General features: G+C 39.0%; 2 protein-coding genes across 5 annotated transcripts; one reads left to right on the top strand and one right to left on the bottom strand.

Annotated features, from left to right (window-relative positions):
• The first annotated feature begins 114,037 nt into the window (after nt 1-114,037).
• On the top strand, nt 114,038-272,028 carry PDHX (pyruvate dehydrogenase complex component X). Of its 2 annotated transcripts, XM_050758938.1 has the most exons (12): nt 114,038-114,041; nt 198,577-198,751; nt 213,611-213,691; nt 230,036-230,136; nt 236,672-236,871; nt 239,673-239,771; nt 245,765-245,939; nt 249,259-249,406; nt 257,228-257,286; nt 260,575-260,733; nt 268,340-268,404; nt 270,983-272,028. In XM_050758938.1, the coding sequence occupies exons 2-12, from the start codon at nt 198,592-198,594 to the stop codon at nt 271,239-271,241; spliced, it is 1,506 nt and encodes a 501-aa protein (XP_050614895.1). In that variant the 5' UTR covers nt 114,038-114,041; nt 198,577-198,591; the 3' UTR covers nt 271,242-272,028. The 2 variants fall into 2 exon arrangements, with proteins under 2 accessions (XP_050614895.1, XP_050614894.1); XM_050758937.1 differs by lacking the exon at nt 114,038-114,041 and having other exon boundaries at nt 198,341-198,751.
• On the bottom strand, nt 158,696-198,296 carry APIP (APAF1 interacting protein). 3 transcript variants are annotated; one of them, XM_050758939.1, is made up of 8 exons: nt 198,176-198,273; nt 182,324-182,388; nt 177,049-177,149; nt 166,203-166,251; nt 164,719-164,836; nt 164,259-164,394; nt 159,663-159,830; nt 158,696-159,144 (listed from the first exon to the last, which is right to left on the bottom strand). In XM_050758939.1, the coding sequence occupies exons 1-8, from the start codon at nt 198,186-198,188 to the stop codon at nt 159,045-159,047; spliced, it is 750 nt and encodes a 249-aa protein (XP_050614896.1). In that variant the 5' UTR covers nt 198,189-198,273; the 3' UTR covers nt 158,696-159,044. The 3 variants fall into 3 exon arrangements, with proteins under 3 accessions (XP_050614896.1, XP_050614898.1, XP_050614897.1); XM_050758941.1 differs by having other exon boundaries at nt 164,259-164,331; XM_050758940.1 differs by lacking the exon at nt 182,324-182,388 and having other exon boundaries at nt 198,176-198,296.
• Nucleotides 272,029-288,358: the final 16,330 nt, after the last annotated feature.

Raw genomic sequence — 288,358 nt, 5'->3', positions numbered from 1 at the left:
AATTCTCCAGATCTCAATCTAGTCTATGTAAAAAGGAAACAATAGTGCACCAGGTTGCTATGAGAATTAGGAGAGAAAATAAGCACAAAAACTCCACTTTGAAAAGAATTGTATGAAAGCCTTAAACTCAATAGCAACAATATGTTTCTTTTTATTTTCACCCTTCTCTTTACAGGATTCTTCCCCCTGCACCTTTTTGGTACCCAACATTCTATTGCTGGTTCTGGAGGCTCCTGTTTCCTTGAGCTTTCCATCCTATCCATCAAAATTACCCATCCCAAATCCTATATCCTCAGCAACTTTCTAGACAACTGGCTGATCTGAAGAACCAGTTCATATTCGTCTATCTCGTTATCGTGTTGGTTAGTATGTAGGTACTTTAAAGACAAACCTGGGTCATCTTCATCTTGTTGTTGTGTTGATTATTATGTAGAGACTTTAAAGACGAACCTCCAAGAGGGAAAATTCTTTAATGAAAATGCTGACAAATGCTCAGATTCATAGATGTTGTGGCAGACTGTTGGGTAAGACCCATAGGGTCAAACAAGGCTTCCTTAAATGACACAGCAGAGGCATGTGGAACAATAGAAATAATATTTGAATAGCATTTTATGCTGCACAAAGAACTTGCATATCTGTTGTCTCAGTCCATGTTTACATCAATCCTGGGAGGGAAAACTTGAGATAGGGTTTGTGATGCCCAGTTTTGTAGATGAAGAAATTGAAGTTAGGAGGTTAAGAAACTATCAACCACAAGGTCACACACCTATCTAGTGGCTGAGTTTAGCCACGCCTTTCTAGTGTTTCTCCTCCCTATCTAGTCTCTAGAACATTTGGACACACCTATCACCTGGACCACCCAAGAAAATGTATGGAGTCATCACAGACCAGTTCTTCTCTTTAGTGTTTGATGTTCCCATTTCTTAGGTGGTCATACTAGTGCCAGCTAGCAGCCTAGAAACAAAACATTACAAACTGCTGCTCTTTGTACACCCCAATACATGCCACTAACGCCCCATAGGTTGGTTACTCTGGATGCAGAAAAATCCAGCTTCCTAACACAGGCTGAAAGTAAGTGGTGAGGGGTAGACCTGTGTGCCTTCTACCTTCCCTATCCTTTTTCACCATTCTCCATGTTTTTCCCATCTAGAGCAACAGGTAGTTTTCCCTTTCCATCAGTAACTATATTTTTTTATTTTTTCAACTTTTATTTTAGATATAAAGGATATATGTGCAGATGTGCTAAATGGGAACACTGCATGATGCTGAAGTTTAGAGTGCAGATCCTGTCATCCAGGTAGTGAGCACAGCACCTGATAGTTTCCTTTTTTTCACTCTCCCTCCACCCTGTCATAGTCCACAGTGCCTATTGTTTCCATATATATGTCCATGTGTGATCAATGTGTAGTTCCCACATATAAATGAGAATATGTGGTATTTGGTTTTCTGTTTCTGCATTAATCTGCTTGAGATTATGGCCTCAAGCTCTATCTATGTTGTTGCAAAGAGCATGATTTCATTTTTTATAGCTGCATAGTGTTCCATGGTGTATATGTACCACATTTTCTTTATCCTATCAAACATTGGTGGGTACTTGGGTTGATTCCATGTCTTTAGTATTGTGAATAGTGCAGAGATGAACTTATGAGTGCACATGTCTTTTGGGAGAATGATTTATTTTATCCAATAATGGGATTTCTAGGTTGACTGGTAGCTCAAATTTAAGTTATTTGAGAAATCTCTAGACTGCTGTTTTCAGTGGCTGGACTGATTTACATTCCCATCAAAAGTGTGTAAGTGTTCTCTTGTCTTTGCAATTTTGCCAGCATCTGTTATTTTTTGACTTTTTAATAATCGGCATTCTGACTGGTGTGAGATGGTATCTCATTGTGGTTTTGAATTGCATTTCTCTGATAATTAGTGATAATGAGGATTTTTTCATTTTTTTGCCACTTGTGTGTCTTCTTTTGAGAAGTGTCTGTTCATGTCCTTTGCCCATTTTTTAATGGGGTAATTTGATTTTTGCTTGCTCATTTGCTTAAGTTCCTTACAGATTGTGGATATGAGGCCTTTATTGGATGCAGTTTGTGAACATCTTCTCCCATTCTGTAGGGATTATCTGCTCTGTTGATAGTTTCTTTTGCTCTGCAGAAGTGCTTTAGTTTAATTAGGCCCCACTTGTCTATTTTTGTTTTTGTTGCAATTGCTTTTGGGGACTTAGTCAAAAATTATTTGCCAAGGTTGATGTTGAGAAGAGTATTTACTAGGTTGTCTTCCAGGATTTTCATGGCTTGAGGTCTTACATTACAATTTTTCATCTACTTTGAATTAGTTTTTGTATACGGTGAAAGGTGGGAGTCCAACTTCAATCTTCTGTATATGGCTGGCCAGTTATCCCAGCGCCATTTGTTGAATTGTGTATCCTTTCCCCATTGCTTGTTTTTGTTGACCTTGTAAAAGATCAGATGGTTGTAGATGTGCAGCTTTATTTCTGAGTCTTCCATTCTGTTCCATTGGTCTATGTGTTTTTGTACCAATACAAAACTGTTTTGGTTATTTTGGCTTTATAGCATAGCTTGAAGTCAGGTAGTGTGAGATTTTGTTCCTTTTGCTTAGGATTACTTTGGCTATTTGAGCTATTCTTGGTCCCGTATTAATTTTAGAATAGTTTTTCTAATCCTATAAAGAATGACACTGGTAGTTTGATAGGAATAGCATTGAATCTTTAAGTTGCTTTGTGCAGTATGGACATTTCAAATGACATTGATTCTTTCAATCCATGAGCATGGAATGTTTTTCCGTTCATTTGTGTCATTTCTGACTTCTTTCAGCAGTGTTTTGTAGTTCTCTTTGTACAGGTCTTTCATCTCCTTGGTTAGCTGTATTCCCAGATATTTCGTTTTCTTTGTGGCTATTGTGAGTGGGATTGTGTTTTTTATTCCATGTGCACCCTGGATGCTGTTAGTGTATAGAAATGCTACTGATTTTTGTACATTGATTTTGTATCTTGAAACTATATTAAAGTGGTTTATCAATTCTAGGGGTCTTTTGGCAGAGTCTTTAGGATTTTCTAGACACAGAATCATAATTGTCAGTAAAGAGAGATTGTTTGGCTTCTTGGTTTACTATTTGGAGGCCTTTTATTTCTTTCTCTTGTGTGATTGCTCTGGCTAGGACTTCTAGTACTATGTTGAATAGGAGTGGTGAGAGTGGGTATCCTTGTCTTGTTCCAGTTCTCAAAGGGAATGATTCGAGCTTTTGCCCATTCAGCATGATGTTGGCTGTGAGTTTATCATAGATGGACCCTAGCTATCAAAGAAAAAGAAAGAGAGAAGATCCAAATAAACTCAATCAGAAACAACAAAGATAATATTACAATTGATCCCACAGAAATACAAAAGATCCTCAGAGGCTATTATGAACAACCCTATGCACAAAAATTAGAGTGTCTAGAAGAAATGGATACATTCTTGAAGCACACAATCTTCCAAGATTGAATCAGGAAGAGATTGAGACCTTGAAAAGACAAAAGACAAGTTCTGAAATTGAATCAGTAATAAAGAACCTACCAACCAAAGCAAAGCCATAGACCAGATGGATTCATAGCCAAATTCTACCAGATATACAAAGAAGAACTGATACTAATCCTACTGAAACTATTCCAAACATCAAGGAGGGGCTCTTCCATAACTTTTTCCATGAGGCCAGCATCAGACTGATACCAAAGGCTGGCAGAGACACAACAGAAAAAGAAAACTTCAGACCAATATCCCTGATGAACATAGATGCAAAAATCCTCAACAAAATACCAGCAAATTGAATCCACAGCACATCAAAAATTAATATACTGCAATCAAGTAGGCTTTATTCCTGGGATGCAAGGCTGATTCAATATACACAAGTCAATAAGTGTAATTCACCACATAAACAGAATCAAAAGCAAAAATCATTTGTCATCTCAATAGAGGCAGAAAAAGCTTTTGATAACCTCCAAAATATCGATATCGATATCATGATATCGCTTCATGATAAAAAACTCCCAACAGACTAAGCATTGAAGGAACATACCTCAAAATAATAAGAGCCACCTATGACAAACTCACAGCAACTTTAGAAATGATAATTAACCAGTCCTCCTAATGACTTAATAATCATGCCTTGCGTGTCAATGGACCTGGTGTTTTCAGGCTCCCTTGCAGTCATTAATTAACCCTGCACCAGCTGCCTGGAGATGTAGGTCACCTTGATTACCTTCAGGGTGTGGCTGAGTCACTGAGACAGGCCTGGGATCTGCCTAAGTTCACCCAGCAGTAGCTGCAGCCCAGTCACCCCACTGGCCAGTGGTAATCAAGATATAAAGTCAGACATGTCCTCTGCCCCTTCCTTCCCAGGACCCAGTGCTCTCATACTGCCTTGCTTGGCATTCCACCTTCCTTGGATTAAGCCTCTCATCCAAACTTATGTGTCCCGGATCCCTAAGGGCCACGCTAAATAACAAGAAGTGATCTAATACAATAGTTTATATGAATGCATTACTGATTAACATGACTGCACTCATTTCCCCAGAGGTACGTGCATTTTAACAGAGGGTCTTCTGCAACTCCAAAACTTTAATCCATGGGGAGGAATTTCTAATGGCAGAATTCCAGGCCTTTGTCACTATCACTAGACAAGCTATTTTAGCAATGGAGCTTTTCAGGGAGAAGTTCCTCACACCACCCTGGCCATGTAGCTTGAGTGTCTTGCTGGCTCTGTCCCTAAACCCCTTGTCTTGCCCTGGCTTAGTCATTAGTTCCCTCTCTAGGGACAAGAAAGGAGCTGGCTACTTGGATGCAGGTGTAACACATTAATAAAGAGCTGGAAGTTGTTTCTCTCTTAATTAATTCCACCTGAATCCACATTCCCTTAGACAACGAAACCGTGTGCCAAGCCAGCATTTGCCCTGGTGTGATCTGGGCCAGCCCAGCATAGGGTGCCAGATTTGGGGATGCTCAAACTTATGACTCATGGAAGCTCAATGTATGTATGTGTTTGTGTGAGTGTGTGTGTGTGTGTGGTGTGTGGTGTGCGCGTGCACACATGTGCATGTGCTTGTGTGTGAGGCAAAGCAGCAAAGGTGACCACCTGAGGGATGAATCCTGCCTAAGCCACTCTAGCTTAATGGCCTGAGGAACTGAATGAATAAAGACCAATAAAGTGCAGATGCAAGATAATGACAGTTGAGCTGTAAGTTCTCAATTATGTGTTCTCATCAGAGGTTAAGGGGGCACAGGGATGCAATGGCTAATCCCAAAACATTTACAAGGTTTAGCAGTAACCTGGATGACTTCTTATTTGTGCTTGAACTATGATTATTAAAAAGGAATTGATTGGGATTGGAAATCAAGAGGGCCAGGCAGGCCTAGGGGAGCCTAGGATCTTGGAAAACCATCTTGAATAGTGGTTTTCTTGAAGCTCCTTCTCCAAAGGGGAGGTTTGAAGCACTTAACCTTAAGGATGGAACCAATTGGCTACAAATCATTTCAGTTGATGCACTGTGACAATTCTGAAGCAAACTGTCTTATTCTGGACTTTGTCAGTAACTGGAGTTGAAGGACTTGAAGATTCTCAAGGTAACATCTATGAAAAATGGACTTTCTCTTTTCGTTCATCTTTCCACATCCTGAATTCACCCCTTAAAAGTTATGTAGACACATGGCAATTCTCTGTGCCTCAGTCTGTTGTAATTTGGCAAGGTTTTGTGATGATTAAGCAAGGTAAAAATAATTATGATTCTTGTCTATGATAATGATAATTGCTAACATGTATTGAATATTTACCATCTGCTAGCTTACATTTCTGTAGCACTTCAAAGAAGATGGATACTTGCTGGTTAAATCTGGCATATGTGTTTTCCCCTTTTCATATGCTTTTCAGCTTAGAATTGCAAATTCTGTAAAAATCAATAATTCTGCAAGGATACTTGCTTTTGCTTTATTTACACACACACACACACACACACACACACACACATTTGTGCCCTTCCTGCAATTCTCTGGAGATGCGTTCTGAATACTTGGCCCCAGTTCAATTATGTGCAACATACATTTCTGTATTTAGGGCCCAAAATTTGTACATTGAGAAGTGAAGACCCAGAAATAGCAAGCTCACTGCCTTGCGTCATAAAAAAAAAATGTGTTGGTGAAAGCATCTGGGGAAAGAAGAGGCGCCCAACCCTCTTTCAGGACATGGGAACATGATTTTATCTGAGGACTGGTCTTGGTACTGTCCCTTTGTCACCCATGGTTAAGCACCATTCCTGGCCAAGTTGCTGGTGGATGGAGGGAGAGCTTTTGTACACTAGGTTCTCCCTGCATGGTACCATAAAGGTCTGTGGATGTGGGAAACTCACAAAATCCATGAGGTTGGCATGGGAGGTAAGGAGAGGAGGCTGGCAGAGTTCGCCCGCAACCCACCTGTTTGGTTCTCCCAGATTCTGTCCCCTCAGGGCAGGTGACCCAATCATGGTCCAAGAAGGACTTGGCTGGTAATACCAGTAATAGCACCCTTCATTAAATTTCAAGCACTTTAAATTGTCTCAGTCAAGTCTCCTAACAACCCTAAGATATAGGTGCTATTGTTAGCACTTTCACTTCACAGTGGAGGCAACTGACATTTACAGAGGCTAAGTAAAGTAAGCCCATGGTCACATAGCCAAGTGGCAGAGCTGAGACTCAGACCCAGGTCTGAATTTACAGCGCCCATGCTCCTTCCTCTCTCCAGCAACACGCTGCCTCATCAAACTTGCCCAGTCAAACCTGCCTCTGTTTCCTGTCCTGCCGCTTGTCCCAGGGCTGCACTCCCCCCACCGTGGGCACACCTGGCAGGGACTTCCCATCCTCTTTCTGTATGCTCAGCCCTCAGCTGGAGTCCCCTCAACAGCCGATTCCCCCAACTCTGCCTGTTGGAATTTACTCATCCGTCAAGCCCAGCTGACGTCTTCCCTGGTCTTCCCATTTGGAATGACTCTTTCCCTCCTTGGCTCAAACTCAGTGAATTGTGAATAAATAAGTAAAATTTATATACATGTATAATGTATACACACATATATAGTGTGTGTGTGTGTATATATATATATTTTTTTTTTTTCTTTTTTTTTTTTTTTTTGAGACGGAGTCTCGCTCTGTCGCCCAGGCTGGAGTGCAGTGGCCGGATCTCAGCTCACTGCAAGCTCCGCCTCCCGGGTTCGGGCCATTCTCCTGTCTCAGCCTCCTGAGTAGCTGGGACTACAGGCGCCCGCCACCTCGCCCGGCTAGTTTTTTGTATTTTTTAGTAGAGACGGGGTTTCACCATGTTAGCCAGGATGGTCTCGATCTCCTGACCTAGTGATCCGCCCGTCTCGGCCTCCCAAAGTGCTGGGATTACAGGCTTGAGCCACCGCGCCCGGCCTATATTTTTTTTTTTTAAAAAAAACAGTGGTAGGAAGAATAATGATGCCCTTCCCCCAAAGATATCCATGCCCTAATCCCTGGAACCTGTGAATATGTTACCTTACATGGTGAAAGGGACTTTGCAGATATTGTTAAGATTAAGGCCCTAGAGATGGGGAGATTATCTTGGGTTATCCAGGTGGTCCCAACTTAATCACCACATCTTTACAAGTGAAAGAAGGCCCGGTGTGGTGGTTCACGCCTGTAATCCCAGCACTTTGAGAGGCTGAGAAGGGTGGATCATGAGGTCGGGAGTTCGAGACAAGCCTGACCAACATGGTGAAACCCCGTCTCTCCTAAAAATACAAAAAATAACTGGGCATGGTGATGTGCACCTGTAATCTCAGCTACTCAGGAGGCTGAGGCAGAAGAATCACTTGAACCTGGGAGGCAGAGGTTGCAGTGAGCTGAGATTGTGCCACTGCACTCCAGCCTGGATGACAGAGGTAGACTCTGTCTCAAAAAAAAAAAAAAAAAAAAAAAAAAAAAAAAAAAGTAAAAGAGAAAGACAGAAGAGTGGGTCGGAGACATGTGACACGAGAAGGATTTGACCTACCATTGTTGGCTTTGAAGATGGAGGAAGGGGGTTATGAGTGAAGGAATGTGGTGGCCTCCAGAAACTAGGAACAGTTCTCAGCTAAATCCAGCAAAAAAATGGGACCTCGGTCACACAACCACAAGGAAGTGAATTCTGCCAACAATCTAATAAGCAGATTATAGAGCCTTCAGAAAGCAATGCGGCATGTCAACAGTTGTGTTTTTATTTTGTTGAGATCTGTGTTAGAATTCTGACCTACAAGACTGTAAAATAATCAGTTTGTGTTGTTTTAAACCACTAAGTTTATGGTGATTGGTTACAGCAGCAATAGAAAAGTAACATACTTTCATTGGGTTTATTTTATAATACTATAACATTGGTGCCAGTCTACTACTGTGATTGCTTGAGTATGCATATATTTCTCTCCCTCACTTCTTATTGGACTTAAGTCTTAGTTATTTTTATATTTTTCTCCAGAGCCTCAAGTAGCACCTGGATTTTATTGCACTGCCTGACATCATTTATGTTACCTGAGTGACCACTATATGCGCAGCATCATCTTGGGTGCAGAGAAACAAAGTCAAGTCAGTGGGGTAGTCTGCTAAGCACTTCACAGAAGTCTGGGGTTTCACTCCTCCCAGACACATGAAAAGAAGATTTTATGTTTCTGCCTTCTCAAAGTTCAGTGTGGCCATGTGACTTGCTTTGGCCAAGAGCTGAGAACAAATGCTTTATCCTTCTCTCCTTTCTCTGCAGTGTGCTACCTGGCAGCGTTTTAGATGGTGTGGGGTCTGGCAGCTTGCATCTTTTACTGATTGTGGTATGTAGAATCCATTGGCTGGCTCACAGTGGACATGTATTGAAAGTGAGAAATAATCTTTTTGTTTTGATAGCTCAGATTTTGAGATGGTTACCACTGCATAATGTAGCCCACCCTGACTGATAAAGTCAGTTTCTGCCTTTCAGGTTCTTACAATTTTGGGGAAGAAAAATCAGGCATACATACAAGCAACTACTGTATAGAAGAGAAAGGCTGGCATTGACTATAAGTGTTGATGGTTTAGTATGTGTCCTTTCAAACTTTATCTACAGTCACACACAAACACATCTGTAGGTATGTAAGTCTGAGAAAATAAATGCTTCTTTTTATGAAAATGGGATGATACTCTACACATTATTTTGTAATTTGACTCATTGACCCTCAAAAGAAAAGCCACTTAGCCTACAAAGCAAGTAATAAGGCAGGCAGTATCCCTTTTTAACAGATAAAGAAACTGAGCCTCAGAGAGGTTAAGCAACCTCTTCAAGTTCACTCAGCTGGCAACTGATGGAATTGGGACTCGAACCTGGAACTCTCAGTCTACAAAGTCAGCAAATAACACATCTCCTACCTCCACAGAGAAGGACATGTGCACAAAACACCTTAAACATACAAGATGATGCATGTTGAGTGATCCATCAGCACTGTGGATTGCATGTGTGCTAAGCGTTCCAGATGAAGAACACTTAACACATATGGGCTGGAGTGATGGGAGAAAGACTTCACAAAGACATGGGACCGAGCTCAGCCTCAGAGGCAGGGCAGGACTTAACTAGTTGAAGTGGAAGGTCTTTATTCATTCATTCATCATTTGGTAACTTACACAACAGCCATTTATTAAGTGTTTGACACAGAGGAGGCATTGTGAGAATCCAGGCAGGGGACATGATGGGGACAAAGCCTTGGAGTTTGGAACATTCAAGAATGAGAGGGTGACTGAACTGAAAGACTGGGGTGGGAAAAAATGGGTAAAAAGGCAGGATAGGCAGGTAGGGAAATAACCAGAGGAGATCTTGGGTGCCCTCCACCACTACTGCCTAAAAATAACCCCAAACTTTGGAAGAATTTTGAATGTTACCATGAGAATTTAAGAACTCAACTCCCCATGCAAAGCTAATACAAGATGATGGGGTGGGGTTGGAGGGCAAGGTGGAAGATGGGGAAAAGCTACAATTTTTCCTTAAAATGATTTCACTAGTTGCAAACTTTAGTTTCACTCATCCACACTGGTCCAGTGCATTGCTGGGCACTCAGTGAGATTCAGAGGAAGAGGGACACAGCCCAACACGGCCAAAGACAATAGAGTCCACAAGGCAGTATACAGTTGATATCTAGTTGATGCTAGAATGTAAGCTATAGACAGAAGGACTGGAGGGGTTGAAAGCAGCCCTGTGTACGAGATGAAGCACGAGCTCTGGAGTGATGCAGACCTGGTGCCAATCCCAGCTCTGCTCCTTCACATGAGATGCTGGGCAAATTATTGAGCTCGATTTCCTCTTTTGAAAAATAGAGATAACATCTAGCCTGAAGAGTTACAGGGATTGGGAAATAGCACATATAAAAAGTCTGGATTCCCAGGCAAGATGGCCGAATAGGAACAGCTCCAGTCTGCAGCTCCCAGTGAGACCAATGCAGAAGGCAGGTGATTTCTGCATTTCCAACTGGGGTGCCCAGTTCATCACATTGGGACCAGTTAGACAGTGGGGTGCAGCCCATGGAGGGCAAGCAGACACAGCTGGGAAGCAGAAGGGGTCAGGGAACTCCCTCCCCTAGCCAAGAGAAGCCGTGAGGGACTGTACCAGGAGGAACTGTGCATTCTGGCCCAGATACTATGCTTTTCCCATAGTCTTCACAACCAGCAGACCAGGAGATTCCCTCTGGTACCTACACCACCAGGGCCCTGGGTTTGAAGCACAAAACTGGACAGCTGTTTGGGCAGACACTCAGCTTGCTGCAGGAGTTTATTTTATTTTTTTTATTTTTATGTTTTTCATGTCCCAGTGGCACATGGAATGCCAGCAAGACAGAACCATTCATTCCCCTGGAAAGGGAGCTGAAGCCAGGGAGCTGAGTGGTCTTGCTCAGTGGATCCCACCCCCATGGAGCCCAACAAGCTAAGATCCACTGGCTTGAAATTCCTGCTGCCAGCACAGCAGTCTGAGGTTAACCTGGGATGCCTGAGCTTGGTGGGAGGAGGGGTGTCCACCATTACTGAGGCTTGAGTAGGTGGTTTTCCCCTCACAGTGTAAACAAAGCCATTGAGAAGTTCAGACTGGGTGGAGCCCACTGCAGTGCTACAAAGCTGCTGTAGCCAGACTGTCTCTCTAGATTCCTCCTCTCTGGGCAGGGCATCTCTGAAAGAAAGGCAGCAGCCCTGTGACAGAGCACCTGGGAGAAGGGGCAGCTGTGGGCACGGCTTCAATAGGCTTAAACGTTCCTGCCTGCCAGCTCTGAAGAGAGCAGCAGATCTCCTAGCACAGTGCTCGAGCTCTGCTAAGGGACAGACTGCCTCCTAAAGTAAGTGGGTCAACAGACACCTCATATACACTGGCATCTGGTGGATGCCCCTCTGGGATGAAGCTTCATCTGCTTCCAGAGGAAGGATCAGGCAGCAATATTTGCTATTCTACAGCCTCTGCTGGTGATACCCAGGCAAATAGGGTCTGGAGTGGACCTCTAGCAAACTCCAGCAGACCTGTAGCAGGGGGGCCTGACTGTTAGAAAGAAAACTAACAATCAGAAAGCAATAGCATCAACATCAACAAAAAGGATGACCACGCATAAACCCCATCTGAAAGTCACCAACATCAAAGACCAAAGGTAGATAAATCCATGAAGATGAGGAAAAAACAGCACAAAAAGGCTGAAAATTCTAAAAACCAGAATGTCTCTTCTCCTCCAAAGGATCACAACTCCTTGCCAGCAAGTGAACAAAACTGGATGGATAATGAGTTTGATGAATTGACAGAAGTAGGCTTCAGAAGGTGGGTAAGAACAAACTCCTCCAAGCTAAAGGAGCATGTTCTAACCCAATGCAATGAAGCTAAGAACCTTAATAAAAGGGTACAGGAACTAACTAGATTAACCAGTTTAGAGAAGAACATAAATGACCTGATGGAGCTGAAAAATAGAGTATGAGAACTTTGTGAAGCATACACAAGTATCAATAGCTGAATTGATCATGCAGAAGAAAGGATATCAGAGATTGAAGATCAACTTAATGAAATAAAGCACGAAGACAAGATTAGAGAAAAAAGAATGACCAGGAACTAACAAAGCCTCCAAGAAATATGGGACTATATGGAAAGACCAAACCTACAATTGATTGGTGTACCTGAGAGTGATGGGGAGAATGGAACCAAGTTGGAAAACACTCTTCAGGATATTATCCAGGAGAACTTCCCCAACCTGGCAAGACAGGCCAACATTCAAATTCATGAAATACAGAGAACACCACAAAGATACTCCTCAAGAAGAGCAACCCCAAGACACATAATCATCAGATTTACCAAGATGAAATGAAGGAAAAAATGTTAAGGGCAACCACAGAGAAAGGGAAGCCCATCAGACTAACAGTGGATCTCTCTGCAGACACCCTACAAGCCAGAAAAGAGTAGGGGCCAATATTCAACATTCTTAAAGTAAGTAATTTTCAACCCAGAATTTCATATCCAGCCAATCTAAACTTCATAAGTGAAGCAGAAATAAAATCCTTTACAGAAAAGCACGTTCTGAGGGATTTGTCACCACCAGGCCCAGGCATGCCTTACAAGAGTTACTGAAGGAGGTACTAAATATGGAAAGGAAAAACCAATACCAGCCACTGCAAAAACACATTAAAATGTAAAGACCATTGACACTGTGAAGAAACTGCATCAACTAATGGGCAAAATAACCAGCTAGCATCATAATGACAGGATCGAATTCACACATAGCAATATTAACCTTAAATGTGAATAGGCTAAATGTCCCTATTAAAAGACACAGACTGGCAAATTGGATAAAGAGTTAAGACCCATCAGTGTGCTATATTCAGGAGTCCCATGTCACATGCAAAGACACACATAGGCTCAAAATAAAGGGATGGAGGGAGATTTACCAAGCAAATGGAAAGCAAAAAATAGCAGGGGTTGCAATCCTAGTCTCTGATAAAACAGACTTTAAACCAACAAAGATCAAAAGAGACAAAGAAGGGCATTACACAATGGTAAAGGGATCAATGCAACGAGAAGACCTAACAATCCTAAATATATATGCACCCAATACAGGAGCACCCAGATTTATAAAGCAAGTTCTTAGAGACCTACAAAGAGACTTAGACTCCCACACAATAATAGTGGGAGACTTTAACACCCTACTGTCAATATTAGACAGATCAATGAGACAGAAAATTAACAAGGATATTCAGGACTTGAACCTCAGCTCTGGACCAAGCAGACCCAATAGACATCTACAGAACTCTCCACCCCAAATCAACAGATTATACATTCTTCTCAGTACCACATCACATTTATTCTAAAATTGACCACATAATTGGAAGTTAAACACTCCTAAGCAAATGCAAAAGAATGGAAATCATAACAAACAGTCTCTCAGACCACAATGCAATAAAATTAGAACTCAGGATTAAGAAACTTACTCAAAACCGCACAACTACATGGAAACTGAGCAACCTGCTCCTGAATGACTATGGGGTAAATAATGAAATTAAGGCAGATATAAATAAGTTCTTTGAAACCAATGAGAACAAAGACACAACATACCAGAATGTCTGTCACACAGCTAAAGCAGTGTTTAGAAGGAAATTTATAGCACTGAATGCTCACATGAGAAAACAGGAAAGATCTAAGATAGACACCCTAACACTGAAATTAAAAGAAATAGAGAAGCAAGAGCAAACAAATTCAAAAGCTAGCAGAAGACAAGAAATAACTAAGATTAGAGCAAAACTGAAGGAGATAGAAACACGAAAAACCCTTCCAAAAAATCAATGAATCCAGGAGTTGGTTTTTTGAAAAGATTAACAAAATAGATACACTGCTAGCCAGACTAACAAAGAAGAAAAGAGAGAAGAATCAGACACAATAAAAAATGATAAAGGGGATATCACCACTGATCCCACAGAAATACAAACTACCATCAGAGAATACTGTAAACACCTCTATGCAAATAAACTAGAAAATCTAGAAGAAATAGATAAATTCCTAGACACATACACCCTCCCAAGACTAAACCAGGAAGAAGTCAAATCCCTCAATAGACCAATACCAACTTCTGAAATTGAGGTGGTAATTAATAGCCTACCAACCAAAAATAGCCCAGGACCCGACAGATTCACGGCCAAATTCTACCAGAGGTACAAAGAGGAGCTGGTACCATTCCTTCTAAAACTAATCCAAACAATAGAAAAAGAGAGACTCCTCCCTAACTGATTTTATGAGGCCAGCATTGTCCTGATATCAAAACCTGGCAGATACACAACAAAAAAAGAAAATTTCAGGCCAATAACTATGATGAACTTCAAAGCGAAAATCCTCAGTAAAATACTGGCAAACCGAATCTAGCAGTACACTAAAAAGCTTATCCACCACGATCAAGTTGGCTTCATCCCTGGGATGCAAGGCTGGTTCAACACATGCAAATCAATAAATGTAATCCAGCACAGAAACAGAACCAATGACAAAAATCACATGATTATCTCAATAGATGCACAAAAGGCCTCTGATAAAATTCAAGACCACTTAATGCTAGAAACACTCAATAAACTAGGTATTGATGGAACATATCTCAAAATAATAAGAGCTATTTATGACAAACCCATAGCCAATATCATACTGAATGGGCAAACGCTGGAAGCATTCCCTTTGAAAACCGGCATAAGACGAAGGTGCCCTCTCTCACCACTCCTCTTCAACATAGTATTGGAAGTTCTGGCTAGGGAAGTCAGGCAAGAGAAAGAAATAAAGGGTATTCAAATAGAAAGAGAGGAAGTCAAATTTTCCCTGTTTGCAGGTGACATGATTGTATATTTAGAAAACCCTATCGTTTCAGCCCCCAAACTCGTTAAACTGATAAGCAACTTCAGCAAAGTCTCAAGATATAAAATCAATATGCAAAATCACAAGCATTCTTATACACTAATAATAGACAAACAGAGAGCCAAATCATGAGTGAACTCCCATTCACAATTGCCACCAAGAAAATAAAGTACCTAGTAATACAACTTGCAAGGGATATGAAGGACCTCTTCAAGGAGAACTACAAACCACTGCTCAAGGAAATAAGAGAGGACACAAACAAATGGGAAAACATTCAATGCTCATGGATAGGAAGAATCAATATCATGAAAATGGCCATACTGCCCAAAGTAATTTATAGATTCAATGCTATTCCCAACAAGCTACCATTGACTTTCTTCACAGAATTAGAAAAACTACTTTAAATTTCATATGAAACCAAAAAAGAGCCTGTGTAGCCAAGACAATCCTAAGCAAAAAGAACAAAGCTGGAGGCATCATGCTACCTGACTTCAAACTGTGTTACAAGTGGAAGGCTAGCACTCTGATAGCACCACGTTGCACAGCCATGAGTATAGTTTCATCTAACCTATGAGCTACCTGGAAGGCAGATGAAATAACAGTTCAGGACTATTGGCAAGGTTTTTATAATCTGCACTAAGAAAGAGTTTCATCTACCAGATCAGCATCTTTGTAAAGGTTGCTGACGGGAGATGACCTTTCTGTTACCTCCAAGTTTGATGCTTGGATGCTTCTTGCAACAGCACAAGGCAAGCTCTGACTCACCAACCTTATGTGGGTGGCCTGGACCCTTACGGCTGCAGCCAAAACTTAATCTCTTAGCCACCTGAAACCAGGTCTGCTCAAGTCCATGCTCCAAAAAGTCAGAAGCCATAGGCCAGGAATCACTGATGAAAAAGATTAAGGAGAATCCCCTTGAACACAAGATCATCAGTCCCTATACCATGGAGGGATACCTCTACGTGCGGGAGAAACATCACTTTGGAACTTCTTGGGTGAAGCACTACTGTATGTATATGTCAGTGGGATTCCAAACAAATCACCATGGTACCATTTGACCAAAAGTCAGGAGGAAACGGGGAGAAGGTCAATCACTTACCCTCAAATCTTGCACACAGAGGAAAACAGACTCCATTGAGAAGAGGTTTTGCTTGGATGTGGAAGCAGTAGACAGGGGAAATTTGGACCCAGAGATGGACACGCACATGAGAAGAATACCATGTTAACACGAAGGCAGAAGTCGAGGAGATGCACCTACAAGCCAAGGAACGCTAAAGACTGGCAGCAGAGCACTAGAGCTAGGAGAGAGGCATGGAGCAGATTCATCCTCATACCTCAGAAGGAACACTTGATCTTGAACTTCTAGCTTCTAGGCCCATGAAACTATAAATTTCTGTTGTTTAAGCCAACATTTTATATTTTATATATATATAAATATATAAATATATATATTTATAATTTCTCCATACACCTTGGAGAGCCACCTTCAAGATTTGTCCTTGGCTTGCTGAAGCCCTTCCTTTCTTCGTTATCCTAGATAGTTAAAATACCTCTTTTTTTCTTACAAAAGTAAAGTCAGATTATCATGGATAATATAGATAAGCAAGAAAAAAGAAAAAAAAAAACTGACGGTTACTCCACCAACCCAGAGATAACCTCTTTTAACTCTTTTGGTGTTTTCCTATCATATCTTTTTTTTTTTTTTTTTTTTTTTTTTTTGAGACAGAGCCTTGCTCTGTCACCCAGGCTGGAGTGCAATGGCACAATCTCGGCTCACTGCAACCTCTGCCCCCTGGGTTCAAGCAATTCTCCTGCCTCACTCAGCCTCTCTAGTAGCTGAGATTACAGGCATGTGCTACCACACCCAGATAATTTTTGTATTTTTAGTAGAGATGTAGTTTTTACCATGTTGGCCAGACTGGTCTCGAATTCTTGATCTCAAGTGGTCTGCCCGCCTTGGCCTCCCAAAATGCTGGGTTTACTGGCATGATCCATCACGCCCAGCCTCATATCTTTTTCTGAATATATATAGGTATATGTGTAAAAATAATATGTAATATGTTATGTTGGTATTTTTGCTATCAGATGTTTTTCAGAATATATGTATATATATGTATTTGTACATATATATGTATACATATGTGTATTTGTACGTGTACATATACATATATGTATTTGTACATATATGTGTATACATATATGTATTTGTATGTATATGTGTATACATATATGTATTTGTTCATACATATGTACAAAAGTATAATATAAACATCTTTCCACATCAATAAATACATTTCTAGAATATATGCTTAATGACTACATAGTCATTAAAATAGACTGTCTTCTATTGAATGAGGATGCTACCCAAAATTTTAATGAGAAGGATATTTAAACTATTTCATGTTTTAATTTTATAGAAACATTTCAGCAAATATCTTTAAGACTATATCTTTTCTAAGACCTTTCATTACTTCATAATTTCTAACAGTAACATCTCACATCTTTCATTATGTCCTTGGGATAAATTCTAGCAGTAGCGTGGCCAGGGTCAGAAAAGAAATGCATTTTTTACGGCAGTAATCTTTACCTTTTGTTGGATTCCTTCCTTGAAATTTCACTTACTGCTAATGAAAAACATCTGTGCGAACCAAAGCAGAAGTGAGTGTTATGTCTTAATGTTGCTGAGTCCCTAGGACAGTGCTAGTGTTCCAATTAGTCATATTAAAGTGATATTTCTCTGACCAGGCTCACACCTGTAATCTTAGCACTTGGAGAGGCTGAGGCGCGTGGATCGCTTGAGCACGGGAGTTTGAGACCAGACTGGGCAACATGGCAAAACTCTGTCTCTACTAACAATGCGAAAATTAGCCAGGCATGGTGGCACACACCCGTAGTCCCAGCTACTGAAGAGGTCAAAAGATCGTTTGAGCCCAGGAGGCTGAAGCTGCAGTGAGCTATAATCACCACTGCACTTCAGCTTGGGTGACAGAGCAAGACTCTGTCTCAAAAAATTTTAACGAAAAAATAAATAAATAAAATAAAATGGTGTATCTCTTCTGGCTTCAGTAGCAACAATAAAAACAACTATTATTATTGTCATTGTTGTTGCTATCTTTTGTACTGCTCTCCTGCTCTGAGATCCCCTCCACTTGGGCTCACTTAGGAGGAATGGGCCATTTGCCAGAAATTCCATGGACTTTGCCTGGAGCAGAACACAGAGGTTCTGGCACATTCATTGTCTGAGAAGCTCAGGCTGAGCTTTGCCTGACCCCTCAGAGCCCCTCAACTCTAGACAATAGGTCTTCTGTACTGTGTGCTGAGTGACACCTGCAAGACGCTGGTGTTCATTGTTATGTTCTTTTCCTGGCAGCCTTATCTATTGAGTTTGGCTTCTGCTGACTGAAGTGAGGGAAACTGACCTAGTTGAGGAGAGCAGCTTGACAGAAAAGTCTTGGTGTTGCCATATGGCCTGAGGGCTCTATGTGAACCTGTCAAAATAAATACATATGAATTAATCATCTCAATCCTAAACAAGTCCCAACATTGAGCACAGTACATGGCACAGAGTACAGGTACTCTGCAAGTGTTTGCTAAGTTAAAACATGATGGCAGATGAGGAGGGTATTAATTATCTCTTGCCTTATCTTGCTGTAGATTGTATGTCACACGCCCAGGGTCAGGTATTTATGTCTCCAGGAGTCCTCTCACAAGTGAGATGGAGGATCCTGCCCTATGTGTAGGGTTAAATACACATCTATTCTTCAACTTTTGGAAAAAGACCAAAATGCATGGGTCTAACAAGTGCCACTAAGTTGATAATAAAGAAGATAGACCTGCCCACCATAAATCAAGGGTGAACATATAATAAAAAAATTTTCAGACATGCACGGCCTCCACAAATAGTCATTTCCCAATCAGCTCTTCTTGGGAAGATACTAGAGGATGCACTTCCCTAAAAATAGGGGTGGGGTGGGGGCAGGGGGAATAAACTAAACCGTGAAATCCAGGATCCTGGTATTTAACTCAAGAGAAAAGCTCAGAGTATTCTTAGGATGATAGCAAAAGAAAGACCAGAATAATAGCAGCACCGCCGACTTACAGAGCAACCGGTCCAGACTATGGGCGGAAGACCAAGTGTCTCCAAGACGGATATACCGCCCCCCCAAAAAACATGAAACTCTTTAATTACATGGTAGATTTGACTTCTTTAGGAGTTTTATAGCCCTCTGTGAGAATTTGGGATTCATTAATTTTAGGTACACAAAACCAAGCAAAGGAAAAATAGGAAAAAATGTTCGCGAAAGGAAAACTAACCACAGTACATTATGTGGCTCTTTTGTGAACAATATTTTCATAGATATTATCACATAAACAGCAAATACTGAATTAACAAAAAGTTGATATATATGAGTGAATAGGGGAGGGGAAGTGTCATGTTATGCAGAGATATAGGAAGAGCAAAATAGAGGTGATGAAGAGAGAGAAATTTTATCCTCCACTATAGAGTAACAAAAGAGAAATGTCTACAATTAAAAATCCAGAACTAGCAGTATAAGCACATCATTTAAAGAAAGAAAGGTCAGTTCCAAAGAAACAGCTTAAATGGTTGAGAGTTGTTGCCTTTGGGGAGAGCAACCTAAAAGTAGGAAGGAGTAGAGCAGGCATTGCTATTTTTTTGTGAGACGATTTTGACGGTATATACCCAAAGGATTATAAATTATGCTGCTATAAAGACACATGCACACGTATGTTTATTGCAGCACTATTCACAATAGCAAAGACTTGGAATCAACCCAAATGTCCATCAGTGACAGATTGGATTAAGAAAATGTGGCACATATACACCATGGAATACTATGCAGCCATAAAAAAGGATGAGTTTGAGTCCTTTGTAGGGACTTGGATGCAGCTGGAATCCATCATTCTTAGCAAACTATCACAAGAACAGAAAACCAAGCACCGCATGTTCTCACTCATAGGTGGGAACTGAACAATGAGATCACTCGGACTCAGGAAGGGGAACATCACACACTGGGGCCTATCATGGGGAGGGGGGAGGGGGGAGGGATTGCATTGGGAGTTATACCTGATGTAAATGACGAGTTGATGGGTGCAGCACAGCAACATGGCACAAGTATACATATGTAACAAACCTGCACGTTATGCACATGTACCCTACAACTTAAAGTATAATAATAATAAATAAATTAAAAAAAAAAAAAAGTAAAATAAAACTATGTACATATATTATTTTTTAATTAAGTTAATAGAAGTATTAGAAGGTGTATAACTGGGGGAATTGATGCACACTTCTTCTCTTGGGGTTTTGATAGCTAAGTCAGTGTCTTTTTAAAAATCATGTTCCCCACAGTTGTTTCAGGGACAGTCAGAAAGAGAAAGGGGGTGACTGAGAGACTGGGGCTCTTTGACTCTTCTATCAGTTTTATATGTTGAGGTTCCTGGTGAGAGTTCATTTGAATTAAAGGGTCAATTGCTTAAATTTTTTTTTGGTTTGAATTTTGAAAGCACAGACCTAGACATAACTTTCTGGGGACTAGATTTCTCTTGGTGGCCCAGTGAGTCAGTGCGCCACATCCAGAGCCTCCCTTGCACAGCGCCAGGCATTATCCTTCATGCACCACCATGGCCTGGAGCTTTTCTCTTCAGAAGGAAGAATGGATGCATGATGCACAGTGTACATCTTTGTATTTTTTCCCTCTGGGACCAAAGGCCTGTGTCTGTGAGCTTAATGATTTGGAAGTGTGGTGTGATTCCAGGGACTTGAGGCCCTGAGCCCACAGTCTTAGCTCCAGTGCCTCCAGCTCCAACCGCCTGAACTAAGCCATTATGAACACAAAGCTAGTACCACATCAACTTTACAACACACCCATAGCAATAAAAGTGAGCAACCTTTGAGTCTTTATGATTTGCCAGGCACTGCTCTAAGCGCTTCTAAAGTATTTACTCCTTTAATCATCACAACACTAAAGGCACTGCTGCTCTCTGCATTTTACAGATGAGGAAACTGAGGCACAGAGATGGTAGTAATCAGCCCAGAGTCACGCAGCTAGCAAGTGGCAGAGCCAAGATTCGAACCCAGACAGATGGAGTCCAGAGTTCATGCTCTTAACAGTATCCCTTTTCTGTCCCCTACTGCACACACTTTCATATCTCTTTTCCTTAGATGAGCCCACAAACCCTTTCACGGAGACTTTCATTGAGGTATTCTATGCCCTTTCATTCTCTCATTTGTCTGGGTGTTTTTAATTAGGCTGGAGTTTCAGTAAACAGCAGACTTACTTAAAACTGAAGCCGGCAGAGAAATCCTTCGTTGACAAAATGTCTGGCACACACAAGCAAATCATCATTTGAAGTCATCAGAGGCAATTGGATACCCATGTTGTAATGGTTTGGAATTAAGGGTTTAAATCTCACACCCAAGGGCTGGCACCCAGAGAAATCACTCACTAATCTCTGTGCTTGATGCTTGGGCAGGGAGGTGAGGGGCTGGGGCGTTCCTGGGAGGGTGCACAGAACCAAGAGGCCTCTCCACACGGTAGAAGCCAGAGGCCCTCCAAACCAGCCCCAGATAGACTTTTAACAGGATCAACCCAGCCACTGAGTAAAGGGACAGGGAATGTGGATTGGCCTGGTGGCCTGGAGGGCAGGAGGAAGGCTGGAGGTGGTCCTTGCCTCCACAACCTCCTTTCACACCCTCCACTCCTCTGATACCCCACTCCAGCCTCAACAAAACTTCTTTGCATTTCTCCAACATGCAAGGCTTGCTCCTGTCTCCAAGGCTTTGCACTTGCCATTCCCTCTGTCTGGAATGCCCTTCCCTGCCTCCTACTCAGGTGAGTCTCACCTGGATGCTCTCTCTTCAAAGAAGCCATCCTGATCACTGTAATTTAGAGTAGCCACATACTCCCCATGCTCATATCTTTTTTATACCCTGTTTTTCTTAAACAAACAAAAAAACCCCAAACCCTGGCATCAGGCTTATCATTAGTGGATTTTATGTATTTATTTATTTTAAATATGTATTCCTTTCTATGAAAGTAGGCACTTTGTTTTGCATAAATTTCATTACTCCCAGAGTAATGAAATCATGTTAATGTGTTCACTAATTGAATATTTCTTGAACAAATGAATAAGTGAATGAATGGTTGGATGGTATACACAAATTAGGCAGGTAGGGGGGTTCAGTGTTTAGCCTGTGTTGTAGGAAAGAGAACAAGGACTTTCTCTCTGGGGAATTATTCTTCTTGGTCTTTAGTAAGCCATCTCCTTTTCCAGCCCTCCCTCCTACCTATCTGGCATTGAAGAACTTGTTTCCATGCTCAAGGACACAGTGCGAAACCTTCCTGTTGGGAGCTCTGCGGCTTTTCTGGGAGTTTAAGGCAAGGATTCTCTCAAGGTAGAGCAAGTTCTGAGTCCCATTTAGCCCTATTGTTTGGGATCACTTGGAAGGAATTGGTGGGGAGAAAAGCCTGTCCTTTATTCTTGCCTTCTGGGGGTCTAATACCATGACAACCTGGCCTGAACCATGAATCCTGGGCTCTCAAATTAGTGCATTCTCAACTCTCTGCATCCTGACCTTGACTAAGTGCATACTGTTCCTTTCTTTGGAGGTTCCTGGCTAAGGATACCTCTATGCTGATGAGCAGGGCCAGGCCCCTCTTGAACTAGGGGCTGAAATTTGCTCAGTTCTGTAGATGCTCCTGCCTGTGACTCTCGTCCTGATCCCTGCAATAAGAATACAGTCATGACGTTTCAGTCAATGAGGCTTTGCATATATGATGGTGGTCTCATAAGACTATAATACTGCAGTTTTACCGTACTGTTTCTATGTTTAGATATGCTTAGATACACAAATGCTTACCATTGTGTTACAATTGCCTACAGTATCGTGCTGCCCAGTTTTGCAGCCTAGGAGCAATGGGCTATACCATATAGCCTAGGTGTATAGTAGGCTATACCATCTAGATTTGTGTAAGTACACTTTATGATGTGTGTACAATGACAAAATCACCTACCTACACGTTTCTTAGAACAAATCCTTGTTATTAAGTGACACATGACTGTACTCATCTCTAAGTCGTTCCTACTTTGCCAGGATTATGGAGGCTATGATTGTAGGGGTGTCAAACCCAGCTTCAGTGGGACTTTCCAAGCAGGCCTTTTCCTCCCCTCTCCTCTAGCCTCACCCCACTGTGGTGCAACCCTGTCCTAATGGGTCACCAGACTGGTGAAACCTGAACAGTTGGAAGCCAAAGGAAGCACTTGATGACAAAGGGGGGGCAGTGAGCAAGTGGGAGCTTCAGAAGGGGACCTGGGGAGGGTGGAGAGGGAAGGGAGAGGCACTGGGGCTATTTATTTTCAAATAGAGATGGATTTTAGATGTCAATTTCATTGTTTTTATCATAGTGAAATCTTATGAAGTTGAGGTGAACGAGGCCCTGTATGCATTGTTATGCTATTTGGTTTTGATAAAAAATTGCATTGTACAAGATGTTCCCTGGCTACGTAAAACCTCACTGCACAGCTAATGGTGGCAGTGAGCCACACCACAAGTTGTGCAATGCCATGGCAGGGAAAACAGAGCTACTTCCCAGGGATTAAGGCTGGTATTTCAATTTGAACTTTAAGAAAGAGATTGAAGGACCAAGAAAGAAAAAAAGAGAGGGGAGAAAAGGGAGACTCCAAAGAAGGAATAAAGAAAGATAGAAGAAAGGAATCTAGGAAAGAATGAAAAAGGAAGACAAAATAAAGAGAATGATACCATTTAGTGGGGGAAAATTCTCTTTGCAAAATAGGGAAAGGGAATAGGTTCTGAAAGAGAATAATTTTTTTTGTTCCTTTTGCTACATTCTTTTTTATCTATCTTTGTTCCAAAACTTCATTATATCTGTAAGTGAACTCTTTTCTCTTCATGTTTCCACTTAATACTAGGAGCCAAAGTGTCTGTGGTGCTTTTCCCAACTTTGTAGGTAGCCAAGATAGTTTAGCTATGCTCTTGTATTAGCTCCAAGCCATAGACTTTTCCCTCACATAAATCTAAACTGGAACTCTGGGTGTTTGTTTATCAGCAGCCTCCGTGAGATATTAGGAGAAGGGAAGACCACTTTCTTCCCATCACTTTCCTTTCTTTTTGGCTCCTTGGAAGCAAAACGTTAAGACCTACCTAAGGGTCTTTGAGAAGAGACCTTGGAGGCAAGGTGATATAAGTGGAAGGAGTATGAATTTGTAATCAGAGGGGTAAATATCTAAATTCCACTCTGGGTTGTGAAAAAGTTAAAAAGCATCTGGCACATTTTAGACATTTGATAACTCTTGATTCCCCTGTTGACAACTCATCTCTCTTTACTGAATATTGTGGGTCCTCATCTTATAAACAACAAATTTATTTCTTAATCTTGTGCCTGAGCAATGAATGTGCAGACAGTGAAAAATCTGGTCCTGTTAGGAAGAAAAACTCAATAAAGGTATCAGAATTTAAACAAATGCCTTCCATTTAGTGCTGCCTCTAAGGACTATGATCTGATATAGAAAGAAATCAATCCAAGTGTTGTAGAGTCCCAGGAAAACCCTACAGAACTGTTTCCAGACCCATCGCAGGCAACAGAGCTGTGGCCTGCCAGTGTGAATAGTGGACAATGGAGTTAGGACTTGGTGAGTTCTTCTGTTGCCACCAACAACTGTGCAGCATCTGATGTCCTCGTGTCCTAAGCAGGTCAGCATTTGCTTAAAGAGAACCGTTCTAGGACTCCTAGCTTCTTCTCTCGTGAAGTCCACCACTCTGTACCCTACATTCCCACCACCCCAACCAAAGTGCACTTGCCAGATTATACAAGGCTACTGCATACACTCAGGCCTTTGTGCATCCTGCTCTCTCTGCATGCAGTTCCCTTCTTCAGCACCTTGATTTGATGAACATCTACTCATCTGCCATGACCTGAGTATGGCCTCAACTCTTCTGTGTAGGCTTTCCTGACTCCTCCCTGGAAGAACCCATTATGCCCTTCTTTGGCCCCTAATGTATCCTCAACAGACTTCTATCATATCCCCTGTGCCTCCTTCCATTCACTTGGCAATTTTTGGAACTTAAGGACAATGCCTGATTATTTTATTTTATTTTATTTTATTTTTGAGATGGAGTCTCACTCTGCTCAGGCTGGAGCCCAGTGGTGCGATCTCAGCTCACTGCAACCTCCACCTCCCAGGTTCCAGTGATTCTCCTGCCTCAGCCTCCCAAGTAGCTGGGATTATAGGCACGTGCCACCAAACCCAGCTACTTTTTGTTTTATTAGTAGAGTCGGGGTTTCACCATGTTGGCCAGGCTGGTCTTGAACTCCTGACCTCAGGTGATCCACCCACCTCGGCCTCCCAAAGTGCTGGGATTACAGGCATGAGCCACTGTGCCTGGGCAATGTCTGATTCATTTATGTATCCCTAGTCCTTAGTATTGTGTGAGGCAAATAGAGGGGCTCAAAAATTGCTTGTTGAATGCACAAATGAATGAATAAAGTGAAAACCAGGGGTAAAGAAACTTTTAGAAAATCAACTTAAGTATCTAAAAGAGCAAGAGGTCAGTTTTAGCATTCTGAGCTATTTTACCTTTGTCATAGTTAAAAATGTATTTAAACTCTCTGTTAATGAATAACCAGCATTTTCACCTAGCAATAACACTTCGCATATGACACTATGAATATGCAGGTTCAAGACCAGGTGTGCTTTTTCGATAAATGGAACAAAAATATAAGTTTTTAAAATTATGTGGGAGTCCATTATACTCATAGGGAAGAGGAAGGGAGGGAGCAAGGAAGAAAGGAGTAAAAGATGAAAGGAAAGAAAGGTAAAATTTGAGGGCCAGAAACTCTGTTAGGAACTTTCACTTACATCATCCATTTGCTCTTCACAGAGAGCCTGTGGAGGTGGGTGTTATTATAATTCCATCTTACATACAAGAAAATCCTGGCCCAGAGAATTATTATTGCTGGTACACATTAAGAGTAGACAGCATGTTTGCCTCGCGATTCCAGAGGTTGCAGAATTCTAGAAGTTGGCTTGTTAAGCAGTTCTAGATCACCTAGGTATACTCCTGGAATTTGCAGACGAGAAAACTAAAGCACAGAGACATAGGAGTCTTGCTCCACATCATCCAGCAGTTGGTGGCAGAGCTTGGGATTCAACCTCAGGCCCCAGAAGTTCAACCGTATGAGGAGAAGACTGCAGGACAATGGTTTATGCACAGGTGAACGCCTCCAAGGCCATCTCACTGCTATGTCTGGATCATGCCCAGAGTGGCTGGAGTGGCTAATGCCAGAGTTTTGTGATCAAAAGAATTGCAGAGATTTCAAAAATTGTAGAAATCACACAACTTTGGGGGACTGATTCTGGGGAAAGAGTGAGAAAAAGAGTAGCCTGCATTCTTGACTGGCCCAAGTATTTCTTTTGATATTCTTAAGTAAGCAGTTACACGCAGCCAGAGAACGGTATAGACTAAATACCATTTTAATTCATTATCCATCTCTATTTTTCACATTGGTGATAGTTGGTGAATTTTTAATGGTACATTTGAAGATTGTGCATTTATTCTGATGAACTCTCATTGAGTAGTAAATATTATCTTGGGAATTCATGAAAAACAGTTCAGTTTTTTTCATCCTGCCTTCTGAAGATTTCTTGTTGGATTTCAGAGACATGCAAACTTGAATGAACTGACTTGGTAACAGGAGCGAATGCACAGCGAGAGCTCACTCTCTCCTAGGTGCTGTTCCAAGTGCTTTATAGACATTATTTAATTTAGTGGTGGCAAGAACCCGTGAACTACTTGTATTTCTTAAGTCGGTTTTATCAAGACATAATTTAAATGCAATAAAATTCGCACTCTTTAGTTGTACAAGATGATGAGTTTTTACAAATGTATATAGAGTCATATAGCCACACCACAACCAAAATATTAAATATTTCCGTCACTCCACAACGTGCCCTTTGCACCTTTATATAGTCAATCCTGTCACTGCCCCCCACCTCACCCCCTCGTCACGAACCTCCAAGTAACTACTTATCTGTTTTATGGCTGTTTCTAGAATGTCATATAAATGGAATCGTATATATGTAGCCTTTGTTCTGGCTTCTTCCACTCAGCCTAATGCTTTTGAGATTCATCCATGTTGTGAATTAGTTACTTTCACAATCCCACTTTATATATAAGGAAACTAAATCCCAGGCTAGGTAAGTGACTCCTTCAAGTTGAAAAGTAATGGAGTCAGAATGCAAACCCAGCCAGACTGATTCTAGTGCCTGTGCTTTTGTTCAACTCCCTACATCTCTGTACTTGCAGCAGGGCTCCTGGCCCAAGCCTGGCCCTTGTCATAACATGCTGAATGGACTGGTCTTGGCTAAATGCTTCATTTGGATGTTTCCCACACTGTGCAATCATAACACTAATTTTACATGTGGATGTGAATCCTTACATGTTGAGTAAAGAATATGAGCTGATTTCTCTCTCTCTCTCTTTTTTTTTTTTTTTCCATTTTCAGGATTGATCTGGAATATGTTCCAGCAAAAACTACAGCAGAGTAACTTTGACAAGAAAAATGTTCACTTGCTACCTAAGGAGAGTCTCTGTCTCCTGACCTCTGAATTTTGAAATCCTCAGCTCTGGCTGCCACACAGTGGCAACTGAATAAGTATTTACTGAATGGCAAATCCTAGTTCAGTCACTTGCTAACTGGGTGACCTTGAGCAAGTAACCTAGCTTCTTGAAGCCTCAGTCTCCTTACCTATAAAATGGGACTCAAAGGCTGAGTTGAGTATTAAATGAAATAATACACGTAAAGCACAGTGCCAAAAATCTGGTAATAACTCCATGAGTATAAGGCCACTTTATTTGCCTTCTTTCACAATTATCACCAGAATTGAATTAAAATTCAGATGTGATCATGTCTTGAAATGTAGAAAGAGTTATGAAAATGTAAGACTTATTAAGTTCACTTATCAAACATTTTTTGACCACCTACTATGTGCTATGCCTTGGACTAGGCTATAGATACAACAGTGAACATACTGACTAATGGAGATTATGCTGCTATCTTGAAATTTTGCCTGTTCCCAAAAGCCCCCAGCATATTAATTTTGTTAAATGTATATACCCTTATTGTATATATTATCCTCATTATATATAACATATATATCCTCATCATATATACATATACACATATGTGTATATATAGGTGTCAACTACTGTGTTGAGAGCTCATTATGTATATGTTTCTTTATTTAACCCTCAAAATAATTCTGGGAGGCTCCAGAATTCCTTTTTCCAAGTGCAAAAAATGAGGCTCAGAGCATTGAGTGAACTTGCAAGTAAATGATTGAGCTGGAATTTGGAACCAAAGCCTAAGCTTTAAACCACTTTATTCAGTGGCCTTTGGTTATCTCATATTCACTAGAAATTGGAAAGATCTGTCAGGAGGCCTGCCATGATGCACAAGTCCTGGATGCCCTGTGGCCTTCACTGTCTATGTGAATGGTATCCCCTGACTGGTGCAGGGCACCTCATGGAGCCCTGACTGCCAAGATGAAGCTAAGGTCTGTCTGTGGCAAATTCATCATCAAAAAGGATGTGCTTGGCACATACTTGGTCCTCAATAAATAGTTGTCAAAATTTTTAAAATGAGCTTGGCTTTTGGCTGATTCAAGCACTCACCTAAGAGTTTATAGTCTGAAACAAAGACATCTACGCTAGAGAGAAGGAACAACACACAATCACTACGAAAGGCAAAATCCTTCATACCACCGAGCTTACCAGCTTATCATTTCTGCCTGTGCAGAGAGCTCGCGATGCTGTGTTTGAGATGAAGGGAAAGGTACAAAAATCATGAGACTTCCTCTTAGTCAAGAGAGGCTTTGTGGAGGAGAGGTGCTTCCCAGAAGGCTGTGGGAGTGGAAACTGCGAGGTGCCAATGAAGCTAGAAAACTCTTTCAATGCAGAAAGTGCAGCAGAAGCTCATGGTTAAATAAACACAGTGGGAACTAATATGGCAATTATAATCTGGCATTTAAAAAAGGAGAATCATGCCCTGGCACAGTGGCATGCGCCTGTAGTCCCAGCTACTTGGGAGGCCAAGGCAAGAAGATTGTTTGAGCCCAGGAGTTCAAGGCCAGCTTGGGCAACGTAGTAAGACCCTATCTCTAAAAAAACAAAGATTTCTTTATAAAGAGGAGGCCTCTCCTTTTTAGGAGGAAGAACAAAGGAGAGTCGCTCTGCTATTCCTCAGATGACCTCTTCATTCCACTCTGTACAAGTAAACCTCCCTTTTATGTTTATTCATTTATTTCTTAAGTCAGGGGTTTCTGAACGCTCTTGGTTAAGGTACACTCTGCGTCTTAGTAAACTTTCCAGTGTCCTAAACCAAAAAAAAAAAAAAAACCCTCACAGTTATATTAAGTAGTTAGTTTCATACAACTTCGTAACATTTATGTGCTAACAAATTAGTAGATACTAAAAATAACACATATACATGGAAAAATATTTAATTCTTAAATAGCTGCAATTACAAATCAGATGTGTGTGCCTTTTGTGCACATGCAACTTCTCAACTCTTGGAATCAGATTGGGTTGCCCTATTCCAAAATGACTCTTACAAAACTGAGAGTATCGTACTACATGAGCTACTTCAAATACAGGGGAACAAGGATGGAAAAAATTGTCTTGACTTAACATCAGGAGGCACGTGGTTGCAGGCATAGGTTCAGCACCTCCATCATGTCAAGATGATTCTCTTGACCTTTTCCTCTCTTTACAAGATAAGTGTCATACTCCCAAAAAGTGCATATATAAGGCAGGAAGGAGTGGGGCAAAGGTAGTGCCAGACTTATGTGATCTCTTTTAATGAGAAAGAAAAAAGCGTTTCAGAGACTGCCTTCCATCCAAGCAGATGTCCAGGTATAGTCATGCACTGTGTAACAACGTTTCAGTCAGCAATGAACCACATCTACAACAATGGTCCCATAAGATTATTTGTACTGTATTTGTACTGTACTTTTTCTATGTTTAGAAGCACAAATATTATACTTACCATGGTGTTAGAATTGCCTACGCTACTCAGTACAGTAACATGTTTTCCAAGTTTGTAGCCTAGGAACAATAGGATGTACCATACAGCCTGGGTGTGTAGTGGGTATACCATCTATGTCTGTGTAAGCTCACTTTATGATGTTTGCACAATGATGCATTTCTCAGAATGTATCCCTGTTGTTAAGCGATGCATGAATGTATATCTCATGGGCCAGGAACTGTGTCATATGTCAATTGTTGGCCGCAAGGAAGGCTGAGCTAGCGAACATTTAGCTGGGTAAAAAGTGCTCCAAGTCAGAGTTCAGTAGCAAGGAAGGAGAAGGTGGATACTGGGTAAATAAATAGTGTATGCTATAGAGTCACATTTACTTGCACAAAGATAAATCAGACACTATTAATTCCTTCTCTCAATAACCTCAAGTCTAGCCTGAAGACAAATAAGAACTTCTTGGAAAAGTAATTACTATGTGATAGAATAAACTGGCATATACTGCTGTGGGAAGGTACTTAATTTGCTTGGGGGTAGGGGCGATCAGAGAGAGAGTTCTAAGAAGTAACGGACCACATTGCATTCTGGCAGAGGAACAGCTAGCACAGAGGTTCAGAGATGTGAAGATGTACTGTTCAAACAGTTGAATGGCATGTGAAGCAGTGTCTAGAGCACAGGATGGTAGTAGGAGAATGGGGAGGGCAGGAAATGATACCAAATAGGTCATGGAGTCAGCTCGGGCACTAGGTGCCCACCAGCTCTTTGGGGGAATAGCATAGGAAGGGCAGTGGACATCAACTACATTTTTTTCCCTTCGGACCCCCATCTCTTTCTTTGGGGAAATCCTCTTTCACACTCTACAAGACTGCCAGTCACATGGCCCAACTTTCCATTTTCTTTGTGTGGACCCCTGACTCATGCAGAACTAATCAGTCCCGTACAGAAATCGATATGGTTACTGAAAAAGAGACCCTGTCATAAGGAAGACATCAACCTGGAGCTTCCAGTGGCTGCATTTTCCTCCTTCAGAGAGAGCTTGCCTGAAAAAAGGAGGAAAAAAAAAGGTGGGTTGGGGAGGAGAGAGTAGAGAAGAGAGCTAGTGAAATAATTCTAACATCCTGGATCCATCTTACCTAAAATCATCTCTACTCCTTAGGCTAGTAATATTTCTGTTTTTAGTTACACTAGTTTAAGTTGGCTGCCTATCAGTCACATTTGGAAGAGTCTTGGCAGAGCGGTTAGAATCTGGAAGCAGGATGATCAATCAGTAGCTCTCACAGCATTCCCTTCTTCTACCTGGCTAGGGGTTAGGCCTGCCCTGGCTTCTGGGGAGAGGAGAGAGACAAGTTTTCCACCGTACCCACCTCAATCTTCATGCACAGTCTCTGAGAGAGGTGCTGATTCTCATCCAGCTGGCTGGATGGCACCCACTTCCTGTCCTGCAAATTGTCGGCTGCCTTCCCGGGCTGTTATCTGACTCCACTATCAGCCAGAGACATCCAGGAACACATTGGACTTCTAGGAAAAACGATGTTTTACAAGAGCAAACGCATGTGGCCAGAGCTGATGGTAACCCTAGCTGCACAATGAAGCCCTGGACGTTATTCATGGCCTCTGGTATTCAGGAGTCTGGCATGAGCTCCAGAAGTCAAGATAACCAGCATTTGTGAGGTGGTAACTCAAATCCTTCGAGACTGCAGGGCTGACAGAGTCTTTGCTTTGGAAGAGAATCATCTCCAGGTGTTAGTGCTTCTTACAACTCAGTCCAGCCATTTACTTGCTGTATATGCCTGGGCAAGTTACTTCACCTCTCTGAGATTCCAACTCTCAATTTTAAATAGGCGTGATCACAGTGATCGCTACCATGTATTGAGTGCTTACAATGTACCGGGCATGCTAAGTGCTGTACATGTAGTCATCTTCCTCTCAGGGAATATATCTGCAGGGAGTGTGCCCAGTACAGTGGCTGGCATATTATGAAACTTTAATCTGGGTTTGTTATTGTTATTATTACCCGTGTTATCATGGGGAGCATAAACTTCAATCCAGTCCTTTAATGGGTGAGAAAGCTGATACCGAGAAGCAGTGAATGGCTTGCCTAAAATCATGCAGCATAATCAGTGACAGAGCAAGATCTCTGGATCCCAAGCCTCATCCAAATTCAGGGACATACACAAAGCAGCAAAGATTATAAGGTATCTACAAATTGTTTAACTTGGGATATGCATAACTTCTATGAAAAAACTTTAACATTCTAATGGAAGACATAAAAATGATATGAATAAATGGAAATATTCGATGTTCTTGAATGGGCAACCTTATGTCTTAATGGTAATAGTTATTCCCATGTTAATCTATAAAGTAAAGGCTGTTAGATCCCAACTGGGCTTTTTGAAGAATTTGAAACATGTATTCCAAAATGTTGGAGGAAGAGAGGTCCGTATTAATTAAGTCAAGTTTAAAAAAGAAGGAGAGAATTAATTGCCTTACCCCTCATTGAGAAGAATTACAAGCTGGCAGTAATGAAAAATAGTTTGATATTGGTACCAAAGCAGAGAAATAGATTCATGAAACAGGGAAGAGAGGCAAAAGTCAGACCCATAGATACATGGAGCCTAATATATGGCATAAGGGGAGAGTGCAATTTTATGAGGAAAAGCCAGATTGTTTAGAGATGGAGTAGGGGAAAGTGATTCACCATGTGGAGAAAATTAGAACAGTATCCCTGTCTAAGGAGACTCCAGACAAATTAAAGATCTAAATATGAGAGATAAAACATCAAGTTATTAGAGAAAAAAATCTTTGCAATCTAGGACCAGGAAGAGACTTTATGAACAAAAGAATGAACTTTTTTATAACAAAGGGCATTATAGACAAAATTAATAGGCAACTGATAGGCAAGACAAAGATTCTTTCTATATTTAAAATGGAAAAGGAATAAATGATATCCTTGTGATTCTACCATAAGAAAAGAGAAGTTCCTACAGGAACATAATTTCTTATGAACAATTACACAAGAAATTTAAAAGTTTATAGAGAAGTAAATAAATGCTCAAAATCATTATTAGTCAATAAATGAAAGTTAAAGCAATAAGATATTGCTTTAAACTGAATAGCCTGGAAAAATTAGAAAGCTGTGTAATACAAGTGTTGGTTGGGTAGGAACCTACATGCACAGATACTGATATACACTGATGAGAGTGCAAACTGTTGTAACATTCTAAAGAAAATATGAATTATTTAATGAAATTAAGAACGTGCATTCCCTTATGGCTCAATAATCCCCCCTTTCTCCTTACTTTCTAGTAAAGAATAGTAATTACCATTCTATTCTCTACTTCTAGGAGCTCAACTTTTTAAGCTTCCACATATGAGTGATAATATGCGATATTTACCTTTCTGTTCCTTGGCTTATTTCACTTAGCATAACATCCTTCAAGCTCATCAATGTTCACTTAGCATAATGTCCTTCAAGCTCACCAAATAGAATTTTGTGTTTTACATGACTAAATAGTATTCCACTGTGTATATAGAGCACATTTTTAAATCCATTCACCTGTTGAACACTTACATTGATTCCATATCTTGGCTATTGTGAATAATGCTGCAATTAAGAAGGGAGTGCAGATATCTCCTGGACATGCTGATTTTCTGTCCTTCAGGTGTATTCTCAATAGTGGGATTGTTCAATCATACAATAGTTTTATTTTTAATTTTTTGAAGAGTCTCTATACTGTTTTCTGTAACAAGTATACGAAATTACATTTCCAGCATTAGTGTAAGAGTTCCCCTTTCTCTATATGCTCACCACTATTTGTTATATTTTTGTCTTTTGGATAACAGCCATGCTAATGGTGGTCAGATAATATTTCATTGCGGTTTTGATTTGCATTTTCCTGATTATTGGTAATGTGGATCATTTTTTCCATATACCTGTTGGCCATTTGTATGTCTTCTTTGAATGATATTTATTTTGCTCATCTGCTCATTTTTAATAGGATTATCTGTTTTTTGCTGTTGAGTTTTTTGAGTTCCTTGTATATTCAGGTTATTAATTCCTTTTCAGATAAACAGTTTGCAATTATTTTCTCCCATTCTGCTGGTTGTCTCTTCAATATTTTGATTGTTTCCTTTGCTGTGCAGAAGCTTTTTAGTTTAATATAATCTGATTGTCTATTTTTGCTTTTTTTATTTGTGTTTTTGAGGTCTTCTTTATATATTTGTCCAACGTCCTGAAGGATATTCCTCACATTTTCTTCTAGTAGTTTCATAGTTTAGGGGGTCCTACATTTAAGTCTTTAATCCACTTTGATTTTATTTTTGTGTATGATGAGTGATAGGGATCTAGTTTCATTGTTCTAAATATAGATATTCAGTTTCCCCAGCAGCATTAATTGAAGAGATTGTTGCTTCTCCAATGAATGTTCTTGGCACTTTTGTCAAAAATTAGTTAGCTATAAATACATTGATTTATTTCTGTTCTCTATTCTGTTTCATTGGTCTGTGTATTTTTTATACTAGTATCATGCTGTTTTGATTACTATAGCTTTGTCGTTTATTTTGAAGTCTGATAGTGTAATGTCTTCAGCTTTGTTCTTTTCACCTAGGATTGCTTTGATTGTCTTTTGTGGTTCCATATGAATTTTAGAATTTTTAAAAATTTCTATGAAGAATTTCATTGGTATTTTGATAGAAATTACATTGAATATGTAGCTATTGCTTTTGGTAGTATGGTCATTTTCACAATACTAATTTTTCCAATATATGAACATGGAATGTTTCCCATTTTATTGTATCCTCTTTCATTTCTTTCATAGTGTTTTATAGTTTTCCTTGTACAGATCTTTCACCAACTTAGTTAAATTTATTTCTAGGTATTTTATTTTTCTGTAGCTATTGTAAAGGCAATTGTTTTTTTGATTGCTTTTTCCTCTAGTTTGTTGTTGGTTGTACAGAAACACTACTGATTTTTATATGTTGATTCTGTATTCTACAACTTTACTGATCATTTATGAGTTCTAAGAGTCTTTCATGGAACTTTTAGGGTTTTCTGTATTTAAGATCATATCATCTGTAAACAGGGACAACTGGACTTCATCTTTTCCAATTTGGATGCCCTTTATTTCTTTCTTTTGCCTAATTTCTCTAGCTAGGATTTTCAGTACTATGCTGAATAAAAGTGATAAGAGTGGGCATCCTTGTCTTGTTCCAGATCTCAGAGGGAAAGCTTTCAACTTTTCTCTATTAAGTATGATGTTGTCTATGGGCTTGTCATATACAGCCTTTCTTGTGCTGAGTTATGTTTGTTCTATACTTACCTTGTTGAGAGTTTTTATCATAAAGGATGTTGAATATTGTCAAATGCTTTTTCTGCATCTGTTGAGATTATCATGTTTTTTGTCCTTCATTCTGTTGATGTGATGTATCATGTTCATTGATTTGTGTATGTTGAACCATCCTTGCATCTCTGATATAAATCTCATTTGATCATGGTAAATGATCTTTTTAAAATGCAGGTGAATTTGGTTTGCTAATATCTTGTTGAGGATTTTTTGCATTTAAGTTCATCAGATATTTTGGTCTATAGTTTTCTTTTCTTGTTGTGGTCTTGTCTGCTGTTGGTATTAAGCTAATGCTGCCCTCATAAAAGAGTTTCAGAGAATTTCCTCCTCTTCAATTTTCTGGAAGAGTTTGAGTAGAATTGACATTAGTTCTTTAAATGTTTGGCAGAATTCAAGAGTAAAGTCATCAGGCCCTGGGCTTTTCTTTGATGGAATACTTTTTTTGTTACAGATTTAATCTTATTACTTGTAATTGTTCTATTCAGTTTTATATTTCTTCCTGGTCCAATCTTGGTAGGTTGTGTATGCCCAGGAATTTATCCATTTCTGCTAAGTTTTCTAATTTGTTGGTGTATAGTTATTCATTATAGTCTCCAGTGATCCTTTATATTTCTATATCAGCTGTAATGTCTCCTTTTTCATTTTCAATTTCATTTATTTGGATCTTTTCTCTTTTTTCTTCTGTTAAGCTAATGTTTGTTGGATTTTGTTTATCTTCTCAAAATACCAATGTTTTGTTTAGTTGACCTTTTGTAATTTTTTAGTCTCAATCTCATTTATTTCTGCTCTGATATTATTCCTTTCCTTTTGCTAAATTTGGATTTGGTTTGTTGTTACTTTTCTAGTCCTTGAGATGCATCATTAGTTTGCTTATTTAAAGACTTTATACTTTTTAAATGTAGGCATTTATTGCTATAAAATTTCTCTTAATACTGTTTTGCTGTGTCTGATAGGTTTGGGTATGTTGCAGTTCTATTTTAATTTATTTCAATAAATTTTTAAATTTCTTTCTTGACCCATTGATTGTTCAGGAGCATGCTGTTGAATTTCCATGTATTTGTACAATTTCAAAAATTCCTCCTGTTAATGATTTCTAGCTTTATTCTATTGTGGTCAGACAAAAATACTTGATATAATTTCAATTTTAAAAAATTTGTTGAGACTTGTTTTGTCGTCTAACATGTGATCTCTCTTAGAGAATGCTCCATGTGCTGATGGAAAAAAATGGGTATTCTACAGCTTTTGGATAAAATGTCCTGTAAATCTCTGTTAGGTTCATTTGGTCTAAACTACAGTTTAAATTCAATATTTCATTATTAATTTTCTGCCCAAATAGTTTGTCGAAAGCTGCAAGTGGGATGTTGAAGTCTCCAACTATTATTGTCTTGGCCTCTGTCTCCTTAGATCTAATAATATTTGCCTTATGTATCTTAGTGCATTGGTATAGGGTAAATATGTACTTACTATTGCTATACCCTCTTGTTGAATTGATCATTTTATGATTATACAATGACTGTCTTTGTTTTTACAATTTTTTACTTAAAGTCTGAATTATCTGATATAAGTATAGCTACTTCTGCCCATTTTTGGTTTCCATTTGCATGGAATATCATTTTCTATCCTTCCACTTTCTGTCTATTTGTGTGTTTACAGATGAAATGAGTTTCTTGTAGGCAGTATATAGTTGGGTTATATATTTTATCCATTCAGGCATCCTATATATATTTTAGTGCATGCTTTAATCCATTTATTAATATTAATACATTCAAGATTATTATTGATAGTTGAGGATTTATTCCTGTAATTTTGTTAGTGTTTGCTGGTTATTTGTATTCCTTTGCTCCTTCCTACTCTCATTGTTTATTGCTGTAGTTCGGTCTTTTTCCGTCATGATATGTTTTGCTTCTTTTCTTTCTCCTTTGTATATTTGCTCTGTCAGAGTTTTATACTTTTGCATGTTTTCATCATAGTGATTATCATCTTTTCACTTCCAGATGTAGGATTCTCTAGAGCATTTCTTTTAAGGCAGGTCTAGTGTTGATGAATTCCCTCAGTTTTTGCATGTCTAGGAAAGACTCTTTCTCCTTCAATTCTCAAGGATAGCTTTGCTGGGTATAGTTTTTGGCTGACAAGTTACTTCTTTCAGTACTTGAATGTGTCATGTAATTCTCTCCTTGTCTGTAAGTTTTTTGCAGAGAAATCGGCTCTTAATCTAATGGAGATTCCCTTATATATGAATTGATGCTCTTCTTTTGCTATTTTTAGAATTCTCTGTTTGTCTTTGATTTTTGACAATTTGATTATACTGTGTCTCAAAGAGGACTTTTCAGATTGATCTTATTTGGGAACCTTTGAGTTTTCTTGGATCTAGATGTTCATAAATCTTTCCAGACTTTAGGAAGTTTTCAACTATTATTTTATTAAATAGTTTTCTAAGCCTTTTCCATTCTCCTCTTCTCCTGGGACAGAAATATTATAAAAATTTGTTCATTTAGCGGTGTTCCACATGGCTTGGAGGCATTCTTCACTCTTTTTCATTCTTTTTTCTTTTTCTATGACTGGTAAATTTTAAATGACATATCTTCAAGTTCAGACATTCTTCTGCTTGATCAAGTCTGCTATTTAAGCTCTTTATTGTATTGTATTTTATTCATTCAATTCCTCAGCCACATAACTTCTGTTTGGTTCTTTTTTTATAATTTATATCTCTTCATTGAATTTGTTGTTCATGTCATTAATTGTTTTACTTATTTCATTAAATTGTCTGTTCCCCTCCCCACCTCACCCCCGTATCTCATTTATCTTCCTTGAGATGATGCATTTGAATTCCTTTTCTGTCGGTTTGTTGATTTTCCTTCTATTGAGGTCTGGTACATAGCTATTATCTTCCTTTGGTAGTGTCATATTTCCTTTTTTTTCGTGTTTCTTGTGTTCCTATGTTGATGTCTGTGCATCTGGTGGAACAATCACCACTTCTAAACTTCATAGTCTTTCATAGAGAAACAATTCCACTTGCAGATGTGTTGTAGTGTGCTGGTTGGGAAAGGTGTGATGACTTTGTTTCCCGATAAATACAGTGATATGGTCTTTGTGCAACTTCTTCAGCTATGTTCAATGTCAGCCATAACTGTGGACACTTCAGTGGCCTAGGTTGTAAAAGTCTGTGTCAGTAATAGCGGCAGCAGCAGCAGCAGCATAGGTTGTTAATGTCCTCGGTGTCAAGGGTTTTTGGTTTTCTCTTATTCTCATTTTCCCCACAATGGAGAGACTTAGCCAAGGGGATCCCTCTTGGTGTCAGGTCTGACATGGTCTACAGACAGCTTCAATAGTACTGGGTTCCAGGTGCAGGTGCTTGCAGTTGCTGTGGGGCCAGGGTCCCCTGAACCCATTGTGGCACCCTCCACACAGCAGCTTGAGTCTAGGGTGCTGGTTTATAAATGTCCTTTGACCTTTAGAGGGAAGAGCACAACACTGGCCTGACTCGGGGAAGGAAGGTGTCCTCTGGAGGTTTTGGGCCTGGGTATCAGGGTATGACTACTTTGAGAACCTGAGCCAATAGAGCTCAGTGGCAACTTGGGTCTTAAGGGATGTAGCACCATATAGTAGTGACTCTAGACCCTGGGATATTGGGGTTTGGCCACATCCCAGACTCTGTGAAGCCATATGCAGTGCCAGCAAGTACCCTAGAATGGTGGAGTACAGCTATTGTTCAGGCCCTGGGGAGCAGGGAACAGAGGTGACTCCACTTCCTAGGAAGAGGGATGTCTCAGCAGCTCAGACTCTAGAAGGCTGGTCTAGCTCCAGGGAATCTGTATGGTAGAGTTGTTTGATCTGTAGGGCAGGTGTCTCCTCTCAGCCACTGCTCTGTTCTCCTGTTATGTGGGGGTACTACATCAGCTCAGTCCTAGAATGCACAACTGCTCAGCTCAGCCAGGACACTGATCCCAATGGGGCAGTGGACTGCGTTGACTTAAGTCTGGACAGCCCAGGCACCATTTCCTGGGATGCAGGGCACTACTTCAACTTAGGCATCAGGAAGGCATGACTGCTTTGAGTGACCAAGGTACTGGTTTCTCAGGAGGCAGGGTGCCACTTCAGCTCCAGACCGAAGGGGCAGCCAGAGGGGTAGGTGGAGCGGCTGGACATTTGCTTGGCCTTATGAGGAATGATGTAACAGCTGCTTGCAGCTTAGCTGGGGAATGCCAGCCACCAGGCTGAGTGGTTTGGTGGTGGCTTAGCCTGGGGGTGAAGGAGAGCCATGGCTAATCACCCGCAGAGCAAGACACACTTCAGCCTTAGTTCCAGCTCTAAGATGGAGTAGCACAGTAGCCACATGGGCTGTAAGGGAAAGGGGACAGTGTCAGTTCCTTCTTTAGGGGGAACATAGATATGTAGTCTCCAGACATGCCCCTCAGCTGGGCTTAGGGCTTGTGAGGAATGCAGGGAACCTGGTGGTGGGAACTTGGTGGTAAGGTCTGTAGGTGTCCAAGGTGTTCACTGGGGCTTCTGGGATCCTTTTGGTTACACCTCTGCTATAGGGAAAAGTTCCCCCGGTTTCCAGCTGATCTTGGTTGAGAGACAGCGTGGTGGAGGCCCAGCGTTTCCATATTTTGGTGGGATATAAAATTATTGATTCAAATCTCTGTACTTTAAGAATGCTGAATATAGTCCCCTAATCTCTTCAGGCTTATAGGGTTTCTACTGAAAGGTCTGCTGTTAGCCTGATAGGGTTCCCTTTGTAGGTAACCTGCCCCTTCTGTAGCTGCCTTTAACATTTTTTCTTTCATTTCGATCTTGGAGAATCTAATGACTATGTGTCTTGGGACGGTCATTTTGTATAGTATCTTGCAGGAGTTCTCTACATTTCCTGAATTTAAATGTTGGCCTCTCTAGTGAGATTGGGGAAATTTTCATGAATGATGTTCTCAAACATGTTTTCCAAATTGTTAGCTTTCTCTCCCTCACTTTCAGGGATGCCAATGAGCTATAGCTTTGGTCTCTTTACATAATCCTATATTTCTCAGAGATTTATTTCATTTTTTATTCTTTTTTTCCTTCATCTTTTGTCTGACTGAGTTATTTTGGAGAACCAGTCTTTGAACCCTGAGATTCTTTCCTCAGCTTGATCAATTCTGCTGTTAATACTTACAATTACATTATGAAATTCATAAAATGAATTATTCAGCTCTATCAGATCAGTTTGGTTTTTTTCTTAAAATGTCCATTTTATCTTTCATTTCCTATGTTCTTTTATTGTATTTCTTAGATTCCTTGGATTGAGTTTTGACTGTCTCATGAATCTCAATGATCTTAATTCCTACCCATATTGTGACTTCTATTTCTGTCATTTCAGCAATTTAAATCTGGTTACGAATCATTGTTGGGAAACTAGTGTGGTTGTTTAGAGATAAGAAGATACTCTGGCGGCCGGGCATGGGGGCTCACGCCTGTAATCCCAGCACTTTTGGAGGCTGAGGCGGGTGGATCACGAGGTCAGGAGATGGAGACCATCCTGGCTAATGCAGTGAAACCCCATCTCTACTAAAAATACAAAAAATTAGCCAGGCATGGTGGCCAGCACCTGTAGTCCCGGCTACTCAGGAGGCTGAGGCAGGAGAATTGCTTGAACCTGGGAGGTAGAGGTTGCAGTGAGCCGAGATTGCGCCACTGCACTCCAGCCTGGGCGACAAAGCAAGACTCCGTCTCAGAAAAAAAAAAAAAAAAGAAGAAGAAGACATTCTGGCTTTTTGAGCTGCCACAGTTCTCATGCTGGTTATTTCTCATCTTTGTGGGCTGATGTTCCTTTAATCTTTGAAGTTGCTGTCCTTTGGATGAGTTTTTGGCTTTTATCTTTTTTGATGCTCTTGAGGGTTTAATTGTAGTATAAGATGGCTTCAGTCAACTGACTTCATTTCTGGAAGATTTTAGGGGGCCAAGGCTCAACTCAGCACTCCTGGGTTGTATGTTCTAACTCTGGGGCCAATACTGGGCCCCTGTCTTTGGTCTCTAGTTAAAAACCTGCTGTGCTTGAGAGGCCAAAGTGTTCCCTGTCTGCGGCCACTGCACTCTCATGAGTGGTGATGGCCAAAGTGCTTCACTGGGCCAGTGGCAGTGGGGTCTGTGTTTGCCTGTGTGTTCCAGCAGCTGTGGCAGCATGGCGGGGTACATGTGTGTCAGCTAGGGTGGGTGTACCGGCGGGAGCAGAGCTGCGGTGTTCCTGCACGCCCAGAATAACTGTTTAAAACCAGATTTTGCCAACCCCCAGGAGAAATAACAGTAGAAATTGGCCCACTGGGTAATTAGAAAATGAAAATGGGGAATGTGATCTGGTTTCAGAGATGAAAAGCAGTTGAGTTGGGCCCTCAGGAACCTGGGTTGGAGCTGTCATTAGCAGCAGAATAAAGTTGCTGCCAGGTTTTGGCTCCATTCCAAGGGAAAAGATGAGGAACCTGGAGACGTGCGCTCTCTCTCCTGATCTGGGGCTAAATTGGTTTATTGACGGAAATGATTCTTCTCTAACACAGCCCACTTTACCCCTGTAAAATGAAACAATTTCTATTAATTGCCACCCAACCACCTCAAAAAGAATTAATAATTATATAGTAGTAGCTATGTTAAACTGATGCTTACAAAGTGATAATACTCACTTACTGCCTTATGTCCATGATCTTATGTATTCCTAATAGCAACCCCATGAAGCAAGTATTATCATACGCATTTAACAGATGAGAAAGCTGAGGCTATAAGATGTTCAGTTGCTTTCTGAAAGTTTCACATTTTGTAATAAATCCAGATCTATTTGCCTTAGAGTTCATGTTCTGGGATACATATTAGCTTCCTATGTGAATTCAGGTTAGCAATTTTCCCCTATTATACAGAATAATGTCTGGCAGGCAAATCGAGATCGGCATTCCTCACTGTGACCCACGTCTGGACAAGGAGTAGTGGTAGTTCCTAAAGACTCCAAAGATCAGTTTCATTTCTCTTCATGTCTTGGGAAATCTATTCACTCTGATACTTGAAAGAAATATGTGTTGATTGGAGTGAAACACATGTCAAAAGAACCTCTTGCACACTTTTTAATAGTGAAAGAATTGGGGATGAATAAAATTACAGGAAAGAAAAGTCTTCAAGTGGAAGAAAATAAGGTGCTTGAATGTAGGGAACTGAGTCACCATAACTGGCATAACATCAATGCCTAATGCTGGTGAGAAAAATCTGTTTATATCCCCAACCCTTGTGTCTATTGACGCTGGCAGCCCAGAGTCTCTTGGGCATGTTCCTCAAATTACTGAAATTACAAACAACTTTTTATTGCCAAGTCTATGGAATCTCAACTCCAATCTGACCCCTGGAGCTTAACAATCTTTATTAACCTGCTTTAGCTTTTGAAGGTGGATAAAAATTAAAGGTCTTGGTGTTTGTGTTTAAAGCACCTTAGGGATAACTTTTTCCCATGTCTGGCAGTGATGGTCCCCAGCCTTATCCAGGTTGCATCTATTCTGTGCTAGTCCAAAGGGAATTCACACTCCCTCACCTGTAAATGATATATTGCAGAATCATAAAATCACTTTTACTCTGAGTTTCAACTGAAATAGACTCTCAAGTCTTCATTTACCTCACTATTTTTTTAAACTTAAATTCAAATCTTAACATCTCAGAGATGGTGAGGATTATGGTGGATTCCAGTTCTGTCCTCATCACCTACTATTATGGAGTAACTTAAACTTTTTGGAAATTTGTTTCCTTATCTCACTTCAACAAGAGACACAAAAGTGAGATTTTTTTTAAGAATAAAAAAATTCAGTGAAAACCACTTTGAGAATCCTTTAGTTGCTTTGGGGTAAATAAGATTAGCTTCCTAATAGCAGTTTCTGGCACAGTTCCTCAGCCAACTGAACTAAACTGAATAAATAGCTCAGTGATGCTGTAATGTGGGGTTAAAGTCATGGTGGCTAGAAAAACTATTAGGTAGCTGCCAAGAAAAACCACACGAATTTATAAAGCTAGCAGTGACCCTAAGTCTTACTGGTAGAACAAAATTATTATTCCTTTTCATGCAGCTTAACATTCATAATACTCTTCAATGTTGGAAGATTAACTTGGTAAGTATCCAAGAAAACACAAGAACGGGGCTAGCTTTTAAGGATTAGAATTCCAAAAAGAGCAGAGAAAAGGTTAGAAATCAGGGGTCTGAAATATTCTAGCAAAAAGACTGCCTCACTGAAGCATTTTTACTAAGACCAAGAAAATTTTTTCATTTTGAGTGACCTACTTATTGCCATGGTTTCTATAGAAGAGATCATTGGAAAGTACACTTCATTCTAATTTGGGGTTCCACTGATTAGGCCCTTATTGATTAGGAGAGTTTCTCTCAGGGCACAAGCTTTCTGTCTTCTATTTTTTTTTTCCATTTGCATATTAGTATGTCCAAAGCACATGTGGCAAGAGGACTTTGTTTTTTTGTTTGTTTGTTTGTTTGTTTGTTTTTTGAGACGGAGTCTCGCTCTGTCGCCCGGGCTGGAGTGCAGTGGCCGGATCTCAGCTCACTGCAAGCTCCGCCTCCTGGGTTCATGCCATTCTCCAGCCTCAGCCTCCCGAGTAGCTGGGACTACAGGCGCCCACCACCTCGCCCGGCTAGTTTTTTGCATTTTTTTTTTTTTTTAGTAGAGACGGCGTTTCACCGTGTTAGCCAGGATGGTCTCGATCTCCTGACCTCGTGATCCACCCGTCTCGGCCTCCCAAAGTGCTGGGATTACAGGCTTGAGCCACCGCGCCCGGCCGGCAAGAGGACTTTGTAAAAACCAAGTCTCAGCTTCTAAAGATGTAGCAAGATGATATTTTAAAACATGCATATTGTGATTTCTTATTTCTACTTCCTCAAGCAAGAATCATCCATTGCCTGAAGAGGATTGGAAAAAAATAGCAGAAACAACATCAACCTATTTTTATTGAGTCTTTCCTAAGTGCCTGGCATTGTTTCAACCACTTTATACCTCTTATTTAATATTCCCAGCAATCTTATGAGATGAGTGCTATTATTATCTCCATTTTACTGATGAAAAAACTGGGGCATAGGAAGTTTAAGTGACTTATCTAAGATCAAAATCTGGGAAAGATGAAGCCCTGAGATTCAATGTTCAGCTTTAACCTTCTAAACTAGGCTTAATTCAGAGAAGATGGTTATGAAAACAAAAGCTTTTGACTTGTAAGTTCTTGACTTTTTAAAAAACCATTTGTTGGATTTTAACATTCATACATACCAAAAAGTACACAAATCAGCTGCATAGATCAATGAAGTCACACAAAGTGAACAGTTTCATGTAACCCAGATCAAGCAACAATATTACCAGCACTCAGAACTTCTCCTTAAGTTCCCCTTTTATTTTTGCACTTTTTCAAACGTTTTATTATTGGAGTTATATGCGATGTATTTTTTGTGTGTCTGGCTTCAGTCAACATAAAAAATACAGAGAGATGAATCTCTAAGTAGGAAAGGTTTTGTTTGGGAGTAAGCTACAAGAAGTAGCATTGTAATCCGGGATGTATATACGGAACAGGGTGGCCTCTGGTATGTCCAGAGAACAAAAACAACAAAAAAAAGGTTAGGGTTTTGTCAGGGAAAGAGATTTACCTGTTGTTTTAAAAGACACTTCATTTACATTAGGTATATCTCCTAATGCCATCCCTCCCCCCTCCTCCCACCCCACAACAGGCCCCGGTGTGTGATGTTCCGCTTCCTGTGTCCAAGTGTTCTCATTGTTCAATTCCCACCTATGAGTGAGAACATGCTGTGTTTGGTTTTCTGTTCTTGCGATAGTTTGCTGAGAATGATGGTTTCCAGGTGCATGTTGTGCACATGTACCCTAGAAGTTAAAGTATAATAAAAAAAATTAAAAAAAAATAAAATCTCATATAACTCTATAGATTTTACTAAATAAACTTTAAGTTTAAATAACAACAACAACAAAAAGACACTTCATTGCACTGGCAGTGCCCTGTGAGAGCTGAGTTCTGATTGGCGAATGCCAACAGTTGCTAGGTAGGACTTGTAATCTTGGAGTTACAGTTAGACCTTTGGCAGTTTTGGATTGGGCTTGTGAAACAATTTGTCAGGCAAGTGTTTCTGTGTACGTGGCTAGCTGTCCTTGTGCTGCTTGCTGTCCTTGCACGACTCACATAGTCGCTGCAGTGTGGAAAAAATTTCTTGTGATAGTTGTTGTTGTTAGGTAAATTGTGCATGAGAACCTTCCCTTCATGGCCTTCTCTGGCTCCATTTTGTCAGGTTTGGCTTGAGTGACTCCATTTTGAATCTGACAATTTTCATTCTTCTTTCACTCAAATTTATGTGGTGAGATCCATTCATATGGGGCTTTCTTTTTAATTTCATATGGAATTCTATGTCAAATGCCAAATGCATTTATCCATTTTACTGTTGATTGACATTTGGGTTGTTTCTGGTTTGGGGCTATAGTGAATAGTATTACAAAGGCTATTCTTATACATATCTTTTGATGCACATAAAAACATATTTTTTGGATATACACATAGGAATGGAAGTGATGGGTCATATGTTATACTTATGATCACTTTATAGATATGGCTCAACAGTTTTCTGTAGTAAACTACTTTATTAATTTTAACATGTTAATTTATAAATTATTTCTTTTGTAAATAGCTGATTTCATATCAAATTTAAGAAATCTTTGCTTACCTGAAAGTCATGAAGATTTATCATCTGATTTCTTTCAAAAGCTTTATTGTTCTACCTTTTCACATTTAGATGTACACATTTAAAAAATTTATTTGATAAATTAGCATTTTTATTTGACAAATAAAAACTGTTGTCACCATGTTATACAACAGAACTCTTAAACTTATGATTCTTGTCTAGCTGCAATTTTTTGTCTTTTGACTACCATCTCCTAAATCTCGCCACCTCCACCTATGGTAACTACCAGTTTACCCTATTTCTGTGAGTTCAACTTTTTAAGATTCTCTATATAAGTGATATGGTGTGGTATTTGTCTTTCTGTGCCTGGCTTATTTTACTTAACATAATGACCTCCAGTTCCTCAGTGTTGCTGTAAACAACAAGATTTCTTCCTTTTTATGGCTGAATAATATTCCATTGTGTGTATATGCCACGTTTTCTTTCTCCATTCATCTGTTGATGGACACTTAAGTTTATTCCATATCTTAGCTATTGTGACTAGTGCTGCCATAAACATGGGAGTGCAAATATCTCTTTGACATACTGGTTTTCTTTCCTTTGGATATATATCCAGTAGTGGTATAGCTGGATCGCAGGTTAGTTCTATTTTTAGTTTTCTGAGAAACCTCCATACTGTTTTCCATAATGGCTGTACTAAATTACATTCCCACCAACAATGTTTAAGTGTTGCCTTTTCTCCACATCCTTATGTATACTTGTTATCCTTCATCTTTTTGATAATAGCTATTCTAATAGGCATGAGATGATATCTCATTGTGGTTTCAATTTGCTTTTCCCTGATGATTAGTGATGTTAGCCATTTTTTCATATATCTGTTGGCTACTTGTATATCTGCTTTTGAGAAATGTTTATCCAGGTCATAGGTCTGTTTTTAAATTGGGTTACTTGTTTTCTTGCTTTGAGTTTCTTATGTATTTTGGATATTAATCCCTTATCAGATGTATGGTTTGCATATACAGATGCTCCTTGACTTACAATGGGCTTACTTTCCAATAAACCTGTTGTAAGTTGAAAATATTGTGAAGTCAAAAACACATTTCATACACCTAGTGTATCAAACATCATAGCTTAACATAGCCTATTTTAAACATGCTCACAACACTTAATGTTAGCCTACTGTTGAGCAAAAGCATCTAACACATGGTCCATTTTATGATAAAGTGTCTGATATCTCATGCAATTTATTGAATACTGTACTGAAATACACTTTCTGCTGAATGCATATTGCTTTTGCACCATCATAAAGTCAAACCATTGTTAAGTTGGGATCATCTGTGTATTTTTCTGTTCCTTAGGTTGTCTCCTTACTCTGTTGATTGTTTCCTTTACTGTACAGAAGGTTTTTAGTTTGATGTAATTCCATTTGTCAATTTTTGCTTTTGTTGCCTGTGTTTTGAGGGTCAAAACCATAAAATCCCATTGCCTAGACCAATATCTAGGAAATTTTCCCTTGTTTTCTTCTAGTAGTTTTATCGTTTCCGTTCTTACATTTAAATCCTCAATCCATTTTGATTTAATGTTTGTATATGGTATGAGATAGGGTCTAATTTCATTCTTCTGCTTGTGGATATCCAGTTTTTCTAGCACCATTTTTTGGAAAGACTGTATTTTCCCTATTGTGTGTTCTTGACATCTTTGTGGAAAAATCAATTGATTGTAAATACATGGATTTATTCTGAGGCTCTCTATTCAGTTTCATTGTTCTACATATCTATTTTTATGCCAGTACTATGCTGCTTTGATTACTGTAACTTTGCAGTAGATTTTGAAATGAGTTGATGTGATGCCTTCAATATTCTTTTTGTTCAAGATTGCTTTGGCTATTTGGGGTCCTTTGTGGTTCTAGATGAATTTTATGATTTTTTCTATTTCTGTGAAAAAATGTCATTAGAAATTTTATAGGGATTGCATTGGATCCGTAGATTGCTTTGGGTAGTATGGAGATTTTTTAACAATGTTAATTCTTCCAAACCATGAACATGGAATATATTTCTATTTATTTGTGTCTTCTTCAATTTCTTTTATCATATTTCATTGTTTTTAGTGTACAGGTTTTTGCCCCCTTCATTAAATTTATTCCTAAGCATTGTATTTCTTACTGTAGGTACAGTAAGTAGAATTATTTTCTTGATTTCTTTTTCAGATAGTTCATTGTTAGTGTATAGACATGATACTGATTTGGCCGGGTGTGATGGCTCACACCTGTAATCCCAGCACTTTGAAAGACCGAGGCAGGTGGATCACGAGGTCAGGAGTTCGAGACCAGCCTGGCCAAGATGGTGAAACCCCACCTCTACTAAAAACACAAAAATCAGCCGGGTGTGGTGGTGGGCACCTGTAATCCCAGCTACTCGGGAGGCTGAGGCAGGAGAATCACTTGAACCCAGGAGGCAGAGGTTGCCATGAGCCAAGATCATGCCACTGCATTTTAGCCTGGGTGACAGAGCAAGACTCTGTCTTAATAATAATAATATTCAAGTGTTGATTTTGTATACTGCAACTTTACTGAATTTGCTTGTTAGTATACAGTTTTGCGATGGAGTCTTTAGAGTTTTATGTACATAAGATTATATCATCTACTAAAAGAGAAGATTTAACTTCCTTTCTGATTCGGATCCTTCTATTTCATTCTCTTGCCTAAATACTCTGGCTAGGACTTCCAGTACTATGTTGACTGTAAGTAGTGAGAGTAGGCATGATCGTTTTGTTCCTAATCTTAGAGGAAAAGCTTTTTGCCATTGAGTATGATATCTACATGTTTGTTAAATATAGCCTTTATTTTATCTGGCACATTCCTTCTGTACCTAATTTTGAGAGTTTTTATCAAGAAAGGATGTTGAATTTTATCAAATATTTTTTATGCATCTATTGAAATTATCATTTGGATTTTGTTTTTCATTCTGTTGATGCCATGTATTCCATTTATTGATTTGCATTTGTTGAACGATCTTTGAATCCCAGGAATAAGTCCCACTTGATGATGGTGAATTATCCTTTTAATGTGCTGCTGAATTCAGTGTGCTAGCATTTTGTTGAGCATTTTTGCGTCTGTGTTCATCAGGGATATTGGCCTGTCTTTTCTTGTAGTGCCCTTGTCTGGCCTTGGTAACAGGGTAATACTTGCTTCATAAGATGAGTTTGGAAGTATTTCCTTTACTTCAGTTTTTTGAAAAAGTTCAAGAATTAATATTAGTTCTTTAAATGTGTGGTAGAATTTGGCAGTGAAGCCCTCAGGTCCTGGGCTTTTCTCTGATGGGGAACGTTTTATTATTGATTCAATCTCCTTGCTTGTTAGTGTTTTTGTTTTTGTTTTTCCAGATTTTCTGTTTCTTCATGAGTTAGTCTTGGTAGGTAGTTTGTGTCGAGGAATTTATTCATTTCTTCTAAGTTATTCCATTTTTGGGATATAATTGTTCACAGTGGTCTCATGATTCCTTGTATTTCTGAGGTATCAGTTGTAATGTCTCCTCTTTCATTTCTTTATTTGAGTCTTCTCTTTTTTTCTTAGTTTAACTAAAGTTTTGCTAATTTTGTTTATATTTTCTGAAAACCAACTCTTAATTTTGTTGATCTTTTCTATTGTTTTTCTAGTCCATTTTATTTATTTTTGCCATCATCTTTATTATTTCATTTCTTTTACTATATTTGGCTTAGTTTGTTTTTTCTTTTCCTGGTTCCTACAGGTCTAACATTAGATTGTTTACTTGAGATTATTCTTGTGTTCATATAGGCATTTATTGCTGTAAATTTCCCTTTTAGAACTGCTTTAGCTGCATCTCATAAATTTTACTATGTGTGTTTCCACTTTCATTTGTCTCGAGATATTTTTATATTTCCCTTTTAATTTCTTCTTTGACCCATTGGTTTTGGGGGATCATGCTATTAAATTTTCACATATTTCTGAATTTTCTAAAATTCCTTTCATTGCTAATTTTTAATTTCATACTATTATGGTTGGAAAAGATATTGGACATAATTTCCATCTTCTTAGATTTGTTAAGACTTGTTTTGTGGCCTAACATATGATCTATCCTAGAGAATGTTCTGTGGGTGCTTGAGAGGAGTGTGTATTCTGCTGCTGTTGGATGGAATGTTCTGTTTATGTCTGTTAGGTCCATTTGATCTAAAATGTAGCTCAAGTCTTACATCTGAAAATTTATCTGGAACTAATGTTTGTATGTGGTTTGAGAAAAGGAGTTCAAGATTCATTTTTATCCATGCATCTAGTCTTATAATAGACCCAGCAGAATTTTTTGAAAACACTTTCTTTTCTCTTTCTGTGCTGTAGTATCACCTTTGTCACATTTGGGAAATTAACAGTGAGTCTAATTCTAAATTCTCTATTGTCTTCCTGGCCTCTTTGTCTATCCTTATACCAATATCGATCTACCTATAACTGGTCTTAATATTTGATAGAGCACATCTTCCATCTTTCTTCTTCTTCTTTCAAATTGCCTAGTCTGTTCTTGGTCCATTGAATTTTCACATAAATTTCATAATTCATTTGGTGTTTGGATTGGAATTATATTCAATGTATACATCAATTTGAGAACTGACATCTCTATGATATTGGGTCTTTCAATTCATAAAAAAGTTATATTCCTTCATTTTTTATGTCTTATGTGTTTCTTCATTTTTATGTCTTATATGATTCCTCACAACCATAGTTTTATAGTTTTAGCACACAAGTCATGTACCTCTGTCATTAGATTTATTTATAGATACTTTATTTTTTATACTATCATAAATGGTATTTTTAAAAACTCATTTCAACTTTCATTATAAATTACGGGGTACATGCACAGGTTTGTTACATGGGTATCTTTTGTAACGCTGACGTTTGGAATACAAATAATTCCAACATTCAGGTAGTGAGCATAGCACCCAGTAGGTGATTTTTCAGTCCATTTCCCCCTCTCTTCTTCCCCTATCTAGTAGTCCCTAGGGTCTATTGCTCCCACCTTTATGTCTATGTGTATTCAGCATTTATTTGGTTTTCTTGTGCTAATTTGCTTAGGATAATGGTCTCCAGTCCCATCCATGATGCTGCAAAGAACATGACTTAATTCTTTTTTATGGGTGTGTATGTGGTGTATATGTATGTACATTTTAAAAATCCAGTCCACTGTTATGAGCTCCTAGGTTGATTACATGTCTTTGTTATTGTGCATAGTGCCATGATGAACATAAAACTGCATGTGTCTTTAAATAAAATGAATTATTTTCCTTTGGGTAAATGCCCCAGTAGTAGGACTGCTGGATAAAATGGTAGTTCTGTTTTAAGTTACTTGAGAAATCTCCAAACTGCTTTCTACAGTGACTGAACTACTTTGCTTTCCCACCAACAGTGTATAAGTGTTCTCTTTTCTCTGCAGCCTTGCCAGCATCTGTTATTTTTTTACTTTTAATAATTGCCATTCTGACTGGTGTGAGATGGCATCTCATTATGGTTTTGATTTGTATTTCTTTGATGATAAGTGATGCTGAGCCTTTTTTCCTGTGTTCGTTGTACACTTGTATGTCTTCTTTTGAGAAGTGTTTGTTCATGTCCTTTGCCCATTTTAACACTGGGTTATTTATTTTTTTGCTTTTTTATTTGTTTAAGCTCTTTGTAGATTCTGGATATTAAGCCTTTGTCAAATGCATAGTTTGCAAATATTTTCTCCCATTCTGTAGGCTGTTTACTCTGTTGGTAATTTCTTTTGCTGTGCAGAAGCTGTTTAGTTTAGCTAGGTCCTACAGCTAAAGTGATTCATCAGTTGCAGGAGTGTTTTGGCAAATTCTTTAGGGTTCCCCATGTATAGAATCGTATTGCCAGCAAAGGGAGATAGTTTAACTTCTTTTTCTATTTGGATGTCTTTTTTTTTTTTTTCTTGCCTGGTTGCTCTGGCTAGGACTTACAGTACTATGTTGAGTAGGAATGGTGAGAGTGATCATCCTTGTCTTATTTCAATTCTCAAGGGCAATGCTTCCAGCTTTGTCTGTGTAGTATGATGTAGGCTGTGGGTTTGTTATAGACGGCTCTTATTATTTTGAGACGTCTTTCTTCAATGACTAGATTGTTTAACGTTTTTATCATGAAGGGATGTTGCATTTTATTGAAAACTTTTTCCATATCTATTGAGATGATTGTATGGTTTTTGTTTTTAGTTTTGTTCATGTAGTGAATCACATTTATTGATTTTTGCATGTTGAACCTTGCATCTCAGAAACAAAGCCTACTTGATCATGGTGAATTAACTTTTTGATATGCTGCTGGATTCAATTGGCTAGTATTTTGTTGAGGATTTTTGCATCTATGTTCATCAGAAATATTGGCCTGAAGTTATTCTTTTTTTCATTGTGTCTCTGCCAGATTTGGGTATCAGGATGATTCTGGCTTCATAGAATGAGCTAGGGAGAAGCCACTCCTCCTCAGCTTTTTGGAATAATTTCTGTCGAAACCACAAAAGCACACTCTCGCACGTACCCACAGAAAATAGAACTAGTATCAGTTTCTCTTTGCATGTCTGATAGAATTAGGCTGTGAATCCACCTGGTCCAGGTCTCTTTTTGGTTGGCAGGCTTTTTATTACTTATTCAATTTCAGAACTTGTTATTGGTTTGTTCTGATTTTTACTTTCTTCCTGGTTCAATCTAGGCAGGTTGTGTATTTCCAGGAATTTATCCATTTCCTCCAGATTTTCTAATTTGTGTATACAAAGGTGTTCATAATAGTCTCCGAGGATCATTCATATTTCTATGGGATTAGTTGTAATGTCATTTTTGTCATTTCTGATTTTGCTTCTTCAGATCTTTTCTCTGTTAATCTAGCTAATGGTCTATCAAAGTTGTTAATTCTCTGGAATAACCAACTGTTGGTTTTACTGATCTTTTGTGTGGACTTGTGGGTCTCAATTTTGTTCAGTTCTTCTCTGATTTTATTTTATTCTATTTTTCTTTTTTTTTTTTTTTTTTTTTTTTGAGATAGAGTCTCACTCTTTCACCTAGGCTGGAGTGCAGTGGGATCACAGCCTCTGCTTCCTGGGTTCAAGTGATTCTCCTGCCTCAGCCTCCTGAGTAACTGGGATTACAGGCATGTGCCATGACGCCCAGCTAATTTTTTTTTTTTTTTTTTTTTTTAGTATGTTTAGTCGAGATGGGGTTTTGCTATGTTAGCCAGGCTGATCTCAAACTCCTGACCTCAAGTATTCTGCCCACCTCAGCCTCCCAAAGTGCTGGGATTACAGGCATGAGCCTCCACACCTGGCCTGTTCTGATTTTAGTTATTTCTTTTCTTCTGCTAGCTGTGTAGTTCAATTATTCTTTCTTTCTAGTTCCTCTAGGTGTGAGGTTAGATCATTAATTTGAGATCTTTCTAACCTTTTGATGAAGACATTTAGTACTATAAGCTTTCCTCTTAACACTTCTTTAGTTGCATCCCAAATATTTGGTAAGTCATGTTTCTATACTAATTTCAAATAATTTTTAAATTTCTGCCTTAATTTCATTGTTCACTCAGGAGGAGAAAGTTTAATTTCCATATTTTTATGTAGTTTTGAGAGATCTTCTTGGTATTGATTTCTATTTTTATGGCACTTTGGTCTGAGAGTGTGCTTGGCATGATTTTGAATTTTTTGAATTTATTGAGACTTGCTTTATGACTAAATATGTGGTTAATTTTAGATTATGTTCCATGTGTAGATGAGAAGGATGCATAATCTGTGGTTGTTGAGTGAAGTATTCTGTAGATGTCTATTAGGTCCAATTAGTCTTGGAATTGTCAAGTTTAATTCCAGAATTTCTTGGTCAGTTTTCTGTTTTGATATCTGTCTAATGCTGTTAAGCATAGCGTTGACGTTCTTCACTAAACCTGCTACCACAAAAACACACTCAAGCACATAGCCCATGGAAAATATAAAGCAAATACACAATCGAGTCTACAAAACAAATAGCTAACAACATGATAACAAGATCAAAATCTCACATATCAATACTAACTCTGATTGTAAATTATCTAAATACCCCAGTTAAAAGGCATAGAATGGCAAGATGGATAAAAAGATAAAACCCAACTATCTGGTGTCTTCAAGAGATGCAACTCACATGTAAACGACACCCACAGGCTCAAAGTAAAGGAACAGAGAAAGGTCTACCATGCAAATGGAAAACAAAAAGAGCAGGAGTTGCTATTCTCATATCAGATAGACAGGCCTCAAACCAACAACAAGCAGGAAGAACGAAGAACGCAATGCCTTACATCATGATAAAGGGCTCAACAAGAAGACTTAACTATCCTAAATACATATGCACCCAACACTTGAGCCCCCAGGTTCATGAAACAAATTATTCTTGGCCTACGATAAGCCATAATTTGTAAGCTTTATTTTGTATTAGTTTGTTGCTAGCATATGGAAATTCAACTGCACCGGCTAACACCTCCTGTACATTGTTGAATAGATATTGTGTAATGAGTATCTTTGTCTCATTTCTGATCTCATGGAGGAAAGCTTTCAATGTTTTACCATTAATTCAGTTGTTTGCTCTTAGCTTTTTGGTGTTCTTTACAAATTAAGGAAGTTCCTTTTTATTCCTACTCTGCTGAAGGTTTTTTTTAAATCATGAATTTGTATTATATTTTATAAAAGCCTTTTCTTTGTCTTTAAGATGAGCATTTAATTTTTCCCTGTTTTTGTAGTTAATATAGAAAATTACAAGGATTGATATTCAAATGTTTAAACTCATTTTGGGATAAACCTCATTTTGTGACAATATGTTATCCTTCTTGTATAATATTGGATTCAAAAAGATAATACTTTGTTCAAAAATGTTTCAGTCATGTTCAAGAGAGAAAGTGGCTTGTAATTTTTCCATTCTAATAAATTCCCTGTCAGATTTTGGTTTTGAGGTGGTTCTGAACTCTTACAAAGAGGTGGTAACTGTTTCTTCTTTTTTTATTCTCTGAAGAACTTAAAGATTATTTTATTTGCTGAATGTTTAGGAGAATAAACTGTAGCCCTTTCTCCTATCCTCAGAGGATAGATTCCAAGACCCCTAGTGGATGCCTGAAACCACAGATAGTGCAAAACCTGATTGCCATTAATAGGAACACATTTCTGTTCATGTCTTTCACCCACAAATTTAATGCCTTTTTCATCTTAACTAAGCACTTATGTGTGGTAACCATCAGTTTTTCAATTTGAGGTATGACACCAAAACTATCACAGATTTCTTTTTCCTTCCTCACAATTTCATGAATAGAAGGTTCATTCTTACTGTAACTCTTGGCAACCTCAGCATATAATTTTTTTCTCTTATCACTTAAAGAAAGCACTTTATGGATTCTTTTTGGCATATCGAATTGCCAGCATCACTATATTTTGATTTGGGGCCATTATGAAGTAAAATAAGGGTGACTTGAAGAGAAGGGCTGCAATACCGCCACAATTAATCTGATAACTGAAACGGCTACTGAGTAATGGGTTGTTCTGAGTAGAATGATGAAATCGTGCCTGCTACATGAATCATTCCTTTGTCCAGAGTATCCATGCTGCATAAACTACCCACCTGTTAGTCATTTAGTAGCCATCTTGGTTATCGGATTGACTGTCATAGTATCACAGTGTTTGTGTTCAAGTCATCCTTATTTTACTTCCTAATGGCCACAAAGTGATTAGGAATGCTGGCCATATTTTTCTTATAAGCATCGGATAATTGATTTTTTTAAGTGTTATCTGATAATATTTTAATTGAATGTATAATCTATTTATATTTAATGTAATTATTGACATGTTTGGGGTTCTGTCTAGAATTATTTTACTTCTGCCTAAAAACCTCCCATCAGCATTTTTTTTTAGTTCAGGTCTGGTGGCCCAAAATTCTCTCGTTTTGCTTGCATTAAAATGTCTTTGCTCCATCTTCATTTTTGAGAGATATTTTACTGATTATAAAATCCTAGGTTAGCAGTTATATTCCATCAGCACTTTGAAGAAGTCATTACATGTTTTTCAGCCTCCCTCATTTCTGTTGAGAAGCAATTGCCAGTCTTAACATTGTTCCTTTAGAGATAGTGTGTCATTTCTCTTGCTACTTTTAAAGATTTTTATCTTTGTCCTTGGCATTTAGTAGTTTGACTATATGCCTGGATGTCATTTTCTTTTTATTTATCCTACCCAGTATTCATAGAGCTCCTTGCATCTGTTAGTTGATGGCTTCCATACATTTGTAAAATTCTCAGTCATCATCTTTTCAGGAAATGGATTTGGGAAATTCTTTCCCTTATTTCTCTCTTTGACTTCTATTGCATATGTATTAGAGTTTTTCACTCTGTTCAGCATGCCTTTTAAACTCTGTTCTGTATTTTTCACCTTTGTATCTGTGCTTCAATTTGTGACTCTTTCTTACTGACCTGTTTTCAATTCTCTAATTCTATATTGCTTGGTTTCAAACTATAATTAACCTATCTATGGAGTACTTTTTTTAGGTTTTTAAAATTTTACTTCTATAATTTGATTCTTTTAAAACAGATTTTAAATCTATAATGAAATTTCCATCTTCCATCTTCTCAACTATTTTCTGTATTTTTTCCTCTCCTTTTTTTTTTTTTTTTTTTTTTTGAGATAAGGTCTCACTCTGTCACCCAGGGTTGAGTGGATCTCGGGTCACTGCAACCTCTGCCTCCCAGGCTCAAACGATCATCCCACCTCAGCCTTCTGAGTAGCTGGGACCACAGGTACATGCCACAGCATCCGGCTTATTTATTTATTTATTTATTTATTTATTTGTATTTTTGATAGAGATGGGGCTTCACCATGCTGCCCAGGCTGGTCTTAAACTCCTGAGCTCAAGTGATCAGCACACCTCAACCTCCCAAAGTGCTGGGATTACAGGCATAAGCCACCATGCCCAGCCTGCTCTACTTTCTTGAACACATAAAGCATAGTTACTTTATGCTTATATGCTAACTCCAATATCTGGATCATTTGCCGTTTTATTTCTGTTGCTTTGTCCATGTTTGTTTTTGACTTTTGGTCCCATGGTCCTACTCCTTAACATGCTGCACTGTACACATATATGGTAGACGCTCCAGAAATGGATTTTCTTTTCTTCTTTGAGCAGACAGAGTGGAACTGTTTACCTGAATCTAGTCAGGGTCTGAGATGAGTCATCCTGGTTGCAGCTTTGGAGAGACTCAGTATGTTTCTAGTTCCCTCCTCTTTCTAGAAAGCAGCTCTGAAGGAGCATCAACTAAGAGACACTTTTGTTCACTGGACCTCTTCCTTTTGGATGGTCTGGAATTTGAATCTTGTTTTCTAAGCACTGAGATACTACAGAAGACTCCACTGTGCTTTTCAGAGTTATTCTTTTGTATTTTAAATTTCCTGCCCACACAGCTTAAGAATTCAACAAATGTCTTTAGGGAAAACTGGACATGTATTTGAGGATTCTCATTCTCAAATTTGTCACTCCAACCCTTTAAAGTGTTGACTCTCGGAAATACAGTTTGACCTGGCAATCCCATTACTGGGTATATATACCCAAAATAATGTAAATCATTCTATTATAAAGACGCATGCACACGTATGTTCATTGCAGCACTATTCACAACAGCAAAGACGTGGAATCAACCCCAATTCCCATCAATGATAGACTGGATGAATAAAATGTGGTCCATATATACCATGGAATGCTGTGCAGCCATAAAAAATGAGATCATGTCCTTTGCAGGGACATAGATGGAGCTGGAGGCCATTATCTTTAGCAAACTAACACAGGAGCAGAAAACCAAATACCACATGTTCTCACTTGTAAGTGGGAGCTAAATGATGAGAACACGTGGACACATAGAGGAGAACAACACACACTGGGGCCTTTTGGTGGGTGGAGGGTGGGAGTAGCAAGAGAATCAGGAAAAGTAACTAATGATACTAGGTTTAATACCTGGGTGATGAAATAATCTGTACAACAAACTCCCATGACACACGTTCACTTATGTAACAAACCTGCACATGTACTCTTGAGCTTAAAATAAACCTTAAAAAAATTCTTCTGGTTTCTCTGTTCCTCAGCAGAAAACCTCTCTTTGGGCAAAGCCTAGATTCTCAGCCTCTGGTTCTGCCTAATATCAGCATATGGCCCCAAGGAAAAAGCAATTGCAGATAGTCTGCATACCTTTCCACTTTTCTCCACTTTCTTTTACCTTAGTCTTTGAATGTTCAGTGCCTCAGCAGCTCTCTTATGGAGTTAAACAGATATTACTTTGCATTTTATCCAACTCTTTAGTTCTTCTCAGTGGGAGAGTTGATCTGTTGGAAATCATTTCATTGTATACCAAGATACAGTCTTTTTGAAAGAAATCATGGAAGAAAAAATCTGGAAAAGACAGCTATCAATTTATCTGTAGAAATAGATGGAAAAGAGCCTGGGAGAGATAGACAGCCATCCTGTAAGGAGAGTACCAGAGTAGCTCTGGAGAGCAGATAGACAGAGGCAGTAGGAGGAAGGGGCTGGTGAGACTTACAGATTCAGGGAAGAGGTCAAGGTCCTGCATAGCTTCTTCCTGAGTAACCCCCTCCATGGCTGGCCCCAGAGGAAATATAGGGAATACAAAGGGAACATAAAGTCCACATCAAGCTGTGTCTATAAATGACTCCGTTCAATAAAACTTGTTGAATGGGTACAGATGCAGATACCAGCAAAGGGAAAAGTTTGAGGGATACGGGAGAGGCTTGACAGCATCCATTACACCAGATGTGTGATTTGGAATTGTGTTAATAAGATAAAAATGACAGTAACCTCTAAAAGAGACTTCTCAGGGAAGCTTTAGCTGACTATTTCTCCTCAATATTTGTTGAGCTCTTCCCCTTTAAACCATGTTCCTTGAGTGCTTTTCTCCACCCACACTAATGTTCTGCCAGTCCATGCCACTTTCATCTCACAGGCTAAGTCTGACATACCCTTGAGTTCTCTCCCTTCTCTCCCCAGGACCCTTCACCACACTATGCACACTTTATATTCATTGCTCAATACTGTGCATTCGCTATTAGACTCTCAGCTTCTCATGGGAAAGGGTGGTATCTTTCTTTTGCTTCTTAATGTAATCCCCACTCTTAGCAGTGCTCAGAGTACAGCAGATGTCTATCTAATAAGTATTTGTGGGATTAATAAATGATTTTTTGCATCATAAATTCTATCTTTGGAAAGTTTGCTCTTTGTCCCTCTACTACTACTAACAGCAGTTACTCAGTCCCAGTCACCATTCCAGGAATTTTAAATGATGGATCTAAGGTCCTTATAATAACCTTGCAAGGTAGGTATGATTACATCCCTTTAAAGAGAAAATTGATGCACAGAGTAGTTAACTGGCTTGTCCAAGGTGATCATCCAGTGGCCGATCTGGGAGTTGAAGCCATGCTTATTTGCCTTCAGTGCCCAATCTCTTTCCATGACACTGCACTGCTTCCTCTTATTTAAGGCTCTGATGAACTCTGTATACTTGGGTGTTATGCAAGCATCTCTTCTTTTTGAATTTCTCCACATAATATAACACCATAATTCTGTTCAGTCCAACTCACATGTGAAGGATCAAGGCACTTGGGGTCTTCCTACGTATTATGACAGAGAAACCATCCCATCATACACATGAGAGAAGACAAGCTGCCCGTGGAATCTACCACATGGAAAGACTTTCAAAGCTTCCCCAGGGCCATCTGCCCCAAATACTTTTCCCACTTGCTCACTGGCTTCTTGATGCTTGAAATTTCTCCGACAAAGTTTGATATAAGGCTTAAAATACAATTAGTTCTAAGGGAGAGGGGACCCTTAGATTGAAAATCAAACTAAAGTATGCATAACTGATGATATCACATCTTTCAGAGTTGGTTTGTCTTGGGGTAGAGCAGTGAGGTAGTGCTGGAGGAGAGACAGCTGAGAGACCTGGGGAAGGGGTCTGGAAGAACTTGGAATACAACAATGTAAGCATAAGCCAGACAAAGTAGCAGAAAAAAAGTCATAAACAGTTTACAGTTTCCAAAACTGGGATGCCCTTCACCCCAACATCCTTAGAAGATACAGTCCCTTCATTCTTCTCTCATAGAAGGAAGCTCTGAGTATTAGCATCCTGATCAGTTCTATTGGCAAGAAATTCCAATTCTAAGGAATAAGGCAATTACAAGAAGGAGAGAAACATACCCGAACATTCCATCTGCGGAAGAAGAGTCTACAGAAAACCCTTCCAAATGCCCACGATACCAATGTCTCCCACTAGAGGCACATCTCTGCTTCTTCTGAGTAGCATGGACGTCAAAAGCTCTTTTATCTAAAGATAAAAGAGCAGGGCCAGTGACTACACTGTGGGAGACTTCAGGCTGGGTTCACTTGGTACCTGGTCCTGGCTCAATCGTTTTATAAAATGTGGAGGTTCATATAGATTTACTAAGAGTTTAGGGTATCAGCCCAAGGGTCAGTATAAAAACCAACAGCAACCTTATGTGGCTTTGGTCTTATTCCTTGTGAGAATTCCTTCAAGCCTGCCATCAGATTGCAATTTCTCAGTTAAGGGTTCACTGAATAGTTGATTAAAAAGTATACCCCCGAACCCCCACACACCCAACTCTCTCTCCCACTCTGCCCAGGTTTATTTTTCTCAATAGCAATGACTTCTGCCTTCGAACATAGTATCTAATTTATTTGTTTTTTTGTTTGTTTGTTTGTTTGTTTTTGAGACAGAGTCTTGCTCTGTCGCCCAGGCTGGAGTGCAGTGACGCAATCTTGGCTCTCTGCAACCTCCGCCTCCCGGATTCAATGGATTCTGCTACCTCAGCTTCCCAAGTTGCCGGGATTACAGGCATGCACCACCATGTCTGGCTAATTTTTGTATTTTTAGTAGAGATGAGATTTCACCATGTTGGCCAGGCTGGTCTCGAACTCCTGACCTCAAGTGATCTGCCCACCTCAGCCTCCCAAAGTGGTGGGATTACATGAGTGTGTCACTGCGCCTGGCCCTTTATTTGTTTACTGACTTCCCCAAGGGTATATAGAGAATAAAAAGTCCCTGAAGGATCTCTGAGGGTTTTGTTCACTTCTATATCCCCAGAATATAGCAGTGCCTACCTCCTAATACATGGCCAAAAAAATAGTTGTGAAATGAATGAATAAAATTAGTTTATACATGTATTTAGAAAAGTGTCCAGCACATACCCAGAATTCAAATAGTTATTATTATTTTCATTATTATGAAATAAAATGAACTATTATGAATAAAACCTAAATAAAATTAATTATTATGAATAAAATTAATTTATACATGTATTTAGAAAAGTGTCCAGCACAAAGTCAGCATTCTGTAGGTATAATTATTTTTATATTAGAATTCAACAAAGTAGAAATGTTGGTTCTAAGTCTCTAATGCTAATAGAAAATGGAATATCCTTTTCATGATTTTTTAAAAATAAAGAAAACGCTCTATCCCCAATGCTTTCTGCTGCACATACCTTTATTACTTTAGATTCAGATCACTTTGTCCTTGCTTAGTCTTGATCTCTGCTGTATCCTATCACTAGAGAAGGCAAGCTTCTAGGTAAACATACAGAGAAATTAAGTGTATAGGCAAAAATGGCTTCTTTCGGTTATGAGGGTTGAGGACATCAATCAAAGACCTATAAATAAATGTTGATAAAAAGGAAGTCTCCATATTTTGTTTACCAACCTCAGGGCACAGTAGGAACCAGATAGTAAAATGGAGTCATGTGCCCTGTGTTAAATGAACTGAATGAACCCTTCTCTCTTCTCAACTTCAACTTTTGCTCTGTGTCTTCCTGGTTGCTTAGATTCTCTGGCACCTGCTTTATACACCAAGGGGCTCTGTTAGGGCTGGAGGTGTCCTTTCTTTCACTATGAACTCCTCCGTCAAAAGCAAACATAGTAAGATATCAAGTTGGCAAAGCTTCACCTTCACCCACCACTTAAAAGTTAGCAAATTGATTCACAGATGTGATCTTTGCCAAGTCACTCAGAAGTAGATGGGAACAGAGATGAGGTACTTAGGGAGGGACCCAAAGGCCTTTACTATTGATCAAAAGGGTTGCCCAACAGGCAGAGACTCCCAGTGTGAAGTGCCCAAGACTCAGGAATGGGGTGGAGAGTGTCGTGACAGGCTTTGTGGCCATTAAGAAGAAAGAACTGCTTCTCCAAATCAAAACAAAGGGAGTTGGCTCAGAGTGATGCTGGGTGCACAGATCATGGTACTCCTTGGGGCATGACCTCAGTGCCTCCTGTGTGACTATCTCATATCAGGAGTCCCAAGGGTGAAACTGAGGTCAATCCATGTTTGCCTTGCACTTATTTGTCCTGTTTGGGCTCCTGTCCATCTCCCACAGCCATAGATGGCCTCGTCTGTGGAAAGTAAGGACTGGGAGTAGAAAGGGACAGGTTTTATCTCAGTCAGGATTACTCTGTATAGCCTGTGTGTGCTGTGGAGGTAAGGAAGGTGAGAGAAGATGACTCAATTACTTATTTGCTTATATGTACATATTTGCAAGGCACTGGGCTAGGTACTGGATATAACAATAACAATAATAAAATAATGACTATATGTGTCAGGACTATATCAAATGCCTTCCTTGATGAGCTTATTTAAATTTCACAACAATCTTATAAGGTAGGTGCATTATTCACATTATACAACTGAGAAATTTGAGGTTTGGAGAGGTCAAGTAACCAGCCCAAAGTCACACACCTGGCGAGCACAGAAATAGAATTGAAATCCAACTTAGTCTCTGTGCTTTTAACCACCATAAATATTTGGGTGAATTTCAACATTCAAGAGTTCCACAGTCTAGTGGGAAAAACAAACATGTGAGAGGTGTGGTAATTGCTAAAGGGTTGATCAGTTTTAGCCACAGTACAGTAATTGGCATAGCATGAAAATTATCCTCTGACGCTTTGAATTATAATTAAGTCCCTTTTATATCCTCTAAAGCAAGGTTTTTAAACCTTGGGACTATTGACATTTTAGGACAGATAATTATTGTGGGGGGCTAGCCTGTGCATTGCAGAATGTTTAGCAGAATCTGCTTATTAGATGCAAGTGGCACTGGACCCCAGTAGTTAGTGATAACCAAAAACGTCTCCAGACATTGCCAAATGTCAGCTGGGGGCCAAAATAGCCCTGAGTTGAAAACCACCACTTTACAAGAATTAAACAATTTTAAAAGGCAAGAATTATGTCTTCATTATCATTTCATTCCTTCACCTTGCACCCCAACATACACATAGGTATAGAACACTCCACCCAACAGAAGTACACATTCTTTATAAACACCCACAGAACATTCTCCAGGACAGACCATTTTCCATACCATTTAAAAGTCTCAACAAATGTAAAAAAATCAAAATTACTAGATGCATGCTCTCTGACCATAATGAAACTAAACTAAAACCCAACAATGGAAAGAAATATTGGAAATCTCCAACTATTCGGAAGTTAACACATTTCAAAATACCCTATGGGTATAAAGAGAAGTTACAAATGAAATTTAAAAGTATCTTGAGCTAAAAGAAAATGAAAACACAGTGTAACAAAATTTATGGCTTGCAGCTAAAACAATGCTTAAGGTATGTTTTTAACTTTAAATATATATAGTCTAAATAAAAAGTTCAAATATCATTAGTCTAAGATTGTATCCCCATACACAAAAGAAAGGAAATAAAACCAAGCATGTTGAAGAAAGAAAAAATAAAAATTAGAGTACAAATCAATGAACTAGAAAAAAATGGAAAAAAAATTGGTCACACCAAAAGTTGATTCTTTGTAAAAATCAGCAAAATTAACAAACATTAACCAGATTTACAAAGAAAAAAAGAGAGAAGACACAAATTATTAAGATCTAGTATAAAATCATTACACTACAATCACTACAGAATCTACAGAAATTAAGAAATTATGAGAAATATTATGAAGAGCTTCATGGCATTAAATTGGGCAACACTGAAGAAACGAACACGTTTCTAGAAAGACATAAATTATCAAAACTGACTCAAGAAGAAATACTAAATCTAAGTAGATAATATAAGGTAATGAAATTTAAAATATTTCTTCCACACACAAAAATACTCAGTACCAGAGTGATGACTTTACTGGTGAATTTGATCAAATATTTAAGGTCAAGATAATACCAATCTTACTCAAACTATCAGAAAATAGAGGAATAAAAAGCATTTAACAGCTTATTTTATTGGGCCATTATTACTCTGATACTGAAGTCAGACAAATAAATTTTAAGGAAAAAAATCTGCAAACCAATATCTTTCACAAATATAATTATTATGTAAACAAAATATTGGCAAATTTTATCTACAACACATTAAAAGAATTATCATGACAAGGTGGATTTTATCCCAGAATGTAAAGTCTATTTAAAATCCAAATTCAATGAATATAGTACACCATATTAATAGAATAAAGGATAAAAATTATATGATCATTTCAATAGACTCAGAAAAGCATTTGACAAAATCCAACACTTATTCATAATAAAAATCTCAGCAAACTGGAAATAGGTTACAAAATCCTGCAGCTAGCATAATGTTTAATGCTGAAAGACTGAATTCATTTCTCCTAAAATTGGGATCAAGGAAAGGATGTTCACCCTTACCACTTCTTTTCAGCATTGTACTGAAGTTTCTATCCAGTGCAGTAAGTCAAGAAAAAGAAATTAGAGTCATACAGATCAGACAGGAAGAAGTAAGATGGCCTTTATTTGAAGACAGGTGGACTTTGTATTAGAAAAAAACTATTAAAACAAGTAAACAAATTAAGCAAGGTCACAGGACACAAAATCAATATACACAACCAATTGTCTTTTTACATATTAGCAATGAACAATCCAAAAATAAGATTAAGAAAATAATTTAATAAATAATGGTATCAAAAAAGAATAAAATACTTAGGAATAAATTAACACAAATAGTGCAACATAATACTCAAGCCAACAAAATATTCCTGAGAGAAATTAGAGATCCAAATAAATTGAAAGCCATACCCTCTTCATACATAGCTTGAAGGACTCAGTATTTTTAAAATAGTAATTCCCTTTAAATTGATTTGTAAACTCAACACAAATTTTATAAAATTCCATTGGTCTATTTGTATAAATTAACAAGCTAATCCAAAAGTAATATGAAAATGCAAAGGACATAGAAGAGAATAAACAATTTTGAAAGAGAAGACTAAGTTGGGGAATTTATACTACTTAACTTCTAAATTTACTATAAACCTTCAAGAACCAAAGCAGTGTAGTGCTGACATAAGTATAGACACACAGCTCAGAAGAACAGAGTAGGGTATCCAGAAGCAAACCCGTGTATTTATGATCCATTGATTTTCAACAAAGATGCCAAGGTAATTCAATGGGTGAGGAAACAGTCTTTTTCTAAAAATGAAGCTGGAATAATTAGATATCCATATGTAGCGAAATGAACTTAGATGCCACCTTACTCTGCACATAAAATATTAATTAAAAATGAATCACAGACCTAAATGTAAGTGCTAAACGTATAACATTTCTAGAAGAAAACATAGGGAAAAAAATTTTTGTGACTTTGGGTTAGGCAAAGGAGTTCTTAGAGCATGAAAACCACAATCTATAAAAGGAAAAACATTTATAAATTGAACTTCATCAGAATTTTTAAATGTTCACATTCTGAAAATACCATTAAAAATGTGAAAAGACAAGCCACAGACTGGGAGAAAATGTAATAAATCATATACCTTATAATGAGCATCTATTTGAAGTAGGTAAAGAACTTTTTCACTCTGTAAGAAGACAACCTAATTGAAAACTTCCAATAAATTTGAAACAGCAACCTCACCAAGGATACATAGAATACAAAAAGTGCAAGAAAAGATGCTGAACATCATTAGTTATTACAGAAACACAACTTAAGACCACACTGAGATACCACTATATACTGACTGCATGGGATTTTTAAAAAAAGATATTTGTTGCATTTCTGTAGAAAAAACGACTCAAAAATCAGTTGATAAGGTACAGTTTCCTGTCTTTAAATCTGTCAATAAAAGACAGATTCCTGAGCCTCAGTCCAGAATTCATGAATCAGATATTTCACTGATTCATAATCTCTGGTGGAGGCTTAGGAGTAATACCAGAATCTACATTTCAAATGAGTCCCTTGGCATTTTAAATAAACATTACATTCAACAACTATTGATGTAGGTCTTACTTTCGCCATTATGATATGAGAAAATCAAATTAGAATTATTTGTAATGTTTTTATCTCTATAATTTTATGCCTTTTTCATCCTATATTTTTCCCGGTCTCTTTCAAAGCTCCTAATTTTCCCTGATCAGATTTTTAAAATTTTATGCATTTTCTAATAAAAGGATAGGGCCTCCTTGCAATGCATTCCTCCCTCCCACTGAAAGGCCTACATTCTAATTATTGACAATACGTGAGTTCATCCAGATGTGCTTTCAGCCTTTCTAGATGTCTCCTTTCATCCACCATCAGTGCAGGAGGGTGAGCTTTGTGCTTGGCAGCCAAAGCTGATGAGAGTGAGATGCTAAGGAACCAGACCAAGGATTCAGATCCCGCTGCTACACTGCTCCCAATGGATTTTATACTCTGGCTCCATGAATCCTGCCTTGACTACAGTTTGAAGGGGCCTAGTGTAGGGGTCGAGAGTGTGGCCTCTGGAGTCCAGTACCTGGGTTCAAATCCTGGCTCTTCCACTTAGTGCCTCAGACACAGTCTGACTTCTGTATTCCTATTCCTCACCTGTAAAATGCAGATAAGAGTATTCCTGACTCACAGGTCCTTACAAGGACCAGATGGTTAATGTTTGTAAAGTGCTTGAAAGAGTACCTGGCATATAGTAGAGACTGTATAACTGGTTTGTTAAATAAATTGATCTGTTTGGGTTGGTTTCAGGTATCGATTTCCCATGGCACAGTTCTGAGACATCTAAGCAGTGCTTGGGAACATGTGTGAGGTACAGATGTTTGCTTTTGGGTGTCAGCATTTTGGGGTCACAACACAGCCAGGTGGGCATCTTGGAAACTATGTTCAAGTGCTATCATGAACTCAGACAGGGTTATTATGAAATAAATAAAATGAGGTGATATGATAGCAAGACACTGTGGTCTTGTTAAAGATGTTCCCCCTGTGGCTGCCTCTGTCTCTTCCCTCCCCAATCACACCCAACCCTGGCCTACTCCCTGCCCAAGATGGGGCAGCCAGGGCCAAACAGTCGTACATGTGTAGCCCACATCACCACACTTGATTTGCTCGACTCCCAAGGGTCAAATAGGCCAATTTCCCACATCCTGTGCTTCCCTCTGTTTAAAAGCCCCAAATGACTATTCCAGTGACACTCCTTTGAAAAATTTTCCATGAACTTCGGGCTAAAACCTTCCTTTATTTAATTTCACCTTAATTGCATCAATTAGGCTCCTTTCATGTTTGCTCAACAAACTCTTTTGTTTCTTTCACTCAGCTCTGAGCAACAGCTGCAAAGTGGAGTCTTTGTTCTGAGGCCTTTTTTTAATGGCCTTCACACCAATCCTGTTTGTTTTCCTCAGTGGCAGCTCCGAACAAACCTGAAGAAGTGTTGCCATTAAACCACAGAGGGCAAGCTTGGTTGCCAGCTGCCATTTACCCCTCATCCAGTTCCCGGAATGGAAAATGAGGCCTTTCTTCTCTCATTTTGAAGGGAGCATGTTTGGTTTGGTTGTGTTGGGAGAGGTGTCAGAGCCCTCAGATAACTTGAATGCTCCTCAGAGTCTCACTTATGACACCCCTTCTCCCATCCCCAGTCTTCAGTCCCTCAAGTCACTTCTGGTCTTTCAAGCTATAGAGCTTTCATGGCTACCTCCCTGCCTGTAGTCTTCTCCCACTTCCTCCATTCTCACAGCTGGCAGAGAAGGATCATTCTAAAATGGATCCCATCAGACCACTCACATGCTAAACTCTTCCATGGTTTCTCACAGAATTCAGGGTACCTTGCTCACTCTTTAGCTTGCTGCTCCAAGTTCTTCAGGCTTGACTCTTTAGTTTCAAGTTCCTCAACCCCTGCAACCCACATGAGGAAGCTTTTCTCCAAGATGGTTTCCATCAAATTTCTTCCCTCCTTCTGTAGGCAAGCCATTCCTCTATTAAGGTAAAGGGCTCTTACTCCCCTCCCCTTGGATCTAGGTTGGCTGTAGTGATTTGCTTGATCATAAGAATGCAGGAGTATGTTCTGGAACTTCCAAAGCTAGATCACAAAAACCTTTGTAGGTTTTTGTTTGTTTGTTTTTGTTTTTGTTTTTGTTTTGAGACCGAGTGTCACTCTGTCACCCAGGCTGGAGTGCAATGGCATAATCTCGGCTCACTGCAACCTCCACCTCCTGGGTTCAAATGATTCTTTCGTCTTAGCCTCCATAGTAGCTGAGACTACAGGCAGGTGCCACCACACCCAGCTAATTTTTGTATTTTTAGTAGAGATGGGGTTTCAGTATGTTGGCCAGGCTGGTCTTGAAATCCTGACCTCGTGATCTACCCACCTTAGCCTCCCAAAGTGCTGGGATTACAGGCATGAGCCACTGTGCCCAACTGGCTTTGTAGCTTTTACCTGGGCTTCTTGAAATACTCACTCTAAGATTATTTACTCTGGGGGAAACTAGCTACCCTGAGACTGCCATGTCATGTGAAGCCACATGGGGAGCCCTGGATAATGAGGTAATGAGATATGTAGAGAGGAAGGGAAGCCAAGAAACACTAAGGCGCCAGAAATGTCAGTGAAAAATCATCTTGAAAGTGTATCTTTAGCCCCAGCGGCCATAGGTAATGCCAAGTAAATGAGAGATGAACCATCCAGCTGAGCCTTTCTGCATTTCTGCATTATTTACCCACAAAATTACAACCAAAACAAAATGGTTGTTTTGGGGTAGTTTGTTATACAGCAATAGACAACCAGGAACTCACTTCCTCAGACAATTCATTCAGACCTTGAAGTCCACTGTAAGCTGTCATGCATATTCTCATGCCACTGTCCTTGCACTTGCTACTGTCTCTATCTGAAATAACCTTTCCATTCTCTGCATGGCCAACTCTTGCTTTTTCTTTGGAAACCTAAGTAGTACTTTCTTTGGCAAGACTTTTTTTTTTAACCTTTTCAGTTTATGTAGGACAGGTCCCCTCTAAAATTCTTTCAATAAATATATATTAAGCTTCTATTATGTGCCAGACACTGGAGCTTCAACAGTGAAGCATATTTCCATGTTGCTCTAGGGTTCTCTGTTGCATCAAAGACTCTGCATTCTGTTTGAAATGGCTTCTACCTTTATCTCACAATGAGCCTCCAAAGACTAAGGCTGTATTCTTCTCTATGTATATCCTGGCCATCTGGCATAGTGCTAGTACATGGTAGGTGCTCAATAGATTCCAACCAAATGAGCAAATGAATTGTGATCTTCAGTTGGTGTTTATTTGAGCACTTGAGTTTAGGTTTGGCTGATTTCTGCCAAGTCCAGCATCCTGAAGTGTAAGCATTGTCAAAACCCTGAAATGATAGTGGTGGGAATGAAGTCTAACAGCAAACTTCCTGGTTTGGGTACCCTTCAAATGCAAATGCACCAACACTAAGAACCCAGAGCTGGAAACCCTTTAGAATGAGCACTGGGACACACTTGTCCTGAAATGCACAAGGAAGTCTACTTTGATGGTGAGAGGGAAGATTAGCAGATGCATTATTCACATCACTCTGTACTACATAGGTATTTGAACCTCTGAACTTAGTCCCTCTGTCTCTTCTGCCCTGAGAGTAGCAAAAAAATAGGCAGATGGGAGGAGGCCAAACTCCAAAGGCTTTTTGTTTTGTTTTGAATACACCAAGCAATCTGAGAAAGAGAACTTGCACTTAAAATCAAAGTAATGTGTGCTTGCTTGGGGCTGAATACAAAAGAAAGATTTATCAATATTGAAAAACTACATCTGTTTTTAGGAAGCTGCCTTGTGGTTATCGCTTCTTGTACCTGTTATCTCATGCTAAGGAGCCATGCAGACAGTGTGGCAGTTGTTTGTCATTATGGCACAGAGAGAGCAAAAGCCCAGAGCCCAGAGAAACAACAAGCAGTTTGTCTATTATCTCAACCAGGGCTGAATTTACTTCACTCCAGGACCTCTGGCAATGACCAGAGACATTTTCAGGTATCATGTTGGGGTGGGGGTGGCGGACTACTGCTTCCAGTGGATAAAATTCGGGGATACTGCTAAACTTCCTACAATGCACAGGACTGCCCCCATTACAAAGAATCATCCAGCTCAACATATTAGTAGTGCCAAGATTGAGAAACCCTGGCTTAAGGCACTGGTTTCAAGCTTTAGTTTACATCAGAATCACTCAGAAGGCTTTTTAAGACACAGGTTACTGGTTTGGGAGCCATGGAGTAGGGCACCGGAATTTGCAGTTTTAACAAATTCTCGGGTGATTCTGATGCCGCTCCTGGGACCAACCTTTGAGAATCAATTGTCTAGAGCTTCCCTTCCCTAAGTAGTAGAAGCTGAGTGTGGGTACCACTTGCCAGGGCATGAAACGAAGGTCTAGGAAGGGGGTCTCCATATAGGCCTTTTCGGGGACCTCTCTGGTCTCTCAACAGGAATCTTTCCTTTGGGTCAGTGAACTTCATACTAATTCAGTCTAAACATCTACTCTGGTTTGGAACTGAAAAAGCAAAACAAAAACATTCTTGAAAGAAAAAGAGCAACCTGAACCAGGAAGGGAAATCAGCTACAACTGGGGTCAATTTTTTGGCACATTCCATGGGACTCACAGAGCAGGTAACAATAGCTCCAATTCTCCAGAGGGGCAGCCAGATCAACAAAAGTTCAATTAGTAAGTCTTGGCAAATAAAGGCAACAAACAGTTTGGCAGTAATAAATTAAGGCCATGCTTGGCTTTCACCCAGGCTCGTTACTGTCTCCCTGCCAGGCTTTGTGAAAGAGTGGCTTTGAAGGCTCCTAAAAAGCGTTCATTTCTTGAACAATTCTTGCTTTTGTTTGCTGCCATTCTCTTCTTTTCTTTGCTCCTTTCTTCACTTATCATGAAGGGCACTCACAGGAGCATTCGGCTTCTGTCCTCCCAAGAGTATGATGTTCACTCCTCTTCTTCCCAAGAAGGTATAAGGAGCCCACTGTCAATTCTGCTGTCACCCATAGAGGCCATCCAAGGATGATAACTAAGGGATTGCAGATTCAAAGAGACGAGCTTTCTAGTTTAAAAATTCAATTTCCAAGAAAACAGAGAACAAAGGCTACTCACACTTAGAGACACTGCTTCCATTTTGAACATGTTTCTAAGGATAAGGAAATGAAATCATTTGGTGAACATGCCAAGCACCTTGAAACCTTGCAAAATATAGTGTGGAGTCCACATCCTCCAAGTCGTCTGTGTCCCCTAAGATGTGGATATTAGCATTCATGATAATGATAATTATCTAATATTTGCTGAGTTTTCCTGTGTGTCAGATATACGTCTAAGCATTCTACATCTGTTCTTTTATCAATTTTTTTTAGGAAAGCCTACAAGATTGATATTTTATTAGTCCCATTTTATAGTTGAGTAAATAGAGGCAAAGAAAAATTAAGTGTCTGAAATGGGGCTATTTTATTTTCTTTATGGAACAGTGCAGCCTGATTCTTGCCAATGGTGTAATCATTGTGTGCTATGTGGATATTCTACAACTTGTAGAGTGTCCTGTAGCAGTGGCATACTCTCAAGCAGATGTCTCTACTTTAGGCAAACATGTTGTGAGATACCAACTCTTACCACCATTGAGTGAGGTCCTGCTGGCAGTTAGTGTTTCAACTATGCTTTGGCTGCTACCACTGATGGTTTGGGGACAAGGAGTAATGCTTGGGTTGTACTTAGGTAGCACTGAATTCACAGAGAAAACATAAAAGGGAAAAGGGACCTGTCAACAACAGCAAAAAGAAATGTCAGATCTAGTTTAATATGTTGGGAAATCCAGTCCCATCGGGTGATTTTAGGTTTGATTTTACTGATCATCAAGGTCACCCCTTACTTGCATTCCCAGTTTCCCAAAGGAGGCAGTGGAGGCTAAGGGGATGAACCTATCCAAGGATACACAGTAAATGGTAGAAGCGAGACTAGAACTTGGGACCACCGACTTTCGTTCCTATGTTCTTTTTATTATTCCACGCAGACTCTCTTCCATTGGTATATCAGCGGTATGAACCAGGTGTAATTTCTGGACACAGAGGATTTAGTAAAATTCACAGAATCACAGAATCTTACCATCCAGAGAGATCTTACCTGGTTTAATTGCCTACCTTCTCGAAAGGTGCAGTGAGAGCCATAGGGACATTACAGGCATTTCTCTGTTTCTGCATTGAGACATGTGAGCTCCACACTCCTGGGGCTGAGCTAGCATTGACTGGCCCAGTCAGCAGATGTTGTGGGTCCTCTTGCGAGCTAGGCACTGCCATGTCTTACAGGGTCAAGTAAAATGGTGCCTTTTAGACAATGGTCCTATAAAAGCCTAGGATCAGAGACCATGTCCCCAATTCCCACAGAATATCAAGAGAGAAGCAGGAAATCAATATGAGGAAAGAAAGATGAAGTTGGGTTGCAGGGGTTATGAATGCCAGGCCAGACAGTCTTAACTTTACTCTGAAGACAAGGGGGGACGAGTAGAACTTCTTAAGTCGATCTTTGATATGGATAGAGTTTTGCTTTGGGAAAAGGAAGATGGTGTGATGCCCAGACTTGTGGGCTGATATCAGAAGGCAGAAATGGCAGCTAGATTACTGTAGCCATCCAGACAAAAACTAATGTGGTGATTCAGCAATTTTGCATGTAGGATTTATCAAATAGAAATGAAAACCTAAGTCCATGAAAAGGCTGTACATAAATGTTCATTATAGTTTTACTCATGATAGTCAAAACAGAAACAACTCAAATAAATGTCCATCAATTGGAGAATGGATGAACAAATTATGATTTATTTCTACAGTAGAATACTACTCAGCAGTATTTAAAAAAAAGAACTACAGATGCAAGAAACCACATGGAGGAATCTCACAGACATTATACTGAGTGAAAGATACTGAACAGAAAAGAGTGCATGCTGTATTATTCCATTTAGATGAACTTCTGGAACAGCCAATCTAATCTAAGATGAAAAATCAGAACAGCAGTTGCCCTGGGGGACAGGAGTGATTGGCTGGGCAGGGACACAAAGAAACTGGGAGATAAAAATGTTTTAGATCATGATAGAAGCATGATTAAATAGATGCCTCCATTTGTCAAATTTGTACACAAAGATTTGTGCTGTGTAAATTCTGTGTAAATTTTATCTTACCTAGAAAATAACTGTAGAATAATAAAAATAATTGAGCCAGGAATACAGAATGGCATAATATTGATAATTATAAAAACTGAGTGATAGGCACATGGAGGTTCATTACACTATCCTGTTTATTTTGTATACGTTTAACATTTTCCATAATAAAGTATTAAAATAAGTATCGGGCCTGAACCAGGGCAGTGGGAAGGGAGAAGCCAGGACAGACAAAAGACACTGTAGGTATGTACTTGAAGTATCTTGACAACTACTTTGATGTAGGGGGCGGTTTTCAAAGGCAAATGTAAAAAATACATAGAGTTTCAGTGGCGAAGCCTTTCAGAGGTTTTAGAGGGGATGGAATAGCTTGAGTGTGAGGATATACTGATTCTGAAATGCTGGTGGAATGAAAGGAAGGAAGTGCTCAGCAGGAAGATAGAAAGGAAGGAGGATGACATCCTACCTTGAGTGTCATCCTCCTTCCTGTCATCCTGAGTGCAGGATCAAAGGGGAAACTTCAATGATAGCAATAAATTGTTGCACAGGCTTGTACATCACTAAGCTAACCACAAGTCCCCAGAGTTATCTACACTGGATACTTACAATGTGCTGAGCCTTGCTTCCCACTGGGACTACATCCTATTGGGAAAGACAGGAACATCAATATAACTGCAACGTAATGTGGTTAGTGTGAAGATAAATGTATGCAAATCAGGCTACCAGGGCCCAGAAAGAAAGCTCTTGGCCCAACCTAGCTGAGAGAGAAAGGAGAAACTCAAACCAAGCTATCCTTGAAGAAGACCCCTGAGCTTAGATGGAAACCATGGCCAACTGGTGTTTGTGGAGTTTAGGGACTTCCTGGATGCCTGGGAAAACCCCATGCTGTGATCCTTATACTTACCCGTTGAGGTAGAATTCCCATAATTATAGACTTCTGGAGATGAAATGAACCCTGAATTAGATTCACAGAACATTTATTGGGCACCTACTATGTCAAAGATATTGTGCTAGCGATATGGTTTGACTGTGTCCCCACCCAAATCTCATTTTGAATTGTAGTTCCCATAATCCCCACCTGTCATGGGAGGTACTCAGAGGGAGGTAATTTAATCATGAGAGTAAATTACCTTCATGTAATTTACTCTCATGCTGTTTTCATAATAGTAAGTTCTCACAAGATCCAATGATTTGTTGTTGTTGTTGTTGTTGTTGTTGTTGTTTTGAAATGGAGTCTTGCTCTGTCTCCCAGGCTGGAGTGCAGTGGTGCAATCTCAGCTCACTGCAAGCTCTGCCTCCCAGGTTCACACCATTCTCCTGCCTCAGCCTCCCGAGTAGCTGGGACTACAGGCACCTGCCACCATGCCCAGCTAATTTTTTGTACTTTTAGTAGAGACAGGGTTTCACTGTGTTAGCCAGGATGGTCTCAATCTCCTGACCTCGTGATCTGCCTGCCTCAGCCTCCCAAAGTGCTGGGATTACAGGCGTGAGCCTCCTCACCTGGTTGATCCAATGGTTTTATAAAGGGCTTTTCCCCATTTGCTCAACACTTCTCCTTTCTGCCACCATGGGGGAAAGTTTGGAACTTCCTAGAGACCTGTTGAATAGCATTGTCCAAAAAGCTGATGGTGATATGGACAATAAAGTCCAGGCTGAGGTGGTCTCAGATGGAGATGAGAAACTTGTTGGGAATAGGAGCAAAGGTGACTCTTGTTATGTTTTAGCAAAGAGACTGGAAGCATTTTGCCCCTGCCCTGGAGATCTGTGGAATTTTGGACTTGAAGGAGATGATTTAGGGTATCTGGCAGAAGAAATTCTAAGCAGCAAAGCGTTCAAGAGGTGACAGAGCATAAAAGTTTGGAAAATTTGCAGCCTGATGATGCAATAGAAAAGAAAAACCCATTTTCTGGAGAGAAATTCAAGTTGGTTGCAGAAATTTGCAAAAGTAACTGCAGAAATTTGTATAAGCATAAATTTGCAAATGTTAATCACCAAGACAATGGGGAAAATGTCTTCAGGGCGTGTCAGAAGTCTTCCTGGTGGTAGCCCCTCCCATCACAGGCCCAGAGGCCTAGTAGGAAAAAATGGTTTCCTGGGCCAGGTCCAGCTCCCACCTGCTGTCTGCTTTCTAGGGACTTGGTGCCCTGCATCTGAGCCACTCCAGCCATGGCTAAAAGGGGCCAAGGTACAGCTCAGGCCATGGCTTCAGAAGATGCAAGCCCCATGCCTTGGCAGCTTCCATGTGGTGTTGGTCCTGCAGGTGCATAGAAGACAGTAATTGAGGTTTGGGAACCTCTATCTAGATTTTAGAGGATGTATGGAAATGCCTGGATGTCCAGGCAGAGGTTTGCTGCAGAGGCAGAGCCCTCATGGACAACATCTACTAGGGCAATGAAGAAGGGAATTGTGGGGTTGGAGCCCTTACACAGACTCTCTACTGGGACACTGCCTAGTGGAGCTGTGAGAAGAGGGCCACCATCCTCCGGACCCCAGAATGGTAGCTCCACTGACGGCTTGCACTGTGTGCCTGGAAAAAGCTGCAGACACTCAACACAAGCCCATGAAAGAAGCTGGCTGGGGAGTTGTACACTGCAAGGCCACAGGAGCAGAGCTACCCAAGGCCATGTGAATCCACCTCTTGCATCAGCAAGCCCTGGATATGAGACATGGAATCAAAGGAGATCATTTTGGAACTTTAAGGTTTAATGACTGCCTTACTGGACTTGCATGGGACCTGTAGTCCCTTTGTTTTGGCCAATTTCTCCCATTTGGAATGGTGCATTTACCCAGTTCTTGTACCCTCATTGTATCTAGGTAGTAACTAACTTGCTTTTGATTTTACAGGCTCATAGGTGAAAGGGACTTACCTTGTCTCAGATGAAACTTTGGCCTTGGACTTTTCAGTTAATACTGGAATGAGTTACGAATTGGGGGAACTGTTGGAAGAGTATGCTGGTATTTTGAAATGTGAGGACATGAGATTTGGGAGGTGCCAAGGGTGAAATAAATGATATGCAGCCTGATTCAAGATAAGATTTGGGTGGGGACACAGCCAAACCTCATCTTGAATTGTAGTTCTCATAATCCCCATGTGTTGTGGGGGGGACCTGGTGGGAGGTAATTTAATCATGGGGATGGTTACCCTCATTGTGTTCTCATGATAGTGAGTGCGTTCTCATGAGATCTGATGGTTTTATAAGGAGCTTTTCCCCCTTTGCCTGGCACTTCTCCTTGCTGCTGCCATGTGAACAAGGATGTGTTTGCTTGTTTGCTTCCCCTTCCACCATAATTGTAAGTTTCCTGAGGCCTCCCCAGCCATGCTGAACTATGAATCAATTAAACCTCTTTCCTTGATAAATTGCTCAGTTATGAGTATGTCTTTATTAGCAGTTGAGAATGGACTAATACAGCTAGGTACTGTTGAGTGATTCAAAAGTGAGAAAAAAAATACATTCCCTGACTTTAAAGAGCTTCTACCTAGTAGTGGAGACAGAGACAGCTACACAACTCTATATCAAAGAAGTTGATACATGAAAAAAGCAGTAATTTACTAAACACATAAAAAATATAACACAAAGAAGGGACAGATAATGTACAACTAGGAGATCATAGGACATCTCATTCGTTTTACACATAAGGAAAGTAAATTTCAGAGAATTCATGTCACCTGTTCAAGATTGCATAGCTATTCAATAATTTTGATTGATTTCTGAGAATACTGAGCTATTTGATCCTAACTCTGGCTTCCTGACCTGGGCTTCATCTCCATTTATGTGGCAGCATTCCAACTCTTATATATTTACTGTAGTTAACAATCACTCACTCACTGCACCTGCTTTTCTACTCCCTTTTGATATAATGAACACTGGCTACAAAGTACTCAGAGTGGATAGAAATCATTGCTTCCCTGAGTATGAGCTTAGTGCAATATGTTATAAAATTCAATCCTGGACAAATGGCACTACTGATTTGCTCCCTTTGGAAGCCAATCTTAACATCAATTAAGCCCTTTACACAATCTCTAATTTGTGATTAAATACATTTTAAAAATACAATTAGTTTTGGGCCGGAGCTACAGAGGCCTTTGATTCACAATTGGCTGATTGTTTCTAGAAAATTAACCAAGGGAGCAGTCATACCCAGTTGGCTCTGCAAGACCCATTGCAAATGCACACCCTAGTTCCTGCATCTTCCCAGGGTTAAAGAAACGTCTTCACAAGTGGGACCCTACCTACCTATCTGACTTCAGTTTTCTAAAATATAAATGTGATTATGTCACTCCCTGGCTCAAAATCTCTAGGGCTCCCCATTATCTTCTGGACAATGTCCCAACTCCTTGAATCCCTTTGAAGCTTTTCATGTACTGGCCTCTGCCTCCCATCCAGCCTCATGGAGCCTTGCTCATTGTGTCCTAGTGGTCTTTCAGACCACCAAATCTCAGTAGCAAGTCCCATTAGCAGCTTCACTAACAAACCTGTATTCATTAATCTGTTCTTTCACTAATTCATTCCATAAAAATTTCATGAAACTTTATTAGGTGTTGGCCCCAGTGCTAGGCCCTTGGGATTAAGTAACGAGCTAGGGAGTCAAGAAGCTTTAATTCTCAGAGGTAGACATTAATCAAATAATCACACATCTACATGGTTACAAATGTGCACATACAAAGAGCTGGCAAAAGGGAACAGCAAGAACAAAGATCCTAGGAAGGAGAAGAGCCTGGCACAGTTGAGCAACTGACACAGACAGCATAGTAAAAAGGGAAATGGAATGAGTTGAGTTTGGAGAAGTAGCAAAGGACTAAATCATGTAGTACCTTGTAATCCATGGTAAAGAGTTAGATTTCTTTTAGAAGGCAGGATTTTAAGAACAGGGAATGACACAATAATCTATGCAGTTAAAAGATTGCACTGTGGGTTAGTGGGTGGAGATAGAATTAAAGGCAAGCAAACCTGGGAACTGAAAGACCTATTTGGAGATTACTGTAAAAGACCAGGTCAGTGAAGTGACAAACCATCCTGCATTGCCTTCAATTGAGGGGTTCCCTGAAGGTGGAACTTGCAGTACTAAAACCTGGAAAGTCCCAGGCATATAGGGATGTTAGTTGACCTCCAGGCATGACATCATGATGTCCTGAATTTTCAGATGACACTAAATGTAAAGATGTGAGTGGTCTAGAGGTCAATGGCTTATTGATGGACTCGACAAAAGGGGCAGAGAAAAAGGAGAGCTCTTAGCTTCTGGCTTTTGCAGCCAGTTAGTAGGTCCTTCTATTGAGATAGATGATTTCCCATTTCTCTGTCTACCTCTGGGCTTTTTGAGCAGAAAGTAAGTCAACACAGAAGACGAGAGTGAAAGAAGACTGCTTCCTACTGTGTTATCACTTCTAGGACTTCAAGCAAATAATTGATGTCACACTAGGGCCAAAGCCATGGTCAGCCAGGAAAACCTTGTGTGTTGTTTGCAAGCAGATCAAAGCAATTTATGAATTTTATGACGATGTTCATAAAATCCCCATGTGGCACCAACTAAGAGATGGATACAGAGATGAACAAAGGGAACCCAGATTATCATCAATATTGCTGGAAGAGTCAAGCCCTTGCTGTGCTCACTGGATAACTAGAAGCAGATGAGAATGCATCTTCTTGCAAAGGGCTGCTTCCCCACAAAGAAAGGGCTGTGTGCTGCAAGGAGCACAGACCTTGTGTTCCAGTCCTGCCTCAGCCACTTACCTGTTGTGTGATCTTAGGCAAGATCCTGAGAGCCTTCATTTCCTAACCTGTAAAACGAGAGTAATAATTACCTACCTTACAGGGTTCTGATGAAAACCAGAGAGAAGATGTGTGCTTGCTACATGATAGGCTTTCAATCATGCTACCTCACATTATCTTAACTTACATTGTTCTCAGTATGGTATTTAAGCTTTTTAATACACTGCAGGGGAAACAGTCAAATCAACGTGTTTCTTCTGACCCACTTTGAGGGAGACCTTCCCCAGGTTGCTTCCCAAATAAGCAGAAGTCTTATAGAGTGGATGAAAGCTCAGTTCAGAGGACATACATACCACCTGTGTCTGAATATCAGCTCTGTCACTTGGTGGTGTGATCTAGAACAGTACCACACTCCTCCATGCCTCGCTATTCTCACTTATAAAAGAAGGATGATTTTCACTATATCTACCTTATAGGACTTTTGTGAATGTTAAATGAGATTATCCATGCTCAGTGCTTAATGTGGTTCCTGGCACAAAGAGAGAACTAAATAAATATTTCGACTATTTGCTGTTATTAATAGTGGAAAAAGGTTGCCATGGACTCTTCTCACTCTCCCATTCCCTTCCACTCATGACTAATATTATACATGTGTGTATCACGGGGACTCTCAATATACTTTATACTGAGATTGGGTTCTTAAGGTAGTGTATATGGTGAACATTACAGGTATTCAAAATTTCCCTGGAAAATATCTTCCAATCCCCCCATATCTATTCATGTCCTTATCCCACTTTTTGATGGGATTATTTATTTATTATTGCTAATTTGTTTGAGTTCCTTGTAAATTCTGGATATTAGTCCTTTGTCAGATGTATGTATTATAAACATTTTCTCCCATTCTGCATGTTGTCTGTTTTATCTCCTACTTCTTTTCCTGTGCAGAAGCATTTTAGTTTAAATAAGTCCCATCTATTTATCTTTGTTTTTGTTGTGTTTGCTTTTGGGTTCTTGATCATGAAGTCTTTGCCTAAGCCAATGTCTAGAAGAGATTTTTCCAATGTTATCTTCTAGAAGTGTTATTGTTTCAGGTCTTAGATTTAAGTCTCTGATCCATATTGAGTTGATTTTTGTATAAGGTAAGAGATGAGGATCCAGTTTTATTCTTCTACATGTGGCTTGCCAATTATCCCAGCACCATTTGTTGAATAGGTTGTCCTTTTCCCACTTCATGTTTTTGTTTGCTTTGTAAAAGATCAGTTGACTTTAAGTATGTGGCTTCATGTGTGAGTTCTCCAGTGTGTTCCATTGGTCTATATGGCTATTTTATACCAGTACCATGCTGTTTTGTTGACTATGGCCTTATAGTACAGCTTGAAGTTGGGTAATGTAAGGCCTCCAGATTTGTTCTTTCCAAAAACTCCTAGAACTGGTAAATGAATTTAGCAAAGTTTCAAGATATGAAATTAATGTACATAAATCAGTAGCCCTGCTATACACTAATAGTGACCAATCTGATAATCAAATCAAGAACTGCACCCTTTTTACAATAACTGCAAAAAATTAAATACTTAGGAATATACTTAACCAAGGAGATGAAAGACCTCTACAAGGAAAACTACAAAACACTGCTGAAAAAAATCATGGATGACATGAACAAATGGCAACATATCCCGTGCTCATGGATGGGTAGAATCAATATTGTGAAAATGACCATACTGCCAAAATCAATCTACAAATTTAATGCAATTTCCATCAAAATACCACCATCATTCTTCACGGAACTAGAAAAAAAAAATCCTAAAATTCATATGGAACCAAAAAAGAGCCTGCATAGCCAAAGCCATTCTGACTGGTGTGAGCTGTTATCTTATTGTGTTTTTAATTTGCATTTCTTTAATGATTAGTAATGAACACTTTTTCATATGTTTGTTGGCCACTTGTATGTCTTCTTTTGAGAAATGTTCATGTCCTTTGCCCACTTTTTAATGGGGTTATTTATTTTTTCTTGTTGAGTTCCTTATAGATTCTGAATATTAGTCCTTTGTCAGATGCATAGTTTGCAAATATTTTATCTCATTCTGTAGGTTGTTTACTGATTACTCCCTTTGCTGTGCAGAAGTTTTTCACTTAAGTCCCATTTGTCTATTTTTGTTTTGGTTGCATTTGCTCTTAATCATAATGTATTTGCTTAGGCCAATGTCCTGAAAACTTTTTCCTAAGCTTTCTTCTAGGATTTTTATAGCTTGACATCTTGCATTTAAGTCTTTAATCCATCTTGAGTTAACTTTTGAAGATGGTGTGAGACAGGAGTCTGGTTTTATTCTTCTGCATATGGCTAGCCAGTTATCCCAGAGCTATTTATTGAATAGGGTGTCCTTTCTCCATTGTTTATTTTTGTTGACTTTATCAAAAATCAGTTGATTATAGGTATGTAGCTTTATTTCTGGGCTCTCTTTTCTGTTCCATAGATCTATATGTCTACGTTCGTATGAGTATTGTGCTATTTCGGTTACTCTAGCCTAGTACTATAATTTAAACTCAGGAAATATGATGCCTCCAGCTTTGCTCTTTCTGCTTAGGATTGCTTTGGCTATCTGGGCTCTTTTTTGGTTCCATATGAATTTTAGCATTGTTTTTCCTAATTGCGTGAAAATTGCATTGGTAATTTGATAGGTATTGCATTGAATCTGTAGATTTTCTTGGGAAGTATGGTCATTTTAACACTAATTCTTCCAGTCCATGCTTATGAGATGCTTTTCTACTTGTTCATATCATGTGTGATTTCTTTCATCAGTGCTTTATAGTTCTCCTTGTAGGTATCTTTTACCTCTTTGGTTAAACATATTCCTAGGTATTTTTATGGCTATTGAAATGGCATTGAGTTCTTGATTTGATTCTCAACTTGAACGTTATTGATTCATAGAAATGCTACTGCTTTTTGCATATTCATATCCTGTGACTTTACTGAAGTCATTTATCAAGTCTAGGATTCTTCTGGCAGCATCTTTAGGGTTTTCTAGAATAAAGAACATGTCATTAGTGAACAGGAATAATTTTACTTACTCTTTTCCAATTTGAATGACTTTTATTTCTTTCTTTTGCCTGATAGCTCTGGCTAAGACTTCCAGTAATATGTTGAATAGAAGTGATGAAAGTAAGCATCCTTGTCTTATTGTAGCTCTTAGGGAGAATGTTCTCAACTTTTCTCCATTCAGTGTGGCATTGGCTGTGCATTAGTCATAGATGGTTCTTATTATTTTGAAGTACGTTCCTTCAATGCCTAGTTTATTGGGGGTTTTGAACATGAAGGGCTATTGAACTTTATTGAATGCCTTTTCTGCATCAATTGAAATGATTATGTGGTTTTTGTTTTTAGTTCTGTTTATATAATGAATCACATTTATTGATTTACCTATGTTGAACCAACCGTGTGTCCCAGAGATAAAAAGTTATTTGATCATGGAGGTTTAATTTTTTAATGTGCTGCTGGATTCAGTTTGCTAGTATTTTGTTAAGAAGTTTTGCAACTATGTTCATCAGGGATATTGGTCTGTAGTTTTCCTTTTGTTTTTGTGCTCTTGCCTAATTTTGGAATAGAGGGTAATAGTGGTTTCATAGAATGAGTTAGAGAGGAATCTTTATCCTTGATTTTTCGGAACAATTTTAGTAAGATTGCTGCCAGCTCTTTTTTACATGTCTAGTAAAATTTGGCTATGAATCCGTCTGGTCCTGAGCTGCTTATTGTTGTTATTAGGAGATTTTAAATTATTGATTTAATGTGATTACTCACTATTGATCTGTTCAGCATTTCTATTTATTCCTGGTTCATTCTTGGGTCATTGTATGTTTCTAGGATTTATCACTTCCTGTAGGTTTTTGTAGTTTGTGTGCATAGAAATGCTCAGAGTAGTCACTGATGATCTTTTGAATTTCTGTGGTATTAGTTGTAATGTTACCTTAATCATTTCTGGTTGTGCTTGTTAATAGCTTCTTTCTTTTTTCCTTGGTTAATTTTGCTAGTGGTCTATCAATCTTTTTTTATCCTTTCAAATAACCAACTTTTCATTTCATTGATCCTTTGTGTCTTTTTTTGTTTCAACTCTTTGAGTTCTGCTCTGATCTTTGTCATTCTGTTCTTCTGCTAGTTTTGAGTTTGATTTGTTCTTGTTCTTCTGATTCCTTGAGGCACAACATTAGGTTGTTAATTTGAGATCTTTCTATCTTTTTGATGCAGGCATTTAACACTATAAACTTGCCTATAAGCACTGCTTTTGCTGTATGCCATTACAGTCACAATTAAAAATATAAATAAACAAAAAATCTATTCAACCATATAAACACAAACAAAAAGCCATATCCATCATCATGTATTGGATAATATGCATTAATTATAATTGATTATAATAAATTAGCATATAATATATTCCAGACACAATGTTAAGTGCTTTACTTACATTTTACAGAAAAGGGCGTCAGGGCAGAAAGTTTATATAATAATGTTTAGTTAGTGTTTACCACAAACCTGAGACATTCCTGGTGCTTCATCTATGTTCCCTCACTTAATCCTTACAGCAAACTCATGAGGGAAATATTATATCAATTACATTTTCAAATGAAGACAACAAGGCTCAGAGGGAACCATCTGAATTAAGTCTGAAGAACTAGTTTGAAGAGAAGCCCACTTGAATCTCTAAACAAGGGGCCAGAACTAATGATATTCTTAAAGAACACTTCTCAGCTTATCTCTATTCTGGGTCACAAGAGATGATCTTTCTTTAAATTTGTTCTTTCCCCTTAACTCTGTTGCCCTTTGCTTGGCTACTATATGTAAAGAATGTAGTAAAGTCAGTGGTTTATTCACTTCCACAGCTAGTGTTTACTGAGGACCTACTCTGCTAGCTGCTGGGGATTCTGTGATTGAAGATCTGCTCCCTGTCCTAGAGTTAGAATAGTACATTAGGAGGCTAAAAGAGAACAGCAATTTCCCATATAGCATTTGTCCATATGTATAATCTCTTCAGCTGCATCCTGAGAGGGGTTTCCCTGGTATCATATCTCAGCCCCAAGACACTGACCACGGGAGCAGTGGAGTCTTGGATCGTTTAATTTTTCTCTACTTCTACAGAAAGTTTTTTTTGTTTTGTTTTGTTTTGTTTGTTTGTTTGTTTGTTTTGAGACGGAGTCTCGCTCTGTCACCCAGGCTGGAGTGCTGTGGCCGGATCTCAGCTCACTGCAAGCTCCGCCTCCCGGGTTCCCACCATTCTCCTGCCTCAGCCTCCCAAGTTGCTGGGACTACAGGCGCCCGCCACCTCGCCCCGCTAGTTTTTTGTATTTTTTTAGTGAGACGGGGTTTCACCGTGTTAGCCAGGATGGTCTCGATCTCCTGACCTTGTGATCCGCCCGTCTCGGCCTCCCTGTTTTTTTTGTTTTGTTTTGTTTTTTAACATTTCCAGGTTAAAGTGGTTCACCTGAGTGCCCTGATTCATATACATACATTCACATACAAGTCAGGAGAGCAGGGCAAGCTTCCAGGCAACATGGAAATGTTGAAAAACATCAGATTTTACACAAAAGATACGTGTATTTTCTCCAAATCTACATGTGGTCATTCAAACATCAAACCGGAAGCTCTGGGAGTCTCACTGAATTCTTGGTTTGCCTTGAAAAGTCATGTGACCTTGACAGCGCCATTCATCAGCACTAGCTTCAGTTTGGCCTTTTTTCCATTAGAGTCTATTAGCCATCAGTTTTTTCTTTCAAGACTAATATTCTGTGACTCTTATATTTGATTTCTAAAAATATTCTAGTCTCCTGGAAACTCCCACCTATGGGGTTTGACTTTGTATGTTACTGATGGACTAGAGTGCTGTACTCTCACAGAAATTAAATATTAACAGAAAGAGAAATATGGAGACTACGCAAGCTAAGAAAACTACACATACACTTGTTTTTTGGTAAGCAAGCAGATTTTTTGTCCTACACTGGGTTACAATAAAGGCTATATTTATTTCCCTCATCTTAATATGTTCTAGGATTACCTTTGAGTCCAGACAAATAGAAAGGTGGAGACTTTTTTTTTAACATAGGCAACCCAGCATACCACTTGGTCCCAAAGAAGACGTGCACTTTCATGTGATTGAGAGGTGTGAGACTAGCCAGGCAGCAAAGGCTATTACCATCAGGTTCCACTTCCTCACTTCCTTCCACTCTTCCAAATCTAATCAGTAACCACAGGAGAAGGGCAAAGGCATTCAGTAAGTATTTTGACACCCAGGATTCTAAGAAGCGTACCAAGCTTTTACCAGGACTCTTCAGGTTTTCAGAGCCAAACCAATAGGAACTGACTTTTTCTATTCCCAGCCCATCAAAAGAATGAAAGAAAAATTGCCAAACTTGACTTGGTATGTGACCACGGTGCTGCCAAAGAGAAGGGACATGACTGAAAGGAGAAGTCAATAAATCTGAAGTCACCGTCCACATCCAACTCACCCCACCACCCCCAACCCCACAAATATACACACACTGCTGCCTTCACCTCTTTTCCCGGTTTGACCAATGGGTAGTTATATGAGTATTAATCTCAGCAAGAGTCAAACTAAAAACACTGAGAACCCTTAAAATTTTTCTCAGATGAGACCCTAAAGCATGGGAGATAATTCAATATGTTGTCATCAAACTATGGAAAAAGACACCGTCTCTTAATTTCTGCCAAAGACAACAACAAATCTCTCCTCAACCCTCTTAATCTCATGCCAAATAAAACAGCAACTCTATTCCCCCGAACTCTAAACTCGTGTCAAACCTGTTTGTGATGACGAAGTTAACAATTTGTAAATTTGAACTTCAAGTGGGTTATTCATCAATTGGTGGAGACGAAACTTAATGAATTGGATGTGCTCCTGGTAATCTCATGTTTTTCATTGCAGCAGCTAATAGGATTATAGTCACCACACATCATAATCTTCCATGCTTCCAGGACAGACATGATGTTACCTAGATCTCTTCAAAGATGTTCCTGAACACAGACTACATTCATATTTGCTTAATCCAACAACCCCTTTTGCAAGTGCTTTCAAGTATTTTCTGAGATAGGTTCATGACAATTTTGTAGTCACAATGGCATTAGAGGATCTCATGTTTAGCTAGTCAAAAGGATTTTTCCGACCCTTCGACCTAATGTGTTTTCCAAATTATATGGGAATGTACACCACATGAATTAGCAATTAACCCTAACTGTGATACGGAAGAGGTAGGGAAAGTCTATGTCTTCACTGAATTTCATATTTCTTTATTACAAACTGCTAGAGGACATATTCTTTGGTTGGTGGTGGCATCCTTATTAGCACTGAGCACTATAGCTCAAAAAGCATGGCTGAATTGATGTATATTGGTGATGTATATCACCAGGAAAAGAACTGCTGAGTTTTGTCACTAAATATCCCTCAGCCACTTTTTGGACCCATCTAGAGAACCAGACTCAAGACAGGTCAAAGTAACAATATGACATGAGGTGGATGAAGCCTTGGAGACAAAATGAATTGTCCTAGGGTCACAATAGGAGACAAAGGTTAGAACTTAGAATGTGGGAGTCAGTAATTTAAGTCCTCTGGTCCCCATGTCCCTTACTCCTTTTAACCCTTTGAAACTAACCTAAGGAGTTCTGCTTCCCTCTCTCTTTTGTTTATGCAACTTTTGAACTGGGTTATTTCATTAATTTCAGAAACATTTATTGAGGACCTAATATAGACACAGCCTATAGAAGGTAGTTTATATAATATATAGGTTTGAGCATATATAGTATAGAAGTCAGGCAGAACTGAATTCAAACCTCAGTTCTACTTCTTACTAATTCATTACTTTAAGCAAGAGAATTGGTTTCTCTGTGCCTCAGTTTTATAATTTCCTCATCTATAAAATGAGAATAGTAATAATGTATATCCCACAGGGTTGTTATAAGAGTAAACTGTTGTTACTATCATTATTCTTATCACCGTAACATGTGCTAGACACCACAAATGGTACAAAAGTATAACCATCAATCCCAGGAGAAGAGACACCCTATGAACTGAAAGAAATTAAATACCAAATGAGGTGGTATGTGCTGTATAAATTCAGAAGGAAAAGTCAGTGAAGGTTAGGGTGATCAATAAGGTTTCATAGAGAAAAAAGGGCTTCAGCTGTATTATAGAAAATAATACACCATGAGAACAGGCAATACACCACGAGTATTTGGTCAAGAAAAGTGTGCTTGGAGAACGTAAGAGTGGATGTAGTGAGGAATACATTTGAAGCCAGTCTGGGAGGGCATTGACTGTCCAAATAATGATTTTTGACTTCCATTCACTCATTCATTCAACAAGCATTTATTGAGTGAATATTATGGTCCCATGCATTGTTCAGCCTTGATGATACAATCATAAGCAAGGCATGGTCCATTCTTGTGGAAATAAACTAATACCAATCAAATGAGAAAAGCAAAGGCTATTTATTCTGAGCTTGAGAAATAATTTATTCTGAACAAGAGGATCAGCCACTGTCACTCGTATTTTGGCAGAAATGCAAAGGCAAGTAGAGGAGTGGGAGTGGGAAAGTCTTGTAGTGGAAATAATGGAAGGCTTCAGGTGTGCCCTGATTGTAGCCTATTGGCATGGGAAGCTGTAGGCAGGATAACTAGAACTGGGTTTCCTGTGCTATTGGTTAGGGGAGCATATTTGGTTTTCTCTGGTGGGTGGTAAGTTGGAAGTAGAAATAAAACTTAGGCAAGCTTTCAGTTTTTAATCAAGTCCTGGCCATTTTGGGCCAATTATTACATGAGTTATTTTTTCAGCTTCCTGAATTGTCATTAAAGATAGCAATCTGGCTTCCTGCAAGTCTGACTTATAGCAGCCTGGCTTCCTGAACTGTTTATTGCAGATAAGGAGGCTGGTTTCCTGGGCAGGTTGCTGCAGGTTCTGAGTCAGAATTCTACTTTTATATATGGTCTGGTCATTGTCTGCATATTCAGCTTCTCAGTCCAGTGAAGAAAAAGACTAAAAAAGGTTGTGGGGGACAGGAGCAAAACAAATATGTTAGAGTGTTATAGGGACAACGAAGTTGGGCTTGGAAAACCTACTTTGGATAAAGTAGTCATAAAAGGCATTTCTGAGGAGGTGACAACTATGCAGACCTTGAAAATGAGAAGAGGCCAGCCATTTTAGAAGCATAGGAAAGAACATTTCAGGTCAAGGGACAGAGAAAATACTTTGAGCTAGAAAAAGTATGGTGGGTTTAAATAAATGACAGATCAGTGCAGTTAGACAGGAATAAGCAAGGAGAAACAGCAAGATAGGAGGTTTGAGAAGTAATTAAGATTCAGGTCAGACAGAATCTGTGTGTCAAAGTGGAGAATAGATTCTATGAGAGCAGGGAGCTTAGGCAGAAAGCCTATTACAGATGCTTTTAACAGCTCAGGTGGAAAGATGTTGGTAGTGGTCTGGCTTAAGTTATGGGAAGTAGAGATGAAGAGAACAGTTCACTCATTCCTTGAGACACCTTGAAGAAAGAAGAAAGAGCACCTCCTGATAGCCTGACTATGGAGGAAATAGGGAATGGCGATAAAGGAAGGAAATCAAATAACTCCAAACCTACGGGCTTGAGCAACTGAGTAAATGATTGTAGCACTTACTGAGATGGGGATACAAAACACAGAGAAAAGTAAGTTATGGGGGTGAAAAATCAAGTTTATCTTAGGTATTGAGAAGGTCATTAATATAATAACAGCCATCTGGAGATAAGAGTCTGGACAGATACAAAAGTTAGAGAACTCTTGGACTTAGCCCACATTGACAGTTCACACCTTTTTAGTTGAGAAATAGACATTCAAATAAAGAACAAGCAAGAAAGACAAAAGCTGCAGGAAAAAAAAAAACTGCAGATATTTAGCTAGGAATACCTGGCCCCAAAGTTACTGGTCAGCTTAGCTTTTAAAAAATTGACAACAGTGGCTCATGCCTGTAATCCTAGCATTTTGGGAGGACAAGGTGGGTGGATTGCCTGAGCTCAGGAGTTTGAGACCAGCCTGAGCAACATGGTGAAACCCCATCTCTACTAAAATATAAATAAATAAATTAGCCGGGCATGGTGGCATGCACCTGTAATCCCAGCTACTTGGGAGGCTGAGGCAGGAGAATTGCTTGAACCTGAGAGGTGGAAGTTGCAGTGAGCCAAGATTGTGCCACTGCACTCCAGCCTGGGTGATAGAGCGAGACTCCATCAAAAGAAGGAGAAGAAGAAGGAGAAGGAGAAGGAGAAGGAGAAGGAGAAGGAGAAGGAGAAGAAGAAGAAGAAGAAGAAGAAGAAGAAGAAGAAGAAGAAGAAGAAGAAGAAGAAGAAGAAGAAGAAGAAGAAGAGGAAGCAGCAGCAGCAGCAGCAGCAGCAGCAGGAGGAGGAGGAGGAGGAGAAGAGGAAGAAGAAGAATTGACAACAAGAAATGGAATTGCTTAGCATTGTATGGCCCAATTACCTAGTATATTAGTTGCACTTGAAGTATCCATTGGTGATACAATCATTCAAGAAATGTTCCATTCTTGCTTATAGTCTAGAGAGGCAGAGAGAAGTGTCAGGTTCAAGTCAGCCACTAGTCATTTAAAAGAGGAAAGCCTCTTAGCTGTTGACCTTGCTTTTTACTTCATGGGGAAAATGAAAGCAATAAGAAGAGAACTTCTAGATTCCCACAACATCTATCAACCGCTAGCACCTAGACCCTCATGTTGTGCCCTCTTTCCTCTTACAATTGGAAAATTGTTCATGCTTGATTACGAAGCCAATACCTTCACTCTAGATTCCATTCTTTCTCACCAATTCAGGGACATCTTTCCAGCAATTCTCTTCTCTCCTTTTTGTATAATTTCCATCAACCAATGAATTCACTGCTCGTACTTCCATCATCAAAAAAATAATAATAATTACAAAACAAATTTTAAAACCTTTACTTCACTCTGACTTGACTTCCCCCACCAGCAAATGTCTCATTTCATGGCACTCATTTTCAGGAAACTCCTTGAGAGAGCTGTCTCTTTTTGGTGACTACAATTCCTTTCCTACCATTTTATTTTTCCTTTGCTCAGGTATATTGCAGTGTAATTAGCATGCAATAAAGTTCACCCTTTTAAAGAGTACATTTTCATAAGTTTGGAAAAATATATTGGTCATGTAGCCATCACTATAATCAAAATACATAACATATGTATCACCTCAAAAAGTTCCCTTGGACTCTGGTTCCAAAATGATGGCATAGAAGCAAGCTGGCTTCGCTCCTCCCCAACTCCTCAAAGAAAACCTAAAACAAATATAGAATGCAAAGATTATCACCAGCAATACACCAGAACTTAAATGTAAGAATGAGACAGTTCCTGTAGCCACAGAAGAGTGAAAAAAAAAATCCAAGCAGATGGTAAAAAAATCAGACTTCCATGTCCATGATGCCCCTTTTTCTCAATCTGCTCAGCACCAACCATGCAGGAAATTTTTTCTAGAGTTATGGTTTCTGCACTAGAAAAAAATTGAGATTGAGGTGGACAGCCAGCTTCTCCACTATCTTGGGTTTGTTGGCAGTGGAACTGCCCCTGCCTCAACCTATAGGAAGCATTGCAAGTACCTGAAGGAAAAATCAGCCTTGAAATAGCCAAAGGAAAAGGAGAGGGACTATGATTCCCAGGCTTAGAAACACTGCTCTGTAACTCAGCCAAAGGAAACACCAAATCAGAATTGTCATTCAGCAGCACCATACTGTAGGAAATTTGTTCCACAGGACCACTGGGCATGAGCTCCTAGCCTACCGTTCCATACTACTGGAATATAACCTTTGGGACCTCCTTCATTCAACATGGGCAGCACTCTGACTGTTTACTAGAACCAAGACAAAGCAGGGCTTAAGAAACCACTAGTATCTAAAAGGAGACAGCAACCTAGTTGGGAGAAATAAATCAACAGGTAAATTACAAAGAATTTCTGAACAAGTGAATCCAATAAAAATCACAACAAGTAAGACAAATAAGACTAGAATAAATAATCTTTTAATGCAAGACGTAGACATACATCAACAAGAAACAGCAAAAAACAGAGAATCATGATCTCCCAAATGAAAAAAGCAAAGATCAGTGACTGACCCTAACTAGATGCTGATATATGAACTCTCTAAGAATTCAAAATGCAGTTTTATGGAAACTCAGTGCTCTCCAAGACAACACAGAAAGGCAACTCAGAAATTTTTCAGATAAATTTAACAAAGAGATTTTTAAAAACGAAAAGAAATCAAACAGAAATATTGGAACTGAGAAATACATTTACTGGACAGAAATTAGAGGATCTCAACAGCAGAATTGATCAAGCAGAGGAAAGAATCAGTGAGCTCTAAGACAGGCTATATGAAAATACACAGAGGATAAAAAATAATAAGGAAAACCTACAAGATTTAGAAAATTACGTTAAAAGACCCAATTTAAGAATTATCATTACTCAAGAGGGAGTTGAGCAAGAGCAAGGGGTAGAAAGCTTATTCAAAGAAATAATTGAAAACTTTCCAAAACTGTAGAAAGAGATAAATGTTCAGGTAGAGGAAGATCAAAGAACACCAAACAGATTTGACCCAAACAGGACTACCCCAAGGCACATAATAATCAAACTCTTAAAGGTCAAGCACAAAGAGAGGATCCTAAAAGCAGCAAGAGAAAAGAAACAAATACCATATAAGGAACTTTGAATTCATCTGGCAAAAAACTTCTCAATAAAAACCATACAGGCCAGAAGTGAGGAGAATGACACTTTCAAAGGGATTTAAAAAAACTGTCATCCAAGAACACTATATCCAGCAAAAGTATCTTTCAAATATGAAGGAGAGACAGGGTCTTTCCCCAGACAAACAAAAGCTGAGAGAATTCACCACTACCAGCCCTGTCTTATAAGAAATGCTAAAGGCAGTTGTTTAGTCTAAAATAAAAATTAAAAAAACCCCACTAACATGCAAAAAGAAAACATTTGAAGTTATAAAACCCAATGGTAAAAAGCACATGGACAAACCCAGAATGCTAATACTGTAATCATGGTGTGCAATCCACTTTTAAGTCTAGTATATAGCCCAAAAGACAAATCTATCAAAAACAGTAATAGCCAAAGCAACCTGTTAAGAGATAGGGTATATAAAAATATGTAAACTGAGACAATAAAAAATCAAAATGTGGGGAGGATGAAGTTAAACGATCGTGTTTTTTTCTTCATTTCTTGGGTTATTTCTATTATTTTCTTTGTTATATAATACAAGCTGTCTTCTTATTAAATCACTTGTAATATCTATAAGATGTTTTTATAAGCCTCATGGTAGCCACAGTGTAAAAATCTATTGTATATTAGCTGAAAGTAAAAAGCAGTGAATCAACATATACCAGCAGGAAAAAAATCACTTAATCACAGAGGAAGTCAGCAAGGGAAGAAAGGATGAGAGAAGTTACAAAACAATCAGAAAACAAGCAACAAAATGGCAATAAGTCCTACTTATCAATAACACTGAATGTAAATTTGACTCAGTTCTTCAGTTAAAAGGCATAGAGTGGCGAAAAGGACAGAGGACCAAGATCTGATTATATGCTGCCTTCAAGAAATGCTCTTCACTTATAAAGACACACGTAGACTGAACGTGAAGGCATGAGAAAAGATATTTTCTGCTATTGGAAACAAACCAAAGTTGAAGTAGCTACACTAAGAGCATATAAAACAGACTACAAATCAAAGACTATATAAAAGGACAAAGAAGGTCACCACATAATAATAAAGGGGTCAATTCAGAAAAAGGATATAACAATTATGAATATCTGTGCACCCAAAACCGAAGCCCCCAAGTATGTAAAGCAAAGATTAACAGATGTAAAGGGAGAGATAGGCTGCAATACAATAATAGTAGGAGACTTCAACACCCACTGTCAGTAATGGATGGGTCATCCAGGCAGAAAACAAAGAAGCATCAAAGTTAACTACATATTGCACCAACAGGTTTAGCTGACATTTATAGAACATTTGACATAACTGTTGCCAAAAAACTGCATTCTTTTCATCCCCAAATGGAACAGTCTCCAAAACAGGCCCTATCTTAGGACACAAAACAACTCTCAGCAAATTCAGAAAAGTAGAAATCATACCAAGTATCTTTTCTAACCACAATGTAATAAAACTGAAAATCAATAACAAGAGGAACCTCTGAAAATACACAAACACATGGACATTAAATAACATGTTATTGAATGATCAACAGATCAATGAAAAATTAGGAAGGAAATTTTAAAATTTCTTGAAACAAATGAAAATGTAAGTAAAACATACTAAAACTCTATGAGATACAGCAAAAGCAGTTTTGAGAGGGAAGTGTACAGCAATAAATGCTCATATCAAAAAAGTAGAAAGCCTTCCCTTCCTTACACCTTATACAAAAATTAATTCAAGATGGATTAAAGACTTAAATGTTAGATCTAAAACCATAAAAACCCCAGAAAAAAATCTAGGCAATGCCATTCAGAACATAGGCATGGGCAAGGACTTCATGACTAAAACACCAAAAGCGATGGCGACAAAAGCCAAAATTGACAAATGGGATCTAAACTAAAGAGCTTCTGCACAGCAAAAGAAACTACTGTCAGAGTGAATAGGCAACCTACAGAATGGGAGAAAATGTTTGTAATCTACTCTCTGACAAAGGGCTAATATCCAGAATCTACAAAGAACTCAAACAAACTTAGAAGAAAAAAACAAACAACCCCATCAAAAAGTGGGTGAAGGATATGAACAGACACTTCTCAAAAGAAGACATTTATGCAGCCAACAGACACATGAAAAAATGCTCATCATCACTGGCCATCAGAGAAATGCAAATCAAAACCACAATGAGATACCATCTCACACCAGATAGAATGGCAATCATTAAAAAGTCAGGAAACAACAGGTGCTGGAGAGGATGTGGAGAAACAGGAACACTTTTACACTGTTGGTGGGACTGTAAACTAGTTCAACCACTGTGAAAGACAGTGTGACGATTCCTCAAGGATCTAGAACTAGAAATACCATTTGACCCAGCCATCCCATTACTGGGTATATACCCAAAGGATTATAAATCATGCTGCTATAAAGACACAGGCACATGTATGTTTATTGTGACACTATTCACAATAGCAAAGACTTGGAACCAATCCAAATGTCCATCAATGATAGACTGGATTAAGAAAATGTGGCACATATATACCATGGAATACTATGCAGTCATAAAAAAGGATGAGTTTGTGTCCTTTGTAGGGGCATGGATGAAGCTGGAAACCATCATTCTCAGTAAATTATTGCATGGACAAAAAACCAAACACTGCATGTTCTTACTCATAGGTGGGAATTGAACAATAAGAACACTAGGACACAGGAAGGGGAACATCACACACCAGGGCCTGTTGTGGGGTGGGGGGATGGGGGAGGGATAGCATTAGGAGATGAGTAACAAAAAAAGAACCCAAAATTAGTAGAAGGAAAGAAATAAATAGTACAGAGACTAAAAAAATTACAGAATATCAATGAAATGAAAACTTGGTTTTTTGAAAATGATAAAACTGACAAACCTTTTGCAAGATTAAGAAAAAGAGATGACTCAAATAAAATCAGAAATGAAAATGGAGACATTACAACTGAAACCAGGGAAATAGACTCACTAGACTATTCTGAACAACTATATGCCAACAATTAGAAAACCTGGAAGTGGATGAATTCTTGAACACATACAACCTGCCAAGATTGAACCATGAAGAAATAGAAAAGCTTAGCAAACTAATAGTGAGTAATGAGATCAGAGATGTAATAAAGAGTCCCAGGACCTGATGTCTACACTGCTGAATTCTAACAAACATTTAAAGAAGAACTAATACCAATTATACTCAAGCTCTTCAAAAAAAATTAAAGAGGAGGGAATACTTCCAAACTCATTCTACAAGGCCAGCATTACCCTGATAACAAAACCAGAGGACACACACAGAAAAGACAACTGCAGGCCAATAGTGCTGATGAAGATAGATGCAAAAGCCTTCAACAAACTACTAGCAGACCAAATCCAACAAAACATTAAAAAGATTATTCACCATGATCAAGTGGGATTCATCCCAGGGATACAAGAATGGTTCAACATATGCAAATCAACAAACATGATATATCGCATTAACAGATCTAAGTATAAAAACCATATGATTATTTCAATAAATGCTGAAAAAGCATTTGATAAAACTCAACAACCTTTTATGATACAAACCCTCAACAAACTGAGTATAGGAGGAACATACCTCAAGATATATATTCTAATATCAAATGGCAACTTTCAACAATGCAAAAACTGCAATTACATTTGCACCAATCTAATATATACTTTTAGTTCCAAGAGTACATGTGCAGGTTGGTTCTATACATATATATGTTGTGTGTGTGTGTGTATGTATGTGTGTGTGTGTGTGTGTGTGTATATATATATATATCTCCTAAATCTAACTACTTGTTGTATCTTCCACCTCTACCACTCTGGTCTAAGCCACATCATCATCTCTGAATTTCTGCAGTACCCATTAAGTAATCTCTTTGCACCCTTCTTGCCCTTCAATCTCAACACAATAGGCACCATGACTCTTTCCAACTCTACATCAGATCATATCACTCCTCTGCTTTAGACCATATAATGATTAACAAAATCAAACATGAGAAAAACTATAGGTCAAATTGACTGAGTAATTCAACAGATAAATGCTAGGGAAAAGAAAGGAATAGAGAAATACCCATGGGTTAAAAGAGACTTAAAATACATATCAAGATTAAACTATAGTGACTAGAGATGAGCTGCAAACTTGGGTGATGAAACATAGAGAAACCAGGGAAATGGTTAGTATAAAAGTTAGAATAGTGGTCACATTTGGGCAGAGGCAGTGAACTCTGTTTGGGACACAGCCCATGGAAGTGCTTCTGGGGAGAATAGCAAATTTAATTCTTGATCTGGGGAGTGGTTTGAAGAGCACAGCCACATCATAACTCACTAAGCTATCCATTTGTTTTGTGTGGTTTTCTGTATTTGTATCTTTTATTTTTCAATAAAAACGTTAAAAGCAATCTCTGCAATGGCTTCCCACATCTCCTCAATTGAAAGCCAAAGTCCTTAAAACTATTCACAAGGCCTTGAGGGATCTGGTCCATTGTTACCTCTTGGATCGGTTCCTTTCCTTGCTCACTTGCTCATACTATGCCTGCCTTTCCTCACTCTGTTTCAGCCATAGTTTACTGTCTGCTTTTTCTTGCACATTCTAGCACATCTGCTCTAGTTCTTTCCTCTGCCCAAACATCTCCTTTTCTAAACCCCTCACCTCTTCCAAATCTTCTCTTAGATTTTGTGTCCTCAATGAGACGGATATTGTTGACTACTTAATACAGCCATCTGCCTCCTACCTTAAGTTGCAGACCCCCTTACCCGTCTCTACTTCTGTTTCCCATATAACCTTCTATCATATAGACCTCATTTATTAATTGTGCCTTTTTTTTTTGTGGTTTGTGACCCCACTAGAATGCAAGCTTCATGAGAACAGAGATTTTATGTTTTATTCACTGATGCATCCCACAGGAAAAGGTAAAGCCAAGGCTAAGGCCTGAGTGACTTGACAGCTAAAGGTACAATGAACCACTTTTGGATTTAGACAGTTTATTACCTACCTAGACAGTGAAGAGAAGAATGAACCAAAGGCACCAGCCCCCTGTGATCTTTGTCCCACATGCCAAAGAGGATAACATTGGAACCAAAGGGGTCTGATGACTACATGAGTTGTGGGATACCTTATAGTTGAGGGGTATTTTAGTCTGTTTTCATGCTGCTGATAAAGATATACCTGAGGCTGGGCAATTAACAAAAGAAAGTGGTTTAACGAACTTACAGTTCCACATGGATGGGGAAGCCTAACAATCATGATGGAAGGCAAGGAGGAGCAAGTCATGTCTTACATGAATGGGAGCAGGCAAAGAGAGAGAGCTTGTGCAGGGAAACTCCCATTTTTAAAACTATCAGATCTTGTGAGACTTATTCACTATCATGAGAATAGCACGGGAAAGACCTATCCCCACAATTCAGTTATCTCCTAGCGGGTCCCTCCCACAACACATGGGAATTATGGGAGCTACAAGATGGGATCTGGGTGAGGACACAGCCATATCATTCCACCCCTGCCCCTCCCAAATCTCATGTCTTCACATTTCAAAACCAATCATGCCTTCCCAACAGTCCCCCAAAGTCTTAACTCATTTCAGCATTAACTCAAAAGTCCACAGTCCAAAGTCTCATCTGAGACAAGGCAAGTCCCTTCTGTCTATGAGCCTGGAAAATCAAAAGCAAGTTAGTTCTTCCTAGATACAATGTGGGTACAGGCATTGGGTAAATACAGCTGTTCCAAATGAGAAAAATTAGCCAAAACAAAAAGACTACACAAGTCTGAAATCCAGAAAGGCAGTCAAATTTTAAAGCTCCAAAATGATCTCTTTCTACTCCATGTCTCGCATCCAGGTCACGCTGATGCAAGAGGTGGGTTCCCATGGTCTTGGGCAGCTCCCCCTCTATGGTTTTGCAAGGTACAGGCTCCCTCCCAGCTGCTTTCATGGGCTGGCCTTGAGTGTCTGGTTTTTCCAGGCACACAGTGCAAGCTATTGGTGGATCTACCACTCTGGGGTCTGGAGGACAGTGGCCCTCTTCTTACAGCTCCACTAGGTGGTGCCCCAGTAGGGACTACGTGTGGGAGCTCTAACCCCACACTTCCCTTCTGCCCTGCCCTAGCAGATGTTCTCCATGAAGACCCCACCCCTGCAGCAAACTTCTGCCTGGATATCCAGGCATTTCCATACATCCTCTGAAATCCAGGGAGAGGTTCCTAAACCCCAATTTTGACTTCTAGGCACTCACAGGCTCAATACTATGTGGAAGCTGCCAAGGCTTGGGGCTTGCACCCTCTGAAGTCATGGTCTGAGCTCTATATTGGCCCCTTTTAGCCATGGCTGGAGCAGCTGGGACACAGGGCATGAAGTCCCTAGGCTGCACACAGCATGGGGACTCTGGGCCTGGCCCATGAAACCATTTTTTCCTCCTAGGACTCCAGGCTTGTGATGGGAGGGGCTGCCATGAAGACCTCTGATGTACCCTGGAGACATTTTCCTCATTGTCTCTGGGCTTAACATTCAGCTCCTTGTTACTTATGCAAATTTCTGCAGCCAGCCTGAGTTTCTCAGAAAATGATTTTCTTTTCTATAGCTTTGTCAGGCTGCAAATTTTCTGAACTTTTATGCTCTGCTTCCCTTATGAAGCTGAATGCCTTTAACTGCATCCAAGTCACGTCTTGAATGCTTTGCTGCTTAGAAATTTCTTCTGCCAGATACTCTAAATAATCTCTCTCAAGTTCAATGTTCCATACATCTCTAGGGCAGGGGCAAAATGCTGCCAGTCTCTTTGCTAAAACATAACAAGGGTCACCTTTGCTCCAATTCCTAACAAGTTCCTCATTTCCATCTGAGACCACCTCCGCCTGGAATTTATTGTCCATATCACTATCAGCATTTTGGGCTAAGCCATTCAGCAAGTCTCTAGGATGTTCCAAACTTTCCCACATTTTCCTGTCTTCTTCTGAGCCCTCCAAACTGTTCCAACCTCTGCCTATTACTCAGTTCCAAAGTCACTTCCACTTTTTCGGGTATCTTTTCAGCAGTACCCAACTCCTGGTACCAATTTACTGTATTAGTCTGTTTTCACACTGCTGATAAAGACATACCCCAGGCTGGGCAATTTACAAAAGAAAGAAGTTTAGTGGACTTCAGTTTCACATGGCTGGAGAAGCCTCATGATCATGGTGGAAGGCAAGGAGGAGCGAGTCACGTCTTACATGGATGGCAGCAAGCCAAGAGAGAGAAAGCTGAGCTTGTGCAGGGAAACTCCCATTTTTAAAACCATCAGATCTCATAAGACTTATTCACTATCATGAGAACAGCATGGGAAAGACATACTCTCATAATACAATTATCTCACTGGGTTCCTCCCACAACATGTGGGAATTATGGGAGCTACAAGATAAGATTTGGGTGGGGACACAGAGCCAAACTATATCAAGGAGCTACGTGGTTTTAGACTGCAGCTAAGTAGTTTTATATTCCACAGCTCTATTTTGAGAAGAATGTGGCAGAAAGCCCCATACCTCATCAGTACCCAGGAAGTGAAGAGATAGGTTTTGAGATAGCCTCCCTGGGAAGCTAGAAAGGTGAAAGGCAGATGACCTCAGAGCAGCTCTTCATAAGCCTCACATACTCTGGCATTCCAAGAGGACCACAAGACGTTTACCCAAGACTCAGATAAGCTGCAGTTTAAGAATCTGCCCATGTGGCATGTGTGGATATGTGTGAAGTAGCAGGGTGCCAGGGCAGAGCTGTTACCCTGCAAGTAAGCATTCAATGAGTAAATTAATACATGAATAGCTAAAAGCCCTCCTATTGTATTGACCTGTGAGGAAAGAGAAGAGGAGATGTAAATTCATTTTTTGGATAAACAATATGGTTCAGAGCAAGGAGCATATGGTCTAGAATCAGACTGCTCTAGGTTGTAAATGCAGCTTGGCTACTTAGTGGCTGGATCAACTTAGGCAAATAGGTGCTGTAAAAGTAGTTGCTATAACCTTTATTAACTTCATATTTTATATTTTAATATGAAATTTTATATTTGCAAAGAGTCTTTGGTGCATTTGTCTTATTCTGTCCCCACTCCCCATTCCAATGCTGGAGACTTGATTGTCATTATACTTAATATATTATGGAGATAATAGAACCACCTCTTGGAGACTGGAGAAAAGAAAAGAAAAATTACTCCTATCCAACAATCTTAGTATTATTGCTAAGCCTTTTAATATAACTCCTTCTAGCCTCATCCCCCTCATATATAATAATAACGCCTAATGTTTCTAGAGGGCCTCACATGTCACATACATTAACTCAGTTAATCCTTACAATACCACTTTCAGCCAGATGCTATAATTATCCCCATTTTCAAGGTGAGAAAACAGAAGTGCGGAGAGGTTTAGTGGCTTGCCTAAGGTCACATACTTGTCAGAGCTAGAATTTCAATCCATGTAGTCAGCTCCCAGTACATGTTGTGCATTTAACCATTATCATAACCAACAAACCATTCTACATTCCAGCATAAAGTCAGAAACCCCACTTTTCCATGCAGAAACATATTCATAAGCATTCATTTTAATGTCCATCAAACCACGATATCATGCATGGTTTCCTTAATCACTTCTCCTCTTTTGGGGCTTTTTAAAAAAAATTTTTACTTCTATAAACAAAGTGAGATAAATATCTTTGTACACAAAGTCTTTTCTGTGGTTAAGATTATTTCCCAGAAGTGCAGATACCAATTCAAAGGCAGGAACATGTACTTGGCATCAGATCCTATCACTTAGTGACTTTCCAACTGGCCCACTCTCTGTCAGCAACTTCATGACCCAGCCCTGGATGTTCTGATCCAGTAGGTGCTGAGGGGTTCTCAGGAAGCTCTATTTTTTACCAACTCTTCCAGTGATTCTGATGCTGACCAGTTTGGGGAATAGCTGACCTACTCAAGTGCCCTCCCTGCCCAAGCATATATTCTAGGGTTTTATATGCATTTGCTTTTTGTCATCACCTTCAGGAAAAAATCAATTGTAGTGTCTCCAATTATATAGATGTCATTACACACTCTAATTTGTTCAACTAGTTCCATAAATACATATGCAGTGCTGGTTTGGGTGCTGGACACACAACAGTGTACAAGACAAAGCCCCCAAAATCTTGGCAGTCACATTAGGGTATGATTTGACGGATATTATACAAGAAAACAAGTAAAGAAGATGATTTCAGAGAGTGTTATATGCTTTGGAGTCACCAAAATGGAAAAATGTGACAGAGAGTAGTGTGGGGGCACGGGAGAGCTACTTTATACAGGATGGTCAGTGGAGGTGACATTGTGTGAAACGGACGTGCAGATCTGCCAGAAAGTGTTCCAGGCAGAAGAAACTGTAAACTTAAAATGTTTGAGCAACAGAAGAAAAAAAGGTCAGCATGGGTGGAGTGTAGCTAGTAAATGCAAGAGTGTAGAGAAATTTGGAGAAGGAGACAAGGTTCAGATGACATAAAGCGTGTGGCCTTTGTAAGGAGTGACTGATTACATTAGGGACACCAATGATGGGCCTTAAGATGGAGAATGGCCCAATATGCTGCATGTTTTTAAAAGTTCACTCCAATCTTCATGTCTAGAAGACGGGAAAGACAGGGCAGGGGAGCATTTGAAAAACTTAGGAAACTCTTGAATTCCAACCAAGAGATGATAGTGGTTTATGGAAATGGGAATGCAGAAAAGTGAATCGATTCCAACTCTATCTAGAGGCAGAAGGATGGGGAGACTCTGCAGAAGAACTAATATCTCATATAGTTTGAGCCAAGAGCAGAAACTAAAGGTAATTCCTTTGATGAATGACTTGAACCTGAGGCTCTTACATGCTAGTCCTAGATGTCTTCTTGCCCAGCCATGTAACCTTGGACAAGATAGTTTATCACTCCTGGAAATGTCTAGTTCCAACATTTTCTCATCCATTGGTGAATATAATAGTCTCTACATCCCCTCCTTCTTTATTTCACAAATATTTCTTGAATGGCTACTAAGGACTATACTAGATCCTGATGAATCAGTCAGACACTAAACCTCCTCTGTACAGCTGACAGCTTGGGACAGGTGACTGATATTAAACCAATAATTGGGCAAATAATTATTTAAATGACTATTGGGATTAGGACTGCCAGGGAGAACCACAGGAATAAAATCACAGGGGACCTCATCTTGACGGGGGGTTATGGGAAGGCTTCCCTGAAAAAGAGGCATTTTAGCAGCGGCACTTGGTGAGGGCACAATCTGTTTAAGACAAATCAAAAACCTGATAGACCGTTTCATGAGCTTTGGATCCACAAGCACCAGTGACTTTAAGTTAGAGTCAGTTGCTTGTGAAACTGAAGGCACTCTACCTCAGGCCTGCCACAGGGGGCCACGTGATTCTGGGTACATTCTCTCCTGAGGTTAGCTAGTTCTCTTTGACAAAGCCAGGCATTTTTCCTAGAATTGAATGTCACAGGAGGCACATTAGATGACCTGATGTCATGATACCCAGAGTGAGGGAGGCACTTGGCAACACATAAGGCAACTTGGCTTCTTTCTCTACCTCCACCCCAGGGTTTTGGGACAGAATGCCAATTACTAAGTCTCCTAGGGCCGGATTTGGCCTATCCATTTGGAAAATAGGCACAGTCCCCAATTATCAATTCTGAGGGTTATCTCAGGAATTAATCTCTTCCATACAAGATAGCAAACAGTGCTTGAAGTGTAGGTAACAATTGAACCTACATAAGAATCACCAAGCACTAATCACTCCAGCATTTCCATCTTCCCCCGTCCCCTCAACACTAATTTTCACACAAAGACACTGAAACAGGATCTCCTTTAGGCAAGAGTTTCCAGGATCTTGGGGCTGCTGTCTTATCTGCCTTAGCAGCTGGAGCCCAAGAGTGATTACAATGGTTTTTTTTTTTTTTTTTTCCTCTTTGGAGGCTTCTAGACAAACTCTCACTGTGAGGGAGGTCACCCACGGCGAGATCCGAGATCCGGGTATAGCCTGCGTATAAACACTGTGGAAGGAGGAGAAACCCTTTCTCAGAAGCTGGAGGGCATAGAGGAGAACTGGGTTTTGTCTCCAGGACCCTTTCCCAGTGTACCAAGGACAGCCACAGCTCCCTAGAAGGGTGCCCTATTGGCCAACTGGTTTTCTAATCAGGAATGCTGAGATTATTAAAAAAAAAAAAAAAAAAAAAAAAAAAGGAAAGAAAGAAAGAAAGAAAAAGAAAAAGCAACTATCTTCATGGAATATTTCTATAATTCTGAGTCAGAGTCCATGGCCCCCACATACTCCTCCCTAGCAAGGCAGTATGGTGCAATGGTTAGGTGAATAGATTCTGCACCTTGGGTTCAGCTATATGTGAAGGCATATAGATGGGGGAGGCTGTAGAAGAACTAATGTCTCACATAGTTTGAGCCAAGAGCAGAAACTAGAGGTAATCCCCCTTGATGAATGACTTGAACCTAAGGGTCTTTGATGCTAGCTCTAGATGTCAAATTTTAAACCTGTGACTTCAGGCAAACCACGCTCTCAGCTCTACTTCCCACGTATTTATATTGAACCTAGGAAAACACACCTGTCATAGGCTTTGAATTTAAAAATTACTGAGCTGATGTAGGTAATGTGCATAGCACAGAGGGGGCTCAATCATCCATATCACAGCATTCATTACTAGATGTCCACAGGAATCTGTATTTGCTATGCTGCTACCAATTGAGAGCTGGTTTAGTCATCAGCTACTAAATACAAGTGGCCATGTGAGCAGTGGAAAGAGCTACAGATAGGAGGCAGATCTGCCATCAGTTCTTCCTGTGGCCATGGGCAAGTCACTCGGGTCTGAAAATCCAGGGTCTGAAAAAGAAAAGCGTTAAATAAAACAAACTCCAAGATCCTGATTAGCACTTAACCATTTTTCAGAAGGGCTCTCATTAGGCACTGGGAAGAAGGTAAAAGCCCCAAATTAGTGGGGTGCTTTTCGAGTGCTTCCTTTTCCTTTCTGGCATCTTCACCCCCACCCCACCCTTCCCATGATGCATTCTCAGCAGCTTCTGGTCGGAGATCTCCTGCTGTCACTGGAATGCTATCTACAGAATGTGAGTGCTGTGGCTGACCCTGGCGATCATCTTTTCTGGCTTTCTCTTCAGGGAGATAAGAAAACTGAGGTTCAAAGACATGAAAGATTCTACCTGCCATCACACAGTTAGAGGTCGCTGGGCTTAGACTAGGACCCACCTTCTCCTATTCCAAGTTTGCCATAGCCACTGCTTCTCCTCCTCCATCCAAGTAACTGTTAGGCGCACAAGGAAGGAACAACAATGCCTAGACTCCTAGTGTAAGGAAGGAGCCTTGCTTGGAACCAAACTTCCCAAGCAAAGGTAATTCCTCCTTGGGTCTCCAAAGAGGCCAAAATACAAGAATCAGGAGAACTGTCTTGCTTCCAGTCCCAGGGTACAGTGGCTGTGCGCTTTTGAGTAAACTACCTAATTCCTCGTGCCTTTTCCGTCACCTCAACCCCAGCTACTCTTAAAGCCTGACTTGTCGCTGACTAACCAAGCCATTATGCAGAAAGGCCCTCAGGTGAGAAACCTTGCTTTAGTTATAAAGTCACCAAAGGTATTATTCAGCCCCTGACTCCCATTGAGGGAATCCGTTGGAAGTTTTAAGCTCAGTTTCTGGGTTTTGTGCTCAGCTTTGGAGTTTTCTCTTCCAGTGAGTGAACAAAGCCCATTTAGAAACCCAAACCTACCCACCAGTCCCTGGCATCTAGGCCCAACTCCTCTATCTGCACAGCCCAGAGAGGAAAGTGCCTGCTGCCTGATTCAATGGGCCCATTATGTATGGCTAATTCCACAGTAGAACACTGTGTCTTTGAGGACCTGGCAGCAACTGGTCGTACCTGTTTTAGAGTCAGTACATTGTGTTTGCTGGAGGGATGAAGGAGAGCAGCACACAGCACCATCTCATCATCGTAAATGCCATTTCAGGTTAATGATTACCATGTACAGTATTACTGTAGTCAAACTGCGCACACCAAGGGCCCTTCCCATGCAGCCTGGCAGGCAGCATATAAAGGAGGTCATTGTGTGTGCCGGATAAAGGAGTGAGAGGTGCCCTACAGGCGCCAAGTGTGGTCTCATTGCTCATATGCTCAGGAGGGCAGAGGTTCACCAGAGGGGCGATACTGTGCACATATTTTCTCACTTTATAAGGCAATCTATTTACATTCACATTGACACTGAGGTACTGTTACTGAAGCTGGAATTTGTGTCATTCAATAAAATACCCTATCAGCCTAACCTGACATTACAGAGCATCAACTAAATCCCACAAGAAACTTGCTTATCTCCAGCCAGAACTGGTTCTTTTGTAGCCAGAGACATCCTACTCCCGCTGGGGCGTTGTGTAGGCCTGCCTACAGGCCTACAGTCGGGGGTGTTCCTAACCACCTGAATGACTGAAGTTGATGGCTATCAGGCCCCAGCCAACCTTTTCTGTCTGCCAGAAACAAAGCGAGAATGTTCCCCTCCTGAGGTCTCAATTTACAGGCTTTTCACGTTGATAATTAAGCAAGGTTTGCCACCTGCACTTCTATTTAGAGGTTCCTCCCGAGACAGTCTTGACATTGCCTTTAATCAGCCCAGCTGTGACTACACCTGTTTTTATTGCCACCTTCAGCCAGGGATTGCTCTAGGGCTACAAGGCTGTGACCTTGGTCATGTTCCTGGGTCAGTGAAACCAGTTGCATGATTTGGCAGAACCACAGAGACCCTCTTCTCCAAACAAAACAAAACAAAACAAAACACCCTAATACTGGAAATTCCATCTTTAGTTTCACAATTGCTTTGTGTCAAGCGTTGTCCTCTGTTGCAATTCTCACTTAAAGTCCAAAAAACACTGGGATGGGTAGTAATATATGTCTCCAGCATTGAAATGCAAATACATTTATCTGATTGGGACAGGTGGCATGAAAATCTTGGGTGTTGGAGGTGAGCGAGCTGCACTGAAAATGGGAGAAGGAAAATAAGTTGAGTGCTAAGAAAGAATTGTGGCATCAAAGGCACAAGGAGAGTGTTTCCTGGTGGCCTGAGTTACCTCTTGTTTCCCCTTTCCTCTTAATAAATAAATAAGAATAGCAACAAAGACATAGCCTTTCATACACATAAAATCATAATGGCTGTAGTGGACTCTGTTGTTTGCCCACTAAGCAAACAGCATTCCCCGTTCTTTTGAGAAATTTTTCTTCCATACTTTAAGTGCATGCAGTTCAGGTGAAGCTGACTTCACCACCAGGATCCAGGCATCATCTAGGCCTAGACCATCAAATCACTGCATCCCACAGTCCCACTGGCTGAAGTCATTGTTACATGAATAGCCATTTGGCCTGAGCTAAGTCAATGAAACTCAAATGTAGGGATTTTGTAGAAACTATTGTGGGGGGTTGGGGGGGGGGGGGGGGAAGAGCTTTCTGTTAATGGTGCTAAGCTGGTGGAATGCAGGCTTAGACCACTGAATGGACTTTTTACCCTGGCATGTCAAGAGTCTGCCTGGAAGTGAAACCAATTCAGAGAAGCACGAACTAAAACTTTCAGAGAGCCATATTCCTAATGATATCATCTGAACACCTAGAACTGACTATACCTGACATTAACGTGAACTCAGACTTTCTAGTTACAGCCAAAAACTTCCTTTGCCCTTTCCCTTGTTTCTGATGCAACAGAAGTTCTTAATGTTATGATGACGTTACCATACAGTTCACAGTGGTGCTAGTCCCCAGCTGCTGGTAGTATTCTTCTCTACCTGATTCTGCTAGGTTCAGTGAACTTGGCTCAAACCTGGGCTCAGTGTACCTCTCAGTGACTTGGATAATAGTAGGATAGACAGTAGGGAGGAAAAGAGAATTACTGATATGGAAGAACTTTGCTCTTCTTGGAAGAAACACGTTGTAAAACTCCCAAGTCTTATGTCGACAAAAGCAGACTTCCTCCTGTGGCTTTGAAAGTACTCTGGGGCTTTGCCACTCAAAGTGAGGTCCCTGGACCAGCAGTAGGCATCACCTAGAACTTGATAATTTGTTAAAACTGCAGAACCTCAGCCTTATCCCAGACCTATGAATCAAACCTTCACAAGGTCTTCAGGTGATTTATATAATATGAAAGGTAGGGAACCACAGTTCAAGAGATTGCAGGAGGTCAGGACCCCAGGTACACTTACGTTTGTTTTATATCCTGCGGTACCATGTATGATCTTGGTTAAAAGTAGGTTCTTTGCTTTCAAAAAATTTGAAAAACACTGATCTACTTCAATCTTCACATTTCACAGAGGGGTAAACTAAGGCTGAGAAAGGATAAATTACTTGTCTAGCAGCAGAATCAGTCCCTGAGTCAGGATGAAAAGCAGATGTTCTGAAAATCTTTGTCGCCTTGGGTTAGGCAAATATTTTTTAAAATATGGCAACAAAAGCATTATCCATCAAAGAAAAGAAATCGATAAATGACTACATCAACATTTAAAACATCAGCTTTTCAAAAGATACTCTTGGGAAAATAGAAAGATAAGACATGGATTGGTAGAAAGTATTTACCAAATATACATTTGATAAAGGATGTTTATCCTGTCTAAACCGAATAATAAGAAAACAACCCAATTAGAAATAAGGAAAAGGTTTAAATCGATACCTCACAAGAGAAGTTATATGGATGCCGAATAACTATATGAAAAGATGTTCGACATCTTTAGTTATTAAGAAAATGCAAATTAAAAACAAAATGAAATACCTGTGTATACCTAGCAGGTTGACAAAACCAAAAAGCAAATAATATGAAGTACAATGAGGATGCGAAGCACTTAAATTTTCACATACTGTTGATGGGAATGCAAAAATGGAACAACCACTTGGAAATGATTTGGTAGTTTCTTACCAATTTAAACCTGCTTATCATATGAACCAGGAAATCCCCTAAATATTTATGCAAGAGAAGTGAAAACGTACATTCGCACACAAAAAAGTTGATATGTGAACAGCTATAGATGCTTTAGTCACAGCAACCAAATCCTGGAAATAATACAAGTGTCCTTCAACTAGTGGGTAGATAAACTGTACATCCATACAGTGGAATACTGCTTAGCAATTTTAAAAAGGGATGAAAAAGAAAAAAAATGGATCAATCTCAAAAGCTTTGTGCTGAATGAAGGAGCTAGATTCAAAAGGCTGCACACAGTATGTGTGTGATTCCATTTATATAACATTCTGGGAAAAGCAAAACTATAGGGGCAAAAATCTGATCAGTGGCTGCCAGGGGCAGGGTCCAGGGAGGTGACTGACTACAAAGATATTGTATTCATTTCCTAGGACCACCATCACAAAATACCCCAAACTGTGACTTAAACAACAGAAATGTATTGTCCCAGAGTCCTGAAGCCAGGAAGTCTAAAGTCAAGATGTTGGCAGAGTTGGCTCCTTCTGAGAGCTGCAAGGGGAGGATCTGTCCAGGCTCCTATCCTTGATGTCTCTTCGAATTATCTCCAGCCATGAAGATGGCTGCCTCCATGTTCAATCCTGTTCCCCTTGTATGTGTCTGTGTCCAAATGTCCCTTTTTGTAAGAGCATCAGTCATTTTGGGTTAGGGCTTACCTTGATGACCTCATTTTAACTTGATAATTACCTCTGTAAAAACCCTATTTCCAAACAAGGAGACATTCTGAGGTAGTAGAGGTTCAGACTTCAACATAGGAGTTTTGGGGGACGTAATTCTACCCATGACAGGAGCACAAGAGAACTTTTTGGAGCCAGAACCATACTACTCTATCTTAATTGTGATGATGGTCCTGTGTATGCGTGTATTTGTGAAAAGTCATGAAACTACACTTCTTAGTGTGAATTTAGGGTGAATTTTGCCACTCGTAACATAACTGATTTTTTAAAATAAAAAATAAAGCAGGTCCCCCAAATTTTTCCTCAAAAGATTATTACTCATTCTGATCTACTGCACTTTCCTGTCTATACTGTATGTTCTCAGCATTCATGAAGGTAAGAGATTGTTTTCCAGAACCCTGAAGTAGGTCACAGTTTCATCCAAAAAAGGCTGTTTTGCTGCTCTATGAATGTCTCTGCAAGCAACATTCCACCAAAGCATAAAGATTACATGAGCTGCCTTTCTTGCGAGGCATGAAGTAAGACAAAGTGAGGAGCAGCTGGGAAAATCTGGTTCAGGACCTGCAAAGGTGAGCTGGAGCTGCTCTCCACCCACTGCAGGTAGAAGCTGCACACTCTGCCCACAAGCCTCTGTAGTGTCAGCCCCCAACCTGAGGCCATTCAGAGGTCACCTGCAGGAGAGGGAGACAAGCTATCAAATGACCTGCCAGCTATACTCAGATACACAGAAAAGAGCACAGCAGGTGACCTCATATTTTCACGGGAGGGGAATGTAAAGCAGAAGCTGGGGCGGGGGGGGATGTACTACATGTGGGTTAGACATAGACGTCTTCACAAGGCAGGAAAAGCATTGGAAGGGGCCAAAACTAACAACCCTTGGGGCTCCCCTGTCTCCCCATCCCTCGCAGCTTCTCCTGCCTGTGCATTCCCCTCTGTCTTTTCCTCCCACCATCTGACATGGAGCCATTCCCCAGGGTTACTGACTAAGTACCAGCTCAGGCCAAACAGAACCACCTGGCCAGCAATGGAAGCAGAAAGAAAGACCAAGGTTTGTGACAGCTTACCTAAAGCTGGCCCTCCGCTTTCAGGAAAGGCATTCTCGTTGTAGACAGCTCCTTCTTGGTCAGTCTGCACAGGGGTGGGGTGGTTGAGACTGGGGAATGAATGGGGAGTCAGTTGGAAAGAAAGGGGCACACAGCTTATCTCCCTCAAGGGGCTGGATCGGAATTCCCCAGAAGTGGGTGAGCTGGGTTTGAAGGCACGTGGAGATACATGACTGCGCGCTAGGCCAGGCTGCTGTTGGCACTGGGCAGGCTGCCGGGAGGCCTCCGAGACACTTGACAGCACCACCTCCATTCTTTCCGGTTATCTGTCAGAAATGACATCACTGTTTTGTTAACCTTCTCAGCCTCCGCATGTTTGTGGATCCTCCATCTAGCTTCTATTCCATCTGGCGTTGCTGTTCTCTTTGTGTTTTTATTTCAGGTGCTTAAAACACACACACACACACACACACACACACAACTCCTCCCCCTAATTTAGTTTCCTAAACTGAAACAAAATACCTTCTATATTCTAAGGCTTAGTTTTCTCCTCTGTGAAAGGGGTAAAAGATGGGTATTTCTTTTAGTTCTGTATTCAAAGAGTAGATTAGACTCAGAGGGTCTGAATTTCTAAGTTTTTTTTTTTTTTTTTTTTCTCACACACTTATAAAGACTACTGGTAACTACTGTGTGTCACACACAACACACACACTCACACGCATTCATTTCATCTCCACAATAACCCTGTGGGGTACTATTATTATCCCCTTGTGTGATATTCATTCCCTAGGGCTGCCATAACAAAGTACCACAAACTAGGTACAGTCACACATGAGGCAACTGAGACACAGAACTTAACAGGTGTCTCTCCCGTCACATAGCTGGTCCAAGGTGGCAGGCAGGCAGGGATGGATTCCAGGCTTCTTGACACCAGCATTAGTGCTCCTAACTACGCCACTCCGGTATTTCAAGGTCAGCTCGCATCTTTGCTGTGTGGTTGCTGGCGCATCATTTGGGCTCTCTGAGTTTAACTTTCCTCATTAGGCAGATGGAGACAGTCCCACGGTTCTTGTCAGAAGTAGCAAGGTGTTCTGTGTGAAAGCTGCTGAGCCCACATAGATGTCCCCCACTCCACAAGAACGCTCCTTTTCATTCTCACTTGTTCTCTTCCCTTGCTTTTATGTTGGCTGCTATTTAGGAAATGATCGTGCTGCCTTTCCCTGGATATTCTAAATAACGAGAGCTAAACTTGCGGGGAACTCATTACACGCCAGGTATTGCGCCTAGCTCTTGGTATGCTTTACCTCGTCTGCCTTTTATTTAACCTCACAGGAACCCCAGGAGGCAGGTGCAACAATTATCCCCATTTTGCAGGTGAAGGTGAGGCGCCAAGAGGCTGGGTAACTTGCCCCAGATCACACTGCCAGTTAGCGGTGGAGCCAGTACTCAAAATGATGTCTCTGATCCATTCTATCACCTAACTGCTATTGCACCAAGAAAGGAACTAGGGTGAGGGCAGGGAGAAATTATGTGGCTCACGTTGGAGGCAGCTTGTAAGTTTCACTCATAAGCAATAGCAAGAATCTAAGTTAGGGGAACATTCACATTTTTAAAAAATCGGCCCTCTCATCTTTTTCTCATCATTCATACTATTGGTCAATAGTGGACTTCTTCACATATTCAGATATAAGAGAAGCCACTCTGACATGTAGTTCTAGAGGTACAAACCCAGATATGTAAAGATATGGAGAAGAAAATAAACTTCGATGGCTCATAGCTTATTGATCTAAGTCAAACACAAGATTGAAAAGACCCCTGCTGCTGTCATTTAGATATCAGGTCTTCACCTCCAAATCCCTGCTAAGCACTTTGCATTGTCCTGGGCAGAGAGAAAGTCCTTAATAAATTGTTTAGGGCTGGGTTTTTTTTCTAGCCTTTTTTTCCCATTCACCACCAAAAATTTGAGTTTCCCATGTTCCAGGAAGTGGGGAGGCAGTGACTGGGAATGGTCCATGACCAACAGCATGGTGGGACCATTTTGCTCACGGACCCATGGAACCAGGGAGCACTTTTGGGTATGGGGTCACAGAGCTGAGCGGGATGAGTCAAGGCCTATCTCAAGCAGGGCCCGCTCCAAAACGTGAGATAGATAAGTCTAGCATCAATGCCTGGCAGCCTTCCTTAGCAAGCATCTCTCCATCCCCCTGTTAACTTCTCACCTCCAGGCACTTCTTCACCAGCTACTCCTGTGAGACCTTTTTCACCATCAACAATTTGCTACTAAGATACGTAGCTGTGGATTTGCTTACATGGACTAGCTACCTGAGAGTGTTTGAATTTTAATAAAGGATTTTTGGAGACTCAGAATCATCAAATTACAGTCTCTCAGAGGGAAAGCATTGAGCCATCAGCTAATCCAGGGATTACAGATTCACAGGTCTCCAGGGGCAGGCAGGTAACTGTAGACATGTGAAACAGCCTCACAGCAAGAGGGGATGGCAAAAGATTGTGGCAGAATAGAGAACCATGCCACATCGGAGGGCCTTCAAAGTCCGGCTTCTAAAACCACTCTTCAGGAAAATAACAAACACAAACAGGAAGAAAAACAAGCAAAAAAAAAAAAAAAAAAAGAAAGAAAAAAAAAAAAGCTACCCCCTATGTGCAATGTGGTTTGGATCCTGGAACAGAAAAATAACAGTGAAACAACCAATGAAGTGTGAATAAAACCTATAGTTTAGATAATAGTAACTGTTCCAATGTTAATTTCTTAGTTTTGACAAATGCACCACACTTGTATAAGATACTAATATTAGACGAAGTCGAGTTAAAGGTATATGGGAACTTATTGTACTATTTTTGCAATTTTTAATAAATCAAAATTATTCCAAAATAATATGTTTATTTAAAAAAATAAAAACAACTACATAGCGGGTGAGATCTATGATAATAGCAGCTATCACTTAAACAGATGTGGTGCTTACTATTTCTAAGAGCTTTATATATATTAATCCATTTACTCCTCACAACAATTTTATCAGGTAAATAAAATTATTCTCCATTTGTGGGTAAGGAAACTTAAACACAGGCAGGTTAAATATTTGGCCCAGACTCACACAGCTAGTAAGTGGTAGAGCCAAGCTTGTAATCCAAATGCACAGTATTTTTTCCTATATCAGCCCAAGTGAGGGATGTAAAAACTTGTCTGTCAGGATCAGAGGCTCAGCTGGGTGATGACTTATACCTAAGGGGCAGAGCTGGAACTGCAGTGAGTCAAGTGAGACCCTCCCTCCTTGGCTATAAAATGTAAGGGGGCACTACCATCTCACACCTATTAAGATGGCTACTATTTTTTAAATTTAATTTTATTTTAAGGTTTTTTTGTTTTTGTTTTTGTTTTTGTTTTTGTTTTTTTTTTTAATTCCCCAGCCCCTGCCAAAGAAAAGACTTGCTTTAATATGTTTTGGGGCAAACCGAGATCCAAAGAGGTTAACTTTTACTTACTGGAGGTCACGACTGTTTAGCAATATATATGCAGGACGTGCAGGTTTATTACATAGGGAAAGGTGTGTCGTAGTGGTTTGCTGCACCTATCAACCCATCACCTAGGTATTAAGCCCCGCATGAATTAGCTGTATATCCTGATGCTCTCCTTCCCCTCTGCCACCCTGAGAGGCCCCAGTGTGTGTTGTTCCCCTCCCTGTATCCATGTGTTCTCATTGTTCAGCTCCCATTTATAAGTGAGAACATGTGGTGTTTTGTTTTCTGTTCCTGTGTTAGTTTGTTGAGGATAATGGCTTCCAGCTCCATCCATGTCCCTGCAAAGGACCTGATCTCATTCCTTTTCATGGCTGTATAGTATTTCATGGTGTATATGTACCACGTTTTCTTTATCCAGTCTATCATTGATGGGCATTTGGGCTGATGGGTACTATTTTTTAAAAAACAAAATAGAAGATAACAGCATTTGAGACGCATAGAAACTGGAACTCCTTCACAACTGTTGATAGGAATGTACAATGGTTCAGCCACTATGAAACACAGTATAGCTATTCCTCAAAAAATTAAGAATAGACTAACCATATAATTTAGCAATTCCATATCTGTATATATACCAAAAAGAATTTAAAGTAAGATCTCAGATATTTTTACACCAATGTTCATGGTAGCATCATTCATAGGAATCAGAAGATGTAAGCAACTCAAGTGTTTCTTAGCACATAAATGGATAAATAAAATGTAAATACATATATGGAATATTTAAATGTACATACATACATAGCTACCATATATGTATACACATACATTCCATATATGGATATACATGTTATTTATCAATTTATTCAGCCTTTAAAAGGAAATTCTGACACATGCTACAACATGGATGAAGCTTGAAGATACTACGCTAAGTGAAACAAGCCTATCACAAAAAGACAAATACTGTATGATTTCACTTAAATAAGGCACCTAAAGTTATCAAATTCATAGAGACAGAAAGTAGAATGGTGGTTTCCGGGGACTTAAGAGGGGGGGAAATGGAGAGTTATTGTTTAATGGGCACAGAGTTTCAGTTTGGGAAGATAAAGAGTTCTAGAGATGGATGGTGGTGATGTGTGCACAACAGTGGGGACATACTTACTGCCAAAAGCTGTACTTTTGTGTTTTTTTCTTTTGAGACGGAGTCTTGCTCTTTTGCCCAGGCTGGATGCAATGGCGTGATCTCTGCTCACCACAACCTCCGCCTCTTGGGTTCAAGTGATTCTCCTGCCTCAGCCTCCCAAGTAGCTGGGATTACAGGCATCTGCCACCATGCCCCGCTAATTTTTTGTATTTCTAGTAGAGAAGGGGTTTCCATGTTGGCCAGGCTGGTCTTGAACTCCTGACCTCGTGATCTACCCGCCTTGGCCTCCCAAAGTGCGGGGATTACAGGCATGAGCCACCACGCCTAGCCCAAGAACTGTACATTTAAAAGTGATTAGGATGGCAAATTTTATATTAGGAATATTTTACAACAATTTAAAATAAAATAATTTAAGGTGCACTGAAAAGCTCAGTCATCAAGATAAATAATATTTTAATGCAATATCTTATGAGATCAAAACTAATGCACCAGCCTGGGCAATAAAATGAGACCCTGTCCCTACAAAAAATAGGAAAAAAAAAAAATAGCTGAGTGCAGTGGCATGCTCCTGTAGTTCCAGCTGCTGAAGAGGCTGAGGCAGGAGTATCACTTGAGCCCAGGAGTTTGAGGCTATGGTAAGCTATGACTGCACCACTGTGCTGAAGCCCAGGCAACAGAGTGAGACCCCATGTCAAACAAGAAAAACAGCAACAAAACAAATGCAAAACAAATCATGAGGACAAAAATACCAAAATTTTTAATAAAGGCAAGTGTAGGGACAGTGTCCTTTCAAACTATATTGGACTTGAGACAAGAGGAAAAATCAGCAACATTGATCCTGAAGAACACAGCCCTTCCCATGTGCTTCAAGAGCATATGGGAAATTTAGCAGTGGATGGGGCTTGGGGTGTACAATAAAAAGAACTCCCTAGATGATTCTGTTATTCAGTATTCCCTACTTCCTGCCAAAGAAAAGACTTACTTTAACATGTTTTGGAGCAAACCGAGATCCAAAGAGGGTAACAGTTACTGGAAGTTACCACCGTTTGGCAAAGAATTCATGATGGAATGTCAGGGAGCTCAATGGCCAGCGGGGAGACCCTATTGTCCCATTCCAGGACAATTCTGCCTTAGGGACCCTGTGACTCGGGCTGTGAGGTGCTCATTAGGACAGCAAGCCTACACAACACCTGCCAGATCTTTTGCACATTTTACCCAACTTCCAGTTCCAGGCTGATTCTAAAATGTATTTCAGGCCAGGCACAGTGGCTCACACTTGCAATCCCAGCACTTTCGGAGGTTGAAATAGGAGGATCGCTTGAGCCCAGGAGTTTGAGACCAGTCCTAGCAACATAGCAAGACCCCATCTCTAAAGAAAATTTAAAAATTAGCCAGGCAAGTGGTGCAGTCCTAGCTACTACGCAGGCTGAGATGGGAGGATTGCTTGAGTCTGAAAGGTCAAGGCTGCAGTGAGCTGTGGTCCCACTACTGCACTTCAGCCTGGGCAACAGAATGAGACCCTGTCTCAAAAAATAAAATGTGTTTCAGATCTAATCACTCAACACCCTGCTGCCCTTAGCCAACTCACTTGAGATGTTTCAGATGGAAGGCAGCAGCGGGACAAGTCTCTGCAGCAACACCGGGTTTAGGTCCTGCCATTAACAATGCAAATTCAGGGGAGTGTCAGCTGATTTATTCAACAGCACCTTTGGCATGTCCTTGCACCCCACTCAGGTTCATCTATCATCCCCTGTCAGCCCTGGGAGTGGGCTGGATGGGCTACATGTGCTAACTAAGTTCCACTAATATTATCTCAGGGTTCTGGATTTATGGAGGCTTATTTCTTAATTTTTGGATTCCAACGATTAGAGTTATGAGATCCTGTCATAGTCCTGTAGGTTCCCACCCTCTTTCCAAATGTTTCTGTTTTCTTTACCAAGGAGCAGACAATTCATTTCCTTCTTTCTCAGCCTGCAGGGTCTGGCCCTGTCTGCCTCTCAGAGCGCACTGCCAGTCCCTACTCTGGCCCTCTCCAGCCTCCAGTAGTGCAGCTGACCCCGTGACCTTTGCAATGCTTCTCCTTTCTCCTTGTATACCTCTCCCCTTCCCACCCTTCTCCATTTCCCAGCCTTTTCTCCCAGTTCAGTGAGTCTCCACTGGGGGTGATGTTGCCCTGCAGGGACATCTGGCAATGTCTGCGGGCATTTTGACTGTCACAACTGGGGCTTGTGGGTGGTGCTACTGGCATCTAGTGGGTGGAGGTCAAGGCTGCTACTCAAGATTCTACAATGCACATGACAGCCTCCCCTGCCTTCAAAGAATGATCCAGCCCAAAGCATTAATTAGGGGTGAGGTTGAGAAATCCTGCTCCAGCTAAGCAAATCCACCAGCTGAAACTCAAGGATCACTTTCTCTCCGGGGGAAGCTGGCTCAGAGGGCATTCTCCTGCCATCCTCACCCCAACACCACCACCATCACCACCCAAATGCACACCAGACTATGCCATTTTCAGGGCATACCCCTTCTTCCCTTTAGGGTACTTATCTTAGTTTGTCCCCCATTGTATTTCTGTGCTCTGTGTGATGAGTAGCTACCCCCACATTCAAAGCTGCACAAGATTGGGGACTCCTGCCGATCCTGTATCTGTGTCTGTGATAAAGTGTCTGTGTCTGTGATCAGCATTGGATCCCCAGAGCAGAGCAGGTTGCTTGATGCACAGTAGGTTCTCAACAAACAATTGAAACAATCAATGAATCTTCCTTCTATGCCCTCTTTGGAAGGCCCACCAGATTCAGGGCAACCTCTATGACCTGCTGGACTGAAATAGTGGGGAAAGGGTCAGCCTGTGTGTACCACTGGAAGCTGAGAGTGAGGGGTGAACACATCTGGATAAACTTGCTCTCCCCTCTGTCAGCAAATATTTATTGAGGCACTTATTTTATGCCAGGAACTGTTGGATATTAATTGCACAGTCATGCACAAGATGGACATAAGTCTTGACCTCATTGAGCTTCGATCTTTTGGAAAGACAGTCATCAAATGAGTGATGAATGCTTCAAAGGGAAAGGAAATGGGGCTGTGGACACCCATGCTTGGAGAATGTAAACTTGTCTAGGTGGGAAGGATAAAAGGGCTCTCTTTTCTTCTTCCTCTTTTGTGTGGTCCTCCTCTTTGACCTCTACCTCCCACCTCAGGGCTGGGATTAATGTGACCTATGTTCAAAATTATCTTTGGGAATCAGCTCCAAAGCAGGTAGGCACAACCCAAAGGTGTACAAGACAACTACTGGGATATAAATACAAAATATTAGATCTTGTTATATTTATTTTAATGTCATCCTTGTTTGAATTTTTATTTGGGAGTGTTTTATAATCTCCAAATTGGGTCTGTAGAAGCAGACTCTGAAATATAGAGTTGCACGCAGGTTTGTTGGGGAGTAGTCCCAGTTGGTACGCTTGGGACTGTATCAACTTTCCACTCTATGGAAGTGAGGAGGGCAGGACTGGGCATAGGGGAAAGCTGACCTAAAATGCACATGCAACAGAGGTCTCAACCAACCCTACAGGGAGCTCCGGGGCTGTGATAGCCCTTGAGAATGGTCTTGCATTGAGGCAATGGAGTGGGGTCTTTTTATCTCCATCAGACAGTCACTGGCTAGAAGCCACCATCTGGGAGGACATGGCCTTGGGTGAGCTGTTTGTTATAGCCAAGGGCAGTTTCCAATCAGGAATGTAGTTGTGAGGCTTTGGCAACAAATATTTCCAGCTGTTGGGAGGTGGTGGCATTAACTCTAAAGGGAGGGTCTAGACAGAGCACCACAGTGGCCACCACAAGAGTCTGTTTCTACAGCAATACATGTGAATTTCACATGTGTGCACACACACGTGCAGGCACACACACACACTTCAAAAATTGTGTGTGTGTGCCCCAAAATGTTATGCTGGCAGGGGCATGCCATATAGATAATTTGGTGACCACCAATTTAGAGTATGTGTACCCAATTGATAAAAGGACTTCTTTTTATCAGTCTGCCCCCACTGTCCCATTAACATTATGGGCATCATTTCAAAAACGTTTCTCCCAAGCTGTTATAATAAATAATGCATTTATTCCCTCATTTTGAAAATAATAAAAGACAAAACAACTGTGGGTGATATAAAACAAGACAGAGAACAACCAAAACTAATTTGATCTGGAATTCTGATATGATTGTATTTTTGTTAGTGCAGTGGTTAGGAGTCTGGGTTTAAAACCTGGTGATCTGGGTTTAGATACCAGTTCTACTACGTACTATGTGAACTTGAGCAAGCTAGTTAATATGCCTCCTGCCTGTTTCTTCATCTATAAAACAAGGATTATAAAGCACCTATTTCATGGGATTATAATGAGGATTAAATGAATTAATACATTAAAGTGCTTAGGACAATGACTGAGACAGAGTAAGCACTCAATAGTTGTTTCTCAACATCATTAGTCTACATGGCTTTCTTCCAGAAAAATGGAGGTTTGGGGCTCTTGAAACTATTATGGAGCTCTTTGTATCAGTTAAGAATAGGCTTGCCTGTGAGTGACAGAAAATTCAAAGCAAGAGGTAGAAGTTTATTTCCCTTTCATGGTAGGTTTTGCCAGCTGAGATGACAACCCTACAGTCTTGAAATACCATGAATCCGTCTAACTCTTAATGATCCTACCTCACAGTTCTATATAGCTGCTCCAGCCCCTGACATCACATCTGCATTCCAAGCCAGCTGGAAGGAGGAAGGCATGCTTCCTACCTTTAAGAACATTTCCTGGAAGTTGCACAGCTGTTTCTGCATTCATCTTATGGACCAGAACTTAATCTTACAGCCAAGCTTAGCTGTAACTGAGTTTGGAAAACACAGTCTTTGTTCTGGGCAGCCACACATTTAGCTGAAATATGAGAGCAGCCTATAGCTCAGAAAGAAGGACAGAGGAGGTATCAGAGAACAGTTAGCAGTCTCTGCCAAATGTCTTGACTTTGCTTTTAACATCAGAAGCGCAGGAAGGCACAGCCCATTACTGACGATGCTTCACTGATAACTAACATTGAATCCATAACATCTGATCTATTCTTTCCTTTGGTCTGGAGCTGAATTCAGTGATCCCTTGGAGCTCACCTTTGGCACGGCACCTGGAACAGATTCTAACTAAACCGCCAGTTGAAGGACTTCTCCTCACTTGCTCCCTCAAGGGACCTCTTTCTTCTGCAGGGACTTTCTAATCACACAACCCCTACAGGCCCCTGAATCCTCTAAATTCTTCTACTTGTTCTCCCTCACCTGACCATTTCCCTTCTTTGGCCTTTAAGCTGGTTTCAGCCATTCCTTTTCATCCAGTTTTCAGTGTTGTGGTCATTTTTCCTGTTTCAAGATGGAGAGGCCTTAGAATGGCTGTGTTTCAGGAGAGGAGGGAACAGACAGACGTGTTCACGGCATAGGGGTCATCTCCTATATCCTGTTATGCAAGGCCATCTCAGTGTCTTGCCGCTTTGAGGTTCTTTTTACCAAAAGCTGCCTCTCTAGCCCAGCTGAGTGTGATGCCAGCCCCAGAAGGAGGTAGTTGTGTAAGGGTGGGTTGTGTCCTAGGACAGATTCCCCACTTCCCCTTCATGGACCGGTAAGGACTCCTCCTGGGAGCAGAGCACACGATGCCAGCGAGGCCCAGGTTACTCATGCAGCCCCTAGAGGGCAGTAGACTTTATTCCTCATCAAGGCCAGGCAATTAATTGCCTAGCCCTGCCAACACTCGCCTGATCTTTTACAACTTATCACTAAAGGGAATGGCAACTAAGAGTTACTGGGCATCCACTATGTGCCAGGAACTGTGTCAGGGATTAAACTGGTTCATCAAATCCTAACAACAGCCCTGCAAGGTGGGGGAGTTTAGCTCCATTTTACAAATGAGGAAACAAAAGACCAGAGAAGTTGAGTAAGGCTATAGATCTAGAAAGGGGTAGGACCAGGGCTGGAACTCAGGTCTGATGCCCAGACTATGTTCTTCATCCTATGTGAGTTGTCTCTCATTAAATGCCTGTGATTAGTCAGTGGTATGGAGAGTGGGGTATGGAGAATCAACACAATGATTGCAACAAATATTTACTCAGCTTCTACTAAGTGTCAGGTACCAGGGATACAAAGACGGATAAGACATGGTCCTCAAGAAATGTCAGTTTAGCCAGGAATACAGTCATGGACATGGATTACTTCAGGTCAGTGTATTAAAGGCAAAGATCTTATACTCAGCAGTATAATCCATACTTGGGTAGGAATTTAAGAGAGGGAACAGGAGGAATCACAGGAAGCTTCCTGGAAAGGACCATCTCTGAGCTGAGTCTTAAAGAGTGAATTTGAGTAGACAGGTAAAGAATGTAAAAGGCATTTCAGGCAGAGGACACAAAACATGCAAAGGTCAGGAGGTAGGGCCAGTGTAACATACTAGCCATAAACTCTGTATGTATAAGCTCTAGTGTAGCATTTGAGTATACACCTAGTAAGCATTTTTCACCAAATAAATGCATTCTTTTCCTGCAATGGGTAGAAACACACACACACACACACGCGCACACACACACACACACCCCAAAAACCTTTCTGGTCACTCCGTTAATTTGTCAGTCGCATTCTTCTTGTCTTTTCTCCTGCCTCAACCTGGCTCCCACTTCTGCCTCCTCCCCTGTTCTCAGATTCTCTATGTAGAATGTTCTCTTTTTCACCAGCAGACTTTTTTTGCCATAGTCCTGAAACTCTATTTTGCTTGCATTCATTGGAAGCCAAATGAATGTTACACTTCTTGGAGTTCTGCTGAGATGTTGGGGGACCGAAAGCCAGCATCTTGAGTGAGTGAGGTCTTCATAGAGCCTTCAGGTTTAAGGAAGACCGAGCCCATCTGCTTCCTCCATCTTTCCCAAACCTGATTCCCAAGCAGCACTGGTGTCAGCACAGCCTATTGAGGAGCTTTGCCTCCCATTGGCTCCCAGATTTTAGTTGCCAGGGCACCTGAAGGAGAAGAAGGGTGTTGGTCCTCAATTCCCTCCAGCCTCATGTTGCTGTGGTCTTTATCCAGGCCTCCGTGCTGGGTCCCAGCCTCTTGATTTCCCTTTCTCCACTTACTCCAGGCCTGCCTCCCCCATCCCCAGAAACAGTGTAACCTATACTTAGAAAATTAAGTTTTACAGGTTTCAGTCAGGGGCAGGAATTTCTAAGGGTGGGATTTTAATATCAGCGTTCTAGTTGTTCTCCCAGCATTTCTTGGATTGGGGGCCTCCCCTAGCACCCCTGAAATAATACAAGCCTGTTAAGGCAGTGGAGCTATATAGACTTGGGTAAATAACTCTATCCTCACACAAACCTGAGTTCAAATATGGGCTCTGCTGCTTCCTGGCTTGGGGACTTCAGCCAAGGAGCTGAAACTCTCTGAGCCTCTGTATTCTTGTCTATAAAGCAGGGATAATAGCACCATGATGTAAAGCGCTTGGAGTGGATACTATTATTATAACACCCCTTGCTCGTTTGTAGGCACTGTTTGTTTGTTTGTTTGTTTGTTTGTTGAGACCGAGTCTTGCTCTGTCGCCCAGGCTGGAGTGCAGTGGCGCAATCGCGCAATCTCGGTTCACTGCAAGCTCCGCCTCCCGGGTTCACGCCATTCTTCCTGCCTCAGCCTCCCCAGTGGCTGGGATTACAGGCGCCCGCCACCTCACCCGGCTAATTTTTTGTGTTTTTTAGGAGACGGAGTTTCACCGTGTTAGCCGGGATGGTCTCCGTCTCCTGACCTTGTGATCTGCCCACCTCGGTCTCCCAAAGTGCTGGGATTACAGGCGTGAGCCACCGCGCCCGGCCACATTGATTCATCTGACACAATTTTGTTAAGAGCAAAGTCTTTTAATAATTTAAAGCATATCACAGAGTAATCAAATTTCCTCCTTAAAATAAAATTTTAAAATGTTCAACCTTTTCTATTCTCTTTGGAAGTAACACCTTAATACATTGTACATGCACCGCAGAGAGTAAGCTTTATTTCAATACATCTGCCTATTCTACTTCAATTTAAGGCAATATGTTATGGGATGAATTGCTGTGGCTGGAAAGTTTCACCCAGTAACCTCCTTTCCTCGAACAAATTATAGTTCCTCTCCTCTGGGTCAATTTTAGTTAAGTGCTACAACCGCTAATGATTTCCAGAGAGAGCTATTGTAATTACTTTAAATCATATTGTTTTTGCCATGGTTGTACATACTAATTTCCCGTAGTCCCCAGACACACATCTGAAATTCATAACTACATGGATTTTTTTCCATCTTTTTCTATTTATCAATTAAAACTAGTTTACAAAGGGGACAAGCACAAGTTATTATTAAGAGGGAAACCACTGCATTTTAAAGAATCACTATTATTTAAGTCAGTAGCATTTTTCCAGGGCCAGCAATGCAGCCTCCTCTCTATTGTAATGTAGCTGTTGTGTTCCCCCTCTCATTAAACTTCAGCTAAGGAGAGGCATGGCTTTATTGTTAAGGCACCTAGTTCAACGTTTTCTTCTATGTGGTAGGAATTGTCACATCAAAATATAAAGAAAAGAAAACACCCTCAGTTGTAACAAAATCTGTTTTCTTGGAAACAGTTTTTACAATTTTGCAAACAGATGACTTTGTTGCTTTATAAAACAACTTTCCAATACAAAAGCTATTAGCCCAAACAAACCAATGTTTCTACTGCTAAAATGGTTACAATTAAAAATGAGCAAAAATCCAGCACAAGTCCTGATATTCTGAGGCTCTGAGACAATTCAAGGGAATGTCCAACAATGACAATAAAAATCAAGACATCTTGGACAGTGGAGTGAAGCAGAGATGATGTACCATGAAGTGATGAGGCCATCATAAGTCGATGTCTCCACAAACATGTCTGAGGCAGGAGAGCTCAGTGATATATATACTCCCTTGGTTCTCTCCTCTTATTCCCTTACTTGGACTCATAAACCTCTTTAAGACATCATCTACCTCCTCTAGAAGTAACTGAGACTTTGGGAGATAAGTGGGGCATAAGTTCAGAGATAGTGGCTTCAAGCAAATATCCCAGGCAGGAGTCAGGGGGACCCCCTCAATCTTGCTGGTGATCTCTGCAGTGACCACCACAAAGTCCTGCTAGTAGCCATCAAATTTAGGCAATGGGGGAGCTCCAGACTGACTGGCCCAAGCCAGAGCCTAGGTTGGGGCAGTGGCTATGCAGGGTGGAATCCTTGGGAGATACCCTCAAGAGCTGAGCCCATTTGACAAATATTGACTGGCTACTGTGTGTCAGATGCTTTACAGACCCTAAGTGTGACCAAAGATGATCTGGAGGTCCCTGGAACTCTTTCAAGGGGTCCACACAGTCAGAATTCTTTTCATGACAGCAAGCCACTATCTGTTTTGTTCACTCTTATTCTGTCATGAGTATACAGTGAAGTCTTCTAGAAGCTATGTGATATGTGACGACATCATTGGTCTAACAGCATGTGTGCTTGTGCATTCCTGTTTTAAATTTCCTTGTTTTAATTTTGAATACAGTAAATATTGGTAGATACAACTCACACCAACAAAAATGCTTTGAGATCCTCAGTAATTTTCAAGAGCATAAAGGGATCCTAAGAGCAAGATGTCTGAGAACAGACCAAACAGACATTGGTTTAATGCTATGGTTTGGTTATAGTTTGTTTCCGCCAAATCTCTTGTGGCAGTATTGGGAAACGGAGCCTAGTGGGAGATGTTTAGGTCATAGGGGATGACCCCTCATGAATAGATTAATGTCCTCTCTTGGGGGTAAGTGAGTTCTCACGCTATTAGTTCCCAGGACGACTGGTTGTTATAAAGAGCCTGGCACCTCTCACTTCTCTCTCTCTTGCTTCTTCTCTCACCAGGTGATCTCTGAACAGGCTGGCTCCTCTTCACCTTCCACTATGAATGGAAGCATCCTCTGGCCTTCACCAGATGCAGATACGCAATCTTGAATTTTTCAACCGTCAGAATCATGACCAAACAAACCCTTTTTCTTTATTAATTACCCAGCCTCAGGCATTCCTTTATAGCAACACAAAACAGACTAAGATATTTAGTGTACAGTAAATTTTGTTTTCCAATCAATCTTTGGCATATGACTATGTTTAATCATAAAAATTTGAGATCATATTGTAGGTATACTTTGTATTTGTATAAACAACTGTGATAACATTTCTATGAGCCAGACACTGCTCCAAGTACTTTCTCATAGCAACCCCTTGAGATAGAAATTATTGTAATCTCTGTTTTAAAAAATTAATTAATGTTAATTGCCTTGTTCAGGGTTACACAACTAGGGAAAGACGGAGTTGGAATTTAAGCCAAGGCCACTTCAAGGCATAGTATTTCAACATCCGGACCGCATGTTCCAGAATTTATGTACTCATTTTATAATTTTTGAGCATTTAAGTTTTTAATTTTTCACCAATGTAAAATAACACTATCTGAATGTCCTTGAATATACAGCTTTGTTGGGATCATAGATTATTTCTTTGTAATCAGTTCTTAGGAATGAAATTATTGGGTTGAGGACATATCAATTATTTTCTGAATTTTGAGACACATCACCAAATGATCTTCCAAAATGTATACTCTCATGCATACTTCCACCCCAAATGCTTGATTCTTGTGTAATTAATCCTCAGAGGTATTTTTACAAACATGAAGAAAATAGAAAAATATCTCCTATGCATTTTGAAAATCTCTAGGGAAGTCAAATACCATTTAAAAAATATTTTTCAAACATTTACATTTCTCTTAGTGTAAATTGTTTATTCCTTTTTATGATTTTTTTATTTGACGAGAATGATCTGATTTGTATGCACACATTCATGAGCTTATGCCTAAAAGTGAGTTTTGCCCACATCAGATTGATCAGTTAGACACTTAATCTAATGATAGTAACATCTGATAAAAGTATGTGGAACTCTTTTATGGGACTTACATGCAAAGTAGTTTATAAACCACATAAGAAAAGAGGAAAGTCTTTGTATAAAGCTTTGTTATCACCTTTAAAAAATGTTATTTGTATTTAAGAAAAACACACAACAGTGCTATATTGCTCATTAATCTTATTTGCCAGGTTGGATCCAAATAACTTTTTGGCTGTCTGCTAGTATCGAGTCTACTCTTAAGGGACTAGGAGTTATCATTACAGAATTTATCTGTAGTGGACACTGTGGCTGTCCTGGCTTGTTCACTCATCCCCCAGGGGCCATGAGTAAAGTCTACTAATGACCTACAGCTGTCCTTCTTCATAGACTTCTCTGCTGAACAAGGGTGCCTGCCCACCAGGTTCTTATCCCCGGACAGCAGCCAGTAGCCAATGACTGACACAGGGATACAAAAGGCTGACATCTTTCCCTCAAGGATGCCCAACTATGTGCTGCAATTTGTGCTCCACAGCTTTCTACTGGACCAGACTGATGCGGGTCTTCAGCTGAGACCACATCCTTACTTAGCTTTTCTTCCCTTGCTCTATTCTGCTTCCTTTACTTCCAATGTGTTGAGAACACTTTTCCAGTAAATTTTACGAGAATCTCCACCTCAAACTCTGCTTTTAGGGAAACCTACCTAAGAGTTGGTGTCAATAGCGGTCATAGGAAATGGACTCTAAGGTATGGGATCCTGGGGGTGGATCACTCTGGCTGGATGACAATGAGGACCCCTCCTGGCTGTAGATAGAGTATTGATACTCTCTGGTATGCTGTACCTTGGCTAAGAACTTCACTGTGGTAATCTGAGGAAGGATGCAGGTAGAACGGAATGTACTGCTTAGTACAATGTCTCTGGCATTTGAGAGGTATGGATCAAATAGAAAATTTAGAACTGTGGAACTGGGAGACTGGTGTTAAGTGCCATTGATTCATTGAAAAGAGAAAATGCGAAGCTAAAATGTATTAATCAGCAATTTTAAACAGAGAGCCCCTTCGATGGCACTTAGAGACACTCATCTCCTACAGCCAGACAGTGGACAGAGCTGAAGGGTAAGCAGATTGCTTTTCTAATGGTAAGGAAAGCAGAACTTCAAAACAGGTTGAATTCTTAGCTTAGGCAAATATCTTATACGAATGTCAAGAACCTGATAGGAAAAGAGTGGGGCCCTAAGACAGGATACAGATATTGGGGTGGTACACTTGAGAACCTTAGAACCCCCAGATTTCAGATTTCTCTGAACCTTCTTGGCATGCATAAATGGCCCACGCCCCCTGTTGGAAGATAGAGCCCCCCTCCATTTTCTAGATAATACTGAGACCTCAAATAAGGCAGATGCTTTATAAAGTCTTATCTTCTTAGGATCAGTCATCACATTCTCTTCTGGACACAAAACTTTTTAAATTAGGGTCAAATCTCACCAAGTACTAGAGAGGTACCAGGCCTGCAAGGGGAGGAGAGAAATTATATTCCAAAGGAGGTGCAGAAACGGGTTCATGTATACCAGCAGGAACTGGATGAGTATGCCTAGAAGTGGATCACGAGGATTCTGGATGAGGGTGGGAAGATAAGGGAACGTTTGTCAAGGTAGGGTTAAGGGCCTCAGGAAATATGCCTAATATACTGATGGGGTGGGTGTTAGTAGCTTAGAAAAAGTGATTGGTTGCAATAAATGAGATACGGATGCTAGATTGCCTGGAAGACCGAGAAGGAAGGGATTAAAGGTCTCAGAGAACTGAGCATACTAGAATGGGTCAACTATATAATACTGGAAAACTCACCAGCTATGTTCCACTATTTACCAGGGTGAAAAGGAATGCACTGGGAGTGGCTGAGAGTGGATACCAGGACTACTGAGAAGTGCTATAGAGGCTTTATCTTTAGGCTGGGGCTGACAGTAGAAGATGCTATTCCAGAACCAGGCTCCCTGAAGTCAATGAGAATAATTGGGCCTTGGCATAGCAGAGGCCAGGTGGGAACCCTTAACCATCAGAAGTAAGGTGGATATAATTACTGTAACAGGCAGCAATATTGAAATGACATCCAAGGAGGCCTGACCTACAGGTATCAATGGAAGTGGTTAATGGGTCATATTGTTCCTAGGGGCAAGGTAGATTGTAGCTAATAATATTCACTTAAAGTATAAAATCAAATGAGATTAAGAGTAGATGAACAGAAGGCTGAGGTCAGCTATCCCAATAGAAAACAGGATCTCTTGCCCAGTTTCTAGACCTAAGTCAGTTCTCAGATCCAAAACCCACTGACTGCAGAAAGGTTGGGTCCCCATGATATGGTTCAGCTGTGTCACCATCCAACTCTCATCTTGAATTTGTAGCGCCCATAATTCCCACGTGTTGTGGGAGGCACCCAGTGGGAGATAATTGAATAATGGGCGCGGTTTCTTCCATTCTGTTCTCGTGGTAGTGAGTAAGTCTCATGAGATCTGATGGTTTTATAAGGGGAAACCCCTTTCACTTGGCTCTCACTTCTCTCTTGCCTGCCGCCACATAAGATGTGCCTTTGCTCCTCTTTTGCCTTCTGCCGTGGTTGTGAGGTCTCCCGAGCTACGTGGAAATGTGAGTCCATTAAACCCCTTTTTCTTTATAAATTACCTAGTCTGGGGCATGTCCTTATTAGCAGTGAGAATGGACTAATACAGTTTCCATGTGAAAAGACAGTGCAGCATCATAACAAGTATATACCAGAGTGATTCAGCAGGTCCTTCCCCAAAGGGACCCATGGCTATACACTAAGGAAAAGGAATACCCAGTTCTTTCAGATCCTGTAAGAACAGGTCAGAGATGATCCTGATACATGAGAACCCGAAGTGCTTTCATGACCACTTTTATGCAAGTCAGGTAACAAGTGGAATTCTGACCCAGATTTGTCTCACAGTTGATAAACTGAGGCCATGGATCCACCCAGTGATCATGACCCCAGCTCCCGAATGTGTAAGTGAAATGAACATTCTTAGCAGTTGGTAGAACACTAACATTGGTTCTTTGACCTGTAAAGCAAAAGCAATTTTAATACAAAAGGCCATGTGAAAATCCCCAAAACTTCACCCTTTGGCCAAGATAGGATATGAAACTGCTCGGCATCCTAGAGGGGATGGCATATTGGTGCTACTCTTGGAGACATAAAGGACGTAGGAGTGGTGGGTCCTGCAATATCCTCATTTAATATATCAGTCTGGTCCCTAAAAAAACTGGATCATAGGGAAAAATAATGTACTGCTACAAACATGACCAAGTAATTCCCCCAAATGTAGCTGTTTTTCACTAGAGCAGATTAACATATCCTCCTATCCATAATATTAAGCTATTACCTGGCAAATATTTTAAATGCCCATCAGAAATAAGGATCAGAAGCAGTTGAAGTCATATGCAATGAACAACAATGTACATTCAGAGTTTTGCTTCAGGGCTATGTTTGTTTCCTGCCTTCTCTATCACAAAATAGTCCAAAGAGACCTAGACCATCGGATGATTATGCAGAACTTTACATTGGCCCACTATATTTGATGTCATCATGTTAACCAAGCCAGATGAGAAGTGGCAAATTATCTGAATGCCTTGGCAGGATACATATGCTTCAAGGGATAGCATTTGTACAGAAAAAACACTAAAAAGATTCAGGGGTTCACTACATTGGTAAAGTTTTTAGGGGTTTAGTGATCTGAGCATGCTGGGTTATGGGTTATCCTGCACATGCTGGGTTATCCTATCTAAAAAGTTTTTGTGCTTTACACCTTACACAAGTAAGAAAAAAGCACAATGCTTGATAGGCATTTCTGGGATTAGGAGGTAGCGTACCCCATACTGGAATACTGATCTTTGTATGGGGTGACCCAGAAGAATCCTAAATTGAGTGGGGTCTGGAACACTTCTCCAGTAAATCTCTTAAACTGGGATTCCCATCTCAGGCTGTGCTTCTAGGGAACCTGATCTGAGACAGGTGCTTCAGAAGAGACCAGGTTGTTTAGAGCCAGGAGACAGGACACCTGGGTCTTAGTTCTATTGTGTTTTTTCTGTCTGAATGACCGAGGCATGTTATTTTGCTCTCCAGGCTTCCATGTTCTTATTTGTAAAATGTAGAGTTTGTGTTGGTTCAGCATTTCTTAACTTTCTTCCATCAGATAACAGACATGACAGCTAAGATTTATATGCATGACACACTCCCAAGGGTGTGTCCCTCTGCACCCATAAGAGCAGGTTACGTGCAGTTCCCAGCAGGCTGGCTATAACTCCACCCCTCTTTACTTTCCCACTCAGGAAAGGATATGGGAGTGCAGAGTGATAAAAGTGAAATCATAGGGTATGGACAACCTTGAATATGTTCTAGTTTGCTTTTTAAAACATCATTCACAATCTATCATACTTTAATGTGTTTTTAAAAATCATTTTAACAAACCTCACTGTGGGTGTGTCTTGACAACATAGTTCAAAACAAGTGGTTAAAAATACTCATTAAGGTTACTTTCTGTCTCCAAAGTTGAGATTCTGAAAACTAGTCCCCACGAAAGGACTTCTGAAATCTTTGCATGCCAGTGCCCCTGTGATACCTGGAAGCAAGAGCACTCCTTTTTATACAGAAGTTTGATAAGCTGAATATGTATCCGATAAGAGCTTCATTCAGTCGATTACCTCCTGTTTACTGATTGCCTACTTTTGCACTATTTGTAAGATTCCAGAATTCCAAAATTTGCTTACTTGATTCAAATTTAGTGTCTTTATAGAGGCTTTTCAAGAAGTTCAGATTAATGAGTGTCAAAAGAGAAAAGGATTCTGTCATCAAAGGAGTTTGGATAAATTAAGGTTAATCAAATGTCTTTGCTGCAGAACTTAAGTCCTTTAATCCGTTAAGATGCTTTGGGAATCTCCAGGAGACATATTTAGTCTGTGATGTTTTCCCAAGGTTTTGAACATGAAACCCCATAGAATAAATGCTCAAGGAACATACTTTAGGAAAAAAAAAGGGGGGGGGCTTTACAGCAATATTAGGTTTCAATGGTTCCCAAGTAGTTTGAGATAATTCTGCAGTGATACTATCCATGCTGGCTTACCAACCACCAAGAGAAGTATGCTCCTGAGTGACATACAGTGTTGCCTACTCACTATGTCTTATTCCTTTTCCCATCCACTGTCCAGATTCCCCAAAAGCAAATAGTAGCTGCACTCTAGAAAGTATATTGCTACCCTTCACAGGTACTGACAGGCTTTTTGTGAGAAAGTGAACCAGAGGTCATAAGATCCACTTCTGCCCCAAAATAAGACCACACATCTACAACTATCTGATCTTTGACAAACCTGACAAAAACAAGGAGTGGGGAAAAGATTCCCTATTCAATAAATGGTGCCGGGATACCTGACTAGCCACACGCAGAAACTGGACCCCTTCCTTATACAATATATAAAATCAACTCAGACAGATTAAAGACTTAAATATAAAACCCAAAACTATAAAACCCAGAAGACAACCTAGGCAATACAGGACATAGACACAGGCAAAGATTACATAATGAATACACCAAAGACAATTGCAACAAAAGCAAAAATTGACAAATGGGATTTAAACTAAAGAGCTTCTGCACAGCAAAAAACAAAAATAAAAAAACTATCAACAGAGTATGTAGACAAGCTACAGAATGGGGAAAAAAATTTGCAAACTATGCATGTGACAAACATCTAATATCCAGCATCTATAAGGAACTTAAATTTCCAAGAAAAAAAACTTCATTAAAAAGTGGGCAAAAGACATGAACAGACACTTTTCAAAAGAAGACATACATGTGGCTAACAGTCAAATGAAAAAAAGTACAACTGATCATTAGAGAAATGCAAATCAAAACCACAAGGAGATACCATCTCACACCTGTCAGAATGGCTATTATTAAAAAAGTCAAAAAATATTAATACCAGATGCTGGTGAGGGTGTGGAGAAAAAGGAACACTTGAACACTGTTGGTGGGAGTGTAAATTAGTTCCACCATTGTGGAAGACGGTGTGGCAATTCCTCAAAAACCTAAAGACAGAAATTCCATTCAACCCAGCAATCCCATTACTGGGTATATGCCAAAAGGAAAATAAATTGTTCTATTATAAAGACACATGCACACGTATGTTTATTGCAGCCTTATTCACAATAACAAAGACATGGAGTCAATGTAAATGCCCAACAATGGCAGACTGGGTAAAGAAAATATGGTGTGTATATACTACGTAACACTATGCAGTCATAAAAAACAGTGAAATCATGTCCTTTGCAGGGATATAGATGGAGCTGGGGCCATTATCCTTAGCAAACTAACACAGGAACAGAAAACCAAATACCACAGGTTCTTATAAGTGGAAACTAAATGATAAGAACACATGGACACATAGTGGGGAACAACACACACTGGGGCTCTTGGAGGATGGAGAATGGGAGGAGGGAGAGCATCAGGAAAAACAACTAATGGGTGTCAGGCTTAATACCTAGGCGATAAAATAATCTGTACAACAAATTCCCATGACACAAATTTACCTGTGTTACAAACCTGCACATATACCCCTGAACTTGAAATAAAAGTTAAACAAAACAACCCCAAACATCTAGTTCTGGACCTTGCTCTGGCACTAAGTAGCAAGGTGACCAGGGATGGGAGACTAAGAATTATATTAATGAGATGCAATATTTAAAATAAAAATAGTTGTGTTTGTGAAATGTGATGATGTTTTTTGTTCAGAGGTGTTTTTTCTTTTTTTTTTTTTTTTTTCAGAGACAGGCTGATCTCAAACTCCTGGCCTCAAGCGATCCTCCCACTTCAGCCTCCCAAAGTGTTGGAATTACAAGCATGAGCCACCATGCCTGACCTAGGGATGTGTTTTTTAAAAGAAAGTCAAGCAACTACCACATTTCCAGGTACGTTGTCTGTGAGCATCTTAAAGATGAGAACCTGGAAAGTAATATTAATTGTCCCGTTTTTAAACATTCTATGCCTTAAATACACTAAGTATTTTTCTTTTTTCTTTCTTTCTTTTCTTTCTTTCTTTTTTTTTTTTTTTTCCTGAGATGGAATCTCGCTCTGTCACCCAGGCTGGAGTGCAATGGCGTGATCTCAGCTCACTGCTACCTCCACCTCCTGGGTTCAAGCAATTCTGCTGCCTCAGTCTACTGAGTAGCTGGGATTACAGGTGCACACCACCACGCCTGGCTAATTTTTGTATTTTTAGTAGAGATGGGGTTTCACCATGTTGGTCAGGCTGGTCTTGAACTCCTGACCTCGTGATCCACCCACCTCAACCTCCCAAAGTGCTGAAGTGTTTTTCATTCAGATCTTTGCTCATATGCTACCTCATCAAAGAGGGCTTTCGTAACTATCTTACTATATTTTATCAAATACTTTCCCTGCCATCCGTCTCTGTCCCCAATCAGATTTATGCTTTATAGACTGTATCACTGCCCAAAATTTTATTCTATTATATTCCTGCTTATTGTCTATCTCCCCAACTGGAACTTAAGCTCCATGAAGACAGATATTTTGTATGTTTTGTTCTATGTTGTATCCCTAACACCTAGAATAATGCTTGGAACATTATGGATCCTCAATAAGGTATTTATACAAGGAAGTAATCAATGAATGATCTTGTAGAATTCTAACCACAACCCTATGAGCTAAGTCTGTTACTGTCTTCATTTGGTAATCAAGGAGACCAGGCCACAAAGAGGTTATGTCACTTGCTCAAGGAGATAGTATGAAGGAGTAGGGCCTGTATTCAGATCCAGGTCTGACTTCACAGCTTCAGCTACCAGGCAATACAGCCTTGTAATGAATACATCGTTGCTTCTCAGAGGTTGGATCTGTGCTTCCCCCAGGAAGGGGGCTCATTAAAGTGTAGATTATTGGTGTTTACCTGATATAGTGAAACAGAATGGGTAGAGGGAGAGTAAACGGTAAGGAAAGGGATGAGGTGAAAAGAAAAGAACCATCTGTCACAGATACCAATTCCCAAATGGATGCGTCTGGCTCCTTGACTCCTGTCTAAACCCTCCCAGGGAGAAAGAGATGCAGAAGCAGCTGTTTTCACAGCAGACTCCATGAGATCTGGGATGCTTTGATGCCCAGGTAGGAAGATAAACACCAATTTGGGTCATTTTGAGTTACTGGCTCTGAGACTACCAAGAGACACAGCTCTGGCTGATACCAGAATTATTATGAAGGGCATAGAGGGACTGTCAGGTATCACTTCAACACAGAGGCTGGAGTGGAAAACAATACGGCTTTGTGCAAATGCCTATAAAACATCACCTAGGACTCCCAGAAAGCCTTGGAAAGTGGGCAGAATTTGCCAGAATGTGAGTTTCCATGTTTAAATAATTTGGGCAAGTGCTAGCTACTGACATTAGAATTATTATGGTGATTGTGATTTCATTAATAGCTACAAATATTATTTTTCCTCTTTCAAGGTCTTTTTTTCTTTGTGTGGTTGGATCTGGGGTGGTTCTGCTCCCTCGAGCCATGCTGGTCTACTGGGCTTTCCCCCTCATGTGAGCCAGAAGGGCAAGACCAAGGTGCAATATTAATCTTTTGTTCTCAGGGACTATCTGTATTTCCCTGGTGGTTTTAAACAGAAAACACACACACACGCCTTGAATTACAAGTACACAGGAAGATTCAGAATCAACTCTGAAGTCCCACCTCCTGGTTTTCTCTCTCTTTGGACATGGGTGAACTGCAGAGAGAGAAAGGAACCTTTTGTCCTTCCATTGGTCCAGGCCCAAGCATCTTGCTGTGCCTAAATTCCATGCAGTGTCACAGGATTTGAGTGAAGTTGCCCTTCATTTCTAGTAGCCAAGTTTTCTTGAGAGGCCGATTCTGCGTATTGGGCTGTTAACCCGCCACTCCTTTATTTACATATCAGTTAGATGAAGTTCACCCACTCAGATTGTGAAACACCTCTCATTGTTTTTGGCGAGTCACTGTTCAGGTGCAGTTAAGAAGTCTTCTTTCTGGGGGGTTCAAAAGTGTTTCATACTAATGTCAACCCCATTGTTATGGCCCTAAATAAAAACCGTGACCTGAGAGATGAGAAAAAGTCCCAATAGGTGAGGTAAGTAATTAAACAAGTGACTGCATTTTATTGTGTAAATTACACTACATTTACTGTAAAGCTAAACTGCCAATAAACCCTTATAAAGTCTCAAAGGCAATGACTTAACCATGAATAGTGAGTTCCAAAGATGCAGAACAGAACACGTTTGTCCTTTAAGTGCTATTGGGCAAGAGAAACTAGATTTGAAAAAGGCAGCTTTCCCAGTCTCCAGTCACTGAAGATTTGGCTTGGCTTCAGAGGTGGAATTCTGGTTTCCCCCAAAACCTCCCCAGTACTAAGTTATGCAAATCTTAGGTGTAGCAAGAGTTAGGCATGAAATCAACTGCAACTGTGGACTGTTAGTAGGTTACGTGTGACATGGTAGAATGTTCTTTCTCTTCTTCTGGGCCATTTTGTTCCTTATTTCCCTGGATATGATAGGCATGTGATGATCACTCTCAGACTTATGTGTTTACAGAACTGCAGGGAGCACCACAACCATAGAATACAATTCAATGTTGCCCCCTAGAGTTTGACAATACACCAACCCTGATGCCTTTATAATGGGGCCATTCATTTGTCTGCCAAAAATAATGTCTATAGCCGGTTGGATATTCCATTCTAGCATGCTTTTCTTACCATCTGGTTCAGGTTAAGTGATTCTCTTAGCCTCAGTTTTTTGTTTATCTTTTCCTGTTCTTCATTCAGATTGGGAGCGTTCATCCAGTACCAAGGGTTGTGATATGCAGCATACGTCACAATGAAGACTGGTGGGGAGTGAAAGAAAGACTATTTTCTAAGCTTTTCTAAAGAGGCTGGAACATTTGATCTGAAAAAGGTGTGAGATCTGGCTTTGTGATAGAAAGTAGTGTTTTGGATCCCAGATCTTGTATCTTGCACTGAGATGAAATAAGGGCATGGTGTTCCTTGCAGGTGATGGGAAAAGGCAATCTGTGCCCCCATATTCTCCAACCTAAATAGGCTGGTTTCTTTCAGCAGGACTTTACTTACAAGAACAGCTGGTTTCTTTTGGAAGCATGCATCCAACTAATCCTCCACACAGATACTTGGCTTCAACAGGGAAAATAAGTTTGCCATGTTTGGCATTAAACTTGATTGTACTTGCCTCTAGACCTTTAAACAAGCAGGGTTGCTTTATCCATTAGGTTCTCTAGGCATAGTGCCTAGGCTGGGGCCCAAGAAAACTTCAAGAGATGGTTAAAATACTTGAGACCTGGAGAAGAAAAATAAAGAAATATTTCGATTCCATTGAACAATGTGATATCAAAATTTTTAAATGTGTAGTGACGTAGCCACAAATTATGACATAGGCCAGTTTCATCAATTGTTAAATTCAGTATTCATAAACATCTCATTATCGTTGTAAGCAATTTGTGGATTAGTTTTTCTCACTTGAAACGCCTTATAGGTACCCAGTGATTGCTAAGAAATCATAACCAATTGTGAATCAAAGGAATTACTAATACAAAAATAATTTGAAAACCAAATTAGAAAAAAATTTTTCTAATTTGCCCACAAATTATATTGACCCCAAATTATATTGGATGTGTGTGCATTTGAATATGTCTCATAAGATTTGGGAGGAGCTGCCTAGGACTTAGGGACCCCCAAGTGTTCTCAGTAAGGGTCATTTCCCTTCCCTGGGATACTCTCTGTAATTCTCTCCATAGCTCATATTCTTTCTCTATTTTAAACTTTTAAAGGAAATTCCCTTTTCTTTATTCTAATCCACTGGGCTCCTTGACTATTTCTTTAGCAACCAAATGTAGAGAGACTTCACATTTGCTTGTGTTGTGGACAACTTACATTCCTATATTTTTATTTTTGGGGCCTTTCTTGAATCTATTATATGTATTTATGCTATATTTCAACTAAAGTGAGATACTTGGATGGAAAATCATTTATTTATTCATTCATTCATTCAATGAAACTACCATGTGTTGGGTGCTAAAGTTGAGTAAAGCAAAATACTTGGCTTCTTCTTTCAATACATTCATAGTCTAGGAAAGAAGGTAGGCAGGAAAGCAGATAAATTGCTGCACAATTGCCTCCTGGCTGTTGACTATCTGTTGCTCAGACTGCTTCTGCATTCAACAAGTTTTTATTTATTTAATAAGCATTTTCTGTGTGTCAGCACTAATCTCAATGCAGATGCTGTTTGACACTCTTATGAATTTATTTCTCAAAGCAGTCCTATGAGGCATTACCATTATCCCCATTTTGCAGATGAGGACATTGAGGCATAGAGAAGTTGAGTAATTTGCTCAGGGTCCTTTACACAACAAATAAGTAGCAGAGGTGAAATTTGAACGCAGCCAGCCTGGCCCCAGAGCCCATACTGCTGGCTTGTAGGTTATGAACTAAACCATGTGATCAGTACTAGTGGGGTTCAGAAAATGTTTCATAACAAATTAGGCACAGTTCAGATGAAATAGGCAGGGAAGTCTCCACTAAGGAAGTGATATTTCGATTGCTTTGTATGAACAGAAATTTGTCCAACAGGTACATTTAGAGTACAGGATTAAGGAAAGGCACTCCAAGTAGAAAGAAAAGCCTATGCCATAGTCTGTATAGCTAAAACAAACAGATGACAGTATTTGTTTTGAGAAATGCAAATAGTGTATATGGCTGGAACTTACTCTGCTTAGAGGGGATTGATAAAATCCTTTTTCTGCATAGTTAAACTGATCAATATTTTCTTTCATTGAAGGGATAGAAGTGGGAGGAGGCAATCAACATTTAACAGACCCAAATCAAAACTGAGCAAAAGCCAAACTCCTCACAATGATCAACAAGATTAGGTTTTCCTTGGTTTCCTTTCATGTCCCATCTCTATCAATCAGTTTCATAGATTTAACTTTCCATAACACTACAAACTAGGATTCGGGGAAGAGGGAGGAGAGTGAAGAACTTGACCACGATACGCTGGAGCTGCAGGTCAAAGATGGCTCGGGAGGTTACTGCTTCTTCCCTGCTGGTGTGGAGCCAAGGCACTAGCCTCCCTGCAGGACAGGCAGGTGGTAGAGAATATGGGTCTAGGGAAAGATGTGTGGTGGAGCTCCTTGGAAGACTTGTGTTTACACACCTTTCCCAATGCTGCCTTTTTGTTTAATTAAACCCAGAGATAAAGGTTGTGAAACTCCTGTCTGGCCTCAGTTTGCTTACAACCCTGAGTATGTGTCCCCTGACACATTCCAGCATGTAAGTAATCTTCACTGACCCTAATTGGAGCAAAGCTTTGCTGAAAGGGATGAATTATGTACCTATTTTTAGAGAAGTATCTGGTATCCGTCTGCTTTGGTTTAATATGCTTATGTAACCTCGCTGAAGGACTGATTTCATCAGTTAATAAGGATGAGTGCAAAAGACCAGAGTGCCCACTTAAGAGAGACTATGTTTAGACCTCTCAAGGAATAATTAATAAAGGGAATCAAGGGTCAAAGATTATTTCAACTGACAAGTCCAGGCCCTTCTCATTAGTAAAAACTGCCCGGTTGCCTTGCAATATTTTCTTTGCCAAGAGACAACTCCTATCCTAAATGTTTAAGTGACTTCTTGTTGAGCTGGTTTCAGAGGATTAAGCTCAGTGTAATTTCATCCTTCCCAGGTGTGAGACACTTGTGTGTGCAGTAATATGATTCTGTACTGTCAGGGAAAAGAGTGCGTCTTTGTCAGTAGTGTTTGACAGTCAAACCCCTGAATCATGACCTCACTTCCAGATAATCACTCTTTGCAGGCTTAAAACTCCTGGTGTTACCACTTGCCCTTACGCTGAGAGACTCAAAGGTTTGGTTGCTGGCACATGGTCCTGCTGGTCAGCAGAATGGAGATGATCTGTGCTGGCAGCCCAGCTGGACTTCAGAAAGCATTCCCTTCCCAGCTGTTTGGAGTCAGTTTCTAAGTGCTGAGCAATACCATCTCTATGTTCAAGAAGGGCAAAAACCAAAATGAGTAGTAATTATTTGGATTCGCTTTAGCCAGTAGTTAGATCAACTCTTCTTCTGATGCTTTGGGTAATGTCCTCAAAAATGATTTCCTACTGAATGTTTACAATTTTGACATGTAATATATACTCTGGATAAAGCACTAGCTCACAAATCATCTGATCAACAAGGTGAATCCTATCTCTATCTTGGTCCACACGGAGACTAGCACATGTGATTGACAGGCAGATATGGGCCATATTGTCATTGGCTGCACCTGTCCATATGGTGAGGGATCAGAAATGAGAAATGGTTGTATTCTGAGCTGGGGATTATAGAGCTGTATTACTCTAAGTCTTACAGTCTTACAGTAGCAAGGAGCAAGAAGAGTCTTAAAAGAATGGCCTTAAATATCATAGGTCAAGCCCCATAGTTTCACCGATGAAGAACTATTGCCTCAGAGACAGAAAGCCATTACACAAAATCAGAGAAAATGTGAGTGGCCTTGCTGGGGTTAAAGTTTCCTGACACCCTTCTAGTGTCTGCTACACCTTTTTGTTTCCACAGAGTTTTACTGGCCCCCGTATTAAAGAAAAAAAAAAAGATAAAGGGAGGAAATAAAAGCCTGTTTTGGCATGGCCCCTTGTTCAATGGTTTAAGGTCAGTCTTGTTCTTCAGCATCAGCACTTTAAGGTTTTTTTGATCAGAAGTCTCCATATGGTTAGCCTGAACCAGATGAAATTGCTGCTTATATGAATCAAAAAGTTAAATATGGTAAATTTCAGATAGTTCTACCTGAGAGTTTTCCATTTAGAAAGTGGCAGTTAACATAGATAGTTGTCCTTGAATTAGTAAATCAGCAAATCATGTTCTCTTATTGGATTACTTATTTAACCAAATCCTGCCCCCTAAACCTACTTTTCCCTTTCCATCCAGAGGGAAACATGAAGCAATGTAAGAAGAATAGAGGAGGCTCACCATAGCTAAGAGTTTCGCAAGGCTGCCAAATATAGGGTATTGCGAATGTCTTCTGTGTTCTCGGCCATTAAACTTTAAGATATCCCTTCCTTAACTCCACTATTTATACCACCAAGACCAGGTCCAACTTCCTGATAGCACATTCTCATAGCACCTCATAGTTCTCTCTTGTAGCACTTCTACTTTTTCACTTACTTCTAAGGTTATTTTACTACCTTCTTCCAGATCCATGAGGGCAGGAACCTCACTGGTTTGCTTATGCTGCACTTGGAGCACTTAGCACAGTGTCCAGCATAAGGTAGGTATTCAGCAAGTATGTGCTGAATGAATGAACAAAAGTCAAATGGTCTGATTTATTTCGATCCACTCCACTGAGTGAACCTTATGTCAGAACATTTTTGTTTATTTATTTATTCCTTTGTTTGTTTATAGACAGAGTCTTGCTCTGTCACCCATGTTGGAGTGCAAAGGTTCAATCATAGCTCACTGTGACTTTGAACTCCTAGGTTCCAGTGATCCTCCTGCCTTAGCCTTCAAAGTAGCTAGGACTACAGACACACACCATCATGCCTGGCCCAGAATATTTTGTTTAAATTTAAATCCAATAATGGAAATTTGTGAGAAAACCCAATCATGTCACTTGGAGAGGCTTACCTGTCACAGGCCAGCTAGTGACCTATACCAGGTGCCAATGCACTCAGGAGGCAGGGCTCCCCTTGACATTTCTTTGTCTATCAATAAGACTAATATGTAGAGTAACCTAAATTTGAATCTTAAGCTTTCAGGGACTTTAAAATCCATCAGCAAGACATCCTCATAAACATTTGGTCATCATGCTTTCCAACTATTGGGAAGAGCATTCTGGAAGTCCCCATAACCCCCCTGGCTGGTACATATGAACACACAACGGGCCAAAGGAAAGTCCAGCTACGTGGACATCAGCTGGTAGAGCCACTTCAGCAAACAGAGGCAGGAGTTGGAAGTGAGAGGGGCAGAAATGGAAAGTCTGGTCTCCCCCAGTTCATGAGGGTCAGAGAAGTTTGTGTATATTGGGTGAGAGTTAGAACCAATTGGGGTATAGTAGAAGGTGCTCTATAACAGATCTGGGCTGGGGGGAGGTTCTTAGATTTTTGAGCCAAACCAGAGTCTTCACCCCTTGTCACTGACTGGTCCTTTTTGGAGAAAATTACCTGACCGTAAGACTAATCCATAGACTGTCAATGACCTAGGAAGGCCAAATACACACAGACTAACCTAGATGCTGCCCTACCTACATTCCAGAGTGGGACCTGATATCATACCTGATGTTCTTGGAGAGAATGAGACTTCTAGTGTTTGCTTGGTTTGCCTAATCCCAGGCACAGAGAAAGTGATCTTTCCCCAGCCAGAATAAGTACAGTGTGACCTGGTGCCTTAACTGCTCTTAACTACCTTACACTTTTCTAGTCAAGATCATTATCTGCAGGCTGGGCATGCTAGAAAGTGGAGTCTTCCTTACTGACATTTCAGCAGGGTTTATGATCCTCTCTGCTTATGGAACATGAGAAAGCCAGGCCTTGGGGTACAGCTGAGACAAAGTGCTTGCTTGAGAAATCAGCTCATCAAACAGGACTTATTTGAAATGATTGATCTAGGCTTCAGTTGAAATTGATGGTGGTATGGACAGAATTTCCTGTGTCTGTCTTTTCACTTCCAAACTTCTTCAAGGAGTGGTCTATGTGGCTCCTCAAGGTCTTCTCCTTAACCCTCTAACATCTGGCTTCCATTTTTCAGTTGTCCTCCCCAGGATGGGTACTCTATGCTGTTGGATCTAGTTTGGTTGGAACTTTCTAAGGTTGCTACTGTCCTTGTCTTCAAAGTCCATCTAAAGGCAAGAGCAAATATTTTGCAGACTCCTGACTTGGGTTGAATCTGATGCTTGATTTATTTGAATGTTACACTGACTATGGGGGAGACAGATTCCAACTTCTGAGTTAGGTTGAATCTGATGCTTGATTTATCTGACTGCCACACTATGGGAGAGACAAAGTCCAACTCAACCCCACATTCTGAATTGTGAGAACCAGGATATATACTTCGTTTAAATTTCCACCTGTGTGATGGACCACATTCTCTAAATTAATAGGTAGAGGCATCTGAACACCAAATTGTAGCCCTGATTTGTTAAAACTAAAGTCCCCTTTGATTGTGCCCTTTCTACATGTTATCAGAGGGACACGTAGTGGAAGATTGTTAGTCTGAGATTAATAAATACTGAAAGGTTGATAAACAGACACTGGAAGCACGTGTTGGAGTTTAAAATTTAAGAACTTTAGGCAAATTTCCTAGAGTGCACCAATTCTCCTTTTTGCCAAATTCAAGAGTGAAATAGAAAAAAAATTTAAAAAACAAACTACTGTTTATTAAACAGTATACTTGACACTTTGCATATATTATTTTATTTAAACAACCCTTAAAGGAAGCATTTTTTGTCCCCACTAAAGGAGATTTGACCAAGATCACATCACCAATAAGTGGTGGAGGTAAGACTCAAAGTTAGGTTTTTCTGAAACTAGAGTCCATGTACTTAACACTACTATACTACACTTTTTTCCTGTTAGTCTTACTCTCGGTTTTTAGCAGCAGATGGTATTTTACATTCTCTCTTCTTTTTGAAACTCTCACAAGTTAAACTAAACGTTATGCTCCTCTGGTTTTCCACATACTTCCTCTTTCTCCACTTCCTTTGTTAGTTCCTATTCTCTCTCTTGAACTCCAGAATGTGCCCTAAAGCTTAGTGTTTCTTCATACCTTTGGAAAGATGACCGGTACACATGGCTTCAATTTACACTTCCACATCCCACCAGACTCTGAATTTCAGGACAATGGAGACCCGGTCTATCTTATTCACTGGCAAATTCCTAGCATCTTGCAGAGTGCCTGATACATAGTAGATGTTTAATAAATGGTCAAATGAATGGATGCGTGAACCACAGATCTGCTGATAATTCTCAGATACTCTCCCAAAGTCCAGATACATATTCCTAGGTAACTACTAGATCTTTCCTCCTTAGTATCTTGCTATTGCTGTGAAATGGTAGTAAGAATTTGGTGAAGCCATTGAGAGTTTCAACAATTTGCTGGGGCTTCCACATCAGCTGGACTCTCTCATCTTTTTCCAATGGAGGTGGCTTTATTACCGAGCTGGGATATAGACCTTCTACAGAGGAAAATGGCAGCCTGACTCCTTCCAATGATATGGGTTTGAGCTTCTTTGAGAGGGTCCCAGTGCAGCCTCTGGTTGGAGTCCTTGCTAAGTAGACACGGATAAAAGATGGCTGGATCCGAAGCAACTAGTAGCTCATCTCGGGGTGACAATACCACCACATTCATTTGGGTTAATACATGCTACTGTTAGGTGCCCGGGGAAGAGTTAATTCCAGGTGAAGGGTAGGCATGGAAGAAGAATGAGCACCTAGCTGTGAAGAGTCACAATCCTAGCAGGGCCTCCAGATCTGTCTCCTGGCTGCCTCCTCCTGCTTTGAGTCCTCAGATTTTCCAGGAAACTTGGCTGTGAATGCCAAAGTTGGTGGCTGTCCTTAATTACTAGGGGTGTGGTTCACTGAACATTTGCTTAGTCTGAAATAATCAAACGACTTCTTGTGGGAAAGATGATCAGAGAGGTCCTTAGAGGCTGGATGACCTCTACCTGCTGAGTCACCCTGCCCACCTAATTGCTTCATACTATTTCTGTACTATGGGCTCCCTGGTGGGCATTAACATGTGATCAAAGATCTTCTTATTTCACGCTTGCTATCATATCTATTCTCACTTTTTGTACACTAAGACAATTTGATTCCAATTTTCCAATCTTTCTTCTTCCAGGCCCCTGATGAGCCATCCAGGCCATTTGCCACTGCCAATGAATCTGTAACTTTGGGCCATTTCTTTTGTCCGTACAAAGTGGGTAACCAGATTCATCTCTTGAAACTCTTTCTATTGGAAGAATTTTTCCCTGACCACTATCTTTCAAGGCCACCCCTGAGGGGATATGCAGAGCAGCTGCTGACCATTTTTGGCTTGCACTACATACTGAGTGGGCCCATCTATAAATCAAGTCCAGGCTTTTTCCTCCTGGGTCAGCTGGTTGTAAGGAATCCCCCAAGTGACCACAGGGAGTTAAGGGTGGAGCATTGGTGCAATAATAATGATTGACATGAAAGCCTGGATAACTTGCTATTGCAACTTGCTCATGACCTCTGGCCCAGCTAAGGACTGACCCCAGCTGTACCACTTCCATTCGTGATTAACTGTGGCTGGGCCTGTCTAAACTATGACTTGTTGGGGTGGACCAGCGGCCTCCCACCACTGGGCCATAGGCTGATACTGATCCATGACCTGTTAGGAACTGAACAGCACAGCAGGAGGAGCAAGCAAGCACAACTTTATCTGTATTTATAGCTGCTCCCTATCACTTGCATTACCTCCTGAGCTCCACCTCCTGTCAGATCAGCAGCGGCATTAGGTTCTCATAGGAGTGTGAACCCTATTGTGAACTGTGCACGCAAGGGATCTAGGTTGCATGTTCCTTATGAGAATCTAATGCCTGATGATCTGTCACTGTCTCCCATCACCCCAGATGGGACCATCTAGTTGCCTCTAGTAACTCAGGGCTCCCGCCAATTCTACATTATGGTGAGTTGTGCTATTATTTTATAATATATTGCAATGGAATAATAATAGAAATAAAGTGCACAATAAATGTAATGCACTTGTGTCATCCTGAAACCACCCTCCTCACCCTGTCTGTGGGAAAACTGGCTTCCATGAAACTGGCGCATGGTGCCAAAAAAATTGGGGACCACTGGGTTTGACAAAACCCAGTTCATGATGATGGGTGTTCTGGATGCAGGGTCACATGGTGCATTAGTCAGGGTTCTCCAGAGACACAGATTCATAGATGGACACACACACACACAGAGTGCGGAAGTAGGTTTATTGTAAGGAATTGGCTCATGTGACTGTGCGAGCAGGCACCACCAGAATTTACAGAGCAGGCCAGCAGGCTCTCAGAAACACACGGAAAAGCTGATGTTGCAATCTTGTGCAATCTTAACTCCAAAGGCAGTGTCGATGCAGAATTTCTTGAATGAAGCCCACCCTTATTATGGGGGGTAATCTGCTTTACTCAAAGTCTACTGATTTAAGTGCCCATCATATCTAAAAAATAGCTTCAAAGCAACATCTAGACTGATGTTTGCCCAAATATCTGGACACTGAAGCCTGGCCAAGTTGGCATATAAAATTAACCATCACCCTTGGTATCTCAGAGGCAAGTTCCATATTTATTAGGACCCAGCAGCACACTAGAGTTTTTCAAAAGGCAAATAATTCTTCCTTGCAGATGGCATGGCTTTGTTCCAGAAATCTGGGATCTGCATAATGATTGTTCCACTGGGACTTATCATAAACTAACAGGACATCTTTTCCCACCACAGGTACTCAAACATCATAGGGTCTTCTGGGTCACTGGCTCAAATGCTCAGGAGTTACTGTAGAGCCCTTTTCTGCTCTGGGTTCCCTCAATTATGGTAACTTTCAAGACACCCAGAACCTGGACTGGAGCCGCATTCCCAAGTGTGAAATGTGCTGACTTTAGAACCTAAAGAGGTCTACAAGGCATTGTGTTTCCTTCTTCCTAATGGGGAGTACAAGATGTACTATCTGTCTTTCACTTTGGGTGGGATGAGCTAGCATGCCCCTGATCATTGGATCTTTAAAAAATTTCCCTGATGTTGAGCTCCTGAATCTTCTAGGACTTACCTGCCACTGCTGGAGCAGATGCTAGCTGTTTCTTGATTATTCAGCCATTTAGTGCCATGTCATCAATGTAGTGGATCAATATGAGGTCCTGTGAGATACTCAGAAAGCCCAAATTTCTTCAGATTGTATTACAAGAGTGAGATCTAACACAGCCCTGGAGAAAACTATAGCTCTGTTGCCTATTTCACATGAAAATAAACTGTTTCTGGTCTTTTCTTTTTTTTTTAGAGACAAGGTCTAGATCTATAGCACAGGCTGGAATTCAGTGGTATAATCATAGCTCACTGTGGCTTCTAACTCCTGGGCTCATGTGATCCTCCTGCCTCAGCCTCCTGAGCAGTGGGGACTATAAGTGTGAGCCACTACACCTGGCTTCTGATCTTTTTACTGATAGAAATGGCTGGCTCCATGCTGTGTCCCCAAAGCCACGTTCACCTGCTGTAGCACAGTTGTCACATCTGGCAGAGCAGCTGCAGCTGTGTTTCTGTAGTCTACTCTTATGCTCCAGGAGATCCGTCTAATTTCTGGAGGGATCCAGACTGGTGAATTAAGTGGAGATAAAATGAGGATCTCTACTTTGGCCTCCTTTAGATGCTTAAGGGTAGCTAGCATTAATTTCTGTCATCCCTCCCAGGATATGAATTTGTTTTGTATTTAGTATCTTGGCTGGGGGCAAGGTGGGAGTAGATGGAAATTTCAAAGGCTGCTACTTGGCCTTCTCTGTTATGATAGGCTGCTTTTATCCGACAGGCCAAGGATTCAATGTGGGAGCTGCACCATCTAGCAACTATGTCTACTCCAATTATATATTTGGATGTAATCAGTAGGTAGGCCCACTGTGAGCTAGACCTCAGTCAATAGTCCACTTGTAAACTGGTCTCATATGAGTCTCTTATAATAGCGGGGATCAAGATGACATTTCAGGTCTCCAGCTATCAATATCACCTCATATTCTATGTCCGACAGTAATCATATACTTGGGTATTTCCTCTGCTCCCACTATAGAGTTATCCATAGGCCTCTTGGGGAGAGGACTGAATCAATATCTCTTGTGTTGCCATGGTGTTACAAAGTCATTTTATCTGGAGACTATCCTCTCTTTTCATCAGTGGGTTCTGGGTCCAGATAACAACTGAGGTCATGAAACTGGATAAGACATTGTGTTTTTGCTGGGGTGACTGCACTCAGCCTCCTGATCATCCAGTCTTGATTTCTTCTGAAGGTACAAGTTGAGTGCCAGGCCTCTGAATATTTGTAGGGTTTATTTTGGGGTGACTTTGTTGACTATCTCTCTGTCTTGTTCCTATGGATGCTGGGTTTTTTTGTTGTTTGGGTTTTTCCTTTTCTTTTTTTTTTTTCTTTTTGAGACAGAGTCTCACTCTGTCACTCAGGCTGGAGTGTAGTGGCACTATCTTTGCTCACTGCAACCACTGCCTCCTAGGTTCAAGCAATTCTTCTGCCTCAGCCTCCTGAGTAGCTGGAATTACTGGCATGCACCACCATGCTTGGCTAATTTTTGTATTTTTAGTAGAGACAGGGGTTTTACCATGTTTGCCAGGCTGGTCTCGAACTCCTGACCTCAAGTGATCCACCCACTTCAGCCTCCCAAAGTGCTGGGATTATAGGCGTGAGCCACCGCACCTAACCTGAAGCTGTGTTGTTTTAATCATCTGTATAATTCTGCGGATGAGGCCCCCTTGGCTGTGATTTTGATCTTACCACTCATTATGAAATAATTGTATCACTTGGTTTTTGACGGTGAAAAGCTGCTGGCAGGTGTCTATTGATTTCTATTGTTTTGGGGTCTTATCACCATTGGTACCTGTGAGCTGAATGCTGTAATGATCTCTCCTACTTTCACCCTGGGATAGTTAGTAATGCTGGGATCCCTTTCGCTAGTGCTTTCTGTAGCCTTGATAAATAGCATGTCCAGGCTTTCCCATGAACTGTAGTAATCTAGTGTGCTATCTGGCCTTACACTGTACATCCACTCCAGCCTGCCCACGTCCCTACATCTTTCAATCTATTCTTCCACCATGTGCTATGGAAATTCTTATATCTTAGTTTCACTCAGCATGGGTGCTTGCTTTTGCCACACTTCTAGGAGCCATCCATGTAGCAGGTTGACCCCATCTGCTGGGATCCTAGCCAAAGTGTTAAATCTTGTATTTTAGGAAAATAAATGAACTCTTTCATAACCAGCCTTATGTCCCAGCTTTCTTGATTGAGCACTCCTGGGGTTCATTTCCATGGACCTCCCGTGGCGCCTGCTGGTACCTGCTAGTTAGGTGTTGCAGTTTCTTTGGGGACTCTTTCCTTTCTTGTTAGACCTAGGACAATCCTGGCTGGGTTATTCTGTGACTTAACCCTCGTTATGCACCTAGTGGCCAGAAGGGGAAGTGAAACAGATGCTGGGGACATTATATGTTGCCCTGAGTTGGAGAGGCAAGGAAGGAGTGCTAACTCTTAACAGGGAGGGAATTCACTTTTGCAGGTTTGGGAAGTGCAAGAATCTGAGCATTAAAGATTTTCAGAGCCATCAATGCTGGTTTCCCCGTCCCATGTGTCAGAGTCCTATTTTTTCCCAACAAGGTCCTTGGCCTTTTCATGGTAGACCTGCCTTAGTTGGGAGTATAACATTCTGAATCTCAGGTATTCTGATGATTAAAACCTGAGACTGTTCTTCAGCTTTCTCTGCTTTCCTACTGCAGAAGAGTCTCTTGGCTACCAAGGAAGACCTCTGGCTTCCACTCTTCGCTTTTAATTACCCATTAATCACTCTCAGCCTTTTGTTATCTTTAACAAAGCAACAATCACAGTAATCATCCGCTCCCACTGTCATTGTTGTGACTATTTCCTCCATAATTTTCAAATGCCTGGTATATGGTGTGTACTGGTGTTTTTCCCTTCCTTAGTATGCTATCCCACTTCACCATTGGTGAAAGTTTCAATAATTGGACCATCACCTTATGCCAGGAGCTATCTACCCCACCCACCTCTAGATGCGGTCCTCAATGTCAACTTGGTGGTAAGATATTCAGCTCCAAAGCTATCTTACCACCTACTTTCTTAGACCACTCTTGCCATTCACTGTCATAGGCTGAGTTCCCTAGGAAGCAGCCTCTGAGAGAAAGTTTAGTATGCAGGATGTCATTATTAGGTGGTGTCCTTGATATCAACGCATGTGGATAGGATGACTCATTTGTCCCAGTTTTCCTCAAACCGCCTTAGTTTTAGCACTGAAAATCCAGCATCCTGGAAACCCCCTCAGTCCTAGGAAAACCAGGGCTGTTGGTGGCCCTGCCTATGAAAGGGAGGAAGCAGAAGCAGGATTGAATTGAGGGAGAAGTCAAGCTGCAATACAGGCCTGAGATCCTCAGCTGCCCCAGGCAGAGTGCTGGAACTAAATTTGGCACATCAGACATGTCCAGCATCAGGGCAAAATGGCTGAGCCCTCATACCCCTGCTCCCTCAGTGACTGGATATGGGCTTCCCTGGGAAGGACATGGCCTTGGGTAAGCAAATCTGCAGTGAGATCTCTGAATGGGGCTGACAGTACTCCTAAGAGTTGAAGCAATAAGTCCTCCCATGAAAAGGGATCTGGCTGGTGAATCCTTGTGTCCAATGCAGATATGTGTAGATATATTTTTATATTTGCATAGACCATCTGTGAAGGGATGTGCAAGAAATTGATACTGAGGTTGCCTCCAAAGAGAAGAAGTGGGTAACCAGAACAGGGTGGGAGAAAAAATTACTGTAAGGATATATTTTAGATTTTGAATATGTACATTTTGAATTTGTAAAATCATGTCAAATGTACATGTTTATTACACACATGAATTTAAGCTGAAAAATCAATAAATAAACGTGGAAATAACTTAAAAGTTTTCACAGATCTAAATAAAAGTCTCTACCATATCCCTTGTTAACCAAAGGAGTAAAAATATTTAAATTCTCCTACCAAATTTATGCTTTTATTTTTAAATCTAACCCCAAATAGCCAACCTGATAGCATTGATACAGGAGCTAGAAAGAAATTATTTAGAAATTATTTAGGCAGATAATGAAGGCAAAAAACTCCTCAGCAAGATTCCCCTTTTAACAAAAAGGAGCCCCCAAATAATTTCTTTTCTAACAAAAATAAGCCTGAAAAAATTGAACTGCAGACATTGATAAGCAAGCTGGAAACTTGCACAGTGAACGCCGGCAGCTCTGCCAATAGAAAAGGGCTACCTGGGGCCAGGCATGTTCAACATGGAGGCTCCATCTTGCCTTTGTCACCACATGTGCAGTAAAGGAACAGGCAACATGGCACCAGCCAGGTATAGAATCCATCTGCATAATAAAAGATTAGAGTGGGGGTGTAGGGTGGCCAGATTTTCACACGCTGCGCAAATGGCACACCTGGTCTGACCAATCTTTCATGCCCCATGTAAATCAAACACTGTCTACTCAATATAGGTCATCTATGAAACCTCCTGCACTTCATAACAGAAGTGACAACCCACTTCTTTTCTCTTTCTTTCGTCTACTATACTTAGGCTCTGAATCTCACTCTTTGTGTGTCCATGTCCTAGTTTTCCATGACTGTGAGACAATGAATCTTGGGTATTTAACCCAGACAATGACATTGTTCAGCATGAGATAAATTGTAATAGTAAAAAACTGGTTTGTTAAGGAATTGCCACTTTATTTGGCACAAAATCAGAATAGTTTATCTACTAACACAGGGCTTTAATTTTGTTTTAGCTTTAACCTCACCCTTCAACTTTGTTATCTGTATTTCTATTTCTTCCTTTCTTTCTCTTTTCCTGCCACATCTTATTATGTAAATTTTAGTATTATCATATCCTATGTTGTGAAATATATACTTTGTTTTTGTCTCAGGTTTTCTGGCATACAACTCCTAAAAATCCTTGGACTCTTCAAAGTGATGTGTCTTTTTGTATGCTAATGATTGCCTGATGGCTGGCAGTCTCCAGGTAGCTTCAGGATGGGGACTGGTCACCAGAAAGACCAAGGCAGGATTAGAGGGTTGAAACTCTTAACCCCACTTCCTAACCTCCAGGGAGGGAAAAAGGGGCTGAAGGTTGAGTTGATTACCAATGGCCAATGATTTAATCAATCATGCCTACATAATGAAGTACCCGTAAAAGCCCAAAAGGACAAAGTTTGGATAAACTTCCAGATACCTGAACAAGTATAGACTTCTAGAGGATGGCATGCCTGGAGAGGATGTGGAAGCTCTGCACCCGCTTCCCCTGTGCCTTGCCCTATGCATCTCTTCGTCTGTGCTCTTTGTAATATCCTGTATAATCAACTGGTAAACGTTTTCCCTGAGTTCTCTGAGTTCTGTGAGCCACTGTGGCAAGCTAATTAAATCCGAGGAGGGAATGGTGGGAATCCCAATTTATAGCAGGTCAGTCAGAAGCACAGGTCACAACCTGGGGCTTCCAATAGGCATTGGAAGTGGAGGGCAGCCTTCTGGGACTCAACCTTCCACCTGTGGAACCCGACGTTGTTTCCAGTTAGATATTGTTGAAATCGGATTGGAGGACACCCAGCAGATGGTGTCTGCTGCAGAACTGTTTGGTTGCTGGTGGGGAAAAATCCGCGACATATGTCTTGGTAACCAGCGGTCACAGAAGTTTTCTGTGGTGTTGTTGAGTGAGAGAAAGAAAAAACAGTTTGATTTTCCTCTGTATATATTCCTCTCTGTATCTTCAGAGATTCTCAATCCTTTTCAGAACGAGTATGCATGTATATAAATGTAATATAAATGCTTTAACACGGGGATTCCCAACCTCCAGGCCATAGACCTGTACTGGTCTGTGGCCTGTTAGGAACCAGGCCACACAGCAGGAGGTGAGCCACAGGTAAGCGAGGATTACCCCCCGAGCTCTGCCTCCTGCCAGATCACTGGTGGCATTGGATTCTCATAGGAGTGGGAACCCTATTGTGAACTGCACATGTGAAGGATCTAGGTTGTGCACCCATTATGAGAATCTAATGCTTGATGATCTGAGGTGGAACAGTTTCATACTGAAACCACGCCCTCCACCCCCGTCTGTGGAAAAATTGCCTTCTACAAAACTGGTTCCTGGTGACAAAAAGGTTGGGGACCGCTGCTCTAACACCGTATATGTGTTCCTGAAAAATCTACGCTGTACCAAAAATAATAAGGCAAATGGAGTAGACAAGATTTAGGAAGACACTGAAAACTTATGAACTATATAACCAGAATACCAATAAAAATATTACTAATAAAAATGTTAGCACAGTTAGCTTTCTTCTAGTATTCATAGCTGTTAATCATTTGCTTCCTTATAATTTCCTGGACTTGTGCTTCCTCCTTTAAGATGTAAGTATTAGAAGGCATTTGCTTTGAAAAACTCAATTTTCATCAAATTTTAAAATTGTATACAGTCTGTAGCCTTCCTAATTAATCCATTGTTTTATATAACTAGAAATATCTTCTTAGTGTCTTTATCCATGCTTGCTCCAGATAGCTTAACAGAATGAAAAATACTGAAGGTCCCTAAAGCTACTGAATCAGGCTTTTTTTCCCCGTAAAGAATAAACTTCTGCAGATTTTCACCTTTTTTTTCAAAATGTTTTCGTGTATCTTTAAAGCTTTCTCATTAATTATAAGAAATCTTGCCCTGATTGCTTTAAAATAATGTGCTGAGAAAAATTGTGTATGAATCCATGCAATTTCCATATTATACCAATGTACTAGTAACGTTCCTTTATTTACCAGTTTTATATGAAGTCATTTGCATAAAAGACTTGAGTGTCATCAAGATTAATGTGTTAGCCTTTTATTTCATACAATTGCATAGCATTTGGTTTGATATACTATTAGACATTGTGTAAGACTCTATTATGAAATAAATCATCTCAAAATAACGTTTAAAGAAGCAAATCTGTTCAACACTTCTGACTCAAAAGGCTGAAGGTGAATCCAAAGGTACTGCTAAATCCAAGTACTAAAATGCTGTAGTAGAACTATTTCTATATCTTGGCTCTGCTTTTTATACTTTTCTTTGTGTGTTGGTTTCATTCTCTTCAAACACAGATAGGTTTTCTTTATCTGGAAGTGGAGGTGGGTCCTGGCACCTCTTCTTGAGTTAGGAACCTAAGACTTGGAACCTCTCTGTAGGCAGGGAAACGGCAGGGAAACGGTGTGCCACGACTGGACAGGACTGGCCAGGTCCGGGTCACGTGGTTATGGCTGCAGCGAGAGGGCAGGTAGAACACTGTGACTGACACCATCCCAGAGCCTCGCGGGATGTGGGTGAGTGGAGGTGGGTCCAATGAGTGAGGGAAATTGGGTAGACACCACCAGCAGCTTAATTCTACACACGTACCAACACCTGAGCACTGAACAAGTACTGAGTACAAAAGAAGATTTGCTGAAATTTGGAGTTACAAGACCCTTAGAAAATGCCAACCAGAAAATGAAAGTTAAGTGATTCTGCTCAAGGTCAATGTAAAATTATTAAAAATGCTAATGATATGGGCAGGAGGTAGGGAAACACTAAGTAGAAGAGGGCAGTTCCCCGGCAAAGGCCCCACCCTCAAGTCTGGAAACCCATGCACCTAAATAGGAACAGGCATTCCTGTTTTCACACCCAAATGTTGCCTTTTCTAAGACCACTCTGGCCTGCTACACCCCTATTCTGTGCCCATATAAACCTCAAGCTCCACGAGCAGAGGATTAAGGCTTATAGTTAAGGCTTATACTTAAAATCACATTTATTGGTAAGCTTGATGAGTCAGACTCAATCAATGGTAATGGTGAATGGCTAAATGGTAACAATTTTTACCAAGTTACTATGGGCCAAAGTAATATCTTTCAAAGTGCCAGCTTTCACAACATAGCAAGGTTTTTAAACAATGTCATTCTTGGCTGCAAAGGGAGCCAGCAACTTGAAGTAGAAGTTCAAGTTTGCTTTCTGGATAAAAAGAGGTAAGGAGAAAATCAGAATAAAGTTCTGAAATTTAGGAAGATAGAGGAAAGAAGTGTTTTTCAGAGTGTTTCTATAAATGGCACACATTGATTGCTGATATGACATTGATTAGTGTTGATCAAAACGAGTTAATTCATTCTATTGTGTGATAAGAGCGCTAGAGATGTCATACAATTAAATTAACTGCAATAATTGCTAAAAAAAAAAAAAAAAAAAAAGAGATTTAAAGGGCAGAATTATACCTGAAATCCTGTAAATGGCTTTGAAAGTGCCTTTGGAAAGCATCACTTAGGTGCAAAGCCTTTAGAAGTTTTAATTTAAAGCAGAATCAACACATTTTTAAGCTGCACTAACCAGGGGTCATCAGGATCTTAGTATCTGTGAAAGACTACTAGAACAAAGTGGAAAGAGCAGAAATGTGCAGGCTTTTCAGTTTAAGTTCATTCCTAAAAATTGTAGAGGGAGATAGAGAAATAACTGCTTCTGTGATAACATCCTAATATTCTTTTTCTTTTTTTGGATGGTTGGGCAGGGTTCTGCAACACAGCAGAAACCCCAGGCCTCCTGAGATCCAGGATCAGAACTGTATAATGTCACTTCTGCCTCATTTTGTTGGACAAAGTGTGTCACAAGATCATCTCAGTGGTGGTGAAATTATTATTGCTATTATTTTCAGACAGAGTCTCACTTTGACACCCAGGCTGGAGTGCAGTGGCGTTATCTTGGCTGCTCACTACAACCTCTGCCTCCCATGTTAAATGATTCTCATGCCTCAGCCTTACCAAGTAGCTGGGATTACAGGTGCATGTCACCATGGCTGGCTAAATTTTGTATTTTTTTAAATACTTTAAGTTCTAGGGTACATGTGCACAACGTGCAGGTGTGTTACATATGTATATATGTGCCATGTTGGTGTGCTGCACCCATTAACTCATCATTTACATTAGGTATATCTCCTAATGCTACCTTTCTCCCTCCCCCACCCCAAGACAGGACCTGGTGTGTGATGGATAACATCCGAGTATTCTAACATGATGATGTTAATCACCTCTATGCATATTGTTAAAACATGTATGCAGTTTTACTAAAATGTTAGATAGAATATGCCTGAAATTTATGTAAGGAATAAAAGCAGATAAATAAACCTGAAAATGTCCCTATGTTTATTATCTTAAATAATTTGAAGATGCATGAATAAAATGCATAGATTTGCATTTACTGAGAGGGGTTCATTCATCCAGGTTGAGAAAATGCCACACAGTTTAGAGCCAAAGGCCTAGGAAAAATTCCCCTCTCCTGCCCACAGGTCTTGGGCAAGTTAACCTTTCTGAACCTGTGTTTCATTGTTAACATGAGGGTTTATACAAAAAGCAAGTATTTTTTAATTGTCTACTAGGAGTAGGCATAGGGCTATGGAAATAAATAGGACATGGCCCTGTCTCGCCAGAAGCTTACGTGTTTTTGGTGTTTAACACCAACATCAGGATTGCTGAGAAAATGACTAGAAGGGTGAAAGTGCTTGCTAAACTATAATATTTCATGCAATTATTAAACACAGTTAATGTATAAAGTGATTCATAGTTTGCTATTGGGAAGACAATCAAATTAAAGACATTTAGTAAAGAGATATCAGATAAGCTCAACAAGATTTTATAATCCTAGTCTTCCCAGTTCCTTCTTCTGAGATGTAATACATTACTGATTTATTTATTAACCACCCCTTCCATTCTGTCCCATACAGGAATTTAAGACTTTCTCAGTCCTACTCCATTAACAACAATAATTAATTATGCCCCATAACATAAAAGTTAACATGACATTCATTCTTCTTAGGCTCAATTCTCTTACAATGGAATTTGGAGGTGACCTAGACACTTCTTTTTACTCCTCAATCCTGTTTAATATTGCTGGAGGACCAAGAGTCATTCATTCAACATTTATTGATATCTACTTGCTAACAAAGGTTTACAGCAATATCCCTTGAGGGATAAAGATTTCCTACCCTGTCATGGGAAGAAATATTCAGCACCCTGAGGATGTCTACTCCATTCTCTTGCCTGTTGGAACCTTCTTGGGGTGTCCTTTAGATCATTTATATCAAACAGATAAGCTTACAGATGGTCATCAAGGCTTTGACTAGGAGCATCTGACACCAACACAACACAACTTACTGTTTCATAAGTTTACTCCTTACACTAATGTTACTTTTTTTTGGGTGGGGGTCTAGGGTATTTTGCTTTTCACCCAGTTTTTATAAAACAATGCAAGCCTAAATGAGCATAAGATTATACACATATAATACTTTCATGTTTAGAGCACGGGAAAGACATGTTTGTTAACAGAAAAGTTTAACCATGCACAAGTAAAGAGAACAGATCCTAACTCTCTAGTGGGTTCCAATCACAATGTATTGAATTATTTTAAAGTTAACCTAAAGAGATTGTATATCAGGAAAATAGTCCTTTTTCTTTACGTGTATTAAAAGCAATAGATGCAATTAAACCTGAAACTGAGAATGAACAATTGTGAAACCAATGGAAAAATTTGTGGATGATTTAAAACACATTGTTCAAGATAAATGGAGGGGTGATGACTTGATCAACATCCTCAAGAAAAGAAACAAAGCATGATTATTTGAGGACACGGATAAACACTATTGAATATATGAAACAATCTAAGTTCACAAATCACACACACACTACTATATTTGATGTGTTATTTTAAAGGATTTTTTTATGATAATTTTGACTACTGGAAATTTTTACTTAACTTTCAAAGCTCTACTGTACATACAAAAAAAAAAATTTTTTTCCTGGTTTCAATTCCAAAGATGTGGTCCTTATTGCAATAATGAAGTAGAAAAAGTAAAAGGTACTTACTATATGTAAAATAATAGAACATATTAAAAAGTCTGTTAGAACCCTAAGTCCCTAATACCCATATCAGAAGCCAATTATACTTTAAGAGCATATTTGTGTTTATAACTTAAGACCACAAAAGAATACCTATTTCAGTGATTAGTATCTAAAACGTGATGATTCAGTGCTTACAGGTTACAGATCAGTGAAATGGAAACCAAAATCTGTTTTGTTTTGTTTTGTTTTTTGAGATAGTCTCGCTCTGTCATCCAAGCTGGAGTGCAGTGGTCCGATCTCGGCTCATTGCACCCTCCACCTCCCTGGTTGAAGTGATTCTCATGCCTCAGCCTCTGGAGTAGAGGGGACTACAGGTCCCTGCCACCATGCCTGGCTAATTTTTTTGTATTTTTAGTAGAGATGGGGTTTCACCATGTTGGCCAGGCTTGTCTTGAAACTCCTGACCTCAGGTGATCCACCCACTTCAGCCTCCCAAAGTGCTGGGATTGCAGGCGTGAGCCACTGTGCTGGGCCTTATAGTCCTGCTTTAAAGAAACTTGGTGGGAGAATTCAAATTGCCTCTTGAATAGTGATGTCAATATTATTAGTTCCACATCTGACCATCTTGACTATAGCTGCTGCTGAGACATGGCAACATTTTCTCAAAAGGGAAGTATTTGAACAAACTGAGATATAAAATGAAACACTCCTTAAGATTATTACTTTACCTTTCTGATTTTGGGACATTCTCTGGCGAACTATGTTATTTTGAAGTATCTCTCACAAGAAAGTTGGGTGGGTCCAAAAGGTTCTAGAATCATTTGAGAAACAATTGACAGTCTCTGGACTAAAATGTGTTAATCCCTTATTCAATCTGAGAGTGAATGGCATGTCCTGCACTTAATGAAATAAAAAGTGTTTGATCTAGATCTCTTACCAGTTTAATCCTGCATTTGTAACCACATTTTCCTCTTAAAGAAGCTGGAATAACTGAGAGAACAACAGTCACAAAGGCATGTGAAGAATGCCTGCTTCCCTCTCCCTCATTCACTGAACACCTATGTGCAGGCACTGAGGATTAGCTCCCAGCCTGGATTTGTATTCATCTTTGGACCTTGGATCCTAGCAGTCACATAGGAAGGATCATATTCTTAAAAAAAAAGGATATTAACTAGGAAATATCGCCCTCCACCAGCTGTTCCCCCACTTCTAAAGCAGGTTTTGCAATCTTTTCTGTACTCCCAGGAAATAAATATACAATTGGAGATGTGCTGCTGCTGCTGCATACTTTAAATGGTTTAGTTGCATGACAATTACTTTGAAGATAGCTAGGTGACGGGTTTTTAGGAAAGGAAGTTTATATTTTGAGTGCATACATAGTATATGACAGGTACTGTGTTAAGTTTACCTATTTTCTCTTATTTAAATTCTACATATTTATTATTCCTATCTGAGCCTCAATTTTCTCATCTAAGAAAATAGGTATAATATCTATCTCAAAAGACTATTATGAGGATTAAAAGGGATTTTAAAAAACACTAATATTTATTGAACATCTACACTGGATTAAGCATTGTGGTTTGTTCCCCCACATACTTTATCTTATTCATTAGCTGCATTTTAAAACAAGGAAAATGAAGTTAACCAGAGGTGGCTAAAACTATTTTTCCCCAGTGGAAGAACCTCTGCCAAGAATCCAGAAAACAGGCTGAGGGCAGTGGCTCATGCCTGTAATCACAGCACTTTGGGAGGCTGAGGTGGGCGGGTCACATGAGGCTAGGAGTTTGAGACCAGTCTGGCCAACATGGCAAAATCCTATCTCTACTAAAATACAAAAATTAGCCAGGCCTGGTAGCACGCCTGTGATCCCAGCTACTTGGAAGGCTTAGGCAGGAGAATCACTTGAACCCAGGAGGCGGAGGTTGCAGTGAGCCAAGTGCAGTGAGCTACTGCACTCCAGCCTGGGTGACACAGCAAGACTCTGTCACAAAAAAGAAAAAAAAGAAAAAACAAACAAACGAAAAAACCCAGATACAGGCAAGGTTGTAAGGAAAAGGGAACCCTTACACAGTGATGGTAGGAGTATAAATTAGTGCAAACATTGTGGAAAGCAGTATGGCAATTCCTCAAAGAGCTAAAAGCAGAACAATCATTTGACCCAGCAATCCTATTACTGGGTATATACCTAAAGGAATATAAAGCATTCTACCGTAAAGACACAAGCACACAAACGTTCACTGCAGCACTCTTCACAAGAGCAAAGACATGGAATCAACCTAAATGCCCATCAGTAACAGAATGGATAAAGAAAATACGGTACATATACACCATGGAATATTATGCAGCCATAGAAAAGAACAAGATCATGTCTTTTGCGGGAACATGGATGGAGCTGGAGGCTATTATTCTTAGCAAACTAACACAGTAACAGAAAACCAAATACTGCATGTTCTCACTTATAAGTGGAAGCTAAATGGTAATAACTTAAGACTATGAAGAAGGAAACAACAGACACTGGGGTCTACTTGATGGGGGAGGGTGGGAGGAGGAAGAACACAAAAGATAACTGTTGGGTATTGACTGAACTAAATACCTGGGTGACATAATAATATGTACAACAAACCCCTTGACATGTTTGTCTATGTAACAAACCTTCATGTGTGTACCCCCAAACCTAAAATTTAAAACAATTTTAAAGAAAGTACTTTCTGATTACATCACTGGTTTGATCAAGATCTGTTTGGTTAAGGGAATTTTGAGTTAATACCACCTGATCTGAATTTCACAACTGATCCCAAAATAAAATGAGTGCCCTATTGTAGACTACAGGGAAACACTAAAGTTAATAGGGGAAATCTATTAACATTAACATTGAGGGATAAATTTGGACTTAATGTTTCACATATATTTTCTGACACCAACATTAAAACAAGAAAATGCTCATTTCACAATGAGGAAATTTTCCAATGAATTTTATTATCACCAGCATCTTTAAAAATTAAGAGGAATTTTCTGAGAGTATATATAAAAAAGAAATTAAAGGCAAATATTTTGCTGCTAAGGATTTAAAAATAAACAAAAACATAGAGTATAAAATTGTCATTTCACTGTCCCCTCATTTAAAATTATAAGAATATAAGCAAATAACATCCAATGTCAGAAGAGATTCAGGGTGACCATTTGCAGTATTTAGTGGCAAATTAGTAGCATCATGAAAAATTTCAATTCATTAAAAAAAATAGCTTTTATTTAAATAATAATTATGTTGAGCTTTATCTCTGTATATAATTAGACTTCCTTTCGGCTTAGACAATTCCATTTTCTCCAACTGGGAGCTGTGAAGGATCAAGTCCTACTTTCTTCATTGATATGGCAATATCAAATAAATAGTCATAACACTCACACCTGTAAAACAAAAAGCAAAAAGAACCAGTGTTTATTGAACAACAGAGTTCTCCAATCCTAAAGAATCACATTTCTCCTCTCTTACAGTTAACTCTGCTTTGTTCCTAGTACATATTTTCTCTCAATTCTAGGCCAAAACTTTATTTTGCCCTCAACATTTTTAAAACACAGAAAGGAATCATATTAAGTCATGCAACCATATTACATACCTCTCAGGAAATGAAAGAGAGTTTAAAATATACTGCCTACATAAATTTACACTTTTTAAAAACTAGATGTCACTTTCTGAAATAGAACTTTTGTAACTTGGGATCTGTGTCTTCTTCCTCTATTAACATTCCTAGAGCCTTGCCAAACAATAGCTCATCCAATCAATACTTCTTCATGAATGAATATATAATAAAAATAAAGTATCTAGAAATAATGATAAACAATTTAAATTTAAACCAACTGACATACTTTATTTTCTTTCACATTTAGCGGGTGGTAACTTATTTCCCATGTTGATTTACACTCACATGGTTTTGGCTTTCTCCCATGTTTCCCCCCACACATATACTCCATGACGTCTGACCAGTACTGCACAGGAGTCTGGGTATTCATTCATTGCATGAGCCATTCGATCTTTGAGGTCTTTCTCCTCAGGTGTATTCTCAATAATGGGTACCACTAACATATCATCATATCTGTAAGACAAAACAAGCTATTTTTTTCCATTAAAAAAAATCAAGCATTGCTATGTATACAATATGTAATTTTTTCAAGTAACCAGTTAGACACGCTCTTTTTATGAACAGGATATTGCGTGTTATTCTATGTATCTTGTATAACCATCTCTACCAAAAGGTACCTTGGTAATATGGCAGGCTTGGTCTAATCCTAAACCTAAGTGGTGGAAATTTGTAAAATACAGCAAAACCTAACAAAGAAATCATCAAGATCATGCAAATGTTTCCTTGAAGCAGGGACAATCATAATATTTACACAAGGAGATGGCAAATGATATATTGCAGAATCAGAAGCATAGAAAAGATTAAAAATTGAATTATATATTACGAATTTCCCAATAATACAAAATCACTGTATTTCATTTCTGCAGAACCCCAAAGTATCTGAGATAGGCAAATCAATAAACACAAGCGTGGTTTGTGGCACTAGTATCTCAGATACTTTGTAGTGCTAAAACGTAAAAAAAAAAAAAATTTCTAGCTAAAGTATTCAGAAATTGCTACTGCAGGGCAAGCATAGACTAAGTAGTCATCATGTGACTGATAACTTGGCCAACCATTATCATTAAGAGTATAGAGCTGCCCATTACTTCACTTAAGTAAAACAGAGGTAATTATAGAATATCCTTAACTATGGCTGAGTGCGGTGGCTCATGGCTATAATCCCAGCACTTTGGGAAGCCAAGGCAGGTGGACTGCTTGAGCTCATGAATTCAAAACCAGCCTGGCCAACGTGGTGAAACCCTGTCTCTACAAAAAATACAAAAATCAGCCAGGTATGGTGGTGCATGCCTGTAGTCCCAGGTACTCGGAAGACTGAGGTGAGAGAATGGCTTGAGCCCGGGAGGCGGAGGTTGCATGAGTCAAGATCGAGCCACTACACTCTAGCCTGGGCAACAGACCCAGACTTAGTCTCAAACAAAACAAAACAAAACAAAAAACAAAAAACAAATCCCACTATCCTTAATATTGAAGGAATGAATTGCTAGTCTCAAATCTTTCCTAATATTGGCCAAGAGAACCACAAACTTATATTTTTCTCTAGCATGCACTCAATAGTCAGATATATTTTCAGGAGCAAAATAATTTCACAGCAAAATAAGACCTGAAAGCGAATTCAAGCCAATCCTCCCACTTTACAAACATGACACTGATCCAGACAAGTTAAATGAGAAAGAGAGCCAGGATAGCCCTTTGACCCTCAAAGAGTATTGTTTTCACTGTACCATAGAAACGCTGCTTCTGAAAGGGAGTACAATTATAATATAAATGTTATGTATACGTATACCATTATACAACTATATGTATACATATATATTATATACACATGTATATACGTATACATTATACAGATACATATGTTAACCTTCCCTGGTAAGAACTAGTACAGTCATGACAGAAACCATGTTTCTGTCAATGTCAGACCACAGATATGAGAGTGGTCCTATAAGATTATAACGGAGCTGAAAAACTCCTAACCTGCATGGACCTGGTGGACTGGACAAAGGGGGTGAACATGGGAATAAAAGATAAAGACAAGAGAGTACGTTTGGAAGAAGGGATTGGGGGCACCTTGCCTCTAGTGGACAAGGGCCCTGAGCTTTACATAGCCCTCCATATTTATTGGTAAAAGAGACAACGAGAAATGGGGGGTGATCGTGGGGGGGTGATTGTCAGGCAGCTGTCAGTCAGCCATTTGGTTCACAGCAGGCTTGTGAGACTGCATCCTTCAAACAATAGGTGCTAGAGTTCTCAACAGATAACTTCAAGGAGCCCTGTGCCAGGGAGTGATGTCCCTCAGCAAACCTTTTGGTGGCAGGCGCAGGGTGAGTTTGCTCACATCCTGCATTCATGATAAACAGTTAGCTGTTTGATCATACAGCCTCCAGTGGAATGCTGAGTTGGTCACGATCCCTTTGGCATTTTCGGCTCCCAACAACTCCTATCGCCTAATGACCGCTTAGCTGTCATAAGGTTACAGCACCACATATTATGCAAATATCTGTGGTGATGCTGGTGTAAAGAAACCTACTGTGCTGCTAGCTCTATGAAAGTACAGCATATATAATTATGTACAGTATTTAATACTTGATAATAATAATAAATGACTATGTTAGTAGTTTATGTATTTATTACACTATAATTTTAAAACACTATTTTAGGGTGTACTCTTTCTACTTACATAGTTTTTAAAAAGTTAACCGTAAAGCAGCCTCAGGCAGGTCCTTCAGGAGGTATTCCAGAAGACGGCCCTGTTATCACAGGAAATGTGAGCTCCATGCATGTTACTTGCCCCTGAAGACCTTCCAGTGAGACAAGGTGTGGAGGTGGAAGGCAGTGATATTGATGACCCTGACCCTGTGTACACTAAGGCTAATATATGTGTTTCTGTCTCAGATTTTAAAAAAAAAAAATTTAAAAAGTTAAAAAAAAATTAAAATAGAAAAACTTATAGAATAAGGATATAAAGAAAATATTTTTGTATAGCTGTACAATGTGTGTTTTAAGGTACTATTACAAGAGTCCAAAAGTAAAAAAAAAAAAAAAAAAAAGTAAAAGCTTGATAAACTAAAAAAGTTACAGTAAGCTGAGGTTATTAAGAAATGTTTTCAATAAATTTCGTGTAGCCTAAACGTACAATGTTTATAAAGTCTATAGCAGTGTAACGTCCTGGGCCTTCACATTTACTCACCACTCACTCACTGATTCACCCAGAACAACTTCCAGTCCTGCAAGCTCCGTTCATGGTCAGGGCCTTACACAGGTGTAACACTTTTTCTCTTTTACATCGTATTTTTTTACCGAACCTTTTCTATGTTTAGATACACAAATACCTACCATTGTGTTGCAATTGCCTACAGTACTTTGTACTAACCTGCTATGCAGGCTTGTAGCCTAGGAGCATTAGGCTATACCATATGCCCTGGGTGTGCAGTAGGCTATACCGTCTAGGTTTGTGTATGTACACTCTGCATACACAAGCAATGATGAAATCACCTAGTGACACATTTCGCAGAACATATCCCCATCCACAGTGACATGTGACTGTATTTTAAAGATGTTCTTTATATAAAAGATAAACTTAAAAAAAATACAGTGGATAATTTTAAACTCCATCCTTTCTTACCTCATCCAGCTGTCACTGCCCTTCTTTTGATTAGACTCAGGATTCTCTTCAAATTCAGACACAATAACACTGCCTCCTGAGCTGTGATAATGACTCTATTACTCATTTCCCAGCTAGGCTCCAACAAAATTGCAAAGGGCCACCATGTTTGGCCTCTCTACAAAATTGCAAAGACTCTCTTATGCCCTGTTCCTCTACCTTACCTTTTCCCTCTTTTCAGAAAAACTGATTCTTCTGATCTATTTTTATTTCTTCATCAAAACAATAAAATTCATATGAAACTGATAGCACCCATAAGGCCCTCCTTCAGCCCCAGATATGGAAGAGGCAATCTGGGACTCTACTTTCCTCAGTATGTACACTTCTCTTAATTTAAATATTTAACTTTTGTAAATTGGTGTTTCACAGTCCTGAGGAATGCTTTAAGCACACAATAAATATTAACTGAAATCAAATCAGTATCTCAGTGCACTAGTTTAAACATGTACATTCCATTATGTGCAGTAAGAGTATGATATTGTAGTAATAACACTTTAGTAAAACGGGCACCGTTTTCCTCTAAACAAGGCAAGGTAGGATCAAGCCCTTTAGGAAATTAAGAGTGAAGGTTCAGGAATGAGAATGCTAATAAACTCAAATGAAATGCTTAGCTTGCCCCTGAACACTGAGAACATGTTTCTTCATGCCATTATATTCTAGAATTATGAAGAATTACTACACTTTTGTGGACTGGTGAATTTATTTAAACTGATCTAGAATGGTAATCTATACTTACTATCCATATCACCTTCCACACTGAAAAATTCTAAAAATACAGAGATCTACTTTATTAAGAAAACTTACATAAATATGAAAATATTCCAGAAACACTAAATTAAATCATCATGAAGTATAAACTGTAGTCACTGCTCAAATTTCTGAAGACCAAAGTGAAGGTGAAGAGATCTTTGAGTGCCTCAATATAGGACCATAGTCTTTCCATAATGGCAGAGCTCTCAGTCAAGATTTTTTTCAGTTTACTTAAACAAATATTTCATTATTCATATTGCTAATTTACCATGGCTGGTATAGGGGCGGGAGAGGAGGGAAGACATCCCATTTGTGTCATGAGAATAGGTCTGGAAGTGTAATATTAAATGGAGTATTATTTAATACAGATCCCATGACATCTCATTATACGCATAAAATGATCAGTATTCTATTTATCAAAGAGAAGGAAGAATTCTTTTCAAATTATTTAAGAAAAGGAAAAAAAATACCTATAATATCCTCCGGAAGTACATTTCTTTATTCCTTTTATCATCTCTTGATGTGTAATTTTAAACTCCCGTCCTGGAAAGAGAAGGGTGGCCATCACAGCAGCTTTAGAGTGGGTATGAATCACTGCACCTGCTCCTGGAGGAGGAGGAAGAAAGCTGCATGCTCAGTGAAGGCCGAATTACAGCTTTTAAAGAAAAAAAAGGCCATATAGTTATACATATATATACATATGGTTATGGGCTTATTTTTCCTGGCATGGAATAAGTTGGTGGTGGGCACCAGGGTAAGTGGAATAATGGACTTTCCTCATAGGTTGATGTGAAAACTGAGTAAGTTCATGCACTTAAAGTTCTTGCATATGGTGGGTATCCAAGAAATGTTAACTGAAATAATAATTACCATTATTTAGAGGAGCCTACTCTGCAAATATTCTTTATGTTGAATACATTTTCTGCATACCTCTCATTGTGTAAGCATTCATGAAAAGAGGAGTACACTGGCTTTTTTTTAGCTTCTTCGATGGCAAAGGTCCACTTATGTCCTTTTCATTTATATCACAAACGAACATGTCTTCAGGCTATTTATAGAGGGAAAAAAAGAAAAAAAGAGGGCTTACAAAATACCAACTAGAAATGTTTCTTTTCTTGTGTACATATACACAAGAATACAAGAAAGTGTTTATCTATAGTATACATACTTGTGTATATATTTAGTATACATATACAAAGAGTGCTAATATATGTATATATTTAATTTACATTTTAAATATATAATTATAGTTTCTCAAAATAATTTAACAATTTTGAGAAATAAAAAAATGATTTCTACTGGTAAAAATATTCTCAAAAGTTTAATATAAATCTCAAAAATTAAAAAAAATTTGAAGACAAAAAATGATAAGGAAAATTACTATTTATGTAATGATTTTACTGCTGTCATTTCATCAATTTAGCTTCTCAACTTTGCCCTATAATTTCACAACTATATTTCAGAGAGCCTATATAAAGAAATCGACTTTCCAAAGACGGGTGTTAAAATTTTTTCTCCACATTTTGTAAAATAAAACCAAAATTTTGAGTAAAATTTTCTAACCCTTGAGAAATTTAGCTGGTACTCAGAAAGGTTAATCTCAATAAGGTATATTCTTCTTAAAGCTTAAGAAATTATGTAGATCTACAGGTTTTTCTTTTTTTTTCAACTTTTATTTTAGGTCCAGGGGTACATGTGGAGGTTTGTTACATAGGTAAATTGCATGTTACAAGAGTCTGGTGTACAGATTATTTTGTCACCCACGTAATAAGCATAGTAACTGACAGCAGTTTTTCCGTCCTCATCTCCTCCCACCCTTCACCCTCAAGTATTTCTGATTTGTAGCTTTTATCTGCCAAGGTTTATCAAAAAACTACAATATAAATGTTTTATTAACAAAGCAGCTTTTCTTTTTTCTTGTATTAGAAGTTAAATAATTATGTGTTTGCTTTAACTAGATTTGGGGTATTACTCCAGCATTAACACAGAATGAGACTTCTCAAAATCTGAAACAAAGTTTCATAACTTGAAATCTCGAAATTAGAATAACTTTGCTATTATGAAATATGAATTAATTTGTTTCATCTGAGACCATCAATCTGATTATTCCACCAGCCTGATAAAGATCGTAGTGTTATAAAGCTGCAAAGTCATACTTGTTCTTTACTGTGATTTAAGACTGCACTATTCACTTTTGCCCCCTATAGGCTGAATAAGATTTCAAAACATACACTGGTTGTATGGAGGATATCTACCACCTTAAAAAACATTTAATAATTACTCAATAAATGTTTGTTGATTAGTTATTCAAATTGTTGTGATAAAATGAACGTTTTCTTTTAAAATTAATTCCATTTCATAAAACAGTAATTAAGAAGAAGAGACACTGAGGTTAAAGAATCCCTTTATCATACCTGAATTCGTTCCTTTTGCACTCCTGAAGGAGCAATGTAGATTTCATCGCTGGCAACACAAAACATACAAATTGGTATTTATTTATTTCCTGCTTTTGCACAAAGAAAAGTATATCTTCACAGTCCAATCATGCATGTTCTTTATAAATCAAGCAATACAGCCAGTTGCTTGATTTAATTATGGATTTTGGCTGCATAGAAAGTAAGTCAAACTACATCAATGCCTTTGTAGTGCTGGTGGCATAGTAGAATTATTAGTTGTTGCTTTTGTCTTCCACGTTTTCATATATATTTATTCTTTTTATAGTGCAAAGTTGGTGGTAACCAGGTTTTTGTCCAGTTAGGGGAATAAAAATCTGAAAACATAAGTCTTCGGTGTCTTTAAACATGAATAAGCAGAGTTTACCCTATGTGAAATACAGTTATTCTAAAATCCAATCTGGAAAATATGCTCAATAGAAGTATATTTCTGTCATGCAAAGAATCAGGTTTGATTTATTGTTCGAAATGCTCTTATTAAACCATGAAGTTCAGAGACCTCTACTGGACGGTTTCTTAAATTACTGTATTAACACTGGGCTACTTTTTGGATAGAATCACATGCTTCCCATTTCAAAAGCACATATATCTTGGAAAAAATTTAGTAAAAAGCTAAAACAACTAAAAAGAGTTCAAAATATAAGAATGGCTACATGTGAAGATCTCTTTGTTACAAGATGTTGGACTAAGGGAGATGCTATAGCCTACCATTTACCACAAGGTGCTCTCAAATTTGATTTGGAAATTAATTTCTTTTTTTATTTTTATTTTTATTTATTATACTTTAAGTTCTAGGGTACATGTGGATAATGTGCAGGTTTGTTACATATGTATACTTGTGCCATGTTGGCGTGCTGCACCCATCAACTCGTCAGCACCCATCAACTCGTCATTTACATCAGGTATAACTCCCAATGCAATCCCTCCCCCCTCCTCCCCACCCCATGATAGGCCCTGGTGTGTGATGTTCCCCTTCCCGAGTCCAAGTGATCTCATTGTTCAGTTCCCACCTATGAGTGAGAACATGCGGTGTTTGGTTTTCTGTTCTTGCGATAGTTTGCTGAGAATGATGGTTTCCAGCTGCATCCATGTCCCTACAAAGGACACAAACTCATCCTTTTTTATGGCTGCATAGTATTCCATGGTGTATATGTGCCACATTTTCTTAATCCAGTCTGTCACTGATGGACATTTGGGTTGATTCCAAGTCTTTGCTATTGTGAATAGTGCCGCAATAAACATACGTGTGCATGTGTCTTTATAGCAGCATGATTTATAATCCTTTGGGTATATACCCAGTAATGGGATGGCTGGGTCATATGGTACTTCTAGTTCTAGATCCTTCAGGAATCGCCATACTGTTTTCCATAATGGTTGAACTAGTTTACAATCCCACCAACAGTGTAAAAGTGTTCCTATTTCTCCACATCCTCTCCAGCACCTGTTGTTTCCTGACTTTTTAATGATTGCCATTCTAACTGGTGTGAGATGGTATCTCATTGTGGTTTTGATTTGCATTTCTCTGATGGCCAGTGATGATGAACATTTTTTCATGTGTCTGTTGGCTGTATGAATGTCTTCTTTTGAGAACTGTCTCTTCATATCCTTTGCCCACTTTTCGATGGGGTTGTTTTTTTCTTGTAAATTTGTTTGAGTTCTTTGTAGGTTCTGGATATTAGCCCTTTGCCAGATGAGTAGATTGCAAAAATTTTGTCCCATTCTGTAGGTTGCCTGTTCACTCTGATGGTAGTTTCTTTTGCTGTGCAGAAGCTCTTTAGTTTAATTAGATCCCATTTGTCAATTTTGGCTTTTGTTGCCGTTGCTTTTGGTGTTTTAGACATGAAGTCCTTGCCCATGCCTATGTCCTGAATGGTATTCCCTAGGTTTTCTTCTAGGGTTTTTATGGTATTAGGTCTAAGATTTAAGTCTCTAATCCATCTTGAATTAATTTTTGTATAAGGAGTAAGGAAAGGATCCAGTTTCAGCTTTCTACTTATGGCTAGCCAATTTTCCCAGCACCATTTATTAAATAGGGAATTCTTTCCCCATTTCTTATTTTTCTGAGGTTTATCAAAGATTAGATGGCTGTAGATGTGTGGTATTATTTCTGAGGACTCTGTTCTGTTCCATTGGTCTATATCTCTGTTTTGGTACCAGTACCATATTGTTTTGGTTACTGTAGCCTTGTAGTATAGTTTGAAGTCAGGTAGCATGATGCCTCCAGCTTTGTTCTTTTGATTTAGGATTGTCTTGGCAATGCGGGCTCTTTTTTGGTTCCATATGAACTTTAAAGCAGTTTTTTCCAATTCTGTGAAGAAACTCATTGGTAACTTGATGGGGATGGTATTGAATCTATAAATTACCTTGGGCAGTTGGCCATTTTCACGATATTGATTCTTCCTATCCATGAGCGTGGTATGTTCTTCCATTTGTTTGTGTCCTCTTTTATTTCACTGAGCAGTGGCTTGTAGTTCTCCTTGAAGAGGTCCTTTACATCCCTTGTAAGTTGGATTCCTAGGTATTTCATTCTCTTTGAAGCAATTGTGAATGGAAGTTCATTCATGATTTGGCTCTCTGTTTATCTGTTACTGGTGTATAAGAATGCTTGTGATTTTTGCACATTAATTTTGTATTCTGAGACTTTGCTGAAGTTTCTTATCAGCTTAAGGAGATTTTGGGCTGAGACAATGGGGTTTTCTAAATATACAATCATGTCATCTGCAAACAGGGACAATTTGACTTCTTCTTTTCCTAACTGAATATGCTTTATTTCTTTCTCTTGCCTGATTGCCCTAGCCAGAACTTCCAACACTATGTTGAATAGGAGTGGTGAGAGAGGGCATCCCTGTCTTGTGCCAGTTTTCAAAGGGAATTTTTCCAGTTTTTGCCCATTCAGTATGATATTGGCTGTGGGTTTGTCATAAATAGCTCTTATTATTTTGAGATACGTTCCATCAATACCGAATTTATTGGGCGTTTTTAGCATGAAGGGCTGCTGAATTTTGTCAAAGGCCTTTTCTGCATCTATTGAGATAATCATGTGGTTTTTGTTATTGGTTCTGTTTATATGCTGGATTACGTTTATTGACTTGCGTATGTTGAACCAGCCTTGCATCCCAGGTATGAAGCCCACTTGATCATGGTGGATAAGCTTTTTGATGTGCTGCTGGATCCGGTTTGCCAGTATTTTATTGAGGATTTTTGCATCAATGTTCATCAGGGATATTGGTCTAAAATTCTCTTTTTTTGTTGTGTCTCTGCCAGGCTTTGGTATCAGGATGATGTTGGCCTCATAAAATGATTAGGGAGGATTCCCTCTTTTTCTATTGATTGGAATAGTTTCAGAAGGAATGGTACCAGCTCCTCCTTGTACCTCTGGTAGAATTCAGCTGTGAATCCATCTGGTCCTGGACTTTTTTTCATTGGTAGGCTATTAATTATTGCCTCAATTTCAGAGCCTGCTATTGGTCTATTCAGGAATTCAACTTCTTCCTGGTTTAGTCTTGGGAGAGTGTAAGTGTCCAGGAAATTATCCATTTCTTCTAGATTTTCTAGTTTATTTGTGTAGAGGTGTTTATAGTATTCTCTGATGGTAGTTTGTATTTCTGTGGGGTCGGTGGTGATAACCCCTTTATCATTTTTTATTGCGTCTATTTGATTCATCTCTCTTTTTTTCTTTATTAGTCTTGCTAGCGGTCTATCAATTTTGTTGATCTTTTCAAAAAACCAACTCCTGGATTCATTGATTTTTTGGAGGGTTTTTTGTGTCTCTATCTCCTTCAGTTCTGCTCTGATCTTAGTTATTTCTTGCCTTCTGCTAGCTTTTGAATGTGTTTGCTCTTGCTTCTCTAGTTCTTTTAATTGTGATGTTAGAGTGTCAATTTTAGATCTTTCCAGCTTTCTCGTGTGCATTTAGTGCTATAAATTTCCCTCTACACACTGCTTTAAATGTGTCCCAGAGATTCTGGTATGTTGTATCTTTGTTCTTATTGGTTTCAAAGAACATCTTTATTTCTTCCTTCATTTTGTTATGTACCCAGTAGTCATTCAGGAGCAGGTTATTCAGTTTCCATGTAGTTGAGTGGTTTTGATTGAGTTTCTTAGTCCTGAGTTCTAGTTTGATTGCACTGTGGTCTGAGAGACAGTTTGTTATAATTTCTGTTCTTGTACATCTGCTGAGGAGTGCTTTACTTCCCATTATGTGGTCAATTTTGGAATAAGTGTGATGTGGTGCTGAGTAGAATGTATATTCTGTTGATTTGGGGTGGAGAGTTCTGTAGATGTCTATTAGGTCTGCTTGCTGCAGAGATGAGTTCAATTCCTGGATATCCTTGTTAACTTTCTGTCTCGTTGATCTGTCTAATGTTGACAGTGGGGTGTTGAAGTCTCCCATTATTATTGTATGGGAGTCTAAGTCTCTTTGTAAGTCTTTAAGGACTTGCTTTATGAATCTGGGTGCTCCTGTATTGGGTGCATATATATTTAGGATAGTTAGCTCTTCCTGTTGAATTGATCCCTTTACCATTATGTAATGGCCTTCTTTGTCTCTTTTGATCTTTGATGGTTTAAAGTTTGTTTTATCAGAGGCTAGTATTGCAACCCCTGCTATTTTTTGTTCTCCATTTGCTTGGTAGACCTTCCTCCATCCCTTTATTTTGAGTCTGTGTATGTCTCTGCATGTGAGATGGGTCTCCTGAATACAGCAAACTGATGCGTCTTGACTCTTTATCCAGTTTGCCAGTCTGTGTCTTTTAATTGGAGCATTTAGTCCATTTACATTTAAGGTTAATATTGTTATGTGTGAACTTGATACTGCCATTATGATATTAACTGGTTATTTTGCTCGTTAGTTGATGCAGTTTCTTCCTAGCCTCGATGGTCTTTACATTTTGGCATGTTTTTGCAATGGCTGGTACCGGTTGTTCCTTTCCATGTTTAGTGCTTCCTTCAGGGTCTCTTGTAAGGCAGGCCTGGTGGTGACAAAATCTCTAAGCATTTGCTTATCTGTAAAGGATTTTATTTCTCCTTCACTTATGAAACTTAGTTTGGCTGGATATGAAATTCTGGGTTTAAAATTCTTTTCTTTAAGAATGTTGAATATTGGCCCCCACTCTCTTCTGGCTTGTAGAGTTTCTGCTGAGAGATCTGCTGTTAGTCTGATGGGCTTCCCTTTGTGGGTAACCCGACCTTTCTCTATGGCTGCCCTTAAGATTTTTCCTTGATTTCAACTTTGGTGAATCTGACAATTATGTGTCTTGGAGTTGCTCTTCTCGAGGAGTATCTTTGTGGCGTTCTCTGTATTTCCTGAATTTGAATGTTGGCCTGCCCTACTAGGTTGGGGAAGTTCTCCTGTATGATATCCTGAAGAGTGTTTTCCAACTTGGTTCCATTTTCCCCCTCACTTTCAGGCACCCCAATCAGACGTAGATTTGGTCTTTTTACATAATCCCATGCTTCTTGCAGGCTTTGTTCATTTCTTTTTCTTCTTTTTTCTTTAGGTTTCTCTTCTCGCTTCATTTCATTCATTTGATCCTCAATCGCTGATACTCTTTCTTCCAGTTGATCGAGTCAGTTACTGAAGCTTGTACATTTGTCACGTATTTCTCGTGTCATGGTTTTCATCTCTGTCCATTCGTTTATGGCCTTCTCTGCATTAATTATTCTAGCTATCAATTCTTCCACTTTTTTTTCAAGATTTTTAGTTTCTTTGCGCTGGGTACGTAATTCCTCCTTTAGCTCTGAGAAGTTTGATGGACTGGAGCCTTCTTCTCTCATCTCTTCAAAGTCATTCTCCGTCCAGCTTTGATCCGTTACTGGTGATGAGCTGCGTTCCTTTGCAGGGGGCGATGAACTCTTATTTTTTGAATTTCCAGCTTTTCTGCCCTGCTTTTTCCCCATTTTTGTGGTTTTATCTGCCTCTGGTCTTTGATGATGGTGACGTACTGATGGGGTTTTGGTGTGGGTGTCCTTCCTGTTAGTTTTCCTTCTAACAGTCAGGACCCTCAGCTGTAGGTCTGTTGGAGATTGCTTGAGGTCCACTCCAGACCCTGTTTGCCTGGGTATCAGCAGCAGAGGCTGCAGAAGATAGAATATTGCTGAACAGCAAGTTTACCTGTCTGATTCTTGCTATGGAAGCTTCCTCTCAGGGGTGTACTCCACCGTGTGAGGTGTGGGGTGTCGGTCTGTCCCTAGTGGGGGATGTCTCCCAGTTAGGCTACTCAGGGGTCAGGGACCCACTTGAGCAGGTAGTCTGTCCGTTCTCAGATCTCAGCCTCTGTGTTGGGAGATCCACTGCTCACTTCAAAGCTGTCAGACAGAGTCGTTTGCGTCTGCAGAGGTTTCAGCTGCTTTTTGTTGTTGTTGTTGTTTAGCTGTGCCCTGTCCCCAGAGGTGGAGTCTACAGAGACAGGCAGGGCTCCTTGAGCTGCTGTGAGCTCCACCCAGTTTGAGCTTCCCAGCCGCTTTATCTACTTAAGCCTCAGCAATGGCGGGCGCCCCTCCCCCAGCCTCGCTGCTGCCTTGCCGGGAGATCGCAGACTGCTGTGCTAGCAATGAGGGAGGCTCCGTGGGTGTGGGACCCTCCCGGCCAGGTATGGGATATAGTCTCCTGGTGTGCCCGTTTGCTAAGATCCTTGGTAGAGCACAGTATTGGGGTGGGAGTTACCCGATTTTCCAGGTGTTGTGTGTCTCAATTCCCCTGGCTAGGAAAAGGGATTCCCTTCCCCCTTGCACTTCCCAGGTGAGGCGATGCCTCACCCTGCTTCAGCTCGCCCTGCTTCAGCTCTCGCTGGTCGGGCTGCAGCAGCTGACCAGCACTGATTGTCAGGCACTCCCTAGTGAGATAAACCCAGTACTTCAGTTGAAAATGCAGAAATCACCTGTCTTCTGTGTGGCTCGCGCTGGGAGTTGGAGACTGGAGCTGTTCCTATTTGGCCATCTTGCTCCGCCCCCTCCTGGAAATTAATTTCAAATCTTGTCTAAAGTCTTTCCACCCTCAACAACAACTAAACAAACGTCCCTTGGCTCACGTATCAGATTTTTTCCCTTTTCGTTGGATATCTTTGATAAATTACCAGTTTCAGTTGCCACCAGAGAGTATTAATGAGCTGCCCATATATATGTAAACCAAGAAAATGCCAGTACCTGCATGCTCTAGTTTCTGCCAGTAAGGCACAGACATAGGGACATTGAACACATATCAAACATTTCATAGTGCAAATGAGGATAATGGCCTATATATCAAGCTGCTGAAGTTCAGGTTACTAATAAACCTGTAGGCTTGGAATCAATAAAAATGTAGGGTGAAACAGAAGTTTCTTTAAGGTTCTACTGATGAAGTCTAGAAAACAAATGTCTGATAATGTGAGTGGAAATCCAATGCACTGTAAGCTGCATGCAAGCATTCGCTTTCATGAAGTGGTTATTGTTTCCGAGTTCTGCGACATAAGGATAACATAAAGGGATATTCCTCTGGAACCAGTGAGAATGGGTTGGGATCATACTATTAACAAGGGCTCTTTGTGAATACCAGTTATCTAAATCTGGTGTCCTTGTGTAACATGGAAGAAGCTCTAGACTCATGTATGGTACGTGGTCCACTCACCTGTATAGATAAGTGGACTTGTGGGTCTTCTTATGTGGGTAGAAATTTATGCAGTCCTGGGAATAGACTCAAATAAAGTACAAAACGGTCTGCTGGTAAGTAAAACTATTCTATAAAGTAGGGTATTCTGTTTATTCAGTGACTTGGTATGCTGAGTCCTGTAAATGTCTTTGTAAAACTGAAATTAATTTAGACTTTGATGAACTTAGGGTAATTAAAACATTAGCCAAATATGTTTTAGAAAAATATATTTATATCTACAAAGAACGAGATATCTGGATAAAAATATAAAAATGACAGTGTTTTTTAGAATAGAAACACGCCATATACTAAAGTGAAATATCTACTTGGTGCTTTAAGCCACACACAGAAAGCATTTTGAATTTCAAGTTACTAAATTTTGGAATATACTTCTCTGTACTCCTGCATTTTCACTGTGGTAAGCAAGGGCCAACCCCCAAGAGGTCAAAATACATCTTTGTTCAGTTGCTTCTATTTTTATTTGCTTTCTGGTCATTTAAAAAATAATTTAAATCTTATAGTGCTTCAATTATTTTGTCTACAATATGACTTTATTAATTGTAGTCCTAATCACATGCAACAGGATCAGTCTCTCCGACGCCTGTCAATATTACTCTGTGAAAATAGGAAATTACAAATTTGAATGATAGGGATCTAACCTAAACCCAGTGGCTATTGAGTATCCTGGAATTGCCTTGATTACTATTATTTTTTCGGTCCTTTATTTCCTTCTTGTGACTTAATTTTTGGTACCACACACTTGTGGCATAAGCTGGAATGGCCGAGTCAAACCTTGGAATCAGTAAATCATTTTATGTTCCCGATTTTATTGTCTATATTATTGTGGAATCATAATTTATTGGGTTTGCACTTTATTCCAAATTTATTTGCCCTAAGCATCAAAGAGCCAAACTTTCACTAACAACATGAGAATAGTATTGCTGATAATGCTAGTGACTTAAGTCATTTAAATATTAGGGGAAAAAACCAACATTTTACGACAAAATATTCATTTTCCTACGTAAAGCACAAATTTAATAAGATTCCAAATACAGTGCCACATGACTGTGGCTCTTTCCATCCATGATCTCCATACCCATTAAGAACTAAGGATAAAGCATTTCACACATATGATGAAAATTTCCTATAAGCTGATTATAGTACTATAAAAACCATTTAATTTTAAAAGATGTGCCAATGAGTGGTTTATGGTGGCCACATACAATGGTAGTGCGTGGATTAGTAAAATTCTACTAGAAAGAACATAGTTCTTTATGTCTTTTTGATAAGAAAAATTTCATCTTGAGTCCTGCATTCACCTATTTCTAACTTGGCTGGTTTTTTTAAAAGAGCCAGTTGGAAATGGTTATTTTAGCTCATTTGGTAGAAAGCTTTATTTTATACATACACAAACTATTTCTGAACATGCAAATAAAAAGCAGCTAACTAAAGGCAGCATTTAGAATATGATTTATTATAAATAACACAGTTGGGAAACTGTATTACTGGGACTCAACTTCTAAATGGATACATGAAACAAGAATAAATGTTGTTATCATAGGGTTTGCTGTGAATAGGCCATCTTGAAAGTTTTGGCAAACTAATGTGAAAGCTTGAGCAATGCTGTATTTACACATCAGCAGCTAGGCTGATGGTAAGAGAAGAGGCACAGATGGATTTATTGATCTACCATGTGAAACATAATCTTACTAGACTGAGAGCATACTTATATCCCTAACTGTGCCAGAATGAAAATTTCATGAGTTAACTCAGTAATTTAAAGCAGATAAAATTACAATGGCATCATCTTGTGGTATGCCATAGACTCCCTTTTGTTCAAAATGACTTACATCCCTAAGTGTGCTAGTTGCTAACAGAGGCACCTCTTGTCATTTCCCAACGTTCATTGAAAATTTCATGAGTTAACTCAGTAATTTAAAGCAGATAAAATTATAATGGCATCATCTTGTGGTATACCATAGACTCCCTTTTGTTCAAAATGTTCTGATTATATTTAACATTCCATTCGTTAATATGCAATGCAGCCTCTTTGGGGGCATGACTATATATACTTATCAGCACATAAATATTTTAATAATCCAATTTTGTTAAAGAAAGTGAATTAGAATGAAGTAATAAATCAACATCACTCAATTTAACACACAGCCTCCAGACAATAATATTCCTAACACATTTCAGGAGGAAGAAAAGATTAATCCTATGTTGGAAATCCCTGAATGAGATTCTATAATCTTAATTTCATTGATAGCAAGTTACTTCTTACTAACACTTACTTTCTTTATCTTCTTGAATAAATGACACTAAATAAATACAATGAGCAATTGAATACTATTTATCCTTCCTGCTTCAATTTAAGTCCAGTACATCTTATTTTGTCCTCTGAGGAATACAGATTAGCAGGTACTATATTCATTAATGATACAGGTGCTTAGGAAGCATACTGCCTTTCTTTTGATTCAATAAAAAAATTATTAGGATTTTTAATGATTAGTCATCTGTATTTAAGTGACTTTAAAATATGTATCTGGGAGGCCGAGGCAGGTGGGTTGCTTGAGCCTAGGAGTTCAAGACCAGCCCATGCAACACAGTGAGACCCAGTCTCTACAAAAAAAAAAAAAAAAAGAAAAAAAAAGAAAAAATTAGCCAGGCGTGGTGGTGCATGCCTGTAGTCCCAGCTACCCAGGAGGATGAGGTGGGAGGATTGTTTAAGCCTTCCCTTGACTTAAGGGAAGTCAAGGCTGCAGTGAGCCATGATTGCACCACTCCACTCTAGCCTGAGTGACAGAGCGAGACTCTGTTTCAAAAAACAAAGTACCTGAACCTTTGAAACAAATCCTATCTACCCAGAGAGGATCCACTGGAATTTCAGGTATATGAACATACTTGGTAGCATGTTATTTAACTCTGGTACTCAAAAACTGAGGACTAAATTATTGTGATCTGAAATTGTAGTTCTTCAATCTTCAGGTATTTGATACATCTTCAGCTTTTGTACATTGCTTCCATTCAGTTATACAAACGTCCACTTGTCCATTTAGAAACTAAAGACCTATGGTATCACATAAAACTGATCATCAGTTGTTCTTTGGATGTAACACATTAGACTCGCTGTGGTCTACTCAAATGGAGAGTTCCTAGTAATAAAGGCTGCCAGAAACTTACCCATGCTTCAAGCTAATTCCTCCTCCAGTCCCAGTGACCCAGCCCAAATGGTAAAACTGTTTGCAAAGTTCTGGGATCAGGTATCTTGGATGCTCCTTGTCCTAAAAAGAAGGCAATGATTTTTAAAACAGACATCATTTTATCAAGTAACTATTCCAGCTGGTGTTTCTAATAAGAAGTTAATTTAAGAAAGTTTAAGAAAACATACTATAGAAAGAGTACAGTGAGGGAAAAAACTATTACAGACATATTTTGTTTTTAATGTTTAGAAAGTGGATCTACTACATTATTTGGCAACCCGAGATTATTCAGTATAGGGCCATATAGTCCAACACTAAGGAACAGGCTGCAAAAACAAGGTGGGGAAATGCCCAGTATACATTACAAAGCATCAACTAAAATGGCTGAAAGAAAACAGAATCTCATGCTGAAGGAACAGTCTGTCCAGAACATTTATTTACACAAAGCACCTTATTTAACTAAGGCTTAATGATATATATATATGAGATATTATGATAGTTACACATTCAACACATACTCTGTGTGTTGGTTCAATTGCATTTTTATTCCAAAAAAGTCCTTTCTCCCATAATGATTTTAGTTTCTCTTATTGCAAAAGCAATATATACTCATTAGAGAAAATAAAGTGAAGCAAATTACAAAAAACACTAAGAAACAATCTCAGTTAACACTTGCTTAACCCATTTTACAAAGATATGTGTTTATGAGTGTGTGTATGTGTATGTATACAGAGAGATAAATACCAAGCCTTATTTTTGTAAGTCCAATGATTACTTCTTTGGAAAAAAAAAATCCACACCATTTTCTCCTGCTTTTTTGTGGTTTAAATTAATGAAAACAAACAAAATAAATAAAGAAGAAATACAATGAATTCCATTTTGGGCAGTATGATATACAATCCTTAACTTGAAAATAAGTACAAATGCTGAATAAATTATTTTAAAAAATATTTCAAAACAAGTTGTTGAGCTGGCAAGAAAGTAAGGTTTCACAGGGACCATAAAAAATGAGAATGAGACTCTCACACTAGTTAGAACGGCGATCACTAAAAAGTCAGGAAACGATAGATGCTAGAAAGGATGTGGAGAAATAGGAACGCTTTTACACCGTTGGTGGGAGTGTAAATTAGTTCAACCATTGTGGAAGACATTGTGGTGACTCCTCAAGGATCTAGAACCAGAAATACCATTTGACCCAGCAATCCCATTACTGGGATTCTACTATAAAGACACACACGTATGTTTACTGCAGCACTATTCACAGTAGCAAAGACTTGGAATCAACCCAAATGCCCATCAATGTTAGACTGGATAAAGAAAATGTGGTACATATACACCATGGAATACTATGCAGCCATAAAAAAGGATGAGTTCACATCCTTTGTAGGGACATGGATGAAGGTGCAAACCATTCTCAGCAAACTAACACAGGAACAGAAAACCAAACACCACGTTATCACTCACAAGTGGGAGTTGGACAATGAGAACACATGGACACAAGGAAGGGAACATCACACACTGGGGCCAGTCAGGAGGTGGGCAGCTAGAGGAGGGATAGCATTAGGAGAAATACCTAACGTCGATGATGGGTTGAGGGGTGCAGCAAACCACCATGGCACAGGTATACCTATGTAACAAACCTGCACATTCTGCACATGGATCCCAGAACCTAAAAGTATAACAAAGCAACAACAACAACAACAAATGAGAATGAGACTACCTGGGAGAGAAGTAAGCTCCAAAGCCAGAATGTTCCTGAAGGTATTGCAAAACTCTGGTGACCTAGAGCTTCAATTCTGATAGCCATGTAAGCCACTAGAAGCATGAGATAAAACCCAGGCCCTGATCAATTCGAGAGAACCTAATGAAAAATCCCCACATAAACTGGAGACCCCAATGAGGTCCACCTTCAAGGTAACAGTGAACAAAACAAGATTCACTGTGGAGAAAATCACAACAAGGAAGCATGCCTTTACAGGTCCTGTCACTGGGTAAAGCGGGAAAAACATCTCTGAGTTCAAAAAGGGATCATTATTTAACAGGCTGAATTCTCAGCTACTTAACTGAATACTTGAAATTGTGGTGTTTTTCCCCAGATTCAGTGCTAATGTTCTACTTACTCATTTTAAGTATTACAAATGATGACTGATGGAGTAACCTTCCAAATATAAAATTAGTAACATGAGAACCTAGAAATTGCTAAAAGTTCTGATTCAACTTAGACTTGGAGTTAGCTCACTTAAAAGTCAAATCCACATTACTGGATTTATTGCTTACATGACTTTGGGTGTCAGTTTACTTATCCCTACAATGAAAATGCTGTGAGGATTAAAATGAGCTACAATGGACATAACGCAATCAGCACAATATCTGACACCGTCAATGTCAGTTTCCTTCTCATTTTAAAGAGCTGAAAATTCTTGAATTAAAATAGCAGATTATAGGAATTATTAAGAAATTACTTTAGACAGAGAGGGTAAGGTTGGCAAGGTTTTGTTTTCTTTTAATAATGCAGCTTGGTAAGGTTTTTTTTTTTTTTCTTTTAATAATGTAGCTCCAAAAATATTTCTTTTCTAGCAGAAGAGTGGCTTAAAGGGTCAGGCTGGCAAGCTTTGATATGCAAATGCCAGCCATTAGAAACTGGGTCCATCCAATATGGTGATTCCTACCTTCTTCTTGTCACCATGTGTGCCAAGCACCATAGTCACCCCAGATATCTTCATGTGTACAGAACATCATGGTGGCCTGTATTTGAATATTAAAAGGCTAGTTTTTGCGTGGGCTACATGAATGACATATCTGGTCAAACCAATCCCCTGGGCCCTATGGAAATCAGACACCACCTCCTCCAGCCTCCTAATATAACCCAGTGTTTTCCGCTGCACGTGGGGTTTTCTCTCCCCGCTTGGAGCCACCCTCCTCTCTGTACAGGGGAGCTTCTTTCTTGCCTATTAAACTCTCCATTCCTTAAAACCACTCCACGGGTGTCCGTGTCATTTATCTAAATTGGTGCGAGACAAAGGGCCCTGGTGTTCCCTCAGTCATCGGAGTCGTATCATTTTGGTGCACTGGCCGGGAATCTGAGGTACAACATTCATCGGAGTGGTGACTATAGGAGCAAACCTAAAATCTGTTCTATCATTCTGAGGGGCTCTTGGCCTCTATCTTAAAATCAAATCAAATCAATCAACAGACATCCTTCAGCTAGATAAAAATACGCTTATCATGACTGCCATTCTAAAGCCTGGGATGTTAAGCTTCCAGGTGAGAACACGGAGAACCTCCCAGTACCCACGGGTCATTGGGAATGTTGGCCGTGTTTCGAATCAGTTTCCTTTCATGGGGAAACCTTACCATCGGGTGAGGCTGGGAAAAGTTCTGAGGCAACTGCAAATTTCTGGCCAGGGCACACCCTGGCGTTATTCAAAGGCCTCTGGATTGGACCCAGCCTCCAACAGCCCATTTCGGGTTTTGGCAGAGAATCCCCAGCTATCCTGTCACAAAACTTTCCTTCTTTTTCTATCCACGGTCTCTTTCTCTCTCTCTGTGTAGAATGTGCGGGAATTTAGTAACCAGGAGTTTAGCTCAGGAATGCTATTGCAATCTTCTAGGAAAAGAGGGTTCCTTTCCTCCCCCTCCTCCCTACCCCCACCCAGAGTGAGCTTCTCTCTCTCTCTCTCTCTGCCCTTGGTCTGGAGAGTGCAGGGCATTTCCAGGTCTCTCTACCGCTTCTCTAGCGAGCACATAGTATTTCTTTTCTTTTCTCTCTTTTTTTTTTTTTTGAGGCGGAGTCTCACTCTATCACCCAGGCTGGAGTGCAGTGGCGCGATTTGGCTCACTGCAAGCTCCGCCTCCCGGGTTCACACCATTCTCTTGCCTCAGCCTCGCGAGTTGCTGGGACTATAGGCCCCCGCCACCGCGCCCAGCTAACTGTTTGCATTTTTAGTGGAGACGGGGTTTCACCGTGTTAGCCAGGATGGTCTCGATCTCCTGACCTTGTGATCCACCCGCCCCAGCCGCGAGCACATAGTATTTCTAAACCAACAGTGCCACCTAGTGGAAATAGAAATCCTCTTCATGAGGCACTTTTTTTTTTTTTTAAATGGTAACACTGCAGCTTCCTTTTGCACCACTAGAAATCGGGCTCTAAGCCTCTTCCGTGAACAGGAAAATTCTGCTTTCAACAGATAGGGGTTAAATGTCTTCTGTGTGGCCAAATTTTAGTCTCAATATTGTCCCATCAGCAGGAAAACGGTCATTTGGTTCCTACATTCCTTAAAGGCACCTATTCTGTCTCCGATTAAGGTAGTACTTCACTAGTAAGGGGATTTTTAAGTCCAGAAGTTAACCGAAACCATTTTTCTAAGGGTAAATGCTTTAGCATGGGCCATAATAGCAGGATATAGAGTTCAATCTAGCACACCCCCTCCATTAAAGGGGCCTTGCCCCATTACCTAGTTTTTCTTGAGATCCATTTCTTTTAGGGAGTTACACAGGTCACACAAGTCTAGGAGGTCAAAGGGAAATAATAAGCAGAGGACTAGGGCTGCTTGGGGAAGTGCAACTAGGCCCAAAAGTCTAGTTCCTCTGGTGCAATGGCTTGGAGGGTCACGCCTATAGTCATGGGCTGCACATTTAACAGGGAGGTGGGATCCAGGAACCAGGGAGGGAAAATAGTTGGGGGATGCTCCCACTGTTTTCTTCTCCACCCTGGGTCATATACAGAAAGGAAGGAGACTAAAAGGACACTTTTATTCTCACTTCTCTTTCTAAATGGGTAACAGATTGTCTTCAGCATGCAGTCCCCTGGAGTGGATTTTAAAACACTGGGACTGCTTGGACCTTGAGACTTTGAAGAAAAAGTGCCTCATAATCTATTGCACAAGGGCATGGCCTTCTTACCATCTTGAGGACAGACAAACCTGGCCATCTTTGAGGAGCCTTGATTTTAATATCATCCAACAGTTAGAGCTTTTCTGTAGACAGAAGGGCAAATGGACTGTGGTCCCATATGTATAGACGTTCTTTGCCCTGTGAAACCCAGACCTTTACAAGCTCTGCACAACTGACCCAGTTCCTTTACCAGCCATGGCAGGCAAGCCCATAGGCCTTCCCCAGTGCTAAAGCATGTTCCTAAGGAGCAATCTGAGACAGTTATTGAATGTCCCAACCCTTCCAGTCCCCTCCAATTGTACCATCAGCTCCTCCAGCTCCACCATCTCCAGTATATCCTACTCTCCCCACTTCACTCTTACCTCTGCAGGAAATGCTTGATGGGAATGGTGCCATGAGGGTTCAAGTTGCCTTTTCATTACAGGACCTTAAGCAAATAAAGGGAGACTTAGGCCGATTTTCTGACAACCCAGGTAGTTAGATAGAAATTTTCCAAAATTTAACTCAGGTATTTGACCTCACATAGAGGGATGTTATGTTGCTGCTATGTTAGACACTCATTGCAGCTGAAAAGCAGGCAGTTCTGCAGGCAGCAGAAAAATATGGAGATGAGTAACATGCCTCCTATAGCAGACCAAGGAGACAAAGAGGAGATAGGGAAGGTGAGGAAGAAGTGAAAACTCCATTCCCACTAGGAAGGGAAGCAGTTCTGGTAGACACCCCTGATTGGAACCCCAATAACTCAGGAGATGAATAGAAAAGGAAGCACCTTCAATGTGTGTATTAGAGGGCCCATGGAAAACCAGAGCCAAACCTCTCAATTACTCTAAACTGTCTATGATAGACTAAAGACCAGACGAGAATCCCATAGTCTTTATGGAAAGGCTGAGAGAGGCACTAATAAAACATACGTATTAGGCCCTGATTCAATCAAGGGACAGCTCATTCTCAAGGACAAGTTTATTACACAGGTAGCTCCCGATATTAAAAGGAAACTATAAAAGCAAGCTACAGGGCCAGATAGTACCCTAGAAAACCTCCTGAGAAAGCCACTTTGGTCTTTTACAATAGGCATCAGGAGGAAGCCCAATAAAAGGAAAGGAAATACAAGAAGACAACAGAGGTTCTAGTAGCAGTGGTGCAAATTTGCAAAGTCCAGGATCCCCTAGGTACATCCACTAGTTGTTATTGATGTGGCAAGTCAGGGCATTTTAAGAAAGAATGTCCAGGTAGCAAGACAAGGCCACCTCGACCCTGTCCAGCCTGTGGCGGAGGCCACTGGAGACAGAACTGCCCCCAGAGATGGAGGTCACTGGGTTCAGAACCAGTCTCACAGATGGTCCAGCAGGACCGATGGGTCCCGGGGCTCAAATCCCTGGCTCCAGCAACTCAGACTACCACTACAGCACAGGAACCTCAGGTGATTCTGGAAATGGAAGGAAGGAAGGAAGGAAGGGAGGGAGGGAGGGAGGGAGGGAGGGAGGGAGGAAGGAAGGAAAGAAGGAAGGAAGAGAGGGAGGAACGAACGAACGAACGAACTCCTTCTGGATACTGGAGCCAGTCTCTCTCTTCTCCTCTCTAAACCAGGCCTCCCCTCTTCCCATAGTATGACTGTAAGGGGCGTCTCAGGAAAAACTCTAACCTGATATTTTTCTCAACCTCTTAACCTGCAGATGGGGGAACCTACTATTTACACATGCTTTTAAAATCAGGGCTGAAAGTCCTGCTCCTTTCTTAGGGAGATAGTCTAGCTTGCATGAGGGCCAGCATCTGTATTAGCCCCAGGACAAACTCTGTGTCTCCCCCTGATGGAAGCTAACATTAAACTACAACTGTGGGCAACTCAAGGAAGAATAGGTCGAGCTATAACCTTTAGGCCAGTCCAGACCTATCTTAAGGATCTCACTTCTTTTCCTAACCAGAGACAGTATCCCCTGGGCCCAGAGGCTAGGAAAGGGCTAGAAGCCATTAATAATAACCTAAAGATGCAGGGCCTCACCTCCTCAAACCCTTTCATAGCCCCTGAAACACCCCAATATTAGGAGTGCAGAAACCCAATGGGGAATGGAGACTAATTCAGGACTTTTCCCTCATTAATGAAGCTGTAGTTCCAATCTATCCAGTGGTACCTAATCCCTATACCTTGTTAACTCAAATACCTGAGGGAACTAGATGGTTTACAGTCCTAGATTTAAAGGATGCCTTTTTCTGCATACCATTACATCCTGATTCTCAATATCTGTTTGCCTTTGAAGATCCCTCTGGCCAGACTGCCCAGTTAACCCAGACAGTGTTGCCTCAGGGATTTTGAGATAGTCCTCATCTGTTTGGACAGACACTGTCACAAGACATTTCTGAGTTCTCTCATTCTCAAGTTAGGGTCTCGCATTAGTTGATAATATTCTGTTCTGTGCCCCAACTGAGGAAGCTTCTCAGGAAGGCACTGAAGCTCTTCTCAACTTCTTAGCTAACAGAGGACATAAGGTTTCAAAATCCAAGGTCCAGCTCTGCAAAACCTCAGTGAAGTACCTAGGATTAGTACTGTCCAAGGGGACCAGAGTATTAGGGGAAGAGAAGATTAAGCCTATTTCCTCCTTCCCTCGCCCCCAAACCCTCAAGCAACTAAGAGGATTTTGGGGCACTACAGGATTTTGTAGACTATGGATACCTGGGTATGGTGAAATAGCCCGTCCATTACATAACTTCATAAAAGAAGCTCAGGGAGCTAAAACTCATCTTTTAATCTGGGAACCTGAAGCTTAAAACACCTTCAACCAGCTAAAGCAAGCCTTGCTCAAGGCACCAGCCCTCAGCCTTCCTGTAGGGAAGGCCTTCAATCTGTATGTATCAGAAAGTAAGGGAATGGCCCTGGGAGTTTTAACACAGGCCCGAGGACTAGCTCAACAGCCAATGGGTTACCTAAGCAGGGAGCTTGATTTGGTGGCTAAAGGGTGGCCAGTATGTCTCTAAGCCATTGCCTCAGTGGCTCTACTGGTCCCAGAAGCCTCCAAACTAATCCTAGGAAATGATTTAACTGTTTACAACCCACATAACACGGCAGGACTATTGCACTCTAGCGGGGAGCCTTTGGGCTAACAGATAGCCAACTCCTTACATATCAGGCCCTGCTGTTAGAAGGTTCCAACATCCAATTAAAGACTTGTTCTCATCCAAATCCGGCCACCTTCTTCCCCGAGGAAACTGGGGAACCTGAGCATGACTATGAACAAATCATAGTACACACCTATGCAGCCAGGGAAGATACCGGAGAAACTTCCCTAGAGAACTCAGTATGGGTTCCTCTTCACAGATGGGAGCTCTTTTGCAGAACAAGGAATATGCGTAAGCAGTGGTCACTCTAAATGACGTCATCAAAAGTGCATCTCTCCCTCCAGGCACAAGTGCTCAATTAGCTGAGCTAACAGCTCTTACAAAAGCAATTAAATTAAGCAAAGGAAAGGTAACTAACATCTACACTGATTCCAAGTATGCTTTCCTGGTTCTCCATGCTCATGCTGCCATTTGGAAGGAAAGGCATTTCCTTACCACCAATGGACTTCCTATAAAACATCACCAGAAAATTAACAGGTTATTATCTTCAGTTTTCCTTACACAAGAAATAGCAGTGATGCATTGTAAGGGACATCAAAAGGGAACAGATGAAGTAGCCGAAGGATCCAGATTAGCTGATCAGTGGCAAGGAAGCCTCAAGGCATCAACACACTTCATACCCCTCTAATCTGGGAAGGCTCCATAAGAGAAATTAAACCTCAGTACTCCCCTACAGAAATACAATGGACCACTTCGTCTCGAGGGTATACCTTTTAGTCCTCAGGATGGCTACAGTCAGAGGATGGCAAACACCACTTGCCAGCCTCTGGCCAACGGAAAATCCTTAAAACCCTTCACCAAGCTTTTCACTTGGGAAAGGATAAAACTTATCAATGTGCCCATATATTGTTTTCAGGAGAGAACTCACTAAAAACAATCAAGCAAGTTGTTAATACTTGTGAAGTCTGTCTTAAAAATAATCCCCTGAACAGGTGACTCCTTCCTCCTCAAACCCAAAGAACGGCAAGTTATCCAGGGGAAGACTGGCAAATAGACAAGGGGCATTCAATACCTGCTGGAACAGGTAGACACCTTCATGACTGGGTAGAAGCATTTCCATGCCATACACAAAGAGCCTCTGAGGTAATAAAAATGTTAGCTAATGAAATAACTTCCTGCTTTGGTCTACCGAAGTACCTTCAAAGTGACAATGGGCCCTCGTCTAAGGCAGCTGTCACACAAGGGGTCTCGAAAGCACTAGGCATAGAATGTCATCTCCACTGTGCTTAGAGACCCCAATTCTCAGGGAAGGTAGAGAAAACTAATGATATTATCAACAGACACCTCAGAAAATTATCCCAAGAAACTCACCTTCCTTGGATCACTCTTCTTCCCATGGCCTTACTACGAATAAGAAATACCCCTTCAAAACTAGGTCTTAGCCCTTTTGAGATGCTGTACAGATGGGCTTTCCTTACCAATGATTTTCTATTAGATCAGGAAACCTCTGAGCTAGTTAAGCATGTAACCTCTCTGGCTCACTTTCAACAGGAATTAGCACAACTAGCAAAAGCCCAACCCCAGGAAACTGGACTACCTCTATTTAACCCAGGAGATTTGGTACTGGTAAAGGCTCTCCCTTCTCTCTCTCCTTCCCTAAGCCCAAGCTGGGAAGAACCTTACACTGTTCCTCTTTCAAGCCCCTAGGCAATAAAAGATACAGGAATCCACTCCTGGATATATTATATTTGTGGGAAAGCCTGGAGACCTGAGGGAGCAACCCCTGACAGCACAGAGGAATGCCTTGAATATCAATGTAAAGAAATAGGAGATCTTAAGCTGAAAATCACAAAAGATAAGTAACTGAATGAAAATTACTCATCTTAGTCTCACCCCTACCTCACCAAATACTTCTTGTCGTTTCCTCCTCTCCTTTTGAGATTCGCTGCCAAATATTATAACTTCTTTTTGATGGAAATTATTTACTATGCCACTCCTGCAGGACTGTTTTACTCACTCTACTATTTGGAGTAGGACTATATGCTGTAGCACCCTCAGGGTGGAATATCAGACAGAGAATCTCAATTACTGTAGCATTCTGCTTAATTATTATCCTCATAGCAGGAATAACAGTTACGAAAAGGAAGTAAATACGAGCATTTTACTATCACTTAGTCCGTTAGGACTCTTTATCGGACTTAGTAATACATCACACCCTTTAGCTCCTGCAATACCTGCCATGGTCCACCTGTACATCAAGACTAATGATTGGGTCCATCCTAAGTGGTTTGCTCAGTTCAGTGACGCTAAAGAAACTTACAATGACCAGCAATTCACCGTCTTAGGATTCCCTTTATTGGCTTCACTTTTACCCTTAAAGACCTACCAGGCATAAATTGGACATGGTATGGGGGCAACACTCTGCTCCCAGTGCCGAAGAACACTCTGCCCAAAGATAAGCTTCACATCCTCAGCTGGGACAAAGCCCAGTAATAGCAAATGCCTCCCTCTGCTTTAAAAGCAGCGAGGAAGGACCATGCTTGGGAGATCTCAGATATTTTAACATCACACTTGTAATTGCTGATAGTTCAAATATTTACGGAGGAGAGTGCAACAAGGGTGATCTAAAAGGATCAGAAGCCCTAGTTGGGGGGCTTTCAGAATCTAGCCTCTCATTCTGGTTGGAAGTCCCGATGGGAATGGCATACTCTAAGTAACCACCTTGACTATAATGTAAACATGGGCCTTTCCGAATATGCCCCCTTATGGAATTCCAGGCCCTTGTATGATGTTTGCTAATAGTAACAGCTTACACATCTGTGGCGAACTGGAGGCATCTGGACTGACAGCCCCTGCCACAGGATCATCTGTGATATTGGCCAGGGCATATTATGTCTTTAATTCTTCGAAACTCCATTTGTCAGTTGGACGCTTCTCACTTGGCATGTCAAATTCCAAATGGCATCGTAAATATCATAACTATGGATATCCTCATCCCAAGGATGCCCCTATTATATGTAAAGAAGGGAAACTTCTATGATACAAGAAAAATCTGCTGGTGTCTCTCACAAGCCACAACTTAGAACCGTCCCTTCAAGGAACAGCACTTTTTTTGTTTGTTTGTTTTTTGTGGCTCCTGGATATATTTAATCCTCCCAAGGCACTGGAAGGAAACTTATACTATAGTAGCACTAGTTCCTGACTTATTATTTTTAAATTCTACAAAGATGGCAGCATCATCTGGGGTTATCCCTAACTTAGGCTCTTTTCTAGAGACTACACTACATTGAATATGCTGGACAAAGAGATCTATCATTTCTATGCCCTCATAGGGAGATTTAACTGAAAGAGCAGACTGGGGAGGGCATGCACAGGACTCCCATCTTAGAAAAACCATGAATGGGAAATTCTATAGCCAGAGGTCTAGTCTGGATTACGGGCATACCTCTCCTTGAAAGATCAGTACTTAATATTTCTATTACGATGCAACAAGGGTAGAAGGCAACTGTAGGTGCCATAGAGGGACAACAGCAATCTACAGACTGTTTCACCTCAGTAGTAGCACAGGACAGGGCTTAAACGTCCTTATAGCTGAAGTAGGAGGTACCTGTGCACTTATAAATAAAACATGCTGCTTCTGGATTAACACCTCTAGTAAAGCAGAGGAAAATCTACAGGTACTTAAAGATCAAATCAAAATCATTAACAGGCTACAAGAACATGCAGGCTTCAGCCCCGGGTGCCTACAATTCCTCTTTAATGAATTCTAGTTTTCTTTATGGAATTGGTTAGCTCCTTTATTAAGCCCCCTCTTACTTATATGTCTTGTATTAATATTTGGACCTTGCATACTCAATACTATGACTCAAATCATTTCCTTTTGCCTAGAAGCAATCAAACCAAATGGTGCTGCAAACCGAACCACACACGGACATGCCACTCTTCCGAGGACCCTTAGATCAACCCCAGGAGGAGCCCTAGCTGTTGTTCCCCACTTGATGTCCCTTTTCAGCAGGAAGTAGCCAGAAAGAGTCCTTGCCCCAAACCCCCTAACAGCAGTTAGGATGGCATCTCCTTAGGGAGGGAATATGACAGGAGTTATTAAGGAAAAACTGTTGGTATTTCTTATACCTGTCCTTAAGAAATCTAGCCCAAATTACCTATGCCTGCATAATTTCCTATTTCCTTATTTAGGGATATAAGTGATATTTTGATCATCTTAAAGTACAGCTAATGGGAAGACTCCTGCAGTCTTCCAACCCTTAAAACTATCAATTTGCACAGCAAATTGCAAACATTACAGAAAATGGTCTTTTATTACAGGTCTCCCCTTTCTCTTTTGTCTTTTCCAGTGCTGAGTATTACAGCAATTAGCTAGCTTCAAGCTACAGTAATAACAATGACAAGGCAGCTGCTGTTAATACATTTTCAATCCTTGAGACCCATAAAATTAAAATTTCAAAGAGAATTATCACTTAGCAGGCACCAACAGAGATATACTTGGTGAAAATGAAGTCATTTAAACTGTCCAGAAGAAAGGAACTGCCAGAACATATATTTTAACAAGAATTGACAAGGAAAGGTTTAGTTGGTATCTAGTTCTCTACTGAATGTCAATATTACTTTCCTATTATTGTTAGATCTGGTTTTCAATTGTAATAATAATTTTGAAATGTGTATCTAAAGATTGATTACAATCAACTATTTATAGTAGAGGTTATACAGTGAGGAGGAAACACATTTAACAGCATTTTATACATATCAAAATCATTAACATCTAACACGTTTTGATTCGGTACATTATTTTTCCCATTTTTCAATCTAGTTATTTTAAGGAAATCAGCCTGGCTTGTCTCTGAGATACTACTCACAGCCAACAATGGCTCTAATCCCCTCCCCCATCTTTTCTTTCAACTTAAGCAAATACAGGCATATATTCCTCAGATACATACATGTTTTCCTGAGAGACTCTCATACAAGTATAAAATAACATGCATGAAAGCTATTACTAACTCATCAATAAACGGGGAGACTAGTAAGATGTCACAACTGATTCAAAGGGAGAATTCAAAATATACATATATAAGTAACGAGGAATCCTGACTTAGCAAAATTGGACACTGTCCACGGGTTAACAATAAAATGAATCTCCATTGAACACAACTTGAATTTCCATAAACAATAATTACCTGCGTAACTGTCAGGATTCCACAACTGACAGTTGTAAAATATCATAATGATAACTCCAAACACCCCGTAAATACTCTTTTTGTTTGCTTCAAAGTCTTTCACTTATTTTCCTGACACTGGCCTCAGGAAGGGACTGAATGCAGGCACAGTAAAGATGTGTTGTACTTTCTCTCTGTCCTTGGTCTTTGTTTCATTCTGCACATTTGTTGCACTTGTCTCTCTGTGCATCTTGGTTTTCTTTACTTGAATGCCCCAGCTCTCCCTTCTACCTTCACTGCACTTAAAAACCCTCCTCCTCCTCATCAGTCAAGTGTTGACTAGAAATCAGAAGACATGGAGCCTGTTTTTAGCTTTGACCCCCACTAGCTGTGTGCCCTAAGGCAAGTCAGTGATACTTTCTGGGCATCAGTCTCCTTCTATTAATAATCTGGATCAGTGATCTCCAGACTTCTGAATTAACACCAGTAGTTTGTTCTATGTGGTATTGTTTATACCTGTCTTAATGAAGGATGGTGGGAGTATATGCTGGGTAGGTGAAGAGGAGAACGGGTATTTCAGTCAGAGAGGATGCTTAGTAGCCGGAAGTGGTTATAAATTACGTTCTGCAGGATGGAGGTAAAAGGGAGGCTGAGTCTAAAGGGTCTTCCATGCTATGCACAGGGCTTTGGCCTATATTTTACGGATGACTGAAAACCACCAAGGAGTTTGAAACATAAGATATGTGATAAGAGTCTGTTTTTGAAACACTTGCACAGTGGCAGTAAAGGAAAGAGGCTGAAAGGCAGTGGCCAAGAAAGCAAAAGCTCAGCAGAGCAGGGAGGCTGCTGAAAGAGTTTAAAAAGGAAGTTGGAAGGCAGGGACTGTGAAGATGCATTTGGCAGATAAAGGACTTGGGGTGAGAAAACTGAAGGAGAGAAAGAAAGGCTTCAAAGACTCCCAAGTGTGTGCTCAGCTGAGTAGCTGAGTGGATATCATTCCCTGGGATGTGGGTCAGAAATATTACCATGTGCTGAACACTCTTCTAGGCCCTGGGAATTCAGCCATAAACTAGACCTGAATTCCCAGGGCCTGACCTAAAAGAATTCACATTCTAGGGAGGAGTTTTTAAAAAGTAAACAGAAGAATACACAAGTAAATTGTAAAAAGTGCCAAGAAGGAAACAAACAAGGGATTTGGAGAAAAATGGCAGGGATCAACTTTGATTAAGGCAGTCAAGGAAGGCCTCTCTGAGCAGGTGGCATTTAATCCAGGACCTAAAAGACATGATCTAAGCCAGTGTGTGATGAATGACTATGTGTGCGTGTGAAAGGTTTTGTGCTGGGAGAGGCAAGTACTCCAGGCAGAGGAAACAGCAAGTGTGAAGGCTCCGAAGTGAGTATTTCACAGGTAGAAGATCAGCTGGCTGGAGCAGAAGTGAGGAAGTGCTGAGGGTGGCAGAAGATAAATTTGTAGGGGCCAGATATGGAAGGGCTTGAAAGCTGATGAGAACAGTCTTACCAGAAAGGAAATGATTCCTAATAGGAGACATGGGGAGAGGGAGAGAAATAATTATAGAAGGTGAGAGGGCTTGGAGATCCTGAGCTCTAGTGGAGGAACTGGGCTTCTTCCATTTCATGAAATAAGAGAGAGAAGCTGGGTTCACATTCCAGCAGATTGGTAGGTTTTCTGGTAGGAAGGCAAGGAAGTTCATTACCCAATGACTTCTACTGTCTTAAATATAAACAAAGTCATCAGCTGAGAGTATGGCGACAGGGTACGAGAGGCCTGACAAGAGAATAAAAGGTATAAAACAGTCATCTTGGGGAGTGGAATGGTGAACTACTAAAGAAACAAAGAAGGGTTGTTGGGCAGCATTAAGTGCCGATCTGAGGTTGAAATCATGAAGCAAGGCCAGACAACAAAGTTGTGCAATATTCTCCAGCAATGTTCAGCTGCTCAACGCCGGCCCAAAGAAATGGGTGGCAGGGTTCATCCTGGCTAAAGGTTTGGCTAGGCCAACTCCATATGTAAATTAGGTCAACCATGACCTTAAGTAACAGCTGTTTCAATAGACTAGGTGAGGAAGCAAGATCACAGTGGGCTTCACTCACTTTGATTTAGAAGTAAATGAAACTTGGAGGCATGGAGTTCTAATGACTCTTTCAATAGTGTTGCTATAAAGAACGGCCAGACAGGGAAAAAGAAGGGAAAACTGGTTAATTCAGACAGTTTTCTACTACATGCTAAGGGGTAACATTAGGAGATAGGGAGAGATTAAACATATAGGAGAGCAGAGGTCTAAGAGGTCAGACTTTGTCGAGATAGAGAAGCCGGCATTAGAAAAACAGGAATGGGAGGAAAGGTAAAGATGCAGGTAAGTCTGTAATAATATTAACAAAGTAATATTAAATGTGTAATAATACCACTGATAATAAGAATTGCTAACATTTCTTTATTGAGTGCTTATTTTGTGCCAGGCATTTTTCTAAAGACTTTATATGGACTACTTTACTTTATCCTTACAACAACCCTATTGTACTAAGAGAGATTAAGTAACTTGTCCAAGGCCACCAAGATAGCAGGTGGCAGAGCCAGAATTTGAACCCAGGCAGTCTGATTCTGGTCCTTAACCTTTACATTATACTGCATGTGGGAAGAGGAAGAAATTAAGAAGTTCACACCTACTAGCTTTCAGTTTCTTTGTGATTTTGGAGGAAAGGTCACCTTTGAAACAGGTGTGGGGTAAAGGATGAGGTGAAATGGTGAGGTTCTGGAACAGCTACTTAGGGGATTGTAAAAGGAAACTCCCCAGAAGACTGTCACATGCTACTCAGAGGCCAGCTGCAGTAGGACACCAGAATATTTGTAGAGACACTAATTCATATAGTTGAATATACCCAAAAGAGTGTATGGTAAAGGGGTAGGGGTTGGGTAGAGAAGGATATGACCATGGGAATCGGATGTTAGAGTGAGGGGGAGGTAAAGATGAACAGCATTGATGAGGTCAAGGAAAAAAAAGGGCAAGGTATTGGATGTCCTTGTGTTGCAGAAATACCAAAGAACAAATATTTGTTCAGCGTCAACAGATATAGGACACTGTGATAGTTAAGGTAAAATCAAAAAATAGAAGTAGTCCCTACCTGGTTTTTCTCTGCAACTAAGCAGAGCTCCCTAAAGGGTAGGGAATGGGTTGTTGGTATAAGCTATACCTACCACAGTGCTTTGCTCAATAAACAGTGGTTGCATTAAGATCATACCTCTTACATTTAAAAAAGTCCTATATCAGAGGTTATGGTATTTTGTAGACTGCTTCGGGCTCACAGGAAGTTGTTTATTTGGTCTACACAATGCTTAGAAAGAGTCTGAGCCTAAATTTTAAAGTCAAGAGATTTCATATAAAATCTGAGTTTCCAGTTTCCTTTAAAAAAGCAAAACTAAACAATGGGCTGATAATATTCCCACATAGCAAAAACGATCAGCGTTGTGTACTGCTGCCTCTTAAAACAGGGCATATGCTGGCCCTAGTATCTTCTTTTTGGTTTCCATCTGGCCAATCTAAAATGCCATATTCTCCATAAAGTCTTCCATGAGTCACTGTATGAAATGACCTTCCCCTCCCTGTAAACTTGCAAAATACTTTGTCATCCTCTAACAGAACTTTGTCCTTTCCCCTCATGCCCCACTGCCCATTACTCATATATATTAATTATAAATACGCATTTGCAACTGCCCAAGTTTCTGAAGAATAAGAACAACTTACTCATGTTTGCATTTTTCAGCCTGGACTTTAATATACAGTTTCTGAGTAAATGCTTTCTCTTTTAGGGAAACACTCTGTGACTTTGCTGATGCTAGAAAAAATCAGTTCAAGGGCCAGTCAGTAGGGATTTAATTTCAGAACTGTAAAGCCAGTTTAGAGATTATTGTTATAAGCTGCAGCTGACCTGAAAATAACACACTTGACGCCTAAAGAATCTTTAGAATACAAGACGAAAGTACATGAAACATAAATCACTTGGGAAAGTTACTGCAAAGTATAACAAAAATTATTGAAAGGGCTACAGAGGGAGGCAAATAATATGTGTTCAGAAAAGAGTGTTTATCAAAGACAGAATAATAAATAAATAATGCACAGGTCTTGAGAGGGAAGGTTTTGGTGAGCAAGTCTTCTAAATCTTTATCTCCAATCCAGGTCTCTCTCCTAGCTTGAAAGCAATACCCAGTGTGATGGTTAATACTGAGTGTTGACTTGATTGGATTGAAGGATACAGAGTATTGATCCTAGGTGTGTCTGTGAGGGTGCTGCCAAAGGAGGATTAACATTTGAGTCAGTGGGCTGGGAAAGGCAGACCCACCCTTAATCTGGATGGACACAATCTAATCAGCTGCTAGGGTGGCTAGAATAGAAGCAGGCAGAAAAATGTGATAAGGGAGACTGGCTTAGCCTCCCAGCCTACATCTTTCTCCCATGCATCGAACTCCAAGTTCTTCAGTTTTGGAACTCAGACTGGCTCTCCTTCCTCCTCAGCCTGCAAACGGCCTAATGTTGGACCTTGGGTTCATGTGAGTTAATGCTTAATATTTATTTATTAATGCTTAATAAACTTCCCCATATATATATATAAAATTCCATTAGTTCTGTCCCTCTAGAGAACCCTGCTTAATACACCCAGTGTATAGTACCACATGCTGAGGCTGTACCTCAAACTCAACATGTACACAACACGCCCATGATAAACTGTTTCTTCCTCCTGTATTCTCTTTCTGGTGGACCACCAGGCCCCAATCACTAGATCAGACACCTAAAAGTCATTCTTGATTTCTTTTCTCACTACACACATCTAATCAATAACTAAGACCTTCTGATTTTACTCCTTCACTCAGACCTCCAGCATCTCTTGCCTGGATTCTTGCCATGGCTTCCTAGTCTGTCTCCATGCCTCTAGTCTTTTTAACTCTAGCCAGCAATCCCCAGGCTTTCTTCAGTCGCCTTGGCTGATTATCTCATTGCCCTTCATTTAAAAACCTAAGATTTGCTTAGCAGGTCCTTTAGGTCTGGTCCTAGTGTGTCCAGAATTGGTTCCTTCCAGTGGGTTCTTGGTCTCGCTGACTTCAAGAAGGAAGCTGTGGACCCTTGCGGTGAGTGTTACAGTTCTTAAAGATGGTGTGTCCAGAGTTTGTTCCTTCAGGTGTTCAGATGTGTCCAGAGTTTCTTCCTTCTGGTGGGTTCGCGGTCTTGCTGACTTCAGGAGTGAAGTCACAGACCTTCGCAGTGAGTGTTACAGCTCTTAAACGTGGCGTGCCCGGAGTTGTTGGTTTCTCCTGGTGGGTTCGTTGTCTTGCTGACTTCAGGAGTGAAGCTGCAGACCTTCACAGTGAGTGTTACAGCTCATAAAGGTAGTGCGGACCCAAAGAGTGAGGAGCAGCAATACTTATTGTGAAGAGCGAAAGAACAAAGCTTCCATGGGTGGAAGGTGACCCTAACCGGTTGCAGCAAGGCGAGCTTTTATTCCCTTATTTGGCCCCACCCACATCCTGCTGATTGGTCCATTTTACAGAGAGCTGATTGGTGCGTTTACAAACCTTTAGCTAGACGGAGAGCGCTGATTGTTGCATTTACAATCCTTAAGCTAGACAGAAAAGTTCTCCAAGTCCCCAGTCAACCCAGAAACCCAGCTGGCTTCACCTCTCAGTAGCTTTTCTCTTTAGCTTCATCTCTTCTCAAGTCTCTGGCCCCTACTTCATGTTCCAGAACACCAAACTTAATATGGGAACACACCATGTCCATAATCAGGGACAATCCTGAGATTGTGTACATGCTACTTCCCCTACGTGGAATATCTTTACTTTCATTGCATGTGGTTATGTCTTCCTGATCCTTTAGGCCTCAGTAGATACTTTCACTTTTTCCTGAGGTATTCTCTAACCCAGTCAAGTGTATACTCCTAAACTACCTTGAACTTTCCCATCTAAGTCATATTGTCATATGTCATACTATGTCATATTGTCATACCATCCTTGTCTCTTTGCTAATTTGTCTCTGCCACTATACAGCATGTTCTAGGGGAGAAGGAACCAGATGCAGCTTGCACTCTTAAATCCACAATGCCTGGCACATAGTAGGCACTCACTAAATATTTGTTGAACTAATCACTTACAGTTGAATGTTCCCCTTCCTTAAGACCAAAGAGACTGTCTCTTTCAATTGCCCATGACCCGCTAAAACTACAATGAAATTTTATGACTTCTTAAAACTTTTCTTATTGCTGTTTTTATGTATTTGTACAAAACCAGACAGACACAAATATCTAGAGGGGCTCATGTGTTTAACTGGATATTCAAATCCAGTGTGAGCAGTGGAAGCTGTGGTAACCTGGCCAGCACCCTCGGTAAAGGCGGTGTTCACTAGCAACCGCAATCCAGATCCCAGGAAAAAATAAGGGCCCGATGTCACCATATGTTCTGAGGTTTTAAAAGAAGCTGAAATGCTTCTGGATTTTGAAATGTTGACTTGGCCGGGCATGGTGGCTTACACCTGTAATCCCAGCACTTTGGGCAGCTAAGGTGGGTGGATCACCTGAGGTAAGGAGTTGGACACCAGCCCGGCCAACATGGTGCAACCCCATCTCTACTAAAAATACAAAAATTAACTGGGCGTGGTGACATGCGCCTGTAATCCCAGCTACTTGGGAGGCTGAGGCAGAAGAATCGCTTGAACCCAGGAGGCAGAAGTTGCAGTGAGCCGAGATCATGCCATTGCACTCCAGCCTGGGCAACAAGAGCAAAACTCCGTGTCGAAAAAAAAGAAACGTTAGCTCAAATTTTTCATGAACATTGAGTTAGGCAAACGAAACATGCCTGTCCATCAAGCTGTCTGTGGGCCATGTTTGGTATGAGAATCCTAGTTTATTCTGGGGTCCCTTAAGGCTCTCTTTGATGCTCACATTACACTAAGATTTACTGATTGAGGGCATGAACACTTCTCCATACACACCTGCCTAGGAACGATCTCCAATTATCTGTCCTATCTCCAAGATCTTCTCTCTCCCATCCAACCTTGCCTATCCACCATTCTATTTTCAGAGTAGTCTTCGCTAATTTGGGGAAGTCACTTATTCAAACAAGACAGCGGTTGACAAATACTTAGCAATGAAATCTCCTGCTAGTTACTACTTTTTAATTAGGATTTTCAACCCTAAGAAAGATATACATGGGAGGAATAAGATAGGGGGAATAAGGGAGCTAATTTTGAGGGGTTTCCCTGCCTCTTAGGTGGGGTTTATCATATTGTGCTGAAACTGCTTATTCGTCTAGTTCTCCAGACCCTGGGCCATTTGTCTTATGTACCGCCATCTCTGAGCGCGGAGAAGGTGCTCCATAAAACTGTTGGTTTGTGTAAATGACCGAAAACTACATGCAGAGTGAGGGTGGATTTCCCTTTGACTTCGGCTTAAGGAAGAATCGTTCCCATGATCATCCCACAATTCATCTAAAGGGAGATAGGCAAGGAGCAACTGTTCAAAGGCAAAGCGCTGGCAGCCGAGGCACAGCTCCGGTTCGGCAAATGTCTCCCGAGTGCCAAAAGTCTCCCCAAACGCCTAACTAGTCAGGGCGCAGAAAAGAAGCTCGGGGAGCGCGGTCTTCGCCCCAGCTCCACTTCGGAGCTTCACGATTCCTTCTCTGGCCTGTCTTCCTGATAAATACCCGCTGAGGTCACCCAAACGCTATTCTCTCTGCGTTATTTGCTTCTTTCCAATGTTTGGCGCCCAGCTCCCGTCGTCGGAGCGCCCCGCCCGGGACCACTGATCGCCTGGGGCCGCAGCCTTGCTTCCCAACGCGAAGGCCGCGGTGCTCCAGGGTCGCAAACTGCCCGGCCCGAAGCCCCGCCCCGCAGCCAAACGCCTGGCCCGCGACCCCGCGCCCAGCTCCCGCCGCCAGGTTCCGCCTGGGCCTCTACTCCTGGGAATAACCGGTACCGGTGACCCCGCCCCTACCTGCGCGCCGCATCTCCGGGAACAACAGTCTCCCTCCCGAGCGTCACAGCCAGACATGGCCTAGACCAGGGACCCACGCGGCCTCCAATCTACGCACCACTTTACTCGCGGCGCTCAGCCTAGGTTGAGGCAGCAAGGCCGCAAATGCAATCAGGCGGCGCTGAGGGCAGCCCGGGGGCGGGGCGAACAGGGTGGGCGGGGTCTGGTAAGGCCCCTCCGGCTGGGCTATCCAGCAGCGCACCTGACTGCCCGGGAGGCGTGGCCAACGTGCTTGGAGGCGGGACTAGGAGGGCTTCAAGTCTGAGAGACCTAAAGGCACCTCGATCGTCTGGGGGTGTGGCCAACCATGTGGGAGGCGGGGCCTTGATGCTGGACATCAGGCTGTGCTGCGGGCAGCCGGTGAGAAGGCCGTGAAGATGGCGGCCTCCTGGAGGCTAGGCTGTGATCCGCGGCTACTGCGTTATCTTGTGGGCTTCCCTGGCTGCCGAAGCATAGGACTGGTGAAGGGGGCTCTTGGGTGGTCTGTAAGCCGCGGAGCTAATTGGAGATGGTTTCACAGCACGCAGTGGCTTCGGGGTGAGTGGCCGGGGCTCGCTCAGCTTCTCTGTGTAGCTGAGTGATGGGCCTGGGACGGGGGCAGTCTTGATTGAGGACCTGCGTCTGGGTGTTGAGGTGCGCGGCCTCCCTATTCCTTTCCCTCTTTCTCTGGGTGGGGTCCGCCGACTCGGCCTAATGCATGCTGTGGAGGGCTTTCTTGGCAGCTGGGAGAATTCGACCCTACCCTAGGCCTCCTGGTTTGTATGACTTTGTGACCTTGCCTTGGAATTTGGGTTATTTGTGAGGCGCGGAGAGGGTTCCTAAACTCTCCTCCCTCAGCCCCGTTTCCAGTCAAGGCTCAGGTTTCTTTAGGGTTGTCAAACGTCTCGGACGAGAAAAAGCTGCCCAAGGTTGCCGAGATTGAAAAGCCACTGTTGGGAGTTCTTACTCATTCTCTAGGCCTCTCTGTTGGGAGGTGTTTTCATTGAGGCCAGTCGAGTTTTACCCCACGCCATGACTCGTGGAAGACTTAAATTTGTAAATTCCTACGGCATCACAGACAAAGGTCCAGGAGAATGTTTCAAGCAAATATTCGCTTGAAAGAGCGAACATTTAGGAGATAAATCATACCAAAAAGTTGATTATAGAAAATTGTCGTTTAGTAATGATATTGATACGGTTAACACAATTCTTGCAGTATTTAACAGTATGCAAAATGGCAGGCTGGGTATTATTTTTCCTTATTTGGGGAGAGGGTTGGAGGGAAGCAGGGATGGAGAATAGGACTGACGTTTTTTAATCTGACGTATTGCCTGCCAGTCATCGTTCCTGGCACTCTACAGAATGAATTTTAATTTAAATAGGTCTAATAGACATTGCCTTCGTATTCTGAGCTACCTGAGGCCCAGAAAAAAAAAAAAAAATCACACAAAGCCATATAGTAAGATGAGTGTATTGGGGTTCCTAAAGATTCCGTAATGGGAACAATTTATTTCAGTTTTTTTGGTGTAATGTTTCATAACATATTCCTTGGAGCAGAGGTGCTTTAACAGTGTGTGCAGAATTCCCTCTCTTCCCTCCTCCAAGTTTGTTGAAATTAAATTTTTTTACAGCTCCTAGAGATTTGGTCTGATCTAGTGTGGGGCTCAGGAATCTGCATTTTACAAATGTTGGATGCGTTCTGATGTTTTATTTTGACATTTAATGGAATGTGCTTTGAGACTCACTGCCTTAGAAAATCATGGAATATTAAAAGTTTAGTATTAGATATAACCTGGGAAGAGTGTTCTTAATCTTGTCTATCAAGCAGATCCTTTTGAAAATCTTTGAAAATGCTGCAGACTCTCTATACAGAGAAGGTACCATAAATGGTTACACACAAAAATGTGCACGTGGTGGCTCATGACTGTAATCCCAGCACTTTGGGAGGCGAGACTGGAAGATTGCTTGAGCCCAGGAGTTGGTGACCAGCCCGGGCAACAAAGTGAGACCCCTGCCTCTACTTGAAAAAAAAAATTAGCCAGGCGTGCTGGCATCCCAGCTACTCCAGGGGCTGAGGCAGGAGGATACCTTGAACCCGGGAGTTAGATGTTTCAGTGAGCTATGATCCTACCATTGCACTTCAGCCTGGGTGACAGAGTGAGACCCTGTCTCAGAAAAAAAAAAAAAAAAAAGTATACATAGGCCCAGTTTAATGCCTTTAGGAACTCACTTAGGCAAGCAATCCTTACCTGCATCCTCATGATGTTTTTTACCTATTGCCCATCCCCTAGACATATACCATGAACAACTTGTCTAACCCAGTTTGAATACCATCTGTCAGGAAGAAGGCACTGCATCTCACAGAAAGCCAAATTAGTTTTCTAGTGCTGCTGCAACAAATTACCACCAATTAGTGGCTTAAAACAACACAAATTCACGTCTCATAGTTCTGGAGGTCTGAAGTCCAAAATGGATCTTCTAGGCTAAAATCAAGGTATTGGTAGGAGCTGCATTCTTTTCTGGAGGCTCGAGACCCCATTCCCTTACGTTTTCCAGATTCTAGAGATTTCTAAGATTCTTTGATTCATGGGCTTCGAAGTCAGCAATGGCTGGTTCAGTCTTTATCACATTACATCACTTTTAATACTCCCCCCCTGCCTTCTGCTACTTACAAGGACCCTTGTGATTACATTGGGCTCATCTGGATGATCCAGAATATTTTCCCCATCTCAAGGTTGAGTAGAAACCTTAATTCCATCTTTAACCTTAATTCCCTCTTGCCATGTAACAGCATATTCATAGGTTCTGGGTATTAGGACGTGAACCTTTTGAGGCATGACATTCTGCATGTGAAGCTGTGGAAAGTATTTGGAAATACTAAGTATTTAGAAACTTTGGACTTTTTTTCTAATACCGAGCCAAAATTTATCCGCTTCTGACTTTCACCTACATACAGATTTTTGTTTTGCCATGCCGAAAACACGTGGCAATCCTTGGACTATTTGTTTTACAAAGTGTGAATTTACGATGGTATTTTTTCTCTGAGCTTGGTAGAAACTGTAGTTTCATAAAACTAAGCAACTGTTTGGATTACTGTAAACTGTGTACATTAAGTACGTTTATTGAACTGTTTCCTCTTTCACACAAATATCCAGGATTTAAAAATTTGTCAGTTAGAACTACCTTTGGAGTTTTGGTTTCCTTAAGAGGTGTTGGCAGCATTTTTATTAGCTATGACATACGCCATTGTCTTAGCACTTCCTAGAATTTCTCATTCACTTCTCACATGACCTAGTAAAGTTGGCATCATCTGCATTTAGTTGGACAAAAACACCAAGACTTAGAGAAATTGAGTCTCCTAAAGACACACAACTATGTTAATGAACTGAAGTGCATGTATGTATTTGTATACATATATTAATTTGCTTAACAAATCTTTAATTTGTATCATTCTCTCAATAGATTTAGTGAGAATGCAGAGACTATCTTTCTCACCACTTATATTATTGAAGAATGGGTGAAGAAATTGGCATCTGTTAGCTGCTAGGCACATGGTAGCCTGCTTGGGAAGTAGTGGCCAGCTGAATCAAACAGATTCTCAGTATTTGCCACATGGCACATTTAATCATACTTAGTTTCTGGACATGCAATCCAAAATTCTATATAGGGCTGATCCTTAAGGTATTTATAGTGTCTTTGGGAATGTAAACAATAAAGGCATGATTTCAGTAGTGTATGCAGTAAGCTCAGAGGGGGTAAGTTTGAGATGATCAGGAAATAATATATAAGGCAGCTTCTTAGAGGAAGAGATGCCAGCCATTACAGGCTGAAGGAACAGCAGAAACCAAGACCCAGAGGCCAGAGTGCTAGTTATATAATTGACACAGCATCTGTAAACAGTTTTTCAACCTACCCTAGACAGTTAACTTCAAACAGTTTAAATTATGGTCCTTTCAGAGTAGGTAGTATGATTTGGTATATAATTGGTAAGATGTTAATTAATAATATTGGTTTTAAGTTGTCTCTGAAGAATAACATGTTGAATTTAAAATAACCTGTGAATAGAAAAATAAATGAGGTTCAATCTTGGTGGCGATTTGCCTAGTATGTAATTATAGGCCTTGCATATTATAGACGTTAAATAAACATACCTAAGGAAGCTAGAAATCCAGGACGTTATAAAAGAACACTAGAGCCTACAGTAGGATTGCAAGTTGGCAGCCAGTGAACTGACCCACATTGTTTTAGCAGAAAAACTTATGGCAAAAGTTTGAAATCAGGAGACTTTACAGACAAATCTAGATGTTTGTTTTCTCTTTAAAATTGAAAGTTAAACCCTATGTGGTGACAATTATCTAACACTGAATAATAATTATTCTTTTTAGGTAGGAAATTGCTTCCTACTTTGTCACTATCCCCCCTACATCTTAGCAAGGCTGAATGTCCCTTGGTATTTGCATCATCTCTAGTTGTCATTTTTTTCTTCTACCCTTATCTCTATGGAAAGCAGAAGACAAAAGACCAAGAAAAATGGGAGAAAGCAGATATTGTGTATTTATGTAAAGGAGGAAAATGCTTATCCATTTAATATGACAATAAAGAATGTCAGAATCTAAAGAAAAAAGCCTTAAGATGCTAGTCCTCTTTTCTCACCTGCCTGTTTTTTGTAGGCATATGAGTTTTTGACAGCAGTGCTATAACAAGGAGAGAGGGAACTTCCTTGATAGAGTTAATGGTATGGTATTTCTGCCAAAACACAGATACTTTTTTAGACCTGGTTCTTATTAAGTGCTGATACCCTGATAACTGATCAGATTGATACTGTCCTTCGAGTTCTCATTTACCTGTGGAAACAAACATGTAGAAAGCTGTAGTAAAAGTAGGATTTATTAAAAGGATAGAACATCACTTATAAAGTGCTGCAGGGCTATGGGGAAACCATAATTATTCCATCTATTTCTTCTAGAGCTCCTATTGTTTGTCTTCTTTCTCTTATTTACTTTGTTTTTCTGTGCAGACTTGTGATTATCAATCTGTTTACTCCTGGCTTTTCTTTCTCAATGTCAGCTTGCCTTGCCTCATTGGTGATTCAGGCCTTTATGCACGATGCTCTGTCAGTTTAATTTAAGTGCCCACCATCATTTCTGTAATCTCCTTCCAAATTCCTTGAATAGAGTAACTGACTGACCCACTGTAGATCAGTTGTGCTATAGGGCACGCAAGGCTGATTCTTTCGAAGGCTACGATTTGGACATTTTCTTTAAGAAAATAGTATACGTTGAGAATGGATGATTGGCATGTCTGTTGCTATGACCACATGACTAGAATAGCTCAGTGGTGCAGTAGTCCTTTATTTTAATTGTTTCTGCGCTAGGTAATGACCAAGCAAAATGTATCATCTAAGCAAAGCAGATCTAGACTACTCAGCTGAGATATTTGCCCATCCAAAGAAAATAGGGCAGGGGTAAATGAGATCTTACTACAGGCAGCAACAGGAGGGACTAAGAAGATTTAGATGATCAGGAAATATTTTGTATATGTTTACTTTGTTTTAAAGCATTTTATTCTGTATATGAAAGCAGCATATTAGAAGTAGCCATCACATACTGAGCTCTCACTATATTTGCATTACTTCTAACTCATAAAAACCCTGCAAAGGTTTGCCATGTTTCATAGGAGAAGAAATAGAGACTCAGAGAGGTTTTAGCATTTTACCCAAGGTTAGTGGATAAGTGGATGACCACTTTGGAACTGTGCACCTGATGACGTCCAGAGGAAGAAAAGAGGATCTTTCTTCTTGGATGTCTTTTTTGCAGAACAAAGAAACATCTTCTGTTACCACAGCAGAATTTTCTTGTATTGACCAGAATTGGGTCGTTTGCCCTTTCTTAAGTTAGTTACTGGCTTGACTTCACTGTGTGAAAAATGGATAAACTTTGGCTAATCAAGGGGATGAGTGTGGAATCACTAACTCTGAGTATGTATGCACAAGAAAAATATATAGCTGAACAAAGTTAAGCTTCTACCAGCAAGAAAGAAATTTGGGGAGTAGGTTTGGGAGTAATAAGTAGCATTTATTGAGAGCTTACTATATACTGTGCACCCTTGTGAGCACTTTACATGAATCAGCTCCATTTAATACTCACAACTAATGCTATACTCTGGTAGATAGTTCAAGTTTCAACCCAGATCTGACACCAATGCCTGTTTCCTTAACCATAGTCTACCTCAGTATCAAGTGATAGCTTGATTATAGATTTCAGCAGAACAGTGTCAGCATGCTGACGTTTTGTTCACATGTGTACATTCTATATGAACATTTTTGCTTTTTTTTTTTAAAAATGAAATCAGACATAGTAATAACTGCATTGTAGACTAGCATTTCTGTGACAGCCTATCATTTTAGTACAATTAAGGACACCAAAATTCTTGAGTACGTATAAGGGTGGCATGACTATTTAAGAGAGAGTATATATTGACTTCTCCTACCTGTAAATTTCTAAGGTGACGTACTCTTAAATATACCTTCTTATTGTTGTCTTGAGCTTAATTTGCCTTTTACAACAAAATGTGTAAGTTCCCAAAGTATCGTGTGTGTGTGTGTGTGTGTGTGTGTGTGTGTTCTTTTGCTAGGCTATAAATGGAATGCTAATTTCTTTTTACTCTTCTCCCAAGATGGCAAAGTAAAGTGAGATTTATGTAGAATTTTAATTTTATAGTTTAATACCAAGAAGGCCAGTATTGCAAGCTGAAATCTCTTCTAAAATGTTTGGTTTATTTCATTCAAAGGAAATGCATTCTACACCATATGCTATCTAAAAATTCTGGCTAACCTCTTTTCTAATGTGCTGTTGGATACTAAGTAAAAGTATAATAATATAGAATCAGCAGATTCTATAAACAAGATGGGGTATATGGTGATTCATTTTTTGGTAGGCAGTACATTTACTATAGCTAGTGATCTGTTTGATACCTTTCCGTTACTGTATAAATCAAGGACTTTATTATATGAAACATTCGTAGGGAAAAATTAGGATCAGCAAATGTCTAATTCAGGAGAGATTGCTTGGGAATCTATTAGCCCTGGTTTTTGGAGGGGAACAAATCTGTTAGAAAACTGATAAAAGCTATACCACTTCTTCAGGAAAGCACATACATACAAAATTTTGTATATAATTCTGAGTCCAGAGGACTCAGATCTCCCTGTAATTTGTCCATAAGTACCACCTAGTCTAAAGCCTATTTCCATAAACATTTTCATCATTTCCTAGCTTTCTGTTTTTTGGATAATAGCCATCCTAATAGATATTAAGTAGTACTAGTACAGATTTTTTTTTTTTTTTCCAGTCTTCATCAGGTAGAATCTCAGCTCTCATAATTCTTTGATTGTCTAATGGCACTTTTATCTACTACTGTCTAGTACTTGTGTATTTATCTTCTCATCTAAATTGTAATCCTTTTGAGGTGAAGAATCTGGTTTGGTCTAGGGCTAGGATAACAAGTGTTCAGTAGGCATTTGTTGAATGCCTACTGAGTTTAATGAGATTTTGGTTTTCAAATATGAAATGTAGTTGGAATAGAGATTAAGAATTAGTGTACTTTAGTCATGAGAACACTGCTGAATTAGGTAGAGGAGAGAGTAAAAAGGGAACCTTCAAGTTTAGGCTGGGAAGGTGAAAGGAACCTGTGAATGCATCTCTCATTACTCCAAGTAGGAACTGTGATATTCTACAATATTGTGACATCTTAACAATATTATAGGATATTGTGATACATCTAGCCAGCTATCTGAATGCCTCCAGCATATACCCTCTTAATTATTTCTATGCTGCCCATCAAAAATAAATAGCTAACATTTTCGAGACTTATTCTCTGCCAAGCCCCATGTGTTACCTTCTTTTTTTTTTTTTTTTTTTTTTTTTTCTTTTTTTTTGAGAAGGAACCTTGCTCTGTCGCCCAGGCTGGAGTGGAGTGCAATGGGGTGATCCCGGCTCACTGCAACCTCTGCCTCCCAGTTTCAGGCCTCCAAGTGCCATCATGCCTGGCTAATTTTTGTATTTTTAGTAAAGATGGGCTTTCACCATGTTGTCCAGGCTGGTCTTGAACTTCTGACCTCATGTGATCCACCTGCCTCAGCCTCCCAAAGTGCTGGGATTACAGGCATGAGCCACTGCTCCCAGCCTACCTTATTTCTTTACAAAAATCTATTTATGGCACCATTTTAGAGAATAGGAAACAGACGTGGATTGAATAAATAACTTGTAGGTGGTAGATCTGAAATTTGAGCCTAGGCAGTTTGATTCCAGTACCTGCTCTCTAAATCACTATGGTATTCTGCTTCTCCCTGAGTTTTTTTAAATTAAATATTTAACTAAATAATAAAATATTTCATGTAGCACAATAGTACATGCCTATAGTTTAAATAGTACTGAAAGGCTTGTAACAGTACAGTGGATCTCTGCCCCGTCTCACCCAACTTTCCCAGTCTGCCTTAGAAGCAACTGGTTTTGTCTTTTAACTTCCTTCTGGCATTTGCCTATCTCCCTGTTTCTATTTTAGACGTTATCTGTGAATGACTGACAGTCAGTGCCACCCTCTGTTTTCCCTCCCCAGTGAAATTGTTTTGTAAGTCTTGGTCAAATATTCACTGTTTACACTAAACAAATATTATTCACAATTGAGGATTGTCCCATATTTCGATTGTTAGCCTTCTTTTTGCTGCAGTTATTGCTGCCTTTTAAATTTTTAATTAGTTTTTCTCTGTGATAATTTCTAATTTATCTAACACTACGTAATAACTTCTCCACACAGTTTTCTGTAATGTCAGCCACATCAGATACTTTCTCACTTAACTTATTTTTGCAGTTTTTATATATCCCCAGTTGTGTACATTGAACTTCAAGCTCTCTTTTTGCCCTCTGCAGAGAAAACAAGCTTCAGTCTTCTGTTGAATGAGGGTAGGTTCTGTTGAATGAGTTGTTACCTACCACTGGATTAAGAGAGGGGATCCAGGTATCTAGCTACTTTTCAAACAGCAGCCACCCAAATCCTCCCTGGCTTAGGATACGGCTTTCTAGGGTCTCTTTAGCTGATTATTATTTATCTATTTACTTTTCTGCTTCCAAAATTATGTGCCATTATTCCTTCTTTTCTCTCTGTCCTTGTGAGTTCTGTTTAAAAATAACAGAAACAAACAGCACATTTTTAAACTTGGTGTTAGGTAAGTTTGAAAGAGGAAGTAAGATTGGATAAATTTATTGTAGACATATATCAAAATATAGGTTATCAGAAATAAAAGAAATAAAAAGCCCTTATAGTAATATTCACTAGCTAGAGATGACTACTGTTGCCATTTTAGAGTATTTCATTTCATTCTTTGTGTGTGTACAAGCGGGGCAGGTAGAAATTGGATGATATCATCTACAGGTTTGAGCATCTCTAATCTGAAAATCTGACATCCAAAGCTTTTTGAGCACTGACCTGATGCTCAGAGGTGATGCTTAAAGGAAATGTTCATTGGAGCATTTGGGATTTTGGACTTTGAGATTAGGGATGCTCAACGAGTAAGAATAATGCAGATATTCCAAAATCGGAAAAAATCTGAAATTAAGAACTCTTATAGTCCCAAGCATTTCTGATAAGGCATACTCAACCTATATATTGCTTATGGGTTATCTTTTTTATGTTTGTTAGCATGTCAAGACCTGTAAGTGCTGTTTTCATACAAACTGTTGTGCATTCATTTTCGATTGTGGTCCATTGACATTTTCAGTCTATTTTTACTCCAGTACCACACCAGAGTAACTCTTTGAACAAAGAAGACTTATATGACAAACGCTCATTTAAAATAAAAAATAATGTAACTGCCTTTATTCCAAGTGTTACTATGTGCCTAGTGCTGATTTTTAAATTACTTTTACTTTATTCTGCTTTATTTCATCCAGCCTGCAGATGGCAGAATTGTTTTATTTGAACAGCAATTTTGAAGGCTCCGTTTTATTTAGTGTGTTCTGACATTGGAATGAGAAACGATTAAATGAACAGTCTCTCTCCCTATTAGCGAAGAAGCAAATTAATGTTAGAGACAGGGAGCCACACTGAGAAAGTACTGGGTAATTTACTTTTTCATTTGGTCTATCTTCATTTCATGATTTTTGCATGCTTGGATTATAAATGAACTAGAGCCTATAAATGAACTGGAGCATGATGTTTAAGCTGTACCATATGTAAACTGCTGAATACCCTTACTTACTTTAGTCAGAGTAATGGAGCTTAAATCTGCTTCATATTAACCATAAAACAGTTTGTTCTGCATTTGTATTTTAAGAGTTTGCGTGTATGAAATTTTTTTTTTAATCTGGAGACCTTTTAGTGTTCATATATAGATCATCAATTTAAAGCTTTGATATAATTGAGTTTACTGTGAAGTATGAGCGTTTTGTTCTTAGGATAAAAGAAATACTTAGGGAACAAGAAACTAGAATTAGGTTAGTGTACCATATTTGAAATTGAAGTCAGAATTATGCTATAGAAAAATTGGAACAGCCTATTTGAAGAAATATAGGAATTGCTTAGAGGGATTACTGTAAAATTCAGTGATTGCTAAATTGCTCATGTAGCAGAAATGGCAGGGAAAACAGCAATATGCTAAGCAAAAAATTGTAACTGATTGTGTCGTTCTGTTGATGTAAAAAAAAAGTAAAATAGTTCTCATGAGTCATGAGACTTTACTTTTAAAATCAGCACGTTTAAATATAAACTACTGGACCACATACATTACAATAGTCATTTTAAAATTTTAAAAAATGTTTTGTAACTGCTATAGAAGGGTAGGTTTCACAAACCAATTCGGTATAATTTGTTAGCTTTATAAGAAGGAGCAGAATACTAAAGTGACTACAAAAGTGTTAAATTTTAACTAAATTTTGAGTATTTTGTGAGTACTAATTGAAAAACCTGTATAATGAGTGCAGCAAACTACTTACCTGTAATTGTGGGAAACTAATATTAGTAGGAAACATAATTGGTGCATATCTTAAGGCCGCCTTAATTTGACAAGAGAATGGTAGAATGTACAGCTTACTGGAATGAGGAGGGAGTCTGCATATAATTTCAAATGCAAATTAATTAATATTAGATAAAGGATAAAATTCCATTCCAAGGAGTCTAGAAAAGTCCACACTATCTTAGTAGAGCTGACAGCAGCCATAAAGGGCAGATATTAATTATGTCCAGTCCTGTCACTTCAAGCTGATATTATGATTGTGTAATTACTTTCTTATCAGAAAAATACATCTGGAAAAGATATCATGTAGTGTTCTAATCAAAAGAGGGTATACTAGAAAGAAATATGTACTTTTATTAACATATTAATGCTTATGAAATGATTTTTCTAGCATGAAAGCCTGAGGATAGATTAGTTAGAATCACCACAAAATATACTGCACATTTAGCTCTCTGTAATAAGTGAGTATAATCTATCAAGAGATAGTATTGAATAATGGAAATGTCCAAAATATTTTTCTTTGGTTTTTGTCACCTTCATTTCAGAGTAAAGATAATGATCTACTACAGAATTGTTATATTATCATAATTCAGATAAATAATTTCAGTTCATTTCATGAAGGGTGACTAAGGAACGATTATGTTCTTTTTATTTTTAAAATATGAAAAATTTTGAGGTTCTTGGTTTGGTAACTTGAAAAATAATACTTAATAAATGCAGAGGCTTCATAATATAGTCCTTAATGTCAAGAGTAATGGAAATGTGAAGATCTCTTAGGTGAGAGATTATAATAGGAGATAGAATCATAAAATAAATATGAATTGTGTCATGACAGTTGGAACCAAAGCATACAAATATTGGAGAGAGACTTTAAGAGAATTAAGTTAGTATTTGTCATAAATTGGAATCTGGCTATAGTATCATTGAGGTCCATTTAGTTGCTTCTTTGAAATGGAACTCTTTGATATATAAATGTAATATGTATATATTTATGAAATATTCTGTTCATAATGCCTGGCTTCAGCTTTTTGATAAGAACACATTGGGACCTTTTTTTTTTTTTTTTAAGCTTTTGTTTTCAAAAAGAGGCTGGCCTCTTACCATGGTGCTATTTAAAAGGTAGGAGTTTTTTTGTCCACCCCCCACTCCTTTTTTTTTTTTTTTTTTCCCAAAACAAGTGCATTTGTTATTCTGAGCTTAAAAAAATAATGCTGAGGCTCAGGCTGACAGTACATTCTTTAAGCAACTGTTTATGATTTCTTTATCAAGCCATGTAAAAAATGAAAAAGGCAGTAAGACACACCACATAGTGTAGAGGATTAGAAAGCTCATTCTATTATCTCCAAATGCATTTAATGTGTTAAGCTTTATGCAGATTTGAAGAATTCTTGCAATTAAGTGTAGGATTGTTATGGTTTGGATTTGGAGATGCATCACTAATGTTATAATCTTGCCTGTGTGTGAGAGTGTGTGTGTGTATGTGTGTTTTCCCTAAGTGCACTTCCCTAATTTTAGTTCACTCAAGAATTTAGTTCTCCAGCGTTTTATAGACAAAACATTATGGTTGTACTTAGTAGTTTGCATTATTTTTTACCTATTTAATATTTTAATGTGCCTATTTTAGTTCACAAGGACTTATTTTACTAAGTAAAAAATGCAGAGATTTTTTAAAGCTACCTTCTAGTTATAATTAGCATTTCAACTAGAGGTAGCTTGGGAATTAAGTGAAACTGTTGCAGCTACGGTTATTGAGAGTCATGGTGGACTGGAGTTGGATGGCCTTTGTTCTTCAGTGTCTTCAAAATAACCATCTTTCATAATTAGGAGTTAGGAAACTCATTGTGGCTATTTTTCCTCCTGTTTTTCAATATATAATGCACTTAGAGATAACCTGTTTTCGTGTGCATTTGAAATATTCATTGTCAATAGTAAAGATGGTTTTTTTTTTTTTTGACATGGAGTGTCGCTCTGTCGCCCAGGCTGGAGTGCAGTGGCAGGATCTCGGCTCACTGTAAGCTCCACCTCCCGGGTTCACGCCGTTCTCCCGCCTCAGCCTCCCAAGTAGCTGGGACTACAGGCACCCGCCACCACGCCCGGCTAATTTTTTGTATTTTTGGTAGAGACGGAGTTTCACTGTGTTAGGCAGGATGGTCTCGATCTCCTGACCTCGTAATCCACCCGCCTCAGCCTCCCAAAGTGCTGGGATTACAGGCGTGAGCCACCGCGCCTGGCCTGTAAAGATGGTTTTTTGTTTTGTTTTTTTTGTTTTGTTTTTCTCAGGCAGAGTCTTGCTCTGTTGCCCATGCTGGAGTGCCGTGATCTTGACTCACTGCAGCCGTCTCCCGGATTCGAGTGATTCTCATGCCTCAGCCCCCCAAATAACTGGGATTACAGGCATGTGCCACCACACCTGGCTAATTTTTAAATTTTAATAGAGTGGGGTTTCACCACGTTGGCCAGGCTGGTCTCAAACTTCTGGCCTCAAATCTGCCCACCTCGGCAAAAGTGGTTTTTTAATACAAGAATTCTGCACGTTCAAGGTGGGGAAAAGGTTTACAAGGATATTTAATTAGACATATATGAAGAATGCTCACGTGGATCTGATATGTCTGGTTTGCTATATTTGGATTTCTGAGTGAATATAAGCTGTCAATAACCATTAATTAATTGATGATCCATGTTTGTAAGGAACATTGAGATGTTAAGTCAGCACAACTTTGAGAGTTAAGCATGCAGATTCGCATGCTGTAATCAGTCTAGATTGTGGTTTTCTCTTTGATGAAATGGGCATGTTTGACTTGAACTTTGGTTTGGGCTGTGTCATTGTTGGGGCACTAGGAGTGATAGTTCTACTTTTCCAACCTTCTTAGAATTTGGTGCCAGTGGAGAGAGAGAAAGGGTAAGACAGATGGAGATCAAATGCTGATAGTTACATTGGATTGGAGAATGTGACTTAGATCTGTGGCCTAAGATTGGGCTTCTTAGTATAACCCCACTTTAGACTTTGAACTTTCTGTTTTAGAGGGAGACTGTGTGTACAAAGCAAGCACACATATCCGAATTGCTGCCTCATATCCAGTGGGCCCTGATGGCAAGAACACAGAGAGCTGGGCCCGTGGAGCTGCTTTTGAAAGGCAGGGCCACGTGTGCCTAGCACGTGGGTGGAGGAGCTGAGAGGAGACTGCAGGTTGTCTATAATCAGGAAGTTGTTAAAATAAGGAAGGGACTGAGGCAGGTATGCATGCTTGCATTCTTTCTGCAGACCTTCAGAGTGAGGGAAAAGTGGAGAGGTACAGAAACTTTCTCTTAAATACTTCAAAGAGGTGGAAGCGCCTTTATCATGAAGCCATAGGAAATCTCCGTTTGAAAATGCAGTACAAGTTATTCAGCTTCCCAAGATAAATATTTATTCTCATTTAACATTAGTGCTAAATTTCCTTGCTTTTAACCTAAAACATCAGTGGAGACAAAAGAATCCCTGTTCTTCCACGTTTGAAGTATGTTAGCTATGCTATAGTGTTTTGCTTGTTTGAGTCTGGAGAGTTGAACTATCTGAGGAGAATAGGGTCTGTGGAAAACTACAGGGGATGGGTGTATTTGTTACCATGGTAAATTGTAATCTAAAAGCCATGTTGCTCTTGATTGTAACCCTGGACAGTGGCTTGGGAAGTGTTGCTGGACAAATACATAGTGTTTCCTTTTTTGATACCTAAGGAAAATGTAGTTATGCTTCATTGAGAGATCATTCTGGTTTGAGGTCTACTTCTCTGGATCCCCAATTGAATTGTGGTATACAACAAAAAGTGAGGTTAATTTAACCACTTAAATTCTAATCATCCTTGACGAGGCAAACTTTTCCTTTCACACTTATTCGTAGGAACCTTTGATTCTTGAATACTATAATATTAGAGGAAAATAAAAACAGCCAATTTCTGATCTTAATTATTCTGTTGTAGATCGTCAGAACCATGTTTTTGTTGTTGTTATTTTTTTATTGTTGTTTTGTTGTTGTTTTCTTATTTGCCTTTTTCTTTGGTCATTTTACCTATAAATGTTTTTTGCAGAAACAAAAGGGAAAGGAGGAGGTGAAACCTAAATCAATCCTAAATCAATTTTTCTCCTTTTTTTTTTTGACTTGTAAGCACCTGGCTTGAGAAGATGCATAGAACACTGGGGAATTATGAAAACAGAGTTTAAAATATTCCAAAAAACATTTTTATTGTTATAAAAAATTGAATTTTATGTTTCCATACTATTTACTGGAGACTTAGTTTACCAGTTGGGAATCTTTTAGACTTTGGAATGCCTTTTTTTTCAAATTGAATTTGACATTAATTTACTTGAACTTATATTGATGCCTCAAGAGGTGCATTATTTGTTGTGGCTGATCTTTCCTTTTTTTTCAATTTCAGGTGATCCCATTAAGATACTAATGCCGTCACTGTCTCCTACAATGGAAGAGGGAAACATTGTGAAATGGCTGAAAAAGGAAGGTGAGGAGGTACCTTCCTAATGTCCTGTGTGCTTTGTTATTTGGTTATTTTTTTTTTCTAATCTGTCCTGTTATACAATATGTGATATAAATTAAATAAATTGTGTCTCTTTGGTAGTTAATATAAGTTTGGTTAAATAAAATTTTCTCATGATAATGTAGCAAAGGTTTTCTGGGTTCAGCCTATATCCTTACACAAGCACAGAATGGTGAAAAATATTTTAAGGCTTTTCCCTCAACTTTTAGTCCTTATACCCAGCTTTTAGTTTCAACATCATAATTTTGACATTCTTCTTAATTGATAACTTTATCATGATTGTGTGTGTGTGTGCGTGCACGCGTGCGTGTGTGTGTTCCGGGAGGTAGGCAAGTTCATTATAAATTTTATTGGAAAAAGCAAATAAGTAGAATCCAAGGAAAACCCTCAAAAGCAGAGCAGCGGAGGAGGGTTGTAGCCCTGCTAATTATTGAAACATAGTATTAAGCATTTCTAATTAAAACTCTGGGATTGGTACTTAAAAGACAGACCAGTGCAGCTGAGTAGAGAATAAGGAAATAGATGCAGTTGCACGTGGAATTTAAGTGTATAGTAAAGTAAGACAATATTAGATTTATTTTAATAAATAAATATTAGATTTATTTAATTTATATTAGATTTATATTATGTGAAGGATAAATTACAAATGAATTATACATTTAATGTATAAAAATGAAACTATGCAAGTCTTGAATTCCTCTGAGCCTGGAAGTAGAATAAACACCCTAACTATAACTCAAAATCCAGATTATAATATGGGAAATAAAATTTGATACTTTTACATGGCTAAAAATACAAGTTAAGTAAAAAAAGAAGTGACAAATTGGACAAGAGTATTTGCAATTTCTATCACAAAGGGTTAATATCCCTAAAAAATCGATAAGACTGTCAACTCAACAAGAAAGTGGGTAAGATACATGAACAGATGGTTTATGGAAAAATAATTGCAAATGGCTCTTAAACGTAGAAAAAATTGCCTGACCTTTCAGCTGATAAGAAATATGCAGATACTTTACTGAAATGTCATTTCTTGCCGATTATATTGACAGTAGTTAAAAAGTTTGACAAGCTGTTCTCTTGATGAGGCTGTGGAGGGAAGGGAAGAAGCAGGCACTCTCGGACATTGCTGGAGGAAATGCTAAATGGTGTAAATACTAGGGAAGAGAATTTGGCACTATTTAGAAAAATTACATTTATGTTTACCCTTTGGCCTAGCAGCTTTACTTCTAGGGATCTGTTTCAGTGTTACAGCAGCAAAAATAGGAAAAGTCACAAACACACACTAGGCTGTTTTTATCACAGCACTGTTTGAAATAGCAAAAGGTGGAAACAACCCAAATGTTGGTTAGTACAGGATTTGTTGAATAACTTTTACTATATCCACAACTGTAAAAAGGAATGAGGAATATCTCTTCATACTGCTATGGAGTGATGTTCATTGGAAAAAGCAAGGTATAGACAAGTGAGTATAGTATATATCATTTATCAAAGAAAGAGGTGGCAGTGCTAATATTTAAGAAATTAAAAAGAAAGGATAAAATAAAACTTTAAAAACAACAATAGATGGTTATTTACAGAGTAATGGAGGGAAAAGTGTGGGGAAGAAACTGGAAGCTGGACTTCTCTGAATATATCTTGTCTCTTTGACTTTGGGACCATATACATATTTTGCCCAAGTTTAAAACAAATTTAAAATGTAAATGAGTCCTAAAGATTGAAACAATGAGACAGGTGATTCTAATTCATTTTTTTCTCTCTCTCTCTCAATTTGCTTACATAACCATACAAAGAGGCACTATTTCAAATGTCAGATATTTGATTATATGCCCTAATAGATTATAACTGAAGGATAAAGCATCTCCAAAAGTATAATCCTCAACTGTTAGAGTAATCATATTATGCTGGTTATGTTGGTATTGTTATTCTAAGGCTTTTTTGTGTATTTTATGGGATAAAGCAAATGACTGGTTAAGATAGTATCATTGGAAACTTGGATTTTTAGTGTAGTTTAAAGGAGAAACAGGTAAAAGTTTCTAAGGTTAGGAAAGACTCTGTGATGGTAAATTTTCTAGCTCTTTTCCCTGGCAATGCCTAGAAACAAGGACCAATCGAGTCGCAGTGAGCACCCCTAGAACCCAGACTGTAGTCTCTAAATATCAGTTCCCACTAAAGTAAATGAAGGCTCCTTGGAGAGTAGCTACTTGCAGGTCTAGGGCAGGAGATGTGCAGATGAGCTTTTAATATCTTGTCAGTTCAGAAAGCAAGGAAGCTGTCAAAAACTCCTGAGGGCAACTTAAAGGACTCAGGAGCCATAGATGAGATAGTTTGAGGATCACTAAGGATAATAAGGATAATATATTTAATATATTTCAGTACATTAAATATATTTGAACCGTAAGTTCACAGTAATACTAAAGGAAAAAAAAATAATTGGTTAGCTTTAGAGGGTGGTAAGAAATAACTCATTTTGAAAATGTAATAAATGGAAAGACTCAAGCATTTTTCTCTACCTTTTCTGCTATATGAACTGTAGCTCTGAGTAACCAAGTAATTGATGAGAAGTTTCTCATTATTAGCATATTGCAGTTGTTAAAAGATAGAAGAATCATAGAATGTCACTGTATCGCCGTTTTGCAATCTCTGGTAAAATAGTATCATTAACAGCTGCTAACATCACAAAAAGAGAGATAACCAGATATTACATGCTTCCCACTGTGAAGTAGTCTTGCCAGAAAATTGAACCAAATACATTCAAGCCTATAGCTCTAACTATCATTTTCCAGGAAATACAGGGGGAAATATAACATGTTCAATGACACTATCAGAAGTATATCAGCAAAAGCTAAACTGAGGAATTTTATATGCCAGTTTCTTCAACCAATAAATTTCAGGGTGGCAGGGAAGAGCTCGGGGCAGGCGGTGGGCGAACCTATAGCATACAAGAGATTTGAGACCAATGCCAACGTATGGACCTTATTTTAATTATGATTCAAGCAAACAAAACAGATGGGGACATTTGAAAACTGGCTGGATATTTAATGATGCTAAGGATTTTTTTTTTTTTGAGACATGGTCTCACTCTGTTGCCCAGCCTGGAGTGTAGTGGTGTGATCTCTGCTCACTGCAGCCTCAACCTGGGCTAAGGGTGATTCTCCCACCTAAGTCTCTTGAGTATCTGGGACCACAGGCACACGCCACCATGCCTGGTCAGTTTTTTGTATTTTTTTAGAGACATGGTTTCCCTGTGTTGCTCACGCTGGTTTTGAACTCCTTGGCTCAAGTGGTTCTCCTGCCTCGACCTCCCAAAGTGCTAGGATTATAGGCATAAGCCACTGCACCCAGCGTAGGGATTATTAATTCTAAAGGTTTAATAATATTTTGGTTATATTTTGATTATTTAAAAAAAATAATCTCACCTATAAATGATGTGAGATGAAATACTTATGTATGAAATGACAATATCTCTGGGATTAGCTTCAGAATAACCCTGGTGGAGGTTGAGAGGGTAGGGAGGGGTATAACTGAAACAAGATCAGTCATGAATCACTTGGCAGTTGTATAAGTAAGGTAAAAGGTATATGTGGCTTCATTGCCTTTTCTCACCACTTTTGTATAGTTTGAAATTTATTTTTTATATATATATATTTTTTAAAGTTGTACATAGTGCTTTCAGGATATAATTTGAAATGAGAAACTAGTACCAGATGAATTGGAATGTTGATATTATTAAGAGAATATTTGATGCAATACCATCTATAAAGCTGTATTACATCACTGTTTCTGGCAACCATTTTGCCAGATTTTAAGTAACTAATATAGTGCTTAGGAAATAAGACTGTGAATAAAAGAGGTGAGTATGTTACAGTGCTTATACAGAAGGATAGAGGAACAGTTAATGTGAAGGAAGCTGGAGAAAGGGACTTTTTGTTTTTCTGGCAGCTACTTTCTTTTCCTTTTCTTTTCCCCTTTTTCCTTTGCCATGTGTGGTAGTAGAGTCACCCCTCTAGGTATTGGCCACTGGATAGCCTCTTTTAGCACCCTATGTAGCTGTCTTTCTCTGTGCTTGACTCATTCTGTATCAGGTTAAACTATTGTGGAGGAAAGAGGATGAATCTACAGTACCTATTAGGGAGTGTTAGACAGAAGAATAGAGAAATTAGAGGTGACTGAATGAGTCCCCCACAGCCATTATGATGCTTCACCTGGAGCAATGGTAAGTCAAGTGTTAAAAAGGGAAAGAAAGAAGGAAAGAGCAAGGAGAGAATGAATAACATGGTCTGGGGAGGATTTGTCTAATTCCAGAGACTAGCCCTGGCAAGGACTTCCAGGGTATCCTAATGTGATTTAGTAGGCACAGATGTCACTCACATGAATGTTGGTATTGAGTGGTCCAGTCTAGTGCATATGAAATAGTATCAAGAGTTTAGGCAGTGGGCAGGACACCAGAGTCTGGAAGAGCAGTGTTATGATCCTAGGAGGTCTAGCCTTTCATGGCATCACTTTTGCCACTAATGATGGGTTTGGGGATCAGGAAGAGGGCTGACAAGTATTTACTTGAGAACCCTAGCCAAATGAGCTGCGGAGTTTGGGACAAGACCTCACTTCTTTCAGGGAGTCTGGGGTGTAAGGAAAGGCGAGAAAAATTGCTGTGGGTTGAGCCACTATGGAGGTTAGGAGGTATGGTGCAGTGAGGTTGTCCAAATGAACATTACTGGTCCTTGATGGACCCAACCAAGTCTGATTGGACATACTACTAAATTTTGTTCCTCAGTGGGGATTATGTCTGAGTTTGTTCTTGTTTGTGCTTCCCTTTGTGACTAACATGGTAATTGGAATAGAACTGCATTGCTGTAAGTGGTCAGTTAGTAAAGGTATCGGCAGAGGGGAAAGTAAGCCAAAAGCAGGGTACATGACAAGGATCCAAGAAGGCTTTGCAGATGAGGTAGTATTTGAACTGGTCCTTGTAGAATAAATGGGCTTTTTTAAAAAGTGAGAAGGACATTCCAGATAGAAAAACATGGGTAAAGTCTTGGAAGAAAGATGTCACTGAGACATACTTTAGCAACAGCAGGTAGGTCTGGCTGCATTGGGGGCATAGTGGCTGTAAGATAAGATAGATTATTAGAAGGATCTTGAATACGAATCTGTAGTTTATCAGTCTGTGAGGGTCCTTATCCTAAAGCCAAAATACATCCACATTCATGGTTTCTTAATAGGAAGTGATTTCTTTTTTCTTTCTTTTCTTTTTTTTTTTTTTTTGGAGACAGAGTCTCCCTCTGTTACCCAGGCTGTAGTACAGTGGCCCGATCTCACTCACTGCAACCTCCACCTCCCAGGTTCATGTGATTCTCGTGCCGCAGCCTCCCAGGTAGCTGGGACTACAGGCAAGCACCACTATGCCCAGCTAATTTTTATATTTTTAGTAGAGACGGAGTTTCACCATGTTGGCCAGGCTGATCTCGAACTCCTGACCTCAAGTGATCTGCCCACCTTGGTCTCCCAAAGTGCTGGGATTATAGGCGTGAGCCACTGTACCTGGGCAGGAAGTGGTTTCTACATACTTTTCTGAGCCCTATTAGTAGCATTATATTGAAAGGAACAGGCCCTAAGAGTAACCTGGTATGAAGAGATAACTATAGGCAATTTAAAGTAGCCTCCTTTTCCTGCTACCATTTGAAAAGCCAACACTGAGGACTCTTAATCAATGTGACCATCTAAACAGATGGGGTAAAGCATCTGCTCTCTATCGGGTATAATATTATAAGTAAATCTTTTCAATGTTAAGTGGTGCTGGAATGCAGAGAAAGGAAATCACCAAGTGTACCCACATCTGGAGTGGTGAATGGGAGTTGAGGCCATGTGCACCACTAGGCCTGAGCTGGAAGGCTGGAGTTTCTGACCTTTTTTTTTTTTTTTTTTTTTTTGGTGGTAGTGGGGTGGGTGGAAGGAGCAAGGAAGGGAAATCAAGAATCAGATTAAGATTTGGATGTGGTAAGATTTGAGATGCATATTAGACATTCAAGGGAAAGTGTTCAATAGGCAATTGATTATAGGAGTTGAAGTTCAGGAGTGAAGTCTGATTTGGAGACAGAAATTTGAGAGTCATCAGCATGTGGATGGAATTTAATGCCATGTGATAACAGGCAAATCGATTTTGAATCTATATGGAATAAGAATGCCTACTCCCCTAAAGAGTCCTCCTGAGGGTCAAATTTATAGTACTTGCATTTTCTGGGAACCCACAGGTAGAAGTGAAGTTGTCCTGGGCTGATTGCCTCTGTGGGTTACCTGGTAGAAGCCATTATTCTGGAAGAATACAGCTTCTAATCCAAACCACACAGAATTTGCAGATAAAGTCTCACTTAGCAAAAGTCACAATCCCATATTTGCTAACGTATGTAGAAGAAGTCTTTTAGGAGTGAAAGTCAATAGGCATAACAAGCAGCAGGACTGGATCCCAGAACTTCGGTTAATTGGAATTACAAAAGTCCAGGCAGATTTGAAAAGGATAAACAGAACTTCTAATAATGAAAAATATTGTCCCTCAAATTAAAAACCCCCAAACCTCAAGGGTGGGCTGAAGTGTGATTAGACAGGACTGAATGAAGAATTTGTGAACGGTAGGACAACTGGAGGAAATTAGGTTGCATGTAACACATAGAGACAGCACTGGAAAATATGAGAGAGAAGTTGACATATGAAGGGTAAAATGAAAATTATTCAGTAACCCAATAGGAATTTCAGAAGAAGAATAAAAAAGAGGAAAATGGGAAGAGGTAATTTTCAAAGAAATATTTGGCAGGTAATTTTCTAGAATTTAAGAAAGATACATGTAATGTAAATGGAAGAGCCAGTACCCCATTGGAAAGCATTTTGAGCAGTTGGCTCTGAATGGCTGCTACCATATTTTAAAATAATTGTCAGTATCTAAGAAAGTTTTACCTTTATAAATAATGTAATGAATTGGAATCTATTTTTAGGTTTCTTTTCTCTGATGAATTATAGAGCTTTGGCTATTTCCATATTCAATATGACATGGTGTTGGTGTCATTAAATAATTACTCAGACACAGAACAGTCTTTTAGGGATTATTTTAAAAAGATTAACTTTCTTCACACTTTGAGAATTTATAGGTAAGCAGATGAGGGGATTCTTGGGCCACATTTATCTTTCAGACTTCCAGCTCACTGGCAATCTAATAAGTTATTCACACCCGTTAGAATATGAGCAGTAAGATAAAGAGCCAGGAGACATATGGTCTCATTATTCTGTTCTTTTTCCCTTTTGATTACAGTATGCTATTTTCATGTAGGACAGGCCAGGATATATTTTAAGTCCCTGGAGCGTGTTTCCCAGAAGGTTGCTCTTAAAATTCTGTGTTCTGCCAACTGAAGGGAAATTTGTTTTTGCCAAAACACAGTAAATAATTGAAAGCAATCTTAATCCTTGGTTCTTAGTAGTTCACTGGCTTCTTTTTTAAGCTCATCACCTTTGTGATTTGTGATCTATAATTTGCTGCTTTTCATTAACACTTATGTACCGTATACATGGGTATCCATATATGTTTAAGTATGCCTGGTTCTTGGTACATTTATGATAACTTGCTTCATTCATTTTATATTAAAAACAAATTTATATTCTGACACTATACTTTTCATAGATTTTTTTTCTCTTATTAACTGTTTTTTGTTTGTTTGAATTTTGAGATTTTAAAAAATATATGGTCACCATAAAACAATGAGTTTAGACCTTTATGCATTAAGAAAATTGATATTTTTCATGAAAAATGATAAGTGTTGCATCTAATTATGAATCTAGTTTACTTCTAAGCAAAGACTAGATAAGTATTTGAGAACATTCAATGGACAGCAGTTCAGTCTTGAAACCATTAAGTTTTTAAAAAAATCTGAGACTGATTCACAGCTTCTTTTACTAATGCTGTGTGTGTGTGTGTGTTTGTGTTTGTGTGTGCGCGTGTGTGTGTGCGCGCGCGACATTTTATGCCAAGGAGATAAGGGTGCAAAGAAAAACTCTGGCCCAGGAATCATGGTTTTTCCTTTGGGTTTCCTCCTCTGCCATGAACTACCTGGGAGTGAGTTGAACTAGATGAAATCTAAGGTACAGAATATCCTGGATTTATAATTCTATGATAACTTATTTTCTTTTTTTAAGTAACTGAAATATGCTGTATTATAGCATATAAATTATTTCCATCTTTGTTGAACTCATGAGTCTAAGAAAATAAGTTCTATAATGACTCTTAGAGTACTTCATTTCAGTCTGAGGATTGACTAAAACATTACACATGATAAAATTAGTACAGAAAACACTCTGAAAGTGCTAGGTAACAGCCACAATTTCAAAATCTTTTGAAAGGTCAATTGAGCTATCATTCGGCATTTTTATTACAGGTTTTTTATTTGGAGGGGGCATGTGCTTCAGATATTTTCAGTTTAAACTGGACCTAGTTTATTTTTTCATCAATTGAACTGTCAAATCTGTTAAAATAATAAAAAGGAAAAAAAAATTCTTGTTCCCCTTTTGTAAGAGAATATTTGAGGTTGTGAAAAACCTTGTTTTTTTTCCTCAAAATATTTGAGATTTTTCTGCTCTGCCATGAAGCACTGTGGAACAAAACCAGGCTGAGATAATTCCATCAAGCACTTAGCCGCACACACAGTGCCTAGAATGTACGTGGCAAGCATGCTTGACAGTAGTGCTTGTTGCTGCAGTGTTCCTTATGTCATGAGACAAGGGTTTTTTTTTTTTTGTATTTCAAATAGTTTTTGTGAAAGTCTTATACTATGTCTAATATACTGTTACTGTTTAAAATTCAGAAATAAAACCATTTTGAAGAAAGCCTTATCCTATATCACTAGATGCCACTAGAGAGTTATATGGGTCTCTGAATTCTGCTGTAGAAGACGCTTTGGTTCTATTATTTCTGGGAATATGTATATGTTTGTGGTGCTAAAATGGAAAATTTTGAAAAGTACATTTCACAAATAGCTTCCCTTTTTTTTGATGTACTACGGTTTTAACAGCTTTATTGAGGTATAATTTACATACCATAACATTTACCTATTTTAAGTATTCAGTGATCTTTAGTAAATATATAGAGTTGTGCAGCCATTACCACAATCCAGTTTTAGAACACATTTCTGTCACCCCAAAAAAGATCCCTGCTGCCTGATCGCAGTCATTTTTTTCTCCCATCTCTATCCCTAGACAGTCTGCATCTGTTTTTTGTCTCTAAAGTTTTGCGTTTTGTCTACGTTTCATATAAATAGAAGCATGTAATATTTGATCTTTTGTGACTAGATTTTTTCAGATTTAGCATTAAGGTTCATCCATGTCGTAGCATTTATCAGCTGTTCATTCCTTTTGTTACTGAATTATATTCCATCATTATGCCTTTTTACACTTACTGCTAAATCTTTGTATGATATCAGAATTTTAAAATTAGTGAATGGAATTATAGATTATAGTTTTATTCAGTAGAAGTTTCTGTGGTGATGGAAATGTTCTGTGTTAACCTGTTGAATACAGTAGCTACTAGACTTAGTGAAGAAGCCCGAGGGATGTGTGGGCGGTTGACCTTGTCTCACAGGGCCCTTCTCAAACTACTACTCATGCCTTCACCCCGTAGGGCAGGACCTCAACTGGCCTAGCAACCAGGTTGCCTCAGGTCTTTGGCCATGCAAATATTATCCTTCTTTGTGTGTGTGTAAAGTGAAAAGGGATGACAAACACTGACTAGGGGCCCCTCCTCTATATTCCCATTCTGCTCTAGGTACTAATTGGATGGGATTGTCATTGCCTGCTTGTTGTACTCTTCTTCAATCAGATTAGGAACTTCTTGAAGCAGGTCTGTCTTACTTTATTACTATTTTTATCATAGTGTCACACACAGTGTCATTCACATGGAGCAGCTAGTAAATATTTGTGGAGTAAACAATTGAATTATTTTTGTCTCTGATTATTGTTGTCATTGTGGTTCAACATAGCACTAAGAAGAGGAATTTTTCTTTAATGTTCATGTTGATCTGATAACTTGGTCTTACAGATAAAAACTAGCTCTTCTTCCACCACTACCACCACACGCACCTTTTACATAAAGACTTTTATTCTTAATTTTTGGCGGACCAAAATTATTTTGTGAAAGCCTCAGGACTTAGTCCATTAATAAAATAAACATCACCATTAACTGTGTTTGACCAAGGCTATACTTAATGTCTAGAATTTAAAAAGAGAAAGGGAAGCCTCTGTATACTTCAGTCCTCAGCTCTGGCAGCTGCCCATCGGACAAAGGAACGGGATGATGATGCTGGCGTCAGTGCTGGGGAGCAGCCCCCAGGCGGGCCTCTGCTCTGGCCCCTTCTGGGGCCCGCATTCTCGCCCCGGGCCCGCTCCACTTCCACCACTGACATGGACCACGAGAAGATGGTGCAGGAACACTCCTGGGCCGCCATCTCTTTCTTCAAACAGTCAGCTATGAACCTGACAGCTGAGAAGCCATGTGTCACCTCACGGTGTCCAGGACCCTCTATCCTAGCTGCTCAGTCTTTTCCACTCTTCTCCACTTTAAATTCTTTGTGGACAGAAACTTCTCTTTTTGTTGTTTTCATACCCAGTGCTTAGTACAGTGCCTTATACGTTAATGTTTGTTGAATGATCTGGTAGAAATGACAGAATATGGAATAAATGTGTCTTGATTCTGGTAGAAATGACAGAATATGGAAAGAAAACATATCTTGATTCTGGTAGACATGACAGAATATGGAATACATGTGTCTTGATTCTAAATGGCTATATAGCTAACATTTTATTTTTACCTAGAGATGTTGTGAAGTGTTACATAAAGATGTATGTGAAGCGTTAACACTTCCAGCCCCAAGACTTTAAAAAAAAAAAAATGTATATATATATATACACACACACACACATATTTAAAATTTTCCTGAGAGTCAGAGAGATTAAGTAACTTGGTCAAGATCTCTAGTAACTGTCAGAGCTTGGAATCAAACTCATATCTGAATTAGGAGAGGTTCCTTGTAACTACTCTGCCAAGGAATCGTTCTAAGCTACAGCACTAAATTTTTGATCACAGCTGAAACTCAGTAGATTTGGAATATTCATGGCTCATTATTTGGTCTCAGAGTTTTCTTTTGGCATTTACATGATGTTTGATTATTGAAAAATAGAACTTTGGTTTTGTGATGAATTAGGGGTAATGCTTCCATATGTAATATTATTGTGTTTTTAAAACTTTCCTGGGGTTTGTTGGTAAAGTTTTCTGTGTCTCTTTTCACCACTTCCCTCTCTTTTGTCCTCTCATTTTTTCCCTGTCTTTCCTCCTGCTTTTCTCTTCTCCCCTCTCCCTTGGCATTCTCATCTAGCTAACATATATGTCTGTGTTATGTGAAAATATATAGGTATAGTTTTTTAAAAAAGCAAAAAAGGCTGTCTTTTTAAATATCAGAAGCGTGCTACAAATCGAATGTTAGAACCAAAAGAAATGTAAAGGATAGTTTGATGTATACCTTATGAGGAAATAAGGATTTGTGAAGTTATGTTTTTTTCTAAAGCATTTTAATCTAAAATTCGTTGTGTATGGTGCACTGGCCTGAAACCTGAGGAATGGGGATGGGAATATAAAACACTTAAGTGTCCTATCCCTGTTGTGAAGAAGCTCATAGTCTAGTAAATAGAGGAAATCACAATTTAAAAAAGTAATTAGCAGTAATGTAACATTTTATATGCAATTTGTGATTTTTAAATAAATTAGACCTACTATAGGAATCTGGAATATGAACAAAATTATGTAGGTCGAGTTACTCAGAGAAAGTTATATGGCTGGAGTCGAATCTGTAGTTCTTAAAAGTGTGATTGGAATTTGAATACTGATGAACACAAATGATAATATAGCATCATTTTGTTTTTCTGTGGCTGGAGTCTATTTTCTAGGCATCTAAGAGGTATTTAATTGCTGGGTTTACTAGTTCTATAGTTTTTCCTTGATTATAGCAGAAACCTTTGAGGATATGTTTTGTTTTTTTTTTTTCCTTTTGAAGTACAATCTGTTTTAACCACTAAAACATCTGCCATTTAAAGAAGTATGTAAGATGATATAATCTGACACTGTAGCTTTCTCTATGACATACAAAGGTCATTTTTGGTCTCTTTCTGCATATCTTACCAGCCTAATCTCTCCTCACTTCTCTGCGTACTATTTGCAGTTCCTCTGAAGTTTCCTGTTCTCTCTGCCTCCAGGACTATAAGTATATTACCTTCTGCCTGGATCACTGCCTGTTTACAGATTGTCTCCTCCTCACCTCTTCAGGCTCAGATTAGGTGGTCATTGTATTCTAGGAAGCCTTTTCTCACCTTCCGAAAACTGAATTAGATGCCCCTCCTGAACATTCCCAGAGCATCCTGACCTCACCTTATCCTGCTCTATTTTCCAGTTTACTTGTCAATGGATATTAAGCAAGCTTCTTGAGGTCAGGAATCTTAAATCTATGCTGTTATTACTGTCCACTGCTGTATAGTCAGTGCCCCTCTCTCTCTCTCTCTATATATATATATAATATATAAATATATATAATATAAATACATATATATATTTTTGTTTGTTTGTTTTGAGGCGGAGTTTTTGCTCTTGTCGCCCAGGCTGGAGTGCAATGGTGTGATCTTGGCTCACTGCAACCCCCTTCTCCCAGGTTCAAGTGATTTTTCTGCCTCAACCTCCTTAGTAGCTGAGACCACAGGTGCCCCCCACCTCTCCTGGCTAATTTTTGTATTTTTAGTAGAGACAGGGTTTCACAGTGTTGGCCAGGCTGGTCTTGAACCCCTGGCCTTAGGGGATCCACCCACCTTGGCCTCCCAGAGTTCTGGGATTACAGGTGTGAGCCACCATGCCTGGCCACCCCAATATATTTTTAATAAATGTTGACTAGGGACATCTCTTTGGGGTTAGACAAAGGACCTTTTAGGTGGTAAATAAATATCATCTAACATATCAATTTATTTTTAAAAATAACTTATATTAGTGTCTCTGAACTGTTTTACCTAAAAATGTAACTATCAATTTGAACATCTTGGTACACAAATGAAGTACTTTCTGTACTGTGAACATTCAGAGCATATTTATTAATTTAGTGTTTTAGATTTTCTTTTTTTCCTCTTATGATGCTTGCCTGTTAATATTGCTATTCCAGCTATTTTTGATGTGTGAGGAGGTGTATTTATATGTTACCTATTTTTTATCCCCTTATTTTTTATTCTGTTTTTGTGTTAGGGCTATCTCTTGTAAGCTACATTTACCTAGATTTTATTTTTGTATCCATTTTGATAATCTCTACTTTTAATGGGTGATTTTAATCCATTTATATTTATTGTGATTACTGATACATGTGGACTTATTTCTAACATTTTTTGTGCATTTTTATTTTTATCCTCTGCCTTTTCTTTCCATGTGCCTGCCTTCAGTTAATCACCTTATTTTTTATTTTTCCTCTGTTTTTCTAATGCTGTAGATTATATTTGTTTTTAAATTTTAAATTAAATTTTGCCAATTACGTTTAGTGTTATTCAGTATTTTTTTCCTATTATAGGTTGATGCAAAAGTAATTGGGATTTTTGAAAGTAATGTGGTAAAAATAAAATTACTTTTGCACCAACTGAGTATATCAAAGTTGTTAGCATGCATCTAAACATTTCCTTACCTATCTTATTATTGTTTAGAGTTTGAGTTTTACACTTTTTAAACCCTCAAACATTACTTTAAAAATACAAGTGGTTAACATTTTAGTAATTTTCACAATAACTTGTTTCTTATATCCCATGGGTTCCATCTGCTTCCACTTTTCTTCTTAATGAACTGCATCTTGTAAGAGCTTTTTAAAGAGATCTTTAATAGATGGTAAAATTTCTTAGCCTTTATATGTCTAAATAATACTTCTCTTTCGTTCTCAAATGATGGTTTGGCAGCATATAAAATTCTAGACAGTTATTTTTCCTCAGTCTTTTGAAGGTATTACTTCATTGTTTTCCGACCTTTATTGCAGCTGCTAAGTGTGCTCTCAGTCTTTCCATTGAGGTAATCTGTTTTTTTCCCCTTTGATAGATTTTTAAAAGACTATGTTTTTATCATTGATAGTATGCTATCTCTTTACATTGTATCTAATAATGATTCATATTTATATGGTCTAATGCTCTTTTTTCTGTTTAATTTTTTTATCAAGGTATAACTTGCATAAACTTTAGGCTCAGTTAAATTTTATATACATGTATACCCATGTTACCACCACCTAGATCAAGATTTAGAACATTCTTAGCAAGCTACACAGATCCCTTATGCCCCCTGCTAGTCAGTACACCTGCCCTAAACTCATTCAAAACTCTTTGATGATGAGAGTATACATCTCCAGTTCTGGGAAATTCTCAGCCACTGTTTCTTCAGGTATTGCTTCTCCACCATTGCCTCTAGCATATTCCCTCAAAACTCCATTAGCAAACATTGCAGCCTCAGTCTTTGTCACTTAACTGCTCTTTTCTGTTTTTTGTTTTGTTTTGTTTTTTGTTTTTCATGTTTGTATCTTTTTGTCTGCCTGCATGAAATTCCGGGTAGTTCATTAGTGCTACCTTTCAATTTACTAATTCATACCTTCACTGTTCCCTGTCTAGAATATATTCTGTTGTTTCTTTTTATTTCAATTACTTAATTTGTCATTTTTAAGATTTCTAATTTTTTTTTAATTTCTACCTGATACTTTTTTTTTTTTTAATTTCTTGTTATTGTGATGGCTCTTTTACTTTCATTTATGTTTCTGGATATCCTCAAGTACTTATTTTACAATCTTTGATAGATTGCACTAAATAAATTGCTTCTGAAATGAATTTTTATTACAATTATTGATTTTGTGGCTTGCTTTCTTAGCATTTGATTTCTTCATGTGTCTCAGAACTTTTTTTTTTTTTTTTTGAGATGGAGTCTTGCTCTGTGCCCCAGGCTGGAGTACAGTGGCGAGATCTTGGCTCACTGCAAGCTCGGCCCCCCGGGTTCACGCCATTCTCCTGCCTCAGACTCCCGAGTAGCTGGGACTACAGGCGCCCGCCACCACGCCCGGCTAATTTTTTGTATTTTTAGTAGAGACGGGGTTTCACCGTGTTAGCCAGGATGGTCTTGATCTCCTGACCTCGTGATCCTCCCGCCTCAGCCTCCCAAAGTGCTGGGATTACAGGCTTGAGCCACCGCGCCTGGCCGTGTCTCAGAACTTCTGCAATTTACTTTTAAGTGGAAAGTTTATGCTTTAATGTCTTCCCTCCTACACAGTTCCCCCTCAGTCCCCGCCACCACCCAAGGAATTTTGCAATTGATATTGGGGACGTTGGTAGATACAGCCCTGAAGTCAGAGGGTGGCTTGACTCTGTTCCTGGTATTGAGGCAGTATTCTGGTCCCCACCTTCCTAGACCCGTGGTTGCTGATTAGAATCATAGTCTCAGTCAACAGGTTTTGATTGTGCATTTTATCAGCCTCACGTTATGAGTAGAAGAACCCTGATGTAGCCCTAGCTTCAAGTAGTGAATCTGATTTGAGTCTCCTATATCCAACAAACTACTTTTAGTTCCCTTTAATCCCTAAAGGAAACTGTTGTACCTCTTTCCCCCTGTTTACTCCAAACCTGCTCCTAGATCCAGAAGCTAGTAAGCCTGTAACTTCAGGTCTTCCTCAATGTTTTTGAGTTTCCAGATATTTTCTTTTGCAGAGAAGTGATCCGTATTTGACTTCAGTTGTGTCTTTGATTTTCTCTTTTTATGCTTTATATGTTTTATTCATTTATACTGTGTGCTGCCAACAGGTTTTTTGAATTTGCCCTAAGATGTGAACCCCAAAGTACTGCTACTTGTAAAACTTTTCTTCAGGGAATATAGTCAAAATGTTTGAAAAAGTAAGGGGGTATGGAGTCTGGAATTGATTTGTTCAAAGGTGAATACACATTTGTTGCTATTGTCTCTAAAGTTGATTTCATTTTTACATGCTCAATAATCTTTGTAATAGCTTTTTTATTATCACAAGTATAATTTATGTCTGTTATAGAGCTTTTGGAAATTACAGCAAAGCATACACATACACACACACACACACACACACCCCCACAAATAATGAGAATTACTTGTATTTACACAACCCAGATATAGCTATGGAATATTTTGGTATTTGTTTATGTTTTATTCGTATGTACATGTATACATAGTAATATTTATATTTTAAAAAACAAAACAAACCCAGTCTTGTTTTGTAGGTGAAGCAGTGAGTGCTGGAGATGCATTATGTGAAATTGAGACTGACAAAGCTGTGGTTACCTTAGATGCAAGCGATGATGGAATCTTGGCCAAAATCGTGGTATGTTTTTATTTTAATTGTCTTCAACAGGATGAAGAGCTCTTGAGTGTAAAGTTCATTGTAGTAAAATTACCTTTTATTTTTGCCTCCTTATTTTTAATGTGTATGGTCTACTACATAATACATTTTTAACTCAAGTGTTTAAAATGTTTTAGAGTTAAGGTCTAGTAGCCTGTTTTTCTGTATTTTCTAAATTTTCTGTAATGTGGGTTATTTTTGTAATGGAATGTTAGAGCTTATGTGAAAAGTAAGTGAAATAAAATGCTCAGAGCTACATGTGGTAAAAACATGACTATTTAGCATTATGTGGTATATTCCCTGATTGAGCCAACCAGCATGTTTGTTTCTTAATTTCTAGAACGTTTACTAGATAGTATGGTGGAACAGCTAAGACTGTGGACCCTGGAATCACCCCGCTGACTGATTCATATTATATCTAAAAAGTTCTGCCAGTTATTAGTTATGTAATGATTAGCAAAGTCTTCAACCCCTGTGCCTTTTTCTTCATGTTAAAGTAGAGATGATAAATACCTACCTCATGGGACAGTAGGGAAGACTGAGAGAGTACATACATGTGCATCTCAAGACCTGTTACTCAGTTGCTCAATAAATGTTACTTCTCCCATTATTACAATTGTTTCCTCAGCTCTTGGTGACCATCAGTCCCCAAGTCAGTCTGTATGTTTGCCTAGTAATTTGTATTGGTTGGTTGCAACTGGATAATAAATATCCATTTGCGCCTCTGGAGTTTGATTTGTACAGATGAGCTGCATGTCTATTAGCAGTCCCTTGTGGATGTGTTTTTAGTTCTGAGCCACCAGCTTACCTCCGCTTTGAGCATAGACATAACACCTTCCTTTGTATATTCTATTTAAAGACTACACTTCAGAATGCTATACTCTAACTAGGTGCAAATCTAGAGACAGTTTTTTATTTGTTTTTCTTACTAGAAAATCCTCTTTTCCTTTTTTTTTCTAGCACTTATGTTGTATTTTTAACTTCTAATATGTTAAACTTCCTTTACTTGTCATCTCTGATATTGGATACTAGATATAACATTCCAGGTTGAAACATGTTGATAATACAGTTAACTTCCTTTTAGGAATATGAATCAAAGGCTAAAATTTCTATACGTTTGTAATTGGGAAAATATAAATATTCATACCAAAAATAGTTTTCTTGACTAATTTATGCAGCATGTTGAAAAATATTGCTTGAATTACCATGTAATAAACCTAGCTACTTTTTATTATGTGTACTTTTGGCAAACTGTGTTCTTGGCCCCAATTTTGGATTGTTTGGCTGTGGAAATCTTCCAGAATTGATAGCATTTTTCCACTTAGCTGCTAAGTAATACGTTTCAAATTGCTAATCATGTCAGCGGGTCAGCAGTGCCAATTCATCTGGCCCCTATGCTCTGAAAAAGGTTGGGAGTGAAAGTGCATATAGTTGATAGCGGCTTTACTGGCACAACTATTTTCTTGCCAAAGAAAAGACTGTATATTTTAGTCCTTCATGGCTTTATTATTATTCCACATGCTTTTTGGATAGTATTTGGGAGTCTATTCACAACAAGATGTTGCAATTTTATCAGGGAAAAACTAGTAAATTTTTTTTTTTTTTTTTGAGATGGAGTTTCACTCTTGTTGCCCAGGCTGAAGTGCAATGGCACAATCTTGGCTCACCACAACAACCACCTCCCGGCTTCAAGCAGTTCTCCTGCCTCAGCCTCCCAAGTAGCTGGGATTTCAGGCATGCACCACCACACCTGGCTAATTTTGTATTTTTGGTAGAGACAGGTTTCTCCATGTTGGTCAGACTGGTCTCGAACTCCCGACCCCCAGTAATCCACCCGCCTTAGCCTCCCAAAGTGCTGGGATTACAGGTGTAAGCCACCACGCCCTGTCAAAACTAGTAAATTTTCATACAAAAATACTTCAGTTATTACACACTTAAAGATCAGTTCATCAGCTTATTCTTAAAGTTAGTATTTGGCAGATTGAACAGCTGTTTTAAATGATAATAAAGTAGAATCTTAGGATGACATATTTAGAGGGTTTATTAGAGGTTCTCTAATTTGGCTTCCAGTATATTTGGGGTTGCTATATAATTTGGCACACCAATTAGGATATTTGTGAGGATGAAAAGGGTATAAGATGTTAAAATTATTTACATTTATGTAATGTTTGCAATATATTTATTGACTAGCAATATATTTATTGATAGATTTTTATTGATAGACCTTTATTCAAAACAATTTTCAAAAGTAGAATTTTTTCCTAAAAAATAACATCCATGAGTATTAAAGAAAAATTTTTTAAAAACACATTTTTTTAATTGATCATCTGAATACTAAAAACAGCAGAATAATTATTCTCAGTACTATTCACATTCTTCAGTTGGTTTCTTCACTTTATCTCACTCAAATACTGTGTCATTGGTATTTTTCTAAAGAATACATTTTTAAATACTACTGTATTCATTAGATTCCCCTTCCCCACCCTTATTTTTTCATTAAGTTGCCCACAATCCCATTCAAAGTTGCCTTTTAATGGTTTGAAAGTTTATGGTTGAAATTTGAAGTTGTAGAGCCTTTAGTTGATTCTTCTCTCTAGACCATGATATTTTTAATTAAGAAAATAGCCTCTCAGAGCTCAGAGCAGATTCTATTAAATGGAAGATATTCTCAACTCTAATTTTTTCATATTGAAATAGTTATGACACATTGTGAGGAAAGATAGTTTATGTTCCCTATGCATCAAAAGTTAAATTGTTACATCTACTTTATACCTTTTAAATTTGTTTTTTTTAAATACCGGCATCATCTTGAGGTGCTGCACGATAAATTTTGATCAGTTGGATATAATTTACAGATTTGGGAAATTATTGATTTGGTAGCGATTATATTGGATACCGTCTCTGATGTCAGACTACATTTAAATCCTGCCTCTGCTACATACTTGTCTTGTGATCTTGAGCAAGTTACATAACCTCTTTGTGCTTTAATTTTCTCATCTATAAATGGGAATAATCATAGTATTTACCTCAGAAAGTTGTTAGGATTAAATGAGTTAATGTTGTGCTAGAACAGTGCCTGAGACTTGAAAGCCAGACAGCTGTTATTCAAGGGCTTAATGAATGTTTCTTCTTCCCCTTTGTATTTTAGCTTATCATTGATTTGTTTTCATTTTCAGTATTTCTTATGTACTTCCTTATAAACCAAAGTTCATTGTCCATATAAGATAAACAGTATACATTGAAGAATAAAAACAGTTCAAAACTGTATAATGGTTCACACCATGATGGAAAATCATAGTGATGAACCAGGTAAGTCAGTCACGTGACCCAGGTCATCGCCACTAACTGCTGCACATGCTCTGTCAGTAGTCACTCGGTAGCTTTCATACTGCTCTATTTTAAAGAATAAAAATACTTAAATAATTACTTAATGTACTAATTTTAAAATATCAGGATTAAAACAGACAATATTTACTTGCACCTTTAATGGAATGAACCCCCTCAATTTCTCTGTTGGACATACTGCTATAAATGTTTTGCCTCTCATATCCTTGTGTACACAGATGAGCTTAGGTGAGCTGTTTGTAGCACATTTGCAGGTGATTCATTGGTTAAGATGTGAGAAGTCTCTGGTACAGAAGCCTCACACTAGTGACCTCAGCCTCTGTATGAGAATTATGAAGAAATAGTTTGTCACAGGCCTTACTACCCATTATCGTATATGTTGATGTTTGCCCTTTAGTGATGCCAGCCACATGCTAAACCTTTAGGCATGAATTTCTAACCCATACCAAGGGGACAGTCCCCTGTAGTCTAATATTGATCCATGTTGAATGTATTGTTTTAAAAAAATCCATAATTTGAAGGAAAACACCACAGCAGTAACAACAACAATAATAATACCTTTAACAATGAAAATGAAAACAAGTTACTAGCTACCAGACCCTATTCTAAGGGCCTTACATATAACTCATTTATTCCTTATAACAACAATGTGAAATAGCTACTGTTATTTGCATCTTACAACTCAGAAAGCAAGCATGGTGAGATAAGGAAACTACTAAGGTCACATAACTAGTAAGTGGTGGAGCCAGCATTGAAACTCAGGAATTCTGTACACAACTGGGAGGGAAGTCTAATATTTGAAATGAGAGACTCAACATTCAATATTTCAGCATTGATGAGCTCTAAGTTAATAGAGCTATGTGTAAAAACCCTACATTTAATATTAAGAAATTATTGGCACAAGAGTAAGAGAGGGCTTTGGTCAAGTAACCTGAGTGCATAGGAAAACTCTGGCATTTGAGGTGTCCTTAGCTCCAGATGCTTTGGTAGAGCAGACTGTATCCATGGAGGTAGCTCGGAGAGGAAAGGGAACAGTGTACAGAGGCCTGCTTGGTTTCTAAACAGTTTTGCAAAGAGTACTATTTACTCCTCTATACTAAGTCTACACTGGTTTTGAATATTTGCCTCCCACAATGTAAGCAAATGTCTACGGGAAATTAGCATACGTCTGAAAGATCTCTGTTTGCACCAAAGGAATAGGAAAGGTTGAAGAAATTATCTTAAATTCATATAGAGATTTTAATGACTTTAAATGGAATTATAATCAACTGTATTTTATCTTCTGTTATATATTCAAGTTGTATGGTAGTACATCACTTGTCCTTGTCTATTGTATTTGGGTTTCATGTTTCATGGTGTCACTTTTTTAAATAAAAAAATGTGAATGGTTAAAAATAAATTTTATTTGATATTTAGATAATGATAAAAATTGAAATGATGATAAATACTATTTATTGTCTACTTGTGAAGGTGTCAGTGTTATGTTGGTAGAGTATGTATGGAATCGTTTATATGATTTACAGTAAATGAAACAAGGTGAGGTATCAGTTTCAGATTTAGTACGGTTGTCTGACTCAGATTTTAAAAATCTATTGATATTTTTAAAACAAAACTTTTTTTTAATGCTTTACATTTGAATGATGTTCTTTGTACTTGGACATTGATCCTATTTCTGATTCAGTTTCGAAAGGAATTAACATCAAGTGGACTATATGTCAATAGTTTTTTTTGTATAAATTTTTAAAGAAAATTAGTCATTTTACTTTGATTTTTGAGTTAGCAATTCACACGCAGGTAATTATAAACACTTTTAGAAGACAAATATTGGTCTGATAATAATCTTAATTCATCTTTTTGACATAGTAAAGAAAATGAACTCTGCAGAAACAGAATTTTTTAGTATGTGACAAACAACTAAGCAACTACATTTTTCTTGGATTTCTTAGTATTCTTCCATAGCTTGTAATTCATTAAACATTCCTATTCAGCTTTCTATACTAATTTCATATATATATATATTTTGCTTCATCAAAGCATTGCTGCTTTTCTTCCTCATCAGTAATTAGTAAACTTAGCTTCCTAACCCCTTATAACTTATGCCTTATTAACGATAGTGAACATACCAGTAAGCATTGAAATTAGTGTTACTCTGAAATGTCAAACTCATTCTAGAAGTTATGCTTTTCTTTATCATTACTGTATTAGTGGACATCCTGCAGCCTATCATTTTATTGTTCATTAAATATAGCTAATGAACCTTATTTAGAGTAATTGAAAGGGAATAATAGAAAATTTTAAGGGAATGACATTTTCTTCCAGTAGTGAACTTATAAAATATTGTTATCTGAAGGTTTTCTAGGGACTTATTTTTAATAAGTAAATTAGAATTAACCCTTTATAAATTAATGCTGCTGAAATGCTTAAAATACATCTGTCTTAACTTTTAAAAACATTATCTTCAATTTAAGTGTTAATTGGCATTATCTGTGAAAAAATGCTTTATTAACTGAGACACCACTGTGTTTCTGATATACCCATAAAAAACTCATGAGGTTTTATTTTATTTTTCAGGTTTTGTAAATAGATATACAGGGAAATAATTAAATATAAAGAAGTAGACTATATTTAACATTAACCAGAATAGTTAACCAGTTCTATCTATACATTGGAATGTTCATCTTTTCAGACTAAGTTTACTGAAAAGGTTCTTGCATTAGGTAAATTTTAGTAGATTGGACTAAGTTGAAGGAATTAATCCCTTCTGAGCTTTTTGAATTCTGAAGCTATTGCATAGAAACTGTCTGGGAAAGACAAATGGTTAAGATATGTAGCCACAGGCTCCTGTTTTGGATTTGTATTGACATCAAAAAAAACAAGATGATAATGATGGATCTTATATGTGTATTTGAAGGCTCTCAGAGGATACATTCTAGATTTATCCTTTGTTTCAGAAGGTAGCATTAGCAACTGGAAAGAGGAAAATGGTGAAGGAAGGTATAAGTGGGAGAAAGTGGAGAAGGTGACAGGTGGAAGACTGAGGCAAACAGTCTTGGAAGCAGCTTTTAGCTCAAATTAAGATATCTTAAGGGGAGAATTTCCCAACAAGGGAATAAACTACTTAATGCAGTCATGGGGTTTTACTTCTCTACAGTTATTTCTTTTTTAAATATAGGTTGAAGAAGGAAGTAAAAATATACGGCTAGGTTCACTAATTGGTTTGATAGTAGAAGAAGGAGAAGATTGGAAACATGTTGAAATTCCCAAAGATGTAGGTCCTCCACCACCAGTTTCAAAACCTTCAGAGCCTCGCCCCTCACCAGAACCACAGATTTCCATCCCTGTCAAAAAGGAACACATACCCGGGACACTACGGTGAGTATATTTATTCAAAGGATGATGTAAAAAAAAAAATGGTTATGGCAGTTCTTACGGAGTTGTAATCATTATATTCGCACATCGTTGTACATAGAAGTTGCTGTTCTCAGCACACTCAGACCTTAGAGTGTGTGCTTTTTTTTTTTCAACCATCATTGTTCATTCAGTAAATAGTTATTGAATATCTGCTATGTTCCAAGTACTCTGAAAGCCCTGCTTGCACAATGGAAAACCAAACAGTATGTGTCCATGTTGAGGTTGAATTAGGTTTTAGAAGTCTAGAATGGAATTCAGTATACCAGACTTCATACTCTGTTACCATTTATGGAGTTCTAATTACTTACAGGAATTCCAAGCTCGAATGTCTCTCTGATATAAAATAGAATTCGTGTTTTAACATGCATTCGTTTTCAAAGTAGTCTGCATTATGAGTTTCCGGCACAGACTGGAGCTCAGTTTTGTCTGTTCTGTAACAAAACAGACAACTTACTACACATCATTTCACTTTAGCTTTACATTGCTTTGATAGAAGAACTCTATAAATTCTAACATTTCATTTGTTTAGTATTCTATATAATTATACAACATTACTTTTTCTTTATGAGAAAAAGATCTTCATAAAGTAGACCTCTTCATTCTTAAACATTTTTTCCTTTACTTTATCATTGTCAGAAAAGAATCCACCGTGCTTTTTTGGGGGAGGCGGTGACGGAGTTTGTTCTCATTGCCCAGGCTGGAGTGCAATGGTGCAATCTCAGTTCACCGCAACCTTGGTCTCCTGGGTTCAAGCGATTCTCCTGCCTCAACCTCCTGAGTAGCTGGGATTACAAGCATGTGCCACCTTGCCCGGCTAGTTTTTTTGTATTTTTGGTAGAGACAGGGTTTCTTCATGTTGGCCAGGCTGGTCTCAAACTCCTGACTTCATGAACTGCCTGCCTTGACCTCCCAAAGTGCTGGGGATAACAGGCATGAGCAACCACGTCCGGCCTGCTTTTTGAAATATTGATTTTTAAATTCCCTGTGCAAAGTGTTTCTGACTCTGTTGCCTTGACTCCCATTTACTGTCTCCTCTTTCATTTACGCTAAAAATTGGAAGACAGTCTCACTGATGTCTTCTAACTAATGGTCTTCTCCCCTTGCAAAGATAATAATAGTGTATACCCTATTTAAGATCAGTCATCATCAGAAACTTGCATGAATCTGAGGCCCCACTATGTAGGTTAAAAACCTACTGACCTATGAACTCTGCATATTTTTGGGCCCACACAGTGAATGAAAAAAAAAAATTTTTATTCTGGTTGGTTGGTCACTAATCTTATGTAAAAATCTAAAATTTCAGTTTCTCTTGAAAAGTCTAAAGATTTAATAATACTGGGCCCATATGAGAGTTATTTAATACTTCCCTGAAATGCAGCAAGTTCCACAGTTGTTTCTGTTTCTTAGCTTTAATTTCTAGACCCAGCCTGTTTTAATCTGTACTAATCAGGCTTATTTTCTTTATCTGACTGTGTAGTCATTTGTTTACTACTTTGCTTAAAGGAAATATACTGTTAGTCATGTAATTTTAGGTATACTATATATATATATATATGTTTATATATACAATTCAACCTCAGCAAAACAACCCAATTAAAAAATAGGCAAAGGACTTTAATAGCATTTCTCCCAAGAAGATACATAGATGGCCAGCAGGCAAATGAAAAAGATGTTCACTGTCACTAACCATTAGGGAAATGAAATCAAAACCACAATGAGACATCCCTTCATACCCTTCAGGAGGGCGATTATCAAAACAAACAAACAAACAAAAACCAAACCAGACCCAGAATATGACAGGTGTTGGCAAGGACATGGATAATTTGGAACCCTTGTTGTTGCCTAGTGGAAGTGTAAAATGCTGCAGCTACTGTGGAAAACAGTATGGCAGTTTCTCAGAAAATTAGAATTACCATATCATCTAGCAGGTCCACTTCCGGATATATATGCAAAATAACTGAAAGCAAAGACTGGAAAGAGATATTTGTACGTCTATATTCATAGCAACATTATTCACAGTAGCAAAATGGTAGAAACAACTCATAAGTCCAAAATGCTATGAAATGTGATTCAGCTTTGTAGGAAGGAAATTCTGGTAAATGCTGCATAGATAAACCTTGAGAACATTATGCTGAGTAAAATAAGCCAGTCAAAAAGACAAATACTGTATGATTCTACTCATGTGAGGTACCTGAAGTAGTCAAACTGATAGAGACAAAGAGAATGGTTACCAGGGGTTGGGAGGAGGGAGGAATGGAGAGTTACTGTTTAATAGATACAGAGTTCAATTTGGGAAAATGAAAATTTCTGGAGATAGATGGTGGTGATGGTTGCTCAGTAGTGTGATTGTACTAAATGCCACTCAATTGTACACCTAAAAATGCTTAAAATGGTAAATTTTAGGTATCATTTGCCACAATACAAAATATATGAAGCAACAATATAACAAAATATATGAAGAAACAATTGATGTTTGTGATGAGCACCCATGTGAAAGTAATTGGTTGAAATAGAAGTTCTTTCCCCTAATGAATATTTATTCTTACTAAAATAATATTTAGAAATAGTAACTAAATTTTTATGAAAATGTTTAAAGAATAAAATAAATTGGTACAGATTATTTGACGGTGACCATCTGTGGGAGTCATTTTAACTTTATTATAAGATTTTTTAAATTATTTGCAAAACTGTTGACATTTAGATCTATTTGAATCAAATGTAAGTGTTAATTGGTTCTATTAACCTTCATATTTTTTTCTTAGGTTCCGTTTAAGTCCAGCTGCCCGCAATATTCTGGAAAAACACTCACTGGATGCTAGCCAGGGCACAGCCACTGGCCCTCGGGGGATATTCACTAAAGAGTATGTGTTTGCTTTTTGTAATAACCAATTCCATTATTTATTATGATCATGTTTTTTTTGAAAGAAAATAAAAAGAGCTTATTCAGTCTTAAGATTTAAAAGGAGGTACACTGTTCTTTTGTACTTTTAATTGCTTTTATCATTGTAAATTATATTGTGTGCAAGAGTTGTTTTCTGAATAATTATAGCATTACTGAAGAACAACTCTAATTTGGTAACTAAGCAAGATCCTTAGAAGTGGTAATAAATGCAGAAAATTAGAGTGCCAAACAGTGAAACTTTATGCAGTATTAAGTGTATGAAATCATGCAATAACATTTACATTTCTAAAACAAGGAAATATATTTTAAAAAATTATTTTCATTATCCATTTGAATTTTATTCACTTGTACTGTTATAAAGCAATTTCCATATACAGTTTGGTCTCTTTTTAGATTTTCTTTTCTATTTCATTGATCCATCTGTTCACGAGTTAGTACCATACTTTTTTAGTACCACATTTTTAATTAGAAATGTTTTACTGTATGCTTTACCTCTGATAGCAATAGCCTTGCTCTTTTTTTTTTTTAATTAATCAGTTTTCTTAGTTCATTCTTATTTTATTATTCTTCCAAATGAATTTTAAGCAGTTCATCTAGCTCCATGGGTAGGAGTGAGGGGTATTTTTATGGGATTGTATCACATTTTAAATAAAGTTTGTGAGAACAGACATCTTTATGATGATGGGTCTTTCTATTCCGCAACACTGGTGTGTCTTTGCATTAGTTTAAATTTTTGTGTCTTTCAAAACAGATGGCCCCTTTTCTGTTGAAACTTAGTCTAGTAGGGTAGACAAAGATTAATCAAATAGGCTTATGAACTAATGTAAAATTTCAGTAGTGTTATGTGCTACATTTCTATTGGCAGTAAGAGTAAATGTTTCAAATTGAGTTTATATTTTAAAGCAATGTACTCATTCCATGTTTATCTAATATTGATAGAAAATAATAAATAATATTGGCCAGAATTTTTGTAAGTCAAGAGAGAGCAATGGTTATTAAATTATAAGTGGCAGTGTTGGGCCAGGCAACTTCTTCTTTTTTCCACTGGGTTATTTTACTCTGCATGAAAGCATTGGCTTACTGTTGGGTGTTTATTGAAAGCAGTATGTAGCTTTAATTCTTAGATATCCTCATTTATCTATATTGCACTCTTACTGATTTGTTAACTGAATGTGAGTATGTGGTTCTATCACACACATACTGTGAAGTTCATGCCACACTGCATGAGTTGGAAATCAGCTGTCCTGAGAGCTCACTGAAGGGCAACATCCCAGACCGTGGGATTTTTAGTTAAAGGACTTAAAAGTTACACTTAGCTGTAAAAAATTAAAATTAAGAACCTTGGTTGCCAGTTAATCCCAGTTTCTTCCCCACACCAATCCCGATTTGTGTCTGCTCTTGGTATCTTAATCTTGTTAATCTCTACCAGTCTGTGCCTTAGTAGCACTCTCTGTAAAAATGGGAGAAAGCAACTATTTTTATGACAAAGTAGACTTGCCTTGCTCATAATTCTGAGGATTAGGAAGAAGAGTCTGTATTTAATTCATTAGTCTTTGAGGATTTGGTGAAATGTAAAATAATAATTGTTGCACCTTAGGGGGATCAGTTCTGCAAATTTGTGTAAGATAAACTGGAGCAGAAAAAGATGAGTTAAGGAGATAAATTAATAGGCTCCTAAAGTAATCCAGGTAAGAGATAATGAATACTTGAATGTGGTTAGAAGATCTAAAAGGGAGATTCCTGATACAGACAACATTGTAAGGATAAAGTCCAGAAACCTTCACAGATTAAATGTGGAGTGTAGGCCAGAGTAGCAACAAATAAAGGAATGAATTTGGATCTGGTCTAGGTGATGATAGTTTTGTCTCCAGAAATAGAAATAAAGGATTTGGGAAGCATTTGTTTTGGTGGAGTTAGTAATGTTTGAAGCTTACTTTCAGGACTTAGAAGCCATGTAGGTATCAGGATCAGTGAGATGAAGATGTATCTCAGGAGACAGTTTGGGATTAGAGAGATAGATTTGGTAGATAATAAAGCAATTGTTGTAATTGAGTTCATAAATAGGGAAACTATTTAGAGGTTAAAATCCTTGAGTTGGAGGATACCTGGGAAATGTGGGAAAAGTCAAGGATGGTAGGATCTAAGAAAAGACTCTTAAATTTGGTGATGTGGTAACCTTTTGGAGGGCAGTTCAGTAGTGTGAGAGCAGTAGAATAAAGAAGTAAAGGTTTCTTCCTTTTCTTTCCATGTGTGCTTAATACATGTATGGTGCACAAATATCTTTTTTTTTAAACCTGAGTTGAAAGTTATAATATTAATGAAACATTTCTTAAGAACAAGGTGGTATTATCTCCCGAATACCATAAGGAAGCAGTATTAAAGAGTTAGGCTTTTATTATTATTGCCATCTTTTCTACCCTGTTTCCCTTTTCTCTTCCCTGCCCTTATTCCTTAACTCTCCACAAGAAAGGCATCAACTTCTGGTCTTCAAAATAAGAACTAGTACAAAAGATTTTATGAGAAAAATGAATCCTGAAAGCATACATTATTGAGGATTTTTGCTTTTCTATACTACTAAAAATGCCTGCATTTTAAGTTTATCATTAAGGTGAGCTTTGGAAAAATTTTAGCCTAATGTCATCTTCTGATACGGTTGAAAAATTGCAGGCCTTGGCATAGCTCTCCCCAAAATATCTTAGCACACTTTTTTATTTTTTATTTTTATTTTTTTAAGAGAGAGATAGGCTCTCACTCTGTCACCCAGATTGGGGTGCCATGATGTTGTTCATAGCTCACTGCAGCCTTGAACTCCTAGGCTGTAGTGGTCCTATCACCTCAGCCTCTCAAATAGTTGGGACTACAGGTGTGCCACCATGCCTGGCTAAATTTTTAAAAAAATTTTGTAGAGACAGTTTCTCACTAGGTTGCCCAGACTGGTCTCAAGCTCTTGGCCTCAGGTAATCCTCCCGCTTCAGCCTCTCAAAGTGCTGGGAATGCGGACGTGAGCCACCGTGCCCGGCCAGCACACATTCTTGACATGGTGAGGACATCCTCCATACCATGTCTACTAAAAGTGCGAGTAGAAAAATCAGTTCCAGATGCCTCCAGCCCACTGTATTTGTGAAAAAAATCTTGGGTATCAGGGCTACTATTTTAATTTTGCCTTAAAACAAGCATTGCTCAGAATACATATGTTGTACCAAAGCGTGTAGACTTGACTCCGCTTGTATATGTGACTGTTTTAAGAAAGCAGTGTCAGGGCCACAATTAGAAGCAGAAGACGTTTAGGTTCTTTGCCTGCAGCCCCAATGTCTTTGGTACATCTGTGTCTTAAATCATAGTTGTAGTAATATTTGTATTTATCACACAGCATCAAAAATTAGGTAAGTATGACAGGCAAGTGCCTAGTGTGTTTTAGTGGTATTTCTTTTCAAAATGAATTCATGTCACACCCAAATGAATTGTTCTCTCGGAAACCAGTAGAGAAGGTTCTACCTGAGTTAACTTCCAGAGCATCCTCTGCCTATCTGCAGATTTGTTTTTCTCCTGATTTTTGTAGCTTTTAATGTCTACCTAACGCTCCAAGTTTAGTCTGATTATTTAATGTGCAGAAATCATTAAAACCATTTTCTGCCTTACAGAAAACTAAATCGTTGGCTGTTACTAAAGAATAATTAAGATTTATACTTCATAGGTATGTAAAGTATAAAATAGGTAATAAAAAGGCCAGGTGCAGTGGCTCACACCTGTAATCCCAGCGTTTTGGGAGGCCAAGGGTAGCGAATCACTTGAGTCCAGGAGTTTGAGACCAGTCTGGCCAACATGATAAAACCCCATCTCTACTAAAACTATAAAGCTTAGCCAGGCGTGGTGGTGCACACCTGTATTCCCAGCTACTACGGAGGCTGAGGCATGAGAATCTCTTGAACCCGGGAGGTGGTGGTTGCAGTGAGCTGAGATTGTGCCACTGCACTCCAACCTGGGTGACTGAGTGAGACTCTTTAAAAAATAAAAAAATAAAAAATAAAATCAGCAATAAAAGTTTTTGTGAGCCAGTGGCCAGAATGAATTTTCTTCCTGCTTCTTTATGATTAACCTACCCAAGAACCTTAATTACTACAGAGACAAAACTAAACTGCTTTTTAAAAAATAAAGTAGCAAGTAATAGTTATGTTAACTAAATATTACATATTACTAAATATGCCAATAAGTAATAGTTATGCTAAAAATGTGTCAATTTAGTGTCAGCAGCCTTTTTTTTAAATAGATGTAATCAGGCATTAACCATACAGATTTTTGCACCTCAGTTAGAGTGTTCCTACTTGTGTTGGTGTTCTATTATTGCATAACAAGTTACAATAAATTTACCAGCTTAAAATAATACCTGTTTGTTTTCTAACAGTTCAATAGGTTAGAAGTCCTGGCATAGCACGGCCAGGTTCTGAACTCATGGTCTCATAAGGCTGAAATCAAAGTGTTGGCCAAGGCTGGGGACTCATGTGAAGCTTGGGGTCCTCTTCCAAGCTCATGCGGTTGTTGACAGAATGTATTTCTTTGGGACTGTAGGACTGTGGCCCTTGTTTTCTTTCTAGCTCTCAGCCAAGAACCCGTGACAGCTCCCAGAGGCCATGTGCAGGGCCTTGCCATGTACAGGCAGTTCGCAACATGCATGTTTGCTTCTCTCAGGCCAGCAGTTGAATCTCTTTACTTCAAGTCTCTTCTTCCAGGAAGGCCTAATTTCTTTTAAGAGATTACCTGATGTATTTGCCCTCTCCAGGGTAGTTTGCCTTTTGATTAACTCAAATACAACTGATTTGGAGCCTCATATATCTATAAAATGCCACCAATTTTGTCACATAATAGGGCCTAATCATGGAAGTGACATCCATCGTATTCACAGGCCAGATACCGTCAAGAGGGATTATATGGGGTGTGTACACCCGGGGCAGGAATATTGGGGCCATCTCAGAATTCTTCCTACCATGTTGCCACAAGTAAAAGGGTCTTCTCAAATATGCTCAACAGGTTCTAGGTTTTAATCTTTCATCAGTTTTTTTGAAAAATAATACCAAAATATTAACTGCTTGAGAAATAATTTTTCTTTAGATTTTGTGTCACCCTGAATTTTTTTTAGGTTATATAAAACAATTTTTTTTTCTTAAATTGGAAAAAATACTTTCCTAAATACTTACTGGATATTAAAATGTCCCAAAAATTATTTTAAGAAAATATATTGCCTAATACCACTGTAACTTAGCATAGTGAGTTGAGCGCTTAGCATATTTAGTAATCTAATTATATCTTCTTACAAGACAAAAATACCTTTGTTTTACAGAGTAATACAAAGGCAAGTCTGTAACTAGTTATTTTTCATTCTAAAATATATCATGGGTTAGATTTGTTATATTAGGTTGTACTGATGGCATATTGAGCAAAATTTAAAATGATTTGATTTCCTGGTCATAAATAAGCTGATTTGCACTATAATAAACAATGAATAAACAATAAGTGAACAATGATGTAGGAAGTATCCTGGTGAAAGCCATATTTACAATAAACTTGACACTTTTTGAATGCCATGTGAATATTATTTCATGAGTATGAAGGATGAGAATATGGTTTAATTAATTGTTGATCTACCAAATAACATCCACTATACAGAAAAAAGACTAATTTCCTTTTTAAAAATCAATACTTATGCCCAATTTTAATAAAATTTTAGTTATTGTTTGGTTTTTGAAAATATGCAAATATTAAAACACGACAAATAATCGTCAGCAGACCAGGTAAGAGACAGGATTTAATTTTCTAGCTCAAGTAATTGGTGTTTAATTATAACCTTGACATCTGTATATTTGTGTATCTTTTCTCCACGTCTCATCTACGTTTTCTGAAAGTTCTGTTATATTCCTTATTGCTAGTTATGGTTATCTCCTTTGCTCTTATTTCCAGGGATGCTCTCAGAGTTGTCCAGTTGAAACAGACGGGCAAGATTACCGAGTCTAGACCAACTCCAGCCCCTGCAGCCACTCCCACAGCACCTTCGCCCCTACAGACCACAGCTGGGCCATCTTATCCCCGGCCTATGATCCCACCAGTATCAACTCCTGGACAACCCAGTGCAGTGGTAATGTTCTCTAAGTGCATTTTTATTCCTTTTTTTTTTTTTTTTGAGACCGAGTCTTGCACTGTCACCCAGGCTGGAGTGTAGTGGCGTGATCTCAGCTCACTGCAGCCTCCGCCTCCCAGGTTCAAGTAATTCTCCTGCCTCAGCTTCCTGAGTAGCTGGGATTATAGGCGCACACCAGACGCCCACCTAATTTTTGTATTTTTAGTAGAGATGGGGTTTCACCATATTGGCCAGGCTGATCTCAAACTCCTGACTTCAGGAGATCCACCTGCCTTGGCCTCCCAAAGTGCTAGGATTACAGGCGTGAGCCACCATGCCTGGCCTGGATTTTTATTTTTCAGATTTAAGTGAGAGAGAAAATAAGAACAATTACTGTGTGTTTTAAGAATAGATTTAAAACAGATTAGTTTTACTAATCTGTTTCAATAGTAACTCAGTGATAAATAAAAAACAGTCCAAATGCTTTGTTTTACAGATTTCCTATCAGAAACCAAAATTTGTTTGTACGTTAACTTTCAAATAAACGTTAGAACTATAATTCAATTTAAAGTTACCATAGGTTCCACAACTTCAGTAACATATATTCCCTACAATCTCATGTTTCATGCCTTTTCTTAAGTGTGATACTAATAATTAGTGGCTGACACTAGCTCCCTTTTGTGGATGTGTTCTACTTTTTAACTAGGGAATTGATAATCTCCCTATAAAGAACTATATAGGTCGTCATTCTTTCCTTCTCAGGTGCATGCAGCATAACAGCCCCTTTTTGTTTTCAAATTCCTCCATTTTGTCTCTCTGTGCCTTTCCTATTCAGGTTATTTACTTCCTATCAGAAGAAGTGTAGGATAACCAAGTTTATTTAAAATTGAATGGGCACTTAAAAAAATAAATAGATAAATCTGTACTCCTAGTGGAGAACTATATACTATATGATACTTTAAAAGAGTTGAAAACAGTACAACTTTCATGGGAAACAGATTTTCAAATATCCATTAATGATTAATATACTGCATACTTGAATAACCTAGTCTTTAAGGACATGCAGTTGGACAAGACACTATGTATATTGAGTGTATAGTCCACTCTTCGACTATATAACATATATTGACTATAAAATATGTATAGTTCGATCATATATCTTTAAAAAGTAGATTATTCAAGGCTGGGTGTGTTACCTTACACCTGTAATCCTAGCACTTTGAGAGTCTGAGGTGGGAGGATTGCCTGCACCCAGGCATTCAAAGACCAGCCTGGGCAACATAGTGAGACCTCATCTTTACAAAAATATTTAAAAATCCGCTGGATGTGGTAGTGTGTGCCTGTAGTCCCAGCTACTCAGGCAGCAGAGGTTGGGGAATCACTTGAGACTGGGAGGTTGAGGCTGTAGTGAGCTGTGTTCATGCCACCGCACTCCAGCCTGGGTAATAAAGGAAGACCCTATCTCAAAAAAGAAAAAAAAAAAAGTTATTCAAGTTAGGAAGGTAAACCTTACTTTCGAATTCTTATAGTGTGTAGAGAGCATTTATTCTACTTGACCAAGTACTTTGCTAACATAAAGTGTTTAATTTCTTAATGATATTTGTAAAAATAAAATCAGCCGCACTTTCATTTGCTTTGTATTATCTTGAAGTGATTGTAATGAAATTCCAAAATAGAGTGAAGGACGAGAAAGGAATTAGATATAATTTAAAGTCTATCATGCTTTTTTGAGCGGTCCAAGGAACAGAATGAAAAAACTGCAGAGAAGTTACAGGGATATTTTATTATCTCGTTCATACTTTCTATTATGAATCTCTAAGAAATAAGATCCTCATGTTATTTTTAAAAATTACAAATCCAAATAGAAATAATTGAATTGCCTGTATAGAAGGTCTCTGAGCTTCTAATGTCCCTTGTGATTTCTTTGATCCATGAGTTGTTTATAAGTGTGAATTTAATTTCAAAATATTTGAAGACGCTTCAGTTACCTTTCATGATTTCTAGTTTAACTCCACTGTGTTTAGAGAATGCACTTTGAGACACACTTCATTTTTAGAACAATCTTCTCAAATTTATTGAGATTTATTTTATGTTTATAATATGGCCTGTCTTGGTGGATGTTCCATGTGTGCTTGAAAAGATGGTTCGACTAACAATTTTTTGACTTTATGATGGTGTAAAAGTGACATACATTCAGTAGAAAGCAGTGCAGTATTTCCTTGCAATGCTGGGCAGCAGTGGCCCGCCACAGCTCCCAGTTAGCCGTGTGATCATCAGCGCAAACGACCGCTACTTTGCAATGTAGTGTGTAGCCAGATAATTTTGCCCAACTGTAGGCTAATGTAAGTGTTCTGAGCACATTTATGGTAGGCTAGGCTAAGGCTAAGCTGTGATGTTCAGTAGGTTATGTGTATTAAATGCACTTCGACTTATGATATTTTCAACTTACAATGGGTTCATCAGAGTGTCACCCCATCAAAAGTCAAAGGGCAACTATATATTAATAGTTTGTTGATTTATTGGCTGTTTTATTTCAGGGTTTTTTTGTTTGTTTGTTTGTTTGTTTGTTTTCCCTAAGACAGTCTTGCTCTGTCGCCCAGGCTGGAGTGCAGTGGCGCAATCTTGGCTCAGTGCAACCTCTGCCTCCCCAGTTCAAGTGATTCTCCTGCCTCAGTCTCCTGAGTAGCTAGTATTACAGGCATGCGCCACCACACCTAGCTAATTTTTGTTTTCTTAGTAGAGATGGGGTTTCACCATGTTGGCCAAGCTGGTCTTGAACTCTTGACCTCGTGATCCGCCCACCTCAGCCTCCCAAAGTAATCCTGAGATTACAGGCATGAGCCACCGTGCCCAGCCCATTTCAGTTTTATTAAGTGATATTTGTAACAAAAGCTGCTTACAGATGGCTTATGTCTGTGTCTCTCTTCTCACTCCTCCCTCTCTCTCTGTGTATGTATGTACACATACATATATTGCTCCTTGTGTGTGTATGGTGTGTGTGTATGTATGTATACACACACAAACACACCTATGGAGGAATTATTTGGTAGGTTTCTTTTTTATCATCTTAAACATAGTAACCTAAGATATCCCATTCACAATTGAAACATGAATTTTATTACTTTTTTCTGTAGTTACATACTATAAAACCAAAATATCCCAGATTTTTTCATATTCTTCCCTTATACTAAGAATTTTAATAGTGCTTTTCTTGTATTAATCTTTAATTAATAAGTTAGGTCATCAAGAATGAATTTCATTTATAAAGTTGCTTGTTTTTTGTTTTATTTTTCTATTCCACTTGTGGTTTAATGGACAGGTTGCTATCTTTTTGTAGGGCACATTCACTGAAATCCCTGCCAGCAATATTCGAAGAGTTATTGCCAAGAGATTAACTGAATCTAAAAGTACTGTACCTCATGCATATGCTACTGCTGACTGTGACCTTGGAGCTGTTTTAAAAGTTAGGCAAGATCTCGTCAAAGGTTAGTAAAATTGAATTTACTTAATACAAAACACATGCTAACTTAACTGTCATGAAATCCTTTATAAAATTACACAACGTAGCTTTTAATTTCAATTTCGTAATGTACTTGCACTCTACTATGGGTATATTTGTGCTAGAGAAAAAAAATTAGTAATGTTTTCCTTGAAAAAGTGAATTGGTTCCACAGTATTAAATAAACCACAGATGCCTTTATGCAGAATAAAGGTTTCTGTTCTACTTTGCTTTTATTTCCCCTTTGTCATATTTGAATAATGTACATTTAGTTAACATTCATTTAGCAGGCAGTTATTGTGTTCAATTCTCTGTTACATACTGAGCTTTAAAAATACAGGTTGAGCATCACAAAACCAAAAATTCAAAGTGCTCCAACATGTGAAACTTTTTGAGTGCCAACATGAAGCTCAAAGGAAGTCCTCATTGTAGCTTTTCAGATTTGGGGATTTTTGGACTAAAGATGCCCAAACAGTAAATGTAGTATTACAAAATCTGAAAAATTTTGAAATCTGAAACACTTCTGGTTCCAAGTATTTTGGATAAGGGATATTGAAATCTAAAGTACTGTAATTTGGTTGGTTATTTTAAAAGCAAAAGTGGTCTTAATGTTTTGGTGTGCTTTAGCATTTACATAGGTCAATTTTTTGGTAAGAACACATGAATGATTTGTGTAGACCAAATGGTTATTTTTTGTTTTGAATGTTCTTTGGTATGGTATTTAAACAAAGCAGTCCTTAACATTTCATTAAGTTTAAAATCCAAAACTTTTAAGGATGTTTTAGATTATAAATATCTTAGATATTCTTCTGTATGCAAATTTTGATTTTATATTTCTTGTTCAGAGTGCATTTACAGATTATTAAATTTGTAATATTTCTTACAAAAATCAATTATAAGTTTGCTGAGAGACATACAGATTTTTTAGCATGAACTGATAGTTTTATTTCTTCATTTTTGACCTATATGGCCTTCGTATTATTTTCTTGTTTTATTGCACTGACTAGAACCTCTGGTATAATGAATATAGATGGTAAAAGCAGATATTTTTGCCTTGTTCTTGATCTTGGGGGAAAAGCATTCAGTCTTTTATGTTAGCTGTAGGTTTTTTGTAGAACATTATTTTCAGGTTGAAAGAATGTCCATTCCTAGCTTGCAGAGAGTTTTAAACATGAGTAGATGTTGAATTTTGTCAAATACTTTTTGTGCATCTTTTCAGATAACTTTTCCTTTTTCTGTCTGTTAATAAAGTGAATTACATTGGTTGATTTTCAAGTGTTGAATCAACTTTGTATTCCTCAAATAAAGCCCACTTAATCATTAACCTTCTCATATATTGTTTGATTCTGTATTCTAAAATTTTGTTTAGAATCTTTACACCTATGCCCATGAGAAATGCCGACCTGTAGTTTTCTTTTCTGGAGACATTTTTTCGGATTTGTTATCTTATCTAGTGGAATGGGTTGGAAAACATTTCCTGCTCCTTTATTTTCTGGAAGAGTTTGGGTACAATTGGTATTATTTCTTTTTTAATTGTTTAGTAGCATTCACTAATGAGTTTCTTTTTGGAAAGGTTTTTAATTATGAATTTTATTTTAAAAATGGATGCAGCTTTTGTTTTCTTGAATGAATTCTGGTAGTTTGTGTCTTTCAAGAAATTTGTGTCATCTAAGTCACCAGGTTTATTGGCATAAAGTTATTCACCACATTACCTTATTATACTGTCATTTTATCTGAAGTAATGTTTCTGTTTTTGATATTAGTAATTTGTGTGTTTTACTCTCTAGATCACTCTGGCTAAAGGGTTATCAGTTCTATTGATCTCGATCTCTTCAAAGAACCAGCATTTGGTTTTATTAACTTATCTAGTATTTCTGTGATATTGATCTCATTGACTTCTGTATTTTTTTTTCTCTTTGCTTTCAGTTTACTTTGCTATTTTATTTCTAGTTTTTTAAGGTGAAAACTTGGATCATTTATTTGAGACCTTTATTTTTTAATATAAGCATATAATACTCTTGAATTATCTTTAAGCACTACTTTAGCTGTATCCCACAGATGTTGATTTTTTTTTTTCTTTTTTTCTTTTGAGACAGGTTCTTGCTCTGTCACCCAGGCTGGAGTGCAGTGGTGCGATCTCGCTTCACTTCAACCACCGCCTCCTGTGGTGATTCTCTCACCTCAGTGCCTTGAGTAGCTAGGATTACAGGCACAAACCACCATGCCTGGCTAATTTTTTGTATTTTTACTAGAGACAGGGTTTCAGCATGTTGGCCAAGCTGGTCTCAAACTCCTGGCCTCAAGTGATTCACCTACCTTGGCCTCCCTTAGTGCTGAAATTACAGGCATGAGACACCACGCCTGGCATTATTTTTCCTTTTATTCAATTAAAAATGTTTTCTCATTTATTTCTTTTGTGATTTCTTTGATCAATGAGTTATTTATAATTGTGCACTTAATTTCAAATTATTTGAGAACTATTCATTTCTCTTTCTTTTATGATTTCTAGCTTAACTCCATTGTGTTTAGAGAACACACTTTATATGATTTCAATTTTCTTAAATTTGTTGATATTTATTTTGTATTTATAGTATGGTCTATCTTGGTATGTGTTCTTGAAAAGAATTTTTTTATTTTTACAAGGGAATGTTCTGTAAATGTCAGGCCAAGCTGGTTAATAGTGTTGTTTATGTCTTTTGAGAGGAGTGTTGATATTTCTCATTATAATTGTTTATTTGTAGTTTCTCCTTTCAGCTCTGTCAGTTTTTGCTTCATGTATCCTGAAGATCTATTATTAGCCACATACACAGTTAGAAATTTTATGTTTTCTTGAACAGACCAGTCATGTTATGTCCTTATCTATTCCTTGTAATATTCCTTATCCTCAAGCCTTCTTTATCACATCTGTAGCCATTACAGATTTCTTTGACTTGTGTTTCTGTAGTATATCTTTTTGCATCTTTTTACTTTTTAAATGTAAATATGTTTATTTAAATAGGTTTCTTGAAGGCAGCATGTAGTTGGTTCTTGCTATTTTATCCAATTCTTTAGTCTCTTAAGATGTTTAGACCACTCACATTTAATGGGATAGTTGGATTTAAATCGACCATTTTGTTCTTTCTTTGTGTTCTCTTTGTCCCACCTCTTTTATTCTTTCCTTATCTTTTTGGTTACTTACTTTGTTATCATTCCATTGTATTTCTTCATTTTATCTCTTTTTTTCTCTTCTTATCTGTCTTTGCAGTGGTTTTCTTAGGGTTTACAATATAATTCTTTAATTTATCACAGCCTGATTACACCCCACTCCATGTTTAATATAAGAACCTCATAACTATATACTTGCATTTTCTCCCTCTCATATTTTGTACTGCTGTTGTCATGTTTTACTTCTATATGATATAAGCCCCAGAATACATATTTAATGTTTTTTTTGCTTTAGCAAATCAACTATTTTGGAGTTTTAAAATGAGGGGAAAAGTGTCTTTTATATTTATCTGTACTTTTTTTCATTTCTTTGTATAGAATTAAAGTGCTGTCTGCTATTATACTTCTACCTGAAGAACTTCCTTTAATGCTTTTTATAGTACAGATTGACTGACAATAAATTTTCTGTTTTTGTCTGAAAAAGTCTGTTTTGTCTTTCACATTTTTCCTTTTTAAAACAATTTTTTAAATTGTAGTTGGATATATAACATGAGTCTTCCATTTTCGGTGTACAGTTAGTTCATTGACATTAAGTACATTTACATTGTTTGCAACCATTACCACCATTCATCTACAGAACATTTTTCATCCTGCAAAATGGAAACTCTGTATACTCTTCATTCCTCTTTCCCACCACTCCTGACAAACCACCATTCTTCTTTCTGTTCCTATAAATTTGATGATTCTAAGTACATCATATTAGTGGGATCATATGGTACTTGTCCTTTTATGACTGGCTTATTCCACTTGGCATTATGTCTTCAGGGTTCGTGCATGTTGCAAAATGTATCAAAATTTCCTTTTTGAGGCTGAACAATATTCCATTTTATGTATATACCCTACTTTGTTAATTCGTGTGTTAATGGATAAATACATTAGGTTGTTTTTACTTTTTGGCTATTGTGAATAATACTGCTGCAAACATGGCTGTACAAATATCTCTTTGTGTCTCTGTTTTCAAATATTTTAGGTATATCCCCAGAAGTGGAATTACTGGATCATATGATAATTCTATTTTTAATTTTTTAAAGAGCTACCATACTGTTTTCCTTAGTGATTGTGCCATTTTGCATTCCCACTAAGGGCGCACCAATGGGTCAGGCATGATGGCTCATCCCTGTAATCCTAGCACTTTGGGAGGCTGAGGTGGGAGGATCACTTGAGGACAGGGGTTCAAGACCCACCTGGGAAACAGAACAAGACCCTGTCTCTACAAAAAAATTGAAAAACTAGTCAGGCAGATGGCATATGCCTGTAGTCCCAGCTACTTGGGAGGCTGAGGTGGGAGGATTGCTTGAGCCCAGGAGCTGGAAGTTACAGTGAGCTATAATTGCACCACTTCACTCTAGCCTGGCTGACAGAGCAAGACCTGTCTCCAGAAACAACAATGAAGTGTACAAAGGTTGAAATTTCTCCACATTTTTGCCAATACTTGTTATTTTCTGTTTTTTTGATAGTAGTCACCCTAATGGATGTATCTTCATCATTTTTAAGAAGTATTTTTGCTAGATATAGATTTTTGAGTTAATAGGGTTTTTGTTTCAGTTCTTTAAATAAAGATACTATTTCATTATTTTCTGTCTTAGAATGCCTGCTGCCATTCTTAATATTTGTTCCCTTGTATATGATGTTTTCCCCCTATCTGGTTGCTTTCAAGATTTTCTCCATTACCAATTTGGCTATTGTATGCCTAGATTTTTTTTTTTCCTATTGTATTTATTCTGTTTGGGTTTCTCTCAGCTTCTTAGATGTATGGTTTGTTGTCTTCCTTTAATTGTGAAAATTTTCCAGTTATTTTTAATGATATCTTCTGTTTCATGTGGTTTCTCTTTGGGGCTCCAATTTTAAATGTTAGACTTTTTGAATTGTCCAAAGCTCTTAAATGCTCTATTCCTTTTGTTCATTCTTTTTTCTCTTTATGTTTCATATTGGATAATTTTTGTTTACCTAGCTTCAAGTTCACTGATTTATTTTCCTAGTTGTGTCTGCAAAGCTTAGCAAAATATATATATTTTTTATCTTGGTTAGCATGGATTTTCCCCTCTGGATTTCCAATTGAATGTTTTTTTAGTTTCCATTTCTCTGCTGCTAGTCCGCATCTGTTTGTGCATGTTGTACCATACTCTGCCCTCTTCACTCCTGTACTCTGACAGTGGGTATTTACTTCCTGTGTTTGTGTCTCCCCTGAGTGGATTATCACTCTTTGGCATTCAGTTCACCTGTTTGCTTTGTAACCTCAGCTCCCTAATGAGCTTAAGAAAAGTTATGATTTTGTAACTTATCCTGCTTTTTCTTTCACCCTGTCAGGATGGGAGCAACTTTCTTTTGTAACTTTCTACATCCAAGGTGAAAGCAGGACGTTTTTCAGTTTATATACAGATCTTCAGGATTTCATATAAAGACAACTTGAGAGCTTTTAAAAGTTCAAGGAACTAAATGGAAAGCTATATTAGAGAAAGTGATAAATCTCTAAAAAATGAACCCTGGAAACACTCCTGTAGTTCTCAGATCATACTTGCTTAGTCATGATATAGAGGTTAATGTGGAAATCACTTTCCTGTTTTCTTACTCTAATAAGGCAGAAAACAGCAGTATTTCAGAGGAGATGTGGATTAATTTGTTATCTTTGCATGGTCTGGTTTTGGTACACCCTTGTAATTAGGAATTTTCTTAAAAATCTTTACACCCCACATTGTGTTCACTCCTCTTTCTCATATAAAGTTACAATATATAACATTCTATATGCATGCTTCACACTTTGCTTTTCTGTCTCGACAATGTGTAAATGAGAATGTTTGATATTACCTTACAAACTGTTTTCTACTCAGTAAATGTAACAACATCTCCTTTCAATATGTTTGGAAAATCTCCATTATAAAGAGTTAAAAATAAAGAATTCAAAGAGAAACCTACTTTACACATGTTAGATTTGAGATGCATGTTAGAGATGCAAGTAGAAATTTTTTGTGAGAAGTTGGATATACAAGTCTGAAGCTTCAGTATCTCAGAATTAGAGGTAGAATTTGGAAGAGTCATCATTATATAAATGGTATCAAAACCTTGGAAATGGAACTGGAACTTCCAGGCTGGGGAGATGCCAACATTGAGAGGAAAGGAATAAAAATGAGTGAGTGGGCAGAAAGTGGAAGAAAACCAGGAGAGTATAGTGACATAGGTAGAGGCCAGTAAAAGAATATGTTTCGTTTAACTCAAGAATGTTCCTAAATGTGGGAGTATGCTGAATACAGAATTTTAAATGAGGACTGTGCACTTAGGTGGTAGGTTTGGGGGTCATTAGCTGGCAGATGGTTTTAGAAGTCTTCACTGTGAATACCTGTGGGTAAGTAATAAAGTGGGGAGAAGGCTGAGAGAGCCATGAAAGGTAAGCAGAGTAAGTTCATGAGCTGTTACATTTGAATTTGTACAGACCAAATCTTTTCTATGTGGTTATCATTAAAAGCCTCTAAGCACTGTAAGTCCATTTATATCTCTATTCCTAAAGGGAATTTAAGCCAAAATGTTTACATTATTTCTGGAATTCTGAATTAGAGGAGCTTTGATACTTTGCACCTGACAGTTACTGTGACAGTTTGACAGTATTTAGATTTATGGTAATTCATCTAATCCCTTTCTGAAGTCTCTAGGATGCCTTTGGAATGAGTTGTTATTCATGTAAAATTCCATGATACTTTAGTAATAGGATAGGTTTTTTGCCACATACCATTGACTAGATTTTGATCTTAAAGTCTTTTTCTATAAGCTCTTGCAAGAAAGAATCGAGTGTTGTTTACATTTTCCAACATTGTTATGTGCAGTGGCAAATGCAAAGACATAAACAAATACTTTAGTTATGATCAGCTCTCTAGGAAGTGGGAGGACCCTAGCTTTATCTTAAAATCATTACGTATACTGCAAAGAAATTGATTCAAATGCATTCACCATAAAAGTATGGACAGAGAACCTCATTTTATTCATCACACTAGGACCTATGCCAGCATTGCTTCATCTTTGGCTTTTGTTATATCCTGTTTTGTTAAGTTAAAAAGCAGTTAAATTTGTTTTCACCTACACCCCATTAGTAAAAAGAAATTTTTGAACACTCTCTCATGTATGTATATATAACTGTTTATATAAAGTACCTACCTGTGTCACTGTTCTAGTATAATCAATATATTATAAAGCATACAGAGAATAAGTGCATTTGAAAAGAACGAGGAAGAAACTGAATCATCTTGTAAACTTCCTGACTGCACACACCACAGAGAGACCATTTGTCTTTTTCGAGACATAGGAGTTAGTTCTTTTTTTTCTGATTATGCTTGTAATATGTCCTTCAGGTTCTTGTATATGATATCTAAACAGTTTAAAAAATTGATAACCAAAGCCCAGAAATAAACTTACATTAATGGTTAATATTATTTATCCAGGACCTCACGTAAGTTTTTCTAATCATGGGAACCTTATTGACTAAGCAAACAAAAGCCTGTAATTTTTTTATCATTGTTTGTCAGTACATTCCATAATTTACAAGTTTGAAGTTGTAATGGTCAATGTTAAAGTTGTATTAGGAATACTAATTTTACTAAGCTTATTTTTCTTTCAGATGACATTAAAGTATCAGTAAATGATTTTATCATCAAGGCAGCAGCTGTTACCCTTAAAGTAAGTAGCAGACTTCAAATGATTTTGTCTTCTAAAGTAGTTTCATGTCATGGAATTTTTACAATGACAAATAGAACTCTTATTTTTAAATCACAAAAATTTTATAATTGTCTTGCTAAAATATCCTATCATTTGATCTCTCTCATTTTTCTAATGAAGAAACTGTAAATGAAAAGGGCTCACAACGAAGTACAGCAGAATAAAAACCATTTATTCTAGGCATTAGACAGATAGCAGTAAACCAAAGCTTACATGATTTCTGCTCTCGCTGGGGCTTATATTCTAGTCGGAGGAGACAAACACTATTATATGTCAGATGATGAAAGTACTGAGGAGAAAAAGAAAGGATAAGGGGACAAAGTAACGAGGTGTGCTCTTTCAAAAGGGAAGCGAGGGAAGCCCCCCTGACAAGGTGATAATTTAGATACGGCCTGAGAAAACAGAGGGAGTGAGCCACACAGGTATGTGGTGAAAGTACGTTCCACACAGAGGGACCAGCAAACACCAAGGCTGTGAATAGAGGATTGCATTAACTCAAGATATGGTGCTGAGGGTGGAGTGTGCCTAGAGTGGAAAGGGCGGGAGATAAGATTTAAATAACAGTGGGAGAGCATGAAGGGGAACCCCCCAAGTACATGAGGCCTTGTTGGACATGGTGAGGACTAGGGATTTTATTATGGGTGAGAAGGAAGCCTTTGGAGGGTTTTGAACAAGTAACTAATGTGATCGACTTACACTTGAGAAAGGAAAAGGAGAGGCTGCCCTGGGTGCTGTGTAGAATACGGCCTGTGGAGAGGCAAGGGAAGAGACGATGAGCTCCCCTGGGAGGCTTTAGAAGATGACTGTGGCTTGGACAAATGTAGTAGCAAATGGAGCTAGAGTGAAGTGGAGATTTGGGTTATGTTTCAGAAGTAGAGCCAACAGGATTTGCTGATGGATTGGATATGGGGTGTGAGAAAAAGGAACAAGCATTTTGGCCCAAGCGATGGGAGGAATGAGTTTTCCATGTACTAACATTGGGAAAACTGGGAGGGGTATAGCTTTGGGGTGAGGAATCTAGAGTTTGGTTTTAGACATGTTAAATTTGAGGAGCCTAACAGATATTCCAGTGGAGGTGGCAGGAAGGCAGGTGAACATATGAGCCTGCAGTTCAGTGGAGGTGATGTAAACCTAGCTGCCTTTAGATGTAAATCTAGAACCCTGGCTTCCTGCCTTCCTGCCTGGCACTATTTTTCATCATGCCTTCTTTCTGTAATGAGGCTATTTTCTGGGATCACTGCTTGTTAACAGACTGTATTTAAAGTACATTTATAATTAATTTGTTTTTATTTCTTGAAAAATACATTAAGGAGGGTTCCATGGTGTAATGGTTAGCACTCTGGATTCTGAAAAATACGTTAATACAGAACTTAAAAAGCATGCATTTTCAGCATTATCTAATTATTCATATAACTTTTCTCTTTTGATGAAATATTTTGAATTATATTAATGATTTAATTATTAATTGACTCTTGTGATTAATATCATTAACTGTGAATCATTTTTGCACTCCTTAAATAAATCTCTAATAGGCATAAGCTATTTGTTAATATTTCATTGGATAATTTTTGTATCTAGAGTCCTAAGTAGTGGTAATTTAAATTTTGTGTCAATATTATCAGACCTTTTTCCCCTAATCATTGGCTTCATTCAATGAATTTGGATTATTTCTTCTTTTCTTTCCTCTGTATTCATTTCAATATTATAAAATTTTTTATATTTTCTAGTTTCATAGAATTCACCAGTAAAAATATCTGAACCTGCTTCTATTTTGAGGAGGGGATCTTGGCAGCTTTCCCTTTTTTTTTCCCCGCCATAATTACTGATCTGTTTTAATTTTCAGCTTTTTAAAAAAATCAATTTTAAAAGCTAATATTTTCCCCCAAAATCACTCATTTAATTTAGATTCCCAAACTTATTAGCCTAGAGTAATTTAAATTTGTTTCTTATAATTATTTTAACATCCTCAATGCCTGGGGTTATTCTGAACTCTCACTTCTATTGCATATTTATATTCTTAGTTTATATTGTTTTGTTATTTATTTTTTCCTTCATTTCCTTAGATTCATTTTGGTTAGAAAACTTGAATGTGTAATTCATTTTAATTTTTTTTAATAAGGTTTAAGATAATAGTTGTTTTGTTTTGTTTTGTTTTTGTTTTTGAGCAGCAGCAAGATTTATTGTGAAGAGGGAAAGAACAAAGCTTCCACAGCATGGAAGGGGACCCGAGCGGGTTGCCCTAAGATAATAGATTTTTAATACAATTTTGACCATGTCCCATAAGTCTTCTTTACGTTTTGTAATTAAATTTATTTGCCAGATATTCTTCATTCATGAGGGTTTTGTTTAGTTTCTCTTTTACTTTAGCGTTGTCTATGAAGAATTTCAAATCTTCTGAGAGGTTGGGACTTTATTCTTTTAACATAGTGATATTGCTGAATGAGTGAAGGAACTAAGCCTTGAAAGATGGAAAAATGGAAGAGCAATTGAAAAGCAATGTGAAGGTAGCCTTGAAATGGAAATGAGCATAGCATGACAGTGGAAAATCCATCTCAGGGGAGTGGTCACAAGTAAAATGGGATAGATAGAGTAGAATCAAATTGTGTATTGCCATGCTTAAATGACACGCCAGGAGGCCTGGATCTTTTTCTTTAAAAAACAAAGAATTTTTGAGTACAGAAATTCTTTCCAGTTTCTGTTTTTCAGCATCATTTTCACCTGTAATACAAGGCAACATTATTAATAGACAGGATTTCCAGGCATTTTGTCATTTGATGAAATCTCTTTTAAATAGGGAAGTAATTTCTTGAGGGCCTGCTGATATATATCCCAGAGCTGAGCTAGAAAGGAATAATATGATCTTATATCGTTACCCTTTTCCACTCTCCTCCTCACCTCAAGATCATGTTCGTTACCATATGAGGTAGGAAGTACAACAGACATTAAATAACTTCTAGCAATCAGGAAAGAAAGCCCTTTTTTCCCCACTAGGATATAAAGAGATCAAAGCATGTACCTCATCATAATTTCTTCAAACTTCCTTCAAAAAGGTAGTATGTTTAATTATTCTTGGCAGACATAAAAGATAATTGACAGAACTCCAAACCATTTTTTCAAACCAAATTTTTACTTATTTCCTCTTATCTAGCTATGTTCACTTTGGAAAATGCACAGTAATTTTATTTTTCTGTAACTGCCTTGTTCTAAAGCCACTTTTTTAGTAAGATTTTTTTTTTTTCCTATTTCTAGCAAATGCCAGATGTTAATGTAAGCTGGGATGGAGAGGGCCCAAAGCAACTGCCGTTTATTGACATTTCAGTGGCTGTGGCAACAGATAAAGGCTTACTTACACCAATCATAAAAGATGCTGCCGCTAAGGGTATCCAGGAAATTGCTGACTCTGTAAAGGTATGTCTTAAGAAAGAGTGTGCTTTCAAAATGTTAGCATATACTTTTGGATAATTACTTTCTGATAAAGTCTTGACGTAATCTAGTCAGACTGTGATTTTTTTGTATGTGGGGAGAGTTATTTCATCAAGTGATTGTCACGTATCTATAGGTTTTTAAAGTTTTTATCCAAGTATGACCCATTGTAAGAAAATTTAATATTCAAAAATTAAGAGATAACATGTAAATAGAACAATTTCATGCTAAAGACAAACTTTATTTTCCAAAGTCCAGAATTCAACCCTAAAGATGCTATATCAGGTAGGTTTTAAAGTTGAAGTTAAGCTGAAACTGTATTTCTATGGAAGTGGTAATAGACCTCAATATTAATAACATTTTATTCTTAAAGTATATTTACTTCTTCTCTAAAACTGAGACCATTAAAAGAACTTAGCGGCCATGCACAGTGGCTCACACCTGTAATACCAGCACTTTGGGAGGCCGAGGTGGGCAGATCACGAGATCAGGAGATTGAGACCGACCTGGCCAACATGGTGTAACCCCATCTCTACTAAAAATACGAAAATTAGCTGGGTGTGGTGGCACGTGCCTGTAATCCCAGCTACTTGGGAGGCTGAGGCACAAGAATCACTTGAACCCAGGAGGCAGAGGTTGCAGTGAGCCGAGATTGCGCCACTGTATTCCAGCCTGGCAACAGAATGAGACTCCATCTCAAAAAAAAAAAAAAAAAAAAAAAGTGGACTTAGTGTTCCAGAAGCAAAGTTACTTTACTTTTTCAGGATTTCTTGAAAAGCAGTTTTTGTAACTCCAATGTGTAGGAATCTTATTTCACCAAAAAATAGCACATCGAATAGGCAAGAACACAGGCAGTAGGGCAGCTTTGACAGCCTCAGTAATTTCCGAGGGTATTTTTTGACAGAAGTATCACAAGTCTTAAAGTGATTGCATCAAAAATTTCTGATTCATTTGGGTAAGTGATTTCTTTCCATTTGCCAAGGACCTGTTGTATGTATAGTGGTAGAACAATTTAGAAGGTAAGATTTCTTTGGAGAGCTGACAGTACATAAATGTGTAGACCTTCTTGCTCAAAAGAAGTAAGTACAAGTTAATCTGATTTTAAAAGCATACCCATAAATACTGAGTTTACTTGGAATTTTAGAGGTAGATATAATTAAAGGTGAACCTACTAGAATCAATATTTTTAGGTCTTTCTTCACTCCTCTTTGAAAAGATTTGCAGAAAGTGTTTGTATAGATAAAAATGGAATTGTTAATTGAAAAATGAGGCTGCACATGGTGGCTTATGCCTGTAATCCCAGCACTTTGGGAGGCTGAGGCAAGCAGATCACTTGCAGCAATTTGAGACCAGCCTGGCCAACATGGTGAAACCCCATCTCTACTAAAAATACAAATATTAGCTGGACATGGTGGCACACACCTGTTATCTCAACTATTCGGGTGGCTGAAGCACGAGAATTGCTTGAACCTGGGAGGCAAAGATTGCAGCGAGCTGAGATCGTGCCATTGCACTCCAGCCTGGATGACAGAGCAAGATGCTGTATCTCAAAAAAAAAAAAAAAAGAAAAAAGAAAGAAAAAAGAAAGATAGCATTAATTTGGTCAATTCAAAAGTCAAAGTAATAGAGATTGGTTTGCTGAGATATAGTATGTTCCTTATATTTATCAAGGGTTTTCAGCAACAATGAGAATACTTTTGTCTGTGTTTTGTAAAGGTTAAATGAGATTAAGTGTTGAAACAACCTGTAAAATAAAAAGTACTATTATAATGTTATGGAACTTTACTGCACAGCTAGAATTTCCTTATTTTTATATACATTAAATTTAAAAAATTAACCATTATAGGAAGATTTCCTTGATTCTGAGCAATTTACTAATTTTACTACTATAATACATAACTCTGAAGTAGTTATGTTAGCTTCCTCTATTCCTTGCATCCTGAAGACTCTAAGTTTAAGAGGTAAGGAGGCAGTCTCACCAGCCTCTCAGTTGGGTCTCACAGCAGTGGGAAGGGCAGTCATAACCCTCTGGAGTGTAATGGTCTCTGGCGGGCCTTAGGCATTTCCTGTAACCCCCAGCAGGGACTCAGGGTTTGCCGAGCTCTGGCTGCCCCTGTTTGCTTCTCATTCTACCTGCTTCTCTTTCCCACTCTGCTCTCTTCACTCTTGTTCTTGGTGATGCCAGGCACTGGGCTAAGCGCTTCATTTAATCCTATTAACCCAGTCCAATTGGAACCTTAATTTCTCCATGAAATTGAGGAGATGGAGTTTTAGCAACTTTGATAAATTTGCCCGAGGCAGTACAGCTAGAAAGCAGTGGCAGTGAGGACTAGTTAACCCAGGCAGTTAGATTCTAGAGCCACTACTTAATGATCTGTTATACCACCTCTCTCCTTGCTTTTACTGTTTACCTTTCTTTTTTCCTATCTAATCATTCACTTCTTTACCTCTCTTTTGTCATTTTCTCCCTCAAAGTTACCAAAAAGGAGGGTTTGATTTGGTCCCCAAGTAGTACTTTCTTGTATGAAGTACTCTAGCTGGGCAAGTCTCTCATGCCAGGCCAATGTGTCATGTGGTACAGAGCATAACAACCAGATGCATGTAATCACTTTGGTTGTACCCAGAAAAAATAAGGGGACATTGAAGCACATTGAGGCCTCTCATGAGAAACAGGTGCCTTGCATGGCCTATTTAGCGTATTAGTTCTCTAGTTTACATGAGAGAGAGAGAAAAAGAAAGTGTGTGTGTGTGTGTGTGTGTGTAAGAGAGAGAGATCTGAGCTCCTGCAAAATTAGTTTTTTGTTGAAATGGCTTGTCTTGTAAGCATGATTATTTTAAAAACTTAAATCTTGGATTGTTTAAATGGTGGCTTAAAAACTAAGTATTTTAGATAGGCTCTATAGAGATATGTTCATTTAGCTGCTGTGCACGAATCGTCGTTAAAAATATGTATGCACCAAGTAGAAACCCTGAGTGTGTGTGTGTTTGTGTGTGTGTGTGTGTTCTTCACATCCAATGTAGATTTTGACTCAATTCCAAGTTAAGCAAGATTATATTGAATTCAGCTTTACTGTGCAAAAAAAAAAAAAAAAACAAAAAAACAAAAAACAGCATCTATCTGAGTGTCCAAGTATAGTAGTGAGTCATCTTTGGTAATAAATGCATTTTCTGTCCTGTGCTTTAGTGTTGTTATATTTTACCCCATCCACCAAAAAGGGTAGACAGTAAATGTTCCATTTATGGAATAGTGCCATTTTATACAGTTTGAGTCTTGTCAGTATTTCTACATCAAACTTTGTACTGTGGCTTATTAAAAGGTTTTATGTATTAAAAAGGTTATGTATTTAAACAGTTTATGAATGTTTATGTATTTAAACAGATAAAATTTAGAATGATTTTAATTCCAGGGTAAAATCTGCTCTGACCAGAGAGAAATATATGACTAATTCATATATGAATGTAGTATTTGTAATTTTCTTATTTAAAGACATGCAAGTTCTAGAAGTATTTGTACAGTTTAACAGTTTTAACAACTCTAACAATAATAGCACCTGGCATACTTTGTACCAGTTTTTGCTGTAAGCCTTTTATATATATTAATCCTCTTTAAAACTACCCTATCAAGTACAAGATAATAATTTGATATGGTCGATGAAGCAACTGATGGGAAAAAAAGAGAAGTTAAATAATTTGCCCCAAATCTTACTAAGTGATGTAGCCAGCATCTGAACCCAATCAGACTGTAGACTAGAGCCTGCTCCCAACCACTTAGCTTTGCTGCTTCTTTCACACTAGTTACATAACTACTGTATGACTATAGTGGTCAGGTTATCAGCCTTCTAGAATCAGTAATGTTTTCTCTAAAAATAAAAAATACTTGAGAAGCAGCTCCTGAACTTTCAGAAATGAACAAGAAGAATAGCTAAGGACTCAACAGTTATACCAAATGCACCATAATTAGTTGATTTGCCAGGTAGAGGAAAGGAGTACAATCATTTGTTTTCTGTGTCTGTAAGACCAATCTTTTGGTTTGGAATTTGAGATATTGTAGTTCTGTCTTATCCAAGGTTTCACTTTGCATGGTTTCAATTACCCGTGGTCAACCACAGTTGAAAATAGGTGAGTACTGTACAAGGTATTTTGAGAGAGACCACATTCACATGATTTTTACATTGGTACAATTGTTCTGTTTTATTATTAGTTATTGTTAATCTCTTACTGTGCTTAACTTTTAAATTAAACTTTATCATAAGTATGTATGTGTAGGAAGAAGAGTACAGTCATGCATCACAGCAGGGATACATTCTGAGAAATGCATGGTTAGGTGATTTTGTCATTGTGTGAACACCGTAGAGTATACTTACACAAACCTAGATGGGATAGCCTACTACACGCCTAGGCTTTGTATGGTACAAACCTGCAATACAACCAATTACTGTACTGAATAGTATAAGGAAATAGTGCTACAGTGGTACGTATTTGTGTGATAGGAATTTTTCAGCTCCATTGTAATCTTAATGGGGCCACTGTCATATATGTCTGTCGTTAACTTAAGTGTCCTTAGATGGCACATGACTGTAGGTATAGAGTTCAGTATTATCTGCCATTTCAGGCACCTACTGTGGGTCTTTGAAATATCCCCCACAGATAAGGGGGAACTACTGTATGCAACTGGGAGAAAAAAAGAGTTAAGAAAGAAGAGACCTGAGTCACATGGGAGAGTACTCTGCCAAAGAAGCAGTGAAGATTCCCTGAGGAATGTGAGGTTGTGGTCTTAGCAAGTAGGCAGTGGATAAGAGAACCTGCAGCAAAGAGACCAAGGCTCTCTACCTGGTGAGGCAGGAGCAGACTTTTTGAGGAGACTGTGGGATCATAGACAGGTTGAGCTCTGGATTCTCACTAAGAGACATACTATCCAGTACACACATCCCTCTGATTGTCACTTGGCTGGCTGTTTTTCATCATTGGTTTCTCAGTTCAGTTGCTAATGTCTTAGGCCTTCTGCAGCTTCCATAGCTGAAATAGTTTCCTAACACTCTTTATCTCATTACCCTGTTTTATTGTCTTCATATGGTTTATTTGTCTTTGAAATTACCTTGTTTATTTATTTGTTCACCCTTCTGTGTTCCCTACTGTCTGATGTTCACTGTCCATTGCCATTTATCTAATTCTGGAAGAGTGCTTGGGATACAATAGTTGCTTGGTGAATTTATTTTAAAACAAATTTCAGTAAAACCTATTTCATTGAAATTAATTTTTCAAGAGTTTGTGGCTCTCTACAGATTCATCCATGAACCCCAGGTGAAGAACACCTGTACTACGCATTTACTTCTTGACCCTCAGTAATCCCAAGGATGCCAGTGTGGGGGCTGTAGGCATACTGCAGCCAAGTTCAAGTTGGTATTCCTTGAATAAAGTAATGTAGTAACACACCTTGAATCCTGTGTTATTCTTAATTCTTCATTACTTATAACAGTATTAAAAGGCAGAGGCAAAGTTTACCTTATAAGTACCCAGTAAATTTTTTTGAATGAATTAGCAAGGCATTTGATGTATTGTAGAAATATTTAGTGGTCATTTTTTATTCTTTCAGCTGGATGCTTCAGGTAACATGTACTTTGATTTTGAGTCCACATTGCCAGGGGATCCCAGTGATAATTACAAATTTATACAACCAACAGTCCTTCTCAGACTCCATACCTATTTCAGACTCTTACTCGAGTTCACTGACAGGAATTTCCTGTTGATGTATTTAGGATCTACAGAGTTTTTGTTTTTAGTATGTGTGCTTGCAATCTAGTTATTAAAATGAATTTTTTTCATTTGTTGCAGTGTGGTAATTCATCAGGATAATGCTGAGATCATCTGCCTTTAGAAGATGCCTTTCAAAGTTCATATATATGTCTTTTCAAATCATGTAAACAGTTACATTGCTTAAGGGAGGAAAAATGCATTTGTAGATTATTCTCTCTCCTGTTATTCCAATAACTATATAAGTCAGAATTCATCTCTTTTTTTGCAAACAGCATACACCTGTAATTTTTTCCATTGGCAGTACGTTGCAGTGATGTGTTTTTAGATTTTTGATATTTTTAAAGACTTAATTTTAAAAATTTAAATCATCTATGAGTTAAAGTTATCAACTGTGATTGTAATAGTGCCTATGTTGCCTATGCAATACAAAATATTAAGTAAACTCCACATTTATTTTATCTACCCAAATGACAGTGACCTAATTTTTCTGTATCCTTCCTCTTAATTCATTATTAAGTTTTTATATATGATGACTCAACCTCTGTTCCCTTGCTTTTAAGCACTGAAAAATAAAAATTAACAGAAATATAGTTAATTCCAATTACAAGTGAGAGGAAAATTTTACTAATGTGTCATGTCTTGTCTTCTGTAAGATTTTTAGAAATCAGTATGGTCAAGAGTGATAAGAATCAAGTACATCCTTATATTCCTTGTGGCAGTATAAATTGGACTAGCTTATTCAGGAAGTGATTTAGCTGTAGAATCAGGAACCAAAAGAAGTCTATTCTCTAGGGCACTATAATTCCACTTCTGAAAATTTACCTGAAATAATTCAGAAAAAACCATGAACCAAATTATAACACTGGGAAATAACCAAGTAAATTAGGCAGATGCATTCTTTAGGAACAGACATTAAAAAATCATTTCTGAAGGCTGACAACACAGAAGATGCATATAATACTGAACAATTAAATATAAAATTTATGTTTTATAACCATTGTGTGGGGTTGAGATTGTGCATAAAGATGGAGCAAACTCTGAAAAATAAAAACGGAATGTTGATTGTGGGATTGTGGGTATGCTACTTTGGTTGCTATTGGATAATTTATTTAAAACACACTAGATTGGCCAGGCATGGTGGCTAATACCTGTTATCCCAGCATTTTGGGAGGCCGAGGCAGGTGGATCCCTTGAGTTCAGGAGTCGGAGACCAGCCTGACCAACATGGTGAAACCCCATCTCTCCTAAAAATACAAAAAATCAGCCGGGCGTGATAGTGGGTACCTGAAATCCCAGCTACTCAGGAGGCTGACGCAAGAGAATTGCTTGAACCTGGGAGATGGAGGTTGCAGTAGGCCATAATCATGCCACTGCACTCCAGCCAGGGCGGCAGAGTGAGACTTCTTCTCAAAAAAAAAAAACAAAAAACAAAACAACAACAACAAAAACACTAGGTTGATGAGAATGTATTCTTGTTTTTTTTTTTTCTTACAATAAAGTTTTATAGGCAAAATAGAAAATTTCACTGTGCATATAGGAAACTCTAAAGCATTCTGCATTCTGCATAGTAATTGGTGGTACACAGGGTAATTCCCATATTTGAAAAATTGTTAAAGGAAGTAATTTTTCTAGAGTTTTGATTAACAGCTTTAGTTTCTTGAATTATCTGTGCTCTTGTTTGTTCTTATAATTAGAGAAAATTATTTTTATATAGGTAACATAAAATCAAATCAAGGCATATCAGAGATGAGAGTGTATGACTTACAAATATTTCAAATGACAAGATCAACTGTGTAACATTTTGTTGGTTGTCCTATTCTGTTTGTATTTTTCTCAGGCTCTATCAAAGAAAGCAAGAGATGGAAAATTGTTGCCTGAAGAATACCAAGGAGGATCTTTTAGGTAAAATTTAAACTCTTAATTATCCATAACATCAAACAGATAGATGTAAGACTTATAAAGACCCTGTCAGCCTTTCATTTATCTGAAATATTTTTTAAAATTTAAGCTAAAAATATTTAGACAATAGAATATCTGGAAATATTCTTCACACTAGTCAGGCTTTCATATTAAAGCTAGTAGGAACCTATTTGTGTTGAACTAAACGTTCATTGGACATTGACTAACATGGAATGATAAATATTATGTATTCTTTAGTATCTGACCCCCCAATATTAATATCTGTGATATTATATTGCTATGTGAAGCAACCACTTATTTGTTATTATTGCAGTATATAATATTCTATTGTATAAATATACCAGAATTCATTTTACTGTTGATGGGCATTTGTGTTGCTTCCAGTTCGGTGCTATTACAAATTATGGTGCTATGAACATGCTTATTGGTGTCTTATGGTGAATATATGTACATTTTTTGTTGTATAGACCTAAAAGTATAATTCCTAAGTTAGAAGTTTTAGCAGATACTGCCAAACAATTTTCCAAATGGTTATACAAATTTACACCTCCACCAACAGTCCTGAGAATTCCCATTGCTCCACATTCTTGCCAGTGTTTAATAATGTTAGGTTTTAAATTTTAACAATTATTGGGGTGTGTAGTGGTACTCTTTGTAGGGAAATGCAAATTAGTGATGTTGAGTACTTTTCACTCATCAGCCATTTGGGTATCTGGTAATTCATGAGATAAAGTACCCATTGCAGTCTGGTGTTCATTTAAAAAATGATGTATAGTTCTTATTTCTGGATACACAGACCTTTGTAGGATATATATTGTTTCAAATAGCTTTCACACTCTGCGACTTGCCTTTGCGACTCTCTCAGTGATTTTTTTTAATGAAAGGAAGTTCTGAATTTTAATGAATTCCTGTTTATCAGTATTTTTCTTTATAGTTGATATAGTTGATACTTTTCTATATAGTTGATTATATATTTTTCTTTATAGTTGATACTTTATAGTTCATTTTCTGTTAGGAATTTTTGCCTATCCCAGAGTCATGAAGTTACTCTTCTGTGTTATCTTCTAAAAGCATTTATGTTACTTTTCACATGTAGATCACAATTCATCTGAAATTGGATTTTGTAAATAATGTGAAGTTTAAAGTTCTCTTTTTTCCCCACATGGATAGTAAATTTACACAGCATCATGTAATGAATATTGATTTCTCCTTTTTCATAGCACTGAAAAGGTGATTGTATATGTGTTGGTCTGGTTCTATGCTATTCTTTTCCACTGGCCTGTTTGTTGATCCTTTGTTTACTACCACCAAGCTACAACTCTTCATAGCTGGTAATGAAGGCTTCCAATTTTATTCACCCTCAAAATTGTCTTCTGGCTTTTCGTATTTCCAAATAAATTGTAAAATTGATTTGCCATTTTTCACACACACACACACACACACACACACACACACACACACACACCCCTACCTTGCTGGAATCTTGATTGGGATTGCATTAAGTCTTTTGATGGTTTGAGAATTGACATTCTTACAATATTGAGTCTTCTAACCAGTGAATATGGTAGAAACCATTGTGTATTCAGTTCTTTGATTTCTTTCAGTTATGTTTTATAATTTTCTGTGTAGAGGTCTTGTATGTATTTCATTCGATTTATTCTTTGGTATTTGTTTTTTGATACTGTTATAAATGATATTGTTTTAATTTTTTATTTTCTAATTATAGCAACTTATACATAGAGTCGTGTGCCACTTTATGATGGGGATATGAGAAATGCATTGTTAGGAGTTTCATCATGCAAACATCATAGAGTGTACTTACGCAAACCTAAATGGTACAGCGTGACACACCTTAGCTGTATGATATAGCTGTTTGCTCCTAGACTACAAACCTGTACAGCATGTTACTCTACTGAATACCGTAAGCAGTTGTGACACAATGATGAGTATTTGGGTATCTAAACATTTTTAAAATGTACAGTAAAAATGTAAAACGTAAAACATGGTACACCTGTTTAGGGCACTTACCATGAATGGAGCTTGCAAGACTAGAAGTTGCTCTGGATGAATCAGTGAATGAGTGAAGGCTTAAGACATCACTATACACTACTGTAGACTTTATAAACACTGTACGCTTAGGCTGCACTAAATTTACTTTTAAAATAAAGTAATTGCAATATGTTATGACAGCTATGATGCCACTAGGCAATAGGAATTCGTCAGCTCCATTATAATCTTGTAAGACCACCATTGGATATGTGATCTTTCATTATGTGGGACATGACTCTAGATATAAAATGGATTTTTATATTGACCTTTTATCTGATGACTTAACTAAATTTACTTTCTAATTTTACTAGTTATCTGTAGAGTCTTATTTTTCCTATGTACACAGTTAATTTATTTGTGAATACTACATTTTTCCTTTTTTCATTACTTAATATATTTTTTTCTTGCCTTACTATACTGCCTAATAAAATATATATAAAATATGTGCTTCGGGGAAAGGGAACTTTGATTAAGGATGTCCCTCCCTCAGAGCTTTTTCTTTCCCCCCTAGTATTTCCAACTTGGGGATGTTTGGCATCGACGAATTTACTGCAGTGATTAACCCTCCTCAGGCCTGCATTTTGGCGGTTGGGAGGTTCCGACCTGTGCTGAAGCTCACTGAGGATGAAGAGGGAAATGCCAAACTGCAGCAGCGCCAGCTCATAACAGTCACAATGTCAAGTGACAGTCGAGTGGTTGATGACGAACTGGCAACCAGGTTTCTTAAAAGTTTTAAAGCAAACCTAGAGAATCCTATCCGACTTGCCTAGTCCTCAAAGATAAGAAGTTGGTGTTCAGCTTAGTTGATTCAGTAGTTGTTACCAAGAAACATGTGTTAGAGGAAAACAACTTGGTATTTAAGTATGAAGTGGATGAAATGTTTATTTATTTAAGATGAAAGCATTTGACCCAGGGTGTCTTCATCTTCAGTTTGGGTTTAATGTTATAGAAATAAATGATGATAAACTCTAACTATTAAAGGAAAGAGAATATTTGGTTACTCAGATCCATTTTTTAACCTCTGGTGCTGTATAAAGGGAATATTCAACTAGATGTAAATCAAAGTATATGTTTGGCTCATTTGAGCATTTTAGAATATTTGAGAATGTATAATACATGTAAAATAAACTATTAGAACTCTACCATAATTGTGTTGAAGGTAGAAGTGATCTTCAAAGAGATGGCCATTAACTTAGCAGTGGGACCTCACTTTTACAAGCACTGCTCTAGATATACTTGAAGAATTTAATATGTACAGAATTTTATTCTGGATAATAAATAGGATCACACTGTATTAGGGGTTATGGCAACATTATTGAATTTTTTATGTACATAAAGTCTTATGTTTAGGGTGGTTTCTATCTGTCTTGTTTTTCACTTGTATAACACTGTGAACTTCTAAAGAGAGAGAATAAAAGAAGCATGAATGAGAAGAATGACATTTCAGAAAAATGGTTCAATGAAAATCTATAGCTAAAATATGTAAACCTAGGTAAAGCGCTTGCCTTCATCCTGAGTCAGAATATATTTAAATAAATTGTGTTATCTCTTGCCAAACATTTTGTTAGTGTTTATTTAAAAAGAAAATGTTGTTTCTTAATGCATTTAAATCAGTTTTGTATTGTGCAGTAAAATGTGAGAAAATATGAACATTTCAATTGTATTTTACATGTTAAAACACAAAAGTTCAGTAAACTTTGAAGTCGATTAGTAGTTTTTCTAGAACACCTTAAAAAGGACTCTACAGGAGGAAAGAAGGAATTTCAAATTAGTATGACATTAGGAAAGTAACCGATAGGAAATGTAAAACTTTGGAAAGAGAATAGAAGACTTACGAAGCCAAACAGATGAGAACTACTCTTTTTATTCCACTAATATGAAATTTTCACTAATTATTATAAAGTTTGGAAGAGCTTATTCTCTCTTTTGGCAACTCTGCTATAACTGTCAAGATAACTGTATTTAAATTGGACGGTAATGAATGATAATTTAACTTGTCACAAAAAGATTTATGTTAGTGTCGGCTGACATGAATCACCAGAAGGAAGTCTATAGTACAAGTTGTGTGGTATGACATGATGAATTATAAACCCTAACAGAAGAGCCTTCTAAAATAATTAGCACCCTGGTGTATTAATTGTTAAGAAAATGCTTAATCCAACTATCCAACTCAGTTTAACAAGCCATTTTTAAAAAGTCTTCAAAACTTTCGTCATATTAACAGTTACACTGAAAATTATAACCAAGTGCTATTTTCAAAATAATTTTTATGTTACATTATTTCCAAGGTCAGTTTTAATCGAAATTATTATTATTTTTTTTTCTTGAGACAGAGTCTTGCTCTGTGGCCCAGGCTGTAGTGCAGTGGTATGATCACAGATCACTGCAACCTCGACCTCCTAGGCTCAAGTGATCCTCCTGCCTCAGCCTCCCGAGTAGCTGAGGACTGCAGGCATGTGTCACCATGCCTGGCTAATTTTTCTATTTTTTTTTAGAGACAGGGTCTTGCCATGTTGCCCAGGCTGGTCTCAAACTCCTGGGCTCAAGCAGTTGACCCACCTTGGCCTCCCAAAGTGCTGGGATTACACAGGCATAAGCTACTGTGCTGGGCCATTGTTTTTGTTGTTGTTGTTGGTTTGTTTTAATTTTTATATCTGAGGAACAGAACATGATGAGGCAACCTTAAATAAGCCTGGCTCAGAGTTCTGCTTTTCATGAACTGACATACATAAGCAGTAGTGCATCTGTTTCCCTGTAGGTGAAATGGGCATTAATATTTACTCAGCCTGCTTTAGAGAGTTGAACTGTACAAGGGAAATAGCTGTATAAATTTAAGATGTTTTAATTCTTCATGGACCTCACAGTCAGGCTTTTCATATAATCACCTGCCTCTCATGGTTTGACTTCTCAACTTTTGGTACAAATGCTTGTTCATTATGACCAAAAATATTTTCTCTGGTATTTCTATACTGATGAGGTGGTTTAGATAAGGAAGTTTTCATTTCTAAAAAGAATTTTGTTGTAGTTTGAGATCAAAGAATAACACTGAGAAAGGAGTTTGGTACACTTGGTTTGAACTGTGTGCTACACTATCAGGCCCCTTTCACATTATACTACTAATTTATTTATAATAGGTATCACACCGAGAGGATATAAAAATAATTTCTACCTCTTCATTTTTGTTTCTTGTTTGAACAGAGAAAATGACTAAAATATTGGGAATACTTCTAAGGAAAAGTCAACACATATTCCAGTCAACACTTAGATGTGAAAATATCAATGAATATTAGAATTTATAAGTCAGAATGGCTCTGCTCACTGATTGCAATTTTTAGTTACATTAACTATTTTGTGCTAAATTTAAGTCATTGGTATACAACTGGCCAGACCCCTTGGTTTGAAACATTACTAAGAACTTTATATATACTGTTAATGGGTGTTTTATATAGTGTTGAATGAAACTTTCATTTTTAGATTTTTAAAAAATATTTTGCACTTTGGGCTTAATTTTACACTAAATTGTATCGGCCAGCCTACGGGCATTATGCTAAATGTAAATCTAGTTCTTGGTTAAGCTTTTATTGAAAGATAGGTGGTGCTGTAAGTTAATATATTGTAGTGAAAGTGTGGGAGAAAAGTTAAATTGGCACTTAAATCTTAGTTTTCAAGGAAAACGTGTCCTTCACATACTGCATTATGATGGACTTTGTCTCAGGTGAAGTGAAGAAGTGAAAGAATCAAGTGTATGGCCGGTAAGAACTAACCATTAATTTAAATGGGATGCTATTAGTGGGAAACTTTTACTGATTTTTGAAGAAGGAAGTGACAGTGCAGATTTACTTTTATCAGTCTGGCCATAATGTGCAAGTCAGTAGGTCAAAACAGGGAGAGGATAGCAGTCATCAGAAAAGAACTGGAAGATTTTGCCATAATGAAAGCGTAAGTTGATTAGGATCTGTGCTAGGTCAGTGTCTTTAAAGGAGAAAATGGGTAAAAATTGACATGTTACCATCCTATGGTGTCTTATGAATATACAGGGTAGATGTATTCAGTCAGATAATGCACTTAAACTATAGATAAGTGATGGAATTTCCCATCCAAAACACAGTCCTCCATGGCTCACGTTCACTAGTATGAAAAGGAGTAAGATTCCAGTAAGTTATGTACAGCAAATAGTATATTTCAGTAGACATTTAAACTTTTCGTGAATAGAAAAGGCAATAGTCTTTCTATAAAATCATTTTACTTAGTTTTATATTACAAAAATGTGTGTGTGTGTGTGTGTTTCCATTGGTTTCAGGAGATGGGGGCAGACAGGGTTGGAGGGAGGATATAGTTTGTCTAGACTTGTAATATTGAAGCACCATTTAATTGAAACTATAAGGTATGCAGATGTATTTTGAAAAATTATTACCCTCTCTTAATGGCAGTCTTTTGTTTCTTTGATCATATGAATTTTATTTTCACATTCTATCCTTATCTTTGCTTTTTTTGCAAGAAGTCCAAGCAGCTTTCTTCCTGGGAAAATGAATGTTTTGTAAATCTCTCAGTTTAACCTCTGTTGTATGATATATACCATTAAGGAAAATGGGTTTTCATTAAAAGTTGAGAAACTTAGCAAAATCATTAATTAGTCATGATTTGTTTTTTTTTTCCATACCTAAAATGTATATTTTAAAATTTCTTAGTTTATGAAATTCTGTCACTCCTATTACTAAAAGATGAGCCTTTTTTAAAGATGAGACTCTTGTGATCAAGTGGAATAACATTGATTATAGCACTTTATAAAGCATAAAGTATTATGGAAATGTAAAATGTTAAATTTAAATTTTTAATCTCATAAATTGCACTTAGTAGCTCATCAGTCTGATGGGGAATGGTATTTATCAGAAACTTATAAGATGGTACTTAATACCATAACTTAATAAGTTATTCTTCCCAGTAGAACTACTAGTTGTTGTACATAACTTTGTCTCCCAAGTTTGCATACTCTTAAAATCAAGACTATTTTAAGCCTAATTTCAGCTTTGTAAGTTACTGTGCTCTTGGCAAAACCTTTTTTCTGTGCCTCAGTATTCTTACCTATAAAATGAGGAAGCAAAGGGGGAAATTAATCACTGTACTGGTTGCTTATCTTTTTAAATTTCCTCAGTTATATGTGGGAAGTGTATGCTACTTATCAATCATCATGGATGATGTAACGTTTACCTCCCACATAGAATTTCAGAGATTACACATAGAAATTCAGAGATTATGTAAATTGACCAAAGCTCAAAAGTGCCACAACTGGGATTTGAACCCAGATCTGTGCAGCACCAAAGCTCAAGCTCACTACATTGCAATATATAGCCTTCTGAGTTGTGTTGCTACAGCTGGAAGTTCTGTATGCAAAGAGTGTTTTCCACCTATAATAACTGAAGGTCCTGAGGTCCTGTTCTTCTGTATTAAAGCTAATGTGTTTATGACCTAACCACTTTTAAAATCAATTCATATTTTCTCTGTAGTGGCTCTCTTTGTGCCTTTCTAGTAAGTGTGCAGAAAGTACTGAGGGATTTTGTTGTTGTTGTTTTCATTATGGACAGCTCTTAACCTGAAATAACTAATGTTAAGTGTCATCACTTGTACCTCTAAGTAGAAAAATAGAATCTTATGGGGCTTAGTGCCTCTAGGTATTAAAAAAATGACCTAGAAGCTGCTACTTTTAATAAATAGGTTGATTCTTGTCCAAGTTAAGACCAGAAGTGGTTACCATAGTTTTCATTTCCGAGGCCTCAGGCTTCTATATTGATTACTGTATCAGCCATGGTCTAAACAGTTAGGGTTCAGTAGTTTATGGTGGAGTTCATTGGGTCACCAGGTTGGATCTGTTCATAGTTGTCAAGTGAACGGGAAGCAACCATCCAGGGCACATGTAAGCCTCAGCTGGCACGCTGAGAGGGTCAGGGTACCACTGCAGGTGGGAGGCCTGGCATATGTGGTGTCTGTTGAGAAGACCACGCAAAGATGTGGAGAAGGCCAAGCTGGGGCTGCTATTCTGGGCAAACGGCAGGGTCAAAGCACCAGTGGATGTCCACCATTTTAAGCTGAGAGTCACAAGTCTCCTTTTTAAAAACATTTATTTCTTAGAAAGTTTTGGAGTTCAGCACATTAAAAAGATTTTTATGAGTTGGGTAATAGCTCTCTCTTGATGTAGTGAACACAGCCTGTCGAACTTCTCGGGAGCATCTTCTACAGGGATTGCACATGCCATAGAAATGTCTGTGGCTAAAACCACAGTAATTTGACATTTGGTTTCCTTTAGATTTTAATATTAATGTATAGTGTATTCCTTCAGCCTTCTGATTCATGAAGGGGTGGTAGCTGGTGTGAATTAATAATCAAGAGTCAAACGGGAAAATAATACCTCAATGTTCTTATTTAAAGGGCATGTTATTGGGTGATGACCAAAGAGTTCTTTAGTTTTGCTCTGGGATGACAAGTTACAGAGGAGGAAAAGTAATAAATTTTTAAAAAGAAAATGTAATGTCTTTGTGGTTGAAAGTACATGTTCTTTCTATGCAATTAGCAGAGCTTGGCAAGTAGAAATACCTCCTTGGTTTTCCCCGGATTATTTTGCTAGTTTAAAGTATGTCACTTGTTCCTTCATCCTTACAATCACCAACACAATTGTTTTGTACAGTATTAACACAAGGCTCACACCTTGTAAGGATGCCAGGCTGATTGGATTTCTCACTCTTCCCTGCTCCAACCCTTTCAGTGAGTCATTCTGACCCCCACCAAATGCATTCCTTTTTTAAGGGACTGGGGGAATCTTGCTGGAGTGTTCTGTGCCTAGCTGTCAAAAACATACTGATTAAGTAAAAGCACTATTTGTCAAGACTGGCCCATAACATTATGCTTTTTTGTAAGATGTTCTGAGGCCAGTTTCCCTTTTATGGTGGGTGGGTATGTGAACATTTTATGCTGGTAGCATTGACTCATTTCTTATTTGGAGGCCAGATAAGTCATCTTGTATATTTATTTTTTATGATACCGTAAATAAGACATTGAAAAGCAACTAACCTGAAGACTCCTTTTTAAAATGTCCCCCAGTTGTGTTTTTTCATAAATGAAAAACTGCACTCCCTTTAATTTGGGAATGACTTTATACCCAAGGTTTCTACCTTACGATACTCAGATAAAAGATATTTGGTGGACTTTTGCTTTTTTAAAGAGAAAAATTATTAAGGAGAACGTGTAGGGGGGAATAAGACTAACAAATGGAAAATACTCATGGTATGTTTCATGAAAACTATAGAACATACAATTTTGTGGAAGTATGTAAAAAAATTGAATAGGTACATGCACAGGAGCTCAAGAATAATATGGTCAGTCAGTCATCTGATTTAATGAGAGACAGAGCTGGCCATTCAAAAAGAAAAATTTAAAGTTTCACTGCGTTCTTCTTTTTTCTTTTTTTTCCTGCACTAAAGGACACTCCTTACTGGTTAGTGTTGGTTATTAGCATTGGCCTAAAGACCAAACAACACCATTGAGTAACAGGATTTTTAAAGATTCCATATATTTGTCTGGTATTTGCATTTTATTTCACCTTTACAAAGACGTTTTCTTTTTGGTTGTTGTTCTTGTTGTTTTATTATACTTCAAGTTCTGGGATACACGTGCAGAACATGCAGGTTTGTTACATACGTATACATGTGCCATGTTGGTTTGCTGCACCCATCAACCTGTCATCTACATTAGGTATTTCTCCTAATGCTCTCCCTCCCCTAGCCCCCCACCCCCAACAGACCCCAGAGTGTGATGTTCCCCTCCCTGTGTCCATGTGTTGTCATTGTTCAACTCCCACTTATGAGTGAGAACATGAGGTGTTTGGTTTTCTGTTCCTGTGTTAGTTTGCTGAGAATGCTGGTTTCCAGGTTTATCCATGTTCCTGCAAAGGACATGAACTCATCATTTTTTATGACTGCAAAGTATTCCATGGTGTATATGTGACACATTTTCTTTATCTAGTCTATCATTGATGGGCATTTGGGTTGGTTCCAAGTCTACAAAGATGTTTTCAAATACAAGTATTGATGATTTTAAATAATTGTACACAAAGCTGTGATGTTCATGTGTACTCCATTTGGTAGAAGGCAGAAATGCTCACTGATCTTTTGTTATGTACCCCCAGACATGTATGAGATCCCACCAGGAAGCAAGAGAAACTGCTTTTGTTCCCTGCTTCTCCCCCCACTGTCCCCAAGGAGCCATCTGATGTGGACTCATTAAAAGGGAGAATATTTATTAGGCTACAGTGCCAAGGCTGCCATCTGTTAGGATTGCTCTCAGCTTTTCCACATGGTAGGTGTGGTCACATCAGCCTCAAGCCATTCCTACTTGAGAGGCGGCCTTCTTAGGAAGGGCTGAATTAGGCAGATTAAATTATCTGCCTTAGATCTTATTTATTTCTTTTCCTTTTGATTTAATTGTACAAACGTTTCTATTCTTTGTTTTCTTCTTGACAGGAGAATGGTAAACTAAAGAGCTGAGATAAGGGTGTGAACCTATGGGATAGAAGCCCAGGAGGCTGTTTAACCTGTTTCTGTTCTTGGCTTAGGCAGCGGTGTGCCGGTAAATATTTAACAACCAGCTCTTTGGAGAAGAAATGCATGTGGATATATAACCAATTATAAGTCTGTTATAAATTTTACTGATTTACAAGTAGTAAAATATACAACTTAAAAGAATTATAGAACATACAATACTCCTTATTGTATGTTATCACAGAATGCTTAACCTGATTTTATAGAACGCTTTTATTTGCAGCCAAACTGTGGTTGCAGTTGATGAATAAGTAGGTTACTGACCTGAATGTTGGTTGATATTTTCCTTTACACAAAAGAATAAGATAAAAGTTAAAACAACAATGACATAGAAGTTCACTTGTTTGTCAATGAAGAGAGTACTTTCTCTACTGAATAAGAAAATTTTCAAATACTAGAAGAATATTTTCTCAAATTCTGTGCTATTCACAGTGTACCAACTATAAACATGACATTTTAAGTTTAATCTGCATTATTTACATTTTCTCTATTATTTTCTTAAGTCTAGAGACAATCCACAATAAATCAATCCCTGATTTGTAGTATTTGTTGATTTCTGTGGTATAAATGCTCTGATTTAAAGCTTCCAATGTAATGTTACTGAGTGTAGAATTAGGAAGAGATGCATAGCTCTACATTATTTTACTATTTCCACCATTAAAGATACAATAGAGGTAAAAACCTCAAGAACATAGATAATAGTAAATGACTAGGAAGTGGTGAGCTTTGGCTATTTATCATCTTTGCTTTCGGTGTAATTTATTGAATCCTAAGCTTATATAATTTAACTTTAAGGAATAACTGTGTTTAATAATCAACTTGCAAAATTCTTAAAAAGTTTAACAATCAGCTCTCACGAGCTGGTACAAGCCAGCTTCAGCACACCACTGGCCTTAGGCATTCCACTGGCAGTGGTGCTGGGGGTTGGGGAGACATATGCCAATATGCCATGCTTTTTGAAATATGAAACCCAGGACCCCACTCCTGGAGATAAGTCTAAGGTGAGACATCAGGGTTTGAGGTCGGAGCCCCATTAACAACCTCGCTTTGCCAGGTCTTGTTCTCTGCTCATCTCCTTTGGAACCTCATGGGATAGAGGGTGGAATGGGGGTTTGAGGTGGGAAAGAGTTCATGTGCTCTAGATCCTGGGGCTCAGCCACTTTTTTCACTACTGCTAACTTGGGGTACTGGCCCAGCCCCCTTGACATCCTGCGGATATCTTGCTATCCTACGGAAGTGGAAATCAACCCAATTTCTCAGTTCCTAACCAGAAATTAGACTCCTAGAGACCACTGAGAAAGCAGAACTGAATGTGAAAGGCTGTGGGGTCGTTAGTTGGAACCATGAGATGTTTTGCTGGGGCTGGCTGCTGACTCATGGGGGAACTTTTCTGTCTCAGTAGCCCACATGCTCAAATGTCGTTGTTTAGTAAAGATTAAGGGCAAAGCGTGATGGCCTCTTGTGTTGGTGTAAAGCTTACTCAACAAATGAAAAAGAATGGTGACCTCCATCATTTTTTGAAATTAGTCCATGAAAACCTCAACTTAGAACACACGAAATAAGGAATGATGTTAATTTTTAAAAGGGCTTTTGCTTTACAAAAAGATTCTCAGTTACTTAGAAAATACCCCTCAGGTAATTTTAAATGGTGCTTGCAAAATCATCATTTACATATATATTTGCAGAAATACACCTATTACATTAAACCTATATTCATTGAACAGTACGCAGAGTCCATTGCATTATAACTGTAAAATAGGAAATGTGATCCTAATTGAGGGGACCTGAGGAGGTTGCATACTAGCGTAAGGTTATGTTCAGGACAGTAAACACAAGAACTTTTTTCTTCTCTTTTGCTAGGCTGAGAGTCAACTGTGGGCATCGTGACTGAGCAAGTAATTTTGAAACTATTTGGTAGTCTCTGTAACACCTCCTAGCCAATGAAGACACTAATGAAAATTGAGGCATCTTAGCTTGAGTGAAAGTGTTAAAGCTTTTCTTTCAGGTGCCTGAAAAAACCATCATAAAACATACAGGTGAGGGAAAAGACAGTGGGTTGTCATGGAGCAGGAAAGCCATGAAATCAGATGAAGCAAAAGTACCATGCACTCAGAAAATTATGTTATTATTTATTAGCCCAGAATTCCTTGTGGAAAAATTAAAAGGCTAATGTCCACAGAAAAAAATAAAAATAATTGTTCAGGGATTATTAGGAATCCAGTTGTTTTCCCAAGCAGTTTCCAAATCCTGCAGATACAAACAATAATAGGAGATGATTAGGGCATTACTTGAGCTGTTTTTTTTTTCTTTCTTTCTTTCTTTTTTTTTTTTAAGAGTAAAGACATTTCCACCTGAAAGCTTCCGTAAGCTCTGTAAATGCATTATTTCAAAGACAGAATGTCTAACTTGATTTCACAGACTCTTCTTGGCCATGGCAAACAGGTTAGAAACAGGCATGTGATTTGTTTTATTAATTTGCCGCTGCCTCATATCTGTGCTTAGACAATTTACACCTTTGTACTTTAGTGTCTCCAACTTGGAAATGTGTAATCCGCTGTGCAGTAACATTCTCGTGTAATACAGGGAACCAGTAAATCTTTTGACCTCTTGTACCATGTCTCCCACTTCTTCCCCTACTCCCTGTATTTGGCATGTCATATGTGGGGTCTGCTGACTTGTGTCTCTGCCTCTGCTCTTACTATTGTCCCATCTCCAGCTGCCATTTACACTTCCCTGTACCATCTGGATCCCTCATTTTATGACCCTGTGCAAAGAGATCCTGTTCCAGGAAGGCTTCCAGGATGATTAGTACCCTTTCACCTTCTGCAGACCAGAATATGGAACAAGCACAGCAATCTTGGAGAGCTTGGAGAAGGTCATAGCTGTAAGTGTCCTGGAGAGGTAAACTGGCTTCAGGAATTGGTGCTAAGCCTGAACTAGTTTTCCGGTGCTCTGTGTGCTATCGCTGGGGCCAAGAAGCAATATTAGATGAAGCAAACGGGGACACAGAATCTTACTTTTAGGAAAGTAGCATGAATTTTGTCCTTTCATACATGATACAATGCTATATTACAATTCCTTGCTGTAGCTCGGAATTGGTGGCTCCTCTACTTTAAGATAAAGCTCAAATTTCTTAGCCCAAGGGACAAAACCGTTCATGATCTGGCCATGACTCTTTATGTCCTTTGCTGTATCCACATCAACCCATCCCTTGTTTGGACTCCCCCAACATGACTGCTACTTGTCTTTTAAGGTTCAGGTCAAGCATAACCTCTTTGTGGCTCTTGGATGGGTTTTGTTTGTATGTTTGTTTGCGAGTGACAGAGTCTCCCTCTGTCACCCAGATTGGAGTGCAGTGGCATGATCTTGGCTCACTGCAACCTCCGCCTCCCAGGGGGTTCAATCGATTCTCCTGCCTCAGCCTTCTGAGTAGCTGGGACTACAGGCGTACGCCACCACAGCCAGCTAATTTTCTGGTATTTTTAGTAGAGATGGGATTTCAACATGTTAGTCAGGCTGGTCTCGAACTCCTGACCTCAGGCAATCTGCCCACCTTAGCCTCCCAAAGTGCTGGGATTACAGGCATGAGCCACCGTGCCCAGATTTGGATGAGTTTTTCTGGATTCTTCCAGGTTGGGTCAAGCAATCCTCTGCATACCTGTAAATGCCTTGCTCACCTTTCCTTGGAGTACTTCCTGCTTTGCTTAATCATGACCTTAATGATCACATTCACCATACTGTGAGCTTCCTGAGAACAGATCATGTTTCTTCTCAGTATCTCCAGCACCCAGTACAGTGCCCAGCCCATGGTAATTCCTGAACTAGTGTTTGAATGGTATCGGTGGCATTTTTTGGAAATTAAAGTTAATGAGTAAGAAGGACAGGGTAAGAGATTGTCTTGGAGCTCTACTACTAAAAGAAATCAGAATGTTAACACTGTTCAGCAACCCATGGAAGAGAAGAGAGAAAGGCAGTAAAATCTGCCCCCTGCCTGGGATTGCTGAATGCTGGCAATCTGACCACTTATAACTTGGGTATTCCTAGGAATATAAAGCATTGGGAAAAAGAAAAAGGGCAAATGGACACCCAGGAAGAGCGTGTGAACAAAAATTATCATTAAACAAACACTAAGGGAGAGTTGTCTTCAGTAAGAAATAATGCTCTAAGAATGTGTTAGGGTTCAGAACAAATAAATCTAGATGAAGAAGAGATTGTATTAAAAGTAACCTGTTCTGTGAAGCTGAAAAGTTAGGATGATTTATAGCCCTCCTGGGTTACAAAGTACAGTAGATAAATCAATGGCATAGCAGCAAAGAATCTATAGCTTATTATGTGCTTTTGGCTCAAGGGAAAGAAAGGTATTTCATTCAGTACTGTAGCATGTGTGCCACAAAGCTGTTTGGTTGACAGAATCAAAGAAAGTATCAACATATAGAATTCCTTCCAAGTTGCAATGGTACATATCAGTGACCACTAGCAACCTGAAGCTGTGTCCACCAGCACTGTTATGTTGGTTTCCCCCAAAAGGTGGTGGTAACTTGTGGATATGCTGGTTTGCATAAGGACAGCTGCAACCAGAGTTATATGATATTGTTCCCAGCTCAGCCCCACCCTGTGCCAAGAGGATTACTGATGGAAAAAACCCAAAGGCTAAAGAACTAACTGACTCTTGGTGATGTTTCTGTGAAACTATGGTAAATAAGCATTGAAAAGAGGCACCATTTGGGACCCTGGGCCCTAGAGCAATGAGCTCAGAATCTAGATAGTATTACAAGTTCTCATCACTACCTCTCTGTAGTAGACTAGCAAGCAACTTTCCTGGTTTTCTTGTTTGGTTTCAGGAAAAAAATAAGAATGTTGTCCTTTCCTCTGCAAATATCTCACTCAGCTAGGGTCAGACTCAGTGAAAGGCACTTGCTTCTGCAGAGGCGCATGCTGGAGATCAGAGAAGGGCAGTCAGGACTTCCAAGTGGCTGTGTTTTGAAGACCCTTGAAGTCGGTTTATTTCTCCAAACTAGTCAAGAGTCACTCTCTGGGGTTGGGCATGATGGCTCACACTTGTAATCCCAGTAATTTGGGAGCCAAGGTGGGAGTTCGAGACCAGTCTGGGCAACATAGCGAGACTCTGTCTCTACCAAAAATAAATAAATAAATAGTAAGTAAGTCACTCTGCCTGGCCTCTTGTATTCCCTCCTCAAGTATCATTTGACGTACTTCCCACCCCAAACTGCCTCAATACACTGACAGGTCAGTAGGTGGCCAAGAGATCCCAAACTGATGGTTTTATCTTGGAGTGACTCTGGGCTTTACTGTCAGAATCCTCCTAATTTACACCATTGCCATAAAAGTGCTTGTGTTTCTCTATAGTAATGTTGTGCACTAAATAATGCCAAGAGAATCCAACAGGTAACAGTGAGGACACTCTCTGGCTCCAGTCCTGGTTTTCTGTAAATACCGTTGATTGGCAGATTAACTGTGATTCTCACACTCCCTCTGAAACCTTCTAAGCATGCAAACGTCAAGGAAGCTTAGTCCTCAGATCTGCCCATTATCCTGCATATGGTGGTTAAAAATACAAACCCCATCCTTAAAACTACCGGATAATGGGTCAAGTTACTCAACCTCTCTCTATTTCTTCTTTTCTCATCTAAAATATAGGGGTAATAATTATAACACCTACCTCATATGGTTATTGAAGGATTAAATGAGTTAATACACATCAAGCGCTTAAGTGTTAGGTACTATGATTTTTTAAGCCCCTTTGGCATGCACAAATTCTCAGATTGTCAACTTTGCACTTGCAAAGCGTAGAACATATACCTGAAAGAGACATAGACATGACTGATTGGCTAACCAGCTTCTCATTTCTAAAGAGGAGAAAACTAAAGTCCAGAGAAAAAACAGGTCTTTTCCCAAAGTTAAATGGCTACTAGGGATAGTGTGTGAGCTAGCATGCGGGCTCCCTGCCATCTGAGGCAACTCTTCAGTATTCCGTGGTTATTGGGCAATGAGAAGATCAGATTTCCATAAATAACCATTTCTTAGATTAAATAATCTTACTCAGGCTTTTGGGATGGGCATATAGTGGAGGACTTTATAGCTTAAGAATATACTGCCAATTCTGAGTGTGTGAATTCAGAAAGAAATACAAGGATTTCAGAAGGCAAAATGGTAAGTGGCTAATAGCCAGAGCTCCCACCCTTTGAGGGCCATGGACTTTTGCTTTGGCAGTAGCAGATGGCTGAATAGTGACCAAGGGATGCTGCCTAAGAAGAGCAGGTAGTGGGTTCGCCAGCTGGAGCTGAAAAAATTAAAAGATTGGTGGTTCAGGTGGACGCGGTGGCTCACACCTATAGTCCCAGCAGTTTTCCAAGGCTGAAGCAGGTGGATTGCTTGAGCCCAGGAGTTCAAGATCAGCTTGGGCAACATGGCAAAACCCTGTCTCTACAAAAAAATAATAATAATAAGATACAAAAAATTAGCCGGGCATGGTGGTGAATGCCTGTAGTCCCCACTACTCGGGAGGCTGAGACGAGAGAGTTGTTTGAATCTGAGAGGTCAAAGCTTCAGTGAGGCTAAATGGCACCACTGCATTCTATCCTGGGCGACAGAGCGAGAACTTGTCTCAAAAAAAAAAAAAAATTAAACATTAAAAAAAAAATTTAGAATTAAAAAGCACCCTTTAGAATAAGCCAGCCTATAGGCCCAAGTTTTCAGTGGAGCCAGGGTCATGCTATCAACCTTGCTGGTTAGGTAGCCTCCTAGAGCCTGGGACACGGAGGCACCCGCAGGAAGGAGAGTTCTTTCTAAAGCTGCAAAGCACATTATTCCTTTATTTTTGTTGCATCGAGATAGTCTCTTCATTCCCCTGAAGGTTGACCATACCTCTTACTGTTTATCTCTGAGTTCTCAGGCAGTTCTCTGGCAGTTCTCAGGAACTGGCAGATTTTGTCAGTTAGTATTGTTTAGACCTCACCGCACCCCAGCAGGTTGAGAAGTAAGTGGTGTTTTCTTCTAGGATTAGACCTGCTGACATTTCGAAATAGCCTAGGACTGCTGGGAAGAGGTACCCAGGAGTTCCCTCCCTTTGAGGTCAGGACCACTTCCAGTTGACCTGTCTCCCCCTTTCCTTCAAACTAGGATGTTGGCAACAGAAGATGAGGCCTGGTATGAAAATGAACAGCCTGTGAAAGCGTAACAGGATGTGAGTAAATTAAAGAATTGGGTTTTTTCCCTTTGGTTTTTTAGGTAGAGGGGAGCCCACCTACAATAAAATGTTAAATAAAAAGTACCCACATGAATGAAGGCAGGGGCAAGTCCAAAGCCAAGATACCATTTCACTCTAAGTAAATCCACTGAGGGAATCCCCTCCCTTAGAAAGAAAAAAGAAAAAAAGAAAATGAAAGAAAACTGGTTGGGCACGGTGGCTCATGCCTGTATCCCAGCACTTTGGGAGGCCAAGGCAAGCAGATCACTTGAGGTCAGGGTTCGAGACCAGTCTGGCCAACATGGTGAAACCCCGTGTCTACTAAAAATACAAAAAATTAGCTGGGCGTGGTGGCGCATGCCTGTAATCCCAGCTAGGCTGAGGCAGGAGAATCGCTTGAACCTGGAAGGTGGAGGTTGCTGTGAGCTGAGATCACGCCACCATACCCCAGTCTGGGTGGCAGAGTGAGACTCTGTCTCAAAAAAATAAAAATTAAAAGTTTTTAAAAAAAGAAAACAACTTATTAGAAACTATGACCCTCATCGTCTTTTCTGTGCCTATTCTCCACTGACTTCTGAGGGGGATCTTAGAGTTTCACCCAGGAGAATATGTCCTTGGGTTACATGGTTGCAGAAACAAATGAGTTGGTATTGATAGTCTTTATAGAAAGAGAAATCAAAGTGCTGCAGTTAACACTGGCCAGGGCACTTGAATGCAAAGCAAAAGTGACAAAAGGAACTGAGGTTGCAGTACAGGAAGTACACTACTGTGTCAGTAATTAAAGGTGGTGGCCTTGATTTTTCAGAGGGAGAGGAATCAGCTTTGAAGATGCCTGTCACAGACACTGGAAAATCCAACCATCTAGGGCATTGTATCTGCTGACTCTGTGCTGAGAGATAGACCTGGAACCCCAATTCCAGGTCCCTGTGTGTTGAAAAAAGTCAACCAGCATTCTGACCCTGCCCTGATTACTTTGAATTTGGTGGCCTGGAAAACCCCATTGATTTCACTGTCTGATTTCTGAAGTCAGTTGAAAGAGAAACTTAACAGCAAGAACCTAAAAGAAAATATAAAAGTTAGCACCTTCTAAGAATAACTTCTTGGTCTCAAATTGGTGTCTATACCTAGTCAGCGCCATTAAGAGTCATCCCCATGGATGGGGGAAGGTAGGTAGCATTGTCTACCTGGGGCTTTATAACTTTTACTCTTTAAGTTTTGCCTGCTTGCCAGAGATGTTGCTTTGTTTATTGCTGTTGCTTTCAAACAGAGTTGCCTTTTATTTTCCTCTTGCCATGGAAACTGAAATAAATAAAGAGAAGCATGGTTTTTTAATGTTCTCCAGCTTTAGATGCATTATAGTTTTCAAGATCAGTCAATAAGCATTTTTCTGCCCAGTTACCTGTGAGAAGACGTATCTATTGGGAATAAAAAAAAAAAGATAAATATAAAAATATATATAAATATAAAAATTATTTTAAAAAAGAGATAAATATAAAATTTAAAAAAGAGATAAGGTGGAGATGGGAATGTTTGCTAATTAACTACCTGTGAGAAGACGTATCTATTGGGAATAAAGAATGGGGGTGGGGGGAGAGTATTGGAAACGCTGGTCAATAAGGCTGGGCTTCATGTCAATGTAGCCTTAGGCCAGTTTGAAATGTTTGGTGGCATTTTGTTCACAAAAGGATGAAGTGTGTGCATCGTATTTGTGTTTTTTGTGTTTTTACAAAGTTGAGTTAAATCCAGTGCTTTTGTTATTGGCTATTTTTCATGTAGCTTTCTTTAGGGTGGTTGTTTACAAAGACTTCGGCATGGTTTCACAGAGACTCATTCCAGTGGAATCCAGTTAGATGGTCCCAATGCTTTCGTTCCAGCTATGAACGTATGTTTTGATTCACAGTATGCTTGGATGGACCGTGTGGATGCTTCATTCCTGTGGAAGACATAATTCGTAACAGAAAACTTGTAACAGCAGCATCTTGCCTACAAAATTATTTAAGAAAAAAAAAAAGACTTCCTGATTAATACCAAAGTCTTTAACTGTCCTTTAGATAGGTAGTGTTTCAAGTAATAAACCCATTGTGATTCTCAA

This window comes from Macaca thibetana, chromosome 14, assembly GCF_024542745.1.
Source record: "Macaca thibetana thibetana isolate TM-01 chromosome 14, ASM2454274v1, whole genome shotgun sequence".
In the NCBI taxonomy this organism is placed as follows: domain Eukaryota; kingdom Metazoa; phylum Chordata; class Mammalia; order Primates; family Cercopithecidae; genus Macaca; species Macaca thibetana.
The sequence above is the reverse complement of the archived record's forward strand: the minus strand, read 5'-3'. Positions and strand labels throughout refer to the sequence as shown.

Excerpts from the sequence above, each read along its gene's own strand:
- APIP (XM_050758939.1), bottom strand. Across the intron at positions 166,252-177,048 it reads GGAATTAGCTTGAAGCATGG|CGATGAAATCTACATTGCTC; the intron begins GTAAGTTTCTGG and ends TTGTGTTGCCAG. Across the intron at positions 164,837-166,202 it reads TGCAAAAGGAACGAATTCAG|CCTGAAGACATGTTCGTTTG; the intron begins GTATGATAAAGG and ends CTCTATAAATAG.
- PDHX (XM_050758938.1), top strand. The coding sequence starts at position 198,592 with ATGGCGGCCTCCTGGAGGCTAGGCTGTGATCCGCGGCTACTGCGTTAT. Across the intron at positions 239,772-245,764 it reads CGGGGGATATTCACTAAAGA|GGATGCTCTCAGAGTTGTCC; the intron begins GTATGTGTTTGC and ends TCTTATTTCCAG. Across the intron at positions 249,407-257,227 it reads TAGGCAAGATCTCGTCAAAG|ATGACATTAAAGTATCAGTA; the intron begins GTTAGTAAAATT and ends TTTTTCTTTCAG.